Source organism: Hemicordylus capensis, chromosome 2 (genome assembly GCF_027244095.1).
Source record: "Hemicordylus capensis ecotype Gifberg chromosome 2, rHemCap1.1.pri, whole genome shotgun sequence".
NCBI lineage: Eukaryota > Metazoa > Chordata > Lepidosauria > Squamata > Cordylidae > Hemicordylus > Hemicordylus capensis.
Window position 1 is genome coordinate 54,380,157 of NC_069658.1, and position 283,160 is coordinate 54,663,316.

Sequence of the window (283,160 nt, forward strand, 5' to 3'; positions counted from 1 at the left end):
CCGAATCGATTCGGGGGGGTAAAAAGGGGCCCAGGGGCAAAATTTTGGGGTGGGGTGGTAGTGCCCAATGGGTAGAGTCTACCACCCCAATTTCAGGGGGATTGGGCAAAGTCCTGATTTTTTGTGAATTTTTAAAGTTTTAGTGACTTTGGGGCAGTTCGGGGGCATAGCATGGGATTTGGGCAAAAGGAGTGGGGTGGGGTGGTAGTGCCTAATGGGTGCAGGCTACCACCCCAATTTCAGGGGGATTGGGCAAAGGGCTGATTTTTGGTAAATTTCTGAAAATTTCATGTCTTTGGGGCAGATTGGGGCATATTGGGGCATAAAGTGGGGGCTGGGGCAGAATAGTGGGGTGGGGTTGTAGTTCCTAATGGGTGCAGGCTACCACCCCAATTTCAGGGGGTTTGGACAAAGGGGTGATTTTTTGAGAATTTTTGAAGTTTTGGTGACTTTGGGGCAGTTTGGGGGCAGAAAGTGGATCTGCCCCAAAATAGTGGGGTGGGGTGGTAGTGCCTCATGGGTGGAGGCTACCATACCAATTTCAGGGGGATTGGGCAGAGGGCTGATTTTTTGAGAATTTTTGAAGTTTGGGTGTCTTTGGGGCAGATTGGGGGCAGAAAGTGGATCTGCCCCAAAGGAGTGGGGTGGGCTGGTAGATAGTGCCTGATGGCTGGAGGCTACCACCCATCCCCAATTTAAGAGTGATTGGGCAGAGGGGTGAATTATGGTGAATTTATTTGTATGAGGTTTGTCTTCATAAGGTGAAGTGTGCTAAATTGATTACTTCCTCATATTATTCATAGTAAAGGAAAGTGTGAAAAAGTGAAAGTGGGGTCATGAGAGTTGTTTAATTGAAAAAAATCTCATTTGCTATGATAGAATGAGAATTCACACCTCAGAAAAAACTTCTAAGGTGTGAATTCTCATTCTATCATAGCAAATGAGATTGTTTTTCAATTAAACAACTCTCATGACCCCACTTTCACTTTTTCACACTTTCCTTTACTATGAATAATATGAGGAAGTAATCAATTTAGCACACTTCACCTTATGAAGACAAACCTCATACAAATAAATTCACCATAATTCACCCCTCTGCCCAATCACTCTTAAATTGGGGATGGGTGGTAGCCTCCAGCCATCAGGCACTATCTACCAGCCCACCCCACTCCTTTGGGGCAGATCCACTTTCTGCCCCCAATCTGCCCCAAAGACACCCAAACTTCAAAAATTCTCAAAAAATCAGCCCTCTGCCCAATCCCCCTGAAATTGGTGTGGTAGCCTCCACCCATGAGGCACTACCACTCCACCCCACTATTTTGGGGCAGATCCACTTTCTGCCCCCAAACTGCCCCAAAGTCACCAAAACTTCAAAAATTCTCAAAAAATCACCCCTTTGTCCAAACCCCCTGAAATTGGGGTGGTAGCCTGCACCCATTAGGCAATACCACCCCACCCCACTATTCTGCCCCAGCCCCCACTTTCTGCCCCAATATGCCCCAATCTGCCCCAAAGACATGAAATTTTCAGAAATTTACCAAAAATCAGCCCTTTGCCCAATCCCCCTGAAATTGGGGTGGTAGCCTGCACCCATTAGGCACTACCACCGCACCGCACTCCTTTTGCCCAAATCCCATGCTATACCCCCGAACTGCCCCAAAGTCACTAAAACTTTAAAAAATCGCCAAAAATCAACCATGAACCGAATCACCCGAATTTTTTGTGCCCGAAATTCGGGTGATTCGGCTCGTGCCCGAAAAAATTCGGAGGGCATCGGGGGTGATTCGGTTCGGCCCCGAATCACCTGAAATTGTTCATTTCAGGCACAGATCGTTCTGTGCCCGAAATTTTTTGCACATCCCTATTAAGCATCCTGCTGTTTGATCTAGCTGTTTGATAACTGGTTCTTGCTCTTAATTATTTAAAAAGAAGCTCTCTCGCCTCTTCCTCTGTGTTGGAGGGAAGACCCGGACCAGGTAGGTGTGAACACACAGGAAAAGGATCTGCCAGGGAGTGCATGGAGGGTCTGATAGCTGTGTGAACTGTCAAACTAATCCCTCAAAGTAAACATATTGCGAATCTGCTGCGAAGCAGATTCGCTCTTCCGATACCCCGAGGCATAAAGCCATGTGTGAAAATCCTCCAGCCATACAATGTATGCACCATGAGAACATTCAACTGAACACACCCTCTCCACACCCATTTGGATATGTTGAGAACAGGGCAACACTCACTTTTGATACCAGCTAACATGCATGTGGCTCAACAAAATTCAGAACCCTGAGTTCCAATAAAATAAAACTGAAGCTTAAACTTTTTAAGAGAATACCTGAATATTCATTTTCTAAATATCTTAATATCTCAAGTCTAGATCTCATTGGGATGGTAAACCTGAAATTATCAACTTCTGCCAGCTCACATGACTGAATGTATGATGAGCCCACTTACTTTGCACATTGAAAACTAAATGTCAGGAAGAAGCATTCTAAATGTATCCTACTTCCCAACATGCAAAAAAAAAAAGTTTTGTGCATTATGCAATAGTCAGTAACGTGTGTGTGTGTGTGTGTGTGTGTGTGTGTGTGTGTGTGTGTGTGTGTATAAGTGAGAGAGAGTTATGTGAGAGTAAGTGAGAGAGAGTTATGTGCGATGCTGCCACCCAGGACAAAACCTTTTCTGCTCACTGGTTCTAAAAATTAGAGGGAACACTGGTTACTTGTATTCCAGTCCTGGAGTAGAGGCGGAGCTAAGAAACATCCAGCAAGAGCACTGAAGGCAGACACACTTGCCTCTCTGTACAGAATATTTATTTCATTAAACTGTTAATATTCCTGATTCAACTCCACTGTCTTGTCCTTGCATACCACATCCTTTTCCTCTGGATTCTACAGTAACGTCCATAAGTTTTTTCTTTGTGGGTAACAGAAGCTTCAGCCAGCAGGGGGAGGTGATTCCAGTCTTGTCTTGTCTGTCCTACAGAGGAATCTCACACTCTGAGAAATATTGGGGAAACCTTTTATTGGGATCCATGCAAAATGTACCAAAAGTTGAGTCTAGATGGCTGGAACATGACTACTACATGGCCAATGCACAATCAACATTGGTAAGTAGGTGTTTTGTATGATGGGGGTTCTGTTGCACTGTTTAGATGACCAGGACATGTTGACAAATGTAGTACAAATATTTGCTACAGAGATAAATATGGACTAACTATATTTGCATGCTAGTTCTCCCTGCCTCTTTCCCTTTCCTTGGCTTCCCCCGCTCTGGCTAACCACTGCCCCCCCCCCCGATTCATGCACCCAGAGACCTCCCCACCCTCACCCGAGCCCTGCTACTGCCCCTCCCCCCTGAGCATCAGCGGCAGTGGCAGCGCTGATTGATCGGCCGCTTATGGGCTCCATGTTGGCCTGATCCTCTAAGCACAGGACCACCTTCCCTGACATTAACTCCCCACCAGCCAATCTGGCCCCCTGCCCTGGCAGGCCAGGAACACCTCCCTTGACATTACACCCCACCCCCGGCCGTTCCTCCTCTCCTCCTCTCAGCTCGAAATAAAGTCTCACAAGAGGGGACTTCAAACTCTCGTGAGATGTGCCACATACCACCTAAGCATGAGATAGATAGGGTACCACTAAGTATACCACTGAAGTGTGGTAAGTGTACCACCTAAGTGTTCCACCTAAGCATTAGATAGACCAGGCCTGCTCAACTTAGGCCCCCCAGCTGTTTTTGGACTACAGCTCCCATAATCCCCAGCCACAGTGGCCAATAGCCAGAGATAATGGGAATTGTAGGCCAACATCTGCAGGAGGGCCGAAGTTGAGCAGCCCTGAGATAGACAGATAGATGGCAATTTAAGAAAATGGAATAGGTAGAACCAGATGTTTGAAATTCCAGGTCACAATGTGCCTGTTGCAGTGTGTCAATCCCAGGTCCTTACATCCCAGATGGAAAACGGTGTCTTGTTCCATGACCTAAAAGTTACACCTTTGCCTTTTAATGCTAGGAAAGTCTAACAAGAGAGTATGTGTTTCATCAATAATGGAGACCATCAATTATCAATGACTCTGTGTGGCTGGGCCTGGTGCCAAGATCTTGGAACTGCCTGCCTGTTAGACCTGTGTTCAGGATGTTCTTTTTAATATTGATGGTGTCTCCAAGTTTTGCCTCATTACTCATCTTCTTTTTGGGTAGGATTTATTTATTTATTGAATGGATCTATACTGCACCATTCTTGATTGGAGTCGCCCCAAGGGTGCTGTTCAAAGCAGTGAATGAGGTTATTCAGATGCTTCTGAGGTCTCTTGGGCTGCTATTTTTGCTTGATGCTTTCCTGCAGGATTCAAACTTCCATTTGATGGAAATGACATGGGTAACTGAAGATCTGGTAAATGTGCACGGAAAATTGGAAATGTTGTAGGTAGGAAAAACAAGATTCATAGAGGCCCCAGATTTGTTGTATAATGTTACACATGTTGCCCACTTCCCCAAGCAGATAGAAATTCCATGGGTACACGAGTTATTCATATTCTGGTTTCTTTGCAGAGAGACTCAATGGAGGCTTATGGTGTCATTGTCCTATTTGGTTTATTAATTTACAAATGTACAAGTCGAGCATTAGGTGGAAGTAAGTCACATGTTCAGTTCTATGTCAGCAAGGGATCTTGCTGTTCAGTTCTATGTTCACTTCTATGCCAGCAAGGAATCACATCACATTCCTGGTGAATGGCTCTGTGTCCCATGGTGTTTCTGAGCTTAGCTTGCACAGTCTCACCTTCGCCATTCAGTCTTTGTCTGTCCTTCTATCGCTATACATAGGAACATAGGAAGCTGCCATATACTGAGTCAGACCACTGGTCTATCCAGCTCAGTATTGTCTTCACAGACTGGCAGTGGCTTCTCCAAGGTTACAGGCAGGAGTCTCTCTCAGCCCTATCTTGGAGAAGCAAACTTTGAACCTTCTGCTCTTCCGAGAGCGGCTCCCTCCCCATAGGGAAATATCTTACAGTGCTCACACATGTAGTCTCCCATTCATATGCAAGCAGGGCGGACCCTGCTTATCTAAGGGGACAAGTCATGCTTGCTACCACAAGACCCGAGTCAGACATTACGTTTGTTTGTTTGTTTGTTTGTTTACTTACTTACTATATATATAAACCACCCCATCCAGAGGCTCTGGGTGGTGTACAATTTTTTTTTTTTTAAAAAGACATAAAACCCAGTATACTAAATCTAGTATATGTGTACAGGTGTCTGCATGAGTGTACATGTTTTTGTGTGAATTACTGAATATGTGGGCATTTTGAACATGAACCTGGGTACAGGCCCCTACAAATGCAGGGCACTGGTAGGAGGTGTACTACCAAAGGGGTCTTGAACTTGTGTTCCCAGGGACTGCAATTCCCATCATCCACAGGCACAGTGCCCTTCAGCTGAACATAATGGGTGAATACAGATCTGTGCACTGTAGACTGTACATGCATTGAACAAAATGAGGTCATGTGCACAATCTTGCTGGGGAAGGTGGATGGGCTGTGGGGGGAGGCTGAAGCTCTCCTGCCTTCTCTGACAGATGAGCGGCTACTACTACTACTACAGATATTTATATACTGCTCTTCAACCAAAGTTCTCCATGCGGTTTGCATAGAAAAAGCAAACACATAAATAAAATGGTCCCCTGACCCCAAAGGTCTCACAATCTAAAAAAAACCATAAGGTAAACACCAGCGACAGTCACTGGAGGGATGCTGTGCTGGGGTTGGATAGGGCCAGTTGCTCTCCCCGTGCTAAATATAAGATAAACACCACTTTAACAGGTGTCTCTTTGCTTAGTTAGCAGGGGCTGCCATCTTCCCCTCTGCCACACCACGTGCCCAGTGCCCACACGAGCAGTGGTGCAGTGGAGGGAGGCAGGAACCCCACCCCCCACATCCCAGGGTGCTCCAGGGCATGAATCTAGTTAGAACATCCACTGCACTCAGTGTGGCCACTCCTTCCTCTTAGCTCACTGGAAATGGCGGCGGGCCAGGGGGAAGTAGTTTAACATAGTGGTGATTGCCCAGAAGACCGCCGGCTGAGGTTAAGTGAACCACAGTTTGCTTAACCCCAGCTAAATGCTGGGTTTGAAAGTGGGGCTTGGTGCAGGTGCAGCACCGGGAGTGACCTCACTCCTGGCACGTCACTGGCCTGCCCAAGCCTGGGTTAGGCTGGTGTGTGAATACCCTTAGTGTATCAATAGGGCTAGATCTGTAACAGTTCAAACTCCTTGTCCCATTCAGTCTTTGACGCTGCTGAGCTGAACTGTGGTTTATTCTTCGTGATCTCTGTGCATCACACAAGGGATTTGCACCTGCGCGGAGCCACCAACTGGAAACTTCAAAGCTGTACCATATAAGGAAAAAAAGAATGGGAAACCGCAGCCCCCCTTGACACGCAACGTCCCTCACACTGTCAGTCTTTCTTCGACCGCCGAAGCTGTTGCACCTCCGGCCAGCTTCTCTGACTTACCTGTGGAAAACGTTAAAACTTTGAAACCTGTTTGGGACCTCTTTGTTCCCTTTTTGCTTCAGAGCCTTCTGGTATGGTTTACCGTCCCTCTTGTAGCTGCACCCACCTTCCGTTGTTATCTAGCTTGCTATTATCCCTCGTGTGATGCACAGAGACCACAAAGAAGAAAGGCAGTTTACTCACCTGTAACTTTAGTTCTCCGAGTGGTCTCCTGCGCATTCACATGGCCCACCGGTCCTCCCCGCTCCAGCTAGCGTGTCACTATGATTGGTTGCACAGCTGCGGCGATCTCTGGACTGATGGTGTGAGGTACGTTGCCTGTCAAGGGGGGCTGCTGTTTCCCGCTCTTTTTTCCTTATATGGTAAAGCTTTGAAGTTTCCGGTTGGTGGCTCGGCGCAGGTGCAAATCCCTCGTGTGAATGCACAGAAGACCACTCGAAGAACTAAAGTTACAGGTGAGTAACCTGCCTTTCTTATATTCTACACACACACACACACCAGGGAGAGAGAAACGTACGTAGAAGGGAACAATGCACATCCACTGCCTTTCTTCCAGCAGCAGCAGATTACAGGGGTCACAGCCATTTCAGAATAATGGCTGCAGAACAAACTACCTGTCTAAGCAACAAGTGTGCTTGCGACTTCCGGGTTCCTTTAAACTCCTCTCTTGTGGCTCGCAAAGGCGGGGAAGGCTTTGTGACTACTAAGGAGTGTGATCACTCATCTGCTGCTAGCCTCATTAGTCCCAATGAGGAGGAGTGTGTGAGGTTGCACTTCTTAGTAGCCTTGGTGCCTCCCTGCCTTCAGAAGCCGCACTGGCAGGGTTTAAAGGGGCTTGGAAGCAGCAAGGATGCCCATAGCATGGATAGGCAGCTTTCCGTGTGGTATCTGAGGCAGTTTCCTTTCTGTGTTAGCTTAAGAGCCGTAATAAATCTCCGATTTCAGATCTTGCTGTAGAATAAAATTCATCATGTGCAAGGAATTGTTGAATGCCTTGCTTGCTTGGTTCCTGTATGTACAGTTGACTATAAACAAATAAACTATCAAATCCTCAAGAACCAATATTTGAACCAAGCAGCCTCTCCTGATATAATTTACCTTTTGCATTCTTGACAATGAATCTTTTTATTGGTAGATTGCTGTGTATAACAAAAGTGAAAAATGGCTCAATTAACAGGAGCCACTATGAGTCTGAATGTCAGCGAATCAGATTTGCAGCAGTATATTATGGCATTTCAGTGCTGGATTCAATCAAGAACTTGTCATAGTAGGAGGGCATGTTAGATAGGGAAAATAAAACTTGGGTTAGTAAACACAAGCTCACAAAATATAAACAATGCTTAACATTTGTTTATTAAAGTGAGCTATTCTGTAAGGGCAGTCTAGAAATCGAATAAACAAACAAATAAATAAAGTTGATTTTAAGGGGCTCTTTTATCAAATTTGAGACCAATATGAACCAACTAAAGAGTCACCCAAATCTTTCCCCTGGTTTCTTACACATCTTATAGGAGGAGAGGTGGTTTTGTGGTAGCAAGCATGACTTGTCCCTTAGCTAAGCAGGGTCCACCCTGGTTGCATATGAATGGGAGACTAAATGTGTGAGCACTGTAAGATATTCCCCTTAGGGGATGGAGCCGCTCTGGGAAGACCATCTAGGTTCCAAGTTCCCTCCCTGGCATCTCCAAGATAGGGCTGAGAGAGATTCCTGCCCAGCGGCATATCTAGGGAAAATAGTGCCTAGGGCAAGCACTGAAATTGCGCCCCCTGTCCAAACATATGACACCCGTCTTTCAGATAACTTTGCCATAATATCAGCTCAAAAATACAAGTCAAGCTCATTAATCTTTTAATATTTTTAAAAACTATTTAGCAGTGGACATAGCCAGACCAAAAAATGCTGGAAAACTACAAATTTTAGTATGCTGGGGCTCATGAAATACCCAAATACTATGTGGAGGTGTACTTGGAAAACGAAACAGAAGTGCCTGTCTAGTTCTCTACTATGCATTGTAGCATCACTATTACATAAATTTTAAAAATAAATGGAGAATTTGACTTTTCCCAGATACTCTGAAAATAATTAAAGGATATGCAGAGTAAACTGTGTCACTGCTTGGAATATATTCTAGTATTTCAGAAAGACAGTTAAAATTAGAGAAAGAGAGCAAGAAACTCCCCGTGGACCTTAATACTAAGGATTTCACACTGATTCAAAGACAAATTCACCATTAATAGCCATATGATTAAGACATCACATTTAACACACTTATCACAAGAAGCAAAGTAAGAGCAAATGAATACAATCCTAGCTCATAAGCTTCAGCTCAGTATTCACAAGCCCTGATTCTCTGTACATAATGCCAATTTTAAAAAAGAAATCTTTTACCTGTAGCCCCTTCAGGGGTCTTCCGAAAGGCAATGGTGGGGGGGTCCTGCAAAGTTTTCCTCTCCCCTGCTGGCCTCTAGGGCCTCACAGGGACCATTTGAGCATGTGCGGTGGCCATTTTTAAATATATATATATATATATATATATATATATATATATATATATATATGGCCACTGAAAAGAAAATGGCCACTGTGCATGCTCAAATGGCCTCTGTGAGGCCTGGCATGGCCTAGGGCCTCACAGAGGCCATTTGAGCATACACAGTGGCCATTTTCTTTTTGGCGGCCATTTTTTTAAATTTTAAATATGGCGCCCCTCTTCAAGATACACCCTAGATACACCCTTGTTCCTGCCTGCAACCTTGGAGAACCCACTGCCAATCTGTGTACACAATACTGAGCAAGATAAACCAATGGTCTGACCCAGTATACGTCAGCTTCCTATGTTGCTATCTAGATTTCTTCTGATTCCACTTTATTGTAATCAGTAAGTTATAACACTTTGATACAAAGTCTTTTGAGTACAATATTGTGCTTATTATTAATTTTTCAAACACAGAGGTCATTCCTACAATAGAAAACTGTGTAGGACAAGTGTCCTTCCCAGGTTTGGGAGCTGTGTAAGCTCCCAATTTTCAGCGGTGTGGGAGCAAACAACTAGGAGCAAACAACTAGGTGGGAGCAAACAACTAGGAGGAGGGGAAAGTGACTGCGTAATAGGCAAGGGAAGACAGTTGTCTGGGGGCCCATTGCCTTGGGGGGCCCCCAGAGGCAAGTCACATGACTGACTTCCCCAGCAATGCACCAGCCTGGGCTTCCTTCAGTTGTATTCATCCTCCAAAATTGATGTGAGTGTAAAGACCTGGAGCTACCAGAACAGCTTGTCTTTCTCTAGTACCATTAAATGACTTGCATCATCCACAATTTACAAAACCTTTTAAAAATAATTTAGTATGATGTTCTATTGTGGCACATAGGATGGATGGATGGATAGATAGATAGATAGATAGATAGATAGATAGATAGATAGATATTAATTTTTCTGTACGTTTTTTTACCACCAGCCTCATTTAAGATTTCTTTCCTTCATGAGCTGAGCTTCAGTGGGGGGGGGGGGGTTGCATTTTAAAATCTTGTCTCTGGGCCCACTCCAACCTTGCTATGCCCCTGCTGTGTGGAATCAAGGTAGGAGGAAAACCTGGAGAAGACAGCGTTGTCCTACCCAGCCAGCTTCCATACCTGGCATTTGGCCAAGGTAGGAGGAAAAGTTCTCCCATCCAACTTTCCTTCCTACTTCCACACAATCACTTCTCCCTCCTCCTACCTAGTTGTTTGCTCCCACACAACCTAAAATTGGAAGCATGCACAGCTCCCAAACCTGGGTAGGACATGTCCTACCCAGTTTTCAGTTGTGTGAATGACCTATTTATTTTCGTCTTTCTCCATTTAAAATTTTGGAGTTAGATTAAATAATATTGCATTTGGAAATATCCAGCCTATGAGCTGACATCTAGACTAATTGCACTAGTGCAGCAAACATGATTGCGCACATACAAGAAGGCTACGAAGCTTCACAAAGTTGCACAATCGCTTGCACTCCCAGTGTGCTTCTGCAAGTGTCACTCCCTGCAACATGTATGGGCTGGGAAGGAGGATTTCCAGCATGATGTTCACCATAGGTTGTGTAACATATAGCACAAACACATTGCGAGCACAAGTGCAACACTTGTCTCAAATGGAAACTCCCAACTTAGCAGAACTAACTAGTGCAGGGGTGGACAAATTTGGCCCTCCACCTGTTGCTGAACTACAACTTCCATCATCCTCAGCCACAAATTATTGTGGCTAGGCATGATGGGAATTGTAGTTCAGCAACAGTTGGACAAAGGTGGACAACATACACAGTTGGACAACATCCTTGCAGTATTGCAGCGTGTTTGCACTAGTGCAACATCAGTCATGGATGTCAGTCATGGGACTTTTTGGTTATTTTTTATCTGTTAAATCTGCTCTTGACAGCATTTCCCCCTTGTAACAACTGATGAATATGGAATGTTCTTTTTCTTCACTGGAAAAAAATGACAACTAAAAAGTTTACCATAAAATTGGAGTCAATTATTTCTAATAACTAATCCAATTCATCAATGAAGAATGAGGTGAGCCTAATTCTCCAGGGAATGGATCTAGCCTGAAATGCCAGCCTTGCCATGTCCTCTGAAGTGCCCGCCTCTAGGGGTGCCTCTCCTTTTGAGATCATTGCCACCTTTGTGAACTGTGTTCTAGCACAGGATATGTTCTGATATTTGCTTGGGTCTGGGAGAAGTGGGAGAGGGTCAACATGAGGATAAAGGCTCAGCTGTCTCACTTTTTTGCCATGGCTGTCGCCCTGTTTTTGTATTTTGGCTTGTTCGTTTTATTTGTATGGATGTGTGTGTCTTCCAATGTAACAGCTTTTGCAGAACCATCCATGCTACTGCGGGGCTCTAAGACACACAATGATGGTGCTGTGCAAGAGGGCAGTGCCAGAACTATTGCCCTCTTATATGGTCACATGTTGTGTGCACTACTTTCATTGGGCACACTACTTTCATAGTGCACAATGCACCATCACGTGAGAGGTGAACAATTCTGAGACTGGCCTCTTGTGCAGCGCTATCACTGCAAGTGTTTGAGCCTTGCAGCAGCGTGAACAGTTCTTTGCTATGCTGTGGGACATGTTAGCCATTGTTTTTATGGTATTTCACATCTCTGTGCACTGCCTCGAGCACAGGAATGGTGACACAGGCATTATTTTAATAAACTATAGAGTTGTTGCCTTCCATCTGCAATGTGATGCCTGACTTCTCTTATTTTGGCTCCAGCCAATTCGAGAGTGAGTTGTAGGTGCCAGTGTCAGCCGTGTTGCAGCAACAGGAGAAAGTAAGGAAGAATTAGGGGGGCAGATAATGTCGCAGGCCCCACAACCCCTCAGAACTCCCTGTCCAATGCTTACATCAGGTACTGTTTGTTGAGCTCTTGGCTCCAAACATGTAATGTATTGATCCCTTTTAAATCTTTTAATAGTTTTCTGGGCACTAGCCTTGAGAATATATTAATTTCTATACCTTACCTCAGTCATAAACCCTCCTGAAGAAAAAGTGACACAGATGACAATTTATTTGCCATTTAAAATGCTATTTGCCCACAGGGGCGGGCGGGAGGTTTTCTTATTGAAAAGAAAATCCCCCATTCAGGGACATTAAAATCCAGATACATTGTGAAATACAAGGAAATGACTGCGCATTCATTCTTATTATGACATAGAGTTGTTTCTTTTTCTCTCCCTTCCAGTAGCACAGACATAAACCAGTTCGTCAGCACTCCCTTCAGATATTATCCAAGCATCATTTCCTCATAGAAGAATGCTCTGTAAGTCCTGGCAATATTGTAAAGCATACACATTATTCATATGAGTAGCTGTATAGAATAACTATTTCTGCTTACTTTGTGTTTGTTTTCTTTATATTCTACTTTCTGTACTTACACCCTTCCCCCTCAAGTCCCCAGCAGCCTTCCTTCTAACAGGGAATTCCAGATGTTGTTGACTACAACTCCCAGCATCCCCAGCTGCAATGGCCTTTGGCTGCGAATTATGGGAGTTGTCAAAAACATCTGGGATTCCATTAGAGTGAACACTGGACCCCAGTCATGTGTTGGCTCAGGCTACCTGCAGTCCAAGCGGACACGGAACTGGGCGGGCACCTAGAGTGCCCGGCCGAAGGAGAATCCTTCAATGTACCACACTACTCCCATGGTGAATTTAGAGATTTCTGAAGGCCAGGCTGCATTTTCCCGGCCTCCAGAGGGCTGCATGGCTCCCAACATGAGCTGCTCATGTTGGTGAGTGAGCTGCACAGCCAGAAGAGATCATCTGGGAGGAAGGTAAGTACCAGTGTTCCCTCAAAGGCGTTCACATGTGCATGCACAAACAAGTTGTTTTATGTGTGCTCAGTTAATTTTAGATCCTGCTCAGGCTGAATCAGGAAGGGCCCATTCTGAATGCACCTACACACACACACTGCCTCGCTACTGCTGCCCAGGACAAAACGTATTCTGCACACAGATGAAAAAAAAATTAGAAGGAACACTGATAGGTGCTATCCTGCCTTCCCTTCCCTGCCTGACTTTGTGAATGACCTCAGGATGCCATCCAGTGTTATCCAAAGTTTTGCATCTCAGTATTGAGATTCAGTTGGTTCAGATAAAATAATCCTATCCCATAAACTGGGCTTATGTGGAGCGAGCTAAACAAAGAAAGTTCTTATGAAGACTATTTAAGAGCGTAACAAAAAATAGCCCACATGGAACAGCTCTCTGTGGATTGTACCATTTCAGAATGTAGGTGGGGGGTCACATTTGAATGCTTCTTCATGTCTAAAACATGCTAGTTAGTAAACTAGTATGTATGAAAGAAGGTTTTGCTAACACCTTTTTCCTAATATACCAACTTTCCATGGACAGGGAAGCATTGAATGGGAGAGCATTCAAACAAGTGATTTGTTAGTTGTCTTCAAACCCTCTTACGGAGAATAAAAGCCACAAAACCTAGCCACAAATCTAAGAGAGAGAAGCGCTGATTATATTAATATCATATTTTCTTTAAAGCGTTACCACAATTGCTACCAGACTTTGTTAGCAGCTGATTTCCTGTGGACAACTTAGCCACTAACAATTATTTACTCTAGGTGTCACGGTCTCAGCAAAACCACACTGTGGATGCTAAGGAGAAAGATGCCACAGCTATGGGCAGGATTATTATTATTTCTTTCGAATTGGCATGTTACGATGCAGAAACAGCTTGAATTCCTCTACCTCTGCCAGTAACTGGTCCAATCATATTGAAGTCATTGCAAACTTTATTTTCTCCATGTATGGTCTTGCATGTCTGGAAAGTGCTTTCTGGTCTATAAATTTTGTGTCCTTTTATTCATAAAATAAAAGCTTGTGGCTCACATACAGCACAGATCACTACCCATGGAAGAGCAGGGTATGTATGCTGGCTCCATGAGTTGAAGGAGTGTTCATGCTTCTCTGTTGTTGAGAGCTTCCATGACTCTTAAGAAATGCATCACCACTGTAGTGTTGCTGCTCCCGTTGGGAATAATTGGAGCACTGTCACTGCAGCAGTGACACAATTCTTAGGACCCAGGAAGACTCTCCAAGCTAGGTAGAAGCAAGGATGCAGTTTGGAGTCACACACACACTCAGTGTGTGTCGCACTGTAAGTGAGCCAATGCTTGTTGGTATATGCAGTGTGTATGATCTCTGGTTTCAAAGTCATAATGATTTTGTCACATTGGACAAGATAGGGATGGGTGGATTTATCAGATTGCATTTCATTATTCTTCATTGTATTAGTGGTGTTTTGGATTCACTCGACCTGTCTTTTGATTTTCTTTGAATCCTGTAATTAATTTTGGAGTATGTAGATATGCAGTCCTTTTCATTCATGTGATTTTTTTTTGTTACTTACAGGTAGATCATGAGTGGCGTACAGTATTTTATGTTAGCAGTGCAGTTATATTTAAACTCATCCCTAGTCCTTGAAAACATTGTTCAGCTGAGACATGGAGAAAGCAGGTCACCACAGCAGTGTAATTAATGCTAGAAAAGGTCAGGCTGGTGTCATAGGTTCACCCCAATTTAAGTCAGTCAATCTGTGTCTAAGCGCCAAGAGATGTGGCTCCAATGAAACACACAAGTTCATCCAATGTGATTTACGTATCTTTAAACTTGTAAAAGACTCAGACCCTAGGTGCGTTAGAAGGAAGATACTCTGTGTGTGCAGTGTGCAAAATTTCATTTTAATTGCATCAGTATTGCTTTGAGTAAAGCATCCGACAGATTTCCTGGAGATTTTTTCCTACCTGAAGTTTATTTTGCTCAAAAATAATCCACCTAATAACTTCAGTTAAATACATATATTCCAGTTACTGCATTAACGTTGATGCACAATTCTATTAATAAATATATAAGGAATACTTATATCATGTATTGTGAATCATATTTGTAAATTTGACTGACCTGCAAAGAAAAAAAAATCATACTAACACAAATAAATGGGACAAATGGGAAGTTTGTTGGAAGTAACCAAGTAGCAGTCAAATGTCCAGAAAACCAGATCAAAAGAATGACAAAAACTATCAGTGCCAATCCATGACAATTCAAAATCCCCAAATCTGGGGTAAAATTTGGAAAGAGAAATTTGAATGTAAACCTTGTACAAAGACAAGGAAAATACAGTCTACAAAAACTGGCCAACATCCTAATGAAGCACCAGTGCTCCTGCTGAGTTCTAGACTGACACAGCATGGGCACTCATGTGAGGGGGAGGTATTTGGATGACAACCCCTTCCCTTGCAAGTCCTCTGTGCCATTGAAAGAGTATGTTGGCTGACATTCTGCACAGTGTTAGAATTGCATAACAGGAGCTCATTGGTGGAAGACTCTTCCTTGAAGCTCCACCCAGCATGTTGCCAAGTAGGAAAATGTGTACAGAAGGGGAGGGGCTGAGTGATTTTTTTTCGCCCCTCTCTCTCTTCCCTCCAGAAGACCTTCAGGAATATGTCCTTGAGGGTTAGGACATAGGGAAATATTTCAAAAATTCAAAAAAAGTCAAAAATTCCTTTTAGAGGGAGGAGAGAACTACAAATATAACATAAGACAATGCAGTTAAAGATATATTTGGTATTATGAGGTTGTTTGGAACAGTAGCATAAATTCTAATGGCCATCAAAAATATTCTCACACTGCAATATATATCTGCTACACTCATACCACACATTTATTAGCTTCATTAACAGATTTTTCAAATTGGACCACCAACATTTCAGGGATCAGGTTTATTTATTTATTTCCAAATTAATATCTGCACAAAACACATTCCTCAAAGCACATCAGCTATGTCATAGTCTAGAATACCATTCTATCCCTTTTGGATAGGGAAACCATTGGAAAATGTGAAATTTATTTTGTTTAAATATTGGTCCTCTTGAGTTGTTTGAAGTCAGCAAGGAAAGAGTTCTACATGGTTTTTGTCTTCAAAAGAATAGGTAATAACAGATGGGCTGCCTAAGAAATGCCTCCTCACTGTCCCTTGCCACACCAATCACTGTTTGGTTGTGATAGTTTTTTTCTTCCTGCTGTGTGGGAGAATTTTTTTTGAAATTATTTGCTGCTTGAAAATGCTAAATGCACACTCTTCTCAGGTAGCATGCGTTAAAGGGTGCTTGAAGGCAGAGTGTAGGGAAACAACAGCTTAAAGTGGACAAACATTTTCCTTTAGCCTACAGGCCTTTCCCACTCAAACCTCATTTCTCTAACCAATTATGAGCTTTTCCTACCAAACCTTCACCTTTTCTCTTTTTGTAGTTTGTTTCTGACAAGGAAAACACAGTGTGCAGGATTTGAAACCTCTAATAATTATTAACTCCTTTTTCTATTAACCCCAGCCTTCCCCTTCCCCTTTCTCCATCTTGTTTTCTCCTCCCTTCCTTTCCTGAACATCTTGGGCCACATTACAGAAACTTCAAATGAGAAAATTTCTGAATAGAAGCAACTAACTCCAGTGACTAAGATACAGCAACAATCTAATCCTGTGTATTACATGTTCTTCCACTCAATACACCATATACTGTCCAGATTATGGGGCTCCAAATTACCAGATCCGGTTTGCACAGTGATACTGCCATCCTAGTGATCCACTATGCTTTTATGTTTGATTTCTGGACTTCTTCCAGACCTCATAAGCTGCTTTCTGCAGGTTACATTGGTATTCTCCTTTTCTTTACATGTTACCAGTGTGTGTACCAATACACACACCATTGATTAGCACTGCACACAAAGTAATCTTTCTGCGATTTCACAATCACCTCATATTTCCATTTTGAGCTGTGGTTTAAATCAATGCAAATGTGTGTATGTATGCACGCAACATTGCAATTTCTCCTCATTTTATTCAGAAATCATTTAAAATTACTTGGGACCATTTACGTAAGTGCCCAGAAGTGCTCAGTACTCTGGTTTCCACCAGTAGCTTCATTACTGTGGAGAGTACTTTCAGTTCTGCTTCAGTATGACTATTCTCTCCAACTACCTTCAGTGAAAGCAGTCAAGTCAAGACCACAAACAATTGGCCATATCCCTCCCATGTGTAGTAATTCAGTGCTCTGTTTATCGTACCCTTGGCAAATAAGGTACCATGCTTCTGAAGGAAGTGTGAAGCTGACATATCTATGGAAAATAGTAGTCAGTGACCCCAATCTATCTAAAAAGTTAGTCATGTCTGAGTCCTAGTGAAAGCAATGAGACTTAAATTAATCATGACTAGCTCATTCCATTGGTTTCCATGGGACTGAGTCATGACTAACGTTTGCTGAATCAGTGCCCAAGTCCTTTAGGTATCTCCATAAACTGTATAATATACATTTCTCCTTTTATTTTCCATCAGTAACACCATGTTACATGCAACATTTTTAATACAGACCTTTGCACAGTTGGGTACTACAGTTTGGGGACATGTCCCTTAATCCCAGTAATGATCAGTCAAAGAGGCACAATTAAGAACATTGGTGCAGTTGACCATGCTTCTCTTGATCGAGTGATCCTTTGTGGCCATGGGAACTCCAATGTGCACTCCGAGCTCCTCTGCCCACCTTCCTTATTCACTTCAACAGAGGAATAGCTCACTAGGCATAATGGGATGCATGCATGGAACTGTCACCTCAATGAAAATGAACTGGGAAACTCACACAGAAGCTCCATATGTAGATGGGGCACTGAACATCAGGGGTTCTGAACACAGGGATATTTTCAATTTTCCTACCTGGGATTAGAGGGCTTGTTAAAAACCAGAGTGGATTATATGTTTCAAGATTCATTCAAATATTTATCTTTCACATATGTAACTAAGAAAGAAATATTAAATATTGTAATGTTTCATTTATAAAGACAATAATATTTAAAAGCTAACATGAAATCAAGCTGCTAAATTTAATACATTTTCTGTTCTGTCCAGCAGTTCATTTATATATAACTGCCCTGAGTAGATGCTAAATGCTGCTTAGCAAAATGGCCTTTAGAGTTTCAAAAACAAAATAACTTGAAAAAGCTACTCAAAGGTAATGCAATGCATCTCAGGCATATTTTGTTTGTATTAAGAAGAATGTAGGGTCCACCCTTTACTTATCCATACACACATATCTACTGCACAATAAAACCAGGAATGATGTTCAGAAGATTTAGCTGTGCTTGTTGGAATGTCATGGGATTATTGAGCAGCTTTTGCTGAAAGACATGATTTTAAATAGTGAAACAAATCTCATGTTTTAGACATTATAAAACATTGTCACTTTAAATTGTGTTCATCATGTCTTTGTTTTTAACTGTTTGCAAAACCACATGGAATGCCTCTTAATAAAATAACAATGTAGTTCAGACCTGCAGGTCGCAGCCATAATCTTCTGGTCTATTACAACATGATACAAATATGTAAACTTTGTCATTGGAAAGGTTTCTTGTTTTGAGTAGCCTTACATTCCTTAATTTAGTCCTAGCAATCATCAAGCTATTGCATGCCCCATTCATGAGAAGTTATGTTTTCTTGGAATGATGTAGCTTAAACAGTTACATTTCAAACATTACATCCTTACCTAGAGCTTCCTTTAAATTATATTAATTTAAAATATCTATTGAATGATAGCTTAAAAAAAAACAACAACCCCAAAACAAATGAATGGGTTGGTTTTATGAAAATGACTCTTTACAGTAAGTAAAAAAGATTTATCACAGTTTTGGTAACTTGCATGAGTTCATATTGAAACAAGATCCTTCACATGTTCTTGATGGATTGGAAGTTGTTGTGCTCTAGGGACATTCACTGGTATGACCTGAAACAGTACACGCCATAGAGCTTGTGCTTTTTATCTGGGAAGCCCACAAAGCGTACTGCTGCTTCAGTAGGACTGCAGCGTTTCCTGGGCTTGGAGATGGGGTACCGGACGCTGCCATCAGCCAGCCAGCCAGCATCACAGCGGTCATAGCCTAGCAGTTTCCAGGCTGCAAACATTTGGCCTACTTTAGCAATCTGTGCACCATCTTTGAGGCAGGCTTGCACTGCTTCATCGTAGGTCAGCTTGGTCGGGTGTATTAGGTAGTAAAAACGGCCTAATGAAAAGAGAGGAAAGAATAGAAGTGCATGAAAAGATTAACAAGCTGCAGCTGAAATACATTTTCCCCTTGATGCAATCAGGGAATCTCAGATCCACAACTGGCAATGTCAAATACCAGCTCTTTGCTTTAAATCATTATATTTTATGGCTGCTTCCAATAGCTCTTATCCTATAATCCCTTTCCCCTTCAAAAATCTGAAGTAAGTGCATATTCTGCAATGTTTCCTACAAATAAATGTCTGACATTCCTTGAGGCCCTTCATATGACCTGTGTGAAGCACCCGAAGGGTTTGCACATTTGCTGCATTCCAGAGTAAAGCAGTGCAGGCACTTGATTGGAGAGGGAATATGATTTTTGCCAATCTCCCCTTCCCTTTGAAGTGTCCAAAATATGTCCTGGAGGGCCACACAGCCCTATTTGGGGAGGGGCAGTCACAGAGCACTTCAGAGGGGAAGATGGGCTAAACCTGCCCACCATGTGCAAGCACCCACACTGCTTTATTCTGGAATGCAGCCAATGCATGTATGTTTCTTTGCTGCACGCACCCCAGAAGTCAGGATTTGAGCCAATAAGGTTGTTCACATGACCTTGTAACCTGGGGTGGGGAGGTCTGAGGTGGGAAGGCAGGACACACCTATTCCCCCTCTCCAGATGATCCTCATGGTGTCTTCCGCTGTGCCACTCATGCACTCACACAGGCCACGCTGCTGGGAGCGGTATGGCTATCTGAAAAGAAGCCTGGCCTCCAAAAATCCTGCAATGCACTGTGCAAGAAGCACTGTACTAGGATTTCCCCACTGCCCAGCACGCTAGCCACCCGGCTCTGTGGCAGCCACACAGAGGGGACAAAGTTAGAAGGACACGCTAGCAACCTTCTACCACAGCAAAAGCCCAGATAAAATATTCGGGCTACTCGATTATGGCACTCCACACAAGCAGACCTATCCCCAGTGTCTACTCTATGCAAAAAGAATCCCACGTGAAGAGTGCTTGATTATTTGTTCTCCCTATTTGTCACTCCAAGTGGTGTTTGCCTGGTAATAACTGATCTTAGTGAAACTGCCCCTATGTTTTAAAACGTCCTGGGACTTGCTCTGCCCCACACTGAACCTTGAGAAAGGTTCTCAAGAAAACTGCTTGAGAGTGCCACTGTTTATGCCATTTGGTGGCAAACCTAAATGCTCTGTGCCAGAGGCGTAACAAGGCTGGAGTGGGCCCAGAGACAAAATTTTAAAATGGGCCCCTCGCGCGCGCACACACACACACCACAATATACAGTCATGTGACTTGCCTCTGGGGGGCCCCTCGAGGTGTGGGGGGCCCCCAGGCAGCCGCCTCCCCTTGCCTAATAGTAGTTACGCCACTGCTCTGTGCTTTAGCATATGCTTGAAAAACATATTTATGACTAGGAAATGTTTTAATTACTCTGAAAGGCGTGTGTTTAAGGTTGCCAGGTCCAGATGGTGAAAAAAGTTGATATACATCACCAAAAAAGTGGGGGGGAAAGAGAACATTTTTCACCAAAAAAGGTCTCCACTCTGCATAAAATTTGCATATGTTTATTGGTATTATATATGCAATAAAAATTGGATAATTTGAGAATAAATACAGCTCACCACCATGAAGCTGATGAGCAGGTGAACTGTATGTCTGCTCAGTCTGCTGTCTAGGTGCAGAGTTCGCAAGGCCCCTGCTTCTTAACCATAAATTCACCCCCTGTTTAGGTTTACCGCACAGATAGTCCTCTGTCCTCTGCCCCATAGGTCACCCAGCCTGCTCTCCCCAGCCAGGCCAGCAACTTCACCTCTTGGCTCAAGGCAGGGGAGCCAGCTAGCTACTGACCCAACCTCTTTGAATATTGGCCCAGCAGTGCATGCACAGTTTCCCACTTGCTTGCTGTTCTCTACGACTACACACATTTGTAGGTGCTCCCCTGTCCCCAAAAGACTCACAATCCAAAAAGAAACAGAAGATAAAACCAGCATCAGTCATCGAAGGCAGGCTGTGCTGGGGTTGGTCTCCATGATAAAGAGAAGAGATTCACCACTTTAAAAGGTGCCCCTTTACTCAGTTAGCAGGGGTAGTTGCTAACTGAGTAAAGTTAGTCAGCTAACTCCTTGGCACTACCACCACCACCACATGAAGGAAGCAAGCTGCACCTCCCAGGCCCACCTATCTGTGCTCCTGCCTCACACGGCTTTGCAACCTGCCACTGAAGCAGAACCTTCACTCTGGCTTCTCCATTGGATGGATGGTCAGGAAGATGCTGACAGGGGAAAGAGACAGTGAGGAGATTCTCACAATCAGCAAAAAGCCGGCTAAGGGAGCCTAGCCCGCTTTTTGCTGCGCGGCTCCTGGCAGCAAACCCTCCTCACTCCCTCTCCTCTTAGACAAAGTTAGCGGAGCAAGCACTCTGCTAACCCCATCTTTTTTATCGTGTACTGCCACGGTGTGGCTCCGTGCCGCGGCGACACGTGAGAAGACCCCTGCCGGGAAGCTGAAACAAGCCCTCCAGGATGCCCCACATGGTCGCGCGGGGCATCCTGGGACTTCCGGGGGCTGCACAGCCCCTGATCCCCGCAGCCCTCACTGGCTCAGTGACAGAGCCGGCAGTCGTGAGGGCAGCCGATCCGGCCCCCCAGGGCTTCCCTTCCAATCGTCTGCAGGGAGAGCGGACTAAGCCCGCTCTCCCCACAAGCCCCCTAAAGGCAAGTCTCACTGATCGTGAGACTCGCCTCACTAAAAGAGAAGCTGCTCATGAGAGCAAATCGAACAAAATGTCCCAGCTGCTCCCCAGCACTTCAAACACCACAGCACATGGAAAGAAAAGGTATTTGGTCCCCCAAATAGTTGCATGCCCTCTATAAATGTACCTAGTTGGCAACCATGTATGCAACCATGTATGCGTGTGTGTTTGAAATGAGATGCTAAGGAAGCAGCTTCTGCTATGCATTATGTGTGTATTGTGCATGAGAAGGAGGCATGAAAGAAACGAGGGCTCTTAGCCAAATCATTCGAAATCACAGCCAAATCAATACAAGTTAGATCCCACTCCTCAAGCACTTTGCAATAGCAGGAGTTCTGCACTAGCACTCCTGCCAGTGACAACTATTCTATGGGAGACTGTCACATGAGAAGGATCTTACAGCAAAGTCATCACTGCAGATCATACATAAGATAGTTATTTCTGCAAGGAAAACTCAAAGTCTGCACATCTTCAGGGCGGTCCCTGATTTCTCCTTATGATTAGTCAGAGATGGCCTAGCCTGCCATGCTGGCTGTTTATTTTGTTTCCACAAAGTGATACAACTAATTAAACTGCACGGGATGCAGTTGCATAAATTTAATCAGGTCCTTATGGAACAATTTAGCTGGCCATGAATCAGGTAAACATTTACACAATGTTTAACTCTAGTTTTCCATGGTGGTTTTTTTTTTTTGGAACTGCAAACTCAGGGTTGAAGAATGCTTACCCAAAGCAACAGAAAAAAGAAAAAAAGAGTTTACTCTTTGCATATTTTAAGGCCAATGCATTTCATTGTGAAATTGTGCACATACGTAAGCAGAGAATGGGAGCATCTCTTAGTCTGTGGGCTACAGGCCAAACATCTGCTCTCCAACATGCATACAAGTTAAGATACATGGAAGAGGCCCACAATGGAGTCACAGAAGACAGTCCAGATTGTGGCTGAGGAGGAAAATCTGTTGTGTGATGGTCCCTGACCTTCTTGTATACAGCAGCAGTTTCCAGGCCTTTGAGCAAATCCATTGATTTGACAGACCATGGTTGAGCTACTATTGCATTCCTATTTCAGTACAAATGGTTTCATAGGATGTGGTGAAGAATAACTTATTTAGGAATGGAGCAGGTTTTGTACATCTAACAACCCAATCCTGTGCAATGTTAGACTGAGACAGAAGTTCATAAAATCTGGATCATTTCCAACTCTTTCCCCTCTCCAACATAGCCTTACATCCCCCAAACTGGTTCTGACAACTATGCAACCCCTAACCAGGTTTCATCACCCACCAGTGATCCATTTGAAGAAAAAGAAATCGCGGGATTAAGTATACCTTTTCTGATCTGGTAACCTTTCCCTCTCAATCTGGTTGTGTGAGGCATCTCTACAGTTACTCCATGTAAGAAAAATGCACAGTAGTTCTGCTTAGGGGCTCTCTCATTCCACTTTGGGGGTAAGTTAATGAGACCTTTCTCATGAGTAGTGTGAAAGGGCAAGAGGGTTAGCAGGGAGGAAGCCTTAAGAAGCTTACCTCCCTGCAGACGAGCAGGTCCTCTCCTCTGGGCAAGTGGGTTGGCCACCCAGATGATTACCGGCTGCTACTGGTTGCTCTGAGGGTCGGGGTGCTTTGCCCCGTGTCACCGGATGCTTTGCCCCGTGTCACCCCGCCCCTCTGGAGCTCCATAATGCACACATGCACGAGTGCACGGTGCATTATGGGGATCCTCTCTCTCCTCCCTGGAGCCGACCGGGAGCCTCGCAGTCAGCCAGCCACGGCTGGCAGATGATTAAAAAATGGGGTTAGGAGAGCACTTGTTTTAGAGGGAGGCTCTGTAGGTGGATTTGCCACCACGGTGCTGACAGGATTGGGCCCGATCCTGGTGGTACACATGCGCATGCAAAACCAGGCTGGGCTTCCTTAGCCCAATTTTGCACATGCCTGTGAATAGCTTCATAGTGCAGTTGAGCCTTGGCAGTGGTCATTGCTAAAGCTGAGCCCTGGTACAAGTCATGACATACTGTCAATCCCTGCACCAGCAAGCATTAACTACCTCATGTCAATTACCTCATCTATATAGATGGATGGGAAAATAGCCTTTTCACTCATTCCCTTTTGTCTGTTTTTGCTATCCAATCATATACAGACATGAAGGTGCAGAGTGTGACACCGTTCCTATTTTAAACATAGGGGCAACTCTAGAACAGGTAGGTTGAGGGAGCAAAGGGGTCACAAACAATACTATTAGGGAGTGAGGATTTTTTTTTTTGTAAGTTCAATACTTTTAGAGGTTAGGTAATTAATATTTGTTTATATACTATTTTTTGAAATAGTTATAATAATTATGATCCTTGGACAGAGAACCAGTGTCTGTGGACAAGCAGGAGGTACTGGCAGACTCTGGGTGACCCACAGATATATTGGTTTCACAAAAATCTGAAGACAAAAACTCCCCAAACTGTCTCCATGTAGTCAATGGGACAGAATGTTCATGGATTCAGTGCAGAGCTAATGGAACTCATTAGATGGAGCGGGGCCTTGATCAAAAAGAGCAGGAAATTTCTCAAGACAGCCACCCCTTCTGCTGTCTAATAGTCTCTGCAGAAGAAAATGTTGAAACTCTGCAGCTCCCCACCAATCAGGTACTCCTGTTCTGTTTCTGAAGGGGAAGGATTTTGACACAGTTAATATCTTGGTGTTATGAAGTATTGACCTCCCAGGTGCTGGTGGGCATGTTTTGAGGGAACTTTCTCACAACTTCTCAGCTTTATGGGAACACTTTGGATAGTAAGATAACCAAAATAAAACTTAGAAGAAATGTGCCTTAACCCACTCTGTAGCAGTTACACAAAATAGAAGACCCCTGCTTCTTACTTAACATTTATTAACTCGTGTATGTTAAGAGCTTTTAGGATGGACAAAGGATCTGGAATGAAAAAGAATGGATTATGAACATAAGAACAGCCCTGCTGGATGAACATAAGAACAGCCCAAGGCCCATCTAGTCCAGCATCCTATAAGGGAAGGTGGTCTGGCTTTTACTGTCCCAAGCTTCTTGCTTGCTCCAAATTCCTCCATCTTCTACCACAAGGAAGAAACTGGTCTATGTTTGGAAATATATCTGATCAAGAAATAAAGGAACATGTGAAAAGTGTTATCGAGATAGCCTGTTTGGGGGCTCCCAGCAGCACCCCTACACCTGGTTTGTTGCTACAGGCTTGTAGTTTCCATTTTGCCTCTCTGAACTCATGAGAATGTGGGCTTACCATTTGGCTTACATGAGCTAACTCATGAGGGTATGTCACTTGGCAAGTAGCATGGGAAAAGTGGCTCTAGTCAAGTTTAACTCGTGACTGCAGGAGGACTATCCCTCTGCTCGCCTCCATGATTGCTATCCAGGTGAGGAAGCCGAAGTAGACACAGGTTAATTAAGCACTAGTCTTCTAAAGAAATAGCCAGATGCTCTCCTCTATGTTGGCACATCAGATCAACTCATCTTAAGATACGAGGCAACAGGCTCATATCTCTCTCTAACAGAAGTGTTAATGGCTGGCTAAGGACTGGAGGCATGCTTGTTAAAACATTCCAAGGCACTCGCAAGGTCTTTCCTGACAACATGAGATAAGCTCTGATGCGCCCATTTCACTCCATCCCGCACAGGTTCCTCAACCTATTCACCCCACTGTGCTGGTAGAGCACACCCCCACCAAAATTTGAACTGGAAACAATGTATTATTTTGTCCAGCACCACTGTGACCCTTTTCAGCAGAAAGGTGTGGTCAGCATTCTGCCTCAGGGCAAGATGTGGCTTATTTCAGCCCTCAAGACCACCAAGCAGTGAGGCTCTTCTCACGATCAGTGAGAAGAACCTCTAGGGGGTTCGTGGGGAGAACGGGCTTAGCCCGCTCTCTCCACACAGAAGCAGGGCACCAGCCCTGGGCGGCTGGATTGGCCACCCACACGACTGCCGGCTCCATTACAGAGCTGGCGGGGGCTGGGAGGATCAGGGGCTGCACGGCCCCCAGAAGCTACAGCATGCCCTGCGCGAGCGTGCAGGGCGACCCCCGAGCCGGGAGGCTGCTTTTCAGCCTAGATTGAATATGAGAAAAGGATGACAAGGATGTCCACTTTCCCCATTACTTTTTATATTAGTACTGGAAGTGCTCTGTAGAAATATTAGAGAAGATGATCAATTACAAGACCCAAAAATTGGGAAACAAGAGTACAAACTAAGAACCTTTGCGGATGATGTAGTGTTTTTTTTAGAAAATCCATTAGAGAAGATCGGAAGACTCTTGGAAAAAATACAACAATTTGGCCAACTAGCTGGGTTTTATATAAATAAGATTAAAACAAAGGTGTTGACAAAAAATATGGATCAGAGATCTAAGGACAGACTTTTGAAATAAGTAAACTGAAAGTGGAGAAAAAATTTAAATATTTGGGCGTCTGGTTGACAAATAATAACTCTTTGTTGTTTTCAAATAACTATATTAAAATATGGAATACAGTAAAAATCGACTTGTAAAGATGGACTAGAATGAACTTATCTTTAATAGGAAGAATTTCAGTTGTGAAAATGAATGTTTTACCTAAAATGCTGTTTCTTTTTCAGACTATTCCTATAATTAATACTTTAACTTGTTTTAAGCAATGGCAGAGGGATATAACTAAATTTGTTTGGCAGGGTACAAGACCAAGAATTAACTTTAAAAATTTAACAGATGCTAAAGAAAGAGGTGGTCTTACCCTGCCAGACTTAAGGTTGCATTTTGATGCTGTTTGTTTGACATGGTTAAAAGAATGGATAACATTAAGAAATTCTAGAATACTTGATTTGGAAGGATTTGATAGAAGGTTCGGATGGCATTCATATTTGTGGTATGACAAAAGTAAAATACATAAAGATTTTCTGAATCACTATGTAAGAAGGAGTCTAATGAGAGTGTGGGTAAAATATAAAAAATGGCTGGAACCTAAAACTCCATTATGGTTATCCCCAATTGAAGCTTTAGTACGTAAAGAGATAAATATGCAACCGCAATGGGGTACCTATAGGGATCTGTTGTGTTTTCAAGAAAAGGGCTGTAAGTTAAAAAATCTAATTGAAGTACAAAATTTGGTCAGTAATTGGTTTCAGTACCATCAGTTAAATGAAGTTTTAAAGAAGGAATTCAAACTTGGATTTGAGGATCAAATGTCGAGATTTGAGAAGGAGCTTTGTGAAAACGATGAAAAATTAGTGTCCAAGTGGAGGAGACAAGAGATGAAGTGGTTAAAATGACTATGATAAAATGGGCTCAAGATGTGGGTCATAATATAGATATGGCAGCTTGGGAAAAATTATGGAAAACTGATTTAAAGTTCACTGCATGTTACACTTTAAAAGGAAATTATTATAAGATGATGTACAGGTGGTATTTGACGCCTAAAAAACTGGTGATAATGTATAAAAATGTTTCAAACAAATGTTGGAAATGTGGACATTGTGAAGGAACTTTTTTTTTTCATATGTGGTGGTCTTGTAGGAAGGCAAAGGCCTTTTGGGACATGATATATAATGAGTTAAAAAATTTTTTTTAAAATGACATTTCCTAAGAGCCCAGAATCCTTCCTGCTGGGAATAACGCAAGGAGAGTTTTCCACAAGAAATTTAACATTCTTCATGTATGCAACCACGGCGGCCAGAATAGTATATGCACAGAAATGGAAGGACAATGAACTGCCCTCAAAAGAAGATTGGCTGATAAAAATTTTGGAATATGCGGAGATGGCAAAACTTAGAGTACTGATAAGAGATCAAAATTTGGAATGTTTTAAAGAAGATTGGAAACCATTCTTACTGTACCTAAAGAACTATTTTCCTAATATTGATTTTTCAACAGGGTTTGAAATTTTGTAATATTAGCAAGTTGAGTAGACTAAAATTGAGTTTGGTAAGGTATAGGATATATGTTTTGAATTATTATAGCAAGAGTTAATTGTATAGTTAGTGATTTGCACTGATTGGTGAGCTGGAAGTCAATTTTTGTTTAATGTTTGATGTAATGAGATTTTCAAGATATTGTTAAAATCAATAAAAATTTAAAGCAAAAAAAAAAAAAAAGAGAGAGAGAGAGAGAGAGAGAAAGAAAGCTCCATTCTTCCCTATGGAAAAAATATTAAACTTTAAAAATTCATCAAAAATCTGCCCTTTGCCCAATTCCTTAGAAATTTGGGTGGTAGCTTCTACCCATTGGGCATTATCACCCCCACCCACTAGTTTTTCCCTGGGGCCATTTTTAAAAATCCAGAACATTTCAGATTTGGATTTTGCAATTTCGAACAAAGAACACAATTGAGGTGTTTCGGATTGGCTGATTTTGAACAAAGAACAAGAACAAGGGTGTTTTGGATTTGGGCCAAAAACAAAACAAGAAAGGGAAAAAAAACGCACAACCCTAATCCTTAATTATCTAAATGAAAACTAGGTGGTATATGTTTTGTTGTTAGTGGTAGCTAATTTCTTCAAGAAAAACAACATTTTCTATGACGATGCCCAGATTTTAGCCCCAGAAACATTTGCTTATCACTTCACTCCACCCGCCTGTGCCAAACTTACTCTGCTTTTGTTTACAGTTACAGGGAGATACTTTGCAATATTTAGCAGGGAGGTACTTCACAATACTGTATTCCGCCCACCCCACCTCGCTAGTTTAATCCACAATTAAATGCTGCTGCTGCTCTGGGCATTTGTTTTTGCATTTGTTTTAGTTTTGTTCTGTTGCAATTTGTTTTATATTTTCTTGTATTTTAAAATCCGATGTGAGCCACCTTGAGAGCCATCAAGACAATACTGTCAAAAGGCAGGGCAGGAATATTTCAAATAATTACAGTAATAAATAGTGCTCTGTGGGCATTTCTTTTCCTAAAGCACCAAATGAACCTTTTGAAAAAGAATTCAGCGTTCCTTACCTTTAAATGTAGAAGTAAAACAGAAGACATCATATCGACTTTGATCTTTGTTTGAGAAGCCGTAATTCCGGACTCCAGGCACTGTGTTCTTCCCACCACAAGGCTCCCTGGGTTTTGTGATAGGATATTGCACTGACCCATCACTGAGCCAGCCTGCATTGCACCAGTCCAGACCTGACCTCCATGCTTCATACAACTGGTCAAATGAAGCAATCACTGCATCTTGGTCCTGGCAGGCTTGCTGAGCCTCATAGAAGTTAAAGTGATAGCGCCCCAGCTGTGTACTGTAAGGGAACACGACGCCTAAAAAGGGGGAGAGTACATATGAAGAAAAAGGTAGAAAGACACAGAAAAGAAGAAAAAACCAAGATGTCATTGTTTACACATTCCCTCTAAATCTTCATCCATCATTCAAAACATCATAAATGTTAAACAGAACATTTAGTTCTGTTTAGTTCTCTTTAGTTAAACAGAAAGTCATTAGAAATAAGAAAATTCTTATTTTTTTTTCTATCAATGTAAATTCTATGTACATTTCATCAGTTAATCACAAGAATTCCTTGTGCATTTATCTTAGTACATGCCTTTGTTCTTATCCATGTTTGTAGTCTCAAATCTTGTTGCTATCACACAACTCTTCCCTTGAGTTCCTGAGTCCTTATTTCAAAGAATCAAAACTGAGGAAATGTTTTGTCAATCCTTTTCCTTACCAAATCAACCTAGGTGACTAACATCACTTCTTCCACTATTTCTCTCCATTTTCCCAACTGATATTTTTCTCAACACAGCCCTACCATCCTGACAGGAGAGGAGAGCTGATCTTGTGGTAGCACATGACTTGTTCCCTTAGCTAAGCAGAGTCCATCCTGGTTGCATATGAATGGGCAACTAGAAGTTTGAGCACTGTAAAATATTCCCCTTAGGGGATGGAGCTGCTCTGGGAAGAGCCGAAGTTTTCAAGTTTCGAGAGATTCCTGCCTGCAGACTTGGAGAAGCCGCTGCCAGTCTGTGAAGACAATACTGAGCTAGAGAGACCAGTGGTCTGACTCAGTATATGGCAGCTTCCTATATCCCTATGACCCTACCTGCTATGATATTTAAATAAACAGAAGCCCATGGTAAGATTTATAGTCTTAACTTCCTTTAAAATATCTTCCAAATTTTATCATAGATTTCAATATAACATTACCCAGTTTTTCAACCTTCCCATCTTCATGTTTTGCCTATGGTAATTCCATGGTATATCAGTATCCAACTATTCATGTTTCATCCAAATTGTGTTATTTCCCCCACTAACCCATTCTAAATGAGCCTGAATCTAGTAATAGAACTTACTTGGAAAGGCTATGTTTATGTTTTATGGAAAGGCTATATTTATAATTTTAAAAGTGTGTGTGGGTGAGTTGGAGAAAGGGGGAAAGCAGTATATGCTGGAAGCAGAAGAGAGGAAAAAAGAAAGAGAGGTTATATATATGTAATGCCAGAATAGCAACCTGCTAAATTTTATGTCTGAGAATATAAGCTGTCAGCAAGTCATGTATTTAGACTAAGATTTTTGCCTGACTGTCTCCTCAGACAGCAGGCTTCTCTCCCAGATAAGAGCACACCCTTTTCTTCTGGAATATCACCAATTCTGTGTGCAGTTTCCAAGTGTGAGCTTTCTCCAGCTTGAAACCTTACCCTTATTCTTCACAGTTTAACCCTACTGGAATAGACAAGTCTGCATAGACAAGTGAATGAAAAACAATTAAGAAAGGGTGCTGGTTGATTGAGGCCACTGAGCAAACAATTATTTGATATGGGTTATCATGAGTAGTTATTAAATTAAGCACTATTTTATTCTTTTGTGACTTTCAGATCCACTTTCACAATACCAAGTAGCAAAAATAGGTACATGATTTAAACATGCATAATTACTAGAAAAGGTGTATCAGTATGTTAAGGCCCTGCTCAAGTAATTCAGTTGCTACTTATCTATAGTAGTGTTTTGGAGGAGAGAAATGGATAAAGTAAGATTTATGCATGAAAGTGTTTTCTCTATTCTTGTTGGTCACTTGACCTATCTGGTCACCCATTATATTGTCATGTACCTATTTGTGTTCAGAATAACTACACCTCTCAATATCAGATGTGGTGAACAACCAATGGGGGAGGCTTGTTTCCTTCTAGCCATTCTAGAAAATGGCTGACCACTCTTGAAACATGATTCTGTACAGGATGGAACTTTGAAGGGATTGAATAAAAAATAAGTAACTACTGATTTTTCATTTTATGGAAGGGGGAAGATGATTTGCATGAACTTACTGCTCCCATATTTCACTGTTCATGCCCATTTTTAGTTTGTAGTTTTAATTTATATGATGTGAATTTGTAAAAGCTAGCAAATTCATATTTCACTGCCAAATTGGTTCCCTCCACAAACGAATATTGGCTAACATCTAGGCCAGGGGTGCAGCTAGGGGAGAGGGGGCTTGTGTTCACCCCTCTCCCTGGCAACCCCTTGGAGTGAGGAAGATAATGAAGAAAATAGGAGGGGTGGATCTGGGGGCACCTCAAGAATTGGGGGGCCCCTGTTTCTTTGAACCTATCCGCTCAATTATAGCTACACCCCTGATCCAGGCGAATGCTGCAATAGTGCAAACAAGTTGTGCTAGCAGCAGAAGAATGTTGCACTAACCAGTTCTGCTATGTTCAGAGCTTGCATTCCAGACCATTGGGTGCTGTCACAGCCTGGTGTGCAAGAGGGTACACAACCTGTGGCACACCTCCTGCTGTGAAACCTCTTCCCAAGTTAGTATATGTTGCAGAGTTATCCTTTTTGCACAAGCACAATGTTTGTGCAAATGGACCAAGATCTCAAACCACTGAGCAACGTTTAGCATCTATTCAGCTACACAACTTTCGTGTGTGTGTGTGTGTGTGTATCTTTGTTCATTGCACTAGTACAGCATTCACCTGGATGTCAGCCATTATAATTACTAGAGAAGGTGTATCAGTATGTTAAGGCCCCGCTCAAGTAGTTCAGTTGCTACTTATCTATAGTAGAGTTTTAGAGGAGAGAAATGGATAAAGTGAAATCGTTATTTATGCATGAAAGTGTTTTCTCTATTCTTGTTGGTCACTTGACCTATCTGGTCACCCAATATATTGTGCAAGAGAAATGTTTATTGCAGTTGTACAGTACACAGGGACCCAATGAAAATGACCATATATTCTGTATTGTTTTTCTAAGCTGGAGCCCTGGGACAGTGAAGTGCTGTTAACTAAAACTGAAAAGCAGTATCAAGCATCTGCTTTTCACTATAGAATTAATATTAATCTACTCAGCCAAGGACTTGGCTCATAAATATTCCTGTCCTCCATCCAAATATCTGCCAAGCTTTGGACATTGAAGGGCTCTACTATTCAGCTTGGAAGACCTGGCCAACAGAAAATGGACCTGGCCCATAATCATGCAATTCCATATTTATTCTCTTGGAGACTCAAGTTTCCAGCTGCATACATTGATGCTTGTTTGCTTTATCCCACATACTAACAGAATATACTTTAGGGGGAAGGATGGTTTCTTTATATTCACTTAGAGATGTCCTTTCCCAGTAAAAATGGAGCCTGAATATTGATACTCATGCATGACTCCTAAATTCTGAGATGGCTGGAATGGTGGCAGGGTTGATAAATCAATATGCTTTGACTAAGGACAAGCCATTTCCCAGTCACTACTTTTGCCTTTTTATAACCAAGTTTAGGATTGTAACTAAGAAAAGAGTATTGGAGCTGCAGGCAATTAGCCTTTTTAAGAGTAACCACTCTCTATTTACAGAGAGACTTAAATTTCCTGCACCATAAGTCTACATGGAGGGGGGAAAGAGGCTAGCTTCAGCCAGAGTAAAGAAATTGGCTTCCTTCTGTGCTAGTCTAAACAGAAAATCCAACTTCTTGTAGCCAGAGTCAATATGGGATACAGCAGCACTTGCTGTACATTCTACCATAGTGTAACCACCTTATCCTGGCATGGATTTTTGCCTTAACAAGCATTTTTCCAACTGATGTTACTGTAATTCTGGAAAAGAAAATTATCTCACCCCATCAGAATGTCTTTCTCTCTTTTCTATGATGTTCTAGTTATAACCAGGAAGTGAGATCAATAATCTCTTCACGCCATAATCCTGAGTTTTTGTAGAAGTGTGATCTTGTGATGATGAAGATCATTAAGTGAAGATCTTCTGTCTCATCACAGACCTAGGGTGCCTTAACATAATTCCTTGATCACAGATGTGGATACTCTGAGAACATTCACTCAGGATCTACACAGCAGTATCCAAACTGGAGAGTTCGCCTCAGAAGAAGGAGGCCCCTTGAAACAGAGATAACTTTCTCTTTTTGTACCATAAATATGGCTTCTGTTAGCCAAGCCTATATTGTTCTGGAGAGTGAACTCACACAGGAATGATTAACTGTTTTGTTCACCTTAACACCATTCCTGGAAATAAATGTTCTTTGACCAGTCTCTAGGTACAACTGGCTATTGAGTCACAGTTCTGCCCATAATATTTGCTCCATCTAACAACTGAAGACTGAGAGGATGTGACATGAAGGTAAGAAATGGCTCACATGGTTTCATTCCTTTGATTAGAATTGGATTATGGCAATTTCTAATGTTTAAAAATGTATTGAAAGGGAAAATGTAACGATTACAAGAATTAAGACAGACTTGGGTTCAAATTAGCACTTAGCACTTACATTTATATACCGCTCTATAGCCAGAGCTCTCTAAGCGGTTTACAATGATTTAGCATATTGCCCCCAACATTCTGGGTACTCTGCTCAAAATTACTGCTCAATGTTTAACAGACAGCCTTGGATAAGCAACTGTCTCTCATCCTACCTATTTCCCAGAGTTGCTGTGAGGGAAGAAATTGGGTAATCCCATGACCAACATCTTGAGCAGCTTCCAGAAAATGTGAGATATAAATGCAAAAACAAATTGTTGCTGCCAGTTATTGTTATTATTACAAAAAGAAACACAATACCAAAGCACAATTTTTGCCTGATACAATGACATCATGGGGTTTTGTGCAGTATGTTGTATACTGACAAACAGTAAGTAGTGAATGTGAGGTACTGAAAAAAGGACTTTCCAATCTCCATTACAACATAAAAGAAATTAATAAAATACCAAGCCAAAGAAAGAGCATTGTAATGTTCAAGGAACTAGGGTTGTGCACGGAACATGTTCGTGCACTCCCGGAGGGTGTGTGTGGGGGGTCACTTTAAGAGACAGGAAAGGTGCTTCCTAACTGCCCCGCCATTCCCTCCTCCGCCCCCACTGGCACTCTCCAAAACAACATGGGCACAGGGCTGCAGCATTCCTGCTTGCAGCCTCATTCAGCATCGCCCCATTCATGTATCAGTACACAAGATACATGTCGTATCTGAACCCATGCCTCTGGATGATACACACCTAGAAGCACTTTGGGAATCTGGCAGAAAGCTGATGAAATCAGTCCCTATTTTCATGCACGTGTTATTTCTACGTACAAATCAATAAGGACTTCCTTGAAAACCCAAGACCAAATTGTCATTTCATTCACAGACAAAAATATTACTTCTGGTGAGATTGAAGACAAAATAATTCAGATTTGTATGATGTTTTAAAATTGCCTAAAAGAACTAAATGGTGGAAAGGAGAGACAAATCTGTTAAATAACTGGTAGTGATTTCTGTTATGCCATGACTGCTTACCTTCTAAATATACAGATACAATTGTTGTGTCATCTTCTAGTCCTTCAATCACTTCACATTTATATTTCCCATAATCCTCAAGCATTACATTTGTGATTACAAGGGAGGCATCATTTTCAGTGCTTTTCTTCAGGTAGACCCTTCCTTGGTAATTTCCATAGCTCTTATTGCGATTTCCCATTTGAACACAGACATCAATTTCCTTGAGGTAATCTGAGGTGATTTTGGTCCACTTGATCCGAATATTATGGAACCCTGAGTCAGCTAATGCGTGGTCACGATGAAATTTACACGGCAGTGTGATATTGCCACCTCGATGTGAGAAGATTTTAGTTTGTTCTGCTTCCACAACAAGGCGAGGACCATTTTCTGAGCACATATTGGGGGGGGGGGGGGAGAAACACTGATTAGCATGGCATATCCCCCAACAGTTCACAAATGCAAATAGGTACACTTATGTCCATGAGCTGGGAGATTCCTTGCTAACTAGGCAAGAGGCATCTTTTAAAGTGGTGAGTCTCTTATATTTATCAGCAACTGGACCTATCCAACCCCAGCACAGCATTTTCCCAGTGGATGTTACCGGTGTCTACTGTGTGTTTGTGTGTGGTTTAAGACTATAAGCCCATTTTTGGAATAGGAACCATCTTATTCCTTTTAAAATAAAAACTGCTTTGAATACTTTTTGTTGAAAAGTGGTATACAAATATTCAAAATAATAATAATGGCTGATATGATGTGAAGTTATTACAGAGGTGTAACACTGTACTGTAGAGCTGTTGCAGACTTCAAAGGGAGTTTCTGGACTTCAACCAACCACAAAAAGGAGTGGCTGCATAACCAGCACTTCTGCAAGTTTCTCCATTTGGGATAATGCTGTGATGTGGGATGGTGGGCAATGGTAGAAAAAAACAATCCAGACTAAAATGTGCTGCAAATACATAGCAGGAACTAAAGGTGCATGCAAGTGGATGGTTTCAGGTGACAGAATTAGTGAGCTACACACTACATAACAAAATAAAATTCATAAAATTCATATTAATGCACCATCTCACATATATACAGTTTAGAAGACATGGTGTTGCTGATCACACAAATGTCTGCCACACATGTACAGAAGCCAGGTGAGTGCCATAGGCAGGGCAGCTGCCACATGGGATGCTGGGCAGTGCAGCGCTGCTCCCTACGGCTTGCAGGTGCCAGCGGTATGGCAGTATGGAGTTTTAAAGGTACCTTTCACCGCCCCCTCTATGCCACCCTCGTCGGCTGCCACTGCATTGATCCCATTTTACAGCTAAAGATCAAGAGGTACAGCAATTAGTAACTAGCCCAACATTAGTCAGTGAATCTACATCACGGAAGTCTTAAGCACAAGTAACAGTAATTATGTGACAGTAATTAAGAAATTATGAAAAGGAGTGCCTCTGTAAACTTCTCATAGTGGTCAAAGTAGTCCAATTTTCCATATTCACTTTGGGCTGATGGTAGCTTTCACACTTGTGATGACACTCAACAATGGCAACGTATTAAGAGGAATTGGAGTTGGCTTGACTCTTTTTTAAAAAAAGAAGTCACAAAGGCTGTATAGCTTGAGTCATAAGTATTTCATAATATGTTCCTGCCTGGGGGAAAACCCTGGAATGCCCAGAGCTGAAGATGGCAGCCAAGTCAGCTTTTAGAGTAAATGTCCTCCAGTACTCTTCTGATCCCTGTTCTCTCACATAGTTTCCAAAAATGTTGGACTGGGCTGCATATAAAATAGTTTCTTATCATTAGAAATACAGAAGAATACAAGGTAGTGAATTATCGAATGTCCACATGCTACAAAAATGAGTGACCTTATTGCTGGAAGTAGTCAAGAAGTATTTTTTTTAAATGTATTTTTAAAAATCTACACATATGGATTTAACACGAACTACCTAGAAGCGTATTTAAATTGATGTTAATGCAAAATTCCTTTCTCTTATCGGGGGAAAAAAATCTAAAGCCGATAGATGCTTAAATAGTTATCTGCAGTTGGTTATAGAGACGAGACAGCAAGGGGAGTTATGCAGACCAGATTAGTGAGGAAGCAATAAAGCAGGGCAAGAAAAAGATCCTGATGGGAATGGGGGATGAAAGCAGTATGATGCGTGCCTGAGAATTAGACTACAAAGAGATCAGTTTCTACAATGATATGCACATTCTATAGTACTCAGTTTGTTGAATCCCTACATGGCAGTGCAAGTCTTAAATTTCTGCCTATGGTCACATAGCTTTTTTGTGGTGGTGGGGACTATGGGTGGCATATTGATATACTACTCTCTCTGTAAAGAATTTGGGTTACTTATTTGAAATAATGAAATTTAAAGCATCAGTGACGGGCAGTTTAAGCCTGATCTTTTAGTAATCTACACACTGTCTGGGTATGCTGCATTGCATCAAAACAATTTCAACAGATATTTATTCAACATATATAAAATAGTCAGGCTGATATTAAAATATCTGAAATCACTTAAGAATCAGATATAAAGTTTCCCAAATATGTCTAGATTTTTGGTGGGAAAAGGATGTGGGGGAAAATACCATTAATAGTGTACACATGGAACACCTCTCTCTCTCTCTCTCTCCACACACACACACACACACACACACACACACACACACACACACACCCCACTTATGGTCCATATTTTCTACAGAAGGAACTCTCACATTCCTGGGCCATCTGGATCTGTTGCAGTTTGAGAGAAATCCAGTTCCATAAGGAAGAGGAAACAGATCCTGCAGTCAGGCACTCTAAAGGCAAATCTGCACAACAGACTTTAATCCCATTCACTTACAGATCCCTCAGAACCTTTGAGGAGATTCCAGTCATTTAACCCTCAATAGCATTTACAGGGAAGTTTTCAACTCCTGTCAAATATTTTCTGCAAGAACCTAAAGGTTTTTAATTCTGTAGTGTTTTCCTTTTAGGACATTGGCACTGGTTCCCCAGTACACAATACCCTTAAATATCATGTAGTTATCATAAATGGTTTGTGTGTGGAAAAATGCAAGGTAACTTTTTATTCCAGATGTGATGGGGTTTTCCCAACTGGATGAAAAGATACTCCCTTGCTCCATTGTCATGAATACTAATGCCTGCTTGTATGATTTGCCTGTATGTGATGGGCCAGAGTTTGCTCAGGATGCATTCAAAGTTCATTCATACCTCTTCTGGTGCCCTCGATAGCCCCATCTCATATCCTGTATTTGCAACATTTTGCAAGATATCCTTTGGTGACATTTCTGTTTCCAGGATGTCATGCTATCTGACCCCCACCTCACCTTGTTCTTTTTGGGGGGAGGGGGGCTAACAGGTCACACATTACCCCCTCTGCCTCTGGCATCTAAAAGGCAAGGGATGTGGCTTATGTGGCTCCTTCTGGTGCAAGGCACAACGCATAAAGAAGGATCAGTAAAGCAGAAGAGTATACAATGAGGCCGTTCTCATGATGGGGGGAAATGGCTAAAGGAGCCCAGCCTGGTTTCCCCCCATTGTGAGAATCACTGGGCTTGCGGGAGAGCCTGGTGGCTCTCTGGCGGCTAGTCCGCCAAAGAAGCCCTCCCTTTAAATGGGGTTACCGGAGCGAGCGCTCTGCTAACCCCGTTTTCCCAATCGTGAGCCTCCTGGTCTTGTGGGGGGGGGCTCCACAGGATGCACCGCACACTCACACTCACCCCTGATCCCTGCAGCCCCTATCGGCTCCATGATGGAGCTGGTAGTCATGTAGGTGGCTGATCCGGCCGCCCAGCAACGAGTGACTGCTCATCTGTGGGGAGAGCAGGCTTTAAGGGTCTCCACATTGCTCATGAGGAGAGCCTCAGTGTGGATGTATGGGATACCTAAATACCACATGATAGCAACAATAGTTTTCATTTCATTTCATTTCATTTCATTTATTTATTTGATTTATATACCGCCCCTCCAAAAATGGCTTAGTTTATAACATATACTTAGGGTTAAACTGGTATAAAATTTACATACAAGTTTAAATATGCAATTTATCAAGATTGTTTGAACCATATATATCAAGTAAAGACAAAGTATTTGGGCTTTTCTTCATTTATTTGTTTTGGATTCGGTGAAACAGCTTCAGTTTAAATACAATAATACTGGCTTAATTAGTTAGTGCACCAAGCTGAATTACCCATTTCATTTTTATTTCATGGTTAAACAATTTTTAATCAAATTTCAAGTTGTCCTATTAATTTCTGTGAATGCTGGACAGCTCAAGGCTTATTTTTCTGCAACAAAAACTAGCATTACTCAGAATCAAATTAAAAGATTAACATTTAATTTTGGAATTGGTGAATACTTCTTGCTGAGCTGCTGAGGGCTTGTAGCAAGGGTACCATCCGATTTGGTTTTCCAAAGAGAAGGATGAGATTGATCTGAGAATGAGGGAGGACATGGTGATGAAGGTGAAAAGAGTGGACAAGAAGATCCTCAAGTGAAAACTGAGAGAAGGGCATAGGGAGCGTTAAATGAGAGTGACATCACTGCTATCCATATTTTGGTGCTAGTTAAAGCCTTTTTAAAATTCACCCAGGCCTTTTTGATCCTGGTGTATAGGCTGCTCTGATTTTGTGTTTGTATTTTATGTTACTGAACCCTAAAACAGTTAGTTGTAGATTTGAATCATAGGAACAGCTTTCCAGGAAGTTTGTGAAATCACCTTCTGTGAACCTTTTCTGTGAAAATAAAAACAAGCTGAGCATTTCTCAGAGGTGCTTTCAGTATATTCTGTTTCAGTAGTGTGTGTGTTAAACTAGATGGCTTGCTCAGTTCCTTCACCAATGATTCTATGAGGACAGTCACACGACTAGGGTGGGCAGGCAGGGGGAAGGCTTCATTTACCTTCCTGCCAGAAGATCATTCTTTGGTGCACAGGTGTGCACCCAGATGATCCATGCTGATCTGCTGCGTTGTGATTTGTTTGAGGCCAGGACTAATTGTCCCGGCCTCTAGGTATCCCACAGTGCACTGCATGATGAATATGGCACATTGAGAGATACCCCAAAGAGTGCAGCCCAAGGAGACACACAATCCAGGCAGCCCGGTTAAGGGCACACTTGCACCTTTAACCTGGCTAAAAGGAGGACTTGAAAGCAGGGTTAGGTGGGTGTGCAGCACTGGGATTTGCATGGATGCTGGCACTGCACACTGCATCAGCCTAATCCAGGCTGGGCTGCCCTAGACTGGGTTAGGCAGGTCATGAGAATTGGCTTTATGTGTGATATATTGCAATCTAACCTGGTGAAGACATGCACTGCGAAGAATCAAGCAGATAATTAATTATATGCCTCCTGGCTATTATTCATGCCTCTTTAGGGAGAGCCACCTCTGATTTAAACTGTTCCCCCCATTTTGTTTTTTATTGGTTTTTTGGAATCAAGAATCTTTTTGTATTAACTGCAGAGTCAACAAAAGCATTTTGTTTTGATTTGGCTCATCCACTTGGCTCCCTTCACTTCTGTCATGAGAGCAGAAAACAGATGCCAAAATTCTATGCCTCCATCCCAAACATGACAAAGAGAGAGAAAGAGAAAGAGAGAAAAATGTCTCCGCTCTATCATTGCAAGAATTAGTGCCAGATGGGGCCTCTGATACATTCTGCCTGATTAGCTGGAGATACCGATATCAGGTGAAGCAGAGAGGAGTTCAAATTAAACTGATCCTATCAGTGCATATAACTGCAGATGCAATGGGGGTAAAATGGCACCTTTTAGTACTTTAGTAGGGTTGCAGCTCCAAAAAATATTCAGGAGCAGGTCAAGGCCAGCCACACACCTGCAACATCTTTGCTCAAAATCTCTACTGATTATTCAAGACAGAAAGTGTACATTTGACCCTCTACCTTCCGAAAAGTAAAAGGCATGGGGGTTCATGCCATCTGGAAAACCCCTCTCACACACTTCTTGTTCTCCAAGCCTTGTTCTGTAATCCCAAATATAGGAGGATGGACTATGGTTATTCAGTGGAATGCATTCTGCACATGCTTTTCCTATAAGTACCAAGTTTGAGCCCCAGAATTCAGAAAGGGTCTGACAGTGATATTACTGGGTACGTTAAAGATCTAGGGTCAGGGCTCACAGGGTCCACCAAGTCTGAGAATTAAATCTGTTCATACTCTCCAATGGAATCTAGGAGGCTGTTCTCATGAGCAATCAAGACCAGGCTAGGGCAGCTAAGTTCTCTTGACTGCCTATGAGAACCAGCAGGAGCCCCACGGCTCCCAGTGGTGCCATGGCAGCAAAGCCACCTAAGGAAGTAGCCAGTTAGCCAAGGTTAAGGGCACAAGCACACCCTTAACCCAGGCTAACTCCTCATGTATTGGTGCTGGCTGCTCCCAGCTGAAGTTGGCACAGGAGTGGGCTCTCGGCCATTGCTGGGGAGATCCCCACAATGCACAGCACACTGGCATGGTACATTATGGGATATCCAGGGGCTGGGATGACGTGTCCCAGGCCCCACACCTCTGCACTGCCTGGGGCAGCAGTGGACCATCTGGGCGCATGATCCACACACCTAGACAGTCCTGGGGATTGTCTGCAGGGAACACAGGCTTTTACAGCCTTCCTCACCACCCACCAGCTAGCCTGTTCATGGGAACATGAGAAAGGGCTTTAGTATTCTTTTCCTGTTTTTGAAGCCATTAATCACCAATGCCTCCAGCAACTCCAGACAACGCAGAAGCACTAAATAATTGATCCAGGGCAACTGCCCCAGTGGCCTAATGCTCTCAATACCTCTGAAGTTTGAAGGCTGCACTTTATCTTAAATAGTCCAGCTTTAAAAGGGTTTCCAGTGGCATAAGAGTCTAATGAGTGATTAAAAGATGTTACCGCATCTTGAAGCTGATTGAAATGCTTCCTCCTCATTCTCAGAACTAAGGGAAATCACGTTCTCAAAAATCTTGTTCTCAAAACTCAAAATAATGTTCTTTCTCACATAGTCAGTGGAAGACACTGGAGAGGAGAGCTGATCTTGGGGTAGCAAGCATGACTTGTCCCCTTAGCTAAGCAGGGTACACCCTGGTTGCATATGAATGAGAGACTTGATGTGTGAGCACAGCAAGATATTTCCCTAAGAGGATGGAGCTGCTCTGGGAAGAGCAGAAGGTTCCAAGTTCCCTCCCGGGCATCTCCAAGGTAGTGCTAAGAGAGATTCCTGCCTGCAACCTTGGAGAAGCTGCTGCCAGTCTGTGTACTGAGCTAGATAGACCTATGGTCTGACTCAGTATATGGCAGCTTCCTATGTTCAGCTCAATGGTCACGATGGTCAGCTCAAGCTGAATCTGGACATGTCAGGGAGGGAGCTTTAGACCTTCTGTATGTGAGCATGCAGCTGCTCTACCACTGAGCTATGCCGCAATCCCCTAAGAGGCGCATTTTACAGTGCTCACATGTAGTTTCCCATTTGAATGTAAACCAGGGTGGACCCTACTTAGCAAAGGGGACAATTCATGCTTGCTACTACAAGACCAACTCTCTTTACCACAAACGTATAGTGTAAAGCATGATGGAATTTATCTACATGTAGACATTGTTCCCCTTCCAGGACTTGAACTCTTCCCTTGGCAAGCCTCTTTATGTAGTGCCAAGTGCACAGCTCTCTTTCTGGCTATGTATGGCTGGTGTGCATGTACTCAGTATGGTGATGGTACAGATTTAGATGTTGCCATATGCTGACTGGCACTTTTTGTCCACGAGTAAGGTGAAGATGTTTGGGAACAGGAACCTGATTGGTGGTGGTGATAGTAACAGTTTCCAGGGATAGTAACAAAATCCAGGGATTTTGTTAGCATGTCCATCGGTGTTGCTATATTTGGATTTCTTTCTACAGTTACTGGCCAACGTCTTGACTAAAGCTGTGTGAATGCAGGGAAAGGGTGTGCAACTGCAATGTCAGCATCTCTGCTGCTGAAACATGGATGTTGACTTGTGAGGGAGCAATTTTAACTGATCCCTCCTTCTTAGGGAGTGCTCTGCACAGTTATGGCCCTGAGGATCACCAACATACCTGGATCACAGGATTGCCTTGCCCATCTTTAAGTAAATAGGGTCACACTGTGCCCTAAAGAGAATTTTCAAAGCAAACGTTACTATTTGGTAGGGATGTGCGGTTCGGTTCGGATCCGGACCGGTTCGTCCGAACCGGTCCGGATCCGGCGGCTCGATCCCGGACCGAATCGGGCCCTCCCGGGGACCGAGCCGGACCGAATTCGAGCCGGTTCGGTACCGAACCGGCTCGGGTTTCCTGAACCGGTTCGGGAATGAAATTGAGTCTCACTCAGTGTCTCTTTAAAGTGTGTCCTCCATTTTGTGTCTCCTTCCCGAAACTTTTGCTCCTCCTTGCATCCATTTTGTGATGCTATTTCCAGGCATTGTATTGGCTGCGCTATTGATCCTTGATTGGCCAGAATGAGTCCTTTGGTCTGGTAGGCTGCTTGGCTGTTGCACTGTTGAGAGCTGGCACCCTGTTGGCCGTGGGGGGAGTGCAAAGGTGGGGGCTCCCAAAGGAGGGAATTTCAAACCTATATAAACCCAAGCCTCTTCTCTGGAAACTTCTCTTGGCTGCAGTTGTGGGATCATCTCTGAGACCTGCTTGCCCTTTGCTGGCTGCTCTGGTGTCTCTGTGAGTCCTGACTGTGTCCTGTGTCTCTCTGTGTGTGCTCTGTCTAATCCTTTGTCCACCTGCCCTTTGTGACTCTCTGTGTGTCTCCTCTCTCTGTCTGTCTCTTGTCTGTATACTGTGTGTTACTTCACTTTACTTTCTTCTTAATTTCCCCCAATTTTCCCTGTTCCTTGTCTGTCTGCTTTTCTCCCCCCCCTCCCCCCCCTTTCCCTTCTCATCCTTTGGGCCTACCCTCCCCCTCCCCCACTCCCACCCACTGCATCCTCATTGCTTTAAATCTTCTTCCATTAATTATTGCTCTTTGTCCTGCCTTGTTGTTGTCCAACTTTTTGATTTTCACATTGCATTCCATTGGTTTCAGTTATATATTGCTTGCTGGTTTTGCTTAAATTGTACCATTTTGTTTGTTTCTGCTGACTGCTGCTGCCCTGCGAGTTGGTTCCCTGAATCCCTCCCCCCCACCCCCAGAGGATTCTGTTGTTGTTTCTTGTTGTCCCATATAATCAGTTTTGGTTCCCTGCTCCAAACTTGCCCCTCCAAGTCCAACCACACCCCACCCCAACCCCACCCCATCCAGCCTTCTCCCAAGCTTGCTGCTGCCAAACCGAGTCCAGTTTTCTTTGCTTGGTTCCACTTATTCATTTGCTATTATTAATTTGCAGCAATTGTGGTTTCATTGTCTCTGTTCACTTAGTGGCCCCCCTCAGAGTCTGTGTTTGGTTCCCCCTCCCCACACCCCCACCCCCAAGTTTTTTCTGCTGGTTATAGTCTTTCTTTTAATTTTTTTTTTAAACTTCTGGCTTGTGTTCTCTTGATATATATTGCTTTATATATTTTGCTACCCTCCTCCTCCTCCTCCCCCCCCTGCCTGCCCCCCCCACCCTCCCTCCTCCCAGACCCTACCCTAGCCCAGGCCCAGCTCCTCCCCCAACCACCCCATCCAGCCTAATCGCTGCTGCTGCCCGAGTTGTTCCAGTTTCTCCTTTGCTGTTTGTTGTTGCCCCCTCCCCTTCCCCCCAACACCCCTCTGCCACACACTAGCCCCCAACCACACACACCCTCGCTGCTCCCCCCACCCCACCTCTTTTTCTCCTTGCCCCTGACTCTCTCCACTCACCTCAGGCCCCCTGCCACACACTAGCCCCCAACCACACACACCCTCTCTGCTCCCCCCACCCCACCTCTTTTCCTCCTTGCCCCCGACTCTCTCCACTTACCCCAGGCCCCCTGCCACACACTAGCCCCAACCACACACACCCTCTCTGCTCCCCCCACCCCACCTCTTTTTCTCCTTGCCCCCGACTCTCTCCACTTACCCCAGGCCCCCTGCCACACACTAGCCCCCAACCACACACAGCCTCTCTGCTCCCCCCACCCCACCTCTTTTCCTCCTTGCCCCCGACTCTCTCCACTTACCCCAGGCCCCCTGCCACACACTAGCCCCCAACCACACACACCCTCTCTGCTCCCCCCACCCCACCTCTTTTTCTCCTTGCCCCCGACTCTCTCCACTTACCCCAGGCCCCCTGCCACACACTAGCCCCCAACCACACACAGCCTCTCTGCTCCCCCCACCCCACCTCTTTTCCTCCTTGCCCCCGACTCTCTCCACTTACCCCAGGCCCCCTGCCACACACTAGCCCCAACCACACACACCCTCTCTGCTCCCCCCACCCCACCTCTTTTTCTCCTTGCCCCCGACTCTCTCCACTTACCCCAGGCCCCCTGCCACACACTAGCCCCCAACCACACACAGCCTCTCTGCTCCCCCCACCCCACCTCTTTTCCTCCTTGCCCCCGACTCTCTCCACTTACCCCAGGCCCCCTGCCACACACTAGCCCCCAACCACACACAGCCTCTCTGCTCCCCCCACCCCACCTCTTTTCCTCCTTGCCCCCGACTCTCTCCACTTACCCCAGGCCCCCTGCCACACACTAGCCCCCAACCACACACACCCTCTCTGCTCCCCCCACCCCACCTCTTTTTCTCCTTGCCCCCGACTCTCTCCACTTACCCCAGGCCCCCTGCCACACACTAGCCCCCAACCACACACAGCCTCTCTGCTCCCCCCACCCCACCTCTTTTCCTCCTTGCCCCCGACTCTCTCCACTTACCCCAGGCCCCCTGCCACACACTAGCCCCAACCACACACACCCTCTCTGCTCCCCCCACCCCACCTCTTTTTCTCCTTGCCCCCGACTCTCTCCACTTACCCCAGGCCCCCTGCCACACACTAGCCCCAACCACACACACCCTCTCTGCTCCCCCCACCCCACCTCTTTTCCTCCTTGCCCCCGACTCTCTCCACTTACCCCAGGCCCCCTGCCACACACTAGCCCCCAACCACACACACCCTCTCTGCTCCCCCCACCTCTTTGGACCGCTGCTACTGCTGTGTCCTCCCCCCACACCTGAATCCCCCCTCCCTGCTGCGCTGCGCTTCTCCTCTCTCCTCTTTCTCTCTATCATCTCTCTTTCTCCTCTCTCTCTCTTTCTTTTCTCTCTCTCTCCTCTCTTTCTCTTTGTCCCTGCCCCCCCTCTCTTTTCTCTCTCTCTTAGTCTTTTCTCTCTCTGCTCCCCTTCACTTTCCACCTCCTCTCCCACAGCTGCAGCCGCACACAGTAGCCTACCCACCTGGCGGCTGCCATCGGTTTTTTTTTTCTTTTTATAGTTTTTGGTTGATTTTGTCTCTGCTTGGGGGTGAGTTGAGCGACACAAATAGTGTTGTCTCCTCACTTCTGCCCCTCCATCGTTGTTGAACTACCCCGGTTGCCTGTGTGCCTCGTGCGGCCGCCCTGCTGTGTCTCAGCCCAGGGTGGCTGGCTGGCGGCGGCGAATCCGTGACCAGCAGTGAGTGGCAGGAGAAGGACCGGAAGAAGAGGGGTTAGTGCGTGTGCGATTGTGCACCTTTTGTTGCCCCTTTCTCTCCCTAGCTGGCGGTTTTAAATAGGGACACCCCTATTCTGAAATGCATTTGGGTGTGGGGAGGAGGGAGGGAACCTTGGAGAGGAGATGTACTGTTGTAAAACTTGTGTCTTCATGCCCATGCCCAGTAAAGAAATTGCTGCTGTGTGTTGCGTTGCATTGCATGCGTCTTGCAGGTGGTTTTTGAACAGGTGCCTTCCAGAGTGCTTCCTTGCCTCTGGGGCAGTCTGAGTGGGGTCCAGGGTTCTGATGCGATGCTGCCACTACATGCTGGGCCCATGCCATGCCAGAGTGCTTCCTTGCCTCTGGGGCAGTCTGAGTGGGGTCCTGGCTGGGCTCTGATGCTGCCACTACATGCTGGGCCCATGCCATGCCAGAGTGCTTCCTTGCCTCTGGGGCAGTCTGAGTGGGGTCCTGGCTGGGCTCTGATGCTGCCACTACATGCTGGGCCAATACACACGTATGATGATGATCATGATGTTCAATCCATGAGGCTGCCATCAAGTGTTTGCTGCTGCTTGCTTGCCATGGCATTGGGCAGGCAGAGTCACAGAGTGGGTGGGTTCAACCTCTGTGTTGGTGTGACTGGGTTCTGGTTTTGGTTGTGTGCAATTTAGAGTCACTAAATAGGCTGCATTGAGTTTGATGCTCCCCCCACAGGAGCATTACTTGAGAACCACCCCCCAGAACCCACACTTTGTGTTCCAGTTCACTAAATAAGGGTTTCCTCCTTTGATCTGCAGGTTCCCAAGCGTTGACTGCATCCCTCCCCCACCCCCGGTAGGTGCTGTGCCCTCCCCCCATCCACTCCCCCCCCCCAAAAAAGCTAAAAACTTGCCACCCACACCACAACTACTCCACCCAACTGCCCGTGCCACCCTCCCACACCGGGGTTCCACCCTTTAACCCCCTATTTTTCTAAAAAAAACCCCTCCCAGACCCATCTCCCCAATTGGCTTGGTGGTTGACTCCCAAATTCAAAAAGGACACCCTCCCCCTCACTTCGATTGGCTTCCCCCCCCATATCAAAAAGTCTTCCTTTCCCCCCAATTGGCTTCCTTTTTTGAAAACAAACTTCCCCCCCGCCGCCTCCAAATCAGCTGCCTTTTTTTTGGCCCCTAAGCCCCTCCAAATTATTTTTTTGACCCTGTCTGGCCTTCCTCCTAAAGTCTCCCTCCTTCTGACCTAGCAGCATGTCTGAGCGCCGTGTGGCGGGCAGGGCTCGCTCAAGGCTGGCAGGCAGAGGTGGGAGAGGCCAGGTGCGGGGTGCGCCTGCGGCACGGGGAGGGAGAGGACGCGGGGAGCCTGAGGACACCCCAGTTCTCCCCATTGGAGAATTCTTTGCTCCGGCCCCATCTTTGGTGCGCAGGATTCAGTTCCCCACGCCTGCTGCCGCCAATCGCGGCAGAGGCAGAGGCACTGTTAGGGCTGTGGCGGGTCCCTCCTCGCCGGCGGCACCAGGTGCTGCTGAGCTACCGCCAGTTGTTGAGGTGGAGGAGACTGTGGAGTTGGAAGAGCAGGTAGAGGGCGGTGAGGACCGTGCGGCTGGCAGCGATGCAGCCAGGTTCTCCCTCCCTCTGGGGCCCCTTCCCCCTATCCTTTCGCCGCTCAGTGGGGCCCCCCCTCGTGAAGCCCGACACTCTGGTGGGGAGCGGTCTGGCGAGGTGGTGGAGGAGAGGCCTGCCTCTCCGATGCCAGTTGAGCCGGGCCCTTCCTCCGCTGTGGAGGGCGGAAGGGGCGGGTTGGGTGGCAGCAGTGGGCAGGCAGCGGCGGCCGCCCCCCCCCAGGACTGCAGCCACCCTGCGAGAAACGGCCTAGGACGGCGCCCAGGGCGCAGGAGGCCAAGGGCAGTGGTGCATGGGTGCATTTTGAGGTCCCTCAAGATGCCCCATTCCACGCCCGCTGTGTCCACTGCAGGATGCTTGTCAGCCGTGGAAGGGACCCTGCGCACCTGGGTACGACGCCTATGTGGAGACACCTAGAGCGTCACCACCCAGGTCTCAGGGGACAGGCTGGCAGCGCTAGTGCGCCTTGTGCATCTGCCACTAGGGCGGGCAGCGGCAGTGTGCCAGCCAGCAGGCAGGCTACACTGCCCGTCCAGCGGTGGACGCAGTCCTCGGGCAGCCAGCGTATTGTTCGCGTGGACCATCATCACCTCACCCGCCTCATAGGGGAGATGATTTCCACCGATGACCAGCCGTTTCAGGTGGTCGAGAACAACGGCTTCCGCCGTATTCTCCAATACCTGGCTCCCGAATACGTCATCCCCTCAAGGATGACGTTCAGCCGGAACGTGGTCCCCTCCCTGTACCGCCGGTGCAGGGAGCTCGTGTCGGCCGAGCTGCGTGCAGCTCCGGCCGGGACAAGCGTGCATTTCACGACTGACCTCTGGACCAGTGTCAGTGGGATGCACGCTTCTTTCCTGGCCCTCACTGCCCACTGGTGGGGACCGGAGAGTGAGGGGACCTCCGCGGGCGATGCTTCCGGGTCCGGCGCGGCTCCCGATGCACTACGGCACAGGTGGGCCGTCCTGCACGTGGAGACGATGGACACGAGGCACACCGCGGAGGAGGTGGCGGCCGTACTCGACCGCCAGATAGAGGAGTGGATTGGCGGGTGTCCACACCTCTCCCGCGGCTTCATTGTCACCGACAATGGAGCCAACATTACCGCCGCTGTCGAGACAGTCATGGACTGTGTGAACATACGGTGTATGGCACACACGCTCCATCTGACCGTCAGGGACGCCCTTGGCCTTAAGGAGCTGAGGGCGTCCCAGGAGAAGGGGGCCCGCCCCATCGCAGGTGCTGTTGCTGCCACGGCTACGCTTGTGGATAAGTCCCGCAAGCTGGCCGCCCACTTCCACCGCAGCGAGAAGTCCAGGAGACTGCTTCGCCAGAAGCAGGATGACCTTGGCCTTCCTCGCCATCTCATCCCTACGGATGTGGAGACGCGGTGGAACTCCACCTTCCTCCTGTTCCAGCGCCTGTTGGAGCAGGAGAGAGCCCTTGTCGCCCTGGCGAGGGACGAGTCCTTGGATGTCTGCGACTTCTCGAACGCAGAGTGGAAGCAGATGTCCGAGGCGGTGTCGGCACTCGAGCCCTTCCAGCTTGCCACGAAGGGCTTGTGTGGCGACACCACTCCCTTGAGCCAGGCGCTGCCCACAGCTGTTGGTCTCGAGAAGCTGATGGGTGGACTCCATATCTCTCTGACCACGCCAGAGGGTCGTGCTCTGGCTGGGAGGCTGAGGTCTGGGGTTGACAAGCGGCTTGTTGATGTGCTGGGAGACAGGGAGGAGTATGTCCTCGCTTGTCTCTGTCACCCAGCCCTCAAGGGCAATGCCGTGAGTGCCGACGACTTGCCCAGGTGGAAGGGCATCCTGGTCGAGAAGGTTAGGGAGGAGGAGGCCGCTAGGGCCCGCAGAGACCAGGGTGTTGGTAGTGGTGCGGGGGCAGCCCTCGCGGCCCAACCCGCACCCAGCAGCAGCATGGGCGGCCAGCCGGCATCAGCTTCCCCTTCCCCTCCCTCTTCCCAGTCCAGCAGCGCGGCATCCCAGGCGGCGCCATCGCAGCAGCCATTTGCTACCGACTCGAGATCCGCCCAGTGGTTTCAGCGGTTCTGCTATGGCGCCATGCCTGGTATGCGGGAGGCTCGACCTGCCAGGCCCCCCTCCAGTGCTGAGCAATGCGTTGCGCAGTACTTGGAGGAGCCTGTGGAGGGAGACGGCGTGGACTGCGCACAGTTCTGGGCGAGCCGCCGCCAAGTCTGGCCGGACCTGGCGGTGGTGGCTGTGCGCCTCCTCTCCTGCCCCCCAACCAGTGTCCAGAGCGAGCGGGTGTTTTCACGTGCCGGGGACGTGGTGACACCCTCTCGCTCCCGCTTGGACCCTGGTCTGGTGGAGCAGCTGGTCTTCCTTAAGGTGAACCTCCCCCTGTTGGGCTACCCCAAGCTGCAGTTTGAGACGGGCGAGTGATTACCGTGGGTTGCCCCATGGTTGGTCACCTGCCTGGCTCGAACTCTGTGCTTATCCCTACCCTCCCCCCTTCCACCTCTAGCTGAGCTGACGTGACAGATGCTGAGCCGTGCCAGCCAGTCGCAGCGTGTAGTGTGCCCACACAGAGATGCAGTTGTAGTAGTAGTTGTAGTGCTGCGACTGGCCAGATGTTTACAATGCCCACGCCCACCTAAAAAGAAACCCAATGCTGACCAGCACAGGCCCTTTATCTATCCACCTGTCAGCATTTGGGGACCTGGCGTGGGCACGGCACACACCCCCAAAGTAGCACAGCCCACGGAGTACTAGACTTAGCGGCAGCGGCGGGTATACGTTCAAAAATGCAGTGTAGATATGTAAATACTGTATGTAAATAAACATGTAAATAATTTTTTCTTTAAAAACCCCATGTCAAAATCAAGCCTCAAAATTATGCAAAAGAAAGAAAAAAAGGTGACAAAGGGAGAACAAAATGATGAATGCCAAATGAATTGATTTTATTGAAAATGTCACCAGAAATCATGTGTGGGGGGCTTGGTTTACATGGAGAAGATGATTGGGTGATTTTTTGAAATGAAACGAATGAATTATTATCATCTTATGTTCATCTTGATTGTGGTCACTGTTGATGTTGGCTGATGGCAAAAAACCCAAAACCATCAGAATAGCAATGAACTGGCTGCCAACACAACATATTGATTGATAACTGTGCAGGGGGGGAATTGGGTCTGTGTGTGTGTGTGTGGTGCAGGCTCAGTCTGTCTCTTCCTGTTGTGTGTCTGTCTGTCTGTCTGTCTGTGTGAATGGATGCCTAGCACTGTCTCTGTGTGTGGATGCTTTCTGTGTGTAGTGTGGTGTGTGTCTGTCTACATGTTTTTTTTCCTCCCCCCATGCCTCCCTCCATCCTTCCCCTCTCATCCTCTCCCCTTCCTCTTCACCACCTTCCATCCTCCCTCCCTTCCAGCCCACCAGCGCCTCACCTGCCCCCAACCCCGGTCTGGCAGATGATGAGAGTCTGGTCTCTCCCACCGAAGCACACACGTGAGCACGTGTGTGCACAAATATGTGGCTGACCAACTCTGAGCCGGACCCTCCCCCCTTCAATCCCCTCTACATCCCTCTCCCCCTCCCCTTTCCTCCCCCCTGCCTCCCAGCCTCCCTCCCTGCCTCCCTCCCCCCTCCTAGCTAGCAGCGCACACATACACACACAAAACACCTGTGGTGGCAAACACCACCAGCACACATGCACTCACACTGGTGCCACCACCTCTGCCTTGGGCCTCTGTGTCCTTGAGCAGATATGTGGTGGTGGACCAGAGAAGCATTTCTTTCCAGCAAGGCAAAAGGCATGCACTCACTGCACACACACACACACACACACACACGAAGAGGTGAAGACGAGAAGAGGCAACTTCTAGAACCAGCAGCAGCAGGTGAGTGTCGTGTAATTGTGTTGCTTCCCAAGGCCACTGCCCATGCTCAATGCTCAGTCTGCTGAAACTAAAGAACTAGCTACAATCACCCTTCCTCACATGCAGCTCAGCTCAGCTCAGCTCAGCTGCACAGCACACTGACTAACTAGACACTACAGCTGGTGGTAGAAAAAACAGAAGTCTAGATTCTAGAAGATGTCCTGGTGGATTTTAAACTTTCAAATCTGTGCTAGGATTGCCTCGCCCGCCTCCTCCTCCTCCTCCTCCTCCTCCTCCTCCTGCCTGTAATTGTGCCCTCTCCCCTTGCAGTTGCGCCGTCGTGATGGGTTGGTGATGTGCGTGCGCCGTCTACTTGTTAGCTCTCTCCTCCTCATGTTGGCTGGGCTTGCCAGGCACTGGCTGGCAGCAGCTGTTGGCTGTGTGCTAGGCTCAGGCTGTGGCGCGCGTGACTGGACTGGGAATGTTATTGTAGCGGCAACACTGGTTGTGGTAGTAGCAGTAGTAGCTGTTGTTGTTGCTGGGCTGGTGGCTGCTGGCCTGTGCTGACTCTGCGCACTTGGTCTGGTCTGGTCTGGTCATTGGGATGCAGATGTAGGGTGTGTGTGCATCATCCATGGGGAGCATCAGAGCAGAGCAGAGCAGGTTGGCTGGCTTCTGTCTGTCGGGCCTAGTCAGTGGCAGGCACTGAGTGAGGCGGTGGTTTCTTTGGGCATCACGTCACCCATCATGCAGAGCGGCAGGTCTGCTGCTCTGCTGCTCCGCCTCCTGCTTCTTCTCTGTGTGTGCTGCTCTTGTGCTTAGTGTGCTGCTCCGCTGCTGCTGCTGTGCTGGCAGGCAGCACAGCAGTGGCCTTTTTGTTAGATCAGAGAGTGGGTGTTGTCTCTCTGAGTGTCCTCCTCTTACTTGCTTGGATAGGAGTGGTGGTAGTAGGTAGGCATTAAGATGGACTGACTAGGTGTTACGTGTTAGGGCGCCCAGAGAGAGGGGCCAAAAAGATGGGGTGGCAATTGTTGGGTTGCTCCTAGTATTATTGGTGAATTTCTGAAGAAAAATTTTTTTTCCATTGGCTAGAATGGGGGTTCGGGGCTGCCCCAGACCCGCCTCTGTGGGGTGGCAGCACCGCCAAAGTGGGTCCGGGGCCATGGCAAAAATGCCCTCAGTCCCTCCCAGCAATCCCCGTAGAGATAGGAGTGATGGTTCTGTTGTTTTTCTGAGGTGTTCTGAGTGAGTGTGGATTCTGTGATAGCAAATGAGAGTGGATTCATGGTGTCTCATTGGAAATCTCATAAGCTATCATAGAATCTACACTCAGAATACCTCAGAAAAACAACAGAACCATCACTCCTATCTCTACGGGGATTGCTGGGGGGGACTGAGGGCATTTTTGCCATGGCCCCGGACCCACTTTGGGGGTGCTGCCACCCCACAGAGGTGGGTCTGGGGCAGCCCCGAACCCCCATTCTAGCCAATGGGAAAAAAAATTTTCTTCAGAAATTCACCAATAATACTAGGAGCCACCAATTGCCTTGGGATTTTTGGGGTGGAGGACACCCATGGGTGGCTACCACCCACCCCAGCTTTTTTGCCCCTAAGGGCTCCACATTGTGAGTTATGGGCAAAAATTTATTTTTTGAAAAAAATTTGTAAAAAATCAGAGGAAGGTCCAATCGACTTGAAATTTGGGTGGCAGGTAGAACACAATGTCCCCTTCAAAACCAGCCACTTTTTGTGATCCGAACCGGTTCGGTTCGGATCCGAACCGGTTCGAAACCGAACCGGACCGGGGGGGTGGTCTGGCAAAACCAAAACCGAACCACCCCGGTCCGGTCCGGACCCGGTTCGGACCCGAACCGAACCGGGAGAACCGGTTTTATGCACATCCCTACTATTTGGCACCTACCACCCATTGGCTAGTAAGGGCATAGCCATGAACTCTCTCAATGTGTACATTGCTGCACATACCTTTGAAAAGATACAGCATGGCATACAGGGGTACAGCTATAACTGAAGAGGGAGGATGACAAATATCCCTGGGCTCAGGGGGCGGGTACTGGCTGGGAGGCAGCTCACTCTTTGCTCCTCAGTGTTGATGTTGTATGACTATCTGAGAGGACTGTAGTAGGCATATATGTTTCTGAGCTCTCTCTCTGTGTGTGAAAGTGTCTGCATGCATGGGGAGTGTGTGATATGTTTTTCTCTATGACCTTACAGCTCTTCTACAGCAAAGACATGTGGGCTGGGGGGTGGGGGAGAGAAGAAGGTAGGAGCCCGATCTTTGTTTCTTGTCCCAGGGCCCACTCCAACCTTACTATGCCCCTGGTGGCATATACTAAAATTTGGAGGATGTGAGCTATCAAGAAAAAAGGAGAGAAATCATCACTAGTTTATACTAGTGGTATAATCTACTGGTACATCAATGACCAGGTGCTTTTCACTAGATTTTAAGCCCACCTTGTTTTGCACATAATCTTGATGTAATATAAACCCTTCCCTATGTTAGTGCCTCCTTCCCCCATGTTTGGGAACATTCACCCTTCCTTCTCCCCATAGCTAGCTATCTGGCATCCTATACCTAATTAATATCTGCTCCCAATGGGTTTCCAGTTGCTTGGTTTCAAGCTGGCTAATTGTGAGAAACCCCGCCCCCAAGTCCTTCTATGCTGCCTCATTGTGGCGGGGTGTGTGTGTGTGTGTGTGTGTGTTCCTGGGAGGGATGAGCAACATATGCCAGGAGGTATACTCCCAGTATGATCACCCAAAGCATGAAGGTCATCCCAGCTGCCCAGCTAAAGCAAGCAGGCACCTATATTGGGCAGCAGCAATATAGGAAGGTGCTGGAGTCAGCACTGATCACTTCAGTGACAATGACAAAGGCATCATTTCATACTGCGTGGGAGAAGGCAATGGTAAACCACTCCTGTATTTTACCAAGAACACCACATGGATAGACAAAATGGAATGATTGTCAATGTAGTGCCAGGTGAGGGGCCCCTCAGGTCAGATGGTAGTCAACATGCTACTGAGGAACTGCTGAGGAGAGTACTCCTCAGAGTACTGACAGTGTTTATGATGCGGTTAGACTAAAGCCTTTTGGCCATCTAGCAGCTGATGTTGCCATGCGGCAAAAGAGAATCTGAAGCAGCAAAGACAGAATTACAATGGGAATGTGGAATGTGAGAAGCATGAATATGGGAAAGCTCAACACAGTAAAAGATGAAATGAATCGACTACAGATTGACATCTTTGGCATCAGTAAATTAAAATGGACTGGAACGGGACACATTCAGTAAGAAAACCATACAATTTACTACTCAGGACACGAAAAACAAAGAAGGAACGGTGTTGCTTTCATAGTCAGGAAGGATATAGCAATGACAGTTCTTGGGTACAATGCAGTCAGTGACCAACTAACATCAATTAGATTTCATGGACAACCCTTTAACATGACAGTTCTTCAAGTCTATGCCCCAGTGACTGATGCAGAAGAAGAGGAAGTTGATGAGTTTTATGCTCAAGACCAATCTGAAATTGACAGAACATGCAAGCAAGATGTGATGCTGGTGGTTGGTGCCAAAGTTGGAAAAGGTAAGGAGGAAAACACAGTTGGCCTATATGGCCTAGGAAACAGAAACGAAGCAGGAGAACAACTTATTAGTTTCTGCCAAGCCAATGATCTCTTCATTGCTAATACATTCTTCAAACAACCAAAGTGGTACCTATACACATGGACATCACCAGATGGTGTACATAGAAATCAAATTGATTACACTATTGTTGCAAGGAAGTGGATGAGCTCAGTTATAACAGCAAAGAAGTGGCCGGGAGCTGATTTTGGAACAGATCATGAACTGCTCATGTGCAAGTTCAAAGTCAAGCTGTGGAAAACAAAGCTATCCAGCTTCCATGATATGATCTTGAGAATGCACCCACCATTTTCAAGGAGAACATTGGGAACCACTCTGAAGTTCTGAACCTCATTTATAGGGAACCAGAGGAACTGTGGAATGAAATCAAAGAAGTTGTTAAGGACGAATGTGGAAAGAGACTGCCAAAGACCAAGAAACAGAAGAAAGCAAAATGGATGCCAGAACAGACAGACTAAACTAATGACAATGGGTAGAGCAACCAGCCTCAGAATTGATAATGAAGGCATTGAAGTGGTGGATAGCTCCTGCCTTCTAGGATAGGCCATCAACAGTAAAGGATCCAACAGTCAAGAAATACGCAGCAGACTAGCACTTGGTAGGGTTGCAATGAAGGCCTTGTCACAGGATATTTAGATGCTGTGATGTGTTTACACCTACAAAGATTAGAATCATTCCGACAATGGTTTTTCCTGTGACACTCTATGGATGCGAAAGCTGGACATTGAAGAAGCAAGATAGAAAAAGCATCGACGCTTTTCAAACTTTGGTGCTGGAGAAGACTTTTGAGGATACCATGGTCAGCCAGGACAACAAACAAAGGGATCATAGAACAGATCGATCCAGAATTTTCACTCGAGGCACAAAACACCAGGCTCAAACTATCATACTTTGGACACATTATGTGAAGATCCAGCTCTCTTGAGAAATCCATAATGCTGGGAACAGTTGAAGGAAAGAGAAGAGGATGACCAGCAGCAAGGTGGATGGACTTGATTATGACAGCAATGAATGCACCACTGAGAAACCTTAAAGGCCAAGTTGAAGACAGATGATCCTGGAGAGAATCTATCTATGTGGTCACTAAGAGTCGACACCAACTTGACGGCACTTAATCAATTAATCAATCATGAGAATCTTACCTTAAAAATGAAAAAAAAAGTTCACCCTCCATGTTAGTCAGTAGGCAGTTTCAATTTGAACAACATGATACATGAGGAATGGTTGGGTTACTTTTCTCAAAACAAACAAACAAACAAACAAACAAACAAACAAACAAACAAACAAACAAACAAACTGTTCTATCCTCAAGCCCTCTTCAGAGTAAGGGTACAGAAAGGGAGTCACAGTAAGTCTCAGCACTGGGACTGAACACTAGTGGCTGTGTGCACTGAAGTTTTATGGAAGGGCATATTTACTGGTATTTCATTGGTTGAGTGCTAGAAACAACAACTTGAAGAATTTATTCTGTGGTGGGATTTCTACCTGAACACCAGCAGTTCTTTAATGCTTATTGCTTCCCCTCCCTTCTTGGGAACTTCAAAGGGACAGTGCAGATTAAAGTGAAACTACTTCAAGCCACCAAACGGCACAATGGGGAAGTAATTTGCCTAGGGAGCAAGAGGTTACTGGTTCAAATCCCCACTGGTATGAGAAACACCTATACTGGGCAGCAGCGATATAGGAAGGTGCTAAAAGGCATCCTCTCATACTGTGTGGGAGATGGCAATGGTAACCCCCTCCTTTATTCTACCAAAGAAAACCACACGGCTCTGTGGTCACCAGGAGTCAACACCGACCCGACAGCCAACTTTACTTTACTTCTGCTGTACAGGGACAGTGAGCAGTGACCTTTTAAAAGGCAGTCTCCTTCATGCTTCCTTAATTCATGCATCAGCATATGAGGTAGCCAATGCTTTCCTTCTCAGCCTGGAGACAAAATGAAGAGAAACAGCATTGGTTTATTTTCCATTTGAAGAGTCAGTGCATCACAGAAAAGCACTGCTGTTTAAAAAGGCAGAGCTAAATGCACACTCTTACATCCTTCTCACACAATAGCATCTCTCATAACTGCTCGAGGGAAAGTCACAATTTAAGCAAGGGTATCTTCTAAATCATTAATAATGAGCAAAACATATTTACTGAATAGTTAAAAAAATCAGGTAGAATATATATTTTTAAATTTTTAATATGTCAGGTCAGGTGTTTAGAAAGTTCCCCTATTCTACCTCCTCTCCCAAAAAAGAGATGCTGCCAAGAAGTACTAATATAGGACTCTATTCATTAGTCTGTACCTACAAATGCAAAAGCTGAATTTTCGGGATAAATAAATGGGCACCCTTGGTTTCACAATGTCTGTCTGCTTTTAGGTGGATTTCAATCCTCTTTACTACACAGCTTGCTTGCCTTTCTAGCATCGCTGCCACGAGTCCTCTGAAATTTCTTATTTGACCTTGAAGACAGGGGTTTGTGCCTGGAGATGTCGCTAAGAACTGCAAGTGCTAAATACTTCTTGGTAACCAACTTGAGGCATATGTTTATAAAAAGTCATTAGAGAAGTAGCACTGGACCTCCAAACTTTATATAGCACCAATAGGCAGTTTTATTTTAGTTGTCAAAATTCAATGTATACAAATAAGAAAAGTTAAATGCCTCTTATCCTGGCTGTCACTTTTGCATAAATAAATGTTTTGGCTTGCTTCATATAGGATGACCCTCTCTGCTGAAGCTGGGACTGAAAAACAGCTGCATTGCACTGCAGCCTCAAAGCTTCATACTGCCATAAGCCTTAGGATTCAAATGGACATACACGATTATGCAGAGAAGCAATATACCAGTTTATAGGAATGAAAGCCATGGGGAAAGACATCTCTTTAGCGAGGTAAGCTAATTCTTACTCATTTGAATTTTCTTGCGATCTCTTTTTAAAACACGATGTCTTAATAATCAGCCGTTACAATGGATCTGTATGATTGAGATCATATTTATTCTGCAGTAAGGCAAATCTAAGCCTATTACTGGCTTACTGCTTTAGACATGCATGCGCCTTTTATTTTAGGAAATGTTGTTTTAGACTCAAAATTATTGCAAGGTTGCACACTTAATAACTGCAGTTCAAATCTACAAGCAATGCAAGTTTCAGTTTCTATGGAACAATAATGTGAGGCAGCAAAAGAGAGTTTTTAGAAAATGTAGGCAAATCTGAAAATTGCAGTACAGCATCATAACTCTGATGCTTAAATTCCTTTTACTTACCATGGATGTGAATAATTCTGTCATGCTCCAGAGTGAGGTTGGCAGCATGAAGGTTAGCCCAGCAGAAAGAAATCAGCACCAGAAAAAGTAGATTCTTCATCCTTTATAGCCCAACAATCTTCTTCACTGTGAGAGCACCACATACAAAGAAGCTGGTGAAATTTAGAAACCTTAACACTGATGCACTGCATAACTTGTTACAGCCCCACTATTCTCTCACAGCTCTTTACAGATTTAACCCTCTCTGAAAAGTTACAGCAGCTCGTGACTTTTTTAAACTTACAAAGATTCATCCCCTTTATCAGGGAGTTAGCTGCACAGAATATTAACTGACACTTGGAAATCATACATACAATTGAATAACTCTGTCTATTTAAATGTAAAAATTGAAAACATGCAATTATCTTTTCCATATCTGGGGGAAAAAAAGCAATTATTGTGATACTTAAATGTCAAGTGGACATTTCTCTGAATGTATGCTATTTTTGTTAATTCAACAAACATATGTTGTCTTGGATACAGTATTACTGTAATACATCCAATACAGCCACCCTAGTTAACTTAGCACAGAGGTGTAATGTTTTCATCTTCCCTGAGGAGCTTACAGGCTGACTTGCAAAGGCATACTTTTATTTCAGGTACACTTACCATTTTCGAGTCTCTAGTCTACAGTGAAATGTTGAAAGCCATGCACAAAGTAGGTTAGAGTTGCATGTGCTGCCACTGCAGTTGCCCTGATTGATTTTCATTCATTTCTATCTAGAATGCTGACGCACTAAATTGTGTGCCAGGTAGGGTCCTCTGCAGTCAGCAGAGCTGCTGAGCGCTGCAGGGGAAATCTCTGCCAGCCTCAGAAGAGTAATTAGGCAAATGAAGACCCGAAATAGATAAGGCGGCACAAAATTCAAGAGCTCTCATGCAGGAGGCTCAGACTGTCATGCTCTTTGGAGGCATCGTAATCATAGCCCCTCATTCTTTCCATCTCTCTTTTGCAATCTGCTTGGAAATGTTTTCTTGTGACTAGGAGAGACTCTGCAGATAACAAGAGCAGGGGCAATACAGAAAATTTATTTTACCTTCTACTTTTGTTTGTATCAGATCTTGAGATGGTTCTGAAGCAAAACTCTAGACTTCAGGAAGATAAATGCATCACAATCTGGACCTAGTTGTGATTCTACAGTGTTCAGAATAAGTCTCCAAGCTGTTTTGCAGTCACACTCTCTCTAATATATATTCAGGAGTGGGTGCCAAAAACTCTTGCAACAGGATGCCATGGCTTGTGGTGCTGCAAGAACTTCCTGAACCAATCCATGATTTTGCCCTGCTGCAGGAGCCTACTCAGGGGCGTAACTACCATTAGGCAAGGGGAGGCAGTCGTCTTGGGGCCCCACTGCCTCGAGGGGCCCCCCCAGAGGCACATCACATGACTCCCCACCCCCCCATGTCGCACCCCTTATGAATTATGTTGAGTCTCTTGGAGATCGGCAGGAGCAGAGAATTTAAAAAAAACCCCTAGATTGTGAAGTGTGTTTGTGTGTGTATATCAGCGAGGGGCCCATTTTAAAATCTTGTCTCTGGGCCCCCTCCAACCTTGCTACACCCCTGAGCCTACTGCAACTGCTGCTCAGGCAACAGTCACCTCAACTCATGCCAACTGGGCACAGAGGAGAAATGATGGAGGCAAGATTTGAAGTGATTCATCTATCAATTCAACTGCATGGAATTGGCTGCAGTGGTACAAAACTAGGGGGTTATTTACACACACAGGCAAAACTGGGCTAGGAAAGCCCAGCCTGGTTTTGCCAGCGTGTGTGAACCTCCAGAAGCAGCATGGCTCCCGGCAGCGGCACGGCAGCAAACCCTGTTGGGTGTTGCAGCTGTTAGTCAGGGTTTAGGGTGCAAGCGTGCCCCAAACCTGGGCTAATGGGTTGTGCGTTGGTGCCATGCAGCTTTGCACAGCACCTACACACCAGTAGCTTCCCAACCGGTGTCGGGAGGCTTCCCATAATTTGGCATGCACTTGTGTGGTGCATTATGGAAGTTCCGGGGGCCTCCCGGCCTCAGAAACTCCCTGCTGCTGTCAGGAGCCAGGAATCATCTGGGCAAGCGATCTGCTTGCTCAGCAAGGGAGAGAGGATAGTTTGTGGGGGAGGTAAGCATTTTGAGGCTTCCTCCCCTCGCCCCTTTTGAGGCCTTTCTCTAATAGTGAGAAAGTGCTCCATGTGTTTAATATTTGGTCATGGTCATTGTTATGTAATTGCAGCTAGCAGACACTACAATGGACATGTTCAACATACTAAGCATAAGTGCTCCGATACAATGGCATGCATACACAACTCCTGCGTACAGGAGCAAAACTACAGTGACAGTGCTGGTTTGGGGTGAGGGAAGGGAAAGAGAGTATCTAAATCAGGGATTCTCAAACCTGGGTCCTCAGGTGTTATTGGACTTCAACTCCCATAATCCCCAGCTTCAGTGGCCTTTGGTTGGGAATTATAGGAGTTGAAGTCCAATAACACCTGAGGACCCAAGTTTGAGAATCACTGATCTAAATTCAAGCTCCTGTTCCTGCTCTCTCATTGGTACTTTAGCCCAATTTGCCCAGGACCACCCATGCACAGCTCCAGCCTCATAGAGAGTGCAATGTTCTAGCTAGGAACATAGGAAGCTGTCATATACCAAGTCAGACCATTGCTCAGTATTGTCTACACAGACTGGCAGTGGCTTCTCCAAGGTTGCAGGCAAGAGCCTCTCTCGCCTTATCCTGGAGGTGCCAGGGAAGAAACATGGAACCATCTGCATGCAAGCATACAGGTGCTCTTCCCAGAGTGGCCCTATCTCCTAAGGGTCATAACTAACAGTGCTCACATGTAGTCTCCCACTCAAATCAAACCACTCCCATGCACAAGCAGTGTGGGCCCTAACTTCAGGCCAGAGGCCAGACTGTAGCATCCTTCCCCCAAATCTGCTTCAGTGATCACACCTTGACTCAGAACAGTGGATCAGAACAAATCAGATCACTGCTCCTCCTTGCCAACAGAGTAATTTCAGAGGTATACCCCACCCTCTGCCCAACACACATACAACATGTTCAGCCTTTGAGTCCAAATCAGCGCGCTCATGCCACCAAGCTTTTAAAGACTGCCTGACCTATTCTCCTGTTACTCAAACCTGCCCAAAGATGTTCACTGACAACACATCCTTACAGCATTCCTCTGCCTGCCCTAAACCTGCCCATTGTGACCTAGAGTTAATGGACAGAATGGATTTATACAACCCCCAACTCAAATCAGCCAATCTGTTGGGAAGCAAAAAATTCCCACTCAGTCGGATGCCCATCAATGCCCATCCTGTCCCCTGGAAGGAGAGAAGGACAACCCAAACACATGAAATGAGTTGTGGGAAGGTACACAAATGGCTCTAGAAGTCACACCTCTCCCACCCCAAGGAGCTGAGGCTTCACCCACTGCCTCATGCCTCATCCAAGATCAGTTGGGGCAAAATCACCTCTCCCAGGGTGTGGGGTATGGCATCACTGTGCAATTAAAGAAGACATACAGCACAACTGCCCTTCCGCAATCTTGCCATAAGAAAAGAAGTGTCTATCCCAGGATTGTCTCAATGAACACTAGTTTGCCTTAGGTGGAGGAGGTCGTATTTATTTCCTCCACTTCCAACTGTTTACTGGCTCAGAGATTTGAAACAGAACTAAGAAAATATGTGTGGTGGCACACTGCAAAGTACCCTTTTATTGGAATACAAGAAAACTCTGACTCACTATCTCCTTTAAGAAAAGTTTTATAAATTCATAAATTGGCTGTAATTGGCTTGGTTTTGCCAACAGACACAATATTCAAAACACTTCTCAGTTTCCATTACAGTCACTGATTTTATGCCAATGATGGACACAGAGGTCTGAAACACAGTGAAAGCATTAGCTTCATAGATTTAATGAGGCATGCTGAGCTGCAGAGATCTGTGACACCATATGTTTACCATGGATCTTTTCCTTCTTGAACTGATAGTGGGCAAGAGCTGCAGACTCATAGGGATGGGCAAAACCTGTCCCTTTATTTCTGCACTTTTCGGTTTTGCCTCCCAGCGCTTCCAGAAATCAATGGAAAGTCCACAAAGAGCTTTAGATGCCCTTGCTTTTCTAATAACCTTCTAATATTCCTTTTCTTTTGTGTGAAAAATAAGTTGTGTAAATTGATGCAATGGGCTGGTGTGTGCATACTGACATTTTACTTATACAAATGTATGCACAATATTATCTATCTATCTATCTATCTATCTATCTATCTATCTATCTATCTAATTTGTAAACTGAACCAAACTTACATCTCTGGGTGGTTAACAATAACATAAAACAAGTGAAAAACATATACAAAAACTTAAAACAATTTAAACAATTTTACAATCAACTACAGAATAAAACCTAAAAATTAAAAAAGCTGAAAAGGCTTAGGTAAAGAGGTGGGTTTTCAAATGCTCTTTAAAAATTGTCAGAGATGAGGAGAATCATATTTCAGTAGGGAGCGCATTCCACAGTCTTGGGGCAGCAACCGAGAAGGCCTGTCCACGTGTGGCCACCAGCTGAGCTGGCGGCACCTGGAGACGGACCTCTCCAGATGACCTCAATGGGCAGTGATGAAAAAGATGTTCTCTTAAATACCAATTGATCTTCAACAACTGCATGATTAATATGGGCTATGCATACAAACAGCCAGCCTGGGTTTGGCCACCCATGTGTACCACCGGGATCAAGCCCGAACCTGGTGTTGCCCTCGTGGGTAGCCTGACTTTTAACCCCAGCCTTTAGCCAGGATTAAGGGTGTGAGTGTGCCCTTAACCTTGGCCATGAGTATGCTTCAGCTGCATGGAGCATATACAGAGTCATACACCTAGGGTGCTTGTTGCATGGTGCATTGAGGGATTCCTGGAGGCTGGGAAAACATCCCAGCCTCCAGAGGTCTGCGCTACTCTGTGTGGTGCGGATTGTGTGGGTGTGTGGTAGTGCGCTGCAGAAGAGCTTGGCAATCATCTGCGGGGTTGGGGGGAAGTAGGTCCATCCCTGCCTCTCCTTCCACCCACTCATCCTGAATAGCCTTATAGTTTGAGAAGTGGAGAAGAGACAATTTATGTCTGCAACCATATGCACATTGACCATTCTGGTTGTCACCTAGAGGGTAAACAAGTATGGGTTTGCTTGTGTATTCAGCTCTAGTCATGTGTAGTGAGAGTACCATAATGCTGACAGACATTCACACCCAGATGCACATTCAGTCTCTGGCTTTTCACCTTCTCCACTTAGTTTGAGCCAGGTTGTACATCCAATTGCCAGCCCCCCACCCCCAGTGGACAGTTGATCAGATACTACTGGTCATAATTAAAGTAATTATACACCAGCAGAAAAATATCTGTGTCATAAACTGAATCTGACAGATTACTGCAGCCACCCTATTTTTGTAGAGGTACAAAAAGACAAATTGTTATCACTCATCCTATTTAGACAAATTTAGACAAATCCCCCTTCTTGTAACTGCTTCACTAGTCCTTGCTATTTACATAAATATTGTTATTCACATTTACCATGGTAAAGGATCACACCCATTACTGAGGAGCTGGTAGACACAATGGTCAACATGCTGAGCAACATATCCTGGGTGGTTCTACACTGCCCATGGGCTCCAGGTGTCTAAAACAACACCAGCTCTGTTGGACAAGAATGCTCCTGAGCTAATATGTGAAATTGTGACACTGTGCTTGTGCAATGCTACAGCAATTAGAAATAATGACTGTAGTCACTAATAATCACACAAGTATGACAGCACATATTTGCACAAGCATGCTTTTGAGCAACAGTGCTGGCATTGTACTAGATGACCATAATGGCATGGGTAGCACAGAACGTCCCTCAGTAATGTCAGACAATGAGCCCTTTCTCATGATCAGAGAAAGGGTTCAAAAAGGGCAAGGGGACGAAGCCTCAAAATGCTTGCCTCCCCTGCAGACGATCCTCTCTCCCTTGCAGAGGGAGTGGACTGCTCACCTAGACGATTCCTGGCTCTTGCTGGCAACAGGGAGTTTCTGGGGCAAGGGTGCCCCCACAACTTCCATGATGCACCATGTGAGTGTGCAGTGCATTATGGGGAGCCTCCCACCAGTAAGGAGGCTACTTGTGTGTAGGTGCTGTGCGGAGCTGTGCAGCACTGGCACACAATCTGTTAGCCTGGATTTCAGGCGCGCTTGCACCCTAAACTCTAGTTAATAGCTGGGGAACCCAACAGGGTTTGCTGCTGTGCTGCTGCCAGGAGCCACACGGCTCCTGGCAGTTCACATGTGCTGGAAAAAACGGGCTGGGCTTTCCTAGCCCGGTTTTGCCTGTGTGTGTGAATAGCCTCAGTATTTTATATCAAATATCATCTACTAAGGTATTGCTTGATATGTGCTTTAAAAATCAAGGGAGATTGACATGTCTGGATAGACAGAAAGTGGATAGCACTCAGATGCTACACTTTCGATTCTTCCTGTATAATGCTGTCTGAACTTGATCAAGTAGGAGGAAAAGAAGAGAAGCAGCACTAGAGTTAATATAATAGACACACATATGGAAAATGGCACTGAAAAACTGAAATGGAATACTATGCACAACATGTTTCAATTTATAGGCTTGGGGGCAAATTATTCTTGCACTGTGTTATTCCATTGGCAGCATCTGATAAAATAAAAACTGTTCTAGGTAAGCTGTCATATCTGTTGCCATGATATGACAAGACTCCAAAATGATGTTGGCTCTGAGAAACACTAGTAGTCAAAAACATGTTGGTCATATTACATTACATGTAGAGCTGATCTAAAATGCCTCTTTCTATTCCACCAAATTTTCAGATGGAGAAAATAAGAATTCAATGTCTGTAATTTTTCAAAATGGCCTATGAAATAATAAACATTTGAGCCCACTGGCAACTACCATTTTCCCCAGAGATGCCCTTCGGTTGACACTTTGGGACAGTTCCACTGTACTGTCCAAGCAGCAGCCCATGGCGTGTGCAGAAGCGAGAGCGCACCACTCTGGCCCCACCCCCAACCTTGTATAATCACATTCTGAGAGAACAGAAACGAGGTGGGGTGCCGTTTGGCATTTTCAGGTGGTGGACACACAAAATTCTTAAAGTTTTGTGAGAAATAGTTTACAGTTGGATAGTCATGGCAGGAGTGTCTGCATTTTTTGAAAAACCAGTTTTATGCTGCACCCATCCCCTCTGCTCCCCAGTTTATATCGTGCCTTTGCAAGGAGTGGCAGAAGCAGCACTGAAAGTACTGGATCCCTTCCTGACTGCCAGCCACCATCTGTTTTTCAAAAGTCCTCTTGGAATGATGCGACATCATGGCATAGCATCCATTCTAAGAGGACTTGGAAGGACATTCTGGGAACAAAAATGGCAGCTTGTAAGGAAATGATCACATTCCATGCTACTTCTGCTGCTGCTTAAAAAACAAACAAACCTGCTGTTGCCATCACCAAACTGCAGTAAGTCACCTCCTACAAAACATTACAGTATTTCTTGTCCATAGCTGAAATTTCTGTTTTCATTTGCCCATTCCCCTGCGCTTGAAGCCACAAATAACAATAACATTCCTTCTAGGAGAATCTTTGGACCAGCTCTAATTACACCCCATAAAAATGTCAATTTCTGAGCACCAGTTGGCTTCTTTTTTCTTTCTTTACCTAGACCAAACTGTTTGAGCTCTCTATTTAATATTTGGAGGACAGTAGAAAATTATAGTTTAGACCCAGTGTGCAAGAGCAAAGTTTCCATTTGCAACAGTTTGAATGGTTACCTTTTAATAATTAATTATGAAGTGGCTGGATTGCATTGCATTTGCTCTGGATTTCTGTTCAATGGATTTCTAGAGATATCAATTTTTTCTCTCTTATAGAATTAAGGGTGGATATTTAAAAGGTAATTTAAACATCTTCCTGAAAATTCAGTGCATGTGCCATTTAAAATTCACAACAATGGAAAGAAAATGGAAAGAAGTCAATTTTTCTACTGATGAGGATGAGGATAGCAATTAATACAGATACCCTTGATTTTTGCTTGATTATAGCCTATAATCCCTTTGGGGTTTGCCCATTTAACTATTTCATGAATTTCCTTGTCAATTTAGCTATAGCATGGCGGAGGTAAAATAACCAACAGAGATCCAAGTACCATATAGACTAACTCAGGCACAGATGTTTTGCAATCAGATGACAGAAAACTCCTGGAGCAATTGCAATATGAAAAAAAGAAGTCTGAATCAAAGTAAATGTCTCCAGGACAATCCCACAAGTATTTTCCTTCGTTGTGCTGTTGTTCTTGTGGGTGCATGACACAGTGGAGGGGAGGTTGGCGGCCACTTGTCTGCCGGGGAAGGCAGGTGAACTCCTGCCTTCCCCACAGCTTGCCCTCCATCCCCAGCAAGGTCGTGTGAAAGGCCAATTAGACTAGTCAAGGATATATCATTATACTACAAGGGTATTCACATGTGCAACCTAACCCAGGCTAGGGCAGCCCAACCTGGTTAAGCTGTGCATGTGAAGTGCCAGGAGTGATGTCAGCCCCCACCAATACCAACATTTTAACCCAGTGTTTAGCATAGATTAAGCGAATCTGTGGTTCTCTTAACCTCAGCCTGTGATCATCTGGGTGACTGCTGCCAAGTTAAATGGCTTTTCCCTGGCCTGCCACCATTTCCAGTAGTGAGCCGGAGGGGGGGGGGTGGCGGGAGAAGCCGTGATGAGTGCAGTGGCTGTTCTAATGAGAGACCATGCTCATGCCCCATGGCACCCTGGGATGCAAGAGGGGGAAGTCCTCCTGCTCCCAGCATTTCCCTTTGCCACACTGCTCCTTGTGTGGGAATGACAATGACACTCATCATCTGCAGGGGAAGGCAGGCAACTCCTGCCTTCTTCCACCCCTGGGGTGCATATGGCTGTCAAGTGCACAACCTCTACAGTAACTCTAAATGTAGCTTTCCAGCTCTACTCTGCCCCTCCACCTAAAACTGAAAGGGCAGGTGAGCTTTTCTGACATACTCTCCTGCATATTGTAATCCTATGCATGTTTCCTCAGAATTAAGTCTAAATGGCTGACATCGTGACTAACCGAGTGGTAGCACACCAGAAAGATGTAACCATGCTCTAGAGAACTTTCTTAGGTCCACAGTGCAGAGTGTGCAGGGAGGTGATTTTCACTGACCTCCGCTACCTTCAGAAGTGCCCTGCACCACCCATAAATATGTCCCTGGGGGATATATTTTCAGGTGGTGCAGGAGACTTCCAGGGAAGCAGAGATCAATGAAAATCACCCGCCACCCAGCACACTTTGTACTGTGGTATTCCACAGCATGGGTGCATCTTCCTGACATTCTCTAGCTAGCTGAGTTTGGATATTAGCCACTATGTGCACACGTGATAGCTGTACAAAACATTACAGCATTATAGACTGTTTATAGACGGATTATAGACTATAAGATAAAATATATCATAAAATCCCAATAAATATACTATCCAAAAATAAAATAAACTTCCATCATTTAATCCTTTTTAACTGCTTGATGTTTTATTGTAATGGCAGCAGGAAGATATTTGGCTGAATTTTCAGTTACTGCTCTATCTGAACCAGATAGTAGGGGTGTGCAATTCGGGATTTCGGGTGATTCGGCTCGGACCCGAACCGAATCACCCCTGTTCTGTTGTGTGCCCGAATCTGGGTCACCCGAATCACCCTTGATTCGGTTCGGATTTGGATTTAATCCGAATCCGAATTGATTCGGGGGGGGTAAAAAGGGGCCCAGGGGCAAAATTTTGGGGTGGGGTGGTAGTGCCCAATGGGTAGAGTCTACCACCCCAATTTCGGGCGGATTGGGCAAAATCCTGATTTTTGGTGAATTTTTAAAGTTTTAGTGACTTTGGGGCAGTTCGGGGGCATAGCATGGGATCTGGGCAAAAGGAGTGGGGTGGGGTGGTAGTGCCTAATGGGTGCAGGCTACCACCCCAATTTCAGGGGGATTGGGCCAAGGGCTGATTTTTGGTAAATTTCTGAAAATTTCATGTCTTTGGGGCAGATTGGGGCAGATTGGGGCAGAAAGTGGGGCCTGGGGCAGAATAGTGGGGTGGGGTGGTAGTGCCTCATGGGTGGAGGCTACCACCCCCATTTCAGGGAGATTGGGCAGAGGGCTGATTTTTTGAGAATTTTTGAAGTTTGGGTGTCTTTGGGGCAGATTGGGGGCAGAAAGTGGATCTGCCCCAAAGTAGTGGGGTGGGCTGGTAGATAGTGCCTAATGGCTGGAGGCTACCACCCATCCCCAATTTAAGAGTGATTGGGCAGAGGGGTGAATTCTGGTGAATTTATTTGTATGAGGTTTGTCTTCATAAGGTGAAGTGTGCTAAATTGATTACTTCCTCATATTATTCATAGTAAAGGAAAGTGTGAAAAAGTGAAAGTGGGGTCATGAGAGTTGTTTAATTGAAAAAAAATCTCATTTGCTATGATAGAATGAGAATTCACACCTCAGAAAAAACTTCTGAGGTGTGAATTCTCATTCTATCATAGCAAATGAGATATTTTTCAATTAAACAACTCTCATGACCCCACTTTCACTTTTTCACACTTACTATGAATATGAGGAAGTAATCAATTTAGCACACTTCACCTTATGAAGACAAACCTCATAAAAATAAATTCACCAGAATTCCCCCCTCTGCCCAATCACTCTTAAATTGGGGATGGGTGGTAGCCTCCAGCCATTAGGCACCATCTACCAGCCCACCCCACTCCTTTGGGGCAGATCCACTTTCTGCCCCCAATCTGCCCCAAAGACACCCAAACTTCAAAAATTCTCAAAAAATCAGCCCTCTGCCCAATCTCCCTGAAATGGGGGTGGTAGCCTCCACCCATGAGGCACTACCATCCCACCCCACTATTTTGGGGCAGATCCACTTTCTGCCCCCAAACTGCCCCAAAGTCACTAAAACTTCAAAAATTCTCAAAAAATCAGCCCTTTGTCCAAACCCCCTGAAATTGGGGTGGTAGCCTCCACCCATTAGGCACTACCACCCCACCCCACTATTCTGCCCCAGGCCCCACTTTCTGCCCCAAAGACATGAAATTTTCAGAAATTTACCAAAAATCAGCCCTTGGCCCAATCCCCCTGAAATTGGGGTGGTAGCCTGCACCCATTAGGCACTACCACCCTACCCCACTCCTTTTGCCCAGATCCCATGCTATGCCCCCGAACTGCCCCAAAGTCACTAAAACTTTAAAAATTCACCAAAAATCAACCGTGAACCGAATCACCCGAATTTTTCGTGCCCGAAATTCGGGTGATTCGGCTCGTGCCCGAAAAATATCGGGGGACATCGGGGGTGATTCAGTTCGGCCCCGAATCACCCGAAATTGTTTGTTTCGGGCACAGATCGTTCTGTGCCCGAAATTTTTTGCACATCCCTACCAGATAGTCAATATGCAACATAAAAGCCTCTTGTCCTACCAGGGAATAAAATCAAAAGTGGAGCAATATTCCCCCCCCCCCAATATCAGCATAAAGAGTACATTGCATCAAACATGTTCCACAGTTCCAACAAGCTCCAGCTCACAAGGGCACAATTTTAGTTCAAGAGGGATTTTCTTAAAACATCCCTTTGAAATTGCTGTGGGATGACAATTAAATTGTACAGAAGTATAAATTTCCTATATTTAGGTATATTTAACATATGAAAATAACCTGCGGATAGACGAACATTTGGCCTGCATTAATGGGGAGCAACCATGATTTGCTTCTATCAATGTTTCCTGAAAATCAATATCCACTAATCTATTTTTGATTTGTCTTTTCACCTCAGAATAATCATATCTTCTCCAATGAGATAAGAGTCCTATTGAACTGGCTTTACAATTAAGTTTATTCTGCCAAGTACTGGTATAAGTATCCATCAACATCAAGACTAAATAACTGTTTGAAGCTGAATGTTGATGTAAACTGATCTAAAAATTCAGAGCATATGCCCAAGCTAAAATAGCAAGTGTATGAAATCCAACTTCCAATCTTAATGCAGCATTCCTCACACATCTAGGCAGATTCAAAATACTTCTCAAAAACTTGGACTGACTTATTTCATACTTTGCTTCATTCCCAGGTACCAAAGTTGGACGCCATATACTTTTCACCTTGGCTTTATACACTTTATGACTTCCTCCTTTCATATAAAAGAACCGAACCACAGCTGTTGAAAGAGTCTCTGCACTCTAGGAAGCAGCATTTTTGTTTCTTGCCCAACTAAGCGATGTTTGAAATGCAATTCCTAAATAATTGAAATGGTTCACTCGTTCAATTGGATGACCGTCCATATTCCATTTATGTCTCTTATATCCCCCAGAAAACACTAAAACCTTTGTCTTCTCATAGTTTATTGTCAAAGCCCCACTAACTAACACAGTACCTTGAGAACTACATTATCAGCCTACGTAATCCAACCTTAATTTGTGATAGCAGTGCCACATCCTCAGCATATAACAGTATCACAATTTCCTTCCCAGACAGTTTTGGAGGATATTATGGGGAATAGAGATTAGGAACCAAATTGTTTATATATGAATTAAACACATAGGGTGCTAACAGACATCCCTGCCATACCCATCTTGTCATTGGAACTGCATTAGTTAAATCTCCTTCTGGACTACAACACACTTTTAGAGAAGTGTTGGTATAAAAGCGCTTTCTCAAGAACAACAATCAACTGAAGATTTTTCCAACTGATCCCATAATCATTCTCTTGATATAGAGTCAAATGCTGATTTCAGATCATCAAAAATTGTATAAAATTTACCCTTTAAGTTTTTAGAATATTTTTCTGCCAGGTGATATAAAACAACCCTGTGGCCCTAGCACTGTTCCCTCTAACAGGGATTCCCAGATGCTGTTCACTACAACTCCCAGCATCCCCAGCTGCAGTGGCCTTTGGTTGGGGATTCTGGGAGTTGTAGTCAACAACATCTGGGAATCCCTGTTAGAGGGAACACTGGACCCAAGGTTGAACATCCCTTTTTGAAGCCTATTTGTTCAGAACCTATCATATTCTTATCCACAATCTAATCCAATGATTTGATTTTTAAATGCATAGCATATAACTTTCCAATTATAGATAGAAGACTTATAAGGATAGTTTGCGGGATCTGTTTTAATTCCTTTATTATAAATAGGTACAATTATTGCTTCTTTCCAACTATTTGGGATAAAACCTGTATTATCAATATGGGAGAATAAATAGGCCAACGGAATTACCCACCATTCTCTATTTATTTTCAACATCTTTACTGGTATAAAATCAAGCCCTGGAGCTTTCCCTACTTTCCATTCTTTAATAAGGCGAATCACTTCTAACTCAATTACTGGATCTAAAAGTGGAATTACTTCACTTCCTTGTTTTGGTGTTGCTCCTATCTGTTCCTTGGTTATTGTATTAAAAATAGTGGGGGAAATGGCAGTCCCAAACTGTTGCCGAAATGCAACAGTCATTAATTCCATTTACACACTTCAAATTTCTGGACACTATATGCTAGAAAGTTTTACTATCCTTCTTGCATGAAGCTTCTATTAACTGGGACCAAATTCATTTCTCCATTGCCTTAAAAAAATAGGGGTTTATAGTAAATTGTAAATATTAGGGTGGCAACTCCCTCTCATTATTTTCTCTACATTGGGTATAACATTTCTTCAACTCCCTGTTTTTGAGGGCAAGTTCCCTATCATACCAATAATTTTGACTGATGTTCTTACTTTTCTTCTATAGCCTTATTTCCACAGATAAAAGATCTCGCAGTACTAAAATTAAATTATCATAGGCAGAAAGTGTCTCATTGGGTAAGCTGATTTCTATGCTGGGCTTTAACTCCCTACAGTCTCAAGTATTTAACACATTATATATATATTTATTTTATTTTAGGAAGGCCTAGGACGGGATTAGTATGTCTGATAGCATCTTCTCTGAAAAAAACAGGCCTGGCCTCAAAACAGATGCCCACATTATGCAGAGTGAATCCAGAAATACAGCCAATTCAATAATAAGAAGTTGATGATCACTAAAATAATGAGAAACAATCTGAAAATGTATAATATCATTTTTGAAAGGGTCAGAAACCATCATACAGTCTATCACACTACTCCCTTTCACTGAGTTAAAAGTATATTCACCAAATTTATTCTCCCCCCCCCCGCCATTGATCCATTTAGAATCAGCAGCCCAGCCCGTTTAACTAGGTTAGCTTCTGCAGAATTAATTTTATCCTTGGAATTTCTATTACTGATAGGCCATACTTCATCATCTTCTCCAAAAGTCCAGTGTTTAGATTTAAAAGAAAGTATAATAATTCTCTCCTATTCTAGCATTAAAATCTCCTGCTACCAAAATATAAGCAGAGAGATAATCCTCTAATTCTATCATATAATTTCCTAACTCATCCCAATAAATACTGTTTTGCTTTCTATTTCCACCTGATGGTATAGAAAAATTTATTATCAACAATTTTATACGGCACATCTCAAACAGGATTACTATTGCTAGCATCCTCCGAGATGCAAGATGTTTAATTTTAGCATTCAGAGAAGATGCTATCAGACATACCAATCCTGTCCTACGCCTTCCTTTCCTAAAACTCTTTAGAGCCTCCAGTGAATGACTCTGACAACCTGGGAGTTCTGCTTTCTCCTTTGCTCATGTTTCCTGATGCAGGAGAATATCTTACTGCCTAATAAATTTACTATTTAGATTTTTATTTTCCCAACAAGCAATATTCCAGCTGAGTAGTTTCAGTGTTGGTTATTCAAGATCATGATTTTATTATTCTGAGTCATAATTTATCAATCCATCTTCCTAATCATATTTAATTCTTCTCTCTCATCAATATATACAGCTCCATTACTCTTTGGAGGCATCCTTACCTCTGACTGTCTTTCTAAGGTAGATGTAACTTCATCCAACTCAAATGGTTCTAAGAATCTTCTTTGTAACCACTCCTCACTCAACATTGGGTTGGCTGTATGTGAAGTAAAATCAAATTCTCTTGGGGAAGAGGATTTTCTATGTGACTCACTACATATTTCCCCAACCCAATCATTACTCTTTATTTTAGTTTCTTATGTTTATTTTCCTGCTCAACTCTTGTGAGCTCTTTAACCTTCTCCCTATCCACATTGGTGATAATTGATATATTTAAGGACGGGGATACTACCAGATTTTGACTATTTCCTATCTGGGAGTATAATAAAGTTTCCTTCAAAAATGTCAATCTTTTTATTATTTCATCCTGCGTCTGTACAGATGATGTAAAAAAAGGTACTCAAAAGTAATTTTTCTTCAGGAAGAAAACCTTCAGATATATTTTAGGTTACTAACTGTGACTCCTACATTAAATTAAGTTATATACTACATAACCGCCTTATACTGATGATTATCACAAACTAGTGGAGATTGCCTTTCATTTAGCACAATGAGATTACTTACACTGGGATCATTACATATAGAACTTGAATTATCGTCAGGACTTGGCTCTAGATTCCCCTTTACCAATGGAAAAGGTGAGGTCATATTTTCAAATAATCTAGAAAGTGACAACCCTATACTCATAAGCTTGTTCTTTTTATAGTAAATCCTCCTAGCAGTTTGTATATATTAAAAAGAAACAACAATATGAGCAGCTTCATCATTAAAAAAATAAATATTCTATATACACAATATCAGCAATGGTAAATATCCCAGGAATAATTGGTTCCAAGACAGATATCAGATGGTGCTTATGCTCCAACTGTGAGATCATACCCTGGGGCCTTGGGTAATTAGTAAAAACTAATTTATGATGTATCAAAACTAGATCAATTTTTCCCATCTGGATTCTGCCAACCTGGGTAAAAGATCAGGTACTTCTAAGGACTGTTTTTGCCTAAGAATGTAAAGTCAAGGGTCCTGCATATCTACAGTTCTTTTTCTAGAGAGGAGGAGCCAGTAAGACTTTCAGTTAAAGGCTTCACAAGGCATTGTATTTATGGTTTCTCATCATCTATCTGTATTTCCTTTTCTCTAAACTGCGGTGGTTTTTAAAAACTATCTTCAGTTTATTATCTAAATTAACTTCTGAAAATTCATTTTCTTATATAACTGCTGAGGTCTTTTGGCCCTTTATATTCTTAATATTTTTACTCTTTGGGGGTTTATTGATACTTCCGTTATGAGACTTCTGAGATTATGAACCTCTTTTCCCAAGGAATTAGAATCACTAAATTTTTCTTTATTCAGTTCTGTCCTTATGACAGAGTGTTCACATCTAAACCTCTCCTTCTTAAAAAATTCTACAATTGATGTCAAAAGTCCATAACACTAAAAGAGAATACCTTGAGTCCAATTCCTCACACTCTATTTTGTTAACCCTTCCTCCTCTTTAGTACCTAATGAGGCTATTCTCACAAGCAGCAGGAACCAGGCTAAGGGATCGCAGCCTGTTTCCTGCTGCCCGTGTGCTGCAACGGGAGCTGTGCGGCTCCCGGCAGCAAACCTCCATAAATGCCCCTACCTTTAAACAAGGTTACCAGAGTGAGTGCTCCACTAATCCCGTTTACTGGATTGTGAGTCGCCATGGCATGGTTCTGTGCCACAGCAACTCATGAGGAGACCCCCGACAGGGAGGCTAAAAGAAGCCTCTTGGCACAGGGTCTCCCCAGAATGCCCTGCGTACTTCCGTGGGGCATGCTGGGACTTCCGGGAACTGGGCAGCCCCCGATCCCTGCCACCCCTACCAGCTCTATGATGGAGCCGGTAATCATGTGGGCAGCTGATCCCGCCGCCCAGGGCGGGCTTGACCCGCTCTCTTGCCAAACCCCTTGTGGCTCTCCATAGTGCTCGTGCGGAGAGCCTCAATATCTTCTCAGCCCCAATGGCAACAATTAATTGTAGTAACAAAATGAACAAACTGACTAATCTCTTTATTTATTAGTTCATCCAAAAAATTTTGATTCTCCCAGTTACTCACTCAACACATACTTTCAACAAGTGCAATTCCCATTGCCAAATCAATAGTTCCTTCATCTGTTTGCAGTTCAAATGTAGCTAGTCCAAAGAACAATCCAAAGAACAAAAGTCAAAAGAACAATCCAAAACAGACTTGGAAGGGTTAGTGTCTGCTTCTTGTGCTCTCTTTGGCGGAGAAATGAAGTATAGAATTTTAGTTTGTCTTTTCCTTCTGAGGGGCAAATCACTTTCCAGGGGAGGATATATCCCCAGATCTCTACAACTCTGTCTAGTAAGGACTGTTATTTGAACAACCACTAACCAACAGGCAAATAGATAAGAGTCTTTTCCCAGCCTACCAGCATAAACAAGCATAACCAGCATAAACCAGCAAAAACAAACAAACAAACATCTCCAGTAGGACAATTATATATTCCTTTTAACAGAGAATCAGATAAAGTAGTCGCATTGATCTAATGTAACTGTTGTTATTGCCCACAGGCTGTGTGCCGCAGGCTAAGAGCTGAAGGGCCAGAGTCCTCTGGCTCTTACCCTTTGGCTCGAACCCTTGGCAAGCCAGGTTCTTAATAGATATCTTGAGGAGAGAGGGAAAACAAGCAAACTCTCAGCAAGCTGCCTCAGCTGCACACTTCCCAATGTTTCTTTGCACCCTTTAGTTCTTTTTATGAACTATAATTGCAGTGTATATGGCAGAACCGCTAGCAGAGCCTTCAAAACGGATTTTGTATTCAATCCAGACTCCAGAGATCACATGAAACATAATCCATACTTGAAACGTAAGAATTTTAAATTCAAAAAACATGCAAATGTGGGAGAAACCGTTTTGCTTCCTTAGATCTATAAAGTCTGAGAACTGCTTGGGAGTTATTTGTTGCAGACTTTTTAATCTGCTGAAGCTGATCTTTCTAATTTTCTGTGGCAGAGCTAAATACATAAAGACTTACATATACAAACAACTTAACTTGTTCTAATAAACGACCCTCTATACACTAGGGATATAAATGAAAAACATTTTGTTCTGATCTCAGAATGGAACACAAAATGCATGAAATGTTCCTTTGGAACAAACAGGCAAGCTGGTTGTTTCGACAGAACAATCTTGGAACACCTGGAACACTCCAAGATGTTCCGAGTGCCATTTTGAAATCCAAAATGGTGCTCTTCTGGCATCTGCACACACGTAGCGGCCATTTGCATGGTGGTGCTGACCATACAAATGGCCACCATGCAAGCACAGAGGCCAGAATAGCATCATTTTGGATTCCAAAACAGTTGGAACGTTAACTTGCAGCCCTTCATTCGAAAACTGTTCTCTTCTGAGCTTAGAATAGCCCATTTTGAGGTAGAGCTTTCTGACTGTGGAATGTTCTGCACATGTCTACTGTACACCCAGTAAAAGGCTTGAATGTTAGCAAAAATCATAATGTTTGCTTTCTTATAGTTCATTTTAAGCTGAGCCTGTTGACAAAGCGAAGCATACTCCTTAGGAAACCTGCATAGACCTACTTGTGCTGGGGAAAAGAAGTGTAAAAACAACATACATTAACAAGACAAATTTTTATAACCAATTTTAGGAGGCATAAAGTGATCACCTGGTAACCTAGCTGGAAAATGACTTACATAAAGATTGAACAATAATGGGACTACAAGCAGCATCCCTGATTAATACCTCTCGTGCAGGGGATATCACTAGTTACAATACTGGCTGAGTTCATCCTACCCCACAACTTTTGTATTAGTATATAAGGACTGGATCTGTCTGAACTAAGAACCACAAATATTACTTGGAGTTTGCTTCTGTATAAAGAATCCAACAGAGAAGAAATCTCTGTTAGGGATGTGCACGAATCATGATTCACAGTATAATTTGCAGCACATCCCTGGCACCTTTAAAATGGATAGGGATGTGCGAAATGGCTTAGGGCTTCGATTTGGGGGTTCAATGGTTCTAGGTTGAACTGAACCCCTCCCCCCCGGTTCTGTCTGGATCGGAACCAACCGCCCCCCCCGACCAGTTCATGATTTAAAAAAAACAAAAACAAAAAACCTTTCTCCCCTCCCAGGGAGTTTGTTGGGGTGGCGGGATGGGGTGGGATGGTGATCCGTGGAGGTTCCCCCTCCCCCCGCTGGCCTTCAAAATGCCTCCCTCCAGCCCGTTTGGGCCAGTTTTTGGGGTACGTTCGGGCCTCTGTAACACTATTACTTAGTGTTACACCAAGTAATAGTGGCTCTACAAGATTTCAGGTGGAGTCTTTTCCAGCCCTACTTGGAGATGCCTGGGATCAAACCTGGGACCTTCTGTATGCCAAGCAGATGCTCTGCGATGACCCCTGGTTATCAGCAGAGCCTATCAACCCATTTGAGGGATCATAAATATGACAGGAACATGGCAGGAACTGGGCAAAGTACATCTTTTATTAGCAGAGCTTCACCCAGATGCTTATGCTGCATGATCCTCAGGAACATATTTATACAAGTGGAGAGGGCTTTTTGAGGGAGGGGAGAGATGCAAAAATTGCTCCCCTTCCCCTCCGTGCCTGGTCTGCAGTGCAAAGAAGCCTTGAACATAGGGACACAGAATGCTTCTTGCAGGTCCGCAGTCCTCCTTCTGTTGCCAGAGGATTACACTGGATGTCAGTCCTTATTCCTAAAACAAGGATGAACAGAAGAGGAACCAGTGCTTTGGGAAAAAGTGGTAGCACTTTTAAAATAAATGGTTCTTCGCTCAAATTGTTGAGAGTGTTTATATTATTGCACATTTGTGACTTACCAGCATTCTTATTTCAAAGTGCAGATTTAAAAGATTCCCCTCCTTCCTGCAGTACAATGACAAACATGATCACAATAATTTTCAATATTGAAGAAATGTTTGATATTTAGGTTCAGCATAGTGATATCCATAATTGGCTCAATCTATTGTTACTTAAAAAAAACACTCAAGTGCATTTTGGAATAGGCAGTCTTACAAGGCATAATTATTTTGTTAGTTTATTTTTGTAGGTCTATCCTGTCATGTGACATTTAACAAGATTTCTTTATGTTTGTGAACATAAATATATACACATATATGCAGTATCTAATAATAATGACTGAGAGAGCAAGGATGCACCGGTGCAGCAAGATAGTAACCTAACAGAACTTCCCAAATAACTGCACCAGCACAGCAGGGAAGAGGCAATTTTGACACCCTCCCCTTCCTCAGGAAGGGGGAGGGTGCCACCCAAAAATATGACCCTGAGAGTTGCACAGTCCTCAGGGACATATCCTGGTGAAGGGGAAGGTATCAAAATTTGCTACTCTCCTGCTCCAGTAGTGTACTTCAGAAGTTCTATTAGGCTTGTCTCTCACTGCACTGGTGCATCCTTGCTCTGTATATCAGTCAATGTTCATACATCTTTAGAAGCAGGTCTTTTATTCACTTTAGCAATATTGCTTAAATACTGTGCACAACACTGAAAGGGGAAGCCCTGCTTTCTGGCCCATCATTATGGAAAATTTGTTTGACAGCCATCAGGAAAAAGGCATTTTCAGGGGTTTTGCCACAACTTTGGAACACCCATCCAAAGAAAATTGGCTCCCTCTTTCATCATCTTCAAACAGAAATGAAAGATGTTATTTCAGGAGATGTTTAATTCTGTGCAAAAATGACTTTATCTTGGCTTTAGCCACTCTCCTACTAGTGGTGTGCACAAAACTGGATTTGCTGGTTTGACTCAAATCCAAACCAGATTTGAGCCGGCCCAGCTTGGTTTTGGCCTGGTTGAACCAGATCTGGTTTGTTTGAACTGAGCCAGCTTGAATAGCTCAGAGCTATACTGGTAAAGGGAAATCTGGTGAGGATTCCTCTTTACCAGTACAGGGGTAGGAGGGCTTTCCTAAGTATGGAGAGGGTGGGAGGGGAGTAAATATGTACTTACAAGTACAAGTAGTGGCCACGGGGTGGGGGCTGTGGGGGTGGTGGCTCCCCCCTGAGTAGGCCAGGCTAGCCCGTGCATGCGCAGAAGCCATTTGCATGTCTGCAGCTGTGTGGTCACACAAATGGCCTCTGTGCATGTACCTGCAGTAAAATGGCCACCATGCAAGCGCAGAGGTCTGAATTAGGCCAGAGAAGGCCCAAACTGGGTTGCTGCTGGCCTGGGCTATTCGAGGGTAGGGGGATTCTAAGTGAAAAAGTGGGATATAAATTTAGACATAAATAAAACATTGTAAGATGTAAATAGCCAAATGTGTCCCCCCCAACCCCGAGATATAATAATATATTCCCCTAATTCTTGTCTTTCAGAGAAATAGCTTCATTGTTCAAGGAAGAATTCAAGACACTTTAAGAAGTGACCATAACCTGTCAGTTTTAAGAAGGTATTAATCACGTGCATGGAGGGGAATCTTTGTGACTGGATCTCATCTCTTTTGTGTGAAGTCGGAGGAGCAGGAGGAGGAGGAGGAGCAGGAGAAGGAGGAAAGGGTCTGTTGCATCTGTGCCATCATTCCCACTGCCTCAAATTCCCACTGGGTCCACTTTACAAGTCTAAGACTGCACACATGGGTAAGGAAGTATGTGGTGAGAGAGTCTCCGCACCTCAGAAGACCACAGAGATTTCACAGGAAAGGCAATACAGCCTGAAGCTATGGACTTTTTCTGCAGTTGTCCTCTGTGTAGTGCAAGCTCCAAAGAAAGCAGTGGCAGAAAATGGCACTGTGGCTCCACTGAAGCTACCTCAACAAGAGCAGGGAGGATATAGCAAGGAGATTTGGTGCTAACCAGACAGTACCATGAGAAATTTGCAAGCATGGCATAATATACCAAAATACAGTATAGCAAGCATCAACAGACATAGAAATCAGTGCCATGTACTCTAATGCTGATGCCAAGATGGGAGGGATAATCAATGCCTGTGACAGGATAGGGTAACCTGAGCTGCTGCTCAAAATCATGTCCTCAAAGCTTTCTCCACCTAATGCAAGATCAGATGTTATTAAATGATGTTAAGGATGCTGAAAATGGTTTCTTGAGCAAGCATAGTAGGATATTTGGCCCAATCTCAGTAACTGCCAGTAATGCTTCTTCTGAGCCATCAGGAACAATATTAACTCATCCAGGACTCCACTGCTTCAAATAAAATTAAATGGAACCAGGGAGTACAGTGTACTTTGAAAGTTTCTATCTTTTCTCTTGCATTATTTGCCATGTAAGCATAGATGGATCATCTCCAAGTTTCTTTAAAAGAATAAAGAAAAAGAAAGTTCCTTGCAGTGAGAGAAGCTGTACAAGTTAACACAAGACTGGTCAGATGCAACAGAATATTCTTTATGGCAACTGGAAAAGATGATAATAGAGCCTCTGTTATGTCCACAGTATAGGCACAGAAAAGTTTAATAGACAGCAGTCCCACTTTGCCCATTCATTAGCAACATTCCATTTGTAAATCTGGAAGGATTCCATGAAAACACTGACATTTAGAACTTGTCAGTCACAATTTGTCTGATAAAATATTGCTAAATCAAGAGCAAAAATCAGCATAATGCTGTGTGTGCATGTGTTGTGTTTGTGTGTGTGTGAGAGAGAGAGAGATAGAGAGAGATCGGGATCCTGAACTTTTCAGCACCATATATCTATTTAGCCACTCATCATCTGTTCTGAATTATACAGGAGAACCACTTTCCAAAGGTGCTTAATATTGGTAGCTGAAGCTTAACACAGACAAAACGTATGTTACAATATAGTGACACAGTGGCAACGAATACAAGTATCGCAAAATTTTAAAAGAGCCTTGTGGACTGACTACATAAAATTATCTTTTTGTTAACCTGAACTGCTGCCTCAGTTTCTTGAACTCAACTGAAAATGTCCAGAAACACTATTGGTTGTATACAGAGTTACTACGAGAAAAGGCTGTTCTTTCCGCAAGTGAAGCCCACATTGAGAATATCATGGACAGCTACTCACTCCTTTGATCCAACAGTGTGTGGAGAAAAAATTAAGATCCAGATTTCTACTGCTCTTTAAAATGTTGGATAAACTCTTGTAGCAACATCACTCCTTCGACAATTTACTTGTCAACATCTTGCTTCCTTCCATTTTGACACTTGTACTGTTCAGTTCATATGGAAACATCTCTCTTGAGAGGATTCTGCCAGCCTGTGTTAATCAAGATCTTGTAACAACTCCTACAGTCCATTCTGGATTTGTGTCTCCACAGTTCATTTACCGCAGTATGAAGTCCAGAATACTTAAAGAACTTTAGATAAAATGATCATCAAACATCTGATATATAACCAGTTAATTTCTTGCACTAGATCCATATCGAACCAAGTAAGTGCTCATGAGAGTTGTTCTGTCTGGCCAAACTCAAGAAGGTAGATGCAGCAAATGAATGTGAAAAATGTATCCCACTATCAACGTTATGAATTTAATCAGGGAATATTACAGGTTTTTAAAACGCTAATTCATAAAAATAAATTCTAAAAAACAGCATTATCATAAGAACCGCAAACACACCACCTAGATAAAAATCACAGCTAACTGGAACCAGGCCATCTGGTACCACATATTGGCTTCATCCTAGCTTGTAAGAGCCATCCTGGACCGAATAATCTTTGTTAGAGTTTGATAAGTCTCTAGTGGAATTTCATTATGTAGGCTAAAAATTCAGTCTATTACAACTGAGGCCATTTGTTAACATGTTTTTAACATGTTAAAGCTTTTAGTATCGCATTCTAGCAGTTTCTTTTCTTCCTTTCACTCAGCAATAACAATTCCCTTGTAGTGGGCTATTTGGGAAGCATGCTTGATGATTCATATTAACAGGGAAACCAACACTCTGCTTACTATGGAGGCTCAGATGAAGGAGACTGGTAGTTTGCCAAACCATTATTTTATTTTATTTTATTTTTTAGTAGAGCTGGGCAGAACGGCATGGTTCCACCCTACAAAATGTTTGGCAGAACTGGATTCTTCATTTGGATTTCTCCCGATATTATCTATGTCTCATGAGATATTTATGAGATATTTATCTCATGATCATATGAGCAAAGAGTTTTGAGACCTGATTAATGATGAAGAAATGCATTTTCAGGCTTTCAGTGGCCTGGCTAGGCTTAGAGTTAGCAAATACTCATTTGGCTAAAGTGACACTGTAGCAGTTATTAGCCAGTTGACCTTTTGAAGAATATGGGGGACAATGTAACCCAAATGTACCCACACCAGTTTAATAAAGAGACATCAATCTGCCCTATGGTTGCATTCATAGTCACTAAAATGTGTGGCAGCTAAGGGCCAAATTATATGTTGTGGTAGGTGCATCATTAGAGCTGATGAACTTGGATTTTTCTAAACAGAAGTGGGCAAGGCTGATCTGGATTGAGAAGAATCATTGCCTCTGTCATATTCTTGATCTAGATCTGTTTCCTGCACAGCTATTTGCTCGGGGCAGAAAGGTCCCATTTACACCAATAGGTTGATTCAGACATGAAGGGGTTCCTATTGTGATGGAGAATATTGTGCAGAGAGGGTTTATGCCAACTAGGGTCCATGGTTATGCAAGTAGGCCCATAACAAGCTAGTTACACAAACTATACACATTGGCTGACATCCAGTCTAACCTTGTGCTTGCACAAAAATGTTGTGCTAATTCTGCTAAGTTGTGAGCTTTTGTTGCAGACTAGTGTTGTGCCTGGGCAACAGGGTGCACAACCTGTGGTGTGCTTGTTGCTTGTAAGCATCTTCCTCAGTCTATATATGATGTTGTAGCGAATGGTACAAAGAATGTTCTATATACTAAATAAGTAATTCCTTTATCAATAAATCATGGCTAGCTGACATCCAGATTAATGCTGTGCTTTCACAAGTGGACTGAAAGTGCAATGAACTGCACAGCTCTGAGCATCCATGCAATTGTGCAACCTTCTCATGCATGTACAACTTTGTTCATTGCACTAGCACAACATTAGTCAAGATGTCAGCCACTATATTTCACTGTCCACTTATGCTTTTATTGCTATTTATAGAAGACTCAAGCATAATTTATCATTACATATGAAAGATATAATGTTTCTACATGTTTTTTATGGTCAGCAAAGAAAAAAAATCATTGGTACTATTCAATTACTACCAGCAGAATATGACTGAATATGTAGACTTTGAGACTATTTTTCTTAGAGGGTCCTTTTTCTTGTGGTCCAGAATATGGACCACACTTGCTAAAGACTCATCAGGACATATCTTTTCTGGCAGAGATCACTAGAGAACAGTATATCTGTTTTGCAAATTCTCTGCTGTGGTTTTGCTAACCTTGAAAAACACTTCGTACATGCAGCAAATGGCAGTTGCATGAGAGAGAAATTATAAGGCCCAAGCTCCCAGGTAAATAATTTAGTCACAGAAAGTTGCATTGAGGCAAAAATAAATAAGATATTTCATGTCCAGATATGCCAGACATTCGCAATAATGGTTTTTTTAATGGACAAAGTGTAAGTGTGTGTGTGTGTGTGTGTGTGTGTGTGTGAGAGAGAGAGAGAGAGAGAGAGAGAGAAGGGGGGGGATATCTACTTGGACATAGCTCAAATTAAAGGAACCAAATTAAAACCCTTAATGTCAGATTTCCTCTCCTAAGCAGATACTGTACTAAAGGACAGGGAAAGAAAAAAAGGAAGGAAGGAAGGAAGAAGGCAGGAAGGCACCATTTGGTGCTTTGCTTCAGGCAGAAAGGTTTCTTGGGCCAACATTGGGTAAATATGTACTCCATGATCAATACCTTGGATTACTATAGAAACATCTTAAAACTGGAAGTTTGTATTTCCCTCCCTCAGCATTTAGAGCTCAGTATACTCTTAAAATAGTTAAAGTATTTTTAAGCAATTCAGGAAAAAATGTGTGTTAAACAAAACTGTTTCTTTATATAGAGAGGTGACAAACATTCTTCGCTCATCTAAGACAAAACTTCCACAGTCTCTCTTTCATATTTTTTGCACATTATAGCTTTAACTATGCCAACAGGGTAATACATACATTGTTCAAAAACTGCAGTCATAGCTGAGACTATACGTATACAAATCTGGCCACAATGAATTCCTCTTTTCATTTTCAATGTATAGTTGATTGACAGATATGATAGTAAGCAAATGACTTGATTAGGCTCTCTGGCAGCTTGCTGGACCCAACAGAGAAGAGTTTATTCCAAAATACTAAAGTATGCATCCATTAGTATGCCACAGATTTTTCCCATTCACTGTCACACATATATTCTATAGTGGTATCTAACTTATTCCAGATAAAGGCTTTTTATTATAGCAGACTAAATAAAACTCATAGAAAGCAAAATTGTGTTTTCTGTTCCTTCCCTTTTTTGATGCAGTCCCAAATTCTTTTGGCGATTGCATTGTAGAAAGTCTCCAACACTGGAAAGGTTTTTACTATAAGTGTATAAATGATTACTAAATACAATAGCTCTATGCTGATGTTCATATTAAATGGATAAAGATCATGTGCAGGGGTGGAGCCACCATTAGGCCAACGGGTTCAAAGAACACGAGCCGGTGGCCAATCAGGACTGCGAGAGTGGCCCCGACACCCCCCCGCATCTGACGTCAGACGCAGGGGCGGTAGTTTAGCTCCCGAGCGGGGGCCGCACGGCCCCTTCTGGAGCTAAACAAAGCCTGGCGCTGTGAACACAGCACCAGCCTAACTAGCTCCTGAAGGGGTGGCACGGCCCCTTCCAGAACTAAGACTGGTGCTGCGTTCGCAACGCAGCCCAGAAGTGGCTCTTCCCTGCAGGAAGAGCCGCTCCTAGGCTGCTCTACGAACACAGACCAGCCTTCGTCTAGCTGCCAAAGGGGCCACGTGGCCCCTTCAGCAGTTAAGCTGCTGCAGCTGCAGCTTCAATCTGATCCCGAACGGAGCCTCAAGGCTCCGGTCGGGAGCCAGACCATGCCCCCGCGTCTGAGGTCAGATGCAGGGGCGTGGCCATCCCCTGCATCTGACATCAGACGCAGGGGATGGCCATCAGGGCGCCCACCTGCTGCAGCCACACACAGGCCGCCGGCGGGCTAGCTACGCCCCTGATCATGTGGATGAAAGAGCAGGGTCACTCCCTCTGTCCAAGCTCCTGTCCTCCATATGTCCATCTGAGGTCTCTCTGTGGCACTGCAAACTGATGAGCCTCTTATCTGGTTGACACAACTTCTCATAGAGGTCATTCATACAAGCGAAAACTGTGTTATACCCAGGTTTGGTATCTGTGTGTGCTAAGATCACAATTTTTGGTTGTGTGGGTGCAAACAACTAGGTAGGAGGAGGGACAAGTGATTTGGGATGTGCACAAATCAATTTTTTTGATTTGATTTGTGCTCAAAATTTGTTTTATATTCCAAACTATTTGTTTTGTATCCAAATCTTCCCCCTCCAAATCACCCCAGATTCGATTTGTATTTGCTTTGATTCAATTTGGATTTGGACCGATTTGGACCATTTAACAAGGTCCTAGGGGCACCAGATTTGGGTCGTGGGTAGGTCCCCATGGGTGCCACCTACCACCCAGATTTCAAGGCAGTGGGACACTTGGTTGATATTTAATGGTGTTTTTTTTTTAATTTTTACTGATTTTGAACATTTCCACCATAGGAAACATTGGGGATTCGAAGTTGCCATATCCTAACCCTAAAAGGATCCCCAGCTTTCTAGCTTTCTTTTTTCTTTTTTTAAAAAAGCTAAGCTGTAGCCCTTGTAGAAGTGGAGTTATGGAGCAAAATATGCAGTCATTATTTTTCAAGTGTTTGGATTCTTTGGTGTATAATAACTTTTCCTCACAATGAATCCCTATGATGATTCATTATACACCTTCGTTTCTTCTGTTCATTTTGACTATCATTGGACAGTGCCAACTGTCAACTGCCATGTGTCAACTACCCCCCCACCCCGCCACACACTGGGGTACTCAGTTTATTTTTTAGGTATTTTTGAAGTATTTAGATTCTTTGGTACCTTCATTATACACCTTCATTTATTGTGTTCATTTTGACCCCACTGCTGTGCAGGTGAGGGTGGGGAATTAGTGGCATCCCATGTTCCAACTACTCCACAACCCTCAAGCCATTGCCACAACATTTACTCAGAAGCATGAAGCCATGTGCGAATAACTCCCTGGTGCCCCTAAAGATATGGGCTAATCATCTGAAGACAATGGCAGCTGCCTGTAAGGCGAATCTTTTTATTTAATAGTATTTGTTCTGTACTGAGTTGTATATCACTGAATCTGGCTGATTGTTGTTTTAATTGATGCAATCGTTATGGCTATGCATAATGAATAAAGATTCTATACAATCTGAGGGTCTGAGTAGAGTCTATACATGTACACGTTATGTGCATGAAGGCACTTTATGTGAGATTCAGATTCAATCCTCAGGGCCCCTAATTACATGGACTGAGCCTATGTGTGTACAGACTGAGTCGAGCTGTATATACATAGACTCTGTTCAGATCTTTGGGTGGAAATATGTGGAAGTAAAAAGCAGAGACAGTGGGTGAAATCTCAATATCCCTTCCTTCCATACATTCAATTAGCATCTTGAAAGTGCTAATCTTAGGAAGAATTCAGCTCACTGAACAGTAAACCGTAATGGTTTTCCCTTTGTGTAGATGTTGTTTTCATTTCATTTAAACAGTTCTACTTAATTTGGTAGAATTATTTGAAGAGCTGAAAATTTATTTCAGTTGCAAATTTTAAATTTAAAACTGTGGAGTAATACTGCTCTAATAGTACTGCTCTGCCTAATGGAACAATACTGCTCTCCACTAGGAAATAGTTGTTTAGATTGAAATGTACTACAGGCTGAAGGAATGCAACATAGCTGTCTATTATATTTTGCTGGCATTGCAAAGATATATGCTAGAATTAATGTGTAGGATTGCTAAAGACTCAGGAATCCATGTAAATGCACCAACCATTAATGGAATAATTGTCATACAACCCTATTTACTACTTACTAAAGCATACTTTAGGGGAAGTGCTGACCTATGTGATTCAGATTTTCACATCTTTGCAAGATATAAATGAAATGCAAGCATCTTGTTTAGCTTAATGATCTTGGCCTCATAAGTAAGCATATGGCTGGTAGAGTTGATAGCTTCAACAATTAATTCTTAAAACATGCATTAATTTGCAGACTGTTCACATCCTATTCTGTAATATTGCAAGAGTAGTCCTATGACCAGATGGTTTTGAGGTTAAAATTTAGTCCCTGGTATTGCCAAGTACCACAGGAGTCAAGTCTGTAGATCAAGCCTGGTGGATCAGAGCCTGTTCCCTGTGACATCAAGGCTGCTCGTCTCCGGAAGGCATTGATCTACTACTACTACTACTACTACTACTACTACAAATATTTCTATACCACTTTTCAACAAAGTGCTCAAAATGGTTTACATAGAAAAATAAATAATGAATAAGATTGTTCCCTGTCCTAACAATCTAAAAGGATATATAACATATGAGCTGAACCCGCACAGAGCATCTGTGCGCTAGGACTTTGCTGCTCTCCTTGCCCACCCCTGCAACAGTCCCTGCTTTGTTGCTCAGTGCTCCTTTAAGACCTTCAAATGTATTATGTAAAAACATATAACGATGCCTTGTAAAAATGTTTAAAATGTTGTTAAAAGCACGGTAAAAACAAACATTTTGGCATCCAACGCCAGCCTCAGTATTGTTCTTCCATCTTCCGTAGATAACCTGTTTATATTGTTCACAACTTTAATTACGCACACACTCTGGCAGCCACCCACTCTCAGCTGCCCCCTCCCCGCTGCTCGCTTGCTCGCTCATTCATCCCCTCCCTACCCCTTGCTTGCTCGCTCTCTGGTTGCTCTCTCACTCACCCCTCCCTGCCACTTGCTGGCTCACTTGCCCACTCGCCACTGCTCACTCGCTTATTCACTTGCCCCCTCCCCACCACTTGTTCTCTCACTCCCTCTTGTTCTCTCACTCACCGCTCCCTTCCACTAGTTTACTCACCCCCCTGCCACTCACTCAACCCTCCCCACCACTCACTTACTCACTGACCTGCTCCCCTCTGCTCACTCACCCGCCCGCTCCCTGCCAGTTGCTTGCTCACCCACCCCTCTCTGCCACTCACTTGCTCACTTGCCCCCTCGTTTTCTCTCACTCCCTACTCACTCTCTCACTCAACCCCTCCCCGCCGCTTGCTCACTCATTTGCCCCTTCCCCACCACTCCCTGCTGCTCACTCACTCACTTGCCCCCTCCCCGCCGCTTGCTCACTCACTCATCCCCTACTGCCGCTTGCTCATTCACTCACCCCCTACCCACTCCTCTTCCCTGTCTGCATATGGAATCCCCACTGCCCAATCACCACGCTGTTCTGTTACCTGGTAAAGCACTGTGTGGGTGGGGCTTGCCACATACAACCTTAGCATATTATATAGAGAGATTTATCGATGCTGTGTTGGGGATGGATAGAGACAGTTGCTCTCTTCCTATTAAATGTAACCATTACTTTACAAGGTGCTTCTTTGCTCAGTTAGCAGTGGTCTTTAGCTGTAGGTATTTCGAGCTAATATAGTCCATAATCCTTCTAGCCACTGAGGTTAAGTTAAATTATACAGCTAATTATCAGGGGTCAAGAAACATTGTCTCTGTTCACCAGCCAGACAAAAAATGTTTACTTGTCAAGCTGTGTTGGCACATTACTCGTCAGGATTTTTTCCCTCATCAGGCATCATTTTTCACTTATCACAGACAAGTAGACTAGTGGATTTCCTGAGCCATGCTAATTGTGGTATCCTACTTGATAATCAGTTTTATTTAGAAATTTGTCCCATCGGGATCCTGTAAAGAGTGTGTGGGGGTGAAGTCAAATGGCAGAGGAAAAGGAGAAGGAAACAAGAGGAATGAGACTGAGCTGTTCTTAATAAAGTTAACAGTTAAACCTTCATAAGATGCTTCATGTTTACAAAGAAAGCAGATACAAAACACTAATCTGATGCCAGTCACCAATATGAATCTCCCAGATCTGCTACTGTTCTTTAGTCTAGACAACTTATTTATTTATGTATTCATTTATTTGTAATATTTATAAACCACCTGACAGGAATCTCCAGGTGCCATACAAGCATTTAAAAAACAGTAAAATTAAAACAGTTAAAATTACAGCTTATGCACAATGAGTCTTATTCTGGCACATAATTCATTTAAAGAAAACTGTTACAGGAGAATAAAATTTAATGTGTGTGTGATGCTAAAAAATCCAAATTGAAACACTGAAACAGGTGTTCTTCAAATTCACTATCAATATCCCGGAGCAGAAGCCCTAGGTAAAACCACTTCTTTAGCAATTTTTTTACCTGAACCTATTGCACATTTATCTTGTGTCCATCACTGCTGCTAGCTGCCCACCCACATATGTATGTATGTAACGTATATATGTAAACAATTTATATCATGCCTTTCTCTACAAGGACTCAAAACAATCAATGAAACTCTGTCATAAAAAATAGGACAAATGTTTACAAATTCATGACCATGCTACTGTTCACTAAATTCATGTCTGATATAGGAAGATGCTGAAAGGCATCATCTCATACTGAGCGGGAGGAGGCAATGATAAACCCCTCCTGTATTCTACCAAAAGAAAACCACAGGACTCTGTGGGTGTCAGGAATCAGAATTGACTTCACAGCACACTTTACAAGGAATGCAAGGACACAATAAGGGATGCAAAGAGAAGGTTTGAGGAGCATATAGCTAGAAGTGTCAAGGGGAATAACAAAAACTTCTTTAAAATATATCAGAAGTAGAAAACCTTCCAGGGAGGCAGTTGGACCATTAGATCATGAAGGTCTGAAAGGGATTATTAAGGAGGATAAGGAAATTGCAGAGAAGTTGAATGAGTTCTTTGCATCTGTCTTCACGGCAGAGGATAGCGACCATATATACCCTCTCCAGAATTGAGTTTTTCAGGTTTAGCGGCTGAGGAACTGGCTGAATTTGAGGTGACAAGGGAAGATGTTCTAAACTGTCTTGAAAAGCTAAAAATTAACAAATCGCCAGGGCCAAATGGCATCCACCTAAGAGTTCTGAAGGAACAAAAATGTGAAATTGCTGTTCTCCTAGCAAAAATATATAACTTGTCCCTACAATCAGGCTCTGTACCAGAGGACTGGAAAGTAGCCAATGTGACTCCAATTTTCAAGAAGGGATCCGGGGGAATCCGGGAAATTACAGGCCGGTCAGCTTAACTTCGATGCCAGGTAAATTGATAGAAAGCATACTTAAGGACAAAATTGTTAGACATGTAGAAGAACAGGCCTTGTTGAAGGAGAACCAGCATGGCTTCTGCAAGGGGAAGTCTTGCTTCACAAAGCTTTTGGAGTTCTTTGAGAGTGTCAACAGGCATGTGGATAAAAGTGATCCAGTTGACATAGTATACCTGGACTTCCAAAAAGCTTTTGATAAAGTTCCCCACCAAAGGCTCTTGAGTAAACTTAGCAGTCATGGAATAAGGGGACAGGTTCATGTGTGGATCGGTAACTGGTTGAAGGACAAGAAACAGAGAGTAGGAATAAATGGACAGTTTTCACCATGGAAAGAGGAAGGAAGTGGGGTCCCCCAGGGAGCGGTACTGGGACCAGTGCTCTTTAACGTGCTCATAAACGATCTAGAAGTTGGGGTGACCAGCAAAGTGGCCAGATTTGCAGATGATACTAAACTATTTAGGGTAGTGAAATCCACAACAGATTGTGAGGAACTCCAAAAAGCTCTCTCCAAACTAGGGGACTGAGCAACGAAATGGCAAATGTGGTTCAATGTAAGCAAGTGTAAAGTGATTGGGGCAAAAAACACCAACTTCACATACATGCTGATGGGATCTGATCTGTCAGTGACTAACCAGGAGAGAGATCTTAGAGTCATGGTGGGAAGCTCATTGAAAGTGTCATTTCAGTGTGTGGCAGCTGTGAAAAAAGCTAATTCCATGCTAGGAATCATTAGGAGGGGGACTGAAAAAAAATGCTAATATTATAATGCCCTTATACAAATCTATGATGCGGCCACATCTGGAGTACTGTGTACAGCTTTGGTCATCGTATCTTAAGAAAGATATTGTAGAACTGTAAAAGGTGCAGAAGAGGGCAACTGGAAAATGATCAGGGGCCTCAAACACCTTCCTTATGAGGCTAGGCTACAGCATCTGGGGCTCTTTACCTTGGAAAAGAGGTGACTAAGGAGAGACATGATCGAAGTGTATAAATTATGCATGGAGTAGAGAGGGTAGACAGAGATAAATTTTTCTCCCTCTCTCACAACACTAGAAATAAGGGTAACCCCATGAAACTGAAGGTTGGGAAATTTAGGACCAACAAACTGGAGTACTTTTTCCACACAGCACATAATTATCTATGGAATTCTCTGCCATGGGATGTGGTGATGGCCACCAGCTTGGATGGCTTTAAAGGAGGTTTAGATAGATTCATGGAGGACAGGTCTATCAATAACTACTACTCTGATGGCTGTGGGCCATCTCCAGCCTCAGAGGCATGATGCCTCCAAATACCAGTTGCAGGGGAGCAACAGCAGGAGATAGGGCATGCACATACCTCTTGCCTGTGGGCTCCCCAGAGGCATCTGGTGGGCCACTGTGTGAAGCAGGATGCTGGACTAGATGGGCCTTGTGCCTGATCCAGCAGGGCTGTTCTTATGTTATTTACCTTATATGATTCATATCAGTTAGACCACATAGCAAAACTCATGTCAAATGTGGCAAAGATAAACATGAAGGGGGGAGCTTTAACCTCTTGCCCCACCATGGTCTTGATCTGGATACCATTTCTGAAATTTGTTCCAGGAGGAAAGCTTCTGTTGATGCTAATGGGAGTTTTCCTTCTGGTGTAAATAGCAGCTGCAGGGAAGGGCAACCCAGACTGGGAACATGGTAGGGGCAAAAAGACCCCTCCCTCACACTACAAGGGTCTCCAATCCAGGTTGAGCTCCCTGTAGGTTCTATTTGGTGGTGGTGGAGGGGTGGGGGACAAATATTCTAGTCCTAATGATGAACTTAATGGAACATATAGTTTAGTCCTAAGTCTGTCCAGGCTAGAACATGTTAGCAGATAAAAACCTCAACATGCAAGGATGCACAACTGAAGTCCACTTAAAGTTTTTGCTCTGAATAAGACAACAAATTCCTCTTGTCCTAACATTCAGAAACTACTTCTAAACCATCTTTATAACATAAACTTGTACAACAATATACATGCAGTCAGGCAACTTTACAACCAGTTGAAAAACACAGACCCATAATGCCAAGTGCCAAAGCCTTTTTTAAAAGCCTTAGTAAAGAAAACGCCTAACCTATTAGTTCAAACAGGATGGTGAATATACAAACAGCACCCTCAGCAGAATGGAAATGTTTCAGGTCATTAAATTGTGACTACAACATATGGCACAGGGGAAAGAAAAGATCCTATATAAAGATGCCCCATGAAATAAAACACACAGGAAGGTACAAAGAAATGCCAGTTCAAGAGAAATCATCTGAAAGATGCCCAGAACAAAAGAAAATGCTCTGGCTTGGAACAGATGGTTTTTTTGGGATGGGTTCCAAAATCCATTGAAATGCTTTGACTCATAATGGCTGTGTTCCACAAACCAGAGAAAAGGGTCGGCTTGCACTTAATTCAGATCCCTCTGATTAGAACCAACATATCTAACCTTATTTAAGTATGCCAGATAAAGGGGAAGCCTGACTTTACTCATGCTGAAAGGATGGTAATTCTGCTACTCCTTTCTCCAGCAGTGAAAAAATATAGGGGTATCTAATTTATTGGTGCATTCCACACAATTATGCTCTCTGATACTGTGCTGTTAACTTCCTCTGCCTTCTAAGTTTGCTTTAAACTTGACTGTCTTAGAATGCTGGACTAGGAACGGGGAGACCCGAGTTCAAATCCCCATCAGCCATGAGACTTGCTGGGTGACTCTGGGCCAGCCACTTCTCTCTCAGCCTAACCTACTTCACAGGGTTCTTGTGATGAGAAACTTCAGTATGTAGTACACCACTCTGGGCTCCTTGGAGGAAGAGCAGGATATAAAATGTAAAAAATGAAAAAACAAGGAGGTTAAGGAGTTATTTGCACAGGATGTTAATACCACCTTACCCAGGTGTGCCACATATGTGAAGAAGAGATTACTCTATGAGTTCACTGCAGGGGAAACAGAGAAAAGTTATAACATACTTGTTGTAAACCGCCCAGAGACCTAAGTTTTGGGCAGTATAAAAATATGTTAAATAAATAAATACTGCTAGCTAACCTTGAGCAAAATTGCTCAGAAAAGGGACAGATACTGCAATGCAGTTCTGTATCATTCCTTATGAATGGTCATGCCTAAGGGTACAATTTACAATGTGTAAATAGTGAAGTGGAAAATGCTGATATTAACTTATAGAACAAATGGCTACCTAGTACGCTGATGGCCGCAGGTACATGGAGGAAATCTTTGTCATATAATATGCACAAAATGTCTAGATTTTTGCCCTCCATCAAATATCAGTACATGACTAATAGAAGACATGAAGGCTCAGCCTTGATTCATCCCTTCCAACCCATCTCTTTATATATCCTATGTGAGATTTAACTGAGAAAAAATATGCTTACAGAGAGGGGCTTCTTTATATCATGGAATCAAACGCATTTACAGCAATTCAGTTGCAGGATATACTTTTGCGATTCTAGGAACTGCATGTATGTTTAGCTAACAATAATATTGCTGGCAAAAGCCATATTAAAGGGCACAGTGATCTCAGCAAAGCCACATTAAAGAGGTCCACAGTGGTCCTGTTTCTCAAAAGCTGTGGTAGAGTAACTACCACAAAAGGGGTGCCTTTTCTGCCTCCAGAATGCATATAGCTGTACATAAAATAACAATTTATTTTTATTTTTATTTATTGTTAAATTTATATACCGCCTTTCATTAAAACAATCCCAAGGCAGTATATAAATTTAACAATAAATAAACAATCTATTCTGCATCCATACTATACTAGGTATCTTCCACAATAAAGAGAGCAGGGTCATTTTGCTTCCCATGCCGGGCTGGCAACATATGTTACACAGGTACAGGAGTGCCTGTGTATTGTGGGTGGAGAGGTAAAACAGCATTCGTTCATGTTATTGCACCTGACCCTCCCACCCCACCCCCACCGACCTTCTGTGGCTTCTTAAAGCTTTCTCTTTGCACTATTCATTCTAGTTTGAAAGACACATTTTATACTCAGAATCAGAGATTCTGTGTAAAACAACACTCAGATTCTGAGTGTTAAAAAAAGTTGAATTTTTACACTCAGAATCACCAACTCGACAAGTGTGCTAGTTGTTTTTTTTAATATTGAATCTGTTGTAAAATGGTGAAGTTATGAGGAGTAGAAGTTGAAAAGCTGACATTACACCTCAAGACCACAGTTGGGTCTCCCCCAACCCCCCGCATCTTTATAATGGGATTTTTTTTTGCACCGAAACAGAGAAGCACAGTCTGACTCAATTTCTTCTGGAAAGGTTTCTTTAGATGGCCTGTCTTCTATACCATGGCCTTTCATGGGTTTGTCAAAGAAAATATGCTTTGCATTTTACAAATTAAGGGGAAAATGGCCCCATAATGTCAAATTCTATCATGCTCAGATGATGATGATGATGATGATGATGATGATGATGATGATGATGATGATTAATAATTCAATTTCTATACTGCCCTTCCAAAAATGGATCAGGGTGGTTTACACAGAGAAATAATAAATAAATAACATGGCTCCCTGTCCCCAAAGGGCTCACATTCTAAAAACAAAAAACAAGATAGACACCAGCAACAGTCACTGGAAGTACTGTGCTGGGGGTGGATAGGGCCAGTTACTCTCCCCCTGCTAAATAAAGGGAATCACCACGGTAAAAGGTGCCTCTTTACCCAGTTAGCAGGGGCAATTTAGTTTAGTTGGAATGTTCATGAGGAGAAAATCTGGTCTTGTGGTAGCAAGCATGACTTGTCCCTTTAACTAAGCAGGGTCCACCCTGGTTGCATATGAATGAGAGACTTGATTTGTGAGCACTAAGATATTCCCCTCAGGGGATGAAGCTGCTCTGGGAAGAGCAGAAGGTTCCAAGTTCCCTCCCTGGCATATCCAAGATAAAGCTGAGAGAGACTCCTGCTTGAAACCTTGGAGAAGCTGTTGCCAGTCTGTGTAGACAATACTGAGCTAGATGGACCTATGGTCGGACTCAGAATATGGCAGCTTCCTATGTTCCTAAAAGGGGAGGGGGAAGGGAGTGAGTGGGCAGAGAAGGGAGGGGGAGTGAACAGCTTCTGCCCTTGTGGCCCTGGTAACAGCTCTGAGGAACGTCTGAAGGGGCTGGTTGGTGAAATATTTCCCTCTCCCAGACAAAGAGAAATGTCTTGAATGGGTAACCATTACAGTTGAATGGTTTAATCCAGGGATCCTCAACATTGGGCCCCCAGATGTTCTTGGACTTCAACTCCCATAATCCCCAGCCAAAGGCCACTGGGCCTGGGGATTATGGGAGTTGAAGTCCAAGAACATCTGGGGGCCCAACGTTGAGGATCCCATCCATCTCTCTGAGGTAAATAAGAGAACAGTACTACTATTGCTCCACTCTTGCTGCCCTGCTTGCCTCCAGGCCTGCTCTCACCACCAGCAACCCCGGTCTTGCCACCCCATTTGCTGCTGCCTATCCCGCTCTGGCTGCCTCACTTGCCGCCATTCCCACTCTTACCACTTGTCAGCTGGCTTGCACACCAGTAAGAAGCAGAATGGCCTCTTTCTTCACTTTAATCAGCAAAGAGCATTATGAAGACCAGGATTCCCCTTTGCTTGTCACTGGATCCCCCTGTACAAGCATATTGTTGCCAGAAAACCATGTTTGGGGGTAGCCCAAGGAGCACCCCTCTAGATGTATTAACAGAACTGGACTATGGGATCACAGTCCCCATGAAACTTTCACCTCTTGGTTTGGCATGAGCTCATCATTAAGCACAGGTTGAGGTTAGCAGCATGCCTCCAGGTTGAAGAGTCTGTAAACCCAACCGAAATTTGGTGCACAGTGTTATCAATATGCTGATAACACCCAAATCTATCTCTACATGTCAACATGGAGGCATAACCTCCCTAAATGCCTGCCTGGAGGCAGTAATGGGCTGGATGAGGGATAACAAACTGAGGCTGAATCCAGATAAGATGGAAGTACTTATTGTGCGGGGTTGGAACTCAGGAGACTCTTTTGATCTGCCAGTTCGGGATAGGGTCACACTTCCCCAGAATGAACAGGTATGCAGTCTGAGGATGCTTCTGGATCCAAACCTCTCCCTGGTGTCCCAGGCTGAGGCGGTGGCCAGAGGTGCTTTTTATCAGCTTTAGCTAATACGCCAGCTGCGTCCATTTCTTGAGATGAATGACCTCAAAATGGTGGTACATACGCTGGCAACCTCTAGGCTGGATTACTGCAATGTGCTCTATGTGGGGCTGCCTTTGTATGTAGTCCAGAAACTGCAGTTGGTCCAGAATGCGGTGGCCAGGTTGGTCTCTGGGTCATCTAGGAGAGACCATATTACTCCTGTGTTGAAAGAACTACACTAGCTGTCAATACGTTTCCAGACAAAATACAAGGTGCTGGTTATTACCTATAAATCCCTAAACAGCTTAGGCCCTGGGTATTTAAGAGAATGTCTTCTTTACCATGAGATCATCTGGAGAGGTTCGTCTGCTGTTGCCACCAACTTGTTTGGTGGGTACTAGGGAGCAGCCGTTCTCTGTTGCTGCCTCTGGACTTTGAAATGCGCTCCCTGTTGAAATAAGAGCCTCCCCATTTCTGGCAACTTTTTAAAAGGCACTGAAGAAATATTCATTCACCCAGGCTTTTAATTAGATTTATGGTTTTAATTTTTTTTAATCTTAATGATTTTAATGTTTAAATGATTTTAATTGTTTAACTGATTTAATATTTTACATGATTTTAATGGTAAACCACCCAGAGACACAGGTTTTGGGTGGTAAAAAAATATGTTACATAAATAAATGGAAACAGGATGCAGCCACCCTCCCTAAGGAGGAAAGCCAGCTGAATAGACCTACATCAAAACAAGAGAAACTACCACTTAGAGAGAAGTCTGGAATCACTGTTCCCTCTAAGGTGAGTGCACATGTGCATGTTCACAAGCTTTCGGGTGTCCACTCAGTTCATTTTAGATCCTGCTCAGGTTGAATCAGAAAGGACCCATTCTGAATGCAGGTGTGCACACACACTGCCTTGATACTGCCGCCCAGCACAAAACTCAAGCTGCAGAGATGAAAAAAATTAGAGGGACCACTGGTTGGAATGTTTCTCAGAAGAAACACTGAAATAGATATTTCTCACCCCATTAAAGTGATGAATTGGTTAGCGAAGATGGGGGGAACGCTCATAAATAAAAGATGTGTATCTTTGCACCTGGGGACACACAATCTTGAGATTGCAAGCAAACATTGCCTCATTATCCTCACACAGTCACATTTACATAGCTGGCACTTGCCTTTGCCAAGAAGGACCCACCTAAAGTGACTAAGTCTATCTAGCAATGGATCATTATGTTCTGCAAGGATCTCCTTGCAAAACAGGAAGATAGCAGGTATACCTACTGATTGAATCACTTGTTGCCCTAGGGCACGATAGCAAATATAACTACTCTAAACCAGCCCCATGGGCTTCAGAGCCCAGAACCTTCACTTACTCTGCACACTGTGAACTGTGGCTGCTGCCCCTCCACTTTCCTCCCGGCTGCATCCCGCCTTACACCCCACCCTAGAGGAGACATCCTGTGCCCGGCCATTGCACAACAAACTTGCTCAGGAAGGATAGGTTTTACTATCATCCCATTACTAACATCCCATTAGCATTATCCCCTGCTAACTGAGCAAAGAGACACCTTTTAAAGTGGTGATTCTCTTATACTTAGCAGAGGGGAGAGCAACTAGCCCTAGCCAGCCCCAGTTCAGCATCCCTCCAGTGGCTGTTGCTGGTGTCTCATTCATTCATTCATTCATTCATTCTCTGTGTAAACTGCTTTGAGAATTTTGTTGAAGAGCGGTATATAAATATCAGTAGTAGTATCTCACCTTGCTCACCTAAGCTCCCTTGCTCACCTCCTTTTCTGCTTCCCTGCCCACTCTCCAGGCACCTTTTCATTGCAAGCCTATAAGTAGGCTCTTATTCAGGATTTTAGCCAAATTATTGCAAACCTCTAATCAAGACACTCTATTAGAAATGCTAGCTGAATTATTGAATTGTCTAACTAAACTCTATTTTTGCCTTCAGTAACTCCCCATTTTTACCCCTTAATAAAGCCTTGAAACTGAACCTTTGTTTTCTTATTCTTTCTAAATACACCAAGACTGCTAAATTGATACTGTTTCAAAACTGCACCCCCAATCCAAGCTAATATCCCCACTTTAGCCCAGGGGTGTGCATGGAACTGGCTGGCCTGGTTCGGTTCAAGTCTGGACCAGATTCAAATCTCACTGGGCCAGTTCGGTCCGGCACCCTTCGAAACGCCCCCCGCCCGGGTCAGTCCAGGGGTGGGGGGATTCGTGATTTATTTAATTTTTTTAACCTTCTACCCCTTCGGGGGGGGGCTTCCTATCCACCGTGGTGGTGGTCCACAAACATTCCCCTGCCCCTCTCCGGCCTCTCAAATCACCACCGCGGCCTGTCTGGAACCTCTGTTTTGGCCCATTTGGGCCTCAGTAGATCATCACGGCAGCCATTTTGGAGGCTGCTGCACATGCGCAAATGGCCTCTGCAAGGCCTGGCATGGCCCAGGGCCTCGCAGAGACCATTTGCGCATGCATGGTGCCCATTTTGTTTTTGGTGGCCATTTTTAAAATTTGTTTTTTAAAAAATGTCCATCACGCATATGCAAATGGTCTCTGTGAGGCCCAAGGCCATGCCAGGCCTCACAGAGGCCATTTGCGCATGCATGACAACCTCCAAAATGGCCAGCGTGATGATCTACCGAGGGTCTGGATGGGCCACAGTGGTGATTTGAGAGGCCGTGGGGGGAGGGGGAACCTTCGAGGAAACCTGCCCCCCCGGCCCACAGGAAGCCCTCTGAAGGGAATTTTAAAAAAACAATTTTAAAAATGTGAACTTGTGCGGGAGTTTGGTTCCAGTCCAGACAGAACTGGGGGGTGGGGTTCAGTTCAACCCCAAACCCCCCGAACCACCGGACCAGACCACCGGATCGCCAAACCCCCAAACCTGTTTGCACATCCCTACTTTAGCCCAAAGCATAGTTGGAGTGCCTAGCCAAAACTCTGGGGTAGTTTTGGTAATAATATCCCCTTGGACTGTCAAACCAGTTTGAACTGGCTCAAACCAGTTTTATAGAACAGAACGGACCGGCTGGTTTGACCCGAATTCAGTCTGAATTCAAACCAAATCACTGAAATTGGTCTGTGAACATCCTTATCTGTAACCCTCTGTGTGGATGTGTAGCCCTCTGTTAGATGGGGAGTGAGTTGAATTTATTTTAGCCCTTGAGGGTCACTGCAGGGGAGAGGCTGAGGGAATGGGACTCTGAAGGATAAAATATAAGATCCCGAGGAGAAGCTGGATTTCTAAAAGGAGAAGGGACAGAGACATGGAGATTGGAAGGAGAAGAGGGTGGCAGCTTTTTGATTGATGGCAGAAAGCTTGAAGTTCAGCACTTGAAGACTGAGGCCTGAACCTGCAGACAAGCCTGGGATCTGCTTCATTATCCATCTTGTACAATACAAACCTTTATGTCACTTAGCCTTTGAAACTCATTTTCTTTCACCTTCACAATCAACAGCTTTTGGGGGAATTAAGGTACAGTGTTTATATATGTTTGTGTGCATGTGTGTGTGTGTGTGGGTTATTAATTAATGTGAATAATTTGTTCAAATTGATTGATAAACATTATTGTTTACAGTATATTGTTGATTTGCATTGCCTCTGTATTCATTTCTGTGTTGGTTTTTGGAGTGCAGACTCTTACTAATTGTGCTGTTACCTGTTGAGGTAACAGCACTCACCATATGCTCAGAGGCACATGTTACCAAATTCTTCTTAAACATGGCTGTTACACTAATCCCTAGGTTTTGCTGTTGTCACCAGCCTATGCAGGTAGTGCATTGGAACACAAAGAACTAGCCAAACAGTGCTTCCATGGTTATGATTTTGTAGGCCAGTACAATAGCTCAGACTGGACGTCAGATCTCATGACATGAACATCATGGGTTATAAAATTTCCTTGTTTTTTGGAGCTCAGGAGGAGCGGCCACACCCATAATTATCCTGTAAACCAAAGCTTTTTTATTTAATAGAATTATTGCATACTTAGACAACAATGGCAAGCACCTGGGGGGGGAAATATGATGGTTTCAAAACTGTACACCTGCACTTTTGAAATGGCACTTGCAAATTCCTTGACAATGAAGGCTCCCTCCAGTTTCTTGTGATTTGCTGCAAATTTTGCTCTAAGAATCCAGAGGGTCAGAAAGCAGAACAGGAACCGTATGTGGAATAGTATTATTGTTGCCAGATAAGAAATTCTGCCATAATTCCTTCTGGCAATTAAACTGAAATCTGTACTTAACAGATATTGTGACCTTTGCAGACTTTAACTTATCTATTTCATGCAGCTGCATCTCAGACATATTCCTGTATCATCTGTATTTTCAGAAAGAAAAAAGAAGTTGCCTGTTCTAGAAACATTCCTATCAGGCTTGTTCAGACTATTATTTTGAGATGAGCAGCCACTCCAAGTAGTCCAAGCATATCTACTTTGAAGTTAAAGATTATCACCAGCTGCTCCTGTAAGAAGAGCTGCTGCTTTGGGAGGGCACACTAAAGGCCATAGGCAAAGCCCATAATAAAAAGCTGCTTGTTAGGCATTATGGAAGAATGCTTGCTTCACTGAATCGTTTCCTTCTATGCTGCCAGTACTTGGTTTGAGCATAAATCTTCTAGTGTTGAGCCCTAGAACCTAAAGCTTCCATGCATCCATCACTACTTTCCCTCTCTCTCATTTCCTTGCTTTCTGCAATGTAACTATCACATTCACAACTGCCAGATGGCTAGACAAGCCAAGTCACTCTGTTGCAGCAAAACCACACCTTAAAGACTAAATGCCATTTCATCACCCCTAATTGATTTTATTGAGTAAACAGAGCACATAACAAACAATCATTTGTAACACAACAATGATAACAACAACAAATATTTATATACGGCTTTTCAACAAAAGGTTCCAAAGCGGTTTACATCGAGAAATAAATAAATAAGATGGCTCCCTATCCCCAAAGGGCTCACAATCTAAAAAGAAACACAAGATAGACACCAGCAGCAGTCACTGGAAGTACTGTGCTGGGGGTGGATAGGGCCAGTTACTCTCCCCCTGCTAAATAAAGAGAATCACCATGTTAAAAGGGTGCCTCTTTGCCCAGTTATAGGGGTCCACTAACAAGCACTGCACATAACAAATATGAATCTTTTTACAAATCTCATGAACTCTAATTTCAGATAAACTGCAAAACAACCTCACTTTCCAGACACAAGAAAGAGGGGGAGCAGGTACCCCAGCATGGTGCCTGTACTCCCACAGGGCTCCAGCGTGCACATGGCCTCTGTGCATGCATGGGTGCCATGTGCGTGCTGATGCCACGTGGGGGTACTTGCGCCAAGCACTGCGCCAGCAGGAAGCTGCATGGGGCAGTGGAGAGCAGGTAAGGGCGTTCATAAGGACCTGCTCTCCACTTTCTTAGAGCTCCTGCTCCCCTCCCTGTGCGCTGAACCAGTGCTCAAACCACGATTCACTTTACTTTCATTCCACTTTCTATGTGTCTGGAGAGCCATTAGCAGTGCCAACCATGTGCCAAGCATGGGTAGATGATGCCTGTACCCTTGCTGATTGCTGCTAGCCACTCTCACCTTTTCTTCCTTTGGTACTCCCTGCCTCAGACACCACCAAAGAACAATTTCTGGTTAAGACAGAGGCCCTCAGCCCTTAGGTTGTTTTACAGTCTCAGTCATTCATTAAACATCTTCATTCACATGCACCTTCACTGACCTATGTTTGACCCCTTGTTATGCCCCTTTCCAATACACTAGCAATACTGACACCTACTATTCTACATATAAGAATAAAGCCACTATGGTGGGATAAATATTTCCAGATTTGAAATTAAGAGTTATGCTTTGCTTTTAGACAGCTTGAATGTGTTTCTCAAAGATCCAAATATGAACGGGTTTTTAAAAATCAGTTTGTTTCCTAACAGGCAGTACAGCAATATCTTTATTTGGAGAAAGTGATTCAAAGAATCACTTAAGTTAATGATTAGAAACTAGAGCCAAGGAACAATCCTAAGAGAACACTGCATGATCAATAGGTATCAGTAATATTATCAATATTCTTGATTCAAAGCTGGAATCCTGGTTTGTATTGATTAAAATATAATGAATATTTACTATTCGAGCTCAATTCCAAACTTACAGTATAAGGTACTACAATTCACAAATTCCTACTCCAGAGAAAGTTAGTTTCATTGAAATGAACAGAGCTCGTTAGCTATGATTAACAAGTGAAACTGATTTTCTCTGGATGGAGATGATCAGATTTTTGATAATAAAGTAACAATATCTTCACACTTTCTGTGAAGCCCTTTATACTGTCAGCTATTTATTGATTTACTTATCTTACCATAAGACGAGGTAGAAAACAAATAACAACCATTAAACTGATCACCAAACAATAAAACAAAATTAAAATAACAGCAACAAAAACATCAAAAATGAATCAGTGAAACACTTAACAAAACAGCCATTGAGATACATATGAACAGCAGAATCGGAGTCAAATTGGACGAATCACAAAATCAATTTTACACACAGGTCTTCTGATAAAGGCCAGAGTTTAGCTTGGCAACTAAAAGCACATAGAAACTATTCACATGCACACCGAAAACCAGACTAAAGAAGCCCAGCCCTGTTTTCGATGCCTATGTGTACTGCTGGGCACCGCGTGGCTCCTGGCGGTGTGGCGGCAAGCCCACTTAGGGAGCCCGCCTCTTAGCCCAGGTTTTGGGTATGAGGATGCCCCCAAAGCAGGCTAAATGCTCGTGTGTCGGTGCCATGTGGCTTTGCATGGCATCTACACACAAGGAGCCACCCAACTGGTGTTGGGAGGCTCCCCATAATGCCCTGCACACTCATGCGGTGCACTATGGAAGCTCCGGGGGCCTCCTGGCCCCCAAACCTCCCTGCTCTATCCATGCTACTGGCAGAAGCCAGCAATTGTCTGAGGGGCCAATCCAGCCACCCAGAAACATGTACAGGACCATCGGCAGGGGAGGTGAGCTTTTTGCAGCTTCCTCACCTCACCCTGTCCGAGCCCATTCTCGAATCATGAGAATGGGCATATGACAATAAGTGTCAGGCTAGAGCCTCTGATTATACCGGAACCCTTTCCCTACATTTCTTCTACTATTTTTTAATTATTTTGTTCTGATACATAATTATTGTTTATCTGAGTCATACCACAATTTCAAAATATCTCACTGGATTATCAAATGCAGGCTTTTCATGCAGCCATTCTCCTGGCCATCTGTGGATAGAAATTGCCCCATGGTGCATGGGGCACATATTAGCTCTTTAAGATAGCATGCTAGGCAATGCCCAACTCTAGCCCTCTACGGGAAAAAGGAAAATCAGCCCTCATTCTCAATGCCCAGAACACAACCTTATATTCAAAAGGTTACATTCAAGAGGCTATATGTGGCCAGGTCATCAGGATGTCTTGGAGAGATTTATGACACCTGCCCTAGCTATCCCAAATACGATGAATTAATTGTGTTAGTATTTGTATCCCAACATCCCAGAACCGGAGAGGAAGAAGAAGGAACTACATTTTCTCCATCACTGGCGTGAGGGACAGCCCTGTCTCCCAAGAGAGAGGGGGCAACACCAAGGGGAAGTCTCTCTTTGGGGACTGCCACTTTGAGGGAGATATGAGCATGAGGGCCATCATCTATGTTTGCTGATCTCCTGGGTTCCTCTGGGGCAAAAAGAAGAGGAGAGTGTGAAGGGTATTAATGGGAGGGTTGTATAGATAGCTGGGTTTCAGAATAATTTGCAGGGACTTTGTCAGGAATAAGGAGGATCTCCCCTCAATACGTGTGTAGGAGGGTGTGACCAGGTTAGGGGTGGCACCCCATTGGGCAGGGGGCAATATGGCAGTGGGGTTGGACATGCCAGGTAAGCAAAAGTTGTGCCAACTATATTGAAGCTGTCACTCCTTTCAGTTCTTCCCACAACCAAGGGGATTCTAGGAGTAATTTCAGTGACTCATCCTGTCTGGGGGTTCTGCTGCTAATATTAGTCAAAGAGTGTTATCTTTGATAAGCATGCGAACTCATGTATCATGGAGAGACCTGGCTGAATGATGGGGGAGAGGTAAACCTTTCCCAGCTGTGTCTGCCAGATTTCTGTGTGCTGCACCAGCCAAGTCATGATGAACAGGGAGATAGGGTAGCCCAGATATATTTGGATACCATCTCCCTCTCTAGATGCCCTGTGCACCAACCTTTCCATTCTGAGTGCTTACACCTGGTGTAGTATTGGGATTATGTGGATGGATTGCTCAACCCACAGCCCAACAATCTCCCTGCCCAAGACCTCTTCCCTGACAAAGGAAGTCTTTTGTGGTCTGGCAGATGGGCTTTCTGCCAGTCTGGCTTCTAGCCACAGCCTGGTATGGAAACTGCCTTAATGGATGACCTTAGTGGATGACCATCCATCATCCTGGTGGATGAGCTAAGTGAAATAGTTGGCGAGTGCTACCTGCTGATTCTCCTGGACCTCTCATCAACTATTGTGTCTTTTAGGATCATTTTTCTAGGTTGGGGTTAGGGGATACCATGCTATGGTGGCAGAGGCGTAACTAGGGAAAACGGCACCCGGGGCAAGCACTGAAATTGCACACACACACCCGCCGCCCCCCCAACATACATCTGACTGACGCACATGTGTTTTTTCCTCACAACAACCCTGTGAAGTTGGCTTGTATCTCAAACATCAGAATTATGATGCAATGATGCTGGACTAACAAGCAGAAGGTTGCCAGTTCGCATCACCCCTGGTACTATATCGGGCAGCAGTGATATAGGAAGATGCTGAAAGGCATCATCTCATACTGTGTGGGAGGAGGCAATAGTAAACCCCTCCTGTATTCTACCAAAAGAAAGCCACAGGGCTCAGTGGGCGCCAGGAGTCGAAATCAACTTGATGGCACACTTTAGTCCAAAAAAAGCTGGAGGGCCAAAACTGAGCTGCTTAGAGTTAAGGGTGGTCCCCCTCCCCGGCTGTGCCTTGAGACATTAACTTTAAAACAGGGGCTGCCAACCTGAGGCACTCCAGATGTTGCTGGACTACAACTCCCATCATCTCCAGCTATAACTTTTCATGGCTGGGGATGATGGGAGTTGTAGTTCAGCAGCATCTGGAGTGCCTCAGGTAGGGAGCCCCTGCTTTAGAATGCAAGCCAGAAAGGGCCCAGTTACTCTTATAGTCCTCCATCTCCATCACATACGCTGTGGGCAAAAGAAGGAAAATGACAGTGGGCTGGGCTGGATGGATTATATATTTCTGCTCATGCTAGAGAGACATTAAACTCTTAATTGAATTTAAAATTATTTTGTAGAATTTTATTGTATTAATTTTTGTAAAGTACCTTGGGATAAGTTATATGAAAAGTGGGATATACTTTGAATAATAAGATACAAGTGTCTATGTCCTTCCTCTCTCCCAATGTGCGGAGGTGTCTATCCCTCAGAGGGTGCAAGTGTGAGTATTCATCCACTCTTCTATATGTGCCACAGATACCATTCTGAACTACATCCACATAGAATGAACAAACTGCATTTGGGCGCAGGGAGGCAGTCAGGGACATGCACACTCCTGCTGTGTAACATATCCTTACCACGTGGGCTGGATTTCAGAGGAAACTTTCATCTGAACTAGCCCAAAGCTTCATTGAACAATCAACTGCCCCCTCTCACTTCCCTTCCTTCGAATGAAGACCTGGCTCTTTCAGGCATTTGGTTTGTCTTGTGGGAGGCTGGTGAATATTTGTCTTTGCTCTCCACTTAGCTTTGGGAAGAAAATGCATTAAAATTAATACATTAAAGAGCTCCCTTTTGGATAAGATGATTTAGATGGCTTCCCTTTTGAGGCTGAAGAGAGTTCTTTGTTCCTTGTGGTTATAGGAGGAGCCTGGATATTGAGCTGCCATTTTCATGCCCTGCATATATGGCTGCACAACAAGGTTTAGTCCTACTAGCAGCAAGTGGCTGAAGTTATTTATCAGAGGACTGGGTCTCAGGTTAAAATGGAGCCATCATTAATCCTTCTGAGTAACATTGATCCCAAGTACTAATTTTGACCCACACTGGATCGAATAATGGTTAAAAATGAGAAACTGAATTGGGAACAGAATCAATAGAATAGAACTGGAAACACGGAACATTGGAAAATAGTCACTATCCCCATCATAACAAAATGATGGATTAAAATAATTTAACTTCTTGAAATGGAAAAGCTCACAGCTTTAATAACTGCTTTGGGATTATTTTAATGAAAAGCAGTATAGAAGCTGAACAAATAATAAAAATCAGAAGAAGAACTGGAGCACATCCAATGGCATCTTTAAGGGATACACATCACATCTATTCTTGGCATACTTGAATCTGCAGAGAGATTTTTAATTACTTAACATTACTTTTCTAAACATAGTTAAGTCTCATTTAAAGAAGCAAAGCGGAGTGACACACCCTTGAACCTCAAATTAAACTTCGGACCACCCAATACCTCACACCTCCATGACATGATGCCCCCCCCCAAAGTCTAGAGTTTGGAACAAGGGGAAGTTGTTCCACCAAAACAAGCCTTGCACCATCCCAAATTATACACCCCGTTAATGAGAGACAGTCCCCCGATGAAACCAGCCCAATGCTTCATTTTCAAGCCAGGCAGGCACTGTTAATGTGGGTGTGAATGAATAACTGGAGGGCAGCAGCACCCCCAAGATAAATATTGGGCTACCCCAAACCAGAGACTCCCAGCGTCGAGAAGTCAGGCTTGCTACCACCACGTGCGGTGACCCCACGTGGGCAGCAAAAGGAGCGTCCAGGAGCTCAGGAGCCACTTTGCAGCGAGAGGCTGCAGGCAGGGAGAGGTTCTGGGGCGGGACTCGGAGGAGGGAGCCCTGAAAATCCCCCCCCCATTTAAAAGGAATTATTCCTCTTCCCCAGAGGCAGCACACACCCCCTCCGCTCTTCACCTCTTTGCCGCTCTTTGTCCCCTGACTCCCCTCCTCCTCCTCCTTCACGGGCGGCACGCCCACTCCGAGCAGAAGGAGACCTTGCTTTGTTCCCACCCTCACCTGCTTTAACAACCTTTGCCGCTCTAGGAGCCAGAGTTCAATAATTGATTTAACCCTTGGAGGACCAAGTAGCCTAATCAGTCTCCGTCTCTCTCTGTCCTTGGGAGACGCAGCAGAGACAAACCTTCAAAGGATCTTCTTCCAGCGCATGCTTTGTCTCCCGTATTCAAACAGGAGAGAGACCCATTTCACTGATTGCAGAGGATAATACAAGCTGCCCCCCCCCGTAGCCCCACATTTGCCTCTAGCTTTTCTGGGTGCTGACCCGCCTCCCATTTTACTGAACGTCACTCTCTCTCGGTAGCAGGTGGTGTTCTTCCTGTTCGAGGGAGGGAGCGGCCGGCAACGGCGGTGTGGCTTGCAATGCATTTTCACCATTTACTGAAACTAATAGCAAGGGAGTTAGGGGATCCGGCAGCGTCGCGGCTTGCATACATTACCAGCAAGCCGCCATTATTGGGGAGGAAAAGACAGGCACGGACGCCGATGGCAGCTACACACAGGGGAGGGGTTCAACACCATCCTCTGATTTACAATGCAGTCTTGCACAGTGGTGGGGAAGCAGCTTTTGGTAACTTTTTGGTTTTGGCTAGGAGGAAATCCAGATTTTTGGTTTTGGCATGCGTGACTGGGGGGGGGGCACCGCGGGGCGGGGAGTAAGCGTCCGTCAGCGGAGTGATATGAATGATGAAGAAAGGTCCGTTGACAACGCCAATTTGCAAAGCAGCAAGCAGGCAGGTACTGCAACTTTATGCGCCCGCGCTGCGGCACCCAGGAGCAATGGGGGAGGGCTTCCGGGACCCGGGGAGGGGGACTGCTCAATGCGTCCCACACTGCTGCGCACAAAAAAAAAAATCAAAAAAAATTTTTTTCGGGAAAGGCAGGGGCAAGGCGGGGGCACTTTTTGGCGCCCCCCACGTGATCCAACAAGGTGGCACCTGGGGCACGTGCCCCCCTGCCCCCCTATCGTTACGCCCCTGTATGGTGGCTCCAAACCTACTTGGAGGAGTACCAGCAGGCTCTACCATTTCGCTACTGGTCTACAGGTTCCATTGGTCCCCCATACTGTTCAACATCTACATAAACTGGTGGAGGAAGCCATCTGAGAGTTTGGGCAATGAATTATTATTATTATTATTATTATTATTATTATTATTATTAATAATTCGATTTCTATACCGCCCTTCCAAAAATGGATCAGGGCGGTTCATGATTCATTGTCATGAGTATGCTGATAAAACCCAACTCTATCCGTTATTTAAGTCATCTAGGGAGGCTGTGGCAACGTTGAACCATTGCTTTGAGTCAGTTCTGATCTGGATCAGGAAAAACAAACTGAAGCTTAATCAAGACAAGGCAAAGATGCTCTGGGTTAGAAAGTCTGGCAAGCCAGATGGTGAGATAGATAGATCCATGGTGAGATGGATCTGGTTACACTCCCCCTGAAAGACCAAATCTGCAGCTTGGGTGTGATCCTGGATCAAACCCCATTCCTGAATGCCCAGGTGGCAATGATGACCAGAGGTGCCCTTTACCAGCTTCAGTGAAGGCACCAGCTGAAGCCCTATCTGAAGAACATACAGTATGCCACCCATGCATTTATTACAGCCAAGACAGACTACTGTAATGCGCTCTACATAGGGCTAGCTTCAGCTGGTCCAAAATGCTGCCACAAGAATGCTGCACAAGTGTGACACCCACTCTGTGGTAGTTTCACTGGTTGCTGATTTGCTTCTAGACCAAAGTATGTTGAGCCTGGGAAGAGCATATTTGAAGGGCTATTTAGGCTGATATGAACCTGCCTATCTCTTAACATCCTTCTCAGAAGTCTTGCTTTCTGGCCCACCATTGACTTTGGTCTGTATGGCAGTAAGCAGAGACTAGGCTTTTTCAGTGGAAACCCTCCCTGCGGAGATCTGTCAGGCTGTGTCCTTGGCTGTTTTTAAAAGACCCTCCTTTTTATAAAAGACTCTGTTATTAAAGGACCCTCCCTTTGAGAGAAGCCTTTGGCCCACAATCGATCCGTTTGAACTTCTGCCTGCTTTTAATTTAACGTTTTAACTGCAGCTGTTCTAAGAAAAAGTGGATGATATATTGTTTTAATGTTTTAAATTGATGCTTGTATTATAGTTTAAGAACCCTTTGTAAGCCACCTTGTGGAGTACAGCACTCAGAAGGTGGGTTATATAGAAGTGTATTAAATAAGTAAGTAAGCACATAAATAAATAAATAAGGTGAGGGATATCTCTATAGTGTGTGTACGCATACCTAGATACATACACTGTGTGTGCATGCACACATACACACACACACAAACTCCATATTGATTGTTTACTATGAGCAAACGAACCAGAAATAAAAACCAACACCCTGGTGTTAAAAAGCAATCTCAGATTGTGCTTCTTCACCCATGTGGGCAAATTTAAAGCTGAAAAGGATCATTACCATGGAGATATTATTAACTTTGCAACTCTAGGATAGTCATTAGAAGTCATTAGATTACATGTCAGTAGATACAGTCATAAGCCTAAAACATTGCAATTGCAATTCTGCTATTCTGAATGTTCAGCACATACAATGCCTCGGTTTTTAGCAATTGGTCTCTATGGTTAGACATCTTATTTCCCTGTTTATCAGTAGAAATTACATAAATAGCAAGCAAGTACATAAGCTGCTTTTATAGGCTGGGTTCCCTTGTATCTCAGTAAACATTACAAAACCAGGTTCAAACCAAGTCATCAATATCCAGAAATAACTGCTGAAAGAAGCTTTTGAAAGAAGGCTTCTAAGTTAACAAACATACAAAGATGGGTCTAAATAAATAAGGAATGGAGGATCAACATCATTTACAAGGACGTCAGAACAAATATATAATTAAAGGTGGAGCCTGAAATGTCAGCAGACCAAGCCATTTCTTCACCATAACTGAATTCCAAGTCTGCAACCCTGTAAAACCAATGTGCTTTGAAGCCGATTTGTATTCACTTCATGCCAAATTTATTTATTTTTTGTAAACAAGTTAACTTTTTCCAGTGAATAAACCAGGTTATGATGAATGGTTCAAGCATCCAATACATTGCAAAAGCCTCCAAAAATATGAGGAACTAGAACATGTGTTACAATCTGGAAATGACTTGGACAACTCCCAAAACTAGTTTAACAGATCCACCAAGGAGCTCAGTTTAAGCTAACCAATACGCCTCCCCCTGAGAACATCTGTGCTAACTGGGTTTTAATTCCATTCATATATTTTATTTAAAACATTTATAGTCTCACCTTTTTCAAGGTGGCTAGCAACAGTGGCGGGGGGGGGGGGGGGGGGCGGGACCAAAAGCAACACAAATCTAAATCAGCATAATGAAATTCAGAAGAAAAGCAGAGCAAAGCAGCAATAGCAGCAAACCATCCTCAAAGCCACAGCACTAGCTCCAAACCTGATGACAGCAGTGCATCTATTATGTCCATATAGATCCTATGTTTTAAACTGCTATCTGAAGTGGTACAGAGAGGGAACAACATTGACCTCCAACAGGAGTGTAAATCAGAGGCTTGGTGCCACCAGAAGTGGCTCACTGCTGCTTGAGGCAAGTTGCAATGTGCTGCCCCATTCCCCCAGCCCCACTCCACCCCTGCTCCCCAGGCCAGAAGCTGGTGTTGCCCATCTGAAGGGATGGATGAATATCTCTGTTTCTGCTCTGTCCAAACTTTCCTTTGATTTCCATTCCGCTCTCTTCTGCTACACAGTCCTGGATTTTGTTTTCCATCACTGTAAAATGCATTTTAAACATATTTGCAAGTATTTTCCATGCTATGCGAGAGGGTGGTGGCTAACCAGCTCCAGGCGGTTTTGGAGGAATCTGATTATCTAGACCCATTCCAAACTGGCTTTAGAACGGGCTATGGGGTTGAGACAGCCTTGGTCGGCCTAATGGATGACCTTTACCGGGGAATCGACAGAGGGAGTGTGACTCTGTTGGTCCTCTTGGATCTCTCGGCGGCATTCGATACCATTGACCATGGTATCCTTCTGAGTCGCCTGGAGGAGTTGGGAATAGGGGGCACCGCTTTGCGGTGGTTCCGTTCCTATCTCTCGGGTAGATCCCAGATGGTGGAGCTTGGTGACAGTCGCTCCTCAAAGCAGGAGCTGTTATATGGAGTCCCTCAGGGCTCCATTCTGTCACCAATGCTTTTCAATATCTACATGAAACCGCTGGGTGAAGTCATCAGGAGATTTGGTGCTGGGTGTTATCAGTATGCTGATGAGGGCTCCAGTTGCCACCGGCTCGTCTGGTGGCGACTCGGAGGCGGGCCTTCTCTATGGCTGCTCCGGAGCTGTGAAATGCGCTCCCTGCGGAAATCCATAATTCGAGTTCTCTGTTGGCCTTCAGGAGGGCCCTTAAAACATATTTGTTTGGCCTGGCCTTTCAGGGCTTTTAATTTTTTTTTAATTTTTAATTTGATTTAGGGTTTTTAATTACTTAACACCCCCCCCCCCGGCCTTGTACAGAGGGGAGGGAGTTTGTCCCAGCCTGTCCTGCACAAAGCCCAAGAAGGGTTCCATTTGACCCTTTTGGTCAAGGGGTGGGGTTTCGGCCAGGATCGACCGATCCCCGCCCCATTCTCCATTCTCTCTTCAGTTGGGGCCAGGCAGTCACAGGAGAAGGAGCTCTCCCCTCCCCCCCTCCCCGGTACAGAGCGGGTCTAGTGACTGGCCGCCTGAAGGGGCCGAGTAGGAATTTTTTGCTCCCAACGCATTGGCCACTGTTGGGGTTTTTTTCGCCTACTCCGTTCTGTGTCCTGGGTGCGTAGTTAGAGTTAGGTTGGCCACAATGGCAGGAACAGTGCGGGCGGGGTGGTAATTTGAGGGTTAGAACATCGGTGAGCACCCTTGGATATGTAAAAGGGGTGATTGGTTAATCGCTCCTTTGTAGCCTGTGCAGCACGGGGAGAATGATTGCCATGAACCCTGATTCAGGACTTCTCCAACCTTTGGGCTGTGCGGTCCAGGGTGGACGAATGCCTAGAAGTATCCAGATCCTCTCTTACAGAAGGGGGGGTTGGCTTTGAAGGAATTGGGTGGGGTGTACCTGCCCATTCCCAAGCCAGGGTGTGTCGCCCAGTAGGGTGCTGGGTAGGACTTCAGAGTTCTGACCTGCTTCTATTGGCCCGCACTGTTCTCTAAGGGTGATTAATCACCTGGTGTTCCAGTCTGCCATGCCTTGTGTAATAGTTAACAAAGTTGTGGCCCTTTTCTTCCATACTAAGTCTACGTGTCTTCTTGAGCTGGGGTCTAGGGACAATGTTTAATTTTTCTTTTAAAATGTTTTTAAATTGTTAGTTGTGTTATTGTTTTTAATTTGTTTTAGCTTTTCATTGTTTTATAAGTTTGTTTTAATTGTAAACCGCCCTGAGCCATTTTGGAAGGGTGGTATATAAATCAAATAAATAAATAAAATAATAATAATATTTCTACCCAAATACCTGGTGCAATAATACATCACAAAGTACGTATTTAAATGAATATTTTACATATACACGTACACAATCTGCTGGGGATCAGGAGGGGTCTGGAACCATTTGTTTTGCCATGAATTTTGGCAAGAGCAAGAGAGTCTTGGGATGTCAGCATGTAGGCTTGGGTGTGAATTGTGCTGCAACCACCAGAACCTTTCTTTATACCCATGTGCCTTTGGAGGCCAAGTACATCGGATGACTAGTTTTTGTGTGTAGCCCTAGAGAGGAACATGGAAATTAATACTAGATTCACATATGTGAAGTGTAGATGGATCTCTCATTCCATGCAATGTCCAGGCACCTGCAGTTCAACCAGCACTGTATGCTATCCCAGGAGAGGGATAGGGGAAATTAAAGGATGCCATTTGGGTCCTGCAGGGACTGGAGATCCTCCTTCTGTGCATACAGCTCTGTGAGCTGTGCTTGCTGGAGAAGCTCTCAATTTTAACTTTTTTAAAATCACTATTTTTTTTATTCCTCATAGGAGCCACCCAGGCCAGAACAAAGAGACTAGTTGCTGTGAGTGGCAATTCTGGCTAGCTACCAGATCTGTAGGACTATAAGAGAAGTAAAAGGTGTTTGGATGCTGGACTAACCTCCCGCAGAACACTCAGGCTGGCAACTGGATCACTCTGAACAGGAAAGACTATAAAGGACTTTCTGTATGAGCTGTGACTTTGCTGGAGGAACATGCACTCTTTAGCTCTGGTGCATTCCTGTCTGTAACTCTTGGACTGTAACTCTTTAGAAACAAGGAACTCTCAGCTCTAGCCCAGGCAGCTCCTGACAGGAAGATATGATGGCTTTTAAAATAATAATTGAGAGTGCAATAAAAATAAAAATAAAATAAAATACATAATAATTGAGGTCTTGAATCCTGGCTTGATTCCTCAGCTGGGACTTCAGGCCCTGCTCTTCAGACCCTGCTCTTCAATCCTAACTTCCAGCTTCAGTTCTGGCTTGACCTCATGATTCTGAATCTAGGGTTGTCCCCCAGTTCTGACTTCTGTGATTGCTGTCCACATAAATTCCCTTAAAACTTCTCGATTTCCAGCGCGTTAGTGATCAACTTGTGCCCATATGTCTTGTACCCAATATTTCCTTTAACATACCTTTTTCACCTAGCCACTGAATAAACCCACTTGATTTATAGTAAAATCCATTCATGTCCTAATGCCTTTCACACAGTTCTCCAATCTACTAAGCAAGTTCTTGCAAACAATGCACATATTTATGTTTAACTTACAAGTAGTTATACAAAATGAGATACAGTGGTTTGTTTTATTATTCATGAAACGTGTACTTAAATGAATAGGTTTGCATTGTGATGTGAGGTTTTCGGAAATGAGCTTCAAAGCAGTGACACTTGGTATCAGCCTCTAGCCATGCAAACAATGAGGTACCAGTTGTGAATCAATGGGAAACAATGGTCAGTGTGCAAAGAACCATAAGTCGGAAAGAGTGTACAGTCTAAAACAATAGATTCTCAATCAGGGAGGACAGCAAAAACAAGCTCCATGTTCAAAGAAGCTTGTTTTCAAGCAAAATACGCATGGTATACAAGCATATATGTACATATGTTTGATATATATAAGACAGTGGGCTTAATGGGGCAACATATACAAACTGAGGTCAACCATCTGATTACTGATATTGTGAAATCAGACAATCTAAATAATTAAAAATCTCCACAGCTGTAAGCTTATTTTGCATCACCTTGAGCTTCTTAAAGGATGGGTGGGATACTGACAACAACAACAACAACAAAACAACAACAACAACAACACAGAAGCACTTTGGATTTCTACTGAATTGTGTTCTAGTCTTCAAGCAAATTGTTTTATAGAATGATATCATCAGATTCAGTGATACCATTTCATTACAAGGGTTTTCTGTATATTACAACTGCTAAGAGGAGACAACATAAAACAGCCCTTCTCTATTAGGCTCTCTACACAGATAGAGGCTTTGTAGTAGATCACCTCCACTGCACGTAAAATCTCCATATTACCACCAGAAATTATGGTGGTGGTATGCAACTCTCGACACAATGAAGTGATCTGTGCATAATTAAACAACCATGCAAAGCAGAGGTCATGCACAGGGACTTCCATGTGGTGGTTGCAATTTGTAGACTGGTCCGGCTGCAGAGTAGTGACTCAAGTCTATAGTAAGTGGTTGGATGAAGATGCTTTAGTTCTGTATTTCCTGATGCTGATGCATGCAACCAAGTGGATAAATATGACCAAAGGAAATTAACATGCAAGAACTCATAATTACAGCATCAATCCCTACATGAGCTATGAAGACAGACAATGAGCAACTCCATATTTGAACTAGTACTAAACAATTCTCTTCCCTGCCCCTTGTTACCTTGAAGCATTTGTTTTCCCACTGCTCAAGTTTCTATTAAGCACTTCTCTTATCTACCTTGTCTCCATTGCCCATATGGTTCATTGTGTTCCATAAGCCTTTAAATAATTACGATATATTGCTAATGGAATTCTGTGGCAAGATAATAGTCGTTTGCTACTAGATAAAATGTCAAGATGATATTTCTTTTCTAAGCGGGAGGCAAGTATCTGGTAACATCCTTCTGATACAATAATTTTGTTTCTGTTACACAGTACCACATGATTAATGATGCAGATTCTGTCATCTTATCTGCTCTGTAGAAGAATGACAGTGGTTCACTGTGCATTTAGTGAAAAAAGCTTTATTTTATATCCCAGACTTTCTTGACCTTGCAAGAGATTTCCATTTCGTCAGGCTGAAGATACAAGTACATCATCCTACAACTCTTACTTGTGAAACTAAATCTCCTCTCCACTCATGAAGTCTGAAATCATATACATTGGCTGTTGGAACATTTCATCAAGCAGAGTTTCAATTTGCTTCAGCTCTCTCATGTGAAAGGAAAATTCTTGCTTGCTTCAAACATTAGCTCATACATCACACTAACAGCTTATTAAAATAGTATTTCATCTAGCTCTGAAAAAAAATGCAACTTAGAATAGTCTTCAGATAGACCATTTGTATTATCTCATTATTTTCAGGATTCCTACTCTGTTGTACTAATTAGATGGAAACAACCTGTACTGAAGCTGAGCAAAGACACAAGGAAGTGACAGCATGGCTGTGTTGTCTACTTTGTTCATTTCAAGCAAAATAAATAATACCTGTAAAATTGTCTGCTCTGAGCACAGTATCATCGAACCTTAGATGCCTCCATGGGTCATCTAGTACATTCTCTGTTCTAAGGCAAAATACCCTTATACCAAGACTAGGAGATTTAGTTTTGGCAAAATACCAAGACTAGGAGATTATGCCCAGTGTAAATGAGAAGTCAACCTGGAAGTTTTCCAAACCCAGCTTTTCATTTGCATCTCCTCTGGAATGGAGGCATGCATTCAAATATAGGCCAAATTTACCCCAAAGTCCCTGCAAGCTATCAGGGAACATTTAACACACAATTTGGGTTTTCATTACATGTTAGATTGTAGCCCGATTTATATCAGGGGTAAAAAATATCCACTTTTGGGGTCTGTGTTTTTGAGCAACTTCAAACTTGCAATAAAGCCTCGCACAAAACCAGCCATTAAAGCCTGCTGTCTGGGAAAGCCCCTGCTCTGAAGGAAAGCTTACTACACTAGCAAATAAAAGAGTTGGGGTAATAGGGTGTGACAATGAATAAACCAATCTGCATTGAAAAAGAAAAAGAGGTGGAGAAAAGTAGGTGGGAAAGAGGGTGAAGGGTTTTAGAAATGCAATGAAATTCTTTCCCATGAAGATACAAAGGAGAAATTTTATTGTTATATGTCATCAATGTACATTGGGGCTTTACAGAATACAGGAGGGCAGGAACTTCCCTTAGAATATCTCATTTGACACAGGGGAGACCACAGAGGAGGGGAGGGAAATGGAGGCGGGCTAAACAGGGGGAGAAAATCCAGTTATTTCACTTACACAAACTCAGGGCCTCAATACAGCAGGGGCATATCTAGGGTAGGGCAGGCAGGGCATGTGCCCTGGGTGCCACTTGAAGGGGGGGGGGGGCGCCATTTTCTAAAATTAAAAAAATTTGAAAAATGGCCACCGAAAACAAAATGGCCACTGCACATGCTCAAATGGCCTCTGTGAGGCCCTAGGCCAGGCCAGGCCTCTCAGAGACCATTTGAGCATGCGCGGTGGCCATTTTGTTTTTAGCGGCCATTTTAATATATATATATATATATATTAAAATGGCCACGACACATGCTCAAATGGTCCCTGTGAGGCCCTAGAGGCCAGTGTGGGGAGGGGGAACCTTTTCTGACCTCCCCCAGCCTTTAGGAAGCCCCCTGAAGGGGCTACAGGTAAAAAAATAATGTAATATAAGTCACTGTACACATATTTAGTTTGGAACTATGAACAGAGAATCAGGGCTTGTGAATACTGAGCTGAAGCTTATGAGCTAGGATTGTATTCATTTGCTCTTACTTTGCTTCTTGTGATAAGTGAGTTAAATGTGATGTCTTAATAATATGGCTATTAATAGCAAGTTTGTCTTTGAATCAGTGTGAAATCCTTAGTATTAAGGCCCACTGGGAGTTTCTTGCTCTCTTTCTCTCATTTTAACTGTCTTTCTGAAAGACTAGAATATATTCCAAGCAGTGACACAATTTACTCTGCATATCCTTTAATTATTTTTAGAGTATCTGAGAAAAGCCAAATTCTCCATTTATTTTTAAAACTTATGTAATAGTGAGGCTACAATGCATAGTAGAGAATTAGACAGGCACTTCTGTTTAGTTTTCCAAGTACACCTCCACATAGTATTTGGGTATTTCATGAGCCCCAGCATCCTGAAATTTGTAGTTTTCCAGCATTTTTTGGTCTGGCTACGTCCACTGCTAAATAGTTTTTGAAAATATTAAAAGATTAACGAGCTTGACTTGTATTTTTCAGCTGATATTATGGTGAAGTTATCTGAAAGATGGGTGTCAGATGTTTGGTCTGGGAGTGCAATTTCAGTGCTTGCCCTAGGCGCTATTTTCCCTAGATACGCCTCTGCAATACAGCAGAGTATGGGAACTGGGTGATTGTGCCAAAGGAGCGGGCTAGCATCGCTTTCATTTTTTAAAATTTTGTTTTGGAAGCATCATTGTCATTCTCTGTGATCCTTTACTGCAACTCAAAAGACTTGCTTGTTAACATACTAGCAAACCCTCCCAAAACCTAACCACTTCCTCCCTGCATGACAGCCATGCCTAAAATCTGGCTCAAATAAGGCTATTACTGTACTGATATGTGAGCTTTCTTCATCTGTCTTAACAACCCCACAGAAAAAGCAAAGGACCTCTTAATGGCTTGCTACATTCAACTAATGTAAAACTAATTTTTAGTGGGAACAACTGTCATTTCATGTGGGGATATAGATAGCCAGTGGCTGTTAATGACTTGTTAGAGTCAAGTTACATGCAAAATTGGCTACAGATGTATGGCTTTTTGGAGAACAGGATTTTTAGCTTGTAAAACACAGTCATATCCACTAGGTGGCATGTTATGACCATGTTTAATACAGTATACCTACTTCACAAAACCTTCTATTCATGGCATAAATAAAGGCTAGCATTATTAATTTATGCCATTGCACCCATTCTGCCCCCAATATTTGTTTAGCCAGCTGTTTCCTCTAATCCTGCTTAAACAGCATTGATTAAAATCCCAAATATATTCTGAGGGGTTGTTTTTTTTAACCCCAAAGAACATTTTGTTACCTACAAATTACAAGCTACCTTTTCAAGTGAATGACTGTACGGACAGTTGCTAACTGTGGAGCCCGAATGTCTAATTCTGTAGTAGCATCAAGAGAGGTTTTTGAGCTGAAAATGATTCAAGGTTATGAAAATGGGGGAAAGTATATATAGACTATTTTGCTGATGTTCAACTGTAAAGTAAATTTTAAAAATGAAACAATTTGCATTGTTTCAGGGCATTTTAATTATCACTTCAGTAAAAAGGCAAATATTTATTCCAGACCACAGCTTTTAATACCTGGCATGACTTCCAGACCTACACTGAACAATATCTAAGACTTAAATTCTAAACATCCCTACAGGAATAAAGTCCCACTGAAAACACAAAACTATATCCTGTGTAAACCTGTTTAGAATTCAGCTGTAAGAAAGGAGAGAATTAACATTAATAATTTGACTTCTTGACGGCAGGGACTCAACATCTTTTAAAAGTTGAATGACTATTCTAATCCTATCCTAGGTATTAGAGGAATACCTAGGTAATATCCTAGGTATTAGAGAAAGAGGAAAATTAAGGGGCAAAAATTTAAAGACAGACTAGCACAAACAATTAAGGACGTGTCATTTTTTTTCTTTTCAAAATTTGTTCCTAAATATGTTGTTCAAAGCACTGACTACCCTACTTAACCCTGAACCTCAAGAAAGGTTAGAGAACCTCAAAGAAGGGGCAGATTAATGTTCTATTTTAAAAGCTAAAGGACCAGTCAAAGCAGTATTCTTTCTGAGAGTGCCTAAATACTGAAGGAGGCATGTTGCTCCTTAAATAAACTCCTTATGGAGTTTATTTAAATTCCATGCATAGATATACATGGCTGCTTCCTCACCACAAGGCAAGGAAGCAGGGGCTATGTTCTCTGCTTGACAAACTTAGATTCAGGAGTCTGGTGTCTGGATAAACAAGGAGAATTCTGTCTATATACTGGGATGGGTCTGTCTGAATGTGTGAATTTTAGCAAAGGAATATGCATGTTTTATGATCAGAAGATCAGATGTCTAGACTCCAGATTCAGCATAGGACCTCCTCACCCTTTTATCTGATGCCAACTAAGTGCTGTCTCAAAGGTTACTTTTTTCATCATAGGCTCATAGACACAGACCCTGTGATCTGGAGCCATACAAGAGACTGCACAATGAGTATGGTGAGAACTTGCAACAAATAAACAATTCTGCAGACATTTTCATTATAATTTATACACTTCCACAATATGGGAAATCTTTGTGTTGTAAATAATATATGAAGTCTCACTATGAATGCTGCATGGTCCACACCAGATCTCACATTTCTGCAGGTATCAGGACCCAGATTAATTAAGGGGTCCCCTTAACACTTTACCAAGTTGCCAAAGTGGAGTGCCCCTCCCCAATTGATGACTGCCCATGCCCAGCAAAAAGTGCTGCCTCTTGCATTCTTAACACATTAGAGAGAACTTAAGAGGGGAGATCTCTGTGCTGAGCAAAATTCACCAATTCTGCCCCCTGCTGGGAGGCCCCTTCTGGTGCATATGAAGAACACAGAAGAAGGGCAGAGTTGGTCAGTCTCTTTCAGTACTGCTCTAATTGAATAACTTCTATCCCAGTAGGACCCTCATCTCCAATCACAGCTCCCCCTCCTCCTCCTCCTCCCAGCATGTCTGAGTCTACCAGGAAAATAAAAAAGAGTGCCTTCCTTTTAGGACCAGGGAGAGGAGAGCTGGTCTTGTGGTAGCAAGCATGACTTGTCCCCATAGCTAAGCAGGGTCTGCCCTGGTTGCATATGGATGGGAGACTTGATGTGTGAGCACTGCAAGATATTCCCCTCAGGGCATGAAGCCGCTCTGGAAAGAGCAGAAGGTTTCAAGTTCCCTCTCTGGCTTCTCCAAGATAGGGCTGAGAGAGATTCCTGCCTGCAACCTTGGAGAAGCCGCTGCCAGTCTGTGAAGACAATACTGAGCTAGATAGACCAATGGTCTGACTCAGTATATGGCAGCTTCCTATGTTCCTATGTTCAGGGTCAGGGTCAGGCGTACCCTTCGGGACTGGGATTGCAGCTGCTGGTTATGTTCTTTTATGTTAGCAGCTTCTTTCCCCTGCTTTCATCTGCTCTCTTTCCTTCCCAATATCCACCACCACCTCACACCACTGCACATTCTCCACATCAATATCAACCGGCAGGTTAATATAAGTTGGCAACTAGAGGCAGCAAGACCGTGGAGAGAGCAGCAAGCTCTTGCCACCCCTGCCAATCTAGCACCTGAGGTGGCTGCCTCATCCAACCAGTCAGATTCTCCAGCAGAGGTGTGCTCAATGTGCAAGTCCGTGGGTTGGGGCAGGCTGATATCAGGGTGCAGGAGAGGATGGCAAGCACCCGGTGACAGCAGCACTATGGAAGGGAGGGAGGAAAAACAATCCAAAATCTGTGGATCCCTGAAAGGGTCTGCCAACTGAGAGCCAGCACAGCCACTTTGACTCTCTTTTGGTTCAGGATCCAGCTAACCTGGCCAAGTCCTAGAACAAAAAAGGAGGGGACTCCGGAGCCTCTTTTGACAATGTGCAGATTCTGGGCCAGTTGAAATCCTCTCCATCCTTCTCCAAGCTCACCTCAGCTTGTTTTCTCCGCTATAGTTAAAGCTGCCGCCTCACCATTTCCACCATGCCATGCATGCCAAGAACTTTCAAAAAGCTCTAGACCAGTGTAATCCTATTTGCTGCATTGCTATAGAAAAAGTGCAATATAAACTCTACAGTTCATCAAAAGGTGATCTGAAGTAGGGAAGTGCATGAGCTGGTTCGGCGCCTCCTTTGGGAAGTGCCAAACCAGCTCAGGTGCTCACAGCCAAACCAGTTTGGCGGGGAAGGGAGCAGTTCCCTTAAGCAGGGTCCTTATCTGTTCTGCTGCCACCCCACTGCTTTTCTGGGCACAGCACTCACTCAAGCAAAGACTGTGCACAGCTGCAGCACTGTTCCCCATAGGCTGTGGCATGGCATTGGCACACGCATGGCCGGCGCTCATGCATGCCAGCCATGTGTGTGCCAATGCAACATGCAGCCTGCAGGGAACAGCACTGCAGCTGGGTGTGGCTTTTCCTCAAGCAAGCACCACATCCGGAAAAACAGCGGAGCAGGTAAGGACCTGCTTACCTCCTCCTTAAGGGAGCCGCTCCCAGCCTGCCTGCACAAGCACTTGTGCACATCCCTAATCTGAAGTATGACAAACATCACAAAGGGAGTGATTCTCTTGCAAGATTTGTATTTCCCAGGCCTGTTCTTGACTATATAATTTATATTCCTTATGGAAACAGCATATTTGTTATACTTATTAGTAACAATAAACTGAGCCCATGAGAATTATATAATTATTTACACTAACCATCTTTTCAGAAACTTCAGTTTCTTCTATCATTTTTATTTTTCCTGAACTAGGACATGGTCACAGGCCAGCAGAAACTTTACAACAAGTATGTTTACCCTTTAAAAATAAAAATTTCATTCTTCATTCAAACTCCTTAGACATAAACGCCTGTTAAAGAGGCAGCCCTCTTGGTACATAAGTGCCACAGAGCAGATGTTTCTTTGTTGCACCACTGATAGTTTTAACATTTATTTATTTGAAGAAAGGACTTGCTCAATACAGAAAGGAACAAGGATTGTTCTTGTTTTATTCTGCAAGGCCTGTCAGTTTATGGCTGTAATCCTATGCACACTTATCTTGGAGTAAGTCCCATTAAGTTCAGTGTGACTTACCTCTGAGTGAACATGTGCTGCACACATAGTTTTTCTGAGTCAACATGTAATGCTGCACAACTATGTAAATTAATAGATCCTGTGCATTAAACGAAACAGAGCTGGGACATTTGATGCTGGTTGAACATCTACCCCCACTATACACTTACGTCATCATCATCATCCTGATGTGAGATCATTCCTTAAGTGTTGTTGAGAGGAGATAACCTAGGGAAGTTTTATTCTGTGCCTTATATCTCTTTACATGCATGTGTATGTGGAGGGGGTGGAGGGGAGGTCCTGGTGTAGAAAACTCCTAGACTCCTGTTTTATGCATGTTGTTCAGATTCCTTGATTACCCCCGCCCCCCAGAGCTGCCGCCCCAGGCTAAGTTGGCTTAAATGGGTTACTTTGTCTGAAAGCTCCTGTGATTTCAAGAATGCTCAGTCCAGTGACTAAGAACTCCCCTCTGCAAACCCAAGAAATGATCCAGCAAGCATCACTTACTTTCCAGATATTCTGATTTCAACTAGAGAGCTAAGTCTACACTTTGGCTGGATTGTGCTCTCCTTCTACAGTTTTGGATGTGTGAAGGGCATTTGTGGGAATTAATAAAATGAAGGTTCTAAAGCACTTTGCAAACATAAAAGTACAATATAAATGGTAAAAACAACTAATATATATTGAATTAGAGAGATCTGGTACCAGGGGAGTAGTTACAGTTGAACAAGGGGAGGGAGGGGGGCATCAGATGGGTGATAGGTTTCTCTTTGCTTCCCCCTTCAGGCCTCTCTTAAGAAGGCAGTGGGGGGGTGGGGGCAGCAGCCTTTCCTCACTTTTTGTTCCAGAGCACACTACAAACTCTCTGCTTGTATTCGGATAGGACTGGAATGGGCCTAAATCCTGGTATTCCAGTTTAACTGTTTATTGGGTCAGCCTTTGCTTTAACTGTTTATTGGGTCAGTCTTTCTTAAAATGCACGAGGTTGTCTCCTGAAAACATAATTATCAGCAGGGCACAAAAATACAATTTCTGTGCATTACAGTACATAATATTTCACATCATATATAATTTCCCCACAGAATTACTGAAACTTTCACTTCATGACAATCTTCTTGCTTTTTACACACACTGAAATTACTGGCAAATTGAAAATGTTAAACTTATTCTTATTAATTTTCCATTAAGCTTTCCCCCTCCCCCACAAATAGTAATGCATGTGTTTCATGTAATTCTTTTTTCAAGTTATGTTTAGAGTTCAAAAAACTATGTAGAGAGGTATTTGATTTTTTATTATGGCATCTCATTGAAACAATTTGCATATTTTTTCTACTTTGAAAATTCCTACCTGCAATACGTAGATTTTTCCAGAGCTTATAAGAATGCAAAACCATATATATACTAATCTCATTTACACATTGCCTGTGATGTAAATTTATAATTACAGGGAAACTCAACTCTAGCAAATCAAAAAGAATTTTAGTTTGAGAAGGTGTATATATCATTCAGTAAATTTACAGGGTTACATGCTTTTGTGTAGCTAAACTACAAAAGCAATAAACAAACATACAATAAACTCTTTGTTAGGACTTTGAGATAATACTAGTGTAGATCTACAACTACCCTCTAAGCTCTTATAATTTTTGGAATACCTCAAGAATTCTCCCCCCCCCCCCCAGTGGTGATCATAAGGAAATCAATGCTGGAAAGCATGAAAAATATCTTCACCAGTAGCAAACATTTGGAGCTGAACCATCATTGTCAAAGTGATACTTTTATGTCACAAGACCAGTCCTATACTATACAAACATGAAGCTGGTGTTCCAGAAATCCTTAAAGTGTGAAGAGAACAGGCAGTTGCTAGAAATGCCGGCTTCTCCATGCCCCTTCTTCCTTTTTGTGCATGCACCGATTGGTCCTTATACATGCATCCCTTTGCAATGGCAAGCCATTGACAATTGAGTGGGACTAACTGCCACCCATCTTATAGGTGATGTTAGCAGGGGTGCAGATAGAAAGGAAGCTTGAGGAGCAACTCAAATTTTTGGTGGGGAGAGGAAAGAAGGCACTTTGCTGGGTGAATATAGGTAATAAGTGGACAGAAAAGCACTTCAGCATTGGGGCAGGGGGAGAGACACAATGTAATGGATGAGGAGAGGAAAAATAATTTGGGAGGAGATGACACAATAACATTTTGTGGGGAAATGCAAAATTTTCCCCTCAGTAAAATGAAGGGGAAAGGGAAACTCAAATGCTTGTGCAGGGGATCTGCACTCCTGGATGCTAGGATCCTATTTGTGGGCTTTTCACTGCTCTTCTTTCTTGTGCTTGAGGGGGTGAACCTTCAAGATTATTTAACCAGGATTAGTTACCTCCTTAACGCATTACCCAGTCATATTGACAACCAGTGTGGTTCAAGAGCTGTGAAGGAACTGGGTTTTTCTCCAACCCTTCCTGCATATTTATGTGTGAAATAAGGATTAGTGATTATGAGAAGAGTATTAGAGAGCAGTAGTTACTCTGGATCAGGGTGAAGGTGTGAAATTCTGAAGGTCTCCAACAGTCATTTCCAAGTACGTTGTACCCCTTGCTCCCTCCTGTCTTTCGTTTCTCAAGTTGAACTTGGGATGCTCAAAACTATTTCCCTCCAAGTTTTCAGATACTCACAACTACAAGTTTGTTTCTGGATTGGCTTTGGATCTTTCTATTACTGCAGAAAGTATGACTAAGTAAACAGCAATAAATAAGCTGAAGAATCTCGAAAAGGTGACCTTGTGGTGACAATAGGACACTTAGCCAAAATATCCCATGGTCTCCTATCTCCACCTTCCACCTAAGGTTACAGCAGCCTTGCCCTGTGCATTCCTAATGATACATGGCAGCAACAGTTGAAGCCTTTCCCACCATGGCGATTTAGTAATGGGTGTGCTACACCTGTTGAATTTATGCCTGTCACTTAGAGGAGATCTGCCAGAAGAAAAGGATAGGGTCCTCCTTATTCACACAGCAGTATACACACATCATGCCAACAGAGCAAAGTCAGTTTCCGATAGCCCCTAACAACAAACTATATTGGACTTTCCAAGAGAACTAGCGCCTTAGATTATTATCTACTGGCTGATAGACACCTCCCACAGCCCCCATTTTCCTTCCTTCCTTCCTTCCTTCCTTTCCATTTCTTCCTTTCTTTTTACCTTTCTCACAGCTTCAAAGCGCAGATGCCGCCAAAAAAATAACCAGACCCGTGACGTTGGCCACCGAGCACAGCGCAGGGTCTCTTGCCGTGGGCGCTCGCCTCGAGCTGTGCGCGCGCGCTCGCTTCTTGCCTCGCGCCTGGCCGAAGAAGAAAGTCCCGATCCAAGGGACAGAGGGAGGGAGAGCCACTTGCAGTCGGAGGGGAAAAAAAAAACCACAGCACGACGTCAGACGTGAAGGACGTTTCCAAGAACTCTTAATTACAGTTCGATGTGAGCTTCGTTGAAACCCAGGAATGAAGGGGAGGAAAATTAGAAAGCAAAACACACACATGCACACGCCCAGGGTAGCGTCTCTCCACACACAGCCTTTTCCTGTCCCTTAAGTCTTGTGCCCTGACGTCTTCTCGCTTTACCTCAAGGTCTCGCTGGCTGCCCTGCCCTCTTGGCTCTTCCGCTTCAGAACTCCCCTCACGCCACCCGCCCACGCCCCCCAGCTTTGCACACCGAGTGGAACAAGTTGTCAGAGTTTCCCCGCGAAGGGATCACCCACCCACACCACAGGGCGAATGACCGTCAACCTTCAGGAACACGAGACGCCCCAGCTCCGGCTGCCCTGCCTTCCTCTTGACGCCCCCTCCTCTTCTTGGGATGGTATGCGTTAAAATAAATCAAAGGAAGAGAAGCCTGGGGAAACGGGATCTCACGGAATCCTATTCCCTTGTCCTGCGAGCTCTAAGTCGAGCTTTCTGGATCGATAGAAGCAAAAAGAACGTTCTGAATGGTTTGGGATGAAGGGCTGCAAGGTCTGGGGTGCAATCCACATGGTGGTGGTGGGGAGTACCGCTGACAGTTTTGTCCTCAGCTTCAGCAAAGTGGATTGCAGCCTTGGACCAGCAAGTCTGGGACCAGATGTAGTTCTTACAACTTTTATCAGTGGAGTGGAGACTTTTGGCTTTAGATCAGGAACCTAAAATCACACACAGCATATTTTCCAGCACAATTTTACTAACAGTAAGGTGGGGAGAAAAAAATAATGTGAAGGAAGGTATAAACCTGATACCATCTTGGAACTGCCTGCTTTTGCTGCATCCAATCTTGCATTTTGGGGAAGCCCCATATCACCTTATTTCTTCTCCTTAGGAGAGGAGAGGTGGTCTTGTGGTAGGAAGCATGACGTCCCCTTAGCTAAGCAGGGTCCACCCTGGCTGCATATATGAATGGGAGATTAGAAGTGTGAGCACTGTCAGATATTCCCCTCAGGGGATGGAGCTGCTCTGGGAAGAGCAGAAGGTTTCAAATTCCCTCCCTGGCTTCTCTGTTATAGGGCTGAGAGAGATTCCTGCCTGAAACCTTGGAGAAGCCGCTGCCAGTCTGTGAAGACAAGACAATACTGAGCTAGATAGACCAATGGTCTGACTCAGTATATGGCAGCTTTCTATGTCCCCATGTCCCCATGTCCCACCTTTCAAGAGGAACAAAAATACTGTATCTTGTTTTGCTTCATGGTGGGGAAGGACAGGATTCTTCATAGACCTAATGGATCTAGAACATCGCTCCATTAGGATCGATGTCCTAGATCCATTAACAAACAAAAACAAACCATTAACAAACAAAAACAAACCCAAGTTTTTGTTTCAGCTGTTGGCATTGGAAAGGCTCAGAAAGTGAAACATTTTTGGAATGTCCTGTTACAGAGGAAATTTCCAAAATGTGGCAGAAAAGTCGCATGAGTCTTCACCCACAGGAATTGAAAGATACCCCTCCTAAGGCCCAATAGCTGTGGTTTAAACATTGTGCCAAATGTTTAAACTGTCACAACTTTTTTTTAGCAAATTATCACCTGGAGTTCCCTGTCTAAACACCCAAATCCAATTCACTTAACCTTTACTAAGTTCATAGGCTGCATATTTGCTTCCACAGTTCAGCCGTGAGCCATCATTTATCTCTAAAAGAGGCATGGCATTCTGTTGGAACATACTATTTTGAATCTGTACTGTTCTGCCTCAATATTAATATGTACTGCTACTCTTCTTTGGCTAGAAACATGGTCTGGCAAGTATAGCAGAAGGCTCTTGCCAGATCCAGCACTAATTGGCCACAAACATCTAGTCTACTGAACAAAAAGAGCTCTTTGTAGAGACTACAGGTACATCCTGGCAGTGTGCTTGAAATATCCATATGCAGATATAGTTGTAGCAAGTCTGCCTCTCACACCCCAATGGCAAACATACTAGAAACACTACAACAAAAGTAAGCTGTAGCTAAATACCACTGAAAGCGTTAGAATGGGGCCTGGTCAGATTAATCCAAGTCCCCATTGATTTTAATAGGACAGTAGGACACTTTAATAGGACACTTCACACAGTAGGCCTGTTAGGTGTACACCAAAGGGACTTAAAGTGTACACTAAGGATGTGAACGAACCATCCAACAGCTTGGTGGGGGGGGGAGGTTTCCTTTAAGGGACCAAAAGGGTGCTCTTATCCCTCACCACTGCATTTTCCCTGCGGGCACTTTTGCCAAAATCGCTGGTGCAGGGCGGCAGTTGACCGGAAGTTTGACACTGACCAGGGTGGCAAGGAGGTACACTGCCACCCCATGCCAATGATTTTGTTGAGAGTGCCAGAGGGGGAAACATGCCGGTTGGGGTTGGAGGGAGAACTTACCTCTCACTAGAATGTGTTGAAGACCAAAATTCATCCACAGATATCTTCTTACAGAAAGGGCACCTTAAACATTTCTTTCCTATTTGTGCAAACATGCAAAAGGGAATGTGTGACAGAAACCAGAACAGTATTTTGTTATTTTATTTTAAAACAGCAATTCCAGCCGAAGCAGGGTTTTATCCTCAAAATCCTGTTTGGGTAATACAAAGATCGGTTTAAACATCATGATTCCTGTTTCTTCACATACTTTGACCATTTCAGTCAAGCATGAGGTTAAAATGAAAAATAAGAATGGAGTGATTTCAAGAGTTATTTTGTTGCAGAACTTTGGCCTTAGTATATTTGATATTTAACTAGATAAATCTTTGTAGATTGAATTGTACATAAGAAGAGAGATAATGACTCCAGTCTGAAATGTTAACTTCTGTCTAATGCTAAACCATAGCATTGTAAGACAAAGTTGGGTAATATTGACAGAAGTTAACATTTCAGACTGGAGTCATTATCTCTCTACTTATGTACAATTCAATCTACAAAGATTTATCTAGTTAAATATCAAATATACTAAGGGTCAGAGTAGATTTTCTTTTTAACACAATAATAATGGCCACCTACTACAATTTTCTATGTATGAGTGAATTATTAACACCCTCCTTATCTTTACCAAAGCATTTATAAATTAGTTTTTGTCCCTTTCTGTTCCCAGTTGCATTTGACCTATAATTCCCTCAACTCCCTTTTAATGCTAATAGCTTAACTTTATGTATTTATTACCTTTCTGTACTGCCCTTCATCCCGAGACCCCAGGGTGGTGAACAAGTATTAAAAACCACAATAATAAATTTTTATTTAAAACATACTCAAAATCAAACAGATAAAACTACAGTAAACTCAAAGGAAAATGCAGAGGGCTATGCATTGGCCAAAGGCCTGGGTAAAAAGGGAATTCTTTGTATTTCTGACTGGGGAGCTATGCAGATCTCTTCTAAGAATGAGTTACAGTCCGGGGGCAATTACTGAGAAGTCCCTGTCATGCATATTTGACAAATGGGCTTCAGAAGATTGCAGAGCAGAACTCTCGCAGCCAATCTGGTCACATGGACAGATTCAGCTGGGAGCTGGAGGTCATTAAGGGACCCAAGTCATTAAGGTCCTTAAGGGACCCAAGTCATTAAGCAGCTATATGTGGCAGAAGGGATACCAAACTAGTGGTTTGTTGCAGTACAAGAGCAAGGGAGTACACAGTGAACATAACAACATAAGAATAGCTCTGCTGGATCAGGCCCAAGGCCTATCAAGTCCAGAAAATATGTACAGAATAATAGGTCATTGCTGTTATATGTGTGGCAGGGGGCGGGGCAGGGAAAGAGCTGTTTGTCAGATTAGTTCACCTGTGCTGGAGTGGTACAGAAAGAAAGCTAACAACTTCTAAAGAAATTGGCGATGTGAGATAAAGAAATCCCATAAAGAATCACTAATTCTAAAGTAGGTAGGCAAGGTAGGTGACTGGAGCACAAGTGGAGAAAGACTCGACTCGAATCTGACAGATTACGACATAGAGCACATGTAAAGATCTATGCTCAGGCGATACATGTGACAAAGAAGTGGTTCTTTTCTGCCCGTATTGCCTCTGCGAGTTCACGTCTGGTGGAGTTGTTCAGGGTTGTGAGGGGACTAGTATCTGCCCCCTCTCCCTTGAACCAGAATTTGGAGTCATCAGTTACCCGCTGCGATGTGTTTAAAGAATGTTTCACAGATAAAATCTCTCAGATTCGGGCCCACTTAAATGGAGACGCCATAATTAATTTGATGTCTGAACTGGAGGTGTCCGACAACTCCTCTTATGCGATTAGACTGGATCGGTTTCAGTTTGTGACTCCTGAGGATGTGGACAAGCTGCTTGGAGCGGTGAGGCCTACCACTTGCTCTCTTGACCCTTGCCCAACATGGCTTGTTCTATCTAGCAGGGAGGCTGTTGTAGGTGGCCTGGTGGAAATGCCTCTCTGAGGGAGGGCAGGATGCCTTCTTGTCTCAAGGAGGCAATTATTAAACCTCTTCTAAAGAAGCCTGTGTTAGATCCCTCAGTTGAGCAATTATAGGCCTGTTTCCAACCTTCCATGGCTGGGCAAGGTAATTGAGAGGGTGGTGGCCTCTCAGCTCCAGGTGGTCTTGGAGGAAACTAATTATCTAGACCTATTTCAAACTGGCTTTCGAGCTGGCTGTGGGGTGGAGACTGCCTTGGTCGGCCTGATGGATGATCTCCAATTGGGATTTGACAGAGGAAGTGGGACTCTGTTGGTCCTTTTGGATCTCTTGGCAGCTTTCGATACTATTGACCATAGTATCCTTCTGGAGCGTCTGAGGGGGTTGAGGGTGGGAGGCACTGTTTTACAGTCGTTCCACTCCTACCTCTCCAGATGTTGTCGATTGGAGACTGTTGCTCTTCGAGATCTGAGCTTAAGTATGGTGTCCCTCAAGGCTCTGTACTTTCTCCAATGCTTTTTAACATCTACATGAAACCGCTGGGAGAGATCATCAGTGGATTTGGAGCTGGGTGTTACCAGTATGCTGATGACACCCAGATCTATTTCTCCATGTCAACTACTTCAGGAGCTGGCATATCCTCCCTAAATGCCTGCTTGGAAGCAGTAATGGGCTGTATGAAGGAGAATAAACTGAAGCTGAATCCAGATAAGACGGAGGTACTTATTGTGCGGGGTCAGAACTCCAGAGACGATTTTGATCTACCTGTTCTAGATGGGGGTCACACTTCCCCAAAAGGAACAGGTTCGTAGTCTGGGAGTACTTCTGGATTCACACCTCTCCCTGGTTTCTCAGGTTGAGGCAGTGGCCAGGGGTGCTTTCTATCTGCTTCAGCTGATATGCCAGCTGTTCCTGTTTCTTGAAATGAACAACCTTAAAACAGTGGTACATTTGTTGGTAACCTCCAGACTTGACTTTTGTAATGCGCTCTATGTGAGGCTGCCTTTGTACATAGTCCAGAAACTTCAGCTGGTTCAGAATGCGGCAGCCAGGTTGGTCTCTGGGTCATCTCGGAGAAACCACGTTCCACCTCTGTTGTTGGAGTTACACTGGCTGCTAATAGGTTTCTGGGCAAAATACAAAGTGCTAGTTAAAACTTATCAAGCCCTAAACAGCTGAAGCCCTGGGTATTTGAGAGAGCGTTTTCTTCATTATGAGCCCCACCATCCATTGCGGTCGTCCGTAGAGGTCCATCTCCAGTTGCTGCCAGTTCGTCTGGTGGCCACACGGAGACGGGCCTTCTCGGTTGCTGCCCTGGGATTATGGAATGCGCTCCCTATTGAGATACGATCCTCCCCATCTCTGACAATTTTTAAAAAATACTTAAAAACCGATCTTTTTACTCAGGCTTTTTCAGCTTTTTAATAGGTTTTAATTCTGTGATTGACTTTTAAATTGTTAGTTTTTAATTGTTTTTATGTGGTTTTATATGTATTTTTAACTGTTTTATCATTGTGAACTGCCCAGAGACACTAGTTGGGGCGGTATACAAGTGAAATAAATAAATAAATAAATGATTGCATCACAATTAATATCCAAAAGATGCTAAAACAATATTCCACACAACAGTCACAATGAAAATGAATATTCTTTGGGGGAAGTATTACATATTACACAGTATAAAATATTGTGCTTTGAGGCCTGGGAAAATGCAATCTCCCCACATGCATCACAGAGCCCCCTAAAATAAATCACAGAATCAATGTGGATTGTACAATAGCCATACACCAGAGAAGGACATGCAAATTCCTGCACAGCACATCACCACCCTCAATCTCCGGGACTGTTTCTTATACTTCCAGATCTGTCATAAAGTAGGGAAGAAGCGCCTTATTTGGACTAGACCTCAGAAATCCCGCCACTATGCCAAAATTACCAAAAGGTTATCAGATGGTGCATTCATCACTTGAAAAAGGCTGGTGGGCAGAAGCCCATTGGGCATGCATGGCGGCCTCCCAAATAGCCATAGCCATGGAGGACAGGCCCAGAACGGGCCAAAGACCACCCAAACTGGGCTATTTGGAATTAAATGGAGGTTGGTGGGGGGAAGGGGAATCTTTGGAGACTGCCCCACCCCACAGCCGCACAGAAGCCCCAGACCAGGTGGTGGTGAGTTTAATCACATTTTAAAAAAAAAAAAATTAATGAACTGCCGAACCCGAACCGGGGGTTGTTCGGTCCGAGATCGGTCCGAACCGGGGCTGGTTAGGTTCGGGAGTGGTTCTACATACAACCATTGAACCAGCCATGTTCGATGTCAAACAGGTTTGAATTTGAACCCATTCGCATATCCCTACTCACCACCATGACAAGTAGTAGCTTGGAGAAACTGTGCAGAGCTTGATATCACCAGCACTTACATTGGAGGAGCAACAATGAGGGAGAGCAGTGGCAGCTCTTTGTGGAGGATGGCAGAGTGAGGATCTGGCAGATTTAACCGACAATGTAAGTACCTTCAGCTTGCTCTCTGGGGAAATATTTCCTTTAGCAGTTGTATTTTTTGGCAGGAAGAGGTGTTAGCTTTTCTTTACATACCAAAGTATACATTAAAAATAAAACAGTGGTGGACATACTGTGCAACATTATGTATGTGTTGCAATGTAACATTAATGCAGTTGTGCAATGGTGCTGTTGCGATAAATGCAAGAATTGTGCAAATGTGGTTATGTAATTGATGGCCACTGGAAATAATGGTTGTCAATTGCACAACTGTGTTTTAGCACAACAGTGTTCGTGAGTTTAGCACAATAGTGTTCTTACACAACTGTGTGAATGTTACTTTTCATTGCACATGTAATGTTGTGCAGTATGTCAGCCACTATCAGTGCAAGCCTAACCATGAATTCAATCAGATTTACTTCCAGGTAAATGTGTAATGTTGGTTATTTCTAATGTAGTATATTCCTTGGATTTCTTCAGTGGATTTGAAGCAGGGAAGGGTAGAAGTAGAAAGCTGGTATATAAAGAGAAGTTAAAAATGCACACACACCCATGCACACTTCATTATTTTATGTAGGTATGTATGTTTATATGTATGTATGATATTTCTATACTGCCTCATATAGCCATATCTAGGTAGTGTACAAAGTTAAAACATAACAAATGTAAAAACAATATAAAACAGGTGAAATTTATAAAACAGATAAAAACTATCTCAATGAATAAAAACATTAACATTTCAGTTAAAAGCTTGAGAAAACAGGAACATCTTGAGGGTTCTTCCTAAAAGCAAGCAGAGAAGGAGATGCTTTTATTTTTACAGACAGCATATTCCAAAGCCCCAGGGCAGCCACGGAGAAGACCCAGTCCCAAGTCGCCACCAAATGAGCCAGCGTCAACTGTAACCGGATCTCTCCAGATGACCTTAATAGGCTTAATAGAGTTCATGACAGAGAAGGAACTCTGTTAGGTACCCTAATTATGACATAAAACCAGAATTAAAACCAAATTAAAACAGTTTTAAATTTTGGAAAACAATTTAAAACAGCAGAACAACAATAAAAACCAACTTACAGCTAGAACTGATGAAGACCTATATTGGGCAGCAGCAATATAGGAAGATGGTGAAAGGCATAATCTCATACGGCACAGGAGGAGGCAATGGTAAACCCCTCCTGTATTCTACCAAAAGAAAACCTCAGGGCTCTGTGGGTGCCAGGAATTGAAATTGACTTGATGACACACTTTACCTTTACCTTATTCTACCAAAGACAACCACAGGGCTCTATGGTCACCAGGAGTCGACACCGACTCAACGGCACACTTTAGCTTCAGAGGTGGGGAAACTCTTACAACAACAGGAAGTTCGTCCCAAAGCTTCAGGGCAGCTATAGAAAAGTATGTATATATGTATGTATTTGTTTATTTCAGCCCAAGGCCAGCATAAATACAAGAAAAAGAAACAGCAGCAACAACAACAATAAAATACATAAAACATTAATACCTTCAAATACCAAATGCACGACTAATTTCATTCAAATGAAACCGGTTAATCTGAAATGCACAGCCCGGCATCTTGTGCCTCAATCACTCTAAACCTAATCTTGCTTGCTATGAAATTTTTTTTTGCTACCCTCCTGTAAACGTACTCTGACTTAGCAGTAAGCAGAAAAAGGACCTTGTCCCCATCAGAAGGATAATTAGAATTGTAATGAATTAATAAAGGGGAGAGAAGCTTTCCCCTTAATTCAGTATAAAATCTACATTTCAGCATCAGATATTCCGTAGTCTCCACTTCACCGTTCTAGCAGGGGCATAATCTTTGATCATAGGGCACCTTCCCAAAGCGTCCTTCCAATACCACCGTATGAAGGGCGTTAAGTCTAGCCACTGAAAGAGCCCTGCGATGATCCCCGTTGGAGATCTTAAGTAAATATTCAGCAGGGGAGTAACTATTGATTTGATCTCCTAGGAACAGGCCAGAGCCTATTTGGGCAACATCCCCCTGCTTTGTCATATCCCAAATACGCTAAGTTATGACCATTTTGGCCTTGCTGTGATCCAGAGTTCTAATTAGGGGCAGGAAAAAACCTAAGGATGCTAACATTGCATTAATATCATTTTCCCAGTGGGTCATAAAGCCATCCTCCAATATCAAAGGAGCAATGCCTGTAGGGCAAAAAATCAGATTAAGCCAATAAGAGAAAACCACTTTCCAGAGTCTCTCTTCTACAGGTGGCCATCCGATCTCGAGCCTAATAGCAGCATTTGAAACTGAGCACGGTAGTCTAAGAAGAGACCTAATACACTTAGATTGGACCGTCTCCAACTTTGGATAATTAGTTTTGTTCCCTAGCACGCCTCCCACTAGGAGCAAGGCAAGAGCCTTGGCCTTAAAAAGCTCTAAAGGTACTTTCAATGAGTGAGCTCATTTCTTTATGTGCAAGGAGCAAATTGCTGAGGTGGCTTTCTGGGCGTTGGCAATAACATAATCCCTATGTGCTGTAGTGCTTCTATTGGACTGTAACACAACTTCAAGATATTTAAATTGTCTGGTCTGCTCTAAAGTATGCCCATTAAGTATCCATGTAAGCGTCCTAGGTCTAGCTGCAAAGACCATGATTTTGGTTTTATTATAATTCAAAGACAGTTCGTGGTCATTTCAAAAATTGACCAGCTCTTTCAAAATTTGCTTAAGTCCAACCCTTGTCCTATAAATCAACACAGCATCATCAGCATACAATAGCACATTAATATGTTTTTTAGCTAATTTGGGTGGGTGAAAGTCCAATTTCCTCATAACGTTCCACGAGGGGGTTAATATATAAATTAAATAATGCCGGGGCCAAAATACACCCTTGCCTGACACCAGTCCTGGTTGGAATTGGATTAGTTGCCTGGCCTTTCCTGTTTAGCCTGACTTTAAGGGTGGTGTTCTCATGTAAATTAGCCATCAGCAGGAGGAGTCTCCTGTCGATATTTGTTTGGGCGAGCCTCTCCCATAATTTGCTCCTAGAAATCTGATCAAATGCTTGTTTGAAGTCAATAAAAGCAGTATAGAGTGCCCCTGGGGATTTCCCTGTGTATTTTTCAGCGAGATGTTGAAGGACAATTATCGAGTCCATGGTGGATCTACCTGCCCTGAACCCATTTTGCTTGTCTGCCAGGATTTGATTGACATCAAGCCATTCCGTGAAGTGCCCCAGTAGGTGCCTGGCATACAGCTTTCCAATGACACTCAGTAGGCTAATAGGATGAAAATTAGCTGGTTGATCTTTGGGACCCTTCTTATAAATGGGAATAATGATGGCAAGTTCCCAGTTCTCAGGGATCTGGGCTGTTCGATCAACAAAAGAAAAAAGGGCTGCCAGGCCTGGTATCCACCAATCACTGTTTTCCTTTAAACACTCTATGGTGATATAATCTGAACCCGGGGCTGTACCAGATTTAGATTGGTTCAATAGGGAGGCTATTTCAGCTTCTGAAACAGGGGGCCAGTGAGAAACGCTCTCTAAGTCGCCGTTACTTCATAGGAATTTCCAGAAGCTGCATATAGCTTAGTAAAATGTTGTTCCCAAACCCATGCAGGGATTTGGGAATCCACTCTAGGGATATCCTTGCCCAGATATCTGGCAATTAAATGCCAGAACAGTGAATGATTCTTTAATTGGGCAGCTAAAATCAATCGTGCCCAATCTGCTGCATCTGCTTCAACTTTTTTCCGCTTAATTAATCTTTTATATTCCCTCTTAAGTTATATAAGAATGCCGCTTATATTATTATTATTATTATTATTATTATTATTATTATTATTATTATTATTATATCCCGCTCTTCCTCCAAGGAGCCCAGAGCGGTGTACTACATACTTGAGTTTCTCTTTCACAACAACCCTGTGAAGTAGGTTAGGCTGAGAGAGAAGTGACTGGCCCAGAGTCACCCAGCTAGTTTCATGGCTGAATGGGGATTTGAACTCGAGTCTCCCCGGTCCTAGTCCAGCACTCTAACCACTATACCACGCTGGCTCTTCACTTATAGGCTGATTGGGTGTCATCTGATATTTATTATATTCTAAATACAGCTTCTTTTTAAAATTTTGGCATTCTTCATCAAACCAAGGTTTATGTATGGAGGGGTGTGTGTCCAAATTGGCCTTAGGAGGATAACAAAGATTATTGCGCAGAAGACCGATTATCTGTAAAAGGCACTTTTTACATCAATTCCCTTCAAAATTTGTTCCTTCAGGTTTAATAAAATATCAGTATTTAAAAATTCTGTGACCCGCTCCCTCACTACTGGGGACCACCTCACTCTGGTAGGGAGTACCTCTAGGGAGGGACTCATCATTAAACTCAGTGAAGGAATATCTTTGGATCTCTGTCTGAGCCCTCAAAGTTAATTCAAGGGGTAAATGATCGCTATCTGGACTAGGTGCGACTATGAACATTTCAATCAAACTTAAAAGTTCAATGCTGAGCCACAGATAATCAATAGCTGAAGCCCCCGCAGCTGACCAGAAAGTATACTCCGCCGGATAATCACCCCTAATCATGCCGTTTATGATATAGAAGTTTTGGGCGTATATTGTCTGTAGCATTTTCAAACCGGCATAGGAGGACAACCCATCCTTAAAGGAATGCTTCATAAATCCTTCAGGATGATCTATTATAGGAGGGTAGAGATGGAATTTGGTATATAAACTGTTATCATCATGTCCAATCCGGGCGTTAAAATCTCCAGCAACTAATAATGGAGCGCCTGGAAATTGCCTGCGAAGATCCTCTAGCAGGAGGTCTAAGTCCTCCCATGTTTGATTTATTATTTCTTTTTGGCATGGGGGGGGGGATATACACATTTACCAAAATAAAAATTAAGGATTCAACCTGTATGTTAACAACCAGTGCCAGGTTGCTCTTTGTTAATAACTTTCTGGCTTGGATTGCCAGAGACAATGAAACAAGGACCGCCAGGCCGCCTGAGGGCCTGCCCCTCAAGTGCCCCCCCCCCGAGCTGAGTGAGATTCCTTCCAAGATGCTTCAAGTGTATAAACCTGGAAGCCCTCCAGAGTAAATTCCTTAGTCATCCAGGTTTCCTGGCATAATAAGATATCAAAGTTATTTACATAATTGATGAATGAGGGATCTGACCATTTAGATTTCAATCCTGCAACATTCCAAATTACAATTCGCAAGGCATTGGTTGCCGGAGCACTGAGTCAATTTCCAATCCTGGATGAGCTGACAGACTCTAAAGAATCCTGCACAGAAGTAACACTGTGAGCAGAACCCAGACCTTTCACTAGGGTAGCTTCTAAGGATGCTGCTTCAGGGAGGGTAAATTGCTGATGAACAGTGTCCAGTGCTGTACTTTCCAAAGATTCCTATAGAAAAGTCCCCACCTTGACTCACTATCAGATGAGCTGGGGACAACTGTAGGCTGACCATTTCATTTGGACCACACTGTATGCGATCCTGCCTTTTTAGATAGCCTTTCTGACAATCAGGATGACTACTTGTTCTATTTTAAATGGCTGCACTTAAAACGATGGAATTCTTAGCTGGCTATTTTATTACTGTATTATTGTAGAGCTGCTAGAATTTTATTCTGAATTTATATTATTCATTTCTTTATAATGTGTTTATTCTGACTACTGAACTACTTTACTTGCCATGGGGATGTGCAGATTAATATATATGTAGAGATATATGCTGCTAGGTAAGCATACATGACTGCAGTCTTAGTGGTGTTGCATTTGCAGGGCTGTCCTTAGAGAGCCCTGGTGGGGTGTGGGGCCCAGGGCAAATCAGCCAGTGCAGGGCCCCCTTCCAATTAATTCTAATGGGGGGTTAACAGAGTGGGGCCCGGAGCGGACGTCCTGCTTGCCATGCCCTAAGAACAGTCCTGTGCATTTGGTTGTGAGCCAAAGTATGCCCTGTGTCCCAAAGATCCTAATGATATGGACATAAATAAAGCACAGGAAGTTAATAATTCACATGCACCTAAAGATGTAACACACCAACAACTAAAGCCACTATATACATAGTGGCTGCTGAAGTGAGCCAGCCTCTGTCTGGAGTGGGGCAGAGTGCAGAAAAGGCATGTGGTTGTGAGCCATCATAATGTAAGAACATAAGCTCTGCTGGATCAGACCCAAGGCCTATCTAGTCCACCATCCTGTTTCAGATGGTGGTCCACCAGATGCCTTTGGGAAGCACACAGGCAAGAGCTGAGGGCATGCCCTCTCTCCTGCTGTTGCTTCCCTGCAACTTGTATTTAGAGGCATCTTGCCTCTTAGGAAGCAGCCCAGGGGTGGAGCCACCATTGGGCGAAAGGGTTCAAAGAACCCAGGCCGCCAATGGGAAAAGGCCACCAAGAGAGCCCTGCCCCATGGTTCGGGCTCCATAGGAGCCCAGAGTGAACTCCCCCCTTCCACACCCGGGTTGCCAAGAGCCCGGGCGAACTCTCTGCCAATTATTTCAGGCAGCTCCAAGTGCCCCATAGAACATTTTTCTCTTCCTCTCCCTCTCTGGAGGGAGGAAAAGAGGAAAACATCCTATTAGGCAGCCGACCCTGCCTGAAATGAGGAGCTGAGAGCTCGTTTGGGCTCTCAGCAGCCCAGGCCACGCCCCCTTGCACATGACAAGGCACATGACAAGGGGGCATGGCCTGGGCTGCCAAGAGCCTGAACGAGTGAGAGCTCGTCATTTCAGGCAGGGTCGGCTGCCTAATAGGATGTTTTCCTCTTTTTCTCCCTCCAGAGAGGGAGAGGAAGGGGAAAACGTTCTATGGGGCAGTTAGAGCTGCCTGAAATAATTGGCAGAGAGTTCACCTGGGCTCTCAGTGGCCCAGGCATGGGAGGGGGGAGTTTGCTCTGGGCTCCTATGGCGCCTGAGCCACGCCCCATGCGCATGACGTCACACACATGGGCATATTGGAAGGGGCTGCCGAGTGGGGCTGGGCGCAGGCCGCCGCTTGGCTGACTCCGCGCCTGCTGCAGCCACCTAATGGCACAGCGGGGAAGCAACTTTCTAGAGAGCAAGAGGCTGTTGGTTGGAATCCCTGCTGGTGTGTTTTCCAGAATATGGGAAACTCCTAGATCGGGCAGCAGTGATATAGAAAGGTGCTGAAAGGCATCATCTCATACTGCACAGGAGAAAGGCAATGGTAAACCACTTCTGTATTCTACCAAGAAAACCACATGGCTCTGTGATCACCAGGAGTCAACACTGACTCGACAGCACAATTTCGCTTTCACTTTTGTCTCTTAGACTGGAGGTGGCCTATAGACCTCAGACTAGTAGCTATTGATAGACTTGTCCTACATGAATTCATCTAAGCCCCTCTTGAAGGCATCTAGGCTGCTGGCTTACAACATCTTGCAACATATTGTGGCAGAGAATTCCATAGATTGATTGTGCATTGTGTGAAAAAGTACTTCCTTTTGTTGGTCCTACATTTTCTTGGAAATCAGTTTCATGGAATGGTCTCTAGTTTTAGCGTTATGATACAGGGAGAAAAATTTCTCTCTCTCCACTAAGATGGATACCATGCATAAATTATACCATGCATAATTTAAAAGAATACTATCATGTTGCCTACTTTCTTTCTTTCTAAACTAAAAAACTCCAGGTGTTGTAGCCTACCTGGTAAGGAAGGTGCTCTAGACTCCTGATCATATTGGTTGCCCTCTTCTGCACCTTCTTCAGTTATATAATGTCCTTTTTGAGGTATGGTGACCAGAACAGTAAACAGTACTCCAGATGTGGCCACACCATATATTTGTATAAGGGCATTATGATATTAGCAGTTTTATTATCAACCCCCTTCCTAATTATTCCAAGCATGGAACTGGCCTTTTTCACAGCTGTGACACATTTAGTTGACATTTTCAACGAGCTGTCCACCACGACCCCAAGATGTTTCTCCTTGTCAGTAACCAACAGCTCAGACCCCATCAGCATATATGTGAAGCTGGGTTCTTTTGACCCAATATGTATCACTTTACACTTGCTAACACTGAACCACATCTGCCATTTTGTAGCCCAAGCCACCCACTTTGGAGAGATCCTTTTGGAGATCCTCGCAATCTCTTTTATATTTCATAACCCTAAATAGTTTGTTGTCATCTGCAAATCTGACCACCTAGCTGCTTACCCCAACTTCTAGATAATTTATGAATATATTGAAAAGCATTGGCCCCAGTACAGATCACTGTGGGACCCCAATTCTTATTTCCCTCCATATAGAGAACTGCCCATTTATACCTACCCTCTGTTTCCTGTCCAACCACTTACCAATCCACACATGAACCTGTCCCCTTAACCCATGACTGTAAGTTTTCACAAGAGTCTTTGATGAGGAACTTTGATGAGGAACTTTGTCGAAAGCTTTTTGAAAATCCAAGTATACTGTGTCAACTGGATCACCTTTATCTACATGACTGTTGACACTCTCAAAGGACTCTGAAAGACTGGTGAGGCAAGATTTACCTTTGCAGAAGCCATACTGGTCCAGCAGGGCCTTTTCTTCTATATGCTTAACAATTCTATCTTTGAGAATGCTTTCCATCAATTTACCCTGCACAGACATTAAGCTAACCAAACTGTAAAATCCTAGGTGCCCCTTGGATCCCTTTTTGAAAATTGGTGGTACATTGGCTCTGGTACAGAGCCTGATTGCAGGGATAAGTTACATATTTTTGCAAGGAGGCCGGCAATTTCACATTTGAGTTCTTTAAGGACTTTCGGATGCATGTCATCTGGGCCCTGGCCATTTGTTAATTTTTAATTTTTCCAGACAGTTTAGAACATTATCCCTAGTCACCTCTATCTGACCCAGTTCTTTAGCCTCTGTCCCTGAGATGCTTGGTTCATGCACAGGTATATGCTCAGTATCCTCTGCCATGAAGACAGATGCAAAGAACTCATTTAGCTTCTCTGCATTCTCCATATTCTCCTTAATAATCCCTTTCCCTCCATCATCATGTAACAGTTCAGCCACCTCCCTAGCAGGTTTCCTACTTCTGATGTATTTAAATAAGTTTTTGTTATCCCCCTTGATGCTTTTAACTAAATGTTCCTCAAACTCTCTTTTCACCTCCCTTATTGTCTCCTTGCATTGTTTTTGCCAGCATTTGTGTTCCTTTCTGTTCTCTTCATTTGCACAGGCCTTCCAATTTCTGAAGGAAGTCTTCTTCCCCTTTATAGCTTCCATGACTTTACTTGCTACTACTACTATGAATATGTTAGCCATGCTGGCATCCTCCTGAACTTTGTGGTACCTTTCTTCCTTTTTGGTATACATTCTAACTGGGCTTCTATCATTGTGGTTTTAAATAAACTCCAGACACGCTGGAGCGATGGGACTCTCTTGATTTTCGCTTTCAGTTTTCTTTTCACCAAACTCCTCATTTTAGAAAAGTTTCCTCTTCTGCAGTTCAAAGTGTAGCAGAGTGTAACAGAGTGAAAACTAAGGGTTGTTAAGTTTATTGAACAAAGTTACTAATGTTTATTACTTAACTGTTACCAAATTATAAAGAACAGTCCTACTCTGAGTGAAAGATCAACCTTACAAAAACAAACACTCAAACATATCATACATACAAACATATTGATTGGTCAGTTGAAATACAAACTGACCAATCAGTCTACAGAACTGATTATTGAGATGAACATTCTAAGCTCTGCCACAAGATATACATACAACATATCAGTGGCAAGAACAAAGGCAATGTATATATACACATATACATAAATCCCACCACAAAGTGTCTGTGTTAGACTTCCTTGGCAATTCTCTCCTCACATATATGCTGAATTTAATCACACTATGGTCACTGTTCCCTCAAGGTTCCATGACACTGACATCTCACACCAGGTTCTGTGTACCACTCAGGATTGAGTCTCTCTGGTAGGTTCCATGATCACCTGTTTTAGGGCACAGTCATTCAGTGTCTCAAGTGGCCTCTCTGTCACTACTTAAATGTGATTTTAACCTGCCTATATGTGGGTAATTGAAGTCATCCATTATTACAGCTCTGTCTCTCTTTGACGCCTCCCTGATTTCCTTCTGCAGTTCCCAGTCACTGTCAGTGTTTTGATCAGGAAGACAATTGCATGTTCCTGGTAGTACATTTCCTTTCAGGCCTTTCATTGTCACCCACAGAGTTTCTGTGGAGGACACAGGTATTCTTCCTAGGTTTTCTAGCTTGTTAGATTCTATCCCTTCTTTAAAATACAGTGCTACTCCACCCCCAATTTGCCTCTACTTGTCCTTTCTATATAGTTTATATACAGGAATAACAGAGTCCCTCTCGTTCTCACTGTTCCACCATGTTTCCATTACACTCACTATATCTATGTTTTCGTTAGTAAGCATGCACTCCAGTTCACTCATCTTGGCTTGGAGGTTTCTGGCACTGGCACATAAGCACCTATATATGTGCTTATATAGGTTCTGAGAGACTCTTGTTTATATAGGTTCTGGGATCAGAGAGATGGTTTAGATCTGCCTGTTCTGGATGGGGTTACACTCCCCCTCAAAGATCAGTTTCATAGTCTGGGAGTGCTCCTGGATCCCACACTCTCCCTGGTTTCTCAAGTTGAGGCTGTGGCCAGGGCAGGGGTGCTTTTTATCAGCTTCGGCTGATATGCCAGATACGTCCATTTCTGGACACAAATGACCTTAAAACGGTGGTACATATGCTGGTAACCTCCAGGCTTGACTTTTGGAATGCACTCTATGGCTGCCTTTGTACATAGTTTGTAAACTACAATTGGTTCAGCATGCGGCAGCCAGATTGGTCTCAGGGACAACAGGAAGGGACCAACAGACGTCACAGCAAGGGACAAGCAGCCAGGCAGCAAGCTCCAAGCTCCAGAAAGGGATATCACACTGCTGTCCTCAGGTCCAGTTAAGGGAGAGGAATGGGAAGAGGGTAGAGGGATATAGGGGAAGGGCATGGAAAGGCAAGAGAAGGAGGGAGATGGAGTGAGGGTGGATGGGGAGGGTCTGACATAAGGCCCATTCACATGTTATGTTCGACACCGTACAAGTGTACACAGATACAGATCTGTACACAGGTAGAATCATTCACAGATTATGTTGAACACAGGTACAGAAGTACACTTCTTATCTGCATCATGCATTTGAAGGGCCTTTATCCAGGTTCACTTTTAAAATGAACACAGGTAAGGTCATTCACACAAACATGTGTAAGAGTGTACAAACATCTATACACTCATGCAGCATAATGTCTGAATTGGGCTATAGTATCAGATAAATGTCAGATCCATTCTGAACTGATTCGGACCATTTTGGGAGGGGGCATGTTGGCCCTCCCAACAGTCTCTCTGTTGGGTCATATCAGATTGGAATGGATCTGCAATTTTTCACTGTGCACCAACCTACAATTTGGATAAAAAAAGCTCTCTCTGTTCACAGTACCACTGGTTTGCATCACTGGTTAGAATATTCTGTTCAACAAAATGCAACTTTTTATTCTGCATGCCAAAAATGTCCTATTTCCTGATATAAAAGTGCCTTATATTGAGTTTAGGCTATTGGTCCATCTAGCTCTATAATGACTGGCAGTAGTTCTCCAAAGTTTCAGTAGGAGGCTTTCCGAACACTACCTGGAGTTGCTCTACTTTTCTTTAAAGCTTGTGCTCTACTTTTGAACTATGATTGCTTTCTGTTGGAGATGCTGGTAAACCTGCAAAACATATTGCTAGTTTCTGAGAACTTCCAAAGCCTAGTGCAGTATCAGAGAGAAGCCTCACTCTTTTGTTGCATAAAGAAGGGCAAGGTTTCTCCTTGACCTTGAGTTAACTTTGAAGATAATCAGAAGGGAGTGATATCTCCTGCTGCTTTCTAGATGTCTACAAGGCTCAGCACAAATTCATGGAGAGTCCTGCCTTCCTCTCATCAGACTGAAAGAGCATTTGCCGATGGTGACTCATAAACATCTCTGTAGACCCTTGCTCAGTATAGCAAAACTGGCAAAGTAATCCATCAATTGATCCATCTATTGATTAAATTTGACCTGTTTTGTACCTCTAATTCTTTGATAGCTCCATGGTAGCAATCAGAAATCAAAGTGTCTCGCACTCTGTACATTTACTTGTCTCAGTGATACTAGAAAAATCTTACTATGTGTCACAAATAAAGCAGTTCCAAGCCAAAATTGCCAAATGATTTTAATGAGCATATGCACATTTGCAGAACACTGTGCAACATTCCATCTGCCTTGTAACAAAATGTTTGCACAGTTGTGCAATAGCATGCCCAAATTCAGGAAGTTTGCGCAGCACTGCGTGATGGACGGCCATTATTTCCAGTGGCTGTTTGTTGCACAACTGTGTCCCACAATTCCTGCATTTGTGAAAGAGCACTATTGGGTAATGGTGCACATATTTCATTACAAGGCAGACAGAACATTGTGCAGTCTGTCAGCCTTTTTCTCTATGTTGATCCCGCCCCCCGCACACGCACACACTATTTGCTGCAATGGTGTTATTTATATAAAATGGCTAGGGGAGGGAGGGAGAGAGAGAGAGAATTTTTAAGCCTGGAAATGGAACGGCATACAAGTATTATCTGGATCCCGGAAGGATGCAGCAATAAATAATAGTATAAATTATTTTAATAATAATTTTATAATTGTTAGCATAGCGAAGAAGGCATAGAGAACACCTTCTTCACTATGTACCATGCCACCCATTGATATCATCTGGAGAGGTTCATCTGCAGTTGTCACCGGCTTGTCTGGTGGCAACTCAGGGACGGGCCTTCTCCATTGCTGCCCCGAGGCTTTGGAACTCACATCCTGCTGAAATAAGAGCTTCCCAATTTCTTACAACTTTTAAAAAGGCAGTCAAGATGCATTTGTTCACCCAGGCTTTTAATTAGACATTGTTTTAATTGTGGTTTTTAAAAATAGTTTTAATGTTTTAAATTTTAATTGTTGTAATGTTTTAATCTTTTTATCTGTTTTTTTTTTGTAAACTGCCCAGAGACTTGCATTTTTGGTGGTATACAAATGTGTTAAATAAATAAATGTATTGTTGATTAATAATTCCACCTTCTTCACTGCTCTGAAGTATTATATTACATTACATTACATTACATTAAACACATTTTTATACCACCCCATAAGCAAGTCCCTGGGTGGTTCACAATCTAAAAACAACTACAACTACAACACAATTAAAACATCAACACAATTAAAAGTTTAAAACACAGATATAAACTCTTTTTGCAAGATATAACTCATATGATATATAAAACTCTTATATTGCAGGATGCCGTTGAAAAAGGTGGAAACCGAAATGTCTTGCCCTTATACTTTTACATGTCTGTCTTCAGGCAGCAACCCTGAAAAGTAGAACGGAAGAGAGGCTTTTGAGGATACATGAAGAGCTGGGTGAGGTGGCCGCGAGGGGCGCTTCTGTAAGACACAGGCGCTCTCCAAGTAGCCATAGAGGTGAAAAACGGCGGAACATCATCGCCCTCCGTGCAGGGCAAACAGGAGGTGTTTGTTTATAACTCCGGGGAGAATATACAGGGCCATTGATTCCCGCCCTGAGCAAGCAGCTTTAGTTGGAGAGGAAACGGCTTCCTATTTCAATAACAGAGCTACCTTTGATGGCGCATGGAGGGGAAAAAACGCCCTCAGGAAGGAAAGAGAGCGTGGAGGGCAGCCCACAGGGTGGGATAGGATAGGATTGCTCAGCGGGGTTGAGCTGCGGAAAAAGAGAGGCGAGGAACGGAAAGGCGACGCTGAACTGAAAAGCAAAGCACTCCGGACGGAGGCGAAAACGGAAGGGGGCGGGGTACAGCCAGAAGATCAGGTCCTGAGAGGGAAAGTATCGGCCTGAGCTGAGGAGGCTCTCTTCTCCCAGACCTACGGAGATCTCGATATGGATCTCGTTAAAGAGCGAGAGATCAAGTTGCGACCCTTCCTCTGCCTTCTTTGTCTGCTGAAACCAAAAACACAGGCAACTGATTGGTCAGGGAGCTCTAGGTGGCGCTATTGGCTAAACAAACAAATGCCGATAGTCTGTCCCAGCCAAACAAGCAGAGGACATTCAGCTTCTTTCTAGCCCATCTGCAAAAGCGAACGGGAGGCAAGCAATTCCCCCCCTTTCCCCCCTGTCTGCTCTACAAACGTATGGATGATGGTGTCACAAATATGTCCAGTCCGTCCCTCAGTTTGAATATCAGCTATGCTTTTAGTGGAGATAATATTATTAGACCGGAAACAACTTGGGATACCCTGCCATATTCCAAAGTTAAAACAGGAAAATTGGGATCCATTCCCTTTGATGGAGAACACTCTTGATTCCATTTGGCTTATCTTATTTAATTTGGTTTTGGTATCAATTTAACAGCAGCACAATCAGCCAACCACAATCAGCCAACCACAATTCATAAAACTTGGCGTGTGCAAATTGGTCTAAAAAAAAACCAACAGGACAATTTGGCTACTACAGGCATAAGGAGGTGGGCACTGGGCAGGGGCGGAGCTATAATTGGGCAGATATGTTCAAAGAACCCGAGCAGCCCTGCTCCCAAAGGCGAGGGAGAGAAACCAGCCTGCTTCATTCTGGTTGGGAAATGAATTCATTTGGGCTGTGTGGGCCCTTCCAAGTGCTGGCTGTACCCATGTGTGATGTCACATGCAGGGGATGTGGCTAGAGAGCGTGGGCTGCTGGGGAGAGGGGTGAACACAAGCCCCCTCTGCCCTAGCTGCACACACTGTGACACATCTGCTGATTATTATATTGCAACATGACAGCTCATCTGAGGATGCCCTTCTTAAGAGCAATCTTGGCTAGTCGCTAACTCTTTGGCCTAAAATATTATCAGCCTGTAAGTGGGAATAAGTAGCCACCTAATGGCACAGCAGGGAAATGACTTGACCAGCAAGCCAGAGGTTACCAGTTAAAATCGCCGCTGGTATGTTTCCCAGACTATGGGAAACACCTATATCAGACAGCCACGATATAGAAAGATGCTGAAAGGCGTCATCTCATGCTGCGTGGGAGATGGCAATGGTAAGCCCCTCCTGTATGCTACCAAAGAAAACCACAGGGCTCTACGGTCACCAGGAGTTGACACCAATACAACAACACACTTTACCTTTAAGAGGGAATAACACAACCAATGCATGAATTTGGGGATGAACAAGGAGGTAAACTCTGGTCTTCTAGGACCAAGTCCAACATCAGGGCTTAGCCTGATCTTAAATAAGTAGTTACTTAAATTTTAAGTAAGTAGTTTCCAGGAAAATCCAAGTGTCTCCTATTTGAATAAGGACGTGAAAACAGGGTTGCTCCAGGGCTTCCCATTCTTACTGAAATTAAAAAAAGGGGATCTTGCACTGGATATTGCTGCTTGTATCTCTCTCCTCTGCATTGCAAGGGAAAGAGAAAGCTCTGGCAGAATCATCTTTCCTTTGGCTGCACTCAAGGCACACACACACACACACACTCAAAAACACACAAGTACCGAGATTCACAGTCAGAAATCCTTGCATGTGTCATGGGCATGGGCTGAAGACACATGATACAGCAATGTTTCTGAAGCCAAGCAGGTCAGTGACTTGATGGGAAGCCTATTATACTGAAGAAATGTGGGACCAAAATGTAATGAGCAGCAGCAGCAACAACAAACAACAATATAAGAAATAAATAAATAATAAATAAATCCGCCATAAAATAAGTGATAAATGTGGTACCCTCTTCACCTGGATTATCAGGGAAGGCTACATAAGATCATTATCACACAGAAATACTTGGTTAAATACACCCAAAGCCAATGTACTGGTGTGATCCTGGGGTTGGGAATGGCATGCTTGCAACAGCAAGGCTATTCTCACGATCACCCCAAAGCGGGCTAAGGGAGCCTAGCCTGCTTTTGGCCGATTGTGTGCTGTAACGGGAGCCTCGCAGCTTCCGGCAGCAAATCTCCATAAATACCCCTCCCCTTAGACAAGGTTAACGGAGCGAGCGCTCCATTAACCTCATCTTTTTTGGTCTTGTGCCACCAAGGCGTGGCTCCGCACCATGGCAGCACACGAGGAGACCCCTACTGGGAAACTGCAAAACCCTCCCGGGCTCGGGGGTCTCTCCAGGATGCCCGCACACTTGCGCGGGGCACTTGCATGGGGCATCCCTGGAACTTCCGGGGGCCATGCGGCCCCCGATCCCCTGCAGCCCTCACCGGCTCCTGCTGCCCAGGGCTGCCTTGGGATCATCTGCGGGGAGAGTGGGCTAAGCCCGTTCTCCCCGCAGACCTCCTTTCAGTGTAGCACACTGCTCGTGTTACTCACCTCAGCATCTTTCTAGCAACATACATAAAGAATCAGGCCTTCTCCAAGTGACAGCCCTTTGGGAAGGTTTAGACAGACATGAATAAACAATTCCTAGCTATTATATTTGGTATTTTAATTTCACACCGAATCCACCTTGCTGCTGCTGCTGGATGCCTTTCTGTTTGAGAATCAAGTTTCCTCCATGATCTAGCCTTTGGGAGGATGTGCCAGGAGTATCTGGTTAATCTCACATCTTAGCCAGTGGGGAATTATTTATTATGCTTCCTTGCTATCAGTTGCCCTTGGTTCCCAATTGATTGTTTTTCCAAAGAGATTTTTTCCTGCTCATTAATGAATGCAGTAAATAATTTCACACCCAGCAGTGTGCCCTACAACAACCACATAAATACGCCCTTTCTGTTTTGCCTGTTGCACTTCATTAGTTTCTCCAGGTGATTTCTGATTCTTATAACAGTGATCTTTCTCCAGCCAGCCTTAAGAATTGTGTATTAGATTCTCTAAAGCATAAACATAAGCTGTTGGAAATTAAGGATCCCAGAAAATATATAGCAGAACAAATGGACAAGACCTATGTGGTATTTGGCTTTGGTGTGGGGCAGGGAAGCTCCCTTTATCCTTTTTTCCTAGAATTATTTCTAGGCAATTCTTTTCAAAATGAACGGATGCCTGGAGAGTACAAGAAAGCAGAAGCCCTATGCTACGGCTGCACAATTTGGATCCTCCTGCAGATGCTGGACTACAGCACCCACAATCCCTGACTATTGGACACTGTGGCTGAGAAGGATGGGAGCGATAGTCCAAAAACAGATGTAGGGTCAAGTTATGCAGCCCTGCCTTATGCAGATGTGCCCCCCATGTATGCCAATGTGCAAGTGGGAACATGCTAATGACACCCACCACACTGGCTCCAATACAGTGGCAGAGCCAGCCAAATGGCAGCCCATGTCCAGCCCTGCCGGTGGCCCCACCAGTGATGCCCTGTGTGTGTGACTTCCTGGCCACACCCATGTGCATGTGATGTCACATGCAAAGGGGGCATGGCCTGGGCTATGTAGAGCCTGTGCGAGCTCTCCTGAGCTCATTTCCATCCAGCACTTGCTGGCTGGCAGTGTATATTTCTCTCCCTCCAGCGAGGAAGAGGAAGGGAAATAAATGCTGCCAGCCAACAAGCGCTGGCTGGAAATGAGCTTAGGAGGAACGGGACAGGCCCCCTTTCATGTGATGTCACGTGCAACAGGGGCTCTGGTGGCCCTTTTCTTTGGTGGCCCAGGTTCATGAACCCTGTTGTTCAGTGGTGGCTCTGCCCCTCTAGCCATGCTCCTTGGGCTCTGCCCCTCACTAGCCATGCTCCTTGGGCTCCTGTGTGTCTTATGCTTGTCTGCAAAAGCAAAAGTAAAAGTAAAGTTGTGCCATCAAGTTGGTGTCGACTCCTGGTGACCACAGAGCCATGTGGTTTTCTTTGGTAGAATACAGGAGGGGCTTACCATTGCCATCTCCCATGCAATATGAGATGATGCCTTTCAGCATCTTTCTATATCACTGCTGCTGGGAAACATACCAGCAGGCAAAGAAGTTCCTCCATGTGATGTGTAACCTCACCCTTCCCTCATTCAGTGCTGCCCCTTACAGGCAAGCATCAAATGTGTGGAGACCCAATGGTGCATGAGCAGTAAAGGCTTTGGTGTGAAGTATGTGGTTAGCCTGTGTGCTCTTATCCTTCCTCCCCATGAACTAGCATACACAGTAGGCATAATGTTTGCACAGAGCTAGACATGACTTTGTTCCCAATAATGTATTCAGATTTGTTATGCAAGCCTAAGGGCAAACTATACATTATACATTAATGTATGTAGCAGCACCCTGCTGCTTTAAAAAAGCAAAGCCAGTTCATGGGGGGTGGGGAATATAGATCAAAGAAGCAATGGTGCTTAATTAATTTAAAATTTTGTACCCTGCTTTTCTCTGCAGACTGGTAGTCATTTAACCCTTTTCTTGCCTAGTACTGCTATGCTTTAAGACTCACCCATGTTATTGTTTCTTGTGCAGGGATCAAACTGGCAACGTGCGATCGATGTTTTTGTTTGTTCTGTATTCACAAGGGATGATGATGAGGCCCAAACTGGCCTGTCCAGTATCTCATATGTATGGAGGCTATGCCCTAGAACATACTTCAGAGTAGAGGATCCCTCTAGACATATTGATGTGGAAAATACACCTGAAAGTTTGAACACTATTTCAGACAGTCATGAGCAATTAAGATGTCATGCTTGCTTAAATCTAGATCAAGGCCTATATGCTGGGGGGGTGGGATTATGGTCCAGTGGTGTGGTCGTCCAAGTGTTCAGCTTGCATCAGGGAAACTGAAGCTCAAATCCCAAAGCAAACTGGGTGCCTTGAGCTAGCTGCCATCTTCACCCTGACATACCTCTCAGATTTGTGAGGATAAAATGGGGGGAACCATGCAAACCATATTTAGCTTCTTAGAGGAAGGCAGGGTAGGAACATAGGAAGCTGGCATATACCAAGTTAGTCCATTGGTCTATCTAGCTCAGTTTAGTCTTTACAGACTAGCAGCGGCTTCTTCAAGGTTGCAGGCAGGAATCTCTCTCAGCCCTATAACAGAGAAGCCAGGGAGGGAATTTGAAACCTTCTGCTTTTCCCAGAGTGGCACCATCCCCTGAGGGGAATATCTTATAGTGCTCACATGTGGTCTCCCATTCATATGCAACCAGGGAGGACCCTGCTTAGCTAAAGGGGCAAGTTGGTACAAATACAATAAATAGAAGCACAAATACTTATGTTTGATCATTGTGTTAAAAAGGATGCTATATATGTATTTTCAAATTTTTCTTTAAACTGTATTTCAAAATTAATTTTTAATTGTATCTGCAAATGTCTGTCTAAAGCTATCTGTCTATGTAAACCACTTTAGGAACTTTTGTTGAAACACGGTATATAAATATTAGTCTCATATTCGTAAAGTTTACTTCAAATTACAAAAAATGTGCATATTTTTGTTGTGCTGACAAGATTCCGTTTAGAGTTGAAAGAGACAATCCTCATTGAAGTGGAATTAATATTCAAAGCCAATTTTTTTTAAACACAAAAGTAAAAGCATGCCAGGAATTGACTTATGGTTTTGGCAACATTGCTATTCCTTTTTTTCGAATGAAGGCTTCTGTATTATACTAAGCAAACATTCCAGTCACCCAACTTCTAACCATGCCTTGTGCATATCCACACCCACAGGTTTCCCAGCAATTGCCTTAGGGAGCGAGGGTCCTTACTGTTGGCTTGGCTTATGGCCTTATCAGGGGCGTAGCAAGGTTGGAGTGGGCCCAGAGACCAGATTTTAAAATGCCCCCCCAAAGTCCAGGGCCTCCGCACAACCCAGGCCCCCAAGGATTTAAGTCTGATATTTCCAAAATATAACTAACTGATGCAGTGTGGTCCCTTTGGAAATCTAGCATGTTTCCAAGCAACTTACTGAAGCAACTTTCTCTTAAGCACAACTCTGCTTCTAAGAGTTGTTCAGCTAAAGGGCACACGGACCAAGAATAGCTTGATCTTGGCTGAAACACACACACACACACACACACACACACACATACCACTCAGGCACTCTGTACACAGCTCTGCAGATCCACAATCACATTTTTATATATTAAAGGATCAAAGGATCGAAGGTTCAAAGGTTCGAAGGTTGCAAGGTTCAAAATATCAAAGGTTCAAAGGTACAAAGGTTCAAAGGTTCAAAAGTTTAAAGTTTCAAAAGTTCACATGTTCAAAGTTTCAAAAGTTCAAAGATTCAATAGTTCAAGGGTTCGAAGGTTCGAAGGTTCAATGGTCCGAAGGTTCAATGGTTCAAGGGTTCTAAGGTTCAAAGGTTCAAGGGTTCAAAGGTTCAAGGGTTCAAAGGTTCAAGGGTTCAAAGGTTCAATGGTTCAAAGGTTCAATGGTTCAAAGGTTCAATGGTTGGAAGGTTCAATTGTTCAGAAGTTCAAAGGTTCAATGGTTCAATGGTTCAAAAGTTCAATGGTTCAATGGTTCAAAGGTTCAATGGTTCAAAGGTTCAATGGTTCAATGGTTCCATGCAGGGGCTAGCAAGGTTGGAGTGGGTCCAGTGACCAGATTTTAAAATGGGCCTTCCCTCAAAGTCCAGGGCCTCTGCACACCCCAGGCCCTCAAGGATTTAAGACTGATATTTCAAAATGAGTATGCTGCCTAGAAATACATTTCACTGAATACACACATACTTCACAATATATAGTGATATACATTGAGTACTATATATTTGCACTACTTTTAATGCCTAGAACACACTAGAAACACTAATTATTAAAATGGGACCCTCGCTGCAGATTAGCAAAGGAGACTTTCAAGCATGCAGTGTGAGCCTATGTATGTTTTCTCAGAATTTTGAATAAATTCAGTAAAGTTTCATTGTAGGAAGTTTTTCACAGGAAGCTTTTAAAGCCCTTTAACACACAACTCCTCTGGAATGGAGGTGCTGCATTCACATGTTGGCCAGATTGACCCTGAAGTCCCTGCGAGTTATTGGGGAGCAGTTCACACACAAGAAAAATAAAATAAAATAAAAGCGCCACACATGCTTCACAGTTCTCACTCAGATCTTCTGGGTTGCAAAACAACTTGAGCATAAGTGCATTTATAAATGAATGAATGAATGAATATAATATTGTTTGTTCCAGAAGTTTTTATAATTTTCTGCCATGAAACAAGCCACTTATAGGATTTTTTAGATAGGTTTTTTTTAAGCCACCAAATTTCCCAATCTATTTTAAATTAAATATTCAGAGACTTCTCAGTCTCTCCCCCCTCCATATCAAAGCCCTATGGCAAGCAGATCCCTATATATGGGTGGGGGGTGACCACAAAAAGGAGTTCACATTCTACCTGGCAAATGCTGAGCTGGGCAGAGGGTCTGCTGCAGAGAGCTGTGGGGGCCACTCTGCCTGCCTGCCTGCCTGCCTCCTTCCTTCCTTGCTTGCTTGGGGCCTCCCTGCAAGCCTACTCCAGTTCAGGCTTCACGGAGGCCTACACGGAGGCCTCCCTGGAAGCCCGGCCCACCCGCCGATCAGCTGATTGGCGGGGAGAAAAGGAGCTCTTTGCAGGCAGCTTGTCTGCTGCTTAGATTGCCAGCCAGGAGGACAAGCAGGAGAGAGGCTGAACAGGGCAAGTGGCTGAAGGGACCTGGGGCTGGGCAGGGGGCAATGGGGAGTCATGTGAGGTATCTCTGGGGGGCCCCCAAGGCAGGGGGCCCCCCAGGCAACCACCTCCCCTTGCCTAATAGTAGTTACACCCCTGGGCCTTATCCTATTAATCTGTGAATCCTATGAATCACAAACGCTTCTAGGTTTAGGTACTGACACTCTTGTGAGACCACACCTGTGCCAGTGCCAGGATTCAACCCTCAGAATAGCAACAGCCAATGGAACAATTGTGCTAGCTTTATCACTGAGGCAGTGAAGCTGTGTTATGTGAGGAAGGGCATTTTTGTTACGCAAAATCCCCTTCCTTAAGGAGGGGATAAAGCAGGACCATGGACAAACTTGGAACAAGGCACACAGACAATATACAGTGGAGTTCCACAAGGCTCCAAACCATCTCCATCTTTAACATCTACATGAAACCCCTGGGAGAGATCATCAGGAGGTTTGGTGCTGGGTGTTATCAATATGTTGATGACACCCAGATCTACTTCTCCATGTCAACCTCATCAGGAAATGGCATATCTTCCCTAAATGCCTGCCTGGAGGCAGTAATGGGCTGGATGAGGGATAACAAATTGTTAATTGTGTTGAATCCAAATAACACAGAGGTACTGACTTGGGGGGGGGGGTCAGGATCCGAGAGATGGTTTAAATCTGCCTGTTCTGGATGGGTTTATACTCCCTCTGAGAGATCAGGTACATAGTTGGGGAGTTCTTCTGGACCCCAAGCTCTCCCTGGTTTCTCAGGTTGAGGAGGTGGCCAAGAGTGCTTTTTATCAGCTTCGGCTGATACGTCAGCTACATCCATTTCTAGAGGTAAATGACGTTAAAACAGAGGTATATATGCTGGTAACCTCCAGACTTGACTACTGTAATGCACTCTACGTGGGGTTGCCTTTGTACGTAGTTTGTAAACTACAATTGGTACAGAATGCGGCAGCAGATTGGTCTCTGGGACAACAAGAACGGACAATATAATACCAGTTTTGAAAGAACTGCACTGGCTGCTGACATGTTTCCAGGTGAAATACATAGTGCTGGTTATTACCTATAAAGCCCTTAACAGCTTGGGTCTAGGCTATTTAAGAGAGTGCCTTGTTTTCCATGAATCCTGCTGCCTGTTACGATCTTCTGGAGAGGTCCGGTTACTGTTGCCACCAGCTTGTCTGGTGTTGACTCAGGACCGAGCTTTCTCTGTGGCTGCCCCAGGGTTTTGGAATATGCTCCCTGCTGAAATAAGAACACCTTCTTCTCTGTTGTTTTCAGGAAGACCCTCAAGACTCTCCTGTTCTTGCTAGCTTTTTATTAGAATTAATTTTAATAATTTGTTTTAATAACTGTTTTGTACTGTTTTTATTGTGTCTTGTGTATTTTAATTGGCGTTGATTTTTTAATATTTTAAATCTTGTACACCGCCTAGAGATGTACATATCAGGCAGTATAAAAATATGATAAATAAAATAAATATAATTGTCTTATGGCACCACTAGAATCAAGGAATACCCACCACCATCCTGTGCCTGACAGTAAGTGTTCAAGAGTGGCAGCTGTATTCCCATCTACTAATGAGCATCAGAGTAGTCAGAATATGACTGATTACTTTAAATGTTATTTAAAGAGGTTGTTCACTCAATGAAAAACTGGGTAGGACAAGTGTCCCACCCAGGTTTGGGAGCTATGTGCACTCCCAGTTTTCACTTGTGTATGAGCATACAACTAAGGAGGAGGAGTGGGGAGTGATTGTGTGTCAGGCAGGAGCTGGGTAGGACAGCACACCTTCCCCAGCTTTCATTCCCACCAGCAGACTGGTAGGAGGAAAAGCTGTCCTACCCATGGGGAGACATCAAATCATGTACATGTTCCTGTGAAGCAGCTCTCACACATGTAATGTCCCCAAATAAAATTAATTTTATTGGGTAATTGACACCCGACCTTGGTATATGTGTGGGTGGTGGTGGGGGGAAGGGTTAAATTCATGCATCCTTGGATTGAGGGGTGGCTGGAATGACCTTAGAGGACCATTGTGTGCTCACGAGTTATATTGTGGCTTGTTTTTAAAAGGTTTTTTTTTTTAATTGATTTTTTTTAAAAAAATTGTATCCTTCTGGAGCACCTGCATGGGTTGGGTATTGAGGACACTGTTTTGCAGTGGTTCCATTCCTTCCTTAGTGGGCGCTTTCAGTAGGTGTGTATTGGTGGCAAGTGCTCTGCCCTATGGCCACTCCTTTGTGGGGTGCCTCAAGGCTCAGTTCTCGCATTCTTTTTAACATCTACATGAAACTTCTGGAGCAAGTCATCTGTCGGTTTGAGGTGAGATTCCTTTAATATGCTTGTTATGCCACTTTCCCCTGTGTTTCTAGGGCCATTTGACGCATTTTAAAAGACATTATTATTATTTTTTTACCTCGGGGAACCTCACCCTCACGATCCTATAAACATAATGATTCAGTATTTGTGGTTTCATTATCTGTGGTAATGAAATGGAGTCAGCATGGTGTAGTGGTTAGAGTGCTGGACTAGGACCAGGGAGACCTGAGTTCAAATCTCCATTCAACCATGATACTTCCTGGGTGACTCTGGGCCAGTCACTTCTCTCTCAGCCTAACCTACTTCACAGGGTTGTTGTGAGGAGAAACTTAAGTAGGTAGTACACCGCTCTTGGTTCGTTGGAGGAAGAGCAGGAGATATAAAATAAAATGTAAATGTAAATAAATATAATTGCAGAGAATGGAACTCCCATGAATACTGAGGTCCTCCTGTACATCTGTTTCAACTTTCCTATCTGTTTATGCTTTAAAAACATTTATTTAACACATAAAATATGGGCAAATAGCTTTTTCACTGCTCATTTTGTAAACAATTCTGTGATTAATGTATATGTCCTTAGCAATTCTTATGCTCACCTCAGCTTCATAAGGCAAGATAGATAGGAACAGACAGGGGATGGGTTTTTTTCTTTCCTAATATGATCCTTCCTTCCTGTTGCTTTGATATTCTGTTGTCTATGAACAGTTTGATTTGCCTCGAACTCTTATCTCATGACCTTGGGACAAATCTCCCATTCATCCAACAGCTCTTCAGCCAGGGTGATATGAAAGCCAGTATGACATATTTCCTAACATGTGGGGTTCAATGTGAAAAATCTAGAATCAAATCTTTGCCCAACTGTGAAATTCAGTAGATTATATTGAATATGTCATGCTCTCTTCAATAACCCATGTCTTGGGGTTGCTATGTTGAAATGCTGCTCTGAGCTCTTTTATAGAAGGGTAGGACTGCAATTTAAAACACAACTGACTTAAGGAGTTCACTGTCAGAGGTTATGGCTACTGGTCCAAATGGTTTTTAAAAAGGTTTCCACAAATACATGGAGGAAATATGTGTTGCTGTTGGATATAATAGTATAGCTTTCTATTGAAAGCTATTAGCCAATCAAGCTGAAGAATACCAGTTTGTTTAAGTGCTACATCTTTGGTAAATAAACAATAGGAAAGGGCTATTGCCCTCATACTCTGCTTATAAATGTCCCAGAAGCATTCAGTTGTCTGGAGCCACAATGTTAAACTAGACTGAACTTTGGACTGATTCAGCAGGGCTCCTGTGTTCTTATATAAATAAAATTAAGCCCATAGTATAAATAAACCAAAACAAAATTATAGACTTGGACTCTCCAATACAGCTAACCATAACCCACAGCTTTCTAGGTGTCTTTGGTGGCTCAGCATCATCAATGGGAAAATAGTCTTTCATTTCTAGTTTCACTAGGAAATGAACATCATAGCCCTGTTCAGGCATTATGAAACCATGTGGGAACCCGCCAGTAAGCACTGTATTTCTTAATCATGCCTCCTGCTCTCTATGGATACATCTGTCAGCAGAGACAAATGTTGTATCCAGGGAGCTATCCTCTCTATAATTGCTCAGGATAGTTGAAAAGCATGTCAGTATAGGAGTAGTCTTGTGATGCTAGAATTAAAAGGTTGTACCTAAGCCTGGGTACAGTGGCCATAGTTTTTTAAACAAGGTTGTTGTGAGTTTTTAAACTATCCAACTTTCTTGAGAAAGCTTGGAGATTTTTTCTTCTTCAGATGCTCTTTTCAGTTGCTCTTTCTGAACACAGAGTTATTGAAGTAGTAAACATAACATAAGCAGTGTGGTATGACTTACAAAATGAAATGCTATAAATGTGAGCTATCTCTGCTATGGCAACATGAACTTTTAAAAAATATTGATACCATTGAATAGATAAAAGTGTGTTTCATCAGTAGGCTGATAACACTTCTACTATCTGTATGGGCAAAGCTGATCTCCTGTGTTTGAGATGATAACAGAGATGGCTCCTTTCTACAAATAAAAATTGATCTCAGAGGGTGGTCAGTGCAGACATTCCGGTAAAGCAAAGCTAGGTCAATAATGAAAAGGTACTGTTAGTTCCTATGAATGCCTGGCAAACAACTTAGGTAGGAAATAAACTCTATACATTAGTCCTAGTTTGGTGGGCAACTCACTCAGTTCTTCACCACCCTAAACCCCAGATTTCTACTGGTGAAAGTAAGAGACCACAGAACAGGAGGAAACCTGTGTTCTCTTCCAAGCTAAGCCATAGCCTGTGTGACTTCAGGTAGACTTGAACAACAGTAGCTATTTCTTTTGCAACATATTTCTAGGAACTAAATGTGGCTTTTGAAAAATGTGAACATGCTTGTGAGGGTTTATTTTGATTCATTAGGCCCATTAATCTAAAATAAGAGCATCTTCAACCACTACATTTGTGTAGAGGTCAACAAGCATCATAAAGATAGTTCTTCTGGGTGGTCCCTGTCCTTCACACAACTAGCTTTGCATCTGAGTAAAGGTGCAATTGGGAACTTGCCAAGCTCTTTCCTCCTTCTTTTGGTTGTAGCTCCTTCCCTTCTACTTTCTGATACCATGTGACATGCTCCTACCCCCTCCGTTTTTCATCGTCCACCAAGAGACTAGCGTCTCGAGACAGTTGGAGAACTTTACAGCTGTAAAACACAATTTAGTTATTTTCTCCTATTACTGCTATCTCTTATTATTTTCATTTTCTTCTCCCTGAATTGCCTTAGTTTATAGTTTACTTCTGCTTTTTCTTTTTCATTTCTATTGCCGCCCCATCCCCACAAGTCCCCCCCCCATTCCTCTTATGAGGAGAGGACAAGGGGACGGGAAACCAGCTGACTCCAAGGTCCTGACTCCCCCGACACTGAGAGAGTCACAGGAAACCATTTCTCACTTGGAGGATCTGACAGAGGATCTCTCTACCTTTGTTCTGATGTTGACTCTGAGCCTCCCAATCCCTCAGGATTGAGAGAGTACATTCCACCAGATGAGGATTGATACCAGAGTTCCCTTTGAGGGGCTGTTACAGGATTTGCCATACGAAGGAATCCTACTCTCCTTTGACTTATTCGCCCTGCAGATACGATTACTTATTTGATGACAGGTAACGGGAGACTGGAACTATTACTGTGAGGATCACTACAGGCATTGGGAGGCTGGCAGACAACATTCTCATTACTATCATCATATGGACCAATCATGGCAGTACCGTTTGCCTTGCGATCAACATTCCAGATCTCCATCATGTGATACAGACTAGCTTGATCCCCTAAACTGTGTACATGGGACAAATAAAATGTACAGAGATCGGATAATTCTGCTCTCACAGTTAATATTTGATCTGAGACACAATCTAATGCCAAGTTGCCTCGCACCCCAGCACAGCCCCTTATTTTGGCTACTGTCATTGCACCATCCTCTGAACCCCCGAAGCCATCCTAGGAGACTCATCTTTTCGGGACCCTGGACAACATACATACTGTGCTGCCTAATCAAACCCTCCAATCCTCATAACTGGATGTGAGGAGGAGGCCGATAATCCAGATACACTGGATGTAGCCTCAGGTTCCACTCCACTGGACTGGGTGGAGGACACAAAGCCCCCATCCACTTCTGAAGACCTTTTGCAGATCAAGTATCCAAGATGGCAACTTTCTTGTGGTGATATTTGATATGATTGAAGGTGATGCACAGGACTCTATAGCTTTACTAATGAGCACAGCTCTATCAGAGATTACACATGGTTTTTGAGACAAGCCATCTTCCACTCCTCTGACCTCCAAGCAGATTGAGAATTTCTATAAAGTTCAGTTAGAAGACTCAATTTCTACAGAAACACCCAGCTCCTAACTCTGTTGTTGCAGAGGCAGCTCATACCAGATCAAGAAATAAAGCCTTGTCAGCTCCTATGGACAGAGAAGGGAGGAAATTAGATGCCAATAGGCAGATGCTTGTACTCTACCTCATCTTTGCAATTGAAGATTGCCAATTAACAGGCATGTATGTCCTGATATAATCACCTTCTATGGGGGGGGGGATGTCCCAACATCTGAATTCTCTCATGTCAGAAATGAAAGAAGCCATCCTTAACTTGCAACATGAAGCTTTCAAATTAAATAAATAGCCCCTACATATGTTGAGACTCTCCACAGACTGTGCTGCTAGAAACATGGCTAGTGCCATTGCCTTAAGGAGACATGCTTGGCTACACTTTTCCAGATTAATGCCAAAGGTAAAAACACATATCAAAGACTTACCCTTTGATGGTCAGGCTCTATTTGGATCCAAGAAAAAACTATGGAATGCATACAGAAACTCCAGAATATGGCCAAATCTATTAGTTTTCCAGTCTCAATAAATGCTATATTTTCCAAAGCTTCCAGGTCTCAAAGACCACTTTCCTCTAGATCTCCTACCCACTCTCAATCTATGTCTTTTATCAGCAAAAATACCTGCAATATAAAAAGAAACTATTTGTTCCTAACAAGTCCTTCCAGGGCAAGTCCAAGCCCACTTCTTATCATAAACAGGCATGAAAACTCCCAAACTGGAACAAGACTGAAGACCCATCTAGATGCATGGGAAGAAATTATAACCCAAAATTGGGTTGTTACCATTATCAGTTTGGGTTACTCCATTGAATTCATGCCTCTTTCCCCAGATTCTGGATGGATGAAGAACCACCTTATCCGATACGATCCTCAAGTAGCCCCAAGTAAGAATGCCTCTGGCTGCAACACAGGAAATTGCTTCACTTCCAGATAGGATCTCAAAAGTTTTAGTTCACACCCATGCCTTTCAGACTTTCCTCTTCTCCCGAAGCCTTTACCAAATGCATGGTGGTTGTCATAGAATATCTGCAGAAGAGAGGGATCCAGCTATTCCCATTTTTAGACGATTGACTTTTGATGGCCCTCAGCCAACAAAGCCTCTAAGAGAACCTGCAGATTACTATGGACATCCTGGACCACTTAAGTCTCAAGATAAACTATAAGAAATCCGATCTACAACCCTCACGCAGAATAAAATTTCTGGACACCATTTTCAGCTCCTCATGGCAGAGATTTATCTGCATTCAGAACACATCAATCACATAAGAGAATTAGCAGCTACTTTGCTAATGATACCAAAACATCCAACAAAGCAAATACGATATGCTCAGGTCCATAGCATCCACTACAGCAGTTTTGCCAATGTCTTGTTTGTGGATGCGTGTGCTGCAAAGATGGTTCATAGACTCTTTGGATCCACAGAACAACCCACAGTATTTTTTCAGTTATGCATTCCACATGCTGTGTGGAAATCGATCACCTGGTGGGTTTTGAGTACCAACCTGCATCAATCTACACGATTCCACATTTCTGGTCCTCATGCACACATCACGACAGATGCTTCTGAAAGTGGCTGGGCGGTTCATTTCAAGGATCTCACTCTCAATGGTCATTGGATGTCTTGGGAGGCATCTCATCACATAAATAATCTAGAGCTCCTGACAATTTTCAAAGTTCTATGAGGTTTTGCCCAAATATAACTCACTAACAAGTACAGATTCACAGACAACACAACAGCAAAAGCCTACATAAACTGACAGGGAGGAACAGGCTTTCACTCACTCCTCTGACTAGCAATAGACTTATGGGAGTGGGAGCTCTGGAATCAGATTCATCCTTCTGCCATTAATATACAAGGTCAGAGCAACACTCTCACACACTCTCACACACTACAGAACTCAAACCTTTTCACACGAATGACAATTAGACCTGCCAATAATTCAAAAGATTTTCAAAATATGGGGAGAACCCAAGATAGGGGGGTTTTTTTTGCCATCACAGACAGTCAACAATGTCCTATGTTCTGCAGTCATGTAGGGCTGGGAAAATGAGATGAGTTTGCGATCACATGGAGCACCTGCTTTACTTACCCATTTCCTCTGACACCCTGCTTCCTTGGGTCATGCAAAAAATACAAGAAGACAAGGCAAATTGTATACTCATAACACTGTGGTGGCCTCAACATCATTGGTTTCTCCACTTTCTAAGTTTATCTTACAGGACATTCATCAGATTACCTCAGTACCTGGACCTTCTGTTTCAACAGCATGGCAGCTTGCTGCATCCAAATGTCACCAACCTGAAACTGACAGGTAATTCTGACATACCTATTGAATCTGAAGAAATTGGATCTTTTCTGTATCATCAATCAAGGTTCACCTGACAGCCATTACTGCTCTTTGGAATTCTGAAGATGGTTCATAGTTATTAGCAAGGTCAAGCATTTATTTATTTTTTTGGCCTGGCCTACTTCCACCCAGATGCCCCAATGATATTGCCACACTGGGACTTAATATTAGTCCTTTCTTCTCTTACTGGAAAACCCTTTGAGCCAATGGCCATGTGTGACATATGTTTGCTAACTCTTAAAACAATGTTCTTGGTAGTGATCACCTCTGCATGAAGAGTGGGAGAGCTCAGGGCCCTTAGGCCCTTAGGCCCACCGTATATCGTTTTGTATCATGACAAAGTTACACTTCAGTCAGATATCTTGTTTCTTCCCAAGTTGGTCTCTTATTTTCATTGATTACAGTTCATGACCTTTCTTGTGTTATTTCCCAATCCATCTTCAAAAGTAGAGAGAAAGTGGCATGACCTCAATGTCCATTGAGCATTGGCCTTTTACATTGACAAAAAGTCTTCATTTAGATAGTTGCTGGCCTCATTAATCACTTATGGTTAACTCCATAGAAGTAATCAGGCCTCAGCCCATTCTTTTTCTAGGTGGATAGTTCAGGCTATATAATTAAGCTACCAGATTGCTGGACATCAACCTCTGTCAAAATTTTAGACTCATTCCACTCAAGTAGTGGCCACATTGACGGCTTTTGACAGGGGAGTGTTGCTGCAATCCATTTGCTAAGTGGCAACGTGGGCCACTCCCACATCCTTCATCAGGCATTACACATTAGATATCAAGGCAAGGAGAGATTCCACTTTTGGTTGTGCGGTGCTGCAGTCTATCTTCAATTAAGTCTGTTGATTCTACCACTTCCTGCCTTTGATTACTCTGTTGCCCTCCTCCGATGATGATGTGAACTTCACACCTAGTTGTGTGAAGGCCACCCAGAAAACATCAGGTTACTTACCTGTTACTGGGGTTCTTCTGGTGGTCATCTGTCCATTCACACTCCCACCCAACCTCCCTGCTACAGAGCATGGTAGTGGTGGACTTAGAAACTGAGAAGCATGTATCAGGGAGCAGGAGGGGACCACCAAAAGAAGGAGAAAAGAGCTTGGAAATTTCCAGTTGGACCTTCTCTCAGGTGCAAAGTTGGTTGTGTGAATGGACAGATGACCACTAGAAGAATCCCAGTTAGGTAAGCTACCTGATATTATTATTATGTGAGCAGCACATACAACTCCTTCTGCCATAACTAACACTGCAGCCTAGAGGCACTAGGGAGGGAAAACCCCTAAATTCATGCAGAATTGACTTCAACAGGATCACTTCCAAGCATTTTGAGGTAGGCAAATTGCATTAGTCACTGGAGGAAAGTAATCACTTCAAATGACCAAATCAATGCCACCACAACACAATTTTTGTCTCCTTTTATCCATCTATATTAGAGCTGAAATGTTGTATTGATTAATTGTTTAGATTTTCCCTTAATTTTTAAATGTCCCTGATTAATCAGGCAGCAGATATAGATGTGTGTGTGTTCTCTCTCTCTCTCTCTCTCTCTCTCTCTCTCTCTCTCTCTCTCTCTCTCCAGCAAGCACCATTTTAATAGAGCAAGGGACAGTCCTTTCCCCCTATTACATTGGAGATGATAACTTCTTCCAATATGATGACACATGCATGCATAATTTAAAAACAAAGAAAGCATCTTTCAAAACTATATCCATTGTAAATTTATACAAATATAACCAAGCAATTAATCAACCAAATCAACCCATTTCTTTAAACTGAGTAACTGGTAATGTATATCCAAGAAGGGGTTCCAGGCAAACTGTCAAAAGGTGCTTCTCCTTTTGGGGGTGACGATGCTGTTTCTACAGTTATATCTAATGCAACAAGCAATCACAGCTGCAACCTAAGTACACTTTAGTACAGTGTACAGTGTACTTAGTGTACACTAAGTACAGTAAAATTCATTGAATTCAGGGGGACACCTCTGAGCAAATATGCATAGGATGTATATAGACACACACATACTATAATCACATACATATATATCTTAATTTTTCTGAAATAGCTATATTTCCTTGTACATGTAGTTTACATTGACATAACCCTCAATTATTAAATAACAAAAGAATAATATTCAAAGAGGAGTGATTCCAATGTGCAAATTTTAAAAAGGAATTGTGGCTCTAATAGCACAAAAATTTGCAAATGAGACTCTGTGAAATAAATGGTACATTCTTTTGAGTAATTAATAAATTACTCAAGTAAAGGTTCCAGTGTATGGTCTAAGCAAGGGCTCATGATACAGCCACCTTGCTGAAGTGAGAGCTAGGTCTGATCAGAACTTGTATGGATGGGTGACTGCCTAATAGCAATAGCAATAGCACTTACATTTATATACCGCTCTATAGCTGGAAGCTCTCTAAGCGGTTTACAATGATTTAGCATATTGCCCCCCAACATTTCTGGGTACTCATTTTACCGACCTCGGAAGGATGGAAGGCTGAGTCAACCTTGAGCCCCTTGGTCAGGATCGATCTTGCAACCTTCTGGTTACAGGGCGGCAGTTTTACCACTGTGCCACCAAGAACCTGATGTACATTACTTTCAGTTACATGGTGGGATATAATGAAAAGTGGGATATGAACAAAATAATAAATAAAAAGGCTATTCACACAATTATCAAAATTGGAGGGCTATAGGCTACCTCCAGCCTCAAAGGCAGGCTAGGCTTCCAGTGGCATCTGATGGGCCACTGTGTGATGCTGGACAGGATGCTGGACTAGATGGGCCTTGGCTCAATCCAGCATGTCTGTTATTATGTTCTTATGAAAGTAGGAGGCATACAGCCCAGGTTTGCAGGCTTGTGAGAACCCACGCAAATCCCTCCAACCCAGCTCACTCAAATGTGGGAAGCCCAGATCCTGTACCTTGTTCTTTACTGAGGTAGGATGAAAATAGGAGCTGTTCTACCTCAATTTGTTGATTGTGTGGGTGCATTTGCCGTTTCTAGGAGTCCCCAGGAGCAAGCAGCCACATTTGTAATAGAGAGTTGTGGCTACTGGGGCTGTAATCTGTGAATGTGCCACTCTGCACAACACACTCTATGGCCCTTTGCTAGCAATGCTGGTAGGGCTGGTTCTGCCTCCTATGCCTCTGTGGCCAATCAAAGGATAACTGATGATGTAATGGGGCTGCCAATGTCCTGGCAGTACAAAGCATGATGGGAAGTTTTTGCTGATCCTAGGTGGACCTTCTCCCTGCCCCCGCCCCCGCCCCCAACACACACACACCACAGCTCCCATTTGCAGAAATTGAGACTGCCATGATTGTCTCGGTGCTGCAACTGCAGACTCAAACAGAGGGTCTGCTTGTTTGTGGTACACCAGGTAGGAGTGCTCTACCCGCCACACTCCCATATGATTGTGTGCAAAGCCTTAAAGTTATATTGTATCTGTGGAATAGAGCTTCTTGAAATTGGTTGCAAGTCAAGACAAAACTATTCCAGCCTTTTGAAGTTCAGCTTTAAGAAAAAATAAATGTACACAAGAGCAAGAGAGAGGGAATGCACATCTGGGCTTGCCTGTGGGCTCCCCAGAGTCATCTGGTGGGCCACTGTGTGAAACAGGATGCTGGAGTAGATAGGCCTTGGGCCTGATCCAGCAGCCTGTTCTTATGTTCTTAGGTACATGTTCATGGTCAACATTCAACAAATGCAGTATCAAATGATCATTTGTCTATGTGAAATAATATACACAACAAGGTTTTCATATTATTTTAAAACACAAAACATTTCAATAAAGATGGTTCGTTGTGGTGATCAGCCCTCCCCACCCCAAAAGAGTGAACCAGAAGTGAACCCTATCCTGTCTGTCAAGTAGTGACCTCTAGGGATCAGCCACTCAGCACACGGTGACCAGGACCTAGAGGGTCTGGCGGCAGGAAGTGAAGGGAAGAAGAAGCCAGGAGGGTGATGGGGAGCAGGCTTTGTGAGCACCAGCCATGAAGGCTGGCTGCCTCCTGGCCAACAGCCAGCCTGGAGACTTCTCTCATGGAAGGATATCTGCAGATCCTTGAAAGACAGGATTGCAGGGAACTTGAATTATCTCCTGGAGTTTGGGATGGATTCAAGGGAAAAGGAAGCCAAGGGCTTTGGCTTCGGGGAAAGCTTTAGCCAGGGAACCATGTGTTAGGTAGCCTGCGTTAGATTTCTTTTGCTTTTGTACTTTTGCAAATCCTTACAATTGGTCTATAGTGTTTTTATCTGTAACGTAACTAAGAGGAACTGAGCCCTTTTATCCAACCAGAGCTCTGTAGAAGGCTCTGTACCCTGTAAAGGTGTTCTTAAAGGTTCCTTGCAACTAGGGGTGCTTTTTGAATTATCTTTGCAACAGGGTAACCACGATTTTTAAAGTGTGGCACTCCAAATACCAGCTGGAGTGCTCTTTGAAAGTATTCTGGTGAATACTGAGTGTTTCTTTTACCTGTAACTAAAAGCTGAGAAAGCCTCAGACTGAAGCAGTCTGTAGTATTTTGAAAAAAGTTTTTCTCTCTCTTTTTGTTTTTTGGATTTTACCTGTCTCTGAGTGGATTTTTAACTCAAGAAAAACAGATTTTGCTCTGGTGCAAACATGCCTCAGAGTTAATTGTTCAGCAACCTACCAAGTTTCCCCACCACGTGGAAGCTGCACGTGGAGGGTTTTTTGTACTTTTCCATTGGTAAAGGAGAAGGAAAGTTTCCATGTAATTTTGTGGTGGCAGTGATTACCAACGGAACAGTTTTAAGTTTTAAAGGAACTGCCTTTGTTGAGCAAACATGGAGGGAATGATGCAGCATTTTTCTTTTCCCCACGTGGGCTTGCTTTGAGACAAAGGCTAGGCTTAAATCTGCTATTGGCTACATTCATATATTCAGCTGTGAGTCAACAAATGACTGAGCATAAATAAACATTATGCATCAGTTGGTCTTTAGTAAAATGGTTTCCTGGTACAACTCATGCTCATCCACAAGTTTGCAGGGTTGCACTGGTCCACTGTACTCCAAGGAGTACAGCACTGTTTTGCCCCACCCAATCAAGACTTACCAGCATTGTTTTGCCTCACCCAATCAAGAATTACCAGGGGTGGGCATGGTCATCCTTGTCAACTACATCTCTTACAATGATCTGTACTCCCACTTCGAATGCAACTGCTACACATAATTTCCATAGTTGTGTGTCACACAGCACAAGATTAATCCTTGTGTTATATGCATATAATGTCCTGAAGCAGTTCCAGAACACTCTCCCTCAAAAATATAAAAATAAAATTGGTTGCAATGCCAGCATAAGAAGGAGGATTACCCATATTCTCTCCACCATGCAGTGCATTTCTGTTTCTGAGAGTAAATGAAATAGAAATTGCCACTGTGCTCCATAGTAACTCTTCAGGATGCCTGTGTGTGCTCATGCAAGTACAGGAAAAAGGCAGGAAAAAGGTTAGACCACGGCAGTACATGACCTTCATTTCCATTACATCAACACTGGAGGTATAGCTATCTAAAGACCATCTCCTGACAGAAATGAACTGAAGTTGACATACTACAGAGCAAGGATTCACCGGAGCAGTGAGAGAGCAGCCTAAGAAAAGTTTCTAACTAACTGCCACTGGTGCAGCAGGGAAATGGCCATTTGTGATGCCCTCCACTTTCCCAGGAAGCCTTCTTTGCCACCCAAATATATGTCCCTTAAGGCTTCACAGTCCTCAGGGGCATATTTTTGGATGGCACAGAGGACTTCTTCGGAAAGGGAAGGGTGTCAAAAATTGCCAGTTCCCTGCTGCACTGATGCTGTTAGGCTGCTCTCTTGCCGCACCAGTGCATCCTTGCTCTGTATGCCAGCTAATGTGACTTACTTTCATTTGTAGCCATAAGGCAGGATCAGATTAAATTAGTCACGACTAAATCCCATTACAATTAATGGGATTTAAGTTAGTCATGACTAACTTGTCTCATGTATTTCCATGGTATTTAATAATGACTAATTTAGTCTTGGATACTGTACTTAGTATATTAGGGTATGTCTACATTTTTAGAGATAAGATGTTGGCCACCATCCACATGGTTAATGATCTCCAACCCACAATGGGATATCTTTATCACCTGTTTGCATAGAAAAAGGGAGAATAGCAGGGCAAATATCTGCTTTCTTGTCAACCCCTCCCCCAGGATAATGATAGCATATTATACTGGGTTCTGTCACATCTTCAATTTTAGAAGACTCTTGAGATTCTGTTTTGACATTAAAAACCATGCTGGAAGCATGAAGAGTTCCCATTCAGATCTATTCTAGATTTCTTTAAAGTAACAATAAATCGTAATATTGGTCCCTGCAACTTTGCAGTGCAAAACTAATTATGCGTACCTTTTGGTATACCAAAAATCAGTAAGTAGTTTTCCCTCAACTGTGTAATGGATCATTTTTCTGTTCAGATTATGGCACAGCCCTTTGCTTCCTCTGAAGTCAAAAGAATTGTCCTGGGATAGTTTGTGCAGTCATCACTTCTACGGTAATAATACAGCAATGACTGGTTGTGCTCTACAGGCAATTCAATATCAACTGGCGTCGTTTTGAGGAGCTGTTGTAGTTATTTGTTTGCTATTGGAGTGTTATGGATTATTTGATTCTCTACAAAGAAAGTTCACCCTTTGCAAGTCTATTAAATCATTATTTCTCTGGAGCTTTCTTGCAGGTGTTTAACCATAACATAGTATTCCTTTGTTTTCAAACCAATATTTTTATATGAACAAATAGCCTTCAGATAATCATGGGGGAAAATACCTATTGAGATTAATCATTTCTGGCTTTTTATACTCACAGAAACATTTGGACTGCTGAGTCACCATAGCAGTGTATATTAGCACACCACTGAAAGGTAGCTGTAATTATTCACACTTTCAAGTTTGACTCTGGGAAAATTACTATGAGGCAGAAATTTCCTGTAAATCTCACCAAGAGTGAGAAACCTATTGTCAAAATTCCTTTTTTTAAACACAGCCCGTGGCCCATGAAATGTAAAAGGTGGACAGCACTGGGACAAAAGCCCTTTCAGCAATGCAACAATACAAGCTCTTTTGCCTGCAGAAAATAATCACATTATTTTCTTGCACCTATATTGGGGTAGAGTCTAGCATGAGACATATGTGGGCAGAAAAGGGGCATCAACATGGGTGCAGCAATACTATATTTAGTCTTATTTATACAGGATAAAGGGCACCCACCCTTGCTCTCAGGGGCGTAACAAGGCTGGAGTGGGCCCAGAGACAAAATTTTAAAATGGGCCCCTCGCTGATACACACACACACTTCACATGTGACGTGCCTCTGGGGGGCCCCTTGAGGCATGGGGGCCCCCAGGCAGCCGCCTCTCCTTGCCTAATAGTAGTTACGCCCCTGCTTGCTCTAATGTAATATCAAAATCTAAAAATGAACATTAATTAAAATGTATGCATTTAATGTCTGGACGATAACACATATATGTCATAGGATGCTGCCTGGATTCCATGGGTGCAAGTGCTGGTGCTACAGCAGCTGTTAGTCTTGCTGTATTCGGTTGCATAATGGTGAAACCACGGCATGGTTTCAGTAGAGTCAAAAAGGGGCAAAATAGCACTGTTTAGGATGTTTCAACTAGAGATGTTGTAGAAGTTGGTGAATTCAAGGCTTGGAATGCAAACACTTGTGGCTTGTAATGTTCACCTTAAATATAAGGATGAGCCTTAGGCTAGATTCAGATGTAACTCAAAACTGGAGTTAAATGGTTGGAACTCTAGTACATCCAAATACATGGAACCACAGTTTTGCAGCAAACACCGCCTGTGGTTTGCCTCACCAGACTCCAGTTTGTACCTTTGGTTTGCACAAAGGTTTGCTGCCAAGACCTCCAGTTTGGCTGCTGAGGTGTTACGTCCAAACCCAGATGCCACCAGAACCGTGGTTTCCTGCCAATTTCAAAGCACAACAATAAAGGAGGATGCACAGAGATGTACCCAGGATCACACCCACTCCATTCCTGTGGTGCTTCTTGCTGGCTGCCTCTCTGAGTACCAGCCGTGCTCCTCCTGTCCCTGATCCAGCTATGCAGTTGCCCGGCATCAGGGAGGCTGCCACATTCCATCCCAGGCTTGTCAGCCTGTCAAGTGGCACAGTCACATAGGGGTATTCCCTCTTCCCACTCTGTCCCTTGATTTCTCCTCCTGACAAGCAGGATGGAAAGAGGACAAGATAACAGGATGGGCAGTAAGAGCTTTTCTCCCCGAGAAGGAATCGACAATGATGTATGTTCACAAGCACAAACACTCCAGGTGGCAACAACAGGGCATCCCACGGCATCTCCAGCAGGGCATCCCATCACAGTGCCAGGAGCAGAACATTTGGTGGTGGGGTGTGTGTGGTGGTGCCCCGGGTCAGCCAGGGATTCTCTAGTAGCCAAGTTCTCTTTTTTTTTCTTTTTTACAGAAAGGTTGGGAAGGGGGCCCTTCCTTTGGGGGGTTTGTGCTCTCTAGGCTTACTCATGAGGCAGAGCTGGTCACCAAGGTCAGCCCTGCTCTAGTTGGAGTGCTCAGAGTCAGCAGTGGAACAAAAGAAGCCTGCTGACCCTCAAGAGAGTGCCAGGCTATGGGGATACCCCCTCATAACTCATAAGAAGGATCATCAGAGTGGAAGGGAGAGAATTGCTGAGCAAAATCTGTAATGATGCCTGATAGCAAAACATCCTCTTTTCCCAAGGACTGCTCTCTCACAAGAATAATAGGCCATTGGGGTTCTATATCGGGGCTCCCCTCTCTACTGGGGCTCTATATTGAGCCAGTGTTGCTCTAGGCAGATAAGCTGTGGGGAAAGGTACCACAGTGACTGCTCTCCCCATCTTGGCGACTGCTGCCAAGTAGATGTCAAAGTGTGCCCCCTTACAGCCCATCCACACATGTGGACATGTGCACCCTTGCTTGTGTCCTGGAATGGTGACTCTGCTCTCTCGGGGTCTCTGAAAATTGAGGCTCTCCTCTCCTGCGATTCCCCACGCTGGCAGATCTGCATACAGCACAATGCTGGACCAAGCCCAGGAATTTTAAATGGCCTGGGAGTTTTAAAGATCCATCCATGCACCCAGTGTCCCCCCCACACCCCGGCCATGCTTCAATCAGCCCCACCCCAGATCGTGCTTGTGCAGGAACATTTGGATGCAGAAGAGGCACTGGCATGGATTTAAATGCCATTTTCCTGCTGAGGGAGGGCAGACCATGCTGAAAATTCACAATCATGCACACCCTCTTTGTGATCATGGCTAATCACGGCCACTCTGCTGATGCTTTGCCCACAGTCTGGCTGTGGAGTTTGCTGGTTCTGACCTCAGTGGCCAAGCAGCAGGGAGGGGTTCCCATCTCCTGCAACTGCAGGTTGGCAGGCCATAGTTTGACCAACATCTGCAGTATGATTTACAGTTTAAAACTGAAACCATGGGTTCACTAACCTCCAGTTTCGTGTTATATCTCAATCCACACTTAGTTCTTTTGCCATTCCCACCTACATTCTTACCTGCCTTGTTGCTGCTGTTCTAGCAGGTTCCTGGAGAATCTCAGCCGCCCATTTTCTTTCTCTTTGCTTCATCTCCAAGTGTGAAAGCTGCCAGGGTAGCATGCACAGGGAGCCCAGGAAAGTATAATTCTTGTGGCATTTGAGAATTACCAGATGCATTTCCCAGGGCACGCCGTGTTCTAACAGTGTTTCATGTTGTGGGGATGAGGAGTGGAGGCGGAGACCCTTCTCCTGCACAGCTGCTACTTTAGAGAGAACATTATAGGAGCTCCCACAGCAGCCATAGCTGCAGGATACCCCGCCAGCTGCCAGGTAAGTGAATTTGTGCGGTTACATTTGAATTCGTTTAGAATGCCAATATTGAACATTCTCCTCCTTTGCTTGTAACTGCTAGGCCCAATCTGAATTTAGCCTGGAACTCTTGGCCCATTTCTAGTCTAACTTGATTATATTGGTCTTATATTGGTGTTCATGTATGAACCTGTTATGAAGAGTACTCTTAATGACTGAAGTATAGTTTGGTAGCAATTGTAGACTTGCACATTCCTTTACAAGTTGGAAATCCCTCCATTTTTCTGCCATTACTCCTTCCTTACAAGTCCCAAATAGTTTTCCCCCACTTAAGTTCATCATGTGTCAACAGAATGGTACTTAATAACAGTAAATATACATTCCATGACAAGTAATCACAATACAGACAACACTTCGTAAAGTGGTAAAGTGTGCCATCAAGTCAATTTCAACTCCTGGCGCCCACAGAGCCCTGTGGTTTTCTTTTGGTAGAATACAGGAGGGGTTTACCATTGCCTCCTCCCACACAGTATGAGATGATGCCTTTCAGCATCTTCCTGTATTGCTGCTGCCCAATATAGTACCAGCAGGGATTTGAACCAACAACTCTCTACTTGTTAGTCAAGCATTTCCTCGCTGCGCCACTTAAGTACCATCAGTTTAATCCATGACATTCACAGTACACGTATATTCATTGTTTTTGGTTACAACAGCTGAATCTTTCTGTACAATAATCATGTAATTTGGGACTCACCTGGACTTCTTCTCTTTTGGTTGTTGTTCATCCTCACCATCTTGAGCTGCCTTCCTCTTCCTTGTTTCATTTTCTTCATTTAGTTTTTTTTTAAAAAGTAGAATACTGTTTTTAAAAAAATATTAAATAAATAGTGAGTGTCCTGTAACAATACAGTGGCTTAAGTGATGTCTTAGTGGTAACTGGGGACAGGTGTGTGACCGCATGTGTGCGTACACACACACACACACACACACACACACATACACACAACACACTAGTGGAAAGACCTCATTCTTAGACTGATCACTGGCCCACTGCATGCAGATTGTCCCTTAGCACCTTGATCCAGACTTATATATGTAGAAGCAAGATTCTGTATTAGTAGATGTATCTCTTGCTGGATGAGGAACTGTGAAGGTTCCTCTCTTGAGTGAGCTGCCAAGACTGCACATATATAGCCTGTTGGGAGGCTGCCAGTTAGCAGTTTAGGAGAGAGGAGCCTTGTTCACGCGTTATGTTCAATGCACGTACAATCTGTACAAATCTGTACACAGTACAGTTATTCACAGATTATTTCAACATGCATATAATGAACAAATGCTAGGTTCATTTCTATCTGTCCCTGCATTTTGGGGGACTTGTACCACTTTAAAATGAACACATGTACAATAATTCCTACAAAAAACATGTTCTTGTGTACAGACACCTGTAGCAATGTACAGTGGTCCCTCGACTTATGTAAATAATCCATTCCGAACGCACGTTCGGAGGTCGAAATTTTCGTAAGTCGAGGAGCGCACCACGGAAGTCTGAAAACATTCGTAATTCGAGGAAGCCGCATCTAAAAATTCGTAGGTCGAGTAAGCTGAATCTAAACCGGCAACTACTTCCGGTCTTTTTTGTCGCTCGTAACTCGAAAACAACATAAATCGAGTAGTTCGTAGGTCGAGGGATTACTGTATAAAATAATGCCTGAACAAAATAGCTAATTTTGTTATATTGTTCCTTTTCTGAGAGGGCTGAACACTTTGGACCAGGCTGTGTAACTATTCTATTCTCTCTGGTAGCCTATTAACTCAATGTCAAACTCTTTTCTACCATGTACAGGGGCATAGCAAGGTTGGAGTGGGCCCAGAGACAAGATTTAAAAATGCCCCCCCTCACTGAAGCTCAGCCCATGAAGTACAGAAATCTTAAATGAAGCTGAATAGTGGTAACAAAAAGCACACACACACACACACCCTAGGTGCCACAACAGAACATCATCCTAAATTATTTTTATAAAGGTTTTGTAAATTGTGGACGATGCAAGTCATTTAATGGTACTAGAGAAAGAACAGAACAGAACATACTTTATTTCGGTCATTGACCAGAAACATTATCACACACAACAGAACGTAATTTGCATAAAATATAACAAAACTTAGCCACTGTGTTGGTGTATTTATGATTAAAATTTGACAATAAATTTTTTAAGAGTGACTCATCTGGATAACCAGGAAACATCACAAGATACGGCAAGATAAGTGTTGATTGATCATTCTTGTAGAGGTCACAATGTAAAATAACATGTTCAGTAGTCTCAATATCGCCTGAACCACAAGGGCAAAGTCGGGATGCGTAAGGAACCCCCCTAAACCTCCCTTGGAGCACCGCTGTAGGGAGCGCATTTAATCGAGCTAAAGATAGCGCCCATCTGAACTTGGAAAGAAATATTATTTAAGTATGCAGCGGGCTTTGTGTTAAAAAGCTGATCTCCAAGGTAAACACCTTTTGGGATTTTGGCAATTTCTAACTGTAAATCAGTGTCAGAAATACGTTGTTTAATAGACTTCGTAGCACAATCATAACCCAAACTAATAAGCATATCCAGTGAAAACCCATAAAATTGGGATTTTGTTTTAACAAGACGCTTCCAGGTAGAATCAAAATTATCAATTAATATCAAGGGGGCAAGTCCAGATTGAGAAAAGACTAATTTTAACCAAAATGCAAAAATGCATTTCCGATACTCCGCTTCCAAGGAGCCAAGGCCCACCTCGCGCCTAATGACAGCATTAGGAACACATCTGGGAAGCTGCAATCTACAGTAGATCTAATAAACTTTGTTTGGATAGCTTCCAGTGTGACGAAATTGCCAAAAGGGCCCAACTGAGCACCATATAATAATAAAGGGTAGACCTTGGCACAAAATAGTTTAAGAGTGGCTGGAATACTAGAGAAAGACATGTTGCTCTGGTAGCTCCAGGTCTTAACACTCATATCAGTTCCGGAGGATGAACACAACTGAAGGAAGCCTGGGCGTTTGCCCCCAGACAACTGTCTCCCCTTGCCATATTATAGTTACGCCCCTGACCATATACATGCAGTAGGGTTGTAACTTAGGACCTGTTCATAGTCTCCCCTTCCTTGGTGAGCCAACATGAGCTTTAATTAATCTTATTTGAGATCTGGTAGGCAGCTCTCCTATTTCTTCCTTTCTCTGCTTCACCAGCATGGTGTATCCCTAATGTTCATAGAAGAATAACGCATGTGCTTGCTTGTACAGCTGTAGCTAAAAATACCATTTACCTTCAATTGAATGTCCTCAGGAAAGTCCAGTGGCCACACACTTTTTAACTAGACATGCCTTCAATCTGAGGAAGGCTTTTCAATCACATGGCAATTTTCATAATCATGTTATAAACATTCAAAAATGCATTGTTCCAAAATTAGACTATATCCTCCCCATCTTTTTCTAAATATTGTAGAATACATTTTTCATGTGCGGTGATTCAATTATGAGGAAATGCAATGATTTAGGTCTCATGTTTCTGAGGGTGTATGGTATCTTTCTACACATGTTTGAATTGGAAAATCACTGCAATAAGAAAATGCTGATTAAACTTTTCATATGGAAATATCCATCTGGCTAAATGGGATATCTACACCAGACAAGTTTTTACGGAGCTCAGGAAGCCAAATTTAACTCATACAGGGGCCTCTTTGAAGAACTCAGGGGATTAATCGATGAATATTGAGAAGCCTCCCACGAGTTATCTATGTAGAAGGCATTATAAAGCAGATCAGGTGAGCTATTTATCTCCTGCTCCCTCGGTCTGCATTCCGAGTTCTGGCCTTGCGGCCTTTTCTGCAAGGGTTTGTTCCTCTCCCTGTGAGCTAGCTTTGATCCCCCAGGGAGAATCCAAGGATTTCCTTCCCTTGATTATGTCGGAAGTTGGAGCGCCCCTGGAGTCGCCTGTGCCCGACCATCATTATGGTGAGTTAATTCCCCCTGAGACTTCTTTCGTTGTCACTCTAGCTATGGCTATGGAGATTATAAATGGAGGATCAACCAGACCAGTATAGAACAGGTCACCAAGTTCAAATACCTTGGGATTTATTTTCAATCCAATTTGAACTGGAAATCACAGCAGCTACACGCTATTTCCCTGACTCGTAACACACTATATGCCTTTTTGCGCTTTTTTCATGGAAAAGGTAGCCAATTTATACCTATGGCCTTGCGCGTGTTTCGAGCCAAGATTGTGGCTCAAATGTGGCTCATATCATTGTGAACCACCCAGAGACATGAGTTTGGGGCGGTATAAAAGTGAAATAAATAGAAAGTGTAATAAATAAATAAATGCTCTTCAGAGTTGCTATCTGGATCCAAGGGGTCTATTTGGATATCGAATCGATCCAGTCTAGATTTCCTAGAGCTATTTTTAGAGTCCCCAAATGTCACGCTGCATTATGTTTGGAGACCAGTTCCTATCTGATCTCCTGTTTAGCTTGGGAGGCCTCATTGACACGCTGGCTTAAACTTTGTTTGGAACCTCAGCAACCTTCATATGTCCAATATATGTGAAGAGACACCTTCCCTAACTCATGGTTGTCTGTTGTCACCAATAAAATATTGGGCACAGGGCTTTCTCCCTCTTACATTTTTCCCCCTGGGATTTGCAAAGGTGAAGGCTATTGTCATTCAGTGCCTAAAGGACATTGAGTACCAATGGCTAGTTGACCTTGGAAATAAATGTTGTTCCCCTTTATATCTTTGTATTTCTCTTCCAGCTGGGAACCAGGCTGTTAGATATCTAACCACTCTTCATTTTGCTAAATTTAGGTCAGCCTTTGCTAGGGCTAGGCTGAATGAACTACCTTCAGCTTTGCTCCAAAGGAAATTCTTTAACGAACCTCCTGTTTCAGCGTTATGTCCATGTGGGGAGGGTAGCCTGGAAACAGTCACTCATACTCTTCTATACTTCTCCCTTTATCGTGATTCTAGGAGTGAATTACTGTATCCATTACTAGAGCAATTCCCTGGTAGGCCTGATTCCTTCTATCTTAACTACTGCTTGGCTGATACCAACAATGAAGTCACCAAAGTGGTAGCCAAATTTATTTGTGGGGCAATGAGACAGATATCCCGCCATGGTCTTTTATAGGTTTGATTTTATGGTAGTTATAGTTTTATCTGTATATGTATTGTTATATTTACTCTGTTTACTGTAATTCTGAATGGCTGTGTTATTGTCACTTTTGTTTCTGTTTGGCCTACAGCTGCAATAAAAGAATTAACTAACTAACTCACTGACTATATCCTCCCCATCTTTTCCTAAATATTGTAGAATACATTTTTCATGTGAGGTGATTCAATTATGAGGAAATGCAATGATTTAGGTCTCAAGTTTCTGAGGTTGTATGGTATCTTTCTACACATGTTTGAACTGGAAAATCACCGCAATAAGAAAATGCTGATTAGACTTTTCATATGGAAATATCCCTGCTGAAGTCAATGAGATTATTCAGGAAGGCAGCAATACTTTAATCAAAAAAAAAAAAAGGGGGGGGGGGACACACAAAATTATATTTTAAAAACGATTTCAATGTGGTATGAGAAATCCTATTCATAAAGAGTAAAACCCAGGTGAATTCTGAACAAAAACTCTACAGGCATTTTAAAACAAAGATTTTTTTTTTTAAATTTAAAACTTTGGAATGCAAGGCTTTTCTAAGTGGATGGTACTTACCAGTAGTGCTTCTTTTCATTCTAGGATTCTCTATTTTTCTTTTTTTGGGGGGGGGGGAACCACACACACACACACACCTTAAAGAGTGGGGAGGCAGGGTTCATATTCCTCAAGGGATCAGGAAGGGTAGAAAACACCATTTGCTAAAGATCAGACTCGATGTTACATGCAGATGTATGTTTAAATACAAATCATAGAGCGGGAGGGGAGTTATAGGCCAGCTAATCCAGCCTTCTGCTTGATGCAGGAAATCCAGAGCTAGAGCATCCTCAACATATGGCAAACCAGCCTCTGCCTGGAGACCTACAGTGAGGGAGAACTCACCATCCATCTAGGTAATTCGTTATATTGTTGAACCACTCTTTCCATTGAGATGTTGTCCCCAATGCTCTGCTGAAATCTACCCTCTAGTAACTTAAACCCATGAGATCTAGTCCTGCTCAGACAACATTTCAGGTATTTGAAAAATGCTATCATCTCCCCTCCACCCCATCTTTTCTCCTCCAGCCTAAACATACCCTGCTCCTTCAACTTTTCAAATAAGGCTTGTTTTCTAGTCTCCTGACCAATGGTCACTATCTCAGTGATCATCTTTTCTGCTGCCTTGCTGTGAACCCAATTCCATTTAACTATATCCCTCTTAAAGTGGATCTCCTCTGGGCTGCTGCTGGGACTCTGTTCCTATATAGGGCAGGCTGGCCCAAAGGCTTGAGGGAAGGAAGAAGGGAACAACTTGGGTGGGGCACTGACTGTGTTGTTTTTGCCTCTGCTCCACCTTTTCTCCAGGTGTGTTGGATCTCCTCTGGGTTGCTGCTGCTGGGGCTGTATTCCTATATAGGGCAGGCTGGCCCAAGGGTGCGAGCCTCTTGGAGCGAGCACAAGGGCTCTCGTCCTTGTGCCTCTCAGCTGTAGGGTGAGCTGCTGGGGGCCCGGAAGACCTTCCTTCTTGTTACCAACAAGTCAGCAAGAATTGAGTCTGGATTTGGTTTGGACGAATCCGACCAAACACGGGCTAGAGCCAATTTAAGGGACTACGCCATGGTGGTGGGGGCGGCGAAGAAATGTTTTTTCTCTGTCTCCATTGCATCTGCTCAGTGCAGACAAACAGAGCTGTTTGGTGTGGTAAAAACACTGCTCCACACATCCCCCCAGGTAATGGGGGAGGAATTATCCACAGCTCGCTGCAATCAGTTTGCCTGCCACTTTGCAGATAAAGTCGCTTGCATCCGTGCTGATTTGGACTCCAGAGTTTTGGCAGTTCCGGCAGATGTGCCTCTGGTACCATCTGGTCCCGTTGTGTTGGATTCTTTTCAGTTGGTGCAGCGTGAGAATGTGGACAAGATCCTGGGCAGTGTGCGGGCGACATCGTGTGCTCTTGACCCTTGCCCTTCATGGCTAATAAAAGCTGCCAGGGAGGGTACAGGTAGATGGTTGGAGGTGACTATTAATGCCTCATTAAGGGAGGGCAGGATGCCACCGTGCCTCAAGGAGGCGGTGGTAAGAACACTACTAAAAAAGCGCTCCCTTGATCCCGCCAACCTGGACAACTATAGACCGGTCTCTAACCTGCCCTTTTTTGGGGCAAGGTGATAGAGCGTGTGATGGCGTCCCAGCTGCAGAGGGTCTTGGATGATACGGATTATCTGGACCCTTTTCAATCTGGCTTCCACCCCGGGTATGGGACTGAGATTGCCTTGGTCACGCTAGTGGATGACCTACGCCGGGAACTAGACACGGGGAGTGCATCTCTGCTGGACCTCTCGGCGGCTTTCGATACCATTGACCATGGTATCCTTCTGGGCCGCCTCTTGAGTATGGGAATCGGAGGTACTGCGTTGCAGTGGTTCCGGTCCTTTCTTGGGGAGAGGGTCCAGAAGGTGGTGCTGGGGGACTACTGCTTGGCTCCGTGGCCACTGGCTTGTGGGGTCCCGCAGGGATTGGTTTTGTCCCCCATGTTGTTTAACATCTACATGAAACTGCTGGGAGAGGTCATCCAGGGACTTGGACTGAGTTGTCAGCAATATGCGGATGACACTCAACTCTATCTCTCCTTGTCATCTGATCCCAGGGAGGCGGTGGATGTCCTGAATTGGGGGCTGGAGGCCGTGATGGGCTGGATGTGGGCTAATAAACTAAAATTGAATCCGGACAAGATGGAGGTACAGTTGGTCAGTAGGAGAGCCAAACAGGATGAGGACATTTTACCAGTTCTGGATGGGGTTGCACTCCCCTTGAAGGAGCAAGTATGCAGCTTGGGGGTACTACTGGACCCGGCTCTGTTTTTGGAAGCTCAGGTGGAGGCGGTGGCCAGGGGTGCCTTTGCACGGCTTCGGCTAGTGCGCCAGCTGCGTCCCTTTCTCGAGAAGGCAGATCTGGCCACGGTTACCCATGCCTTAGTCACGTCATGGCTGGATTACTGTAACATGCTCTACATGGGGCTGCCCTTGAAGAATATCTGGAAACTGCAGCTAGTGCAAAACGCGGCAGCTAGGGTTTTGTCCGGAGCTGCCCAGTGGGAGCACATCACACCCATCCTGAAAGAGCTGCACTGGCTGCCAGTTCGTTTCCGGGTCCAATTCAAGGTGATGGTTTTGACCTTTAAAGCCCTTAACGGTTTGGGCCCGGGGTATCTGAGGGACCGCCTGTTCCCAAGGGTTGCTGCCTGCTTGACAAGGTCATCTGAGGGGGCTCTGCTCCAGGTGCCTACAATGAAGGAGGCTCATCTGTCGTGCACTCGGGACAGGGCCTTCTCTGTTGCTGCCCCCAGACTTTGGAATGCTCTCCTAGTGGCCATTCGCTCCTCAGACTCCATCACAGTTTTTAGAAAGATTCTTAAATCTTGGCTTTTTACTCAGGCTTTTATATGACTGTTTCTACTGCTGCTTCTATGTGTTTTTACTCATTTATAGTTTTTATGCTTGTATTTTATAGTTTTTAAATTAGATTTGTTTTATATTTTTAGCTTAATATTTTAATTATCATTTTTATTGTATGTTTTTAACTTTTGTAAACCGCCTTGGGGTTGTTTTTAATGAAAGGCAGTATAAAAATTCAACAATTAAAGAAATAAATGTGTGGTACAAAGAAGTGGACGCAGTACTCTGACTATTGTGGAATAAAGTGGAACTATTACTTCTTGTGACTTGGAAAGTATGGTTCTATTAACACTTAAGAGAGCTACTAGTCCCTAGTCACTGTTATACAAAACTATGTTGCAGCCACACCTGGAGTACTGTGTACAATTCTGGTCACCACATCCAAAAAAGGACATTGTAGAACTGGAAACGGTGCAGAAGAGGGCAACCAAGATGATCAGGGGCCTAGGGCACCTTTCTTATGAGGCAAGGCTACTACACCTGGTGCTATTTAGTTTAGAAAAAAGACGACTGCGGGGAGACCTGATAGAGGTCTATAAAATCATGCATGGTGTGGAGAAAGGGCATTATAATATTAGCAGTTTTGTTTTCAACCCCCTTCCTAATGATCCCTAGCATGGAATTGGCCTTTTTCACAGCTGCCGCACATTGAGTTGACACTTTCAACAAGCTGTCTACCATGACCCCAAGGTGCCTCTCTTGATCAGTCACCAACAGCTCAGATCCCATTAACGTATACTTGAACTTGGGGTTTTTCATCCCAATGTACATCACTTTACACCTGCCAACATTGAACCACATTGGCCATTTTGTCACCCACTCCTCTAGTTTGGAGCAATCCTTTTGGAACTCCTCACAATCCATTTTGGATTTCACTACCCGAAAGAGTTTGTTATCATCTGCAAATTTGTCCACCTCGATACTTACCCCTACTTCTAGATCATTTATGAATAAATTAAAAAGCACCGGTCCCAGTACAGACCCCACTTTGTACTTCTCCTCCATTGTGAAAACTCTCCATTTATACCTATCCTCTGTTTCCTGTCCTTCAGCCAGTCAGCAATCCACATATGTACTTGTCCCCTTATTCCATGACTGCTAAGTTTTCTCAGGAGTCTTTGATGAGGAACTTTGTCAAAAGCTTTTTGGAAGTCCAGGTATACTATGTCAACTGGATCACCCTTATCCACAGACTTGTTGACACTCTCAAAGAACTCCAAAAGTTTCATGAGGCAAGATTTCCCTTTGCAGAAGCCATGCTGGTTCTCTGCAAGCAGGGCCTGTTCTTCTATGTACTTTACAATTTTATCTTTGAGGATGCTTTCCATCAATTTGTCTGGAATGGACGTTAAGCTAACTGGCCTGTAATTTCCTGGATCGCCCCTGGATCCCTTTTTGAAAATTGGTGTTACATTTGCTACTTTCCAGTCCTCCAGTACAGAGCCTGATTGCAGGGATAAGGTATATATATTTTGCAAGGAGGTGGGTAATATCATATTTGAGTCCTTTGAGGACTCTTGGATGGATGCTGTCTGGCCCTGGCAATTTGCTAATTTTTAGTTTTTCCAGATGGTTTAGAACATGCCAAAAGACACTTTGAGAGAAGGGAATTTGAAGCAACAGCAGTAAGGTAAAAGTGTACTCAACTCTTTCTCCACTGGCCATTTTCTCACCCTGAATTAGCCCATTACCTAAAATATCAGCCTCCATTACTTAAAATATCAGTCTTAAAATATCATTCTGTGTCCTGAAGAAGCAGAATCTAATTAGACAAATAGACTGTGGCAGGTTAGGCAGAAGATGGGACAGAGGGGAAAACACAATAATGTCCTAAATCCTTCCTATCTTCTCCAGCTCCTCTGCCTCTCACTCAAGGGAAGAAATTACTCCCTCCCCATGTCACTCATTCCATGAGGATCTTGCCCATCCATTACCCTCCCTTGTCACACCCTTACCATATCCTCTGTAATTTTGTAGGAGTGAGAAGGAGCCAGCTCACCTGCTGGTATCTGACCCTGCCATCTTTTAGCACAAGGGAAATTCAGACTAAAATTTCCTTCAGGTTCTACCAGAGTTTTACCACATTTCTTCTGCTACCAGTTGCTACATGTATTTCAACTCCAAAGTAAGGATCCTCTTCGGAGATATTACTTTAGAGAGCTGAATCTGGGTGCATGGCCTGTTAACCCCATTTCAGGGTAATATTTCCAGCCTCACCCAATACTCACTTCACTCCAGACAGGTAACACGATATGCATCTGAAAGTGGTGTTATATAAGAATCTAAAGGTGGCAAAACATATTTTTTGCAGGTAAATAGAGAGATAAACACATTGACAATCTGGAAAAGATACAGGCAGTTTAGAAAAGAAACTAAAAGATAAATATGATTCTAACATCTCTGTTTATCATAATGTTTGTGAGCCAGCACTTAGGAGTCCTAAAAGGTTTGAGAATCAGCATACCCACATCTTGATATGCAGCATTTCCTCTCAGGATGGCTGCTTTCTGGCCCTCCCCATGAGAAGAGCTTCTCTGTATCAAAAGGACACTTTTGGGGACTCTTGGCCAATCAAGGCTGGAGGCTCTAGCACTTAGTGTCACTTGCAGACTTTAGACTAAGCTATGGCTAAATTAGCTTTGAAGCTGCTTCTTTCAGGTGTGGTGTTAATTACTGAGGGTAAATGGGGCAGGAAAAGAATTTCTTAAGAAAGTGATATTCCCTAATGATCACCACTTAGCTGGGTGTTCATTAGTTGGTTGCCTAATCAGGCTGATAGGAAGTATCTTGAGTTTGAAGGGACAAGCTCCCTGGGGCATAATTTTTGTTTCCTTGAATACGACTAATTAATCATGTTCTCATGACAATTTGGAGGCTAGTTTTAATTTATAGTTAGCTGGAATATCAAAATATATCTACAAAGGTTTCTGTGCCAGAGTAACAACATCACCAATACCAGCTGAATTCCGTTAGCTGCAAAATGTTGGAATATAAGAGGTGGAGAAGATGTAGGGACTCTTGGGGCAGAGCATTCCATGGTGAGAGTGATGGGGCCAAATGGATGAGACAGGACAGGGAGTTTTACAGTGGGGATGTGATCTTCTCTCTGGCCAGTAGAAATACTGGCCCACATGTTCTGCAGCATTACGCAGGCATTTCCGATCGATCTGTACTGCTGCAAGCTTCTACATAAGCGCCAGTGGTACTGTATAAGAGCGCAAGTGTGCACAGGGGTGCAGATCTGCTTATCTGACTGATAGGAAGTATTGGCCTGCACTGCGGCCAGCTTCTAAGGAAGCTCCAGTAGTTTTGCATAAAAGTGGGAAGGGATAGAGATTTTTTTTGGTGGTGGTGGGGGGGGAGATATGGGTTTTTAGGTTTGGTGGGGAGAGTTCAGTAAAATGCAGGTGGAACTCCTCAAATGCTTAGGGGGGGATCTGCAGTCCTGTGCGCACAGACATAACAGACATACAATAAGCTAATGTCATCTTCATCATCTTTATTACAGCCATTGGCCAGCAGAAACAGAAACAAGATACATATTCAGTACAACAATACTAAAACACAATAAAACAAAATACAGTCATTCATAAAAAATTAGTTTAAAAAGCAATAAGCTAATGTAATTATACAGCTAGGCATTTTTAAAATATATATATATATATATATATTACATTTTATTATATCCCACTCTTCCTCCAAGGAGCCCAGAGCGGTGTACTACATATCTATGTTTCTCTTTCACAACAACCCTGTGAAGTAGGTTAGGCTGAGAGAGAAGTGACTGGTCCAGAGTCACCCAGCAAGTATCATATCTGAATGGGGTTTTGAACTCGGGTCTCCCCGCTCCTAGTCCAGCAATCTAACCACTACACCACGCTGGCTCCAAGTTCCATATTACGTCCTCTTAGATTTTTGTATATCTATGGTATATCCATTCATTCTTTCTAAGCTGCCTTTCTTAGGGCCAAGCTAAGCCTTTCTTGGGGCTGTTAAGCACTGCTGAGGTGGTATAAAACGAGTTCCAGGGAATGATCCAGATTGAAACAGCAGGATGTGGAATAGCTAAATAGTTACCCCAGCATGGGTCCAATTTGAATCAGTCTCCGTTAACTGTGTCAATGAAAACTTTGCTCCTGGGGCAAATAGCAGCCGCCGAAGGGCCTAGTTTGGACTGGAACTATGGCAAGGGCAGACATGTAATTTGGCCCTTATTTCCCAATTTCCACAGTTTCTGTATATCATTTTGCTTTTCCACTTACAAAATATAACAAATTTTTGTGGCCTTTTTTAATACCGTATTCTTCTGTATCCTCTATTTTCACTAGAAAATGTTTGCTATTGTAACACTTGCAAATCAGGATCTAAGCAATTTGCTGTTACCAGGAAAAGGCCTAATGCAATTTTCAGTGCACTCACTGGAAGTAATTTAGTCTTCCTTCTTGTGACAAAAATTGATTTTGCTCTTTTTGAAATCAATATGTCACTTTTGTTGATTTCTTTATTTGTGCATTCCTTTGCAGACAGCTTCAAAGGGTTCAGGTCAATTACTTGGACTGCTTGTGCTTTTAAACATAAGTTTGTTTAGGACGGGGTTCCATGATAAACACAAGTAAAGTATGAGTCATGTTAATACATGAATTGTGTTAAGTTGTAGCTCTTCCCATGTTCAGATTATGCAGACTCCCCAGGCAGATGGGAGACCATTTTCTGTTACATGAGAGAAGATGGAAAGTCAACCACTTAACATTTTTATTAAAACACATTTTTATTTATTAAAACAAGTGTAGCTCACTCTTCTACACCCAAAGCGAACCTCGATGGCTGAAAATTGTGATTAAAACATGCATCACAAACGTTTCTTAATATTAAAAAAGTCCCCATATATAATTAAAAAAACCCTACAGGTTGAGTATCCCTTATCCAGACATCCAAAATCCATAATGCTCCAAAATCTGGACACCACGCCGTAACAAAAACAAAAAACAAAACACCTCAGCTTACTCGCTTGCAGATTCCCAAGGGAAGGCGGCCTTGCCGAATGTTTCTTCCCAGTCACCTCTCTAGGAACCTGGACTCCTTCAGGTTAACCCTTAAACTGGCCTTCCCCTGGCAGGAGGTAGCAAGGGAGGCTCCTCCATCCCTGCCTTGTAAGAGAGAGCAAATATTCCAAAACCCAGAAAAATCAAAGATCCGGAACACTTCTGGTTCCAAGAAGTCCAAATAAGGGATACTCAACCTGTACCAACAAACCAGTAAAAAAGCATTAAGCAAAAATGGACAGTAGCAGCACTATGAAGCGAAGGCAGGTAAACAGAGTCAAGAGTTCTCAATGACTGCCCACCCAAGTCAAATGCATATCTAAACAACAGTGTCTATTTATTTACTTATTGAATTTATATTCTGACTAGTATAAAAATCTCAAGGCAGTTGTACAGAATTAAAACATAATTAAACAGAATTAAAACATAAAATATAATATGCAACATTTAAAATTCATAAGAAGATACAAATCATAATACATAAAAACACATCAAAATTTAAAAATGTAGTCTCAGTTGAAGGCTTGGGAAAATAGGTCTAAATGGTGTTTTGGTGCCTAAAGACAAGGAGGGAGGGAGCCAGGCACCTCTTGGAGCAGAATTTGTGTGTCTTGGTGTGGAAAGAGGAAAGGAAATGGAAGGCAGGGGCACCAAGCAGGTTTTTCTGGGCCCTGCCCACTGTATTTGGATTGCCTCCGCTCCACAAGCTATTGGCAAGAATGGATAGTAGGCTGCTGCTTCCCATTCCAGCCAGCCCAGATTATTGCCATCTTCTCTTCTCTTCTCTTCTCTTCTCTTCTCTTCTCTTCTCTTCTCTTCTCTTCTCTTCTCTTCTCTTCTCAGTACTCTCTTCATCCACTCCAGTTTCCTGCAAGTCCTTTGAAAAAGAGCGGAAGTGTATTGAGGTCAGTACAGTGCTGGCCTCAAACCTCTACACAGAGATGCTCAAGGCCAACACTTCACCTCCATATAGGTAGTGACATAGCAGCTAGGAAGGGCAGTGGTCAGCAGGCAGGAGCAGGCATCAGGTGGCACCTCCCCTGCTGCCTCCAGGCCTGGTATGGGAGGTTCCTGCCTCCTTCCCTGTTGTTGGCCCTCAGCAAAGGTTATCTCTTCTTGCGTCACGAAGTTTATTTCCTTATAGAATTAGCTGTCAACAGCATTCAGGGACAAAACCATTCTTAAACCACCACCACCCTTAAAGGTTTATTCCTTCAAATGACAATGGAGGTCACAGAAATAGTGTTCAGAGGCTAGCAAGGCTAGGTATCTAATTTATATCAACAATTAATAGCTCCGTCACTCTTCCATCGGAGCTGGCTTTGAAGTTGCTCAGCAGCCCTGGTGGGTTGCTTCTGTAGATGGGACTGTGCAGAATATAGTACACTATTTTTGAAAAAGTACATCAGATAATCTAAGCATTGTGCTGTCTTGGTGCCAGAAAATAAATGTAGGGTTTTCTCCTGATAATACTGCCGTGTGTCTTGATTTCAGCAAGAATGAAAGCTCTCTCAAGTTTAATCAGTTTAAAATCTTAAATCTTTGATACCCTTCAATGGCTAACCTTCATAGCAATTGCTGAAGTTAAGAAAAGAGAAGGTGCTCTCTACCCCCCACCCCCCAAGCTGCAAAAACAATTCGGTGATACAGGATTTGAACGTTTACAGCGATGATACAGTTTTGCAAAAAATGGGATTTCTAGGTCTGAATCCATGCACCCACAATTTTTAATGTTGTCTTGCCATGTAGTGGTGTCCAAGTTGTTAAAAATAAATAAATCAACATGACTTATATCGTGAATTCTGAAATAATATGTGTCTGCCCTTGAAAAGTGTTTGGAAGCCTTAGCTGGGACGGAATGTGGTGGTTTATCTCCTTGTCCTCATTCTGGCTGCCCACAATGAGAATAGCACAGAAGCATTCCAGCAAAATCAACTACCACCTTCCTCACTCTCACCCCACACTGTGCTTGCCTGCAGTAGCTTCTTCCACAGATTTCTGCATCTCTTTCTAGCAACCTCAGAATAATTACTTATATAGCAGCAAGCTAAGATGAAGCGCCTTGCTGGTCTAATAGTTGATCAGCATGCTACAGGGTTGCATCACATCCAATCAATGGGGATGCCAAAAATAGCACTATTTGGAAGGCAGATTAGAATGTTTGTGCTTTCAGTATACAGTTGAATACAGAAGAAAAGGGGTGGCTTGGGGTGTGTGTCGGGCTAAGCAAAAAGAACATCTTTTAAAACAGAGCAACTGAGAGGTATGATCATCATGCATCGTTGCTTGAATTAGCAGGACAATTCAGTTTCTGCTAGCTTTGTAATCCAGGCCCCAACCCTTTCATCATCTGTGTAGAAATCAGCACTGGTGTAGCAGTAGCATCGCAAGTCCACTGGTGTAGCAGTAGCATCGCAAGTTTCTGCTAGCTTTGTAATCCAGGCCCCAACCCTTTCATCATCTGTGTAGAAATCAGCACTGGTGTAGCAGTAGCATCGCAAGTCCATTTTTATCCCAGTTCCATCACCCTCTCATGACAAACACCATGGTATCCCCCTTCTCTCACAGCCATGCAGCAGCACTAATACTAACAACTAGACTGCATCATGCTACGGAGCTCAAAGAAATGAACCATTAGAAAGAGAGATGCCATCTCTTTGGTGGCAGCTTGATGTCTGCTGTAATATGCAGTTTGGCTTTATGCAGCTTTTCTTCTTCTTCAACACATTATGGGAGAAAGCCCTGGAGAAGACATTTTTGTAAATGCAAGTGCCATGGGCCCTATTTTATGTTATTTGAACTTTTATTTTTACATTTATATCTCGCTCTTCCTCCAAGAAGCCAAGAGTGGTACATGGTTATGTGGACCTCACCAGAATCCTGTGAGGTAGATTAGGCTAAGAGATACGTGACTGGTCCAGAGTCACCCAGTGAGTTTCAGGGCTGAATGGGGATTTGAACTAGGGGTGTGCATGGAACCGGCTAGCCCGGTTTGGTTTGAGTCTGGACCAAACTTGAACCTGACCGGGCCACTTTGGTCCGGCACCTTTCAAACCACCCCCAGGTCTGGTTTGTTCCGAGGTGTGTGTGTGTTTCGTGTATATATATATACACACACACACACACACACACACACACACACACACACACACACCTTCTGTCCCTTCAGGGGGGCTTCCTATCCATCTTGGGCATGTGTGTGTGTCTGCAAACGTTCCTCTGCGCCCCTGTCTGCCTCTCAAATCACTACTGTGGCCTGTCTGGACCCGCTTTTTTGGCCCGTTTGGGCCTCGCTAGATAATCACAGTGGCCATTTGGGAGGCCGCTGCACATGCACAAATGGCCTCTGCAAGACCTGGCATGGCCTAGGGCCTTGCAGAGCCAGTTGTGCATGCGCGTTGGCCATTTTGTTTTTGGAGGCCATTTTTAAAAAATGGCCACTGCGCATGTGCAAATGGTTTCTGCGAAGCCCAGGGCCATGCCAGGCCTCACAGAGGCCATTTGTGCATGCGCGGCAGCCTCCAAAATGGCCACCAAGACAATCTACCGACGGCCAAATGGGCCAAAAAAGAGGGTTCAGACAGGCCGCGCTGGTGATTTGAGAGGCCAGTGGGGGGAGGGGGAAGCTTCATGGATTCTCCCCCCCCAGCCCACAGGAAGCCCTCCAAAGGGGCTGAAGGTAAGTTTTAAAAAATTCAAAAAATAATTCATGAACTTGTGTGGGGGTTCGGTTCAGGTCAAGATGGAATGGGGGGGGTCGGTTCGACCCCAAACCCCCAAACTGCCGAACCTCCAAACCTCTTCGCACATCCTTAATTTGAACTCGAGTCTTCCCAGTCCTACGCCTCTAACCACTACGCCTTGCTGGCTATTTAACCAGTACTGTAATATAATGAGAATGTGAAAAAGTGGCTCCATGCTCACTATACAATTTCATTCCCTCTTTCTCTAGCCTCAGAGAAGATATTGGAGGAGTGTGATACGTGTGCAGATGGATGGATACAATGGCCAATATCCAGGTGAATGAAGTGCTGGTGCCTCACCACTGGGGTGAGGTGATTTTCATCAATCTCCCTTTCCCTTTGAAGCCCACTATACATCACGGAAATGAGGCTGCATGGCCCTCAGAGACATATTTTCAGGAGTCACAGTCAGCTTCAGAGGGAAGGAGAGATCGATGGAAAATCTCCCCACCCCTGCCCCCTATAGCACACACTGCATTAGCAACAGCAGCAGCACTACTTAATTTGTCTGGATGTTGGCCAGTGCTAACATGACAAATTTGTTCTCTGGTCTGCCCAGCACTAGTTTGTGAACCTTGAGAACTTCCACAGTACTCTGTTTGGCAGGAAACTAGATCGAAAAGTGGAAAAGAGGGAAGAAAGCAGCTGTGGGACAGTGTCCCCCACTACTGGGAATAAGAACATAAACAGCCCTGCTGGATCAGGCCCAAGACCCATCTAGTGCAGCATCCTGTTTCACACAGTGGCCCACCAGATGCCACTGGAAGCCTACAGGCAAGAGGTGAGGACATGCCCTCTCTCTTGCTGTTACTCCCCTGCAACTGGTACTCAGAGGCATCCTGCCTTTGAGGCTGGAGGTGGCCTATAGCCACCTCCACACACAGATGTTTGTACACTGATAGGTAAATTATAGATCCAAGATAGAATGTGAACAATGTTAAAAAAACAACAATACAGAGACAAACAAATAAACAAACTTCTATTCAATACTCTGCTTAGTGTGGGATTGATGTCTGGAATATATTTCCCAGCAATTTTGTCTAGCCCACCAATATTTTCTTCCCCATCAGGAAGATTGTTTCCTCCTTCTGGAATTCAACTTGAATCTTGCTTGTTTGTTTCTATATCATTATTCTAGCTAGTCTTCTTTTCTCCTTTCTGTTTTTTTTCCTCAAATAATTGCAGCCTGCTGTTATATACGCCCTATTAGCTGTTTAGCACAGCAAGCTTTTAATCTCTCCAAAGAAATCAGTCCTTCTAGGTCCAGATAACTAGATTTCCCCCCTTCACATTGCAGCTATGTTGGCTGTTGAAATGAATGCAAATTTCGAAGTGAGATAATACAACATTGCAGCTTACACACAGTAGATACTAAGACTTGGTAGGTGCTAGACTTTCTTTCTTTGTTTTGCTATTAAAAGCACAAACTGTTCCCTATGGTAAAAATAAAATGGTTGTTTAAATAAAATTTGGATCGGTTGAAGCACATCTGTAGACATTGGTTCCCATAAATGCTGGCATAAATAACTGAAAGATTAATTAGTTGCTTCATTGAGATTCTTCTCACTCTTATGCTTCCTAGAATTCTGTTACTCACACCTTATTTTGTTCTTGAGTGTTGAGCCACTTTCTCATTCCTTTTACTATGAAAAACATCTTGATAAAATTTGTTTGTTTAAAACAAATAAGAAATAGGTGTCCTCAGAAAGTGACCCCTAAGGCTTCAATCCTTGGCATGAATCACTGGCAGCTCCAAGTAGGGCTGGGAGAGCCTCCTGCCTGATATCTTGGAGAGCCATTGCCAGTCAAAGTAGACAATACTGTGATAGATGGACCAATGGCCTTACTAGAAGGTGGCTTCCTATGTTCTTCCATCTGTAATAAGAGGTAGGAATGGGGAGACCAAGGATTCAAATCCCAATTTAGCTGACTGCCCATTGGGCCAAAAAACCATCTTCCAGCTTATCATATCTCACAGCATTATTATGAGAACAGAATGAATAAAATGAAGAAATGAGGAGAACCTTGTTTATAACCCTCAGCACTTATTGGTAGATAGATGGCTAGAAATGCAATGAATAAAATAATAAATATTACTTTCTTATCTGAATACTTGTAGTCACTTCAGATAGGCAGTAGCCTGCTTCTAAAACCAGGCACTCTTGCCACCTCCATCATGGGCTATAATAAATGGACCTCTGTAAGGGTAGCAGATAAAAGCATTTCTGATAATGACACAACTTTGGTTGCACGAGGCTGCATTGCAACATAAATATGCTACTTGATTGCAATATATTATAGTAGATTTTATTGTGGATTTTTTTTTTGTCTTGCACATACCATTTTTAACATCTTGCACAATATGAATGCATCAAACTTGTTTCTGACAATAGCTTAAGCAATTTTAGGTGGATTAGAAAACCATTTGCTATAGTTCCTATCATATTGTATGGAGGTGATGATGTATGGTGAAATCTTCCTTACAACTTTCTGTATGAGCTCTTTAATGTAATATTAGGTGAGAGTGTAAAGAATCTCAATTTGCATCTTATTCACTGGAAATAATGATTTTTAAAAAAACAACAACCAATAGTTTCAGTGTCTCTGTCCTTGAGAAATTCCAGCTTAAATTTTTTACATGTAGTTAGAAATACTTGTTATATCACTGTCATAAATATAGGGGGACTGAAGATAGATTTTCAGTTTTTCAGCATGTTCAGTCAATGCAGCACTTTAATACAAGATAATATGATAATGCATTAGAGGTAAATTCCAATATGACAATGAGGTCATTCACACAATCAAAAACTGTTTTCTACCCAGGTTTGAGAGCTGTGTGTGCTCTCAATTTTTGGTTGTGTGGAAGCAAGGTAGAAGGAGAAGCTACCAAGGTTTTCCTCCTACCTTGGTTCCACAAAATCACTTCTACCCAGGCTTCCTTCAGATTTTAGCCTACTTTCCAGTAGGCTTATGAGATCACCCGGCATTCTCTGTGTGTGTCTGGATGTGTGAAACCCCCCCCCCATCAACTTCACAACACCTGAACCAAACCAGGTACAGTTGTAGGAACACATAGGGACACCTCAGTAGTGTAGTTTGTGATGATGTCATCTACACCGATTCAAAATGGCAGACATGTAAACTTTTGAGGCGCAGGTGGGCTAAATTGTGAGCCACTACCAATTTGAATCAAATTTGCTGCAGCTGTAGGGACACATAGGGAAACCTCAATGGTGTAGTTTGTGATAATGTCAACTACCCCAATTCAAGATGGCAGACATGTAAACCTTTGAGGCGCAAGTGGGCTAACTTGTAAACTGGTTAACCGATTTAAACCAAATTTGGTACAGCTGTAGGGACTCATAGGGACACCTCAGTGGTGTTTGTGATGATGTCATCCACACCAATTCAAGTTGGCGTACAGGTAAACTTTTGAGGTGCAAGTGGGCTAACTTGTGAACCACCTAACCAATTTGAACCAAATTTGCTACAGATGCAGAGACACATAGGGATGCCCTAATAGCATCCTGTGTGATGATGTCATCTACTGCAATTCAAAATGGTGGCCGTGTGAACATCTGAGGCACAAGCAGGCTAATTTGTGGACTGCCTAACCCATTTGAAACAAACTGGGTACAGTTGCAGTGAGTGACACAAAGGGACACCTCAATGGCATAGTTTGTGATGATGTCATCCACACCAATTCAAGATGGCAGATGCGCAAACATTTGAGGCACAAGTGGGGCTAAATTGTGAACCTTTACCGATTTGAACCAAATTTGCTGCAGCTGTAGGGACACATAGGGAAACCTCAATGGTGTAGTTAGTTATGATGTCATCCACCCCAACCCAAGATGGTGGTCGTGTGGAATTTTAAGGAGCAAGTGCTCTAATTTGTGGACTGTCTACCCATTTGAATCAAATTGGGTACAGTTGCAGTGAGTGACACACAGGGACACCTCAATGGCATAGTTTGAGATGATGTCATCCACCCTGATCCAAGATGGCGAACACATGGACATTTGTGATGTGAGAGATCTAACTTGTGGATCTCTATTTGAAGCAAATTTAGTCCAGTTGTAGGAACAGTGAAAGGAAAGTAGGCTGAAAGTAGAATTAGTTCTTACTAGAACAACTTGTTGATTATGTGAATGACCGCAATCCATGGCAATAGCTGACATCCAGACAGAATTATTCATGAGTAATCCCATTGAAATAATGAGGCAGGTTAGTCATAACTAACTTATCCCATTAATTTCAGTGGGAAAAATTTAGTCTGTCTGTCAGCCAATGATTTTTAAAACTGCTAGCAACAGTTCTAGGGCCGCACTAGATGTGATATTAATCAGTCATATTCTTTGGCCTGAGTGGTTTTTATAATGTAAATAGCAGCTATGGCAGCCTCCAGTCTGAATCAGGACATGAGGAGACTTCTTCATGTGGGCAGTGTGGCTTTAACCCTTGGCCCTGCTCCAGCCATGGGGTCCCTATGGCTGCTATTTGACTTGGGAGGAAAGCAGCCATTGAAGCCTAAGGCAAATAACAGCTGCTTACCAATCTAAAGTGAGATCTTAGCCTTATTTAGACATTATGTTATTTGAATGTACATATGTCTGTACACTTGCAAATGTTTCTGTGTCAATGACTGTCATGTTAGTTAATGTGGGTAGAGGCCACTCAAATGCATGGTACAGATAGCAAAGCCCTATTCAGACATTTGAAGAAAAGTGCTGTATATGTTTCCAGGTGCTGAAGTGGGTCAGATGTCCTGCCCCGGTGCTGTCGCTCACCCTCTCGACCTTGCCATTCATGATCACACAGGTGTTTGTGTGAAGAGGGAAGTGCCGTAACTGTGATGGTCAGTGCTTCCATCATTGGCAGCCTGGATCACTCTAGGCTGCTCATCACAGAAGCGCCGACCATCACAGTTATGTCTGAATTGGGCAGAAGTGTATCGCTGTTACTGTGTTCAATGTAATGTGTGAATAACTGTACTTGTGTACAGATGTGTACAGATGTATACTGTACACATTGCACAAGTGTTGAACAAAATGTGTTAAAAGGGCTAGTGATAAAGACAAACAGCTAAACCTCCAATGGCATGAGATCCAATGGCAGCACCTCCCCCTCCAGATTAGAGGATCCCATATCTATTTGCATTTTTTTTTTAAAAAACCCTCTGTTTCAAATATTTTAAACAACACCAAACACACTGGGCCAAACAAGGTGATTAACACCATTTCTAGTTTTGCCCTAAATTACAATTATATAGGAGTGGCTTCTAAATTAACTATAATTATGAATCACTTTGACTGGTAAATTAGAAGACCGCCTTCTTTTTTGTGTCTCATACCTCTGAAGCTCTTCACACGAGTGGGTTTACCTGACCCTCCCTGCAGACGATCCCTTACCTGTCACTGGGTGGGTGGATCGCTTGCCCAGATGAGTGGCAGCTCTCCTTCAGGGCCGCCTGCACCTCTCCTGGCCCCTCCAGGGGTCAGGTGCAAGTAAGCACTGCCATGCAGTGCCCCACCCCCCCCCAGAACCTCAATAATGTACCTTGCAAGTACACGGTGCATTTTTGCCCCCCCCCCCCGAGTGTGCCTGCTGCAGCTCCAAGCAGCCGTGGCCGATACACCATCAAATAAACAAGGGTAAAGGACCACTCGTCCACTTAATCTTGTTTAATTAGGAGGCTATTTTGGCGGGTTTGCTGCCATGTGGTCACCGGGCTCGATCCCGGTGGTTCATATGAATGTGCAAAACTGGGCTGTGCTCCCTTAGCCTGGTTTTGCATGCCCGTGTGAATAGCCTGTCTCATATGTATCACAAGAGATGCTTACAGTCTTATCCTGTATTTGATGCAAGCCGGAGGAAACAAAATAACCAACAGTTTCTTCGCTAAGGCAGTGACATCTTCTGAACACCAGACAGATTGATTGCAGGGTAGGGAAGGGTACAGTGTTGGCTTGTCCTCTTTTCCCCTCCTGGACAGAGCACGAGTAAGGCAAAAGTAGTGATCTTTACACAATAGTAAACCCTACTGGATTCAATGGGGTTTGCTTTGTTCTCACATAGAATGTGGATGTGACCAAGTCTCTCTTTCTTTCTTGAAAACCTGTCTGACTATCTGTCTGTCTCTCCCTCCTCCCAGTCTTATACATATATTTTTTGTGTCAGGGCTTGACTGCCACTAGTGACATACAATGTAAGAAAGAAGAAATGTTGGCCTCATTGTAGGAAGCTCAAAGGAAAAGCCATCCCTGCTGTGCAGAGAGTCAAGTACAATTTAAGGCTGAAAGAATTGTTTCACTATTATTCAACTAGACTTTATTAAAGCAACTCATGAGTGTTAGAACTAGTTCTGTGATCATAAATTTCCAGTATTAGGAAAGCAAAATGTAGTCTTATCATTAGGCTATGAAGAGAGAAGCAGATTTTGTACTATAATGATGTTTAGTGATGAATATTAACATACAAAAATGACATTAAGATGCTAACTGTTGATTTTAACTCACATAATAAATGGCAACCATTTACTCTAAAGCAATGTAGGATCTTTCTTACAATAGCCAGAGGCACATGGATGCAATTTTAAATACCCAAAGCCTTACTTTAAAACAGTTTGAGTTTAATGTTTTAATTTCTTCTGCTGTTTAGAAGTAGCTTAAAGAAGTAGCACATTTCAGAAACACTTCTGAAAGTAGTCAAATTATTGGTTCTGCATAGGGTAGTATTTCCGATGTATTAATAGAAATACTTACATCTTTGCTGAATGACATAAATGTTAATAGTACTTTCCAAACTAACACAAGCTACTAACTAGAATGTCTTTACAGTATATGGTAATGTGTTCTGCGCTTTCCCTAGCAACTAGAAATTCCAGGCAAGGGTTTAGTTGCCTTCTAAACAAAATGATGGCAGAGCCCAGCCCAATAAAAGATAATCCTTGGTATATAAAGACCTGTCCCATATCCATGAATAACACTGCTTCGTTGACCAATAGATTATAAATGCCAGTACTGTTCCTGAATTGCACATTTGAGGTGTGAGATATGTTAATTCTAAGGAAATAACTAATTTTAACTTGCCAAAGCCAAAATTCTGTTATGCTCCCCACTAAAATTTATAATTCAAGAGCAACCATAATTGGGATTATTGGTGGGGGAGGGTGAGAGAGAATCACATTAGGAGAACTGATTTGACAGTCCTCCAATTCATTTAGATTTCTCTTTTCAATGAAGACCTCGTGAAATTAACTGTACGGACTCTTTAGAAGAATGAGGTCAGAATTGGCAGGGCTTCTTAAAGACAAACCAAAAAAAAAAAAAAAGTGTGGGGGGGACAGTTTTGATTAAAACATGGACATGACAGAAGCATCTGATTTTCACTATGGGAAGTAGGATGCTGGATTACATGGGCCCTTGGTCTGATCCAGCAAAGCTCTTCTATGTTTTCAGGTTTTGCAGTTTGGCTGATTTTATTTTTGATTTTTTTTGCTCTGTTTCTATTTTCCTTGTTCTGAAACCCTTAGGAACTTCTAGAATCAAGAGATTACTAGCAGAGGACAGAATTCTGAGTATGCACATTTGAGATCAATGAGACAAGTTAGTTATGACTAACTTAATATGGTTCTTGACCATTATTTCTACCATTTTCTAATGGTAAAAACCCAGAAGAACAAAAGGGCAGAACAAGGGCTCTGTGCTTGTTGGGAATCTTACTGATTGTGCTGAAGGCTTGTTCTGAAGCCCAGCGCACAGGGATGGGGATTGGGAAGTGACATTTGCTTCTCTTCCCTCCCTGCAAAAGCCCCTTTTGCTTCCAGAAATACATCTGCGAGGGCTGCACAGAATTGCTGCACTTCCTTGAATGCTAACCTGCACATCAAGACTTCAGCTCAACTACGTCACATTTTCACACCACTTGAAACTGGGGTTGAAGGGGCCTTCAGTTACAATTTGTGGACATCTGAATGTGGGCAATTGCATTCCGACAGAAAATGGACCCGCGGTTTCCCTCCCTATACTCTGATTTGTACCTTCAGTTTGTAGTGAGTTTTGCCGCCTGGACCTCCAGTTTAGTGGTGCTAGCGTTTTGTCCAAAGGCAGCACTGCAGTCTCCTGTTTTACAACTGGAGTCGAGGGAGGAAGCTCCTCCCTTGCTCCAGCTGCTATTGGCTGCCAGGGCTGTCTTTCAGTCAAGAAGGAAGCCCAGGCAGTCAGTTGCCTCTGCTCTCTGCAGTCTCAAAGCTCCTTAGAGTACCCTTGTACTCTTGCATAGCATGTGGGCCACTGTGATTTTTCCCCCCTGTGCTAGACAAATTTATTTCATTTTAGTGTGCTGGATTATACATGTCTTTCCCTTCATCTTATTATTATATTTTAATTTTTTTTTGGAGGAGTTCAAAGGCTCTAAATACTGGAACCAGCTTCATATTATTTGCTTAAAATTTGCTTAAAACTTGGTCATCATAATGCATTCATGTTACATAAAGCTTTATATGTGGGGTAGTCTTGGTGTGACCTGGTACTAAGACATCATGGGAGGCAGATTTATCCAAAGTTCTCCCCACAGAACTCAATTTGGCAGCATATCTGAGGCTGGCACCAGCTCCTCTACCGTAGCACAGATGTCATATTTTATAGTACACTCAGTGAACTGGACACCTGTCAAATTACATTGTTCTGGCCTCTCAGCCTCCAAGAAGCACACTGGCCCTGTAGGAATTAACTTGGATGTTTTAACAGACACTTCTATAATTTTCAAGTGGTTAATGACCACTTGAGCAAAAATGGGGATGCCATTTGTGAACTATGGTATCTCCAAATCCCATGTTCCCTTTCTGCAGCAAAGGTTCTAAATCAGGCCTTGCACCTTTCCCACTGAAACAGATGTTCCTCTCTATCAAAGGTTCATTACTGGAAATTAATATGACTAGCTTAATTTTTGTAAGGTGGTGCCAAATTAGAGAGGACTCTGAGGGAAGTAGTGAAGATGATAATGCATTTGGAGGATAATCTAAATTGGAAAGGTTGAAAAAGTAATAACGGTAAATTTGGGATGAACACCTGAGTAACAAAGGGATATTTGGGATGAAACCTGGGTCCTAATCAAGCATGCAGATAACTTACACTTGGAGGTTTGCACTTGGAGGAAGTTTGCAGTTCAAAATGGATATCAAAGTCCAGGAGAAGAATTCTTGAAGACTGAAAATGTAGAAAGATGACTGCTGACTGCTAGGTGAGAAGATATGTGGCTTTATTGAACTACAGAAATGTGCTTCATAGAACACTCATCCAGAGAAGCCCAAACTAAAAGCCAGCTAATCAACTTTTGTAGAATTGGATGGTCAAAGAGCAAGGCACATCCAATCATGACACATGTATAGCCACCCAGACTTTTTAAATGATTCCTGCTTACACTTTCAGGCAAGTGTATGCAGCACTAACTTTCTTGGCTAGTTCTATAACATAGGCTACTAAAGGCTAGTTCATAGTAGGGATGTGCAAACAGGTTCAGTATCGAACCCATTCCACATTGAACCAGTTCGGTGGTTCAATACCGAGTTACCCCTGAACCAAACCAGCTCCTGTTTGTCCCGATCATGGACTGAACAACCCCCAGTTTGGGTTTGGAGGTTTGTTATTTAATTTTTTTTTACTTAAAAAAAAGAAAGAAATATAACTCACCACTGCTGCTCCAGGGATTTGTCCGTGGCAGTGGCGGGGGTGGGGGGGTCTCCTGAAGTGCCCCCTTCCCCATCCAGCCTCTATTTAGTTCCAAACAGCATATAGCCTTTGGAGTCAGGTGATATAGAAAACAAACAAACAAACAAACAAACAACCAACCTCCATGGCAGTGGCCATTTTTGAGGCTTCTGTGCATGCCCAATGGGCTTCTGTATGGCCTAGGTCATGGCCCGGCCATGCAGAGGTCCATTGGGCATGTGTGGTGGACTCCAAAATGGCCACCGCCACAGAGATGAGGCCCAGAACAGGCTGAAGACCGCCCGAACTGAGTTATTTAGAACTAAATGGAGACTGGCAGGGGGAAGGAGAACCTCTGGAGACCCCCCCTCCACGCAGCCATGGACAAGCCCCCAGAGAGGCAGCAGCAAGTTATATTTCTTTTTTTTAAGCAAAAAAGATTGTGAACCCCTAAACCCAAACCGAACCAGGGGTGTGTGTTTGGGGGTGCACAAAATTGAATATGCCTGGTCTGGTTTGAGTCCAGTCTGGACTCAAACCATACCAGGCAACCTGGTTTTGCGCACACCCCTAGTACACAGTAATGTAACTATGTACTTGCGTACATTCTACACTCATGATGCTCCCATGAATGAGGGCCTACATCATGCACAAGAGCCCCTCAAAACCTGGAATCAAGCTATCAGCATTGTATAGCTTGTTTTGTAGCAGCAAGGTTGATGTGGCATGAGATGGGCAATATTCCTTCTTCCCAACATGTGGACAGCACTGGTCATACAGACTTCCCAATTGGTTCACTTCATAGATTGGTGCGACAGATATCAGTGCTGGCTGAGGTACAACAGCAAAACGTTACCTTTAGGGGATGGATATGCAATGCATTGCTGAACTGCTTGTGCAGATGTGTCTTTAACAGCAGACCTAATTGGGAGTATACATTGAGCTCTGTTATCTCATTAAACCCAAAACAATGTGATCAGAACTAGCAAGGGGCACAGGATCAGTGAGGCTATGGAAAACATGTAACTAAACAGCAGCAGCGTTGCCAACTCACACATATAAATGTTATGATTTGGAGGGCGGATGGGACTCGACTCCTGCTTTTTCAGTGCCTGGGACTGGCGAGAGTGGTGCTATGAAAAATATATCTCTGTTTACAACACTTGAAAATGCAGTACCTATCTTAGAGCCGATTTCTCATAATCACCGCAATTGGCTTAGATCTGTCACAGTACGTGCAGCTTAGAAATAGGAGCTTGGTATAAACAAGATCAACCAGGCAAACAAGTGAGTTTGGGGCGGGGGGGAGAAACAGATAAAGAAGGAGGCAGCTCCAACCCCCAGCAGTGATAATAATAACTTATGGCAGCCGAAGTAAATCAGAAGTCGACAGGAGGAAATGCTTCACCATTTCAGATGTGAGCGCACATAAAAAGCACTCTGTTGAGGCAGGTCTTATGGCCATAAGACAGAGAATATTTTGATGTAGCCATGCATGCCTCTCTGATTCGCAGACAGCCACAGAGCAACTAAATGCTGCTCGAGAGCAGCTATTGATGGGAATGCTTCTCACTGAGAATATACTACCTTTCAGGAGCAAGGCTGAGATGCAGCACTTTATTGACTAGTAGTGATATTGAAAAACAGAAACTCCTGCATTTGGTGAGTCTTCTGCATTAAGCAAGGCATTTATGTTATGTATTGCAGAGATTACAAGACTTATCTTTATTTCTGAGCTGATCTTTAGTTTTGCCCTTGTTGACATGAAAGTGCATAATACTGAAGGTTTATTTTTTGTTGTTTACACTGAGGATAAGGATATACATTTATCTAGGGAGCATCTTTGTTTTCAGTGGGTAGTGGTACCTTTTTCTCATGAGCAGCAAGGAAAGAGCAAGTAAGTGGAAGGATGAACTATGACAGAAACTGAGGGCCAGTTCATATACACCAGTGATCCCTATGCCTTGGGGCTATAGCCTCAACTGGTCAGGAATGAAGCCCAGTTTGTAATAACCCAAGTTTTCATATGGGGCTACCCTAAACCATTGAGATGTACATTTTGTTATGGTTGTGTAAATTGGTACCATTGCACCAGTGAAAATAGGGACATTCCTGTGAATGTGTATGGAGTATGGGCAAGCAACCTGTATGGGCAAGTGTGCTGCATAGAATTCAGGTAATATAGTGTATGCAGAGCACATTATTCCTGATGACCAAAGCAGAAGAGCCAAGCCCATACCCTCCAACACTTCACAGATGAAAATAGAGATACACTTGTAAGAACCAATTCTCATACCAAGGATGACTGCCCAAGTCCCTTGCTCCCTATTACGCATCAAGGGATTCCACCCACTTATATGTTTTGCACTTCATCATGCCTTTAAAGTAAAGTGTACCATCAAGTTGATTTTGACGCCTGGTGCCAACAGAACCCTATGGTTGTCTTTGGTAGAATACAGGAGGGGTTTACCTTTGCCATCTACCTCACAGTATGAGATGATGCCTTTCAGAATCTTTCTATATTGCTGCAGCCTCATATAGGTACAGCGGGGATTCGAACCAGCAACCTTCTGCTTATTAGTTAAGCATTTCCCCACTGCGCCACTCTATCTATCTATCTATCTATCTATCTATCTATCTATGAAACATATTTCTATACTGCCCAAAACTTGTGTCTCTGGGCGATTTACAATTAAAGCCATTTAAACATTAAATCAATTAAACAATTAAAATTGTTTAAACATTAAAATCATTAACATTAAAATCATTTAAAACCCAACATTAAAAATATTAAAACTATAAATCTAATCTGGGTGAATTAATGTGTCTTCAGTGCCTTTTAAAAAGTTGCCAGAGATGGGGAGGCTCTTTTCACATTCCAAAGCCCAGGGTCAGAAATGGAGAAGGTCCGTTCCCGAGTAGCCACCAGACGAGTTGGCGGCAACTGCAGTCGAACCTCTCCAGATGATCTTAACAGGCAGTGGGGCTCATGGTGAAGAAGATGTTCTCTTAAATACCAAGGCCCAAGGGCTTAAGCTGTTTAGGGCTTGATTGGTAATAAGCACCTTGTACTTTGCCCAGAAGCCTAGATGACCCAGAGACCAACTTGGCTGCTGCTTTCTGGACCAATTGTAGTTTCCAGACTATGTACAAGGTAGCCCCACATAGAACGCATTGCAGTAATCTAGCCTAGAGGTTACCAGCATATGTACCATTGTTTTGTGGTCGTTCATCTCAAGAAATGGATGCAGCTGGCATATCATCCAAAGCTGATAAAAAGCACCTCTGGTCACCGCCTCAGCCTGGGACACCAGGGAGAGGTTTGGATCCAGAAGCACCCCCAGACTGCATACCTGTTCCTTCTCAGGAAGTGTGACCCCATCCAGGACAGGCAGATCAAAATCTTCTCCCGAGTTCCGACCCCTCACAAAAAGTACCTCCATCTTATCTGGATTCAGCCTCAGTTTGTTATCCCTCATCCAGCCATTACTGCCTACAGGAAAGCACTCAGAGAGGTTATGCCTTCTCCTGATGATGTTGACAAGAGGAGGTGGTTGCCAGGGAGGCGGTTGAACCATTAGACAATGAGGGAGTGAAAAGGATTATTAAGGAGGACATGGAGGTTGCAGAGAAGCTAAATGAGTTCTTTGCGTCCATCTTTATGACAGAGGATTCTGAGCATATACCTGTTCCTGAACCAGGCTTTTGGGGGATGGAGGCTAAAGAACTGAGTCAAATAGAAGTGATAAGAGATTATATTCTAAACTGTCTGGAAAAATAGAAAATTAGTAAACCGCCAGGGCCGGATGGTATCCATCCAAGAGTCCTCAAATAACTCAAATGTGAAATTGCTGACCTCCTTGCTAAAATATATAACTTATCCCTGCAATCAGGCTCTGTGCTGGAGGACTGGAAAGTAGCAAATGTAACACCGATTTTCAAAAAGGGATCCAGGGGCGATCCAGGAAATTACAGGCCGGTTAGCTTAACATCTGTTCCAGGCAAATTGATGGAAAGCATCCTCAAGGATAAAACTGTAAAGCACGTAGAACAACAGGCCCTGCTGAGAGAGAACCAGCATGGCTTCTGCAAAGGGAAATCTTGCCTCACAAACCCTTTGGAGTTCTTTGAGAGTGTCAACAAGTGTGTCGATAAAGTTGATCCAGTTGACATAGTATACCTGGACTTCCAAAAAGCTTTTGACAAAATTCCTCATCAAAGACACCTGAGAAAACTTAGCAGGCATGGGATAAGGGGACAAGTACATGTATGGATTGCTAACTGGTTGAAGGACAGGAAACATAGGGTAGATATAAATGGAGAGTTTTCACAATGGAGGGAAGTAAGAAGTGGGGTCCCCCAGGGGTCTGTACTGGGACCGGTGCTTTAAAATTTATTCATAAATATTCTAGAAGTAAGGGTAAGCAGTGAGGTGGCCAAATTTGCAGATGATATCAAACTCTTTCGGGTAGTGAAAGGGCAACCAAGATGATCAGGGGCCTAGAGCACCTTTCTTATGAGACAAGGCTGCAACACCTGGGGCTATTTAGTTTAGAAAAAAGATGACTGTGGGGAGACCTGATAGAGGTCTATAAAATCATGCATGGAGTGGAGAAAGTGGATAGAGAGAAATTCTTCTCCCTCTCACATAACACTAGAACCAGGGATCATACAATGAAATTGATTGCCAGGAAATTTAGGACCAAGCTTTTCAAACAATGCATCATCAACTTGTGGAATTCTCTGCCCTGAGATGTGGTGACAGCCAACAACCTGGATGGCTTTAAGAGGGGTTTGGATAACTTCATAGAGGAGAGGTCTATCAATGGCTACTAGTTGGAGGACTATAGGCCATCTCCAGCCTCAAAGGCAGGATGCCTCTTAGTACCAGTTGCAGGGGAGTAACAGCAGGAGGGAGGGCATGCTCTCAACTTCTGCCTGTAGGTTTCCAATGGCATCTGGTGGGTCACTATGTGAAACAGGATGCTGGACTAGATGGGATTTGGGCCTGATCCAGCAGGGCTGTTCTTGTGTTCTTAACAGGGGCAATTGGATCCTAAGCAAACTACAGTGGTCACATGGCCAGCCCCAACTCTGAACCCATCAGTAGTCCCACATGCTCCCGCGGGATTCTCATGAAGGCTGCACAGCACTAAGGAGGAGTTAGTTTTCCACATTACATGAAACTGAAGTAATGTCACTGTTTCCAAGCCCTGGTATCAGTCCAGCAGAATGGAGCTGGTGGTGAAGATAAGTTCTGAACTTTTTTCCTTCTTTCAGTACAACCAAAGTCAAATAAGCACATAAGAAATAGAACTTGTGCTCTTCATTCTTGCCCTCCAACATCTTCTTCTCTGTTCTTTTAAAACATATGATTACATAACTTAAGCAACTCACACACACCCCAAATCCCATAAACAGAAAAGTAAATTCTTTGCAGGCTGACATGTAAAGCAGCCATTTGTTGGGAACATTCTGACTCCTTAGCAGTAATTATGTGATTCAGAAAACAGGTATTCATTTACCTTCAAAACATATTCCTATTTTTAGAGTTAAAAGAAATACAGGGTATTTCCAAGAGTCAAACAAGTAATAAATTTCTATTCATAGAGAGCAGCACACATGCAAATGATTACAAAGTCGCTTAGGTTAGGCCTTGGGGTTTTGTCAGAAAGCCTCAACTTTGCTGAAGCTAAGCATGTCTGGGTCAGGCCTGTGTCTGGATGGGAGATCACTTGGGAAGCCATGTATCTTCTCTTGAATTCCAGCATGGAAGAAAGGTGGGATCGAAATGCAGACATATTGTATTACTGTTCTACAGAGATAAAAATTGGCTGACATCCTAATTAATGAAGCACTGGTGCAACAGGAGAATCACCATTGCTTCTGAAAAGTTCAACTAACTCAGCCCCACTGCTTGCTCAGTAGTGGGGACAAATTTTGACAACCTCCCCTTCCCCAGGAAGGGGAGGCCCTCGGTGACACCTGAAATTATGTTGGGCAACCCTCAGGGATGTATTTTCAAGTGACACAAGAGGGCTTCCAGGAGAAGGGGAGGTCAATGAACACCCTCCCCCCCACACACATCCCCCCCCCACATTAGCACTGTCCCATCTGTAGTTTAGAACTCTTCAGAAATGCTGGTGCAACACTGGCACATTTCTCATTACACTGGTGCTTCGTTAATCAGGATTTTGTTTATTCAACTCACACAGGAGGGCTTTTGTTTCATTTCAGACAATATTTATGTTTCATCCACTGAATAGCCTTTGAATATTCAATTTGTGGCTGGGGAGATGCTGCATCATGTACCATTCCTATGTTGCTCTAGAAATACTAAAAGATCTAGGCCACATGAGAGGAGTCTCCAGTGTATCTTTGTCCCACACCAGGATTATTGCTTCTTGGAATTGGGAAAACTGGTTCATATCCTGTGGTCCATTTCTTTCAAATGACCAAAACAACAGAGCAAAACAAGAGCACCACACACTGAAGTTGTTCCTACATTGCAAGAAAAACATCAAAGGAGTCCTAAGAGGATTTCATTCTATATTGGTCTGAAATTCTTCATTCTTGAGGGCAGGTGGGGGGGAATATCATTGGACAGACTTAATTCTCAAGCTGCTCACTCTGGGGTGGTGTCACTAAACTTCACACGCTCCTACTGTTGTGAATTAGAGCATTTAAGAATTGGATTCATAGAACCCAAATCTTATGCTTTTTAAGTCAACAGCACAACTCCAGTACACAATAGAGCTTTTAACTATTTTTTATAAATCAATGCCCATGGTGGTCATAATTATAGTGGCTGATATTAACTGATTTCCCTTGTAATATGCTACCATCTTCTTAGAATAAGAATCAGAATAGAAATAATGGGCAGGATCCAGATTAAGTTAGTCATGACGAAGTCACACTGAAATTAAGGGGCTCAAGTTAGGTACGGGTAATTTGAGTAACTTGAGTAACTTCAGTCATGCTTAGTCATGACTAAGTCTGGATCCTGCTCAGAATATAATTATATGTTCACAGCGGAAGAAACAAATAGCATCAGATATGAAAGCCAGGTAACCATGCCATCTATATATGTTATGTATTTATTTACTGAAAATATTTCTTTCCTGACCCTCCAGCACACTGCTGCTTGAGGTGGTTTACAATAAAAGAAATAATAAAAGACAATTTTTTAAAAATCAAGAATTAAAGCAAGCAGTGACTAAAATTAAGAACAACTCGAGGCTAACATTGATTAAAAATTGAGAACCATTTTTCTCCATTGAAACTGGGTTTGAAATACCTCTCAGAAGAGGAGGATTTTCAACGTCTTCTTAAAAATATATTACAAAAAATATATTACAGGGAGAGAAATTGGCAAAACCTCTCTGGGAGAGCATTCCAAAGACGGAGGACCACTACTGTAAAGGACCACTACTGCCCCTAGTCTCCACCTCCCAGATCTGTGTCCGTGGTAGGGCCAAGAGCAGGGCCTGCAAAGAAGAGGGAAGAGCCCTGGCAGATTCATATGGGCAGGTGCAATCTGATAGATTCTCCAGTTCTAAACTGTGTGGAGCTTGAAGGTCAGAACCAGCACTTTGAATTTAGCCCAGAAGCAAATTGGCTGCCTCAAGATATGTGTAACACTGTTAGACCCCAGGAAGGGCATTTTTCTATGGCCAGGTTGACCAGTCTGCTTGACAATGGTTTTAGGAAAAACTAGGCTTATGGGCCTATGATGACAGAAACATGCCCTCTCTGCTGTCTTCACTATGATCTGTCGTTTTAGAAGTTTCAAGCAGTTTCTAAATGTCAAAGGGTGTTCTTTCGAGGGCACACTGAAGGGCATGACCAAATGCATCTTGGCAACTTTCCCAGTTTAGATTGAGTTCTGCTTCAAAAGAGATTTGAAGGGATGTGGCATTTTGACAGGATGAGCATAAACCACAGAAAGTTCTGTATGATGCAGTTGTGATATAGGTAGTTTCATTAAAAACACCTAGATGCCAATTTGCAGGTATCGTTTGCATACATTCTACGCACAATATTGACTGACCAATTGATTTACAATATTGACAGACCAACTGACTGACCAATTGACTGACCAATTGATTTATAGGCCACAGGGGTGGGGCATGATGAATTAGGTTATAGATTATGAGTGGTCTGAAGTCTTCTGACCAATGATTATTGAGACAAACAGGGAGACAAAATTATGTGGGTGACTCAAGGGAAGAGGATGAGAGAGTAAAAAAACCCTCAGAGATCTTCAAGGAACAACACCTTCAAGAAACCACAGAAAAGAGAGAAGGGAAGGGGGACAGGAAGGGGAGAACGGAGTGAGGTAGTTAGCTTTCGATCTCCGGACAGCCAAATTTCTAATCAATGCCAAGAACACAGTGCCTGAACCCTGAAATTTTCTCTTACTGCTGTTTGCTGAAGGCTGTCAAGAGTTGGGTGAGAATAAATGCTGATAACTTTTAATCACTTGTCTGTGTGTTTTCATGGATCTTGGAGGAGCAGAACAAGCCAAGCAAAAGGCAAAGTACTTAGACTTCTGAATGCTCTTTACCCTTTTTAAGGAGAAGGAATTCTGATGTACAAATTTCTTACAACACTTGTGTACTGACTCACTCCCCAAGCATCCTTGTGCTACATTCTGATCCAGTTGTAACTTATGAACCATCTTCACAGGCAGCATCTCATAGAGCACATTGCAGTAATCCAGTCTGGATGATACCAATACCCGAGTAGCCAAAATCAGATCCAGTTTCTCTAGGCAGTGTTGTAGCTGCTGATGTACCAGCCAAAGCTGGTAAAAGTTGGACAAACTCCTGGGCATCACCAACACAAGGGCCTCCAGTGCCAGGAGAACCCTCAAACTATGAACTTGTAGTGTGACCCCATCAAAGACCAGATTTACAAAGACTCAGATTGCTGGTTTTATTAATTCATAGCATTTCCATTTTATCTGGATTATTCAAGATTTAACATAACGTTAGTACAGTGATGATAGGGTGCGTCTTTCCACCAAGGAAATGACTGTTGCTTTAGGAATTGAAAAAGAAGAACTGAAAACATCTGTAAATCTCCTTGGATGGAAAGAAAAGCCAAATAGGCTTCTGTCTTCTTGTGAATGGACTCCACTCCAGCAAAGTAGAAACAAGCAAAGGAGGAAAATTAAGGAATGATTTCCATGCCTTTGAAGGAACTTTGTTAATAGAGTCCAGAAACAATGCAGATAGACCTCCGGAAATGCATATGGTCTTGCTAAGTTTACCGGAAAGGTGATGTAACCCAGAATGACTGCTTCAGCAACATCCAATAGATTGCTTCCTGTTTCTTCTGAGTAGTATTTAGCAGGATATCTGATCAACTTTGTTCCCCAAATTATATGACTCCCTGATCATCTTCATGGCTTGGATATAACCAAAAGGAAGTGAAAACAGATAATCCTACTTGTGTATTCTCAGTGTCATTCAGCAAAGATTTTAAGCTTCTTGAGGTATCCCAGTATGCTTCAGTGTGCTTCAGTGCATCTTCAATAAGTAGGCTACATGTGGCCATGCAAGAAATATACAGAAAGTGTATGACATTTCTAATGTATGACATTTCAGAAAGTGTATGTTACTACTTTTTGTATTTGAAGGCTCAAATTATATTAGGCATTTTTGTTACATTTTCTTACATTGTACATAAGTGGACATTTTTCACCAGTGTCTCCCTCCTTGCTTAAACAAATATTCATGAATTATGGATTATTCCCTCCCCCACCCCCCACCACCAAAGGCTATTTTCTTATTTCCAATGAAAAAAGTGTAAGCTCCATAAGTTTACTTCTGGTCAAAGTCTGAACCAGCTCACCCACAGGGCACCAGATATTTGTTATTTGGATGTACAGGAGATACTGTCAGCTAATGGAATGGAGGGAGCAATATTGGTCCTAAGAGCCCTAGTAACGAGCAAATTTATCTCTATGTGATTCCGAATAAGGTGCAATTTGTGAGTATAGATGAAGGAAGAAGTAAGAAAAAGCTCTCCTGAATTCCAAAATTCCAGACTTCTGAATAATGCTTAGTTTTAGCACATGCATGTCAGTACACCTTTGAAATATGATGTGTCATAGCCATTGCCAAGGCAATGATACCAATTTACTTTTACTTTCTGTAGAATCCAGAGGAAAGAGTTGTGGCATGCAAGGACAAGGCAGTGGAGTAGAATCAGGAATATTAATGGTTTAATGAAATAGATCTTATTTACAGAGAGGCAAGTGCAGACTGCTTTCCAGTGCTCTTGCTGCTGGTTGTTAGCTCTGCTTCTATTCCAGGACTGGACTAAAAGATACTAAAGTACCATTCAAAAGCTGGCCTGGATTAAGGAATGGATTAACCAAAAACACCACATCCCTCCTTTCCCCCCAAATAATTAAAAAAACCCAGTACCATCAAAATACTAACAAAATTCGGAACACTAAACGATACACATAAAACAAGAACAAAAATCAAAAGATGGTCCACAGATTCATGGCCAGCCACTGCTATATAGTAAAGTCCTGAAAACAGCTTGGAGCTCAATGATTGATCCTTTGTGGGTAATGTGAATAGATCACATGGGGCTGCAGACACTGGTGGATCAGAAGAGCTGGATGGGATGACATTACTGGGTATGGAGTCATCATCATCTGAGCTTAAAGCCTGATGTGTGCTCTTCACTGGTTTGAAGTGAGATACATTTCTTGTGACTTTATGATTGCCCTGCTGGGCTGTGATCATTGTACCTTTTATCTGTGTTATTTGATGTGGTGCAGGATAAAAAGGCATTGACAGATTGTTCCAAGGCCAAAGGTTTTTCACTAGAACCATGTCACCCACTTTCAATGGTAGTATAGTATCTTGCCTGCATTGAGCAGTGTTCAGTTTCATCATTCTCTTTCCATGTTTATCACAAAAATAGGATGTGCACGAACCTTATATGGGGCTACAAACAGGTTCAAACCCTGGCCAGCTCAAAGGTTCGACGCCAGGGCGGTGTCTGCCTTTAAGAGTGGGGGAGGATGCACTCCCCCACCGTGTTTCCCCCACTGGCACTGGATTTCCTAAAAGTCCATCGGGGCGGCAGCATACCTCCCTGCCATTCTGTTCCCCCTTTACCTGATATGGCCTGCGCATGTCACATGGAAGCACCTGATGTGTGTGCACACAAGTGTGACATGTGTATGTTTGAGCACGGCTCATGCAGGTGCATCTAGTACTTCAGGTCATATTCAGTAAAGGGGGCAATAGAGCAGCAGGAAGGTATGCTGCTGAATTGATGGACTTTTAGGAAATCCAGTGCCAGTGGGGGAAACGTGGCAGGGGGGTGGGGGGAGAGTGCATCTTCCCCTGCCCTTAATGTCATCCCCCCCGCTGTTGAACTGGCCCTTGCTGGTTCTGTGCACATCCCTATTAAAAAAGCCCTCCCTTGATTCCACCATCTTTGATAACTATCGGCCTGTTTCAAATCTTCCCTTTTTAAGCAAGGTGATAGTGTGTGGTGTCTGTGTAGCTGCAAAGGGTCTCGGATGATATGGGTTATCTAGACGCTTTTCAATCTGGCTTTTGTCCTGGGTTTGGGACTAAAACAGTCTTGGTCACCCTGGTGAATGACATACACAGGGTACTAGACAGGGGGAGTGCGTCCCTGTTGGTTCTGCTGGAACTCTCAGAGGCGTTCGATACCATCAACCATGGTATCCTTCTGGACTGCCTCTCAGGTATAGGGTAGTGTATTGGAGTGATTCCAGTCCTTTCTTGGTGGGAGGTTCCAGAATGTAGTGCTGGGAGACTTCTGCTTGACTCCTTGACCTTTGGCCTATGGGGTCCCACAAGGCTCAGTATTGTTTCCCATGCTGTTTAGCATCTACATGAAAACACTGGGAGAGGTCATCAGGAGGGTTGGACTGAAGTGTCATCAATATGCAGGTGACACTCAGCTCTATCTTTCCCTGACATCAGATCTTAGGGAAGCCGTGGATGTACTGAACAGAGGGCTGGAGGCAGTGTTGGGCCGGATATGGGTTAGCAAACTAAGGCTAAATCCAGACAAGATGGTGGTGGTGCTGTTGGTAGTAGGAAAGCCAATTGGGATAGGGTGATTCAACCAGCTCTGGATGGGGTTATACTCCTCTTGAAAGAGCAAGTGTGCAGCTTGGGAGTGCTACTGGTGCTCTGCTTCTGGAAGCTCAGATGGAGGTGGTGGTCAGGGGTGCCCTTGCACAGCTTCAGCTACTGAGCCAGCAGCACCTCTTTTTCAAGAAGGCAGATCTGGCCATGTTTACCCATGCCTTAGGCACGTCATGGCTGGATTACTGCAATGTGCTCCACATGGGGCTGCCCTTGAAGAATATCCAGAAACTTCAGTTGGTGCAGAATGCAGCTGTCAGGGTTATCTCTGGAACTGCTCATTTGGAGCATATTGCACCTATTCTGAAAGAGCTGCAGTGGTTGCTAATTTGTTTCTGGATCCAATTCAGTGTGTTGGTTATTACCTTTAAAGCCCTAAATGGTTTCATCCCTGGACCGTCTGCTTCCAAGAGTTTCTGCTCACCCAACAAGATCATCAGAGAGGCCTTTACTCCATGTGCCGATGTTGAGAGGGGCTAAATTATTGTGCACACAGGACAGGGTGTTCTCTATTGTTGCCCTCGAGCTCTGGAATGCTCTCCCAGTTAGAGTTATTTTTTAAAAAAATAACTCAAAAATATTTTATTTACTCAGGCTTTTACCTCTTAGTGGCTGCCAGGTTTTCTCAGTTTTTTTGCTTTTGTTTGTTTGTTTTGGTCTGTTTATGGGTTTTTTTGGTTGATTTTAAATATAATTCTTATGGAATTTAATGTATTTTATCTTTTGTAAAGCACCTTGAGATACATTATGAAAGATGGTATACAAACTGATCAATCAATCAAATCAAATTAAATCAAATCAATTCTCTCGGGTCCCGCCCCCGCTCTCCAGTAAGTACCTCTGGCTTATTTGGATTCAGACTTGTTATCCCTCATCCAGCCCATTACTGCCTCCAGGCAGGAATTTAGGTAAGTTATTCCATTTCCTTATGAGGTCAATATGGAGAAATAGATTTGGGTGTCATCAGCTTATTGATAACACCCTGCAACAAACCTCCTGATGATCTCTTCCAGAGGTTTCATTTAGATCTTAAAGAGCATCTCATTTATTTATTTATCACATTTGTACACCGCCCTAAACTTTCATCTCTGGGTGGTTAACAATAGCATAAGGCAAGTTACAACATACAGTATACAAAAAATTAAGGCAATTTAACAATGTAAAAATCACCCACAAATTAAAACCTTAAAATTTTAAAGAACTGAAAAAGCTTGGGTGAAGAGGTGAGTTTTCAAAAGCTTTTTAAAAATTGTCACAGATGGGGAGGATCATATTTCAGTAGGAAATGCATTCCACAGTCTCGGGGCAGCCCAAGAAAGTCCATCCCCGTGTGGCCACCAGCTGAGCTGGCGGCAACTGGAGACGAATCTCTCCGGATGACCTCAGTGGGTGCTTGGGCTCATAATAAAGAAGATGTTCTCTTAAATATCCAGGGTCTAAGCCATTTAGAGCTTTAAACTAGCACTTTGTATTTTGACTGGAAGCCTATTGGCAGCCAGTGTAACTCTATCAGCAAAGGCGTGATGTGGTCTCTCCAAGATGACCCAGAGACCAACCTGGCCACCGCATTCAGTACCAACTGAAGCTTCCAGACTACGTACAAAGGCAGCCCCACATAGAGCGCATTGCAGAAGTCAAATCTGGAGGTTACCAACATGTGTACCACTGTTTTGAGGTCGTTCATCTCAAGAAACGGATGCAGCTGGCTTATCAGGCAGAGCTGATAGAAAGCGCCTCTGGACACCTGAGATACCAGGGAGAGGTGTGGCTCCAGAAATACTCCCAGACTGTGAACCTGTTCCTTTTGGGGAAGTGTGACCCCATCTAGAACAGGGAGATCAAAATCATCACCCAAGTTCCGACCCTGCACATTAAGTACCTCCATCTTATCTGGATTCAGTCTCAGTTTATTCTCCCTCATCCAGCCCATTACTGCTTCCATGCAAGCATTTAGGGAAGTTATGCCATCTCCTGAAGAAGTTGACATGGAGAAGCAGATCTGGGTGTCATCAGCATACTGATACCCCACTCCAAATACCCTGATGATCTCTCCCAGCGGTTTCATGTAGATGTTAAAGAGCATTAGGGAAAGTATGGAGCCTTGAGGGACACCATACTTAAGCTCAGATTTCGAAAAGCAACAGTCTCTAATCGACACCATCTGGAATCTGTCCGAGAGGTAGGAGTGGAACCACTGTAAAACAGTGCCTCCCACCCTCAACACTCTCAGACGCTCTAGAAGGATTCTATGGTTGATAGTATGGAAAGCCGCTGAGAGGTCCAAAAGGACCAACAGAGTCACACTTCCTCTGTCAATTGCCAATTGGAGATCATCCATCAGGCCGACCAAGGCAGTCTCCACCCCATAGCTAGCCCGAAAGCCAGTTTGAAATGGGTCTAGATAATCAAATTAGGTACAGTTGTAGTGACTGACAAACAGGGACACCCCAATGTTTGTGATTATGTCATCCACCCTGATCCAATATGGCAGATGTGTGAATGTTTGAGGTGCAAGAGGTCTAACTTGTGGTCTGCCTAACGAATTTGAACCAAATTTAGACAGTGAAATGAAAGTATGCAAGTTAGTTCTTACTAGAACAACTTGTTAATTTATATTGCAAGCCACCTTGACCATTTATATTTAAAGATGGGAAATAAATATTTTAAACAAATGAATACATGACTTAATAAAAAGGCTGGTAATAGATCCAGAGAGGTATGTAGGAGATGATGCAACTCTTGGAGCAGGATGGACAGTATATGTGAAGCACAGCCTAAGGTCTTTGTCTAAGATGCCTAAACAAGCCCAACCCTGTCTTCAGTCCACAGACACTAGCTCTCAATAACCTCTTTCAAATTCCACTAAAGTCTGCAGGATTATCCCTGAGTGCACCAGAGTAAGTGGCTCATGTGTGCTAGTATTTATTCATCCTGTAGCCGCTCCAAAAGCCTTGAAGATAAACATTGTGAAATGCGACATTCTTTTTATTGAGCTGAACCATGCAATCTGTGAAAATGATCAAGTGGAAAACAAATCATAAAGCAGCATTCTTGAGATGAGAAATAAAAATTATGAAACTATGAATTACGACAGCCTTAAATCTGTGTAAACTTCATTTTGTTAACAGCTGATATATGTTAGTGACGCATATCTGCCCATTTCAAAGAGATGTTTTATTAGATTGCTTTTCTATATATTGTACCATGTGCGGTATAATTTTGCCATGAATAATGGAATCGCTTCGTAAAGTGGTTCTGGGACTTTACCATACAGTTATGTAGAATACAAACAAACAAACAAACAAACAAACAAACACCAGGAACACATAAAGAGCTACATGTTAAAGACCCCTCAAATACAGGGTACAGATAGGAAGCATACTGCTGTATATGCATTGAACATATTGGGCTGGTTCTCATAATCAATGTAATGTTTTCAACAGGAATCTGAGGTCTGAGGTTATTTTTTTGTAATTTCCAGTTGGCACACCAATTCAATATGGAACTGGCATGGGCAAGCCAACTTCAGACCTTGATTATAGACCTCGGTTATATGTCAGGTGGGTGTGTTGCCAAATGGAGATTGCTGAAATTCTGAGTTCATCTGCACTCTGCACAGGCATGTGTGCACGTCAGGGATCTCAGTCTGAGTTGCAACTGCAATATTAGGAGCAACAACAACAGTAAAGGACTAGACTGCAAGAAGGTTACAAAATAGTAGGAAATCATGCATGGCCACTTTTCATTTAGGTAGGGAGAGCATAGTCAATATTCAAGCTCCTGTGTGGCATGTATATGATCCCAGGTTTGATCCTCAGGATATCACGTTAAAGGAAAGGGGTGTGCATTTAGGAATTTTCTTGTTTCGATTTGTATCCGAATCGAAACACCCCCGTTTTGTTTTGTACCCAAATTTTCTGAATCCGAATCAGCCCTGTTTTGTTTTGTAGCTGAATTTGCCAAATCCGAATCTGAATCGATTTGGATTTTTAAAAGGGGTCCCAGGGCAAAAAGAGTGGCTGCTGGTGGTAGCGTCCAATGGGTGGAAGCTAGCAGCCAAATTTCAAAGGAATTAGGCAAAGGGCTGATTTTTTCTGATTTTTTTAAAGTTTACACATCTTTAAGAATTTTCCCATAGGGAATAATCAAGATTCCAGCAAATGTATCGCTTCAAATCAAGGGGGCAAGGAAACTTCCAGAATTATTTGAAAGAAATTGGGCAAAGGGCTGATCTTTTGTGATTTGATGAAGTTTACGTGTCTAAGATTTCTCCCATAGGGAATAATGGAGGTTTAGGTTTCAGCAGCCCCATAATTCCACTTGGGGGGCACTGGGGTTGCCCAGAGTGAGGGGTTGTGTAGTGCACATAGGGTGCCAACCACCCCCATACCCACAAGCCCGTGGGGTGCTGGGTTTTGTTGTTTCTGAGGTGTTCATTGTAGATTCTCTGGTAGCATATGAGATTTTCAGTGAAAAACAAGAATCCACTCTCATATGCTACCAGAAAATCTACACTCAGAACACCACAGAATCAACAGAACCCAGCACCCCATGGGTTAGCATTCCTTCCACTGGCCAATGTGGGGTCAGTAAAGAGTGGCAAGAAGCAAAAGAGCCAATGCGGAACAAGGAGGGAATTGTCAGCAGGTCAGCCCATGATTTAGGTCACCGATCAGAAGGCTGGAAGGGTGGGAAATTCAAAGAGATGTCAAACACAAAATGGAGACTGACTCAGAGATCACCACAAAATGGAGGTCCGAAACAACAAAATGTTTTGTAGCCGAAACAGGGACGTTTTGTTTTGCATACAAAACTTTTGGATCTGGAAAATGGGTGTTTTGTTTTGTCTACAAAACACCCGAAACAGGCTGTTTTGGGTAAAAAACGTTTTGTATCCAAAACGTTTCGCACATCCCTATTAAAGGATTTGGGCTAGCATGGCTGGAAAGGATCATTGCTTGAGATCTTCAGGAGATAATGTCAGTTAAGCAGTGTTGGACTAGATGGATGAATGATCCAGCTCAGTAGCTTCATATGTACACAATCTAATACAGACTGAGGACATCCACATGGCTGGGCAGGCCAGGGGAAGGCTGGAGGACTTACCTTTCTCCCAGACAATCATTTTGGAAGTCTGCAGTGCGACAGCACACACCCACTTTATCCACGCTGCTCCACTGCAGCATGGATTTTTTGAGCCCAGGACTCATCCCAGCCTCCAGGTATCCCACAATGCACCATGAGATGAGTATGCAGTTGTACTTTATTTATTTATTTATTCATTCATACATTCATTCATTCATTTATTCATTTATTAATTATCAAATTTGTATACCGCCCCAAACTTTCATCTCTGGGTGGTTTACAATAACATAAAACCAATCAAAAACTTAAAAACAATTTAACAATTTAAATCGTTAAATTTAAATTTAAAGCACCCTTCTCTGTGTTTCCTCTGCGTAAAGCCCAAGGAGACACACGATCCCGGCAGCCAGGTTGAAGATGCGCTTGCACCCTTAACGTTGGCTAAAAGTTGAGTTCAAAAGCAGAGTTAAGTGGGCGGACAGCAGTGGGATCTGCATGGATCCCAGCACTGCACACAACCAGCCTAAACCAGGCTAGGTTCCCCTAGCCTGCGTTCGGCTGGTCATGAGAACAGCCTTAATCTATTTTGCAGTGCTTAAAATATTTTTTAGTTTTATTGCCACCTATATATATATCTTAAGCTGTACAAATATATGTAGCATCCTATGGTCATAGAGTTTTTCATCAATTGAGCACTTTTAGGAAAAAATATTACATGGTCATCATCATCCATACTTCTTCTCTGAAGCTATAACCAGAAAGGGACTCCAATGTAAATCTAGGATTCTGTTTGCAGATCCTTTTCAGAAATGTTATAGACCAAAGCTCTATTTGTATGCACATACAGTTATTCACGTAATGGTCCAGCCCAGTTCCCATGATCAATGTAAAGTCAGTTCAATGGGAATCTGAGTAGAGGCGTATCTAGGGAAAATAGCGCCTAGGGCAAACACTGAAATTGCGCCCCCTGTCCAAGCATCTGACACCCATCTTTCAGATAACTTTACCATAATATCAGCTGAAAAATACAAGTCAGGCTCGTTAATCTTTTAATATTTCAAAAACTATTTTAGCAGTGGACTTAGCCAGACCAAAAAATGCTGGAAAACTACAAATTTCAGGATGCTGGGGCTCATGAAATACCCAAATACTATGTGGAGGTGTACTTGGAAAACTAAACAGAAGTGCCTGTCTAATTTTCTACTATGTATTGTAGCATCACCATTACATAAGTTTTTAAAATCAATGGAAAATTTGACTTTTCCCAGATACTCTGTAAATAATTAAAAGATATGCAGAGTAAACTGTGTCCCTGCTTGGAATATATTCTAGTCTTTCAGAAAGACAGTTAAAATGAGAGCAAGAGAGCAAGAAACTCCCAGTGGGTCTTAATATTAAGGATTTCACACTGATTCAAAGACAAATTCACCATTAATAGCCATATTAGCAAGACATCACATTTAACTCACTTATCACAAGAAGCAAAGTAAGAGCAAATGAATACAATCCTAGCTCATAAGCATCAGCTCAGTATTCACAAGCCCTGATCTCTGTACATAGTGCCAATCTGAATATGTGTACAGTGACATATTATATATTATTATTTTTTTACCTGTAGCCCCTTCGGGGGGCTTCCTAAAGGCTGGGGGGTTTGCAAAGGTTCCTCCTCCCCCCACTGGCCTCTAGGGCCTCGCAGGGACCATTTGAGCATGTGCAGTAGCCATTTTTAAAAATCTTTTTTTAAAATGGCCACTTAAAACAAAATGGCCACCGCGCATGCTCAAATGGCCTCTGCAAGGCCTGGCATGACCTAGGGCCTCACAGAGGCCATTTGAGCATGCACGGTGGCCATTTTGGTTTTGGCAGCCATTTTTAAAAAAAATAATTTTACAAAATGGCGCCCCCCTTCAAGTGGCGCCCAGGGCATGTGCCCTGCCTGCCCTACCCCTAGATACACCCTTGCTCAGACCAATCAAGGGCAAATTCATACTAGGGGCTGGTTCAGACATCACACAGAACCTCAGTCAATGCCTGGCCCTTTGTGACATCCCTGGAACTTGGGATCATATGCTTCCCCTCCCATTTCTGCGAATTGTCTCCTTCTAATTTAAGTTAAAATGAAGCAAGTTTGATTATGATGTACAAACCATTCAAATGTGGTTTATTCTAATTACTTGAAATAAACCATAGTGTGAAACCAAGGTTTAAAGTGACTTACAGGCAGTGTTCCCTTTAACCGATGTTGTTGACTACAATTCCCAGAATCCACAAGCAAAAGCCATTGCAGCTGGGGATTCTGGGAGTTATAGTCAACAACATCTAGGAATCCCTGTTAGAGGGAACACTTGTTATAGGTTATGGTTCATTGCTGGTATGTAGGTTAGTTGATTTGGACACCATGATCAATATTGGTTTATTTTAACCTAAATCAAAAGTACTGATGCTCACACTGGCATAGGAGTGAGTAACACATGCTCCCAAAGTTCAGGGACATCATGCAAAAACCTTACCTGAGTTTCTGGTGATGTCTGAACTAAGCTTAAGTGGTTCAGACTTCTTTCATCATCTTTCAAACCTAGAATTTCATGTCTTAATTCCCAAATCACTTTCCATCTTTTAATTTAATTTTGGCAATTGTCCAATGGATATTACATGGAGATCTTGGACAGCACAAAATGCTAGGATTGCGCTGATCTTTTATCCAATGAGAAGAAAGGTTTAAAAGATAAGAAAAGGATGATACTTTTCAGCCACAGAACAGGTAAATTTGTGGTGGTATTCTTATCAGGAGTGCAAATCTCCCGTAAGCATTGGAGTTCTTCTCCCCTCATTTTACTGAATTCCCCTTAGTCAAACCTAATAACCTATCTCTCCCTGCTCCAATGGATTGTTCCTCAAGCTTTCCTTCTGTCTGCACCCCTGGTTCTTATGGCTATGGATTTAATCTTATATTGCATGTAAAATTCTACTTCTGTTTTCACAAGGCTTTATTCTCCTAAATGCTCCTCAGATTATTAGACTGCTCTGACTCTTTTGCTTGCCTGCCCTTGATTCTGCCAGAGACTTTTGTGCTTTCTGGATTTCTTAGCCTTGGCATGCATTTTTAAAAATGTTGCCTTTAATTGTTGTGATCCTCCATGAGCTCTCCCTACAATGACAACGGCAGGATATACAACTGCAAAATAAACAGAACAAACAATAATATACAGCAAACTGTGGTGTTCTTCAGTTGGATGAATCATTACAAGGGCTCTTCAGTCCATTGCAATCACCATGTATAAAAGCCTTTTGGAGAAGTCACATTGCTCTGATGTTATAAACAGAAATATTTACACATATTCTTAGTCCTCACCTCTGAGTAATGAATCACATGAATAATACGCATTCAAGTGCTGGGGTTTTATGGCTCAGACTTTAGCCCGAGAGAGTGTGATCCTTTCCTATTTAAATCTGTATGTTTATTCACAATGACTTAGCCATTGGCAAAAAATTAATGTGGAAAATAGTATTCTAAAAACATTATGGCTTCTTTGGAGCAAGCCTAGTTCTTTGGAGGAAGTTTTATTTTTGCTTGTGATTTCCTAGCAATTAATTTATATAGTCATTTTATTTCCAGGGTGTAAAGCAGGGATCTGATTGCTTATGTATTCAGAGCAGTTATTTGTAATTTAAAATACAGAACCTAATATTGCCATTTCCCTCGCTTTGGGAGCCTTTGCTCTCACATGTAGCCATTCATCACTTGCTTTTAAGTTGCTTCAGGCATACTGAAATAGATGAGGTTTTATTTTTCACTTATGTTTTCTTTACATGTTTGATAGAAAAGAAAAATTGTTAGCCACAAATACCTCTAAAGTACATGAGCAAAAACTGAACAGCAGCATAGCTGGGGAAAATAATATTTGAAATCTCAGACATTATAGCTTTAACAACCACCACAACAACCACAACAACCTAACCTTCAAGTGATGATCTTGGAAAGTTGGGGACAAATAAACCAGCTGTCTGATATGGATTCTTATTTATAATCACATATTCTGCACAGTGTTACTACAGCGGAACAGAGCAGCATGCTTGCAGAAACATTGTCTCGGAGTTCAACCCGCATGTTGCTGGGCAGCCAAATATACACAGAGGAAGGTGGGGAGTAATTTTCTTGCTCTCTCCTCTCTCCAGAATTAATTTTTGTCTTCAGAAATATGTCCTTGAGAGTTGTGCAACCCTCAGGGACATATTTCTGAAGCCAAAAACCTCAGTGCCAACATAGGGAGAATACTTGGCTGATTCTTGAAAAGAATAGTGCTGATTCAATCACGTCTAAACTGGCATTACTCTCCTGAAAGCAATCAAGGAGGCAAGTGCAGGGAGACACATCTGCTGTCCAGAAATTAAACTTGACCTGAGAGCTATCATCCCAGGCTGCGCACCAAAGTGACATGCCCTATGAGTTAGCTCACGTGAACCAAAATGGAGATCTCACGCTCCTGTGGAATCTGAGCAGCAAATGTGGTATCTACAAGCCTATAGCCCCAAATTAGGTAGAGGGGTACTCCGGGGAGCCCCCAAACAGGCTCTCATGGTAACACAAAACAGAAATTTTAGCCAGGAAGGTGAGTTATGGAGTGGGGGTGGGGTTGATCAATCAACCCACCATCAAAGCATGTGTTTGTGTGTGGTGCCCCTCCCCTACACTTATCAAGCAGGCTGCTGCTGCTGCTGGAAGGACTGTGTGCAGCAGCAACTGAGTAAGCTTCCACACTGTCTTTGCTGCCACGGTGGCAGGGGGAGCTTCTGAAGGTTTCTGCAGCTCCCCCTTTTTCAGCCATGATGACATCTCACTTTGTGCTTATTCCCATCTCTTCTGCTCTCCCTTCTAAACACACACACACACACACACACACAGCGCAGCACCTTCTCCCGAGACATCTTCATTCTCCTCCACAACTCTCTCTTGAGGAGGGAAAGGGGTCAGGGGAGGCAAGAAAGTGCGCTTGTCTTGAGCAGTTATCTTGCGGCAGTTCACTATATCTGAGGAGCAGCCAGAAATCAGCCATGTGACGGCCCTCCTGTCAGACAGGGACCTTGTGCCACCACACGATTGGGTTCATTGCAAATCTGCTGCTGATAATGTTATTTGCAGGCTTTGTACTGATAGCTGGATGACACAAGAAATGAAATCTGATGCCCTGGGGAACAGGCAGGGAGCATCCTGCTAATATATTGTCCCCATGTCCTACCTGGATCTAGGCTAGAGGCTCTCTGTCCCAGAATTCCTTTGAAAAGCGGTACAGCTAGAAAACTGAGGCAAATCCCAGCCTTCCAGTTACGGTCTGTCCCAGTCTTCTCACCCTGTCATGAGTTGCCAGGTCCAGATGGTGAAAAAAGGCAATATCTGTCACCAAAACAGCGGAAATAGAGGATGCTTTTCACCAAAAGGTTGATACGTTGGCAATGCAATGTGCATATTAACATTTCAGTTCTTTTCACAAAGACCCTTTCGTGCACAAAAGTTTTATTAAAAGTTGGTAAAAATAAATTTAAAATGTTTCAGCGTACACACCATCTTCAGTTTACAATCAAGCACAGAAAAAGACCTCTTCTGTTCCCCAGCTGTTACATTCCTTAACACTCTCTCTTCTGACTGGCAGAGAGATAATGAGGGAAGAGGGTGGGAGGGGGAGAAAGGGGAGCCACTGGGGTTTTTTTCCCCACAGGCTAATGCATCTTATAGCATCAGCTAATACTTCTCAAGCACTGATATCTGGTTTTAACTTTTCTATAAATAACACCTCCTTTATTTTCCTTTTTTGTAAATTCCTTTAAATTTGTATCACAAAATTTATTTATTTGTTTTTTCTCTGTGTAAACCGCCATGAGCCATTTTTGGAAGGGCGGTATAGAAATTAAATAAATAAATAAATAAATAAGCCCCCCCAAATAGATATTTTATTAGACGCTACTTTGCCTTTGTCCTTTTTTCTCATATGCATTGACCAAGGCTTTGTTCTCTGTGCACTATACCTCATATCCACCAGATGTTATCTTTGTCTATCTTACAGTGCTCTATCAGAGTCTCCTATATAAAATGAAGTGCAAGCTAAACATTGAATGTTATAGATTGTACCTTTCTTTCCACAATTTCCTTCCCCCTGTTCACCAAAAAAATCTCCAAAACATCTCAGCTTTGCATAAAATTTGTATATGTTTATTGGTATTATACATGCATATTTTGATTTTAAAAATGGATAATATGAGGATGAATGCAGTTCAACACTGTGAAGCTAATGACCAGGTGAGCTTAGAGGTGGCCAGTGAGGACGGTACTGCGGGTGCAGCAAGAGGTACCTTTAAGAAGTCATTACTTGTGATACCGCCGGCATCAGCAAGCCACTGCAAGCAGCGGTGCCTCCTGGCATCCCATGCAGCCGCTGCCGTGGCTCCAGCACTCTCCTGACCTCTGCTCATGCACAGAGGCCATTTGCATGGCCAGCAACACCATGCTGACCACATAAATGGCTTCCATTCATGTGCAGAGGCGAGGTGAATTCTGGAGCTGGAGCTGCTGCTGCACAGGATACTGGGTGTGGCTCCGCTGCTTCCGGTGGCTTTCACGTGAAGGTGGTATCACAGGTAATGACTTTTTAAAGGTACCTCTTGCTGGCCACCCCCAGCACTGCCCTCATGGGCCGCCTCTGGGTGAGCCATATGTCTTCTCAGTCTGCTGTCTAGCTGCAGAGTTCTCAAGGGCTGTAGATTCATCTCCTGGTTAGGTTTACCGCACACAGAGTCCTCTGTCCTCCTCCCCATAGTTCACCCAGCCTGCTCTCCCCAGCCAGGCCAGCAACTTCACCTCTTGGCTTGAGGCAGGGGAGCCACCCAACCTCTTTGAAAGTTGGCACAGTGGTGCATGCACAGTCTCACACTCGCTTGCTGTTCTCTATGACTAAACACATGTATAGTCATTGTCAACAGAAGATTTCATAGTGGTTTTCAAAGAGAAATAAATAATAAGATGCTCCCCTGTCCCTAAAAGGCTCACAATGTCAAACCTGTTTGCACACCATTAGTACGTGGGGCTGCCTTTGAAATGGTCCAGAAACTGCAGCTGGTACAAAATTGGGCTGCAAGATTATTAACTAGGACTGGACATTTTGATCATATTATGCCAGTGCTTCATCAGCTGTACTGGTTCCTAGTCCATTTCCTGGCCCAGTTCAAAGTGCTGGTTTTAACTTTTAAAGCCCTAAATGACTTGGGACCAGGTTACCTGAGAGAGTGCATTGACCATATGTCCCAACCTGAACATTAAGATCTTCTTTGGAGGCCCTCCTCCGGGTGCCCCTGCCAAGGAAGGTGAGGTGGGTGGCTACCTGGGAGAGGGCCTTTTTGGTGGTTGCACCCCGCTTATGGAATAGCCTCCCCAGTGAGGTTTGCCTGGCTTCATTACTTTGTTCTTTAAGGTGCCAGGTAAAGACCTTTTTGTTCAGCCAAGCCTTTTAAATTCTAGTTTTCAGATTTGATCTGATTTTTAACTAATTTTAAAATGAGTTTTTGAGCTGTGCTGTATTGTATTTTGTATTTTATTTTCACTTTTTTTGTCTATTATGATTTAATGTGGTATGTGTTTTTATTGCATGTTTTAATCCTCTGTTGTGAGCCGCCCAGAGAATAATGATGATGATGATGATGATTTCCTGGTCCTCCACAAAGCTACCACACAAGCAAGCTGCGCAGCCCAACTCTAAGGTTGTCCCCCTATATATCTCCAGCTGATCCACAGCAACACCATACTGGGGCAACAACTCTCTACTGGGACACCTGAAAATCTTAGCTATCTTCAGACTGCCCTTTTCCCTTGTACAGAAAGATGACAAGCCATCTCCTGTGTGAGGACATCTTTTTCCAGCAGTCCAGGGTGCAAGGAAAAAGCGGCTTCATCTAAGCCAGATCCCTGGCCACATCAATGATCCATTTAAGAGCCTCAAAGGTCTCCAAATAATTCTTTCAAAGATGCAAGGCCAAAATATATGGAGTGCCCCCTGCTCCTCCAGCAAATCAATGCATTCAGCGCATTAATTCAAGGTACAAAATGAAGGCATTCAGTGTATTGTTTAATGTATTCCATGGTTCCAAAACCAATGAACCATCACCTCTGGTCCCAGTCCAAGATCCTGGTCCTGACAAGCCTTCTCAGCCTCAAAGGGGATGCTTTGCCCAATCCAGATAGTAGCCACCCCAAACTACAATCTACCTACCAGCAAAAGAGAGGGCAAGACAAGCCATTAGATCAAAGCCTTACTGTGGCACCCATTTGTAAGTATTCAAGCACCAGCACCCAGTCCTCCTCGGGGTGCCTCCCCAGCACTCCCTGCTGCTGTTGCCACACCAGTGCAGAACAAGTATGATACATGCTGCACAGTGGGCAACCATGAAACCCACAACATATGGTGAGATATCATGAAAACCGAAAGTAAGTAAGAGGAAGGCCATTTTCACAAATAAACAAAACTCATCCCCACAGTCGGCGCCCCACTCATGAGGGCCGTTCACCCGAGCAGCCCTACCCAGTGCTTGTGTGAAGCACCAGGACTGAGGTCAATCCTGGTGCTGCCTCGCCGGGTAGCCTGGGGTTTCCCCCCAGGCTTTTACCCAAGTAAAGGTAAAGGGTGATGTCAAGTCGATTTCGACTCCTGGCGCCCACAGATGCCCTGTAGTTTTCTTTGGTAGATTACAGGAGGGGTTGACCATTGCCTCCTCCCACGCAGCATGAGATAATGCCTTGCAGCACCTCCCTATATTGCTGCTGTCCGATATAGTACAAGCGGGGATTTGAACCGGCAACCTTCTGCTTGTTAGTCAAGCATTTCGAAGGGTGCAAATGTGCCCTTCTCCCTGGGTCCCTAGTTGTGTGTCTGCACAGGCTGCTGGCAGCTCAAGCAGACACAGAACCAGGTGCCCAGAGTGGCTGGCTTGCAAGGGAATCCCCCAATACACTGTGTTTCTCACACAGTGCATTGAGAGCTATCTGGAGGCCAGGCTGCATTCCCTCGGTTTCCAGAACGCCTTGCCACTGGGAGCAGTGTGGCTTGTGTGGATGCACGATCCACACATCCCACAGAAGCACAAAGATTGGGGGGAAGGTCAGGCTGATCCTGCCTTCCCCCCTGTGCCCTCCCCATCCTGCTCACAGGCTGCGAGAACGACCTTATGCATAGCATTGCGAAGGGACAAGCTGTCCAGTGCTCCACTGTGCCGGAACAAGCATGGGCTTCACTACACAGTGGCATGCAAATCGCCAAAGATGGGGATGCTCCCCAATGCTTCCCAGTCTGCACTCACCAGCCACTACAGGAGAGCCTAACTGGCAGGGCCTCTGAAGGCCTGGGTCAGGGTCCTTCTCCAGCACTCCCATATATTACTCCAAATCTTGATGCAGAAGCAGCACCTGAGCATCCTGAACCTCACTAGCAGTTCTTAGGGGTGATCCCGATTCAACCACCACAGCTGACAGCCACCCTGTCCTCATCGCATGATCTGTGCCCCAGAGAGTGGCAGTGTTGTTGGGAATCTGGCTCTCAGAGACCAAGTACTACAACCGTCCACTTGCCTAGGAGGTCTCTTCCTCTTCAGCATTGATGCTGCAGCTGCAAGCTTGGCCCCACTGACAAGCAGTGAGGCCACAACCCAACCCACACTAGCCCAAAATGTGTGCGGAAACCAAATGCAGGACTAACCCCTGGCATTTGATTGGGCTCCCTGCCTTAGAGAAAAACCATAATATTAGACACGCCGAAAAATGTTGCAGGTCCTGAGCAGAATATCAAAATATGAATTTCAGTTAGAAATCCTAGCAACAAAACTCAGATGTTAATAATGCATTATTTTGAAATTTAAATGATTTAAAGATTTGGTGATATCTTTCAATTGTCAGCTTTGATTTTCCTTTAAAATTCAAATTTAGATGGGAAAATGTAAAATATTCTCACCACAGGCTAATGTCACGTTCCTTTGGGTACACTACCTTGCTTTTTAAGTTCACACAACCACAGATTGGGGGCATGCACAGCAGGAAGTGGCACCTAAAAACTCATGTTTTCAAGCAGCTTAATCATTGTGATCATTATTTCAACTGAAGAGCTGTCAGTAAAATGATTATTGCCAATAAGGAGAGCATTCATCTGTGTTCTGACATATTTTTGTGCTCTCATCAAAGCAGAATCATTGCAGAACCAATTTTTGTTTTGTTTCTCTGTTTGAAGCCAGCAACATGATTTTTGAATAGTCCTCAATCAAGATACTCCTTCAAATCAAATAATAGAGCGAAGATTTCTTTTTATTAATCAATAGATAGATTTTAGCAGCAGATGAGAACAGAGTAACAGTCCAGAGAAAGCAAGATGCTGGATATAAACAACAGATAAGCACAGAGCAGTAGTTCAATAGGACCATGGGGACAACGATATTAAGTGAAAGGGGGAAATGTAAGCCAGGGACCAAAGTAAACAGTTGTTTAAAAACTTTAGATGAAAAACTTGAATTGTTTAAAAAACAACTAAAAACACATCTTTGTAAAGAGGCTTCTTAATGCTTCATCTTTATCTGGTAGGTTCTTAAGTTTTTAGTTTTTATAATTCTCAGTTTTTAGCTCTTAAAGTAACTTTTAATTTGAAACTTAACACTGATTGTGGTTTTTAACCTGACTTTTAACTTGTTTACTTAATTTGGTGAATTTTATTACTTTTATTGTGTATTGTATCTATTTTATTGTTGTGAGCCACCCCGAGGGGCGGGGTATAAAGATGTCAAATAAATAAATAGTAAATAAATAAATAAGCAGAAGGCAAATAGCAGGATAAGATTTTTATTTATTTTTAGCATCAGCCATTCAGTTAGTTCACATGACGCTAAGGAGAGGAGCCACTCTGGGAAGAGCATCTGCATGCTTGCATGCAGAAGGTTCCAGGTTCCCTCCCTGGCATCTCCAAGATAGGGCTGAGAGAGATTCATGCCTGAAGACTTGGAGAAATCACTGCCCGTGTGTGTAGACAATACTGAGCTAGATAGACCAATTGTCTAACTCAGCATATGGCAGCTGTCTATGTTCCTATGACTTGAAACAGGATTGGAGAAGTCAACAGCCAAAGTAGGACAGCTGTGCAAGCCCCCAATCTGTGTCTGTGTGAACTCAAAAAGCAAGATAGGAGGCGGGGAGAGTGATTGTGTGAGAGCTGGGAGCTGAGTAGGTCCAGCTGGGTAGGTCCACTCCAGGTAAAATGCCGGGGATGGAATGTGGTATGGTACACCCATGCTACCCAACTCCTGTCTCCCACATGATCAGTCTTCCTACTTCCAATCTTGCTTTTTAAGTTTACATGATCACAGATTGCGAGTGCGCACAGCTTTCTTACCCCGGCTGGCAGCTCTTTCGACTCTGTTTCGGGTTGTGTGAATGAGCCTAGAATTAGCCTGTCTGCAAAGAACTAGTCCAAAGTATAACCTTTATGAAAATATTGAGCGCAATATAAACCATGCTGTGGCTGTCTTGTACAAGGGAAGTATTTGGGGCCAAGAACAGGGAGTTAAGAAAAGGAAAGGGCCAGTATGTACTGCCCCACCTAATACATGCCAAGAGGGTGGTGAGAATTTTCTTCTGGTTTATGTCTTGCCAGAGCTGTTGCTGCTGGGTTGTGCAAATCTAAATAATCAGAAGTATAAATATTAGAGGAATTGCATTAGGTCTTTGTATTCATCATCACAGCCTACAAGGGCCAAGAGTACCATCCCGAAGTGTTATCATGCCTGGACAATTTGTTTACCTCCTGGAAGATCCAACAAGCTGTAACTGATGATATAATAATCATGGCAAACTGGTTCCGAAAACAAATTCCAAGGTATAACAGTATGTTTCTGTGATTTTTGGCAATCCCTTCTTCACCTTAAATCAAGGTAAGAGAGTGAGTGGGGCGACTGGGAGAAAAGGAAGCCCCACAGGATCACAACAAACCATAATACCACATAGGCTATGTGGGGAAACCTGCAAGGCCTAAGAGCTTCATCTCCAAGGGTTAAGAGTACTATATGGTGTGCGTGCGTGCGCGTGTGTAACTTCTGTTGCCGTATTTCAGACTGTGGTTACAAGAAAAGGAAGTATGACAAATATTGTTAAAAACAGTGTCTGACCTCCTGACTAACAAAGTGTGCATGTTAGGAGGGTCTGCAGGGTCATGCTGAGAGCCCTCATGCAGCCCCCCTAGTCCTTTTACATGCATGCTATTGTGCAAGAAAGCACAATACTTCCAAGTGCTGTTCATGCACTGAAAGTGCTCCATAAGAGCAGAAATGTGTCTCATTTTGTTATTAAATATACCCATGGACAGGCCTTTGAATATTGCTGTGTATCTTACCTCTACCCCCCAAATTGGGGGAGAGAGCTGGTCTTGTGGTACAAGCAGAGATTGTCCCCTTTGCTAAACCAGGGTTCACCTTGGTTTGCATTTGAATGGATGAATACATCTGAGTGCTCTAAGGTATTCCGCTTAGGGGCTGGGGCCATATGCATCTGCATGCTTGCATGCAAAAGATGCCAGGTTCACTCCCTGGTATATCCAGGTAGGGCGGGGAGAGATTCCTGCCTGGAACCTTGGAGAGCCGCTGCCAGTCAGTGTGGACAGTACTGAGCTAGATGGACCAATGGTATGACTCGGTATAAGGCAACTTCCTTGTTCCTAAATATCTGTGCTACTCCATGAAAACTTGAAATTGTGTCCTTGAAGTCATTGTAATGCTTTACCTAGGAAGCTAAAATGTTGTGTGCCAGCTCTCTCTGAAAAGGGAAGAAATGGAAACACCTCCAAACAATTGATTTCTGCCAAATGTAATAAAGGAACTGTTCAATAGCTCTCCTGCTGGCCCCTTTTATGAAGACACACATATGCTGTGTAAATAAATGCTCAGTGTGTGTTGCATTGATGAGATGAGCCATTACAGCTTGAAAGGGAGGGATTCCTCCAACAAAACTGATGCAACGCAGATCAAAAGAGCAAAGGGATGGAATATGAATAAGGTATGAATTGATAGGGGATATAGCCAGTGGGTCCATCTACCATGTAAATACATTTGCTTGTGTGGAATGGGAAGGGTGCAGCAGCTTCTTTCTAACTGAATAAACAGCCCAGTGCCCTGCTGGTATGTCTTTGGCTCCTATTTGTGAGCTGGAGGGAAAAATTCAGAACCCAATTTCTTATATTATATTTAGCTACTCATGAATTCCAAGATCCACTAAAGACCCTGGAGCTCTGCTGCATAATAGACCCAAAGCACAATGTATCTTTAACAGCCTACATTTAGATAAATTGTTATGTGAAAATATTTGGAATGACAGCAAAGCAGCGAGAAAGCAAAATCAAGGAGCCAAAGAGAACATTCTGAGCAAGATGAGAAGGAAACACAGTAGTCATTGCCTGTTAAGTTCCAAAGTGGGGATTCATTAGAAGTAAAAGTCTGTAAATAATTAGAAAACGTGTCTCTTCTTGTTCACCTCTGCATACAAAAATAAACATAGAGTGTTTGAAACAAGTTTCAGATGCGCCAAAATGGAAACTGTAACCATCCCTCAGCTTGCGATGAATTTGAACTTTCTACCTAGTGGTCATGAGACTGAACATACTGCTACCCTGTTTTAGTTTGTCAGTTCCCACAAAGCAACCATTTTTGTTGTACACATCCCAGTACCCTGCAGAGGGATTAATCATAAACCTGAGCCTCGAGTTTCTGAATGTATGAATGATTCTCTCTGTGGGCTCAACGGCGAACCAAGAACAAAGTAAGGCCAACTCTCAAAATGCAGTCTCTGTGTTGGCTTTTAAATGGTTTAATTCATCTTTCGGGGAAAGGGGGTGAGTATTCAGAGGCAGAAAACCCTCCAGAGTGTAAGATATAGTTTCTCTCATGAGAAATATGCAATGCTGAACTTTACATCCAGCATGTCATATAATATGCAGACAGCTAAGGAAACCATAACACTTTTAAAAATCTTTCTGTCTTTCATGCTGCTGAACATATCTGGTCAATATATTTCCCCTATTTGAAGTGTTAATAGGTAATTTTTAAAAAAAAAAAACACCAAAGGTGGATGAGACATAGACAAAAGGGATGTGCAAAATCCAATCTTTTGTTCTATGCTTTAGTTTGAATGAGAACTAAGGTTTCAAAATTGAATGTGACAAATGTCATGCCATGACTGTATGTCTATATGAAAAGCTAAACAGGGTGACCTTCTTGCTTCAGAATACAAGTGGAAAATAGCTGTTGTTGTTTCACAGAGCTTGTGTTTTCATTCATGCATTACTGTTATATGCAGGGTCTATAGTTGTTCTCATGCTTTCAGTCGTGCAAGAGGTAACACAATGGCCCTATTCTCAAGTAACGTGGAAGTGTGGGTCCACCTGAGGTTCCACACCCACTTCCCCCTGCTCTCCTGTCCAAATTCAGACATACTGGAGAGCAGTTTCAAAGCAGTCAATGAGATTGCAGGGAGCTGGCTGTACGGGCTTCCTTCTTGACTGAAGGACAGCCCGCACAGCCAATGATGCCAGAGTTGAGGGAGGAGCTTCCTCTTCAACTCGAACTGGAGCGAAGCAGCCTGCGGATCCAAATTTGGACAAAGCTCACTACAACCTGAGGGTCTAGATTGGAGTCCCAAATCTGAAACCTTGGCTTCATCGCCACGCCTAACCCCATTTGCCTGCATTTGGACACTCATTACCTGTGAATGCGGCCAATAACAAATTTTTGTTTAGCTTTTCTTTGGTTGCTCTAATGCAACCTGTAAAACAGCCCTTATGTGAGCAGAACACACTGGTTGACATACTGTGTAGTGAGCTGTGCATCCAAGAGTCTGGCCCACAATTCTCAAAGATGGAAGATGTTCTGTGTCTTCGAAACTGTGCGTCATCACTGCTGGGCCATGACTACCATCGGAAATAATGGCAGTAGTGGCTCAGCAGTGATGACACACATTTTTGGAGGCAGGGAGCCGCCTCCACATTTGAGAAATGCAAGGACAGACTCTTGCCAGATGCAGAAACATTGAGCCCACATCCCTCCTAGATGTATGGCTCACTGTGCAGAATGTCAACCACTTTCTGCATGTGGAATGGGACCTTTGGATCCAACCTAGTTTCTTACTTTGTTCCCTGATTCTTTCTTTGGCTGGCCTGTTTGGCAACATGGGACAACAAGTACTTCATGGGTAGTAATGTCAGTGATGTCTAGTGGGCAGTTTGAAACATGAGTCCTTGGGCTTGGATCAAAACAACGGTGAGTGGAAGGAGACGCTGACTTAGTGCTGCTAGTGTCTTACTGCACAAGTCCAAGTGGAAGGTATTTCACAATGCAGAACCACACAGCTAGTTCAGATGATCACTGGCCTGCAAATGTGTTGAAGGCAGAAATGCTCTGAGAACATGCCTGCCCTGATGTCAATAAACATCACACTGTTGGGCCATCCCATACTCATGTGAAAGGGGTGAGAATTTAACATCCCTGTTTAAACAGAGTTTTGTCGCATGCATAGCGGGGCGATTTGGATGATCGCCCCTCTCCTGCGAGTAAAGGATGCCCAGCAGTGCAACAAGATGTCCTTTAGTGATGTCAGAATGGGTGCAATCTTGGCACATCCTTGCCTTCAACAAGTAAGCTGCCAGTGATTGTGTGAACCAGCTCAGAGTGTATTACAAGTTGTGTTACAGGATGAGAAACATGGTAAATAAAGAAGATACAGACTACAACACAGAAGATCTACCATTTAAAAGGTCTGAAAATAGCTTGTGCCAAGTCTTTCACAAAAGCTGGTCACCCCTGGTTTAAACTATGGTTCTGCCTGATGTCTTAACCTGCCTTATGAGTGCATACAACTATAGGCCCCCACCCCAGGTTTAGCTAAGTCACCATACCAACAGATGGAGGTAAACTTTTGGATTGGGGACATGATTATCATGTCACCCTCTTCTGCCTAGGTCAGAAACAGCCCTTCCATGAGTGAAAGAGGCTCTCTGCTACAGGCAGGGCACCTTTGGATCCAAGTCAGAGGGTTTATACGTATTTCCTATAACCAGTCCTGATTCTGAGTGGGAATCTTTGCTATGTCCATAATTAAAATGAGATTAATTGTGCCCTGGCAGTAGGGATGTGCGAACCGGCTTGAGCTGCAGCTGGTTTGTCATCAAACTTGGCCAACTCGAGGGCAAGCCCCCAGCTCGCCCTTGAGCTGAACCAGACCCGGACTGGCTTGAACTCAAGCCGAAACCACACACCCCGGCTGGTACAGCGGTTCTAATGAAAATTTCTAAAAAGAAACTCACTGTCTCCGGGGGTGCTGCTGCAGTTGTGGGAGGCAGGGGCGTAACAAGGCTGGAGTGGGCCCAGAGATAAAATTTTAAAATGAGCCCCTCGCTGATATGCACAGGGGCATAACAAGGCTGGAGTGGGCCCCTCGCTGATACACATGCACACACAAACACACTTCACATGTAACTTGCCTCGGGGGGGGGCCTCGAGGTGTGGGGGCCCCCAGGCAGCTGCCTCCCCTTGCCTAATAGTAGTTACGCCCCTGGATACGCACACACACTCTTCACAATATAGTCATGTGACTTGCCTCTGGGGGGCCCCTCGAGGCGTTGGGGCCCCCAGGCCGCTGCCTCCCCTTGCCTAATAGTAGTTATGCCCCTGGTGGGAGGTCTCTAGTGGTTCCTCCTCCCCCTGCTGACCTCCATCTGGTCTCCAATCGGCCTGGTTTGGGCTATTTTATTCCATTTTCGGTTGGAAGAGGCCATTTTGTAGGCCATCACACATGTGCACTGGCCGTCTGCATGGCCCCGTAGTTGGATTTTTAACCTCTCTTTAAAACCAAAAAAACAAAAACCTGTTAGAACCCCTGGACCGGCTTGAATTCAAGCCAAAATGGGGTGGGGGGCTCTGTGGGGGGTGGGATTGGATACTGAACATGCCCAGTTCCTTTTGAGTCTGATTCAGACTCAAACTGAACTGGGCATATCGTTTTCATGCACACCTCTACCTTGCAGTCTCTGTGGCTAATATGAGTTAGTGACTAAGCAAACTCAAGTGAGTTTCACTCTGTTGGCATATAGGTGTGCAACCCTGAGTACTTTTAATATCCAGTAAACATAGGAGTCTTCTTGTGAGGAAGAAAACATCGTATGATGGAAAATGTAAGTAAGTCTCTAAAGAAACCACAGTTTTTCTGTGGGATTAGGAACCAAATTACTTGGAGACTTTACCAACAAACCAGTCACTCTAAGAGTTTGGTTCCAGACTGAGACAGTAACCAAGCATTGCTATGAAGTTCCTGATACTTGGAATCATCTTGTTGCCCATAAAGGGTGTGAATGAGAAACTCATTTTTTCTTCCTTCTCACTTAGATGGATTGTGTGGTGGTAGCACTTCTTAACTGTTAAGGAAATGGGAATAGATTCTTTTTAAAATTATGTGTCCATTGAGGTCGGCTGTCCTTACCTCCGAGGAGAGAGTGGTGAGAGGCCCAAGGTGACAGGGACGGTTGGCAGCTGGGGAGAGGCGGAGGAAAGACTGCCAACAGGCAGAGACTCAGCTCCAGTGGAGGAGGAGCAGAACCCTGATAAGACTGAAGGGGGGGGAGGGCATGTGAGGATAACATCATCAGCATGCCTCCCGAAAGGAGGAGGAGAAGGGGGAGAGGCATTGGTAACAGCTGTAAGGGGTAATCAATTATAGGTAATAAAGTGGCCCATAATTGGGGGTGGGCAATGCATAGCACACCCCTGCTAACTGGGCAAAGAGGCACCTTTTACTGTGGTGATTCTCTTTATTTAGCAGGGGGAGAGTAACTGGCCCTATCCACCCCCAGCACAGTACTTCCAGTGACTGTTGCTGGTGTCTATCTTATTTTCTTTTTGGATTGTGAGCCCTTTGGGGACAGGAACCCATCTTATTTATTTATTATTTCTCTGTGTAAACCACCCTGAGCCATTTTTGGAAGGGCGGTATAGAAATCGAAATAACAACAACAACAACAACAACAACAACAACAACAATAATAATAATAATAATAATGGCCTGTGAGGAGGCATATAAGGAGCTGGCCAGGGTTGAGAGACTGGCTGGTGGAGAGTGGCAGGGGGCCCCAGAGAGGGGCAGACACAAGGAGCAAGCAGCCTGGGATGGAGGAGGCACAGGATGACCCTCAACCCCCTCCCTGTCCCTGCTCTGTGGTTGGACCTGATAAGCCTAGCCAGGCTGGGTAAAGGAGACGAGGACATGTAACCGGACATTATTATTTTTTGCATCTGTCTTTTCTGTGCTGTTTAATCTATTGCACTTTCCTCTACATTATGTTCACCAGACACATGGCTGGTTTGCAGATTGGGAGCGGTGCTGGTAATTGGTTAGATAGAGCATGCTTATATTTATTTTACTTACGTGTTTATTTACTACATCTTTATCCCACCCTTCTTGAAACAGCATCTACCTCATTAAAGAGGCATAGAATTATGCTGTGACAATAGATTAAAGTCTCTCACTGCACCGCATTGGCCGCGCCCCCCCCCCTTTATACTATCCCTTTTTCACTATTAGAGCCTTTTCCTATAGGCCACATTCACACGTAATGGGAAACCAGAGTTTGCTGAACCTGTGGTTAATTTTTGTAACTGAAACACATCACAGACATTTGTCCAACTGCAGCGTGGCAACCTCTGGTTTTCAGGGCAATGGAGCCACTCCCTCCTCCTGTTCTGCCAAGTCCACATCCCAGCAAGCTCCATAGCACTCACATTGCCAGACTGTGAGCAAGGGGGCAGCCATTGGCCACAATCTTCAAGGGGGCGTGCCAAGTGCGATCATGCCTTTTTGGAATGGACTGCCCACCCTTGGCAGGGAAAGGGCATTTAAATCCCTTTAAATGGCATTTAAACCCTTCTCCTGAAAGCAATTGCACCGTCACCCTCAATATATATATGAGGGAGGGCAAAGGATCCTGTGGTCTGGTCCACTGTGAGTAAGGATGCTTTTGTGATGGCTGACCCTGGCAAAGCAGTCCAAGGACACAAAACTTTGCTAACTTGGCAAAGAGGCACCTTTTAATGTGGTGATTCTCTTTATTTAGCAGGGGGAGAATAACAGGCCCTATCCACCCCCAGCACAGTACTTCCAGTGACTGTTGCTGGTGTGTATCTCATGTTTCTTTTTAGATTGTGAGCCCTTTGGGGACAGGATTCTATCTTATTTGTTTGTTATTTCTTTGTGTAAACTGCCCTGAGCCATTTTTGGAAGGGCGGTATAGAAATTGATTGAATGAATGAATGAATGAATGAATGAATGAATGAATGAAAACCACACTCCTGCCCCCATGTTGGTTTGCTGGCCGGGGATTAGCCCTTTCATGAAAAGGCCAGTCCACAGGGGAGGACCAGAGGCTCCAGGGCCTTTGTTCCTCCATTAGAGTGCACTCTCATGAGGTAGGTCATCCAAATAAAGGGGCCTCCACTTGTGTGGGTCCCCATTTCTCAGTTTAATAATAGAACTTTTACATAGTGACCCCCTTGCTTCCAGGCAACCCTTTCATGAATCCAAATGAGAATTTGCTGCTCTGTGTGTCCAGGCGGTACCAGGTGGGCAGACTAGGGAAACACCAGGACCAGGGACAGAACTTCACTCTCTGTCAAATTTCCCAGGTTCTTACCTGCGTTGTGGTGAATGCAGACCTGCCGCCACAGGGAAACGTGGGAGAGGGAAGCCCTGGTTATCAGTGATCTCAGGAAAGTACGTTCATTGTGCCAGGCAAAAATAAAGACGGATGTGTTCTAATGGATGGCTGGACTTGTAGAAGGCAAGAGGCAGCCACCAAGAAGCATAACAGGCATGGAGCAGGTGTATCCCTGGGTGGGTCTGGGCTGCCGTCTATGATTTCAGTCCCAGAAACAGCACAAACCACAGTTATGGTGGCATCTGCATTTGGATGTAACACTGACGTAACACTGCCACCCAAAACCTCAGGTTGGAGCAGAAAAACTCACTACAAAGCAAAGGTTCAAATTGGAGTTTGGCAAGGGGAACAACAAGTCACCTTGGGCTCAAAACTCATAGGTTCGGACATACAGGGATTCCAACCTCCTGCCCCATTTAACTGTGATTTGGCATTATGTGCAAATTGGTCCTTACTTTTCATTAACAGCAGTGAATTTGCACCATTGCACAAATTAGCTGAGGTACATTTATAATTCTGAACAACACCAGTTTCATTTCTTCTTTAATCAAAGCAGCTGTATACTGCATAATCTGAGACAATTTTCAGGAGCTGCACCTCAGCAATATTTTGGATCCAATATTTGTGCATTAACACCCATTTGTGTCCTTGCAAGGCATTTGGGGATGCATCTCTCAGATAGTGAAGTGCAGCTGCTTGGAGCAGCAGTGTTATTATGATCATTTATTATACTCATATTCTACACGTCCATTAGTGGCTCACATGGGACTAACCATACACTGAACAGGTGGTCCAAACCTCCTTAACTTCATCATTGCCATCAAATTGGTGGTGGTTTCAGACCAATCTCTTGGCCACCGTCCTAATTTGGAGAAAGCAAAACCCAAACTCTGGCCAGCACAGAGGACGGATTTTAAAAAGTGGATATGGGATTCATATTACCAGTATGCAGCTAACCCTAAAGAAACTTTAATAGTAAGGGTAATATTGAATCTCCCTATATGACTGTGCAAGCAGAATTGTTCTTATATTTTTGTTTCTAAATCAAGATGGTTATTCTCTCCAGCAAGATTAAAAAAGAGAGAGTTGAGCTGAATAATAGGGCAGTTGTATGATGCTTGGTGCTTTAAGTAGTCTTCTGTCTCTTGTTCATTTGCTAGCCCTTTATGCTTCGTTATGCTTCAGGAAAGAAATAAGTGTATGGCATTACTCAGTGGACTCAGAGTTTGAGAGCATCGTAATGCCCTATCCAAACATGATGAATTCATTAAATAGTTGATTAGTGCTGATCAGAATAAATTCATTTGCACTTCATGTGGAGGTCATGTGTATCTTCATATAACACATTGTGCAGTTTTGCATTAGTTAATGAACACTTAGCAGTAATTGGATTTGGAGGACTATTGCATCAAGAAAAATTACCTGAAATAAGGAATGTAACTCACACTCATAGAACCCGAGGCAAGATTATCCTCAATTTGCCAATAACAGAATTCTCAAATATACCAGTCACATTCTTGTTAGCTAGAAATAAGTGGGCAGCACCAGGCTAAAATCTGTTTGAAGGAAGACCTTCAGCTCACAGCAGGGGGCAGAGGCAATTTACACCAATATTATTTCACTCTGCAGCCACCTGTGCCCTTGAAAAATGTCCCTGATATGTTAACCAAACCTCAGGGACATATTTTTGTCTATCTATCTATCTATCTATCTATCTATCTATCTATCTATCTATCTATCTATCTTATTGGCAAATTTGTTTACCACCCCAAACTTCTGTCTCCGGGCAGTTTAAAACAATATAACAAAAGTTAAAACACCTAAATAAACAATAAACACCTAAAACCATTTTAAACCACAGTCAGATATTCACCAAACCTCAGGGACATATTTTTGTGAGGGCATAGGGGGCTGCAGTGGGAATGGAGGATAAAAGAAAATTACCCTTTCCCTCCTTGCATAGGCAGAACATCTTCAACTAACACTAATATTAGTCTGGATACAGTGTCCAATATGTCTTTTCCCCTCTCCTCACCACCCATCTTTGCTTGCTGCTCCCAAAAATGGAACTTAGCTCTCTGTTCAATAATTCATGCAGTGCTTTTTTTACACCATTCCGACTCCAGCATATACGATTATGAAGGGGACAAACCAAGAACAGGCCTGTCAGGGTGTCCCGACACCCACCTGTAGACTTCACAATCATTTATTGCATGGGGGAGTGCTTATCCAAATAGCCCCTATAGATGTACTCCAGATACTTATTTAAATATGTTGATCAAGAGCATGGAATATTATCCTTTTGCAATGCTTAAAATATTTTCCAAAAAATGTGTATTCTGTCTGCTGTAATCATGGGGCAACCATATGAGAAACAAAGACATTGAATAGGCATTCTTACATCCTCATGCAATGTGCTTGTACTGTACAAGTTTTGGCTTCCTTGGAGGTCCATCTACGTAACTCTGGTGCTTCAGCATAAGCCTGGATTGACTGTGAGCTCAGCAATGGTGCATATAATTATTTACAGAGCTATTTCAACATTCTTTCTTTATGGAATTCTAGGTGCTTTAAATGGAGTTTCCAAGTGGTCACTTCTCCAGGCCCTGACAAGAGCTAGATCTGCTTAGCTTCAGAAGTGAGTGTGTTAGGTGTGCAAAAGCATTAAATTACTCAAATTTTTATTCAGAACCAATTAGGTTATCTAACTTCCTAAAATCGCACTAGACAGCTGTACCACAGGGGCATGTAGGAGGCCTAGCTCCCTCGAGAATATTCCAGGCCTCTCGTTGAATGTCTAGCTTTTATTTAAGAAAGTAAGTCTGTAGCCCTTTTACTTGTAGAGGTGTAAGGAAAAGCATGCAGGCAATAAAGGTAAAGTCGTGCCATCGAGTTGCTGTTGACTCGACTCCTGGTGACCACAGAGTAGGGATGTGCGTTTCGTTTCAGATACAAAACGTTTTGTGCACAAAACAGGCCGTTTCGGCTGTTTTGTAGCCAAAACAAAACACCCAATGCCTAAAACAGAAAATTTTGTAGCCAAAACAAAACGTCCCTGTTTCGGATACAAAACGTTTTGTTGTTTCGGCTGTTTTGGAACTCCATTTTGCAATCACAAAAAATCTTTCTCCTTCAGTCTCCATTTTGAGTTTTGACATCTGTTTGAATTTCCGGCTGTTCCAGCCTGCAGATTGGCCAGCAGGGGAGCGCGGGGTCTGGGGTTGGGGAGCGCAGTGCGGGGTCTGGGGTGGCAGCAGCGCAGTGCGGGGTCTGGGGTGGCAGCAGGGGAGCGCGGGGCTTTGGGATTGCAGCAGGGGAGCATGGGGCTTTGGGGTTGTAGCAGGGGAGCACAGGGTCTGGGGTTGCAACAGTGGAGCATGGGCTTTGGGGTTGCAGCAAATGAATTTAAAAATTTATGTGTGGTGTTTGTTGTTAGTTGTTGTTTCACACTCTTGTGTGTGGATAAATTGCATTTCTGGGGGGGGGGATGTGAATGTGCATGACCAAAACTTGTTCTTTGCAAAGCTCTGTGGGTGTTGTAGATGTGTGATGTTGATGTTATTTTGGAGGGGGAAGAGTGGGTTGGGTGGTAGTGCCCCAATGGGTGCCTGCTACCACCTAGGTTTCAGAGTGATTGGGCAAAGGGCTCAATATTATTTGATTTTTGAAGTGAAGTTTACTCTTTTCCCCCATAGTGAAGAATGGAGGTTTCAGCAGCCCCAGAATTGCACATGTGGGGCACTTGGGTGGCCCAGAGAGAGTGGTGGCATAGTGAACATAGGGTGCCAACCCCTCCCATGGCTTGATAACCCATGGTGTACTGGGTTCTGTTGTTTTGGAAGTGTTCTGAGTGTAGATTCTCTGGTTGCATATGAGATTTTCAATGAGAAACCATGAATCCACTCTCATTTGCTACTGCTAATAGCAAAAAAAACAACAAAAAACTTAAAGACACATAAACTTCAAAAAAAAATTTTAAATCAACCCTTTGCCCATTTTTTTTTTTTTTTTTTTGGGAAATTGGGGTGGTAGCCTACACCCATTAGGCACTACCACCCCACTCTTTTGACCCCACAACCCATTTTTCCAATCCAAATCGATTCGGATTCGGATAAATTTGGATCCAAAATGAATCTGGGCTGATTAGGATGGGTCAGATTCGGACACAAATCGAAACAGGGGTGTTTCGATTCGGGTACAAATCGAATAACAAAACATCGTTTCGTGCACACCCCTACCACAGAGCCATGTGGTTTTCTTTGGTAGAATATAGGAGGGGTTTACAATTGCCATCTTCCATGGTGTATGAGACGATGCCTTTCAGCATCTTCCTCTATCGCTGCTGCCCAATATAGGTGTTTCCCATAGTCTGGGAAACATACCAGCGGGGATTCGAACTAGCAACCTCTAGCTCCCTAGGCAAGTTACTTCCCCACTGCACCATTAGGTGGTATTCTGTCCTAATGCTCAATAAGAATTAAACTTATCAAGTGTTATATAAGTTCAGAGGCTTCAGGATAACTGGGAACTAAAAAGACCTTATGTTAAAGCTGAAAAGATATTTGATTGATATGATTAAATAACTGCAAATGCACTATGCTACCTTTATTTACATTCTGACTGTACTGTAATGATACCATTCCTATTGAGCCTCCTCAATGACACCATTTCTAACGATGGGCCTTCTCCAGTGTTCAAACTAGAAGAAGAAGAAGAAGAAGAAGAGGAGGAGGAGGAGGAGCCCTGCTGGATCAGGTCCAAGGCTCATCTACTCCAGCATCCTGTTTCACACAGTGGCCCACCAGATGCCTGGAAGCCTACAGGCAGGAGTTGAGGGCATGCCCTCTCTCCTGCTGTACTCCCCTGCAACTGGTACTCAGAGGCATCCTACCTTTGAGGCTGGAAGTGGCCTACAGCCCTCTGTCTAGTAGCCGTTGATAGACCTGTCCTCCATTAAGTTATCAAAATCCCTCTTAAAGCCATCCAGGTTGTTGGCTGTCACCACATCTTGTGGCAGAGAATTTGGAAGAAGAAGAAGAAGAAGAAGAAGAAGAAGAAGAAGAAGAAGAAGAAGAAGCCAGACTGCTAAACTACTAATACACATGACTCATTTAAAGTCACAGATTCATTGAATTCTCATGTGCATTCTAGTAGTCACACCAGTGACTGGAAATGTATGTGAATGCAATCTAAGACGTACAAGAGGAAAACCATTGGACTCTATAGACTTTACTGGAGTATAGCTGGTTTTCTATCTGGAGAAATATAAATATTATCATTCACAGTTTTGCCTATCAACATGTCAACATGATTTTGATGGATGAAAATGCTCTTTACGGGTGGTGTTTTTTTTAACACCCTCCTTCTTCATTGGCTATCAATACTGCAAGCTATGAAGCTGAGTGAGCAGCTGCAAAAATAGCTTTCACTCCTTGAACTAATAAAAATATCTCTGAAATATTAATTTACTGATAAGGGCCAGAATCATCATGAGGCTGGTTGCTGAATGTGTTAGACAGCAATAGGGAACTTGCAGCTGACCATCTTTGCTAATAGGCACCTCTGCTGTCCCTGGTAAATGGCTTCAGGCAATACATTGGAGTAATTCAGCCACTCGAGCAGTCATCAACACTAAAAAGAATATCTTTCTTGAAAGACAAAGAAGGTTAATGAGTTAGAGTTCCATTTTCTGGTTGCAAAGCAAACCAATTAGGAAGCATACAAGTGACAATTATGAGCAGTACTCTTATGAAGCATGGAAAATGAGATTGGTTATTCAGCGAGACATTAATACCAATGTTAGCGGCCATATCAATCATTCTCCACAAAGAAAGGAAAAAACATATTGATTTGATCTTGTGATTTTGCTTATATAGTGCTTCTGACAACCTGACCGTGAAAGCAGTTTGTTGTAGTAATATTCCATTGTTTAAAATCTCAGATAATTCTGAAGTATCCAGTTTTCTTTTATTAGTATTGGAAATAAGTATAGTTTGAATGCTAAATGGTAAAATCTGTAAGTGATAACAAAGAAGGTTTACATTTGCAGACTTGTATATCCGTTTTCTCGTTAGACATGAATCCATCATGGAAACAAACAGATTCCAATTTGGCAACCGAGCCGTCTAAAAATGACACTTGAAAATTTTCAGTGAACTCAGATATCCATAGTGGATCATACTCTAGTAAGCTTATTACTTGTAAAACAAACCACTTCTTCTCAGCAATACATTAGGGGTGTGCACAAATCAAAATCTGTGATTTGATTCGAGGTTGAATTGAATCGAAGACTCCTCCAATTGATTCGAAAGTAGCCAGCTTGGTAGACTGCCTCAATGAATCAGCCCCAATGTTTCAATGAATCACAGAAATAGATTTGGGTGATTCATGTGCCATTTTGAGGCCTGTTTTACACCAACTCAATGCCACACTTTAGCTTTTAGTGGGAAAATGGGCCTCAAAATGGCACTTTTTTCTGGGGAGAGCTAGTCTGCCAATTGGGATCGGAGGGTAGACCAATCCTCCACTCCAGTCTTTGCACATCAGCCTGCCTTGGAGAACAGATGTATCTATTTATCCGCATTTATTTAATTATTACATATACCACCATTCATTGAATCTTGAGGTGGTTTACAAGACAAATATAAACAAAACAGTTAAAAACTGCAACTAAAAGATGCATTTTCAGGGTCTTGTTAAAAGCTATTTAGGATGTTAAACCCTATCTATCTATCTATCTATCTATCTATCTATCTATCTATCTATCTATCTATCTATCTGTCTGTCTGTCTGTCTGTCTGTCTGTCTGTCTGCATCCTATGCTTGTCAAGCCATCCCTTTTCATTACTACTTAAAAGTATGAGTAATATTACCTTTTGCAAGTGCTGGCCAGCAGGTGACACTATGAAAATTGAGTGAGGTCCATGCTCAGAATGTGGTCAGAATGTCAAATCACGCTATGAGGGAGCATGGGAATCTACAGAAGCCTATGCAAGCATCTGGACTGCGAGTGAGACTGCATGAGAAACTAATGCAGAAGCTTTAAAAAGCCCCTATTAAACTGTCATCTGGAAAAGCTAGTTTATAGGCCTGTGGCCCAAGTTTAACTCATTTCCCCTTTCTCCTCTCTTTTCTAGCTGTGGGTGCAATACTTTGATTCTGAAAGATGTATTTCATAGTTACAGTCTAGTTACATGTACCAAGAAGTGGTTTTTGAATTTGCCAGCAAAGAATAACTCTGCTGATATGTCCCCGAGTCATTTTTTAAATGTTACTGGAGCAGCTGCAGATTTAAGAGCAAAGAAGCACATGTGGAAGAAACCAAAGGGATGAATCACATGTAGTGTCCTTTGGAGATAGGTTCTACCTTTACTAGAGTTGTGAATAGAGCTGCTCCTTAATGTAACATTTTTGTAATCTCTCTTTCTCCATTTTGATTTGAAGCCAAAAATTGAATATGCATGTATAAATTTTCATTACAATTGGAAGTGCACCTGTTTCTACATAAGGCAAAATGGTAGGTCCCTCAGGAGTACTCGAAAAGGCTTTCAGAACTTTTGCTGACTACATTCTAGTTCTGAAAGATGATAATGTTCCCATATTTGAGCACCATAATATAGAAGCTGAGAAAGATTATTGCTTCCAGGATTCGGGGAAAAGGAAGAAACAGCTTCCCTCCTTTGATGCCTCCAGAAACTAAGGGCTATTTGAGCAGAATGTTTAGCTTTCAACTTGGTAATCTGAAAATTGTATTTCTAATGCCTTTCTTGTTAAAAAAAAAAAGCTGAAAGAGTAACTTGCAAGGAATAATGGATCAAATTTTTGCTCTGTGATTACCAATCCATGCAGATCATATCTAAGTTTTGCAACTGTGTTACTCTTTTGCCTTACCTTTCTTAGCACATAAAGCCCTCTATGACCTGGGATCAGAGCATCTCTTCTGCTCCTGTATTATTATTATTAATAATAATAATAATAATAATAATAATAATTCGATTTCTATACCGCCCTTCCAAAAATAGCTCAGGGCGGTTTACACAGAGAAATAATAAATAAATAAGATGGCTCCTGTCCCCAAAGGGCTCACATTCTAAAAAAAAACCCAAGATACACACCAGCAACAGTCACTGGAGGTACTGTGCTGGGGGTGGATAGGGCCAGTTACTCTCCCCCTGCTAAATAAAGAGAATCACCACGGTAAAAGGTGCCTCTTCGCCCAGTTTGTACTTCAAGGTCAATTGGTGAGGCCTTTCTCCAGGTTCTCCTACCTGCTGAGCGTAGGTAGGTGGCAAGTGGAAGACTGGCCTTTTCTCTTTGTGGTATACCCTCTTACCTGGCATGGATTGTTATTAACTGTCTTCACCAGGTACAAATGGTTTTATTTTCCTATTTACATATGAACACAGGAAGCTGAGCAAAGGGGCATCTTTCAAAGGCGTGATTATCTTATATTTAGCGGGTGGGAGGGAGCAACTGGCCCTATCCAACCCCAGAACAGCATCCCTCCACGGCCTATTGCTGGTGTCTACCCTTCTATTTCCTTTTAGACTGTGAGCCTTTGGGGACAGGGAGTCATCTTGCTTATTATTTATTTATTTTTCTATGTAAATTGCTTTACAAACTTTTGTTGAAAAGCTGTATATAAGTAGTAGTAGTGGTGGTAGCAGCAGCAGCAGCTGCATCATGTGCCTGCTCATATTTAACTTGTCACCCACTAAGATCCTTTTCCACATGTACAACTGTACTATTGTTTTATCAATCCAGTTTTTAGATAGGGGATTTCAGTCAGACTATTTCATTTGTTGCTATGCTGTTTTGGTTAGTCCTGTTTTGTTTTTGTTTTTTAAATGATATTTTATCTCATTAGGAGCAGTAGCAGCCCAAGCTCCTACTTGGACACATGAGGTGAGGAGCAATATTTTGCCTCATTCTGTGGCGCCTGGTGCATGAATCACAGACTTCCTGACAATCTCTCTCTCACACACTCTCCTTAAACCCCCTACCCAGACCATATTAAAGTTGTGCTACCGAGTCGATGTTGACTCCTGGTGACCACAGAGCCCTGTGGTTGTCTTTGGTAGAATACAGGAGGGGTTTACCATTGCCATCTCTCACGCAGTATGAGATGATGCCTTTCAATAACTTCCTATATCTCTGCTGCCCAATGTAGGTGTTTCCTATAGTCTGGGAAACATACCAGTGGGGATTCAAACCTGGCAACCTCTTGCTCCCTAGGCAAGTTACTTCCCCACTGTGCCATTAGGTGGCTTCCAGGCCATATTACTTACACACAATCACACACACAGCCCAGCCCTTTGCATCTGAACTTTCTAATTACATTGCTCAGCAGTACACAAGTCGGAGACACCCTCAATGTCTGCTGTAAGATATCCTCATAGGGGATAGGACCATAGCTTAGTGGTAGAGCACCTGCTTGCATGCAGAAGGCATCTCCTGGTCGGGTTGGGAGACACTTCTGCCTGAAATCTTGAGAAAGTCATTGCCAGTCAGTATAGATAGTACTGAGCTAGATGGACCAATGGTCTGACATCGTATAAGGCAGCTATGAAATCAATCTTGCTGGTTATCATGGGAAACACTGTCAAAAGCTTGGCTGAAATCAAGTTACACGGGTTAACGTTCTGTACAGTGGAACGTCAGGGGCCTGCTGGCTGCTGCAAAATGTGAAAGGCAGCCCCAACAGTGTTGTGTGACAGGGCAGCTGCGGAACGATTTAAAACAGCTTCCAGGCATGTGCACAGTGCTACTTTCAATGGAAACAATGTGTGGTGTGTTGGTTACAATGTCCATGGCATTCCCATGATTTCCTAACCTTTCCTAATTATGGAGAGGAGAGCTGGTCTTGTGGTAGCAAGCATGACTTGTCCCCATAGCTAAGCAGGGTCTGCCCTGGTTGCATCTGAATGGGAGACTTGATGTGTGAGCACTGCAAGATATTCCCCTTACGGGGTAGAGCCTCTCTGGGAAGAGCAGAAGGTTTCAAGTTCCCTCCCTGGCTTCTCCAAGATAGGGCTGAGAGAGATTTCTGCCTGCAACCTTGGAGAAGCCGCTGCCAGTCTGTGAAGACTATATTGAGGTAGATAGACCAATGGTCTGACTCATTATATGGTAGTTTCCTATGTTCCTATGTTCCTAACCTAGCAACTCTATCAAAAAAGGAGATAGTCTGCCATGACTTGTTTTTGACAAACCATGCTGTACCAGGGTGCACGCTCTATTCAAAAGTGGGGAAATGACAAGAATGATATCATTTTGAAAGAAAAGATTTGTACGGTGCAGCTTTCACATACGAACTTTTCATTTGAATTAATCCAATTAACGGCTTGGGACCAGGCTATTTAAGAGAGCGCCTCCTTTGTCATGAACCCTGCCACCTTTTATGATCTTCTGGAGAGGTCTGGTTACAGTTGCCACCACTTCATCTGGTGGCAACTCAGGACCAGGCTTTCTTTGTGGCTGCCCCAGGGCTTTGGAATATGCTCCCTGCTGAAATAAGAGAATCTCCTTCTCTCTTTGTTTTCAGAAAGACCCTCAAGACTCGCCTGTTCTCGCAAGCTTTTAATTGGAATTTTTAATAATTTTAATAATTTGTTTTATATTTATATTGGTTTTATTGTGTTTTATGTATTTTAACCTGTGGTCTTTAATGTTGGGATTTGTACACCACCTAGATATTTACATATCAGGTGGTATAAAAATATGATAGATAGATAGATACATACATACATACAGTACATACATACAAAAGTGAATATATACATAAGGTCCAAGCCTGCTGGTTCCTCAAAGAAGATAAGGAGCCTCTTCTCACAAATTGAGAAGGGTTCCAGAACGGGCTTCTGGGAAGGTGGGTTAAACCTACATTTCCTGCAGATGTTAACAGCATCATTGGTGGGTGTGTTCCCCGTGCGCTAGGGATGTGCAAAACAGTTCGATGTAGAACTGGTTGGACATTGAACCAGTTTGGTCCAAAAGTTGGGGGCTGAACCGAACCACCCTCTGTTTGGTCTGACTCCGGACCAAGGCCCCCCGGCTGTTCGGGGAGGGGGTGTCATGAAAGTTTTGTGTGTGTGTGCGTTTAATTCACTTACCCTCTCCGGTGGACTTCTCCAAGGCCACAGGGGAGTCCTCAGAGGTTCCCCTTCCCCCACCAGCCTTTGTAATGCGGTTAATCACCCCCTTAAGGCATTCTTCGGCCCTTCCCTCCATCATAGTGGCCATTTGTGAGGCCACCACGCATGCCCAATGGGCCTCTGCATGGCCGGATCATGACCCAGGCCATGCACAGGCCCACTGGGCATGTGTGGCAGCCTCCAAATTGGCCACCATGATGGAGGGAAAGAACCAGAAAAGGCTGAAGAACACCCCAACGGGTGATTTGCTGAATAATGGAGGCCAGCAGGGGGAGGGAGAACCTCCGTGGACACCTGCCCCCCACAGCCTTTGAGAAGCACCCCAGAAGGGATAAGTGAATTTTTTTTTTTGCAAAACCCCTCCAGACTGGACCAAACTGGGTGCGGGGGAGTCAATGGGGGGGGACAAATCCAAACTGGCCTGGTCCAGTTCAGGTTTGGTTCAGACTTGAACCAAACGAGGCCAGCCGGTTTCATGCACACCCCTACCGCGCGCCTAGACAATTACATGTGTGCCCAGGCAGCAGGGAGGACTTGGGGACAGGATGTGTCATCCCGGCCCCCAGTAATACCATGATGCACCCCATGAGAGATTGGGGATCCCCCTTCCCCTCCCTGGGGATCTGCCCTCTCCTGGCTCCCTACCACAGGATTTTTTTAAAAAAAACCTGAAGCGCTTGCTCCTTTAACTTCATTTTAAAGGGTGGTTGTTTAGGTGGGTTTGCTGCCGTGGAGCCACTGGGATCGGCCCAATCCTGGTAGTTCACACGTGTGTGCAAAACCAGGCTGGGCTCCCTTAGCCCAGTTTTGCACCACTTGTGTGAATAGCCTCAAGGAGGTCATTTGCACAATCAAAAGCTGTGTTCTATCCTGGTCTGGGGGCTGTGTGCGCTCCAAATTTTTGATTGTGTGGAAGCAAGGTACGAGGAAAACCTGGGTAGCTTTTCTCAGCTCACAGCTCCCAAACCTGGGGAGAACACTGTTGAATTATCTCATCGTATATGTGAGCCCAGTACTCTAATTGGTACTTTGCATATTATTTGGCTTTGTTTATTAGACATAGGGGCTAATGGTTTTTGTTCTGAGTTATTGCCTCTTTCTTGTAGATGAGAATAACATTCCTGGTCTTCCAGCCTTGTGCATTTTACCCAAGAGATGAATGATTGCAAAATGTCTGTCCATTACCAATCCACACATTGAAGTTTGAATGGGATGACTTCTTCATCAGGAATCTTGCTATTTGACAAGGAGCCAGTTAAGACCACTTCCTCCTTAAAGGATACCATAGGTCACATATCAGTGGCATCATTTTCAATACATTAAACTTTGGCTACACTTAGTTGCATTGTTCTATTAAATACTGCTTAAAAGTAATCTTCCCAAGTGCAATTAGAGACATTTGAGGTCAAGGGTTTATTGCTTTCATAACTGCAAGTATTAATTATTTTCCAAAAGATTACACCATCATGATTCCTGTCTACCAACTGTATTTTATTCCATTAAACTGCATGAACTATTGTTGATCATGGTTTCTCTTTTCTAACTACAGGTAACTGCATAGCCATTGATGATCATGATTTCTCTTTTATCTCCAGAAGTGCTTTAGAGTGTTTTCCCTTTTGTATAAGTCTTTTAATTTTCTTGACAGAGCTGAGTATTTTAACCTCCTATGATGCATGTTTTTACAAGGTATTGATGTAGCTCTTCAGTTCTGTGCAAATCATCAAGCATTTTTACTAGGGATGTGCATGAATCAATTTTTTTGTTTCAATTTGTACCCAAATCGAATCACCTCTGATTTGTTTTGGGTTGGAATCTGCCCCCCCATCCCAGATTCGACTTGTACCCAAATTTTCTGAATCCAAAATGATTCAGGGCAAAAAAGGGGTCCCAGGGGCAACAGGTTGGGGTGGGCGATAGTGCCCAATGGGTGGAAGCTACCACCCAAATTTCAAAGAAATTGGGCAAAGGGGTGAGATTTAAATGATTTTTGAAATTTATGAACCTTTAAGGTTTTTCCCATAGGGAATATTGGGGATTTCAGCAGCCTTAGTTATAACTCCCTGAGGGTGGCATCAGGGTGGCCCAGAGCAGGTTGTGATGTGTGGTAGTGCCTAATGGGTGCAAGGAGGCTACCACCCAGATTTTAAAGGAATTGGGCAAAGGGGTGATTTTAAAAAGATTTTTGAATTTGGCATATCTTTGGGGAATATTCAGGGCAGAAAGGGGGTTTCAGTGGCATAAGTGTGGGTCAGGTAGTAGTGCCCAAATGGGTGCCTGCTACCACCCAGATTTCAAAGAAATTGGTGAAAGGGGTGATTTTTAAACAATTTCTGAGTTTGCACTTCTTTAAACTTCTCTGCATAGGGAATAATGGGGAATTTCAGCAGCCCCATAACTCCACTTGGGGGTCATCAGGGTGGCCCAGAGCAGGGTGTGGTGTAGTGTATATAGGGTGCCAACCTCCCCAAATGACAAGCCCACGGGGCACTGGGTTTCATTGTTTCTGAGGTGTTTTTCTGAGAGTAGATTTTCTGGTAGGAAATGAGAGTGGATTCAATGACAAACATTGAGCCTAAGTGTCATGGCTTCCTATGGGAGGAGGGTGTGTGAGAACAGAGTATGGAGTGGGGTGAGGCACAGAGATAATCCCCAGAAAGAGCCTTGGAAACTATCACCTTGCAAAGGGAACCTCAGAAGCTTGCACTGATACAGTCTGAGGAAGTGGTCTCCCCCCTCCCCAATTACTCGGAGGACTCCTTTTCAGAATCCCCAGGACACAGGAAACACACCAGTATTGCTGGAGCTTGCAGCTTAGAAATGGAGCATGAATTCTTTAAGTCCTAAGAGTTCCTGCCTGCAGATGAGGCGGAGCTGTAGAGATCAGCCAGATTGCTAGCCTATATAAGCCCTCAGTTAGCTCTGGGTTTTTGATGGAGCAACATCTTAATGTTGTCTTGTATTCAGCCTATGCTCACCCAGTGATCTGTCCATGGTCCTTTTCTTCTCCAGTCAGCTGTCTCTGGTCCTGTTTCTCTACCTAGTTCCCTGCTTGGATGCCTGCTGACATCCATGCCAGACTCTGACATTAATACCCCCATGGGCCCCCAAACCTTGGAGCAGGATGGTGGATAGGCTGATCCTTTCTTTAGGATCAGAAGCCCATTTGAGGAAGACAAGCTTGGCAATAAGGAACCAGCTGGGACCACACACATTCATTCTCCTTACAAACACAATGTTCTGCACAAGAATTCATTTCAGAAATGACGGAGGCAGTGCTAGGACTGTGGGTGCCTCGTCTGAGGCTTGTTATCTTATAACATCAGGGACAGAGGCTGTAGGACTGGGCCAGTGCTAAGGCAAGCACTGCCAACTGAATAGAAGTGAATGGGCTTTAGCCAACAAACTGCTGTTTATCAGCTACAAGTGAATTTTGGCCCGTTGAATAACGGGCGCTAGTAACGGCGCTCCTGGCCCCCCGCCGCCATTCCCCCTCCCTCCGCCGTTCCCCCCCTACCTTTAAGGGCCAAATCAGCCCAGGCACTTGCCCCCGCCAGGCCGGGGAGACGGAGACCGGGGGCGGAGCGGAGGCCATGTAACTTTTAAAAAAAAATTTACTCCCGCGGCCGACGCCGCCGACCGCCCACCCTCCCTCCCAGCTGCCGAGTCCCCCTTACCCTGGCCGACTGCTGTCGGCCGAAGACAGCCCTTAATTTAAGAGGCAGAGAGGAGCTCGCAAGCAGAGCTCCTCTCTGTGCAAAGCCTCTTGCTGAACTGCCGCTTTGGGCGCTTGCGTTTTATTAGAGAGGATTGTATGCACTGTAACAGCTAATCCAGAAAATTTAGGATTTCAGACCTGCACTTTTTTCTGGGTTGCTATCATACATCTAATCAACACAATTTTTGAATGTGTGTGTGTGTGTGTGTGTGTGTGTGTGTGTGTGTGTGTGTGTGTGTGAAAGAGAGAGAGAGCACGCGCACAAGAGATTGAGTGAGAGAAAGCACTTTCAGACTGGGAGATATCTCACATTTCTAACCCTTGAATTATTTTATATAGCTTTTGTCTAAACAATTTAGTCCTCAATATCAGCCTGGCACAGCAGCATTCTGTGCATGAAAATTTTTTCCTGAGCTTCCCATTAACAATGTGCTCCTCTTAATTTTCATGTGTGTTTTGCTGTCTTCTTATCTTTCCAGCACTAAAACAAATGGCTCACGTTGACAGAATCCATTGCAACAGCTCAACATCAATCCCCTTCTTACCATCTTTTCTTCCAAATGCTCTCTTTCGGTTATTAAACCTGATTTCATATCTCATAATTGTAGCTATGAATCAGGCTCTTGCCATCTGTACCCGACCATCCATATCCAAACTGTATATAGGACAGAAAGATAACTATGCATGATGGCTCGTCTTGTATCTTTTCTTTGAATGTGTTTTGTTAAGCTGCTAATTTGTAATCTCCCCACTATACATAGGAATTTTCCCTTTACAAACTGTGCAGACGGTAACCACATGTGATGTCTGTCTGTCTGTTTTGCAGTAGAAATAGGCAAAAGACCAAGATGAAAGGCATAGTTGACTTCTGCACTGCCACCTGAACAACAATTCCCATATGGTGAAGCTGGCTTCCTTAAGCAGGTCTGAGGTACATCGCCCACTCTCCCTGTTTCCCATGGCCTATCTCTGTCTTCTGGTATCTGCTTGTCTCCGAGACAACTCTTCCTATTTTATCTATAACTTAGCTTCTTGCATAGCTGTTAAGGCTGCTTTGTTTATTTATGAGTGTCTGCACACATGTACTAGAGTTGCTCTTGAAGTTTCAGTCCTCTTTCCTGAATTTAGATGTTAAATGGGAGGATGCGTCTTGTCTTTAGTTCAAATGTATTTCAATGGGCACTAAGGTATCATAAAATCCTGCCATGTCACAGGCTGCCATTTCACAGGCTACAGATAGAGAGCCTGATTTTGAACTGTTTAGCATGATAACATAAGCCAATTACATTGTTTACTAGAAGTGGCTGGTTAGGTCAAAGCCTACCCCTGCCTCACACACTGAGGCTATTCTCATGACCGCGGGAAAGTGGGCTAAGGGAGCCCAGCCCACTTTCCTGTGGTCATGGGAACCGACGGTTTTCTCGCTTAAGTCTCCCCCACTTTTTAGCGGAGCGAGTGCTCCACTAACCCCATTTTGGTGATCGTGAGTTGCCACGGTGCGGCTCCGTGCCATGGCAACTCATGGGGAGACCCCCGCTGGGAGGGTAAAACAAGTCTCCTGGTCTCAGGGGTCTCCCAGGATGCCTCGCACACTCAGGTGGGGCATCCTGGAACTTCCGGGTGCCAGGAGGCCCCTGATCCCTGCAGGCCATACTGGCTCCATGATGGTACTCACAGAGTACTTCCATGGTTCCTTGTAAACACCTCCATGGGTACACACCTCTGCGTTTGCTCATGTGTAGGGAGAGAAGGATTGGCCCACTCTCCCTGCCTAACCCCATCTGCCTCTCCACACTGCTCATGTGGAGAGCCTCAAAGAGGTCATTCTCACAATCAAAATTGGATTGTGTAGTGATCAGCTTCCCCTCCCGTTAAAGAATTAGCAGGGAATGAACCCTTGTCTCGACTGACAGGCTGGTGAACTCCAGGGCAGCTGATCTGCACACCAAGTGGGTGGGACCTAGAGAGCAGTTGCTGGGAATTCTGGGAAAGGAAAGGCTTAGTGAAGGGCATGGAGTTTTTGTCGCCTTATGATCCTAGCCAGCATGGAGGTTTCTCTCATGGAATAACTGCAGATCCTTGAGAGACAGGATTACAGGAAGCTTGATTCTCATCAGGTGTTGGGTGAGTTTTCAAGGAAAAGGGGATTCAGCATAGGGAACAGTTTGTTAGTCAGATTTTGCGTTAGAAACTTATATTTCTTTGTGTGAGTGCTTTGCATATTCCTGATACTGTTCTATTATTGCTAACCTGCAATGTAATTAAAATAATAAACACTAGCCTATGCTCAACCCACCTAAGGCACTGCAAAAGCTTCTGTATACATTTAAGCATGCATAAAGACAACTTATTTTTGTAACTTACTAAGTATTTTTAACTGTTTCTCAAAGCTGAGACAGCCTCTGATGGAACCATTCTGTAGTAATTGAAAGACTCTGTAACCATTTAAGCGTTCTTAAATGGAACATATTACTGAAGTTTGAGACAACTTATTTTTGTAGCCTTTTGAATAAAAGTTTTCTTCTGGGTTTTTTTTTTAAACTTTCAGAGTTTTAAAAAAAGTCTCTCAGAGTGGGATTTTAACTCAGTAGAAGGAGGGGTATTTCTCTGGTGCAAACATGCCCTCAGGAGCTCAGCAGCTATCAGTTTTCTCACCATGTGTAGGTGTAAATGTGGAAGATTTTTGTATTTGTCCAATAGCAAATTAAGAGAGTTTTATCTGGGTTATCCCACCCCAAGCCCAGAGAGTTTCTGTAGACAAAGAGGGTGATGGCGGCAGCATTTTTAATCTACAGGGAATACAGATTGGTTTTATGATAAGCCCACTCAGGCAGCTCAGCAGGGATGACTCAGCATTTTCTTTCCCTCACGTGAGCTAGCTCTGCGACAAAGGCTTTAATCTGCCACAGGTTATCTGGGGAGAAAGCAAGCACCTCCCTCCGTTCCCCCAGAACACCTGAGACTGCCATCACCATTGCAGCATCACCCACACAAGTAGTGGATGAGCGCTCCCAGAGCATTGAGGGGGAGCGGGAATACCAGGCTGAATCCCCCAGTATCCCAAAATGCACTGTGTGAGGAGTGCAGTGCACTGGGGGAGCTCCATGCTGCCTGGATGCTCTCCCCCCCCCCCCAGATCTATGGAAGCTCGGGCTGCTGGCAGCCTGAGCTTCCACACAAACCAGCATGAGCTAGGAGGTGTGCACATACCCTCCTTTCTCACTTGTATCCCAGGTTTGAAACCTAGGCTATCCTGGGGAGGAATGCTCAGATTGGGAGTGATCCCAGGGGTTCTCATAACCACCCCTATCTGGGCTACGGCTGTCCTACCTGGGTAGGGCTGGTTGTGAGAATGCCTTGCTATTTCTTGGTTTTTGTTGCCCTTTTAGGGCCAAACAAGATATATACGTAATGGATTATGGGGATTTGTGAAAACTTAATGCTAAAATAAATGCATTAGTCCTTAAGGTGTCCCAAGTCATTTTCTTGTTAAAGAGAGAAATGACTTTGAATATTCTGTTTTATCTAGCCTTGAAATGCAAAGGTATTGAAATCTAGCCTTGCAACACTGATGTATATTTATTATTTATTAATTATTTATTTATTTGATTTCTATACTGCCCTTCCAAAAATGGCTCAGGGAAGTTTACACAGAGAAATAATAAATAACTAAGATGGATCCCTGTCCCCAAAGGGCTCACAATCTAAAATTATTTAGCATGCAGAATTTCATTAGTGCAAACAAACACCTCATCTTAGATGAAGTGGGATAGTGGCTTTAGGAAAAAGAAGCCCAGTTCTGCCTGCATATAAAGTTTGCCATTGCTGATTTGAAAGGTGAATTCTGAAACATTTCCCTTCACTTTAGGTTGCCCCCTAACCCCCTTTAAGTACACTGCCAAACTTGTTGTGAGTAAATAGCTAGGAGGTAATTAATTTTCAAGCTCACTCAAGCATGTTAGTGACCACCAAGGGTGATTATATTCTATTAAAATCCATTAATTCTGATTAAAACAAAACAAAAATCCAGTCATTTAGGTCAATATGTTTGTAATTAATTTTCCATTACACTTAATTTACATATAACCTACATAAATTCATTTGCAAATCTGTACTTTTTAGACAAGTTGTCTGTTTAAGTAAGATGTTAAGTATATATTGATAAAATAGTTTGATCTTAAAAATAAGTGCACTTATTCAACTAGCTTGTTTCTGAAGCTAACCATGTCTGTTTTAAGATGTATATCTGTGCTTGGATTTGATGACAGGATTGCAAAGGTTTTGCTGTAGTTTATAAGGAAACAGACACTCCTTAATTTTTCCATTATTTTCTTTAAAGCTCCACTTTGAAATGTGACAGCCCCAACTAGTGTGTGAGGCTGACGACAAGATATTATGGCCGCCTTCGCACATAACAGCAAACCATAAGCGAGTGAGCTAGAGGTTCCATCTCATGGTCGTCTGAATGCATGAAAACACCGTTTTGTGACAAAAGTGACCTGAGGTTCTTGAGCTGAAACTGTAATCCGAACTTTCAGTTTTAGTGAATTTTGCTGTTCCAACCTGAGGTTTGAAGGCAGCACCATGTTGTCCGAATTCTGCCACCACTGTAACCTGGGTTTCGTGGTATAGCTGCTTCCAAAACCACAGAGAGGGCAGCCCAGACTGGCCCCGACACACTTCAGCTCTATGCCTGGCGTGCTTCTTGCTGGCCCCCTCTCCGAGCACTTGCTCCACCTGCTGCTGTCTCCACAGTCTTCCAGCTGTTGCCCGGCAACAGGGATGCCATGTCCTGAACTTCAAAGCATGGTAAAGGGGAAAGCCACATTGGAGGATGCCCACCTTCCACTGTGTCTCATGCACCCCCCCCCCCCCGCTTTGGCAGTCTGCAGAAAAAGGGGATGGGATGACAAGATGGGCACTTTGTGGAGAGGTCTTCACAAATCAAGAATAAAGAAGTATTTGCACAAGCAGACAGAGTCCCACAGGCAACCCAGTTTCCATCCAACAATGAGAACACATGCCAGGGAAGTGATTCCCTGGGTTGAAAGGCACCCCCTGTAATTCTTGAGTGGCTGTACTCGATTTTTTGTACAAATTAGTGGTTGAAGGGGACCCCAGCCCTTTCCCCATGAGTGCAAGGGTGCACTCTATGGCATTTCGCATGAGAAGAAACATCTTAGGGAATGCTGGACTGCATCTCAAATAATTTGTGATGATGCCCCTTCTGCCAAGGACCACTCTCTTGAGAGTGGCAGGCCATAAAGACACACATACAGGTCAGAGGGCTTTTGCCAACCAGCCCTATTGCTGGATCTACACAAGCCCCAAGGGAGGATACCAACACCTTTCCAGGTTGTGGTGACTGGTGGTCAGCAGGAATGAAAGTGCTCACTTTAGCAGTCTGGTTGTCCCTTGGGACATATGCATGTTGATTTTTGCCCAATACGGCCACCCAGCTCATCAGGGATCGCTGAGAACTATTTTTTCTCATAGGATATAATGGGACTCGAACCAGGCCATTATTCCTTATTGTGGAGCAACCATCCTACCAATTTCTGGGCGTCCGAACTGGTCCGAACTGGTCTGAACTGGTTTGGATCCGAACCGAACCAGGGGGTGGTTCAAACAAAAACAAAACCGAACCACCCCCTCCTGGTTCAGACCTGAACTGGGCGAACCGGTTTTGTGTACATCCCTAGATTGTTTCACTGTGGGGCTCTTGCGAGGGTGGCAGTACAAGTAGTGTGAGTGAAAGTGTTTAGATGTCATTTAAAAGGATTTAAATGCCCTTTCCTTGCCAAGGGCAGGTGGTCCACGACAAAAAGCCACTATCCCTCCAGGCATGCCCCCTTGAAGATTGTGGCTAATGGCTGCTGTCCTGCTGATGCCTTGATCACAGTCTGGCGACAGGCGCACTACTGAGCTAGCTGAGATGTGGCCTTGGCAGACCAGGGAGAGGGAAGGGCTCCTCTGCCCTGGAATCAGAAGTTGCCCCATCTGGGTTGGAAGATCATCTGGGAGATGATTCCCAGGTTCAAGGAGTAACCTAAGGTTTGTCAGCCTGCCGTTCGGCATTATGTGTGAAGGTGGTCTGTTTATCAATCTGGGACTACAATCCTTAATAATTTACTCTGAAAGAGTCCCATTTACTAGAGATTATGTGAAGAGGGCAGTAAAAATAAACCTGAATGCACAATATAATACAGAGTACTTGAGCCCTCTATGCCTCCCTTTAGAGGGCTTAATATGCTTTTGAATGAAAAAGGAGTGTGTGTGTGTGTGTGTGTAGTTATTTACTAGGCATTCCACCAGATCAGAACTGATATGCTCATGTCATGACCTAATTGCACAAATCCATTGGTGAATTGATTTTTCATGTGATTTATCCCACTAGTTTTCTTAGAACTCTAACTAGTTTCTTGTAGTAAAGTCTGTCTTGGCACATATTAAGCCTGATGTTATCAGCTCCAGCTCCTGTTTGAGCAGAAGGGAAGCATGACCAAGGCAAAGGCAGGAAAAGCAGGCCTCCTAGTTGTTCAGCCCAATAAAGAAGCTAGATAAGTGAATAAGGTTTTATAGAGGGTCAGGGCATAGAATGATTACTCTGGACTAAGTATAAGGAGAGTTCATTAGCTGGCATAGGGGATCTCCATGTAATTTTCTGCTTTAGCCAAATCTGAGTTCTGATGAACAGCTGAATTTCTGTCTGATATATCTCAGGTCACCAGTTCAAAACCACTGCTGGGTCAAATCCCATTAGGGCGTCCTGTTCATCATGAATGTCAATGTCAGTGCATTCACTGTGAAGCATAATCGGATGGGGGGGAGGTTTTTACTTTTTCTTAAACCTCCCCCCAAGCCACCCCACCCAGGACAGTTGGGAAGAGTTATGGCTGTTTACCCAACTGTTCACCTATTTTGATTTGCTTGTTGACCATTCTTCATTCTGTTGAGACTCTCTCTCCCCTACCCTCTGCATTTGAGGTGGAGAAGCCTATAGACCTGAGTCAAAAACCTCATTTTATCACACACTAAACCTGAACTCCTGTGACACTGCCTCACCACACACAAGGGCCAAATTCAGAAGTAGAACAAAACCGGAGAAGAGGTTGGAACTCCAGTATGTCCGAATTTGTGAAACTGTGGTTTTGCAGCAAAAGCAACCTGCAGTTTGCCTCATTGAACTCCAAACTGAACCTTTGGTTTGCACAACTGTTCTCTGCCGAGACCTCTGGTTTGGCTTCCAAAGCATTATGTCCGATCCTGGATGGCACCATAACCACCATTTCATGTTGATTTTCAAACTGAAATCATAGAGGCAGGGATTGCACCCACTACATGGCTGTGGTGATTCTTGCCCTCTCTGAGCACCAGCCCCACCCTTCACGTCACCTATCTAGCTATGGAGTTGCCTAGAAACAGGGATGCCGCCACGTCCCACCTCAGACTTGTCAGCCTCTCAAGTAGCATAGGCATTCCCTCTTCCCACTTGGTTACATTCTCCACCCACCACCTGGCAAGCAGGGTGGAAAGGGGACGGAATGGCAGGATGTGCACTAAGTGCTTCGCTCCCCAAGAAGGAAGCAGCAATAATGTGTCTTCACAAGCACAAACACTGTTTGTTTGTTTGTTTGTTTGTTTGTTTGTTTGTTTGACACATTTGTGTACTGCCCCAAACACAAGTCTCTGGGTGGCCTACAACAGATAAAAAGATTAAAACATTGCAACCCTTAAAATTTAAAATGTTAATAACACAATTAAAACAATATCTAATTAAAAGCTTGGGTGAACAAATGCAACTTGACTACCTTTTTAAAAGTTGTAAGAGATGGGGAGGCTCTTATTTCAGCAGGACGTGTGTTCCAAAGCCTCGGGGGAGCAATGGAGAAGGCTATCCCTGAGTAGCCACCAGACGAGCCGGTGGCAACTGCAGATGAACCTCTGCAGATGATCTCAATGGTCAGTGTGGTTCATAGTGAAGAAGGCGTTCTCTTAAATACCCAGGGCCCAAGCTGTTTAGGGCTTTATAGGTTATAACCACAACCTTGTACTTTGCCTGGAAACTTATCGGCAACCAGTGTAGATTTTTTAAGTTAGGAGTGATATGGTCTCTCCGAGATGACCCAGAGACCAACCAGGCTGCTGCATTCTGGACTAACTGCAGTTTCTGCACTATGTACAAAGACAGCCCCACATAAAGCGCATTGCAGTAGTCAAGTCTGGAGGTGACCAGCTACTATGTACTACTGTTCTGAGGTCAGTTATCTCAAGAAATGCACTACAGGTGGCAACATTAGCAGGGCACCCCATCACAGCACTGGGAGGGGAACAAATAGCTGTGTGTATGTGCCTGGGGTTGGGTTAAAAAGGCAGCCCCAACCAGGGATTCTCACGCAGAAAAGTTCTACTTTTATCACAGAAAGGCTGGGGAAGGGGGGCACAGCCCTTTTCATTTGGGGGGTTTGTGGTCCCTACGCTTATTCATGTGAAGGGCTGGTTACCGGGGTAAGCAGTGCTCCAGTCAAAGGAGCGACTCAACATATTAGGGGTGTGCAATTCGGATTTTCTGGTGATTCGGCTCGGACCCGAGCCGAATCACCCCCGTTCTGTTTTGTGCCCGAATCTGGGTCACCCGAAACACCCTTGATTCGGTTCGGATTTGGATTTAATCCGAATCCGAATCCGAATCGATTCGGGGGGTAAAAAGGGGCCCAGGGGCAAAATTTTGGGGTGGGGTGGTAGTGCCCAATGGGTAGAGTCTACCACCCCAATTTCAGGGGGATTGGGCAAAGTCCTGATTTTTTGTGAATTTTTAAAGTTTTAGTGACTTTGGGGCAGTTCGGGGGCATAGCATGGGATTTGGGCAAAAGGAGTGGGGTGGGGTGGTAGTGCCTAATGGGTGCAGGCTACCACCCCAATTTCAGGGGGATTGGGCAAAGGGCTGATTTTTGGTAAATTTCTGAAAATTTCATGTCTTTGGGGCAGATTGGGGCATATTGGGGCAGAAAGTGGGGGCTGGGGCAGAATAGTGGGGTGGGGTGGTAGTGCCTCATGGGTGCAGGCTACCACCCCAATTTCAGGGGGTTTGGACAAAGGGGTGATTTTTTGAGAATTTTTGAAGTTTTGGTGACTTTGGGGCAGTTTGGGGGCAGAAAGTGGATCTGCCCCAAAATAGTGGGGTGGGGTGGTAGTGCCTCATGGGTGGAGGCTACCACAACAATTTCAGGGGGATTGGGCAGAGGGCTGATTTTTTGAGAATTTTTGAAGTTTGGGTGTCTTTGGGGCAGATTGGGGGCAGAAAGTGGATCTGCCCCAAAGGAGTGGGGTGGGCTGGTAGATAGTGCCTGATGGCTGGAGGCTACCACCCATCCCCAATTTAAGAGTGATTGGGCAGAGGGGTGAATTATGGTGAATTTATTTGCATGAGGTTTGTCTTCATAAGGTGAAGTGTGCTAAATTGATTACTTCCTCATATTATTCATAGTAAAGGAAAGTGTGAAAAAGTGAAAGTGGGGTCATGAGAGTTGTTTAATTGAAAAAAATCTCATTTGCTATGATAGAATGAGAATTCACACCTCAGAAGTTTTTTCTGAGGTGTGAATTCTCATTCTATCATAGCAAATGAGATTTTTTTTCAATTAAACAACTCTCATGACCCCACTTTCACTTTTTCACACTTTCCTTTACTATGAATAATATGAGGAAGTACTCAATTTAGCACACTTCACCTTATGAAGACAAACCTCATGCAAATAAATTCACCATAATTCACCCCTCTGCCCAATCACTCTTAAATTGGGGATGGGTGGTAGCCTCCAGCCATCAGGCACTATCTACCAGCCCACCCCACTCCTTTGGGGCAGATCCACTTTCTGCCCCCAATCTGCCCCAAAGACACCCAAACTTCAAAAATTCTCAAAAAATCAGCCCTCTGCCCAATCCCCCTGAAATTGTTGTGGTAGCCTCCACCCATGAGGCACTACCACCCCACCCCACTATTTTGGGGCAGATCCACTTTCTGCCCCCAAACTGCCCCAAAGTCACCAAAACTTCAAAAATTCTCAAAAAATCACCCCTTTGTCCAAACCCCCTGAAATTGGGGTGGTAGCCTGCACCCATGAGGCACTACCACCCCACCCCACTATTCTGCCCCAGCCCCCACTTTCTGCCCCAATATGCCCCAATCTGCCCCAAAGACATGAAATTTTCAGAAATTTACCAAAAATCAGCCCTTTGCCCAATCCCCCTGAAATTGGGGTGGTAGCCTGCACCCATTAGGCACTACCACCCCACCCCACTCCTTTTGCCCAAATCCCATGCTATGCCCCCGAACTGCCCCAAAGTCACTAAAACTTTAAAAAATCGCCAAAAATCAACCATGAACCGAATCACCCGAATTTTTTGTGCCCGAAATTCGGGTGATTCGGCTCGTGCCCGAAAAAATTCAGGGGGCATCGGGGGTGATTCGGTTAGGCCCTGAATCACCCGAAATTGTTCGTTTTGGGCACAGATCGTTCTGTGCCCGAAATTTTTTGCACATCCCTACAACATATGCGATGACCATGGATGATGACCCAAGGTGGACCACACTTGCTCAGTTAAGTGCCAGGCCATGGCGACACCTCCTAACAACTCATAAGAAGAACCATCAGAGGGCTGGGACAAAATTGCCAAGCAAGTTCTCTAATGATGTGTGATGACAAAGCATCCCCTTATCCCATGGATCACTTTCTCACAAGAGTGACAGGCCACTGGGGCTCTTTATCAAGCCAGGTTGCTGTATGGAGGAAAGCTGAGGGGACAGTGGCTGAGGAGCCACTGCTCTCCCTTTCTTGGCAACTGCCGCCAAGTAGCTGTCAAAGTGTACCCACCCACCCATATGGACATGTGCAGCCTTGCTTGTGTCCTGAAACAGCGACCCCACTTTCCCAGGGTTGCTGGATGTCAGGGCTCCACTCTCCTGTGATTCCCTGTGCTGGCAGATCTGCATATGTTGCAATGCTGGACCAAACCCAGGAACTTTGAATGGGTTTAAAGATCCACCCATCCACCCGGAGTTCCCCTTGGTGCACACTTGGTGCACAGGATCTGACACATGGAATGTCAAAATCTCATTTGGGTGCACACAAGGCTTCATAGGGAAGGTTGGTTTTTTTTTAAAAAGTGATTCTGTTCTATTGTTTACTATGGAGAGTTGAGGGCCCCACACAAATGGGGCCCCTTTGGTGGGTTCACTCAATTCATGAGCATGCAGTGTGAAGGGAGACCTAGGGGGTTTTAGAGGCATGGTCCTCCCCAGTAGACTGGCCCTCTCATGAGAGGACGAGCCCACCAGCAGCAAGCTGCCAGCGGAGCAGGAGTTTGTTCTGCATGGAATGCTTGTGCATGGTGGTCCCTCACAACAACATCCTTGCTCATGGTGGAACAGACCCCCCCCCCCAATCCTTTGCCCTCCCTCATATACATATCCCTTCTTAAGAAGTCTTCATGTTCCCTTCCCTTTCTGGAGTAACCGGCAAATAGTGCCCCCTAGACTCCCCCCCACATTGTGCTTGTGCGGGATTGTTTGGGTGCAGGGCTCCTTGAGGGAGGGGTGGTGCCATCGCTGTCAGAAGAAGCTCAGGCATGGCATGGCATCTACAGGAAGGTAAATGCCCTTTTCATGCTGAGGGCAGGTGGAGCACTCTGAAAATGCATGATAATGCTTTACATGCCCCCTTTGAGATTGTGGCCAATAACCCAGTTTAAAAAGAGTGAGGCGGGGGGGAGTGTACATCCATTCCTCCTACCCCAGTAACCCCCCACACACACCTCAAATATTTTCACGGAATTTTGCCATCCTACTTGGTAACTTTCCCCTGTTTCAGAGCTCTTAGCTTTCACTTCCTTCTCTAATATGAAGTCAACAATTCTTTCTTCAGAACTTTAGGCTCATGCCTCATATTTTCTGCCCTGGCACTATAGAGGAATGTAGCTTGTGGAAAGTGCATGAGTAGGGATGTGCAAACTGATTAGGGTACAAATTGATTTGTACCTGAATCTAGCTGATTTGGGTGATTTGGAGACAATCTTCTATCCATTTTGACTGTCTTTTGGACAATGGAACACAGGAACATAGGAAGTCAGAGCATTGGTCTATCTAGCTTAGTATTGTATTCACAGACTGGCAGCAGCTTCCCCAAGGTTCTCAGCCCTATCTTGGAGATGCCAGGGAGGGACCTTGGAACCTTCTGATGCTCTTACCAGAGCAGCTCCATCCCCTGAGGGAATATCTTACAGTGCTCACATTTAGTCTCCCATTCATTTGAAACCAGGGCAGACCCTGCTTAGCTAAGGGGACAAGTCATGCTTGCTACAAGTCAGTGCCAACCACACCCCCTCCCACCCGCAAGGCAGTGGAGTACTACTCAGTTTATGTGATAGGATTCCCCCCCACCCAAGTGTTTAGGCTCTTTGGTGTCTAATAACCTTTCCTCATAATGAATCCTTATGAGGATTCATTACACACCAAAGAGTCTAAACACCTGAAAAATTCCTAAAATATAAACTGAGTACCCAGCAGTTTGTGGGTTGGGGGGTAATTGGGACATGGGGTACCACTAATTCCCCACCCCCACCTGCAAAGCAGTGGGGTCAAAATGAACAGAAGAAATGAAACTGTGTAATGAAGACACCAAAGAATCTAAACACTTCAAAAACCCCTAAAAATAAATTGAGTACCCCAGTGTGTGTGTGTGTGTGTGTATGTGTGTGGTGTGTAGTTGACACATGGCAATTGACAGTTAGCACTGTTGGCACTAGTGGTAGTCAAAATGAACAGAAGAAATGAAGGCATATAATGAATCCTCATAGGGATTCATTATGAGGAAAAGTTATTAGATACCAATGAATCCAAACACTTGAAAAATAATGTCCGCACATTTTGCTCCATAACTCCACTTCTACAAGGGCTAGAGATGATGATGATGATGATTTGATTTTATTTTATTTTAAATGAAGGCTGGAGATCTGTGTTAGAGTTAGGATATGGTGATGTTGAATCCCCATTATTTCCTACAGCAGAAATGTTCAAAATCAGTAAAAACTAAAATAATTCATTAAATATCAACCAAGTGTCCCACTGCCTTGAAATTTGGGTGGTAGGTGGCACCCATAGGGACCTACCTCTCACCCAAATTTGCTGCCCCTGGGACCTTGTTAAGTGGTCTGAATCTATCCAAATCCAAAGCACAGCAAATACAAATCAAATCTGGGGTGATTTGGAGGGGATAGATTTGGACACAAAACAAACCAGGGGTGATTTGTTTTGGGCACAAATCGAATTTTAAAAAATCAATTTGTGCGTATCCCTATGCACGAGGAACCTTGAATTGCTGAGGGAAACATCATGCCCTTTGCATATAGGTTTTCTTGTTACTGCTTATTTTAAATGTTTCCAGACACTTACAGGAAAGCCTGCCTTCACAGTCTTTTTATAATAGTGGAAAACATGTCATAGATAAAACTGACCTAGATAGGTTCCATTCTGAACTCCAGTCACGTATAACTATTAATCATCTTTATTGCTAAGTGCTAAATACAGATATATGAATCATTTTGAATTAGGGAAGATCAGACAGAAAGTATTTCTCCATTACCTGAGCCATATCTTTCTGAGGGTCAAAGATGTCCAGTGAATTTAAAAATGAGAGAGAGAGAGAGAGAGAGAGAGAGAGAGAGAGAGAGAGAGAGAGAGAGAGAGACTTTTACCTCACCTCTCTACTTTTTATCTTTAGTAAAATACTGAAATTGAAGAAAAGCAGTGCTAGCTAAGCATTATATGGCATTTTTCATCTTCAAAGCAATTTTGGAGCATTAACTAATTAATCTGCATATCACTCTGGGGAGATAAATTGAATATTATTATCTTCAGTTTTCAACTGAAAAGCTTGATGAGGGCTCAGGGTGAAAATCCTGTTCATGGAATATTTCCTGAGGAAAAAATATGTTCCCATGAAGTACAAGGCTTCAATACTATAAAGCTATGTGCACCTTTGAAAGAGAATCTCATGCACAGCCAGAGGTGTCTGAAGTATCTACTGGTTCATCATGTTGGTTTTGTTGCAATATTTGAGCCTGCGCAGCCCAGATTGAATTTTTATTCTGCCATCTAAGTTATTTGCTATACTTTTCAGCTTTGTGTCATCGGCAGATTTGATAGACATCTCCCCTAGTCCCTTGCTTCCACACAACTGAAAATTGGGACCACACACAGCTCCCAAACAGAGGTACAACATAGTTTTTGATGGTGTGGATTACCTCAATACCTCGCTGCAGTACTCGGGTACAACCAATTGTTCAACCAACTGTGAATCTACCTAACAGTAGCATCATCTAGCCCACATGTTACCAACATATCAACAAGGATATCATAGGAGTTTCAAATGTTAAAGGAGTATCAAATGTTTTGCTCATTTCATTGTGGACAATATGTCGACAGCATTCTCATTATTTACTAGACTAGTAATTGTCAACAAAAGAGATGAAATTAGTCTGACATGACTCATACTTGACAAATCCATGCTGGCTCCTACTAATCACCAGATTCTTTTCTAAGTGCTCACAATCAGACTGCCAGGTATCAGTATTAAGCTGAGAGGTCTGTAGTTTCCTCTCTCCTCTCTATTCTCCTTTCTGAAGATCTCAATTTTGCTCATCTCAGTTTTTCTGGCACATCACCCATTCTCCAGGAATTCTCAAAGGTTACAGACAGAGGTCATTCATACAATCAAAAACTGTGTTTTACCCAGGTTTGGGAGCTGTGTGTGCTCCCAATTTTTGGTTGTGGGGAAGTAAAGTAGGATAAAAACCTGGTTAGAAGTGATTGTGTGGAAGCAAGCTTGGAGGAAAGCCCAGGTTTTAGGGATGTGCAAAACGTTTTGGATACAAAATGTTTTGTACCCAAAACAGCCTGTTTTGGGTGTTTTGTAGACAAAACAAAACACCCATTTTCCAGATCCAAAAGTTTTGTATACAAAACAAAACGACCCTGTTTCGGCTACAAAACGCTTTGTTGTTTCGGACCTCCATTTTTTGGCGATCTCTGAGTCAGTCTCCATTTTGTGTTTGACATCTCTTTGAATTTCCCACCCTTCCAGCCTTCTGATCGGTGACCTAAATCATGGGCTGACCTGCTTGTTCCGCATTGGCTCTTTTGCTTCTTGCCACTCTTTACTGACTCCACATTGGCCAGTGGAAGGATTGCTAACCCATGGGGTGCTGGGTTCTGTTGAGTCTGTGGTGTTCTGAGTGTAGATTTTCTGGTAGCATATGAGAGTGGATTCTTGTTTTTCACTGAAAATCTCATATGCTACCAGAGAATCTACAATGAACACCTCAGAAACAACAAAACCCAGCTCCCCACGGGCTTGTGGGTATGGGGGTGGTTGGCACCCTATGTGCACTACATAACCCCTCACTCTGGGCAAGCCCAGTGCCCCCCAAGTGGAATTATGGGGCTGCTGAAACCTAAACCTCCATTATACCCTATGGGAGAAATCTTAGACACGTAAACTTCATCAAATCACAAAAGATCAGCCCTTTGCCCAATTTCTTTGAATAATTTTGGAAGTTTCCTTGACCCTATTGGGCACTACCACCCACCACACTCTGCTCTGGGTCATCCCTTTCCCCTTGATTTGGAGCAATACATTTGCTGGAATCTTGATTATTCCCTATGGGAAAATTCTTAAAGATGTGTAAACTTAAAAAATTCAGAAAAAATCAGCCCTTTGCCTAATTCCTATGAAATTTGGCTGCTAGCTTCCACCCATTGGACACTACCACCACCACCCACTCTTTTTGCCCTGGGACCCTTTTAAAAAATCCAAATCGATTCGTATTTGGATTCGGAAAACTTGGCTACAAAACAAAACAGGCCTGATTCGGATTCAGAAAATTTGGGTACAAAACAAAATGGGGGTGTTTCGATTCGGATACAAATTGAACGAAGAAAATTCCAAAATGCACACCCCTACCAGGTTTTCTCCTACCTTGCTTTTGCACAATCATTTCTACCCAGGTTTTCCTCTTAATTTGCTTCCACACAACAGAAAATTGGAAGTACACACAGCTCCCAAACCTGGGCAGAACACTGTTTTTGATTGTGTGAATTACTTAACAGTGCTTTTAAGATAACATCTGCAAGTTCCTTCAGTACCCATGAATGTAATTCATCTGGACCTGGAGACTTGGTGGCTATTCTCACATGCCGCCTAACCCAGGCTAGGGATGCCCAGGCTGTTTTACCATGCAGGAATTGCTGGGATCAGGCCCAATCCTGGTGGGCTAGCACTAACTAGCCTGGCTTTTTAGCCTTGCTGCTAGCTGAGATTGAGTGAGTGCTCCCGTAACCTGGGCTACTTGCTCGTGTATGTGCACGGCTGTTTCCAACCCAGTTGCCAGAGATGGGTGCCTGGAGCACCTGTCTCTTGGGGGAATGAATGCCCCAATGCATTACAAGTTTTTCACAGTGCATTGTGGGACCTCCAGAGGCTGGGACAATGAGACTCATCCTCTGTTTACCCACACTGCTGGGAGCAGTGTGGACATTCATCCACACCCTTCCAGCAGCGCTGGACAACAGCTTGTGCACAGTTTGTGCATGTTCCGGGCTGTGAGCGGTTGTCTGGGGGAAGGTATGTTGAACCCTGCCTTCCCCACTCCCTGCCTGACCATGTGGCATGTGGTCATGTGAACCACCCCTTGAACTCATTTAAGGTAGCTAGGTGTTCTCATATCAGCTCGTTACCTATCTTGAGGTGCAATTGTTTCCTTTCTTTATTTGATAATCTGTTGCCTGGTTGGCCCACATTTGCCTTGTGGGAGAACACAGATACAAAATAAGTATTAAGTAGCTGGACTCTCTCTACAATATTCTATCATCCATTACTATTTCACCATCTTATCCAAGGATAAGATGATAGCCACTTCTTTGAACTTCCTCTTGTTTCATACAATAGATATGACTGCCAGCTTGGCCTCTCCTCCCTCTTTCTATGGAAGAAGAGGAACTGGAGGAAGAAAACTCCAACCCTGGAAAAGTTCCAGGGCACCAGCAGGATCAGAACTCAGTTCCTTCTGCTTCTCCATGAATAAAGCTGCCTGGACAACATCTGGAAAATTATAAGTGAAAGCCATTGTAGAGAGCCCAGCTGCAAACTCAATTTTCCTGACATTTTATTTCATGGAGATTCTTGTGCTTCCAATTCAAGTCATGGAAACATTTGGGAGAACAGTTTTAACTTCCCTCCCCTCATATCTATTTTTAAAGAGCATGGAAATATGTGTTAGTTGACTTCCAAACCAGCAGATTCCCATTTCCCCTCGAAAATCACAATTATTGAAAAATGTTTGTTTCCTAACATCTCTCTAAGCTTTTTGATCTCTATACAATACTCTAGGTTTTTTAACTGATTGTGATGGTGTGGAATAATGGAGAAACTTGGCCATACCCACCGAGGTTGACAGGAATTGGGAGATATTATCTTAATGCTGTATTATCCAGCTGGTTAATGACGTAATTAGATTGAGGTACATGAAAATATATTCCTTGTTTCCTTCTCATTGCATGAATGATATAGAGAGTAACAAGCAATCTCTGGGAACTCTGATGAGGGAGTGTTAATCTAATCAATACAAACCAAAGGTCTAGAAGTAGTGCTCAATCTAAGCAGTCAAACCTTTCCAGAACATTGCCACTGAAATAAATATTTAGTGGCTCTACACTGAAGGTGCTATTCTTCTGACAGGATGAGTTTCATGCCTCATGGCACAAAAGTTATGAGATTTCAGTCAGTAATCAAAGAATAACTCCACATTTTTCACAGCAGAAAGACATTGCTTCTTTTCTTACTGACATATCCATGATTAAATGAAACTTTTTTTCCCTGAGACACAAAGAGCAAAAGGGAGAGGAGGGGAATAAACTGCAACATAGCATTATAAAAATTATTACAAAGTGAGCTTGAAGTTTAAGGTAAATGGATTCTGGCTGTGAAACCATATGTACAGTGGTGTAGCACATGTAGATTTTAATTTTAATTTTAAAGCTAGATGTGGGTTACTTATTTAACTATGCCAGTGCTGGATTTTCCAGTTAGACATCATTCTGGAATACAATTTGAGAGGAAGAGATTGCACCTGCTATCTCACATCCAATTAAATAACACCAGTTATTTGGACTTAGCTTGGGAAAGACACTAAAATATAGGGTTTGATGCATTGCATCAAACCAATAATTATGTCCGAGGCAATGCAAACCCTACTGGAGCATTTTTCTCTGGAAATGATTCTGGAGAAAATTGCCTCCCAGATCAGCAGTCTGTTTGATACCATACTGCATCATGTCGGTATGGTATCAAACAGGATTGTGGGGGTCAGGGGTAGCTTTAGCAAAGGGCCAGCTGCTGTGAAGAAATGGGTTGCCTTCTGGCAGCGATAGCAGCAGCAGCATTTCAATACACTACCTTGCCCTGGTGTCACCCTAAAATGCACCAGGAAAAGAAGCAACCAGGGTCATGATGTTGTATCCTTTTGCCTGGTGCATTACTGGGGACAGGGGGAAATGTCCATGCCCCATGCCATTATTTCTCAGTAGTACATCGGGAGAAGGATGCAATGTCATGATGTTGCTTTCTGTCCTCATGCCTTCTAGGACAGCGCCAGGAAAAGAAAGGTGGCATTGTGAAATGTGGTGGCTGATAAAAGACAGCCAATTTCGTCAGAGAAGCCAGCTCCTTGCTGAAGGTAACCCCCCCCCCCCGCCCTCCCTACGCGTTGAGCCAATCATGGTTATCCCCTCAATGCAATCCAGACCACCCTCTGCAGGCCCATGCACAGTCCTACTAAAATTTCATCAGCTGAAGTGGAGCTCAGGGAAATCAGGATTGAAGGAAACAAAATGAAGTGATCCCATGGCACATGCTGTAGAACTGTAAGCCACAATCCTAAGCACACTTAAGGTAAAGTGTGCCATCGAGTCAGTGTCAACTCCTGGTGACCAATAAGCCCTATGGCTGTCTTTAGAAGGATACAGGCAGGGTTTACCATTGCCATCTCCCACGCAGTATGAGATGATGCCTTTCAGCATCTTCCCTATATACAGGTTGAGTATCCCTTATCTGGACATCCAAAATCCAGAATGCTCCAAAATCCGGACACCACGCCATAACAAAAACAAAAAACAAAACGCCTCAGCTCACTCGCTCGCAGATTCCCAATTTTGCTGCTATTCAACATGCAGTCAAAACTTACTTATTTCATAAGGCTGTAAGTGACAGGGGGTTTGTCTGTAATTCTCTCTAGCTGTTCTTTTTTTATTGTTTTTAATAAAAAAAATTTAAAGCTTTTAAATGTTTTTGATGTTCTTGTTTTGGTGCTAGAGGGAAAAGGGAAAGCCCCCCTCCTCCACTCCCTGCTCAGTTTGGCACCTGCTCTGTTGGCATCTGTTTTGGTACTTTGGATCCAATACCCAAGGTATCTCATTATGCAAATATTCCAAAATCTGGAAAAATCTGGAATCCGGAATGCTTCTGGTCCCAAGCAGTCCGGATAAGGGATACTCAACCTGTACCTCGAAGTTATTTATTTATTTATTCATTTAAAATATTTATACCCCGCCCCTCTAGTACACTACTGCTCGGGGCAGCTCACAACAATAAAATAGATACAATGTACAATAAGGAATAAAATTAACCAAATGGAGTAAACAAGTAAAAAGTCAAGTTAAAAACCAATGAACCCCAATGAACACAATGGGAATCACTTCTGAGTAAATGTGCGTAGGGTTGTGTGGTTGAGACACATTATCTGTGGAATAAAAAAAGATAGAGCTCCATATTTTAGAAGATAAAAGAAAAAGAATTCTCAGCCAAGGAAATTTTATGCCTCTGTTCACTTATTTCAATCCCACCAGTCATTTATCTGTACTTCAGCAATAAATCATCCTAAAAGACACCCCCTCCCTAGGCAAGGTGTAATTTCTTTCCTAGTTTCTTTCCTGCAGAATAAGTTGTTGTGCATAGAGCTGGTAAATCAAAATTTCAAAAATAAGGTACTCTTTGGAGTTCTGGATAGGGAGCATGACCAATATTGATGTGTTAATGGACATGCACATACAAAGGTAGGAATTCACAGTACTCTCCCTACAGTATGACTCATGGACACAGGAATAAATGTAATTTGAGACCCTAAAGCAGTGACTTTCAGATGGTGTTCAAGGAAGATCTGAGGCTCCATGGAAGCTTCTTGGTGGACCTCAAGGATGAGATCAGTCATGGTGGACCACTTCTGGTCTTCTCTTGCAATGTGCAGGGAATGTTGTGCCCTACGATAAATTCCTGATACATGTATAGGAGACAAGTAGACCCACCAGATCTGACTTGTACCCTCATGTGCAAAGGGGGGGCACCTTAGAACATGTCATAGAAACCTCTGAAATGCTGAAGCATTCTGTACAAACACTCAGGGGCTCCTCAGCAGACAAATCAATCAGATTATATTGGGCCGGGGGCGGGGGCAAGGATGGGGAAGGGTTGCCTCTCTGATCTAGGAAGGGTGCCTCTCTGATCTAATGCATATTCCATCATTTGAAGTAAATCAGATAAATCAGGCACTCACTGATCCAGTGATGAATCTCTCAACATCATATTATCATCATGCTACATTTGATTCCTAAGGCAAAACTACATGCTAAACCTGTGACTGGGATTCACATGCTTGATTTTTACAACTGAAATAGCAGCCACAGGGGGACTGAGCAGGCACTGGACTGCCGCATGATGTGCTTTAACGCTTCCACCCTAGCCCATCACTCACCACCTCCTTCATGTTGCTCACAGATATGCTGAAGAGGCAAATGCTGTATCTCTGATGGCAGGTACTTCCATGATGGAGTGGCTGGGACTTGAGTCTCCCCATCACAGAAGCACCCAACATCATGTGTACTGTGTTTGCTTCTTTCAATGAACACTGGCGTATCCATGAAAGGTGTGGAAGAGGTGGTGAATGACAGGCTGGGGTGGGACTTCTGACCTGCTTTCAGCACAGGTAAGTTTATTCTCCACCATTTTGCTGAATGTCAGAAGAGGGCTATTATTTTAGTCTAGATAGGGTCATCTCATAGCTGCTATTTGCCCAGGGCAAGTAAGTCCTGTTGGTGCCAATGGAAACTTTGCTCTTGAAACAATGAGTTCTATCAGTCAGGGGAATCCAGATTGGGACCATGGCAGAGGCAAAGGGTTAAAGTTCTCCCCCATGCCATGCTTCCAGTTCTGATAGCTGCCACCTCACAACTCTTATTTCAGTTGTAACCATGAAGACATCAGCCCCAGTCATGGGCTTAGCATGAGTACTTTGGCCCTTTTTCAGTGACAGCATTTTCATCGGCATCATCCACACCTTAAGCTCAGTTTTGCAACCCCAGTCGGTCAACAAGGGCATAGCCAATAGCATATTTTGCAGCATTTCCACATGCCTGTGGAGTCTTAGCATAAACACCACCTTGGCCTTTTTACCATTCATGAAGAGGAATGTCCTCCTGATGTTCTGGATGTGTGCAGCTCCTATCCTTTAACATCTTTGGCAGGAAAAGTGACACATTAGTTTTGGGGTTTTTTTTTTATTTGACTCTGCTTAGTCTCAGAATAACACAGAAGCTTCCATATCTTGAAAGAATGAAAAACAAACAAACATATAAATGTGAATTTCTCCAGAAATAATCACAGATGAGACTTTATAGTACTCATTTCAATTCCTCAAGATAGCTATTTGTCTTATAAACAGGGGTTAGCTTTGCAAAATTAGTTAGACATAAATTGCTGCTATTTAAGCTCCAACTGTCAAGTTCACACTTTACAGTTTTTTCTGTGCAGATTTGTTTAGAGGAAGTAGTGTGTTGTCAATTACCAAATGCAGGCATAAATGAAAACACATCTGCTATGTGCAACTAAAGTCGAAGCTTGCTTCTGACAAATAATAATAATAATTGAAGTTAGAAGCATAAAAAGGAAAATTTAATTGAAAATATGGTCCTTTACCAACTAAATACAGCTGCGAATGATCATGTTCAGAACTCTTGATTCATTGCTTCAATTAGCAAGAATTAGGAGAAGTTGATTTTGTGAAGTGGCAACATGATGCTGGCTCTTTCGTTGTCTTCTGCTGATGAAAAGGACAAGAAGAATAGCAGCAGTTCTACATTTCTGTAATACTGGGATCATGCATGCCGGTGAGCTTTCTTATCTGATATGGAAGTGCTTCCTCCCTCTTATCCCATATAAGCAGGAGTTGGTTTTGTACAGTGCCAAAAGAAAGGCATTTTGAACATGTGCAGGGTGGTATCAGACCAACTCTCTGCAATAAGCCCTTTGAATTCATTAGGATTGCTCCACCGAGTAAATGATTTCAGAATTTCACCTTAACTGCATTCAGCCCAATAAATATTTAACTAAATAGTTTAACTGAGTTAAAAGTTATGGTTAGGTCTGATTCTAACATGACATCTATCTCATACTCACAACACCACATGGGGGAAACATTGAGCCCTTTCTCATTAGGGCTAGCAGGGAGGAAGCCTGAAAGAGCTTACCTCCCTACAGGCAACAGAGGGCTCCTTCTCTGGCAGGCGGATTGCCTGCCCAGATGACTACGAGCTACCGCCGCTAGCTTGTAGGCCCAGGGTGCTGGGATGCATCACCCAGAGGCGTATCTAGGGAAAATAGCGCCTAGGGCAAGCACTGAAATTGCACCCCCTGTCCAAATATCTGACACCCATCTTTCAGATAACTTTACCATAATATCAGCTCAAAAATACAAGTCAAGCTTGTTAATCTTTTAAAATTTCAAAAACTATTTAGCAGGGGATGTAGCCAGACCCAAAAATGCTGGAAAACTACAAATTTCAGTATGCTGGGGCTCATGAAATACCCAAATACTATGTGGAGGTGTACTTGGAAAATTAAACAGAAGTGCCTGTCTAATTCTCTACTATGCATTGTAGCATCACCATTACATAGGTTTTTAAAATCAATGGAGAATTTGACTTTTCCCAGATACTCTGAAAATAATTAAAGGATATGCAGAGTGAACTGTGTCACTGCTTGGAATATATCCTAGTATTTCAGAAAGACAGTTAAAATGAGAGCAAGAGAGCAAGAAACTCCCAGTGGGCCTTAATACTAAGGATTTCACACTGATTCAAAGGCAAATTCACCATTAATAGCCATATTATTAAGACATCACATTTAACTCACTTATCACAAGTTGTTGTTGTTGTTGTTTCCCTTCTTTTTCCTGTATTTATGCTGGCCTTGGGCCGAAATAAACCAATACATACATACACACTTATCACAAGAAGCAAAGTAAGAACAAATGAATACAATCCTAGATCATAAGCTTCAGCTCAGTATTCACAAGCTCTGATTCTCTGTACATAGTGCCAAACTGAATATGTGTACAGTGACTTATATTAAATTTTAAAAATATTTTTTACCTGTAGCCCTTTTGGGGCGCTCCTATAGGCCGTGGGTGGGGGGGAGTCTGCAAAGGTTACCCCTTCCTCCGCAGGCCTCTAGGGCCTCACAGGGACCATTTGAGCATGTGCAGTGGGCATTTTTAAAAATAATTGTTGTTTTTTAAATAGCCACTGAAAATGAAATGGCCACTGCACATGCTTAAATGGCCTCTGCAAGGCCTGAAATGGCCTAGGGCCTCACAGAGGCCATTTGAGTATGCACAATGGCCATTTTGTTTTTGGTGGCCATTTTTTATTTTATTTTTTAATTTTAAGAAATTGTGTCCCCCCTTCAAGTGGCGCCCGGGGCACGTGCCCTGCCTGCCCTACCCATAGATACACCCCTGGCATCACCCCACTCCTGGAGCTCCCTTAATGCACTGCAGGAGTGTGTGGTGCATTATTAGGATCCCCTTTCCGCTCCCCAAAGCATCCTGGGATCCCTGCTGGCAAACAATTACAGAAACGGGGCTAGGAGAGTGCCTCACTCTCCTAACCTCATTTTAGAGGGTGGCTGCAGAGGCGGGTTTTCTGCAGTGGTGCCGTCGGGATCAGGCCTGATCCCAGCAGTACACATGCAGAGCAAAACCAGGCTGGGCTTCTTTAGCCCAGGCATTCTGCACATGCCATTCTACAGAGGTACACAGTCGTGTGTCTGCTCAGGCTGCCGGCTGCCTGAGCGGACACCGAGCCAGGCATGTAGAGCGCCCAGCTTGCAAGGGAATTCCCCGATGCACCGCACTCATTGCACTGTGCATGGTGGGATATGAGAGGCCACAGTCTGTTTTTCTCCCATTCCTGTGCTGCTCTTGGAGCTGCTGCATTCCAGTCATATGTGTGCATGGTGCTGGAATCGTGTGGGGGGAAGGTAGGATGGTGCCTGGCTTCCCTCCAGCCCTCCACCAGCTGGGTAAGCATAGGTTGTGTGAATGATCTTGCTTTCTCCTGGGGAAGAAACCTGAAGCTCCTCTTCAAATTCCCGCTTCTTCTTGGAGGAACTCTGGAATTCTCTTTGAATTTCACTTCGGAGAAATTTCAGTATCAGCCTGGAAGGCAAAATACTTTATAACATTCATAGCCGTTTATAGAAATGGTAGACGATGTAAGAGTACATCTGGCATAAATTAATTATTAGCAAACAGGGCCGGGCCAACAGATAACAGGGCCGGGCCCCATAAGAAAAAAATGTTTTATTCAGAAACCAGATTTCCAGGGCACACCAAGCAGCACTGGGAGGTCAACCCAAGGAGCCTGCCTTTAAAAGTTCTGCGGTAGCTAAAGTGGCCACAGCAGTCCTTCCTATTTCTTCTCTGGCCCATTCCCTGATTTGCTCTTGGAAACACACGTGGTTGGAGCACTGCCTGCACTGCTGCATCTGTGGAAACACCAGAAACAGGGCAGTTCCATGCGGCTGTAAAGTTGCACAGATACAGTTATGTGGTAATAATGTGTGTCGCATCACACCAGTGTTTGTGCAAGTTTACGACAGAGTAGAAATAGCCTTGTTCAGGCATTCAGAAATGTAGCTGGTGAACACACACAGCGCACCCAAAGAAAGTCCAGAAATCTGGTCACCAGGACGTAAATCATCTCCTTACTTGGACTCTTTGCACTTAGGATGTTCACCTACCCAAATGAGCATCCTAAGTGTGAAGTACCCAGACAGGAAGATGATTGAAGTGAGCAGGGAGGAGCAGCTTAGAGGGCTTGACTCCTCCTGCCCCCGCCTTGCCTGGACTTTAACACCTGGCCTGCTCTAGGCTGTATTTCCACCCTTCAGCTGAGACGAGGAGCTGCCTGCCAGCTTGCTGTGTCATTCCAGCCGCGGAGTTCCAGCTGCTGCCTTTGAGAGTGCCTGACATTTAACACCTGTTGCTAACCCAGCATTCTCTTGTGGCAGGAGGGGCTGCTGGGCTGTTAGAGGCTTATAAATCTCTGAAGGCATGCCTGAGGCGTGGCCCATGGTGTAGCTGGTCGCCAAAGCCAGCCGCCAAAGGGGACCAGGCCTTTGGGGGTGGGCCCTTGGGGCCTGGCCTTCAAGGCGGGTGGAGGTTTGGGCTAGAGGGTGGTTTTTATTGTACTGAGTTGTGCCAGGCCTGTTTGCAGATATGTGTTTGGGCTCTCTTGAGTGGGATTGTGCAGCAAGCGGGTGTGTGTGTGTGTGTGTCCGGTAGTTCTGGGGTGGTTATTGCTGTATTGGTGGGGAATAGAAGAATTGGCGCTGGCAGAGCAGCTGGCCGTTACAGGGGAAGGGAAACTAGTAATGTAGTAACTGTTTCCACTTCCAACTGCTTTGTCAACTCTCAGGACTTGGGGAGCATCTCCAACTACCCACAGAGCCTGGCCTTCATCCTCTGTAATGCATGGATGAGGGAGCTGACCTGGCATGTATAACTGAGACCTGGTTGGGGGAGGTGAGTGATCCATTGTGGGCTCAGCTTCTCCCTCCAGGTTATTCTTCCATGTTGGAGGCCTGCGAACCAGTTCCCTGGTCCGGTGGTCCGGCTTGTTGTTGGCCAAATGAGGAAGTAACCCACGTGCATGCACCCACTGTTGACGTGTGCGACACATGCGCACACACGCGCACATTTGGCCAACAACAAGGGGGCGTGGCAGCAGGGAGGACTGCTGCCACCCCGAAAATTTTTCTGAAAATTGGAGCGCCGGAGGGGGGAAATGGTGGGAGGGGTAAGTACAACTCCCCCGCAACACCCCCCCCCGGTGTTGGACTGTGCCTTCGCGGTCCATGCACATCACTATATAGGGGTTAGAGTGTTGGACTAGGACTGGGGAGACCCAAGTTCAAATCCTCATTCAGCCATGAAACTCACTGGGTGACCCCGGGCCAGTCAATTATCTCTCAGCCTAACCTACCTCACAGGGTTCTTGTGAGGATAAGCACAAGCCTGTACTTGTCTGGGCTTCTTCAAGGACCTGAGCAGGATTTATGGCTTCCACCATATATCATGGCTTTTGATGTTACCATTTCGGAAGAATTTGATCTAGTCCTCAGGGTCAGAATTCTAGTCCTCAGTGTTCACGGAGGCTGGTAAGTTCTGCAGGGTGCAATCTGGCATCTTTGGAAGGGGGAGTATGGGATGTATGCACAAGTGTTACAGGGGTGGGGTGAAAAAAGAGATGGTCTAGCAAGGAGGAAAGAGGATAGTTAGTGTGAATAGAGAAAGGGAAACTGCCACATGCTCTTGCATCCAAAGGGTGTCCCTAACATAAGAAATACAGAAGTGAGCTCTTTGAAATTCCGCTTTCCCATCACCACCCTGTTCTTTGCAGCTATTATTGTTGATCCCTTTATCCAAAGCCACGCAAACTAATAACAATGCAAGGCACTTGTTGAAGGTGACAATTGATCTGGCAGGCTATGCTGAGTAAGTGATTCCAGGTGCTCTCTAAGGCCTCCACTGTTTCTCTTTCCCACTCACTGAGGACTAAACATTCTGAACACAGGGTTGTCTCTGCTTCCCTAATGAGATCTAGACATGCAGAGCTGTAAATCATGATCAAAATTCTGTTAGCAGCTCTACAGGCGCAAGCAGAGTCTCTCAAGTGCAGAGATCATTACTGCATTCTGTCAACATGCCAGACCCTGGCAACAATAATTAAGAGCTAATAAATTATAATTGTAGCTACCTTCTTGGAGATGTTGTATAAACAAGGGGCCATCTGCAGAAAGACTTTAGAGGCGGGAAAATCTATGCATAAGTATGTAAAATCCTGCCATTTCACTGCTGAAATTTTTACATTGAGGACTAGATCAAATTCTTCCAAAATGGTAACATCAAAATATTGACTCAGCTGATGCTTGATGGCAAAAACTGGTACAGGAAATAACGCCACCATCATGAGCGGATGCTTATGGCATGCTAGCCCTTGCTCTTGTCATTCCATTGATACAGATGACTGTTGATGTAATGTGAGGGTCATTATGTTGGACTGAAATTTCATGTAGATTTAGCAGGAATAACAACAAATACTACTCAAGGATCACGACCCACTGCACTGCTATGCATACAAGTCACAATGAAATCAGTGGAAGTGTGCATGCACATCTCTGATGGAGTGTGGTCTATCTAGATGATGCTTTCTCAAAGGGATTCATAGACACGATCTTTTGTAAGGGAAGTGGTATTCACTTGTGGTGAGCAGCACATTTTGTAAAGTAAGTGGGATTGTGAGCTTCCCCTTCACAGGGGGAGGGGTGAGGCTGATAGTGACTTCAGGGGCATAACAAGGTTGGAGTGGGCCCGGAGAGGAGATTGTAAAATGGGACCCTCACTGACTTCCTCTCCTTCACCTCCTAGAAGATGCAGAACAGATCTCAGTACAAGGGGAGTCCACTGGGACAAAGAAAAAAGTGGCTGCCCTGCCCCACTTAAATATAAAATCTAGTAGTTAGTTGAATCTAAGTCCAGCACTAAAAAACAACCCAGAGTTCTTTAAAGGCAGACCTCCGCCAACTCAACTTAAGTCCTATCAGTCTTAACCTCCTGTATGCCATGTCAAACCTAACACCAGGATTTGTGACTTGTCCTTGGACCGGGTCTCACGATCAGTGAGACCCGGTTTTTACCAGTGAGCGGGAACAGCGGGCTAAGCCCACTCTCCCCACTCACAAGTGGGCAGGGAGCCCTGGGCAGCCGAATCGGCTGCCCACACAATGGCCGGCTCCGTGAAGGAGCCGGCGGGGCATGGGGGGAGTGGGGGCCGCGCTGCCCCCGCAAACCCCAGTATGCCCTGCACGAGCGCGCAGGGCATACTGGGGAGACCCCCGAGCCGGGAGACAGCTTTTCACCTCCCGGCCGGGGGTTTACTCATGAGTAGGCACATCACGAAGCCGTGCCGTGGCTACTCACAAGCCTAAAAAGTAGGTTTGCTGGAGCGCTCGCTCAGCAAACCTGCTTTTTAGCGGGGTTCTCGAGCGGGTTACCCGCTCAAGAACCACTCGGCTCATCTGTGAGCCTGGTGGTTCTTACGACCAACAAAAATCAGGCAAGGCTCTCCTAGCCCGATTTTTGTTAGTCATGAGAATCACCCCCTTATCTCTCTTTAACATTCAGTCTGAAAAAGATAACCTCAGTGTTTGCTTGTGATATTTTAGTTGGTCCCAATAAAGGTATTACCTTACTTTGGATGCTTTCCCTTAATAGACCAATGGCTACTGGCCACCTACTGCCTCTCTGCCTCCAAACATCCCCTTAAATACATTTTGAAAACCCCTCCTTTGGCCTCCCCACTCCCTACTCCTTCCCCCAAGCCAATGGTGGCATAATTGCATGGTTATTTATTTATTATTCATTTAAAATATTTATACCCCACCCCTCCAGTGCACTACTGCTTGGGGCAGCTCACAACAATAAGATAGACACAAGATACAATAAAAGTAATAAAACTACCTAAATTAAACAAACAAAAAGTTTTCAGATTAAAAATCACAATCATTACTAGGTTCAAATTAAAACTGAAAATTATAAAAAGCTAAAGAACCTACCAGATATAACAAAATAATAACAATGTTATTATTGTGTTTATCCTCACAACAACCCTGTGAGGTAAGTTAGGCTGAGAGAAACATGAGTGGCCCAGAGTCACCCGTTGAGTTTCATGGCTGAATAGGGATTTGAACTCAGGTCCCCTTGTCCTTGTCCAACATTCTAACCACTACACCACATTATAATAGTTCTAAAATGGATCAGACATGATGGAGAAGGTGGTGGTGGTGGTGGTGGCTGCCACTCACTGCCATTCTCCTGCCTTCTCCTCCAGCAACCTACCATTTGAAAAGGAAGAGGCCTCAGCTTAGGGCCCCACATTACAAGGGGCCTCTGAATACCCCAAAGAGACTAAATTTCAAATTTTACATAATTTAGTTGAAAAATAATGGAGACAGAAAAAAGAGACTCTAAAGCATACATTTTGTCTTCAGAGAAGACAAAAATTTACTTATATGGCTATACCAGGGACACAGCTATAATTGAGTGGATGGATTCAAATTGAGTAGATGGATCACATGGTCACGCAAAGGACACATGCGGGTGGCCTCCAAAATGGTTACCGCACACTCACAGAGGACCCGAAATGGGATGAAACAGCCCATAGGAGACTGGAGGGAGGCCGGCGGAGGGAGAGGGAAGCCGCAGGACACCCTTCCCCATGGCTGCAGCAGCACCCCCTGGGGCCGCCAAACTAAAAAACACACACCCTAATTCTAATGTGTCTGACACCCCTGAACCGGGCCCAAACCACTTCAAATTTGAACTGAACTGGACCTCAAATTCAGGGGTGCCAAACCCTAACATGCCCAGTCCTGTTCGACTCTGCTTTGGACTTGAAGCAAACCTGCCAACTGGTTTTGTGCACATCCTTATCCCTGCCCCAAAAGGTTCACAATCTAAAAAGAAACATAGACACCAACAATAGCGACTAGCGGGATTCTGAGCTGGGGTTGGAGAAGGCCAGTTGCTTCCTCCCTGCTAAATATAAGAGAATCACCACTTTGAAAGGTGCCTCTTTTCAGTTAGCAGGGGTTTGTTAGCATTTTGTAATGCTATGGGGCCTTTTAAGTCCGGCATAGCTTAGGGCTTCAGCATGTTGTAATCTGGCCCTGTATAGCAACTATACTGAGAACAGCATCTGCATCCTTCCTGCATCCTTTACTTGGATGCTCAGAGGCAAACTTTTTCCTAAAAGTAATCAGAAAGCCTAGAATCAAGAAACAAAATCACAGACTTTCCTCTCTAGTATATTGTTGTTGAGTTTCAATTGTGAACTGCCCAGATATTTTATATGGGGCAGTATATAAATACAGAGAGAGAGAGAGAGCGAGAGAGAGCAAAGCACCTTCCCAGCATGTTCCTCTAAAGACAGTTGTTCAAAGAAGGGGGGGAGTTTTGCTTCAGACACCTTGTTATACACAAATCCACATCCCTCCCCACAAGCATTGTGATTGGAAGAGAGATGAACCAATTGCAGCATGTTTGAAACAGGTGCACACCTGAAGCATTGAAGAAGAGATACCAATGACATTATTGCTCTCTGCTCCACCCCACCCCCCATTTTCCATATATGGCACATCACCAGATCAATTACTAGCAAGTTCTGTGACATCATCAGTAAGAAAGAAAAGCATGTAAACAGCCATCTAAACGTCATATGGAATTCAATACAGCCCAATACGATATGTACAATATTGTTTCGGGTAGTGCCAATATTGGCACTTTTGCATTGAAAGTGATATGATACAA

General features: G+C 43.7%; 1 protein-coding gene across 3 annotated transcripts; it reads right to left on the reverse strand.

Moving 5' to 3' along the window:
• Positions 1-14,724: 14,724 nt before the first annotated feature.
• HAPLN1 (hyaluronan and proteoglycan link protein 1) lies at positions 14,725-126,629 on the reverse strand. Of its 3 annotated transcripts, none has more exons than XM_053300741.1 (5): positions 126,228-126,629; positions 58,461-58,586; positions 34,547-34,915; positions 28,805-29,107; positions 14,725-19,105 (listed from the first exon to the last, which is right to left on the reverse strand). In XM_053300741.1, exons 2-5 carry the CDS (start codon positions 58,558-58,560, stop codon positions 18,816-18,818), a joined length of 1,062 nt encoding a protein of 353 aa, XP_053156716.1. In that variant the 5' UTR covers positions 58,561-58,586; positions 126,228-126,629; the 3' UTR covers positions 14,725-18,815. The 3 variants fall into 3 exon arrangements, with proteins under 3 accessions (XP_053156716.1, XP_053156717.1, XP_053156715.1); XM_053300742.1 differs by lacking the exon at positions 126,228-126,629 and adding an exon at positions 59,537-59,579; XM_053300740.1 differs by lacking the exon at positions 126,228-126,629 and adding an exon at positions 59,109-59,266.
• Between the last annotated feature and the right edge of the window lie 156,531 nt (positions 126,630-283,160).

Coding starts and splice junctions, on each gene's coding strand:
- HAPLN1 (XM_053300741.1), bottom strand. CDS start 58,560: ATGAAGAATCTACTTTTTCTGGTGCTGATTTCTTTCTGCTGGGCTAAC. Junction 34,916..58,460: donor CAGAATTATTCACATCCATG/GTAAGTAAAAGG, acceptor ATATGTGCTCAG/AAAATGGTCCTCGCCTTGTT. Junction 29,108..34,546: donor TGTATCTGTATATTTAGAAG/GTAAGCAGTCAT, acceptor CCCCCTTTTTAG/GCGTCGTGTTCCCTTACAGT.